The sequence below is a fragment of the Vulpes lagopus genome, chromosome 3 (assembly GCF_018345385.1).
Source record: "Vulpes lagopus strain Blue_001 chromosome 3, ASM1834538v1, whole genome shotgun sequence".
NCBI classification, from domain to species: Eukaryota; Metazoa; Chordata; class Mammalia; order Carnivora; family Canidae; genus Vulpes; species Vulpes lagopus.
The window spans coordinates 105043927-105326752 of NC_054826.1; the positions used below are offsets into that span (position 1 = coordinate 105043927).

At 54.0% G+C, this 282826-nt stretch overlaps 3 protein-coding genes and 2 long non-coding RNA genes across 16 annotated transcripts; 4 read left to right on the forward strand and 1 right to left on the reverse strand.

The window, feature by feature from the left end:
- Positions 1–3490: 3490 nt before the first annotated feature.
- LOC121487462 lies at positions 3491–21476 on the forward strand. 2 transcript variants are annotated; one of them, XR_005986844.1, is made up of 3 exons: positions 3491–3560; positions 17501–17618; positions 17764–17934. It is a non-coding gene; the product is annotated as an uncharacterized LOC121487462 (long non-coding RNA). The 2 variants fall into 2 exon arrangements; XR_005986843.1 differs by lacking the exons at positions 3491–3560; positions 17764–17934 and adding exons at positions 13761–14817; positions 21353–21476.
- On the reverse strand, positions 9032–56583 carry DNAAF5 (dynein axonemal assembly factor 5). Its single transcript, XM_041749209.1, has 13 exons — positions 55938–56583; positions 53399–53583; positions 44682–44806; positions 44223–44341; positions 32862–33094; positions 31625–31837; positions 27784–27927; positions 26103–26271; positions 24047–24194; positions 21338–21488; positions 20455–20611; positions 17940–18131; positions 9032–9980 (listed from the first exon to the last, which is right to left on the reverse strand). Exons 1-13 carry the CDS (start codon positions 56554–56556, stop codon positions 9844–9846), a joined length of 2592 nt encoding a protein of 863 aa, XP_041605143.1. The 5' UTR covers positions 56557–56583; the 3' UTR covers positions 9032–9843.
- A 125-nt stretch (positions 56584–56708) lies between these two features.
- PRKAR1B (protein kinase cAMP-dependent type I regulatory subunit beta) lies at positions 56709–182802 on the forward strand. 6 transcript variants are annotated; one of them, XM_041750876.1, is made up of 13 exons: positions 56709–56876; positions 57652–57858; positions 69538–69634; positions 71742–71935; positions 93941–94099; positions 96332–96423; positions 144768–144829; positions 145294–145340; positions 153947–154105; positions 160756–160816; positions 165704–165825; positions 180987–181068; positions 181392–182802. In XM_041750876.1, exons 4-13 carry the CDS (start codon positions 71759–71761, stop codon positions 181562–181564), a joined length of 1134 nt encoding a protein of 377 aa, XP_041606810.1. In that variant the 5' UTR covers positions 56709–56876; positions 57652–57858; positions 69538–69634; positions 71742–71758; the 3' UTR covers positions 181565–182802. The 6 variants fall into 6 exon arrangements, with proteins under 6 accessions (XP_041606810.1, XP_041606811.1, XP_041606815.1 ...); XM_041750877.1 differs by having other exon boundaries at positions 69538–69620; XM_041750881.1 differs by lacking the exons at positions 56709–56876; positions 57652–57858; positions 69538–69634 and adding an exon at positions 70327–70350.
- Positions 182803–195786: 12984 nt separating this feature from the next.
- LOC121487784 lies at positions 195787–199699 on the forward strand. The gene is made up of 3 exons (XR_005986912.1): positions 195787–195986; positions 196629–196714; positions 199023–199699. It is a non-coding gene; the product is annotated as an uncharacterized LOC121487784 (long non-coding RNA).
- Positions 199700–204543: 4844 nt separating this feature from the next.
- On the forward strand, positions 204544–225481 carry PDGFA (platelet derived growth factor subunit A). 6 transcript variants are annotated; one of them, XM_041749408.1, is made up of 8 exons: positions 204557–205270; positions 206706–206835; positions 208283–208379; positions 212767–212871; positions 215113–215300; positions 222328–222454; positions 222921–222989; positions 224681–225481. In XM_041749408.1, exons 2-7 carry the CDS (start codon positions 206773–206775, stop codon positions 222974–222976), a joined length of 636 nt encoding a protein of 211 aa, XP_041605342.1. In that variant the 5' UTR covers positions 204557–205270; positions 206706–206772; the 3' UTR covers positions 222977–222989; positions 224681–225481. The 6 variants fall into 6 exon arrangements, with proteins under 6 accessions (XP_041605339.1, XP_041605342.1, XP_041605344.1 ...); XM_041749407.1 differs by lacking the exon at positions 204557–205270 and adding an exon at positions 205344–205578; XM_041749409.1 differs by lacking the exon at positions 204557–205270 and adding an exon at positions 205591–205756.
- The last annotated feature ends 57345 nt before the right edge of the window (positions 225482–282826 follow it).

Below are 282826 nucleotides of genomic sequence, written 5' to 3' on the forward strand. Positions count from 1 at the left end.
TGGGCATCTGGGTGAAGATTTAGAATGAGAGGCTGTGTCAATGTGAGGATATGGTGAAGGTACACAGTCTTTGATCAATGGGGAAAAATAAAGGCACTTAGAAACTCAATAAACAAAATGAAAAACTATAAACACAAGTTGTGGTCCAAATACGAAGCAAACGAAACTGTGGCATTATCTTGGGCAATTCATGTAGTATCATCATTTTAAGGCCACTGAGCATAGCAAGAAGGAAATGCCAGATAAAATGCATCCAGCCATAAGCAGAAAAACTGCTGATGGATTTCTAGCTTTGGGACTCAATATAGGAATGAAGCATGAAAAAAAGTATTTTCAATCTGTTGTCAAGCAACTTTGATCATGTACAAGTAAAGTCTACGTGATCTGACTTGGGTAGTAGGTGGAAGCAGGGGAGGTAGAGGAAAGATAGGATCCCTATCTTCTGTGTCAGGACAGATGCTGTCCCACGCCGCTGGACAATCTACAGAGGTTTAAGGGCAAAAAGCTATATAACACTATACAGGTAACTGAGAAAAACCCAGTAAGATAATAAAATTGTACTAAATGGAGATGGGAGGAGATGTGAACGAGTGAGAATATCTTCTCTAACCTCACCCGTTGTGGCCCAACATCTGATGCTTGCTATCTATACAGGCTTGCCTCCTGTCCATCTGGCCTCCCTGCCATTCCCCAATTTGCCAAGTTTGTTCCTACTTGGGACATCTGTACCTGCCAAGCCAGTAGAGACACACTGGGCAGCGGTGTGCTCATAAAAGCACATCTGCCTGTGTTTCTCATCAGTTTGTCCCTTTCTGGAACACAAGGGCAGCCCAATGTTGAATATCCTTTGCTCACTTGGTCCAGAAGAAGGATGAATTTACCCTAGTCCACTTGTATTTCACTGCCCCTCCGCCCAAAAGCACAGAGTTCCCAAATGTTCTTTGCCCAGTTTCTCCTAAGATTAATGTCTTATATATCTATGGTACCAATATCAAATCCAGGTAATTCATTCTGGTACAGGGCTGACTTAGTCTGCTCAGGCTGCTACAACAAAACAACACAGGCTGCGTGCTTAAAAAACAATTTATGTTTCACAGTTCTGGAGGCTGAAATCCAAAACCAAGGCATTCGCAGGTCTGGTGCCTGGCAAAAGCCCCTTGTTGGTTCATAGACAGCTGTCTTCTCTCAGCTCTTTTACAAGGGGACTGAGCCCATTCATGAGGGCTCCATTTTCATGACCTAAGCACTTCCTGAAGGTCTCATCTCCAAATACCATCGCACCGGGGATTAGAAGTTTTGGGAAAATACAAATATTGTTAACTAAACTACAGACTTTATTCAGATTACTTGTTTTTCCACTACCGCACTTTTCCTAGTCCAAGCCAATCTGGAACCCCACGTTGCATTTGTCATTCTTATCGACACCTCCGATCTGGGACAGCTGCTCAGGATTCATCTTTCAGGAGCTTGGCCCTCTTGAAGAGTACTCCCGTACGTTGCACCATGTCCTCACTGGGATTTCTCTGAAGTTTCTCCATTATTCGATTGAGGTTATGCATTTTTGGCAAGAAAACCACAGGAGTGCTGTTGTCTTTCTCAATGCATTATCACATCAGGGATATACACTGTCGTTTTGTCTTATACTTTGATTCCCTGGTTGAGGTGTGTTGGTCAAGTTTCTCCCCTACGAAGTTACTATTTGTCCCTGTTAATAAATATCTTGGGGGAGAGATTTGAAGCAATACAATAATCTGTCTCAAAACTTTTGCCCTCTAATCTCTGCATCAAATAGATCTTGCTCCCAACAATTATGCTGGTGTTTGCCTAAAGCGGTTTTTACATTTCTCTCATTCCTACTACAGTTATTAACTGTGGTATTTCTGTAGGAGGGAGCTGTCTTCTGCCTCTCACTTGTTTACTCTTTATCACTATGGACTCTTGGGTATTTATGTTACTGAGTTACAATTCCATATTATTTACTTCGCTGCTCATATTCTTCCAGCTTTAGTCCCCAGGAGCTCCTTCAGGTTGACGGAGTCCCTGTACAACCCAACTTCATTTTGTGAGCACCTCCTTCCTTTCTAGCGACACAGGAGGAGCCAGGCTCATTGCGTTTTCCCTGTCCTGGCCCTGGAATCGGCCACTTGTTTAAGAGGCCCATTTAGTAAGTGCTGGTTGATTTGGAGCAGCAGGAGGGTGTGGTGAAAGAGGAAGGAAGGGCACTCCCAACCTCCTCCTCCCACCCCTAGTCCCAGAGAAGTGTGCTTCCCACCCGGAAGGATGTGGCTAACAGCAGGTGGGTGGCTCTTTGTGGACCATACCCCTCAGGTCTGCAGGGAACCGGGTGCTCCCCAGGGATAGCGTCTGGAGCTCGTGGCTGCAAACAGAGGTGCAGGGCGGGACCTAAGAGCACGCCCCCCCGCCCCGCCCAGGAGCACGGTGAGGCCTAGGAGCACCCCACCCCCCGCCGGGGCAGGGCAGGGCTTCGGGGCATCCCCGGGAGGAGCAGGGTGGGACCTAGGAGCCCCGCCCCGCCCTGGAGCAGGGGGAGGCCTAGGAGCACCGCCCCCCTCCGGAGCAGGGCGGGGCTTCGGAGCATCCCCGGGAGGTGCAAGGCGGGTCCTAGGAGCACCCCCCCCGCCCCCGGAGGGGCAGGGCGGGGCTTCGGAGCATCCTCGGGGAAGCAGGGCGGAGACTCAGAGCATCCCCGAGAGGTGCAGGGCGGGACCTAGGAGCCCCTCCCCGCCCCCGGAGAGGCAGGGCGGGGCTTGGGAGCATCCCAGGGAGGAGCAGGGCGCGGCCTAGGAGCACCCCCCCCCGCCCCCGGAGAGGCAGGGCGGGGCTTCGGAGCACCCCCGGGAGGAGCAGGGCGCGGCCTAAGAGCAACCACCCCCCGCCCCCCAAGGGGCAGGACGGGGCTTCGGAGCTCCCCGGGAGGAGCAGGGCGGGGACTCGGAGCATCCCCGCTCCCCGGAGGAGCGCAGGCTCACCGCCCGCTGCAGGGGCTGCAGTCCGTCGGCCGAGGCCCCTCTCCGTCCCGGGGCTCCTCCCGGGGCGGGAGGGCAGGGGAGTGAGTGCGGGGAGGAGGGCTCGGACCCTAGTGGCCACGGACACGCTGACCTCGCCCCGGTCGTTCCGTCCGCGAGGAGGACGGCGGGGCAGGAGGCGGCGGCAGCAGCGCAGGCTGCACTTCTGGAGGAAGAGGGCCCGCGGACTGCCCTCCCGCGCTGCCCTCCACGCCGCGGCTGCGCCCCCGCCGCGCTGCGACAGCGAGACCACCGAGGCCGGGTCGCCGCCAGCCCGACGGGGCGGCGGGGCGGGGCGCGACGAGCGCGTGGCCACGTGACCCGGACGCGGCCAATCCGAGGCGCCGGCGCGGCCTCGGGCCAGGCACGCGCAGAAGCGCCCGCGCCTTTGCCTTCCGCGGGCAGCAGCGTCCGCCATTGGCTGCGTCCGGGTCACGTGTCCACGCTCTCGCCGCGAGGGCTCCTGGGAGGCGGCTGGCGTGGGCCTCGGACGCCGCGGGTCGGCCTCGGCGGGAGCTGGGATGCTCAGTGGAGGTTGTGGGCGGCGTCGGGCAGCGACGGGTGCAGGCGGGGGCTCCCCGGGACAGCCGGCTTGGGTCACGTGTTTTCCGCCACAGCAGGGGCACGTGTCGGGCGGTTAGGAGGCTGCTGGGCGCTGAGGGCGCGGGTGCTGGGGTGCGGGTGCTGGGGGCGTTGGGGAGTGGATGCTGGGGGTGCGGGTGCTGGGGGTGCGGGTGCTGGGGCGTTGGGGGGTGGGTCCTGGGGGCGCGGCCGGCGCTGGGGCACTTGGGGGTGCAGGCGCCGCGGGTCCGGCGCGGTGGGTGCTCAGGACTGGGGTGGGCACTGGGGGTGCACGCGGTGCCCCCGGCCGCACACAGCCCCAGGTGTTTGGGCGTGGCCTGGCTGCTAGGGGCCGGCTGGGGCACGGGCGCCTGGGCTCTGAACTGAGGCATCCCGCGCTGCATGTTTGTGGGAAGAGAGGTTTTATCCTAGAGGTGGCGTATACCCCCAAGTTAGCAATGCCTCCTCGTGTTTTTGCCACTAAATGTCATTAAGGGTCTCAAGTTGTACATGAAATGTTCATAGTAGTTTCTGAAACGTTGATTTCACTTCATGAGTGAGGGGAAGAAGTACAGGCTCAAGCACTTTGATGGGAGGGAGGAGTTGCTAAAGCTGTCATCTCACAAGGCCCCTTCCCAGGGATAAAGTTCTTCCGGGGAGGATCATTTCTAGCAGGTGGTTCCCCTGTGAGTAGGATTGATGTGTGTGCTTACATTGAAACCAGAATACCTCCTGCAGGGTCGTAGACCTCAGAACAACTGATCACGAGGATTAAAATCTTAATTGAAATGCCTGTGGTTAGGAGACTGACAAGGACCCAGTGTCCCCCAGAGAAATGTAAAGAAACTCCGAGTCCTGGAGGATAAAAGTGCAGCAGTCAGGCCAGGAGCAGAGCACCTGGTACTTCTACAAGAAGCCTTCTGTCCACGGTGAGATTTGTGCACCAACAGTGGCATTGCCACGTCTCTTCAAATTTCACTTTCCAAGACCAGAAAACCCTGCACAGATGCCCAAGGTCAGAGTAGTGTGTGCCGTTGTCCTTGGCACAGTGCCCAGGCCTCAGTGTCCCAGCCAGCTCCTGAAACCATCATCTGTTCATAGGAAGAGTCATGGGAGACAGGCTCAGGCCCCTGGGGACAAGGCCAAGGATATGGCCTGAGTCATGTAGGGGCTTAGTGGAGGCCTGTGCAACAGCATCGCCTATGGTCTCTGAAAATGATTTAAAATCCTCAGTGATTCAAAGTGGGGAAAACAAGCTATCCATACTGCCCCAGGTAACATACAGTGATTCTTTCATGTCTTACATTACATGAGCACTGATGGGACATCTGGATGACACTGGCTATTTAGAAAGTCCTGGAAAATGGGGAAAAGTCAGGAAGAATGATTTATCTTTAGAGAAAACTTAATTTTTCCAGTTGGTTGTAAAGCAACTGGCAGGGGGAAGGTGAGTCTGTGAGGAGATACCCTGCCTCCCGCTCTGGCTTGGAAGAGAGGCCGTGCCTGAGAGCCTCTGCCTTCCAAGCTCATCCTATGATTGTTAAAGTTTCAACGCTTTCAGTCACAAAAAAGTTCACATAAAATTCACAAGTAGAGCGGGGTAGAACAGCCCTGGAAATACCCATGGTTGATTCAGTGATTGGGAAACTACTGTGGCGCTGCTTTGCCTGTTCTGGCACCAAGAAATCCTGTGCTGTGCACTTTCACTGAACACTTGGCATAACGCAGCCGACGGCTGGAAGAGCCACCCCGTGGCAGTGCCCATTGGGGTCTGCTCCTTTCTCCACAGCGCGGTGTTCTCCATTCATAGTTGTTGATGGACATTTGGGTTATTTCCAGTTTGGGGCTAGAATGCAGCTGCTATGAACACTTGCATAGAAGTATCCACATTCTCATTTCTCAACTAAACAACTTAATAAATATCCTGAATATTCTTTCCTGGAATGGGGTCCTGTGCTCTATAGAGCAAACAGGAGTGCTGAGCTAGGAGCTATTAACATCACCAGTGTCCATGGGTTTGCAATTAGGAGTCTCAGCTGAGCTGTGTTCTTAACTAGGTACCAGACGGTGAAGACTGAACTCCAGTCTTGACTCCAGTCCCCGTCATGCAAGTCCCTTCCCCAGAGGCCACCAGCTTGCAGTTTATTCTGCACCCTTCCAGAAATAGTTTATATGCATAAGAGCAAACTAGCAGCTCCTACCTCCTTTTATGTGTGGTTCGTTCTATACCTTGTGCTCCTTGTTTACAATGACTGATGTATTTTAAAGACCATCACATACTGGCACCTATGGAGCTGTCCCTGGTTGTTAAAAGGTACCTACCTGTTTTATTTTCAACCAACTCCCCATAGAGAGAGTTCATGTTTTCATTTAGATCACAGATTTTCAAAGGCAGTAAAGCTTGCTTTTGAACTATGGCGTCAGTAGCATAGGGTGCATGAGTGGCTCAGCCAGTTGAGCATCAGACTCTTGATTTCAGCTCAAGTTATGATCTCAGGGTCATGAGATTGAGCCCTGCGTCCAGCTCTGCTCAACAAGGAGTCTGCTTGAGATTCTCTCCTGCCTCTGCCTCTACCCCTTTCCCTGCTTGTGTGTGTGAATGTGGGCTCTGTCTCTAAAAATCTTTTAGAAAATGGGCAAGAGATTTTAAGATATTTCACCAATGAAGATATACAGATGGCAAATATGCATATGAAAAAATACTCAGCATCACTGGACATTAAGGAAATGGAAACTAAAATCATATTAAGATACCACCACATGTGTGTTAGGATAGCTACAATTAAAAAGGCTGATGTGTCAAATGTTGGCAAAAATGAGAGAAACCAGGATTGTCATATGGTGCTGGCAGGAGTATAAAATGGTACCACCCCTTTGCAAATAGTTTGACAGTTTCTTAGAAATTTAAGTACAATCCACTGTGATTGCATTGCACTCCAAATGTTCCCCCAAGAGAAATGAAAGCATGTGCCCATGCAGACTGATACACCAGTATTATAAGAAGCTCTCTAATAGCCAGGAGCTAGGAGCACACAGGCATCAAGGTTGTGATTGGCCATGGAGTGGAATACCACCCAGCAACAAAATGGAATGTGCTGCCACCCATGGGTGCCATGGCGTGGATACATCTGAAAATAATGATGCTGTACAAAAGAAGATGGGATCCCTGGGTGGCTCAGCGGTTTGGCACCTGCTTTCAACCTGGGGTGTGATCCTGGAGTCCCAGGATTGAGTCCCACCCACATCGGGCTCCTTGCATGGAGCCTGCTTCTCCCTCTGCTTGTGTCTCTGCCTCTCTCTCTGATGAATATATTTTAAAAATCTTTAAAAAAAAAAAAAAAAAAAAGGAAGACCAAAAGCCAAACCAAAAACACGTGCTGTAGAAGTACAAAATGTGCAGGGTATACCGTATGTTGATTCCAAGCAGATCCAAGTTGCCTGGAGGGGGGTGGGGGTGGGTTGGGGGAATGTAGGAGAGAACCTTTGGGGTGCTGGAGAGGGTGGTAGGGAGGTTCATTGTCTTGCCTGGTGGTTTCATGGGGGCACGTGTGTGTCAGAACTGGCCAAATTGCCCACTTTATTTTTAAGATTTTATGTATTCATGAGACACACACTCAGGCAGAGACACAGGCAGAGGGAGAAGCAGGCTCCCTGCAGGGAGCCTGGATGCAGGACTTGATCCCAGGACCCCGGAGTCACGCCCTGAGCCAAAGGCAGATGCTCAACCACTGAACTATCCAGGTGTCCCTGCCCACTTTAAATATGTGCAGTAAATTCTAGGGTGAGCATCCTTCAATAAAACAGTTAACAGCAATCCATCCATCAACCAGGACTACAGACTTATCAAATATGCCCGAGTAATTCCACTCTGGGGTACCTACCTAAGCACAGTAGAAACATGCCCACACATGTCATAGAACCCAGAGCCATCTTCAACCTAAATGCCATCAACAGGTGAACAGAAAACAAGAGTTTGGACCTCAAAGCCTAAAATATTTATTACCTGGCCCTTTACAGAGATTGCTGACCCTTGAAATACAGCATGAATGAATAACCTCAAAAACTGTCCTAAGAGAAAAAAGCCAGACACCTAAGACCACAGACATGATTCCACATGTGAACAGGCTGGAGACAGAAGCGGCTCAGCGGTTGCTGGTAGTGGGAAGGTGGGCAGGGGTGGGCTACAAGCGTGGGCAGGGGGATGGGGGTGGGGGTGAGCCATCTGGGTGGCACAAGTGTTCTAAAATAGTTGTGATGGGTGCAGAGCTCAAAAATGGGCTAAAACTCATCTAACTAGGCACTTAGCGTGGGTGGACTATCAGTATGCAAATTACATTTCAGGAATGCTGTAAACTTTCAGGGACTGTTTTACATGTTCCTGTTCACCACGTGTATATGAAGGTTAGGGTTCTGTAAATAATTGCTGATCTGAGTAAAGAGTATAAGAATTAAAAAAAAATTTTTTTTAAGATTTTACTTATTTGAGATAGCATGGGTGGGTGGGCAGAGGAAGAGGGAGAAGCAGGCTCTCCACTGAGCAGGGAGCCCATTCTGGGACTTGATCCCAGGACACTGGGATCATGACCTGAGCCTCCCAGGTACCCCGAGAATGCCAAAAAAATTGAGGACGGGCCTGTTGGTTGTCAGGTGTTCAGAGGACTAACCTTTATCAGCTGAGTTTGTGTCTTTCCTGAACACACCTACCTGCTGAGACCATGCCAGGTGGCACCAATTCACAGTAGTGCTGCTGCTCAGTACGTCCCCTCCACCCCCAAAGACGTCCAGAAACTGGAATCCTGTGCTTGTCTTTCTTTGGTGGCCAGTGTGGCAGCTGGCATGGACACCCACCGATGCCAGCATCCAACCATGCCTGCTTGGTGTGTGACCTTCCGCCAAGGACTCTGCACTTCTCTTTGGTTCCTGTGACCCTTTTGGCTGATCAAAGATGGAAGATGGAGCTCCTGCTGGACATGAAAATGTGTGGTGCTCAGGGCAGGGTCCCCACATTTAAGGGGACCACTGGGCCCCTGCCATGGGCTCTGACTTGGCAGATCTGGGCTGAGGCTCGGTAATTTGCATTTCTAGAAGTTTCTAGGTGATGCTGAGGAAGGGAAGAGCACAGGGTAGAACCGGCAATCAGGGAACTGTTAGATGACATCCCTGAGGGCGTCCTAAATCCTGGTCACTGTAGTCTAGGGAGCAAATTCAGATCCCACCTCTCATCCAGGCCTACCATCCCCCGACTGAACAGCCAGGCTCTCCCTCCAAGCCCTCCTGATGGGGTTTGGAGCGCCTGCCACCTGGCGTCCAGAAAGGACACTACAAGTGGTGCAGGAGCCCAGAATTCTTGAGGCTGGAGTCACCGTGAGATAAAGGAAAAAATGAGCAATTTCTAAAAATGTCAATTAACTACCAAAACACATTAAGACAGGCGTACAAAATAATTATAATAAATATTTTTAATTAAATTTTCAAACACTTAAGCATAAATCTAATATTTGATTGTTAGAAAACACACAGTATTTTCCCCCTTGTGTTAATATAAATATTTGGCTTATGGAAATAATACCCATTTAAAAATTTTTTTTAGGCACTTGGGTGTAGAAAGTGCTAGAGAATAAAAACCAATTTTACTTTACTTCTACTTACGAGAGCAACCAAAACTGTATTTGATTAAATATTCTACCTTCAACATTGTTTGCATCACTGAGCTAAGAAAAAAATATTGTGACTGTATCCATGTAGCATTTTGAGTTCCAGAATATTTTAAACAGGAAAAAATTTAACTGATAAAGACTTCAAGTTCCTTTTAGTCTGTTCACTGTGATACTGTTTCAGTAGACACAACTTAAGGAATGAATAAATTTCTTTTTAATAACTTGCTTAAAAAATCATCTTGGTGGGGTGGGCATTTGCGCAAACAGAAATACTAACTCTGGAACACAGCAGGTGCACAAAGCTTTAAAACAAAAGGGCTGATTTGGCTGCCAGTGTGAGCAGGTGCCTTTTAGTTTTAATTTCAAATAATCTATAGATTTTTGGGAGATCTGTCAATGGACTATATAAATAAGACAAAAGTACAGAAGCCACTCAGTGAACATTATTTCAGAAACTGCTGGGCTTGAGATCTGTCTTAGGAGAATCCCAGCATGTTTCTTACAGAGTACATTCTTGCTTGTGAATGTCTCCAGCTGTCAACAGAGAGGTGCCAGAGCTGTGAGGTGGGTGATGGGCACTGGGTGCCTGCTCCATGCTCTTATTGGGCGAGTGGCAGGGCCTGCAGGTGCTGCAGAAGCTGTTGGCAGTGGGCAGGAGAGCGGTGCTTGTGGACGACAGCCTCTGTCTCTCTCACCAGGAGCTCAGGGAACAGAACGCTTCCTGCTTTGAGGACCTCTGTAAAACAGCAACAGACCCTTAAAATGCCAGAAATAGATATTAAACCAACTACTGCTTATGTGAATAAGCTTCATGTTCCAAGTTAAAACAGCTACGAACAGAACAGATTGCAAAGCAAGTGATCCAGGAATGAGAGGTCACGTGTGACCTAATGAGAAAGGGTCAGTTCTCCAGGAAGACAGAAAGATCCTTAATATGCATAACAGCGCCAAACAATGCACAGCAAACCTGATGGGGTGACAAGGAGAAACAGAGAATCCACCCTGTAGCTGAGACTTCCACATGTGCTCTTGGAATGGAAAGACCTGCAGGCAGGTCAGCAAGGATGTGGCTGATCTCCACAGCAGATCTAGGCGCCTCCGTCTAACAGCAAGCAGGGAGTATGCGCCTTTCAAGCTTCCCTGGTGCACTAACCAGATGGGCTATGTTCTGGGCCATGAAAAACACCATAAGAAATTTAAAAACCAGAAGTCCTGCGATGTCTGCTCTCAGACAACAATGGAGTTAAACCAGAAATCAACAAGAGATAAACTGGAAAATCCCCGAATATCTGGAGATTAAACAGCACATTTCTAAATAATGCAATGATCAAAGAGGAAGTCTCAAAAGAAATTAAGGTCCACTTAGAACTAAAAGAAAAGGAAAACACAACCAAAATATTTGGGATGCAGTGGAAACAGTGCTTTGAAGGGAATTTATAGCATTGAATGCATATGTGAGAAAAGAAAGATCCGGAAATCGACACTTTAAATTTTCTATGTTAGGAAACTAGAAAAAGACAAATCCAAAGTGAGCAGAAGAAAAAAAATTAGAAGTAGAGCAGAAATCAGTGAAATTAAAACAGGAAATCAATGGAGAAAAATCAACAAAACCAAAAGCTGGTCCTCTGAATAAATCCTGGCCCACAGATCTGAGGACCCAGAGGAGGTGGGCTGACCCCACAAGAACAGATGACCTTTATAGACCTACACCAAAGAAACGGAATCAATAATTAATAACCCCACAAAAGAGAAAGCACCAGCCCCAGATGGGTTCAGTGGTGAATTCTACCAAACTTCCAGGAAGAAATTACACCAATTCTCTACATTCTTTCCTAGAAGATGGAAGCTTCCTAACTCTACGAGGCCAACATAAGTTTAAAGAAAACTGTAGGGGATCCCTGGGTGGCGCGGGGATCCCTGGGTGGCGCAGCGGTTTAGCGCCTGCCTTTGGCCCAGGGCGCGATCCTGGAGACCCCGGATCGAGTCCCACGTCGGGCTCCCGGTGCATGGAGCCTGCTTCTCCCTCTGCCTGTGTCTCTGCCTCTCTCTCTCTCTCTCTCTCTGTGACTATCATAAATAAATAAAAAAGTTTAAAAAAATGTAAAAAAAAGAAAACTGTAGACCATTCTCTCTCATGAATACATATGCAAAAATCCTCAAAAAAAAAATAGTAGCAAGTATGATCGACCCAACAATGTATAAAAAGAATTATGTGTGAAAACAAAGTGGGGTTTATCCCAGGTACACAAGGCTGGTCCCATATTTCAAAATTTTTTTTTTATTTTTTTTATTTATGATAGTCACACACACACAGAGAGAGAGAGGCAGAGATACAGGCAGAGGGAGAAGCAGGCTCCATGCACCGGGAGCCCGATGTGGGATTCGATCCCGGGTCTCCAGGATCGCGCCCTGGGCCAAAGGCAGGCGCCAAACCGCTGCGCCACCCAGGGATCCCCTTTTTTTTAAATTTTTTTTTTTTTTATTTGGTCCCATATTTCAAAATCAATTAATGTAATCCATTGCTATAAATAGGCTGAAAAAGAAAATCACATGATCAGGGTGCCTGGGTGGCTCAGTAAAGTGTCTGCCTGTCTCAGGTCATGGAATCAAGTCCTGTGATCAAGTCCCATGTTGGGCTACCTGCTAAGAGAGTGTCTGCTTCTCCCTCTGCCCCTCCCCTCACCATGCTCATGCTCTCTCTCTCTCTCTCTTATTCATTCTTTCCTTCTCTGTCAAATAAAATCTTTAAAAAGGACGAAAGAGGGATCCCTGGGTGGTGCAGCGGTTTAGCGCCTGCCTTTGGCCCAGGGCGCGATCCTGGAGACCCGGGATTGAAACCCACGTCGGGCTCCCGGTGCATGGAGCCTGCTTCTTCTGCCTATGTCTCTGCCTCTTTCTCTCTCTCTGTGTGACTATCATAAATAAATTAAAAAAAAAAAAAATAAATAAAAAAAATAAAAAGGACGAAAGAAAATCACATGATCTTATCAATAGATGCAGAAAAGTATTTTGACAAAATCTAGTGCCCATTTATGGTAAAGACTTTCAGCCAACTAGGAATAGAGAACTTCCTCGACACACAGAGTATCTATAAACTTGTGGCTAAAGTCATACTGAGTGGTGAGGCACTCAAAGCTTTCCACTTAGCTGCCAAATGAGACAAAGATGTCCTTCTCACCACTCCCTCTCAACATTGTACTGGAGGTCCTGGTGAGTGCAGTAAGTAGCATACAAATAAACAGAGGTAATATATAAATAAAAGAAAATAAAATGTATTAAGTGTAGAGAGCCCATGTTTATGGACAGGAAGAGTCAATATCGTCATGATGTCTGTCCTCCCCAACTTGAGCTATAGATTTAAGGCAATTGCAATCTGAGTCCCAGCAAGTTATTTTGCAGATATCCACCACCTCAATCTCAAATCTGTAGGTAGAGGCCAAAGTCCCAGAGGAGCCAATGCAGCATGGAAGGAGAACAAAACAGCTGGAGAACTGACGTTAAGACCTCCCATAAACCATAGTACTCAATAGCGTAGTCTTGTTGAGAGAACAAACAGATCGATGGAGCAGAACGGAGAGCCCAGACATAGAACCATGGTCATCTGACCTTTGGTAACAGAGCAGAGGTGAGGCAGTGGGGCAAACGAAGTCCTGTCAGTAAGTGGTGCTCGAATAGGTAGATGTCTGTACACAGGAAAACAAAAAAGGAAGAAAGAACCTAGACACAGAATTGACATACTTCACAAAAATTAACTCCCAAGGGGATCACAGACCTAAATATAAAACTGCAAGAACTACAGGACTCTTGGAAGAGAACACAGGAGAGAACCCAGGGACCTCAGGTGTGGCAATATCTTTTAGACACAACACCAAAGGTACTATCCACAAAAGGAATAACTGATAAGCTGGATGTCATTAAAATTACACATTTCCATTCTGCAAGAAGCCAACATCAAGAGACTGAGAAGACAAGGCATACACCAGGAGAAAATATTAACGAAAGACACGTCTGATCAAGGACTGTTATCCAAAATACACGAAGAGCTCCAAAAACTCAATATGAAAACAATGTAAGTAAAAAATGTGAAGACCTTAATTAATGACACCTCACCAAGGAAGAGATACGGAGGCCAAACAGGCATCTGAGAATAAGCTCCACGTCATGTGTCCTCAGGGAAATGTGGGTCAAAACAACAAGACGACACCACCACACATCTGTTAGAACAGCCAAAATCCACAATACTATCACCAGATGCAGCAAGGACGTGGAGTAGCAGATTGCTGGTGGCCATGCAGAATGGTGAGGCCGCTTAGGAAGACAGTTTGGCAGTTTCTTACAAAACTAAATATTCTCTTAAGATACAATCCGGCAATTGTGCAACTTGGTATTCTTTTTTTTTTTTTTTTAAGATTTGATTTATTTATTCATGAGAGAGAGAGAGAGAGAGAGAGAGGCAGAGACACAGGCAGAGGGAGAAGCAGGCTCCATGCAGGGAGCCTGATGTGGGACTCCATCCTGGGTCTGCAGGATCAGGCCTTGGGCCGAAGATGGCGTTAAACCGCTGAGCCACCCGGGGCTGCCCAGCTACTTGGTATTCAAAAGAGCAGAAAACTTATGTCTACACAAAACCTGCACACATATACATAAAGCAGCATTTTCCATAGTTGCCAAAAATTATATGCAAACAAGCTGTCCTTCTTTAGTTGGATGGGTAATCTGTGGTCCATCTAGACAACAGATTACTATCCAGTGCTAAGAACACATGAGCTATCATGCTGTGAAAAGACATGGAAGCACCTTTCATGTGTATTAGTAAGTAAAATAACCCAATCTGAACAGCCTTTTTAGCCTTTGTTCTGTAGGATTTGAACCTGGTAACATCCTAAAAAAGGCCAGACTGTGGTGCGGGTAAAAGACCAGGGGCTGTCAGGGTGGGGTGTGCGTGCAAGACCATCAGGCACACAGGGCAGCGAAACTACTCTGTACAGTTCTGTAATGGTGGATCTGTGTCACCCATTCGTCCAAACCCACGGGATGCACATGACCCAGCGTGACTCTCATGTGAACAGTGGACTCTGGGTGGTGCCGATGTGTTTGAGTGGGTCCTCAATAGTGACAGATGCACCACCTGGGGTGGTGGGATGCTGTGTGTGGGGGTAACAGGTATGCGGAAAATTTCTGTACCTTTCCCTTATTTTGACCCGAAAACCACTCTAAAAAAATAGTTTTAACTGAAGAGTTATTACAGCATTTTAAATTCATCTGATGATGCTAGATTAGTACACAACAGTCACAGTGTAGACAAAAATAACTTCAAATAATTTTCTTGGAGTTGTTGGTAGATCAGGAAAGTCTCTCAAAATCTCTGAGGGTGATGTTTGTGTGGCATTTTGGCCTTAGAAACAGGTTTTGCAATAGCAGATAAACTGGCTTACAAAAATGATCAATTCTCTTCTTACATTTACTGATGCTGATTCAGTCAACAAACACCAGCTGTAAGCCTTCTATGTGCCAGATGCTGTGGACATATTAGGCGACAATCAGAACAAAGAAGGAAAGCAGTGTTGTTACAGGTGATAATCATGGTAACTGGGCTGGTGACTGCTGAACTCTGGGTGGGAAGGGAGCTGGACAGAGGCAAGCAGACTCAGGGGGTCATCGGAGTCCCCTTGATGATCCTGCTTAATGCTCAAGGAGGGCGGCATGGTTGTTGGTGGCAATGGGGACACAGCAGGGGGAGCAGGGTTGGCAAATGGGGGCGCTGTCCTGGGCTTGGCCTACATGCTGTGGCTGCCATGCCAGCAGACTCTCGTGCCCTCTGAGCACCTCCGCACGTGTGTGTCTAGAGTTTGGGGCAGATGTTTGGCCTGGACTTAAGTCTGGGAGCCACTAGCACATGGGTGGTGTCTGAAGCCAAGGAGAGGTCACCAATACAATGGGTGCAGAGGGAAGCAGTGGCCAGAGGGAGAGAGGAAACCCAGAAGCCAGGGCATCTTGGAGGCCACAGCAAGGAGGTGGTAACCAGCGATCCTGTGGAGTGCATGCAGGTGAAGAGAGGCCCAAACAGCAGGCTGCTATTGGCAGCAAGGCTCATGGGCACCATGATGGGAGTGGCTCTGGGAGTTAGATGTGGGACTGGCTGCGGGAGAGGATGTGGAAGAGTTTTACCTTGTCAGAGGGACGAAGCAAGGTCATCAGGCAGGAGGCCCAGGAAGCATGAGGGGCTGACAGGAGCCCCCGAGGGGAAAGCCAGATATCTGTGTGAGAGAGGGGCCTATCTACGCAGGACTGCAAACACAGCTGGCTGGCTATGGGGCTGATGTGCCAGGGGCTGGAGCTGCTGTGAGCACCCCCGAGGTCGGTGGGGCAGGCCCAGAGGCTGCAAGTAGAGGAGCAGTGGAGTGAGTCTGCCCTGACGCCTGCGCTGTCACGAGTCATGCCATGTCTGGAAGGTGGAGGAAGCGCGGTGCACACACTGCCCCTCGGGTATTGGACAGTTAGCCTCTGGTGGGAACCAGGCTGCCTGCTAGAGAAGACTGACAAAACTCATTATTTGTCTTGCTGGAGAGAGGGAGGAGACAGGAGGGCAAGGTGTGGGGTCTGTGAGAACTGGGCCGAGTGACCCAGACCCCCCTACATGCACTGGGTACGGGAGTGGAGCCAGGACGCTGGTGTGTCCTCCAGCTGCTGGTGCCTGGAGACACCACCCGGCTATCCAAATGTGCTGCACCGTCACCCACTCCCACCTGTGGTGGCCTGAGGTGGAGGCTCTGTGTGTGTGAGGGTCCCTGGAGGACTCAGGGGTCTGGGAGTCAAGCTCTGTCTGAGACACCCCCAGGCTGGCTGTCTGCTCACTGCATGGCACAAAGCAAGGGCTAGGAGGCCACGGGGTCCATGAGCCTTCTGCAACCACCATCGCCTGGCATGCTCCCTCAAGAATGTCCTCAGTAGGGCAGCCTGGGTGGCTCAGCCCAGGGCATGGTCCTGGAGACTCGGGATAGAATCCCATGTCGGGTTCCCTGCATGGAAAAAGCTTAAAAAAAAAGAAAAGCTTTCTGGCAGAAACTGCAACTATAAGACCCATGTTCCCGCCACTGTACACTGGACAGCTTCCATAAGCCTGCCTGCCTGCCTGCCTTCCTTCCTTCCTTCCTTCCTTCCTTCCTTCCCTTCCTTCCTTCCTTCGTTTCTTTCTTTCCTTTCTTCCCTTTCCCCTTTCCTTTCCTTTCTTTTTTTTTTAAGCTTTTCTTTCTGAGGCTTTCTGAGCTTGACGCTGACAAACGCGCTTCTCCCTCTGCCTGTGTCTCTGCTACCGCCCCCCCTTTCTGTGTCTCTCATGAATAAATAAAATCTTAAAAAAAAAAAAATGTCCTCAGTCAGACAGTAAGAATTCCTTTACTAACTCAGTCCTCAGGCACCCAAATTTTAATTTAATTCATTAATTTAGAGTTAAGTTGTGATTTCTTTATTAACTTGACAACATCTGCCTTTTAACTGGAATGTCTGGCTCATTAATGTTAAACAAGACTGCAGCTGAGGCTGGATTTGGTCTGTTTCCTATTTGTCCTGTTCCTCATTCCTTGACTTCTTTTGGGTTTTGTAATGTTTTTTAGAATTCTACCCTAAAACCTATTTATGGACATTTTACCTATCCTTCTTTGGATTATACTCTCTGTGGCTGCTCCAGGGGTTACACGGAAGCCCCTGGTCCCCGGTGTCTGCTGGGCCCACCGTCCAGGCATCCTGTGTGGTGACGTGAGGGCACAGTGGGGGTGTGCCTGGGTCCCCAGGATGCTGCTTTTACCAGAAACAACCACCCAACAAACAAGGAACAAACTCAGGATAGTCTTACTCAGGTACCCAGCAGAACCTTTGCTCACAAATCAGTGAAGTGACAGCATTTGTGGCCAATGATAGATTTAAGCTTTCTGACAGAAACTGCAACTATAAGACCCATGTTCCTGCCACTGTACACTGGACAGCTTCCATAAGCTTTTCTTTCTTTTTTTTTTTTTTAAGCTTTTCTTTCTGAGGCTGTTCTGAGCTTGACACTGACAAACGTGACTGGACATGCCTGACTCAGGATGATGCCCCCAATTCCATGGCTGACGCAGGTTTCCCGAGCAGGATGGACCATCAGGCACGACTGTTACCAGGGTCCACCCTCTGGGTGGCCTCTGGGGAACGACCGCCTATCCAGTTTGGGGCAGTATCAAAGCACACCCGCAGTTATCTGAAACAGCTCCTCTCTTCCAGCTGTGTACCTGCCCGAGGCTGGATTTCCTTCATTACCTTACCCAACACCACCTATCATGGCTGACAGAATGCAGAAGCTGTGAACACCTAGCAGTCTGCTATCGAGATTCACAAAAAGGTAAACAACGCCACTCTTCTTGCTCCTTATTTTGTTTTGGAAAAGATCTCTCTTAAAACCATGTTATTGATGTTAATATACAACAAACTTGTTACCCTAACCAAGTTAATAAATATCCAAGATTTTTCTCAATTTCAATTTCTAGCAAATAACACAGGCTGTAACCTACAAGGACAAAACCCTTGGGACTGGTAGTCCAAGGGCTCCCGAGGCCGTGGATCTGCTGCCCCATGAGACCAATCATGCTACTCAGCTGCCAAGAGCCGGGTTCATGCACTCAAGGCAGGTTTCAGAACCAACCACATGTCACACCACACCTACCTAACACCGCATCCTGGACAGCGCTCTCCGGGTCATCGAGGTACACGAGGAGCTCTCTGTACAGGAACTGAATGTTGCTTTGGTAGTAGGACTTCCCATCATCATTCTTGATACACGCCAGCCATGTGACCAAGGCAGAGGTGGCAGCTAGCCTCACTTCATGGGAAACGTCGTCCAGACGCTTCAGGAGCTCTAGAGTGAGGGCCAGACAGGACAGTGAGACAGCGACCAGTGCAGGGACTGACCCCAGAGCTGGGGGCACTCACCCTTGGGCCCTGGGAACCCCATGTCCTGTGGGGAGACTAGTGCTCACACTCAAGGGCCTGGGGGCAGCTCCCAGGACCGCTGGACCACAGTGGCCAGGGCAGGCGGAGGAGAACCTGGCCTGCCTTGTGCCGTATGTGCAGGTAGGCCTGAGCTGCTCTGTACCTATCTCCTCACCTGCAAGGCAGCCCTGGGCCTCTGTGGCTCCGAGATGCTCAAGAGTCTGTCACCGCAAGCATCACACCCTGGCTGTCCTGTCCCCTTGATGGGCAGACCCTTCTCTACCCCAACACACTGCGCACTCTGGGGACAGAGCTCAGGGCCTGATGATGAGAGCCAACACCTGTGTCTGGTTTGTTTCTGCTGAGTTCTGGGGCTGGACCACTTGGCTGCTGAACGCAGTAACCACTTCTCCTGTGGATAGAAACTCACTGTTCACAGGTGAGGTGTTTATCAAACATATACCTTTCTCACCCCAAAGTACAGGAAATCTCTGGCCCTGTGGCTGGGTGTCTCTGGAGACTCAGCAGTCACTCGGGCACAGAATGAGCAGGCAGGAGGTGGATGTTGGTGGGGAGCATAGCAGTGGCCCCACAATGGCAGGCGGCCTATCCATCAGACGTAGGTATGCAGGGCCGTGGGCCTGTGCTGTTCTACACATGTATGCATGTGGCTCTTGGTTTCCTGATGGGCATTAACTCACAGAGGTGCCCTTTTCTAAGGATTCTGAGCCTCATGGAAGCACGCATGTTTGCAAAACCTTGCAGAGACCAGCACCACCTCCCCTAGTCCTGGGACAGCCAGTGAGAAGGGCACATCACCCGTGCCTCTCGCAGGGATTCCTGCCATGTCCTTGCTCCTGCCAGCTCAGGCCAACTTTGGGATGGTGCCTCCTAAGCCTCTAGTTTTAAGCAGAAGAGGTGGCTTGGAAATTCACTTTTGTGATTGTCTGAGGTCCGCCATGATGTGCAACTGCTAGTTCAGGAAGAAAGGATAGCTTGTATGGGGCTTGTCAGGAAGGTCTTAGAGGGAGCAGCTTAGAATGTCCTCCCCTCTGCAGCCAAGCAGGCAATGCTTCTGTAAACACATCGCTGCCAGGAGCACAGAACTGGTGCCACAAAATAAAGGAGCCTGCTCGAGGAAATCCTATTGTAATTAAAATATCCCCAAATGCCCCCAAATGAGCAACATTTTCACTGGCTTTTGTTTTAAAAAGTGAGCAAAATCCCAATGAGTCCTGACAGGCAGCAACCACACTGGCCTGGATTTGTTCACAGATAGAAATAGGAGTAAGATGTTTGTTGCCACAGAAGTAAACACAAAAGCAAAAACAAACTTGAAAGAACACATGGGAAAGGTGACTTTGACTCTGCATTTCATCAAGATGCACTGCATTTCCAGAACATTCTGAGCCACTACCTCTTCTGATGTTGGCTATTTGCCACTCATTCTGGAGCTCCGCGTGCACAGCCTGCACCTCTTCCCCTCATGGTGACCCAAATGGACTCAGCTCACAAATCCCATCTCTGCCACATTTGGTCTCATGCATCCAGTGACCCCTGCTTTGAATCTCATTTCCAGGAATTCTTAAGACCACCTTCTAGAATCACTGCCTGCTGCAGCCCAGGGAAAGTACAGGTGCTGAGGCTCCACTGTGTGGCCAGGGCCCAGGCAGGAATCAAGAGCCTACAGGCCACACCCAGTGCCAACCTTGCTCCTTAGTCTCCACAGGGCCCCTCACTACAGTCTACCAGTCTACCAGCAGCATTTCTAGAAGGTCTGCTGGGCTCTTTCTCAGTCGTATCTCGGTTTCTGTTTGCATTTCTGTTTGAACTTGGAGGTGGGTTCTAGAATTCACCACTCCCCTCCAGCAACAGGGGTACTTGCCATCCTCCATGCTAGGTTTTCCTGGTGTTTTAGGGACCCTCCACATCCACTAGTCTGCTCCTTCGTCTGAGATTGTGCAGTGTCTGGGCTCCAGAGGGGTGAAAATGTGGGATTTGAGGCATGGCTGTGTGCCCACCCTCACCTCAAGGGATCCCTGCCAGGTCGTGGGGCCGCACTCCCAAATCTTGGGTACACGCCTCCTTGTTTCTTGTGCTACACTATTCACCCGTTCCTCTGTCATGGCTGTGTTGGGACGCAGCAACAACCTGACCGGAGGTCAAAGGAGCAGTTTCTAGTTTCCCTATAAAAGAAACAGCTGCCAGATAACTAGACACATGAGGTTTAGGAAAGAAAGATGTCCTACCAGGGTAAATCCTGATGAACTTATCAGGATCAATGATGCCACTGGAGGATTTTAGAAATCTGTTAATGATCTGGCACGAAATTAATCGAGTCATCTGAGAATCTTCCTCCAAGGTGGTTAGAATATGCGGCATCAGTGTCTCCTGCACTTGCTGTATCTGCAATGAGAAGACAAGAGGGGCTGGTGACGGACCTCAGCCCAGCAACGACACTGCATGTGGTGTGTACATGCTGCCTGTCATGGAAGGTGCCTGCCTCTCATACAGAGAGGAGTCTGGAATGCTACTGTGAAATTTTTACATAAGAAAACTGGAACCTTGATTTTAAAATCTAGATGACTTGAATGATCTTGTTTAAATTGGTGAGTTGATAAACTCATTATTCACAAAGTCTTAGACATAAATCCTACAGAGTCTGCTATTCACTAGAATGGCTGTCTATTGTGCCCTACAAAATTCAGGGGACATTGTAACTCTGATCATGGCAGTTGAGTGTACCAGGAGGTAGAGCTCACAAAGTAGGCAAGCCCCTGGCCAGGCATGGCAGACGTGGGGCTAAGCAGTGACAGCAAGGCTTTCACACTGCTGCCCCTGCTTCCCTGATCCCCATGTGAACTGCAGGTAGGAATCACAGTATCTCATAAACCCCAACATCTGCCCAACTCAGGTTCCTGTGGTTACACTCTCTGCTCTGCAAAGAGTAACATTTAATATGTAAACCTCTGAAAACCCCCAGATAATCAGAACACCAAATGCTGCGGGTCACACCAGCTTGTGCTCGCCTGCAGCCCCCATGTTCCCTCCCCTCTGTGGGTTGCTGAAAGCAGGGTCTGGCCACTGCATGCACGTGCTCCTCCCCTGGGCAGGTGCCCTTGGGAGCCCCACCTGCTCTTCCGACAGGACCTCGCTGCTGATGAGTGCCCAGAGGCAGGACACAGCTGCCGTGCGGATGGCTGCGGCGGTCTTCCCTGCATGCCACTGCAGATTGGGGACCAGGATGTCCTTCGTCACAGTGTCGAGGTAGTGGTGGAACTGCCTGGGGTGGAAACATGGGAGCACAGGTAAAGATAAGGGAGCCAGGCTGAGGGGAAACCTGAACCAGGGCGCGAAGGTTTCCCTGGGGCAGCTGCCCTGCAGGGGAGGAGGCAGCTAGAGGGAGAGCTGGTGGCCTTCTAGAACTCCTCCCAGCCTCTGCTGGGCCTACTCAGAGGTTCTGAGCCTCTAGGATGCCCCCACCCCTCTGCTGCAGGGCTTTGTCAGTCTTTCCCCTTACCTCTGAAAGAGGAGGTAGGAAGTTACCAGGCACATTGACCAGGCTGGCAAAGTCACTTGTAGGTGTGGCCACCTCTCTCTCTCTCACACACACACACGCCTAACTGTCCCCTGTGGGCACGCTCCCCTCCACCCAAGGGGAGAGCACTGCAGGTCTGCACCCAGGGCCTGAGTGCTGCAGCTCATGGAGACATGGATGTTCCCACCAGTAATAAGGGCACATCATCTGGATGGTGAACTCACATATCTCACTCTGCCTGGCCAGCTCAGGGCTGCAGAGCCACACTCTGGGCACCTTAGTAGGAGCTGCACAGAGGGGCACCTGAGTGTCCTAATGAATCCCACTGTGCCTTCACCATTACATCAAAACCTGTTTGGTTCAACAAATAATTCAAGTTATTTCATTCCAAAGCATATTTCAAAGGTGGCTTGTGTCCCAACACCAGCTGCTCTTGAATACTGAAAAGGTAAAGCCTCTGGGGGGAGCCCGAGCTCCACGGCACCCTTGCTTCTTGCATCCTGCGCCACCCCTCATCCCCCACTGACCCAACTTTCTGATAAGGCTCCACCTGTTTGCTTCCAGCAGGGGGCATCCCAGAACCAGCAATGCAGGTAAAGGAGCAAATCTGGTTCTGGATGGCCTACACACAACAGACACACAGACACACAGATTAGGTTTTCAATGTGCTTTAACTGTTATGCAAGGAGCTGCTGCTTCTTGCAAAGCGATTCACAAGAGTCTCTTCAGAAGGACCTAACCCTGAGTCCTGTCCTCTGAGTGTCCAGGTAAAGTAGCTATAAGAATGGAGGGCTGAGCACTGGCCAGACTGCCACTCGGCTGTGGGGATACAGGCAGGGGCCTCATGTGTGGCCAGGGTCAGTCAGAACTTGCGCCGAAAAAACAGCGACACACCAGGGAGGAAGATCAAGCACCTGACTTTTTGGAGTGGCTTGTCCTGTGCATGAGAAGATGCATGCGGCTTTGTAGGTGGGTCCTTGCTGGAATGAAGACGTACACATAGGTGGTTCGCCCAGACTTCCCTCAGAACTGATGCCACCTCAGGAGACCGTGAGTGCCCTGCTCCTCAGCCCCAGCTACCTTTGTGAGCAGTGCTCTGAAGACGGACCTCCTACCACCCTTGTCACCCCTTCCCTGGTCCCTGGTCAGCCTCGAGGACCAGATGGAGTCAGGTGGTGGCCAGCAAGGCCTGCCACACATCTATAGACACCCTGGAGGGCAGAGGCTGCATGTCTGGGGGTGGGGATGGCCCAGAGCAATTAAGGAACCTGAGTGGGTCGGCTGGGACAGATGGGGCGGTGCCCAGGGCCCAAGCTTGGGGTTGTTCTGTGGGAGAGGCAGCCCTGTCCGGGGGAGGGAGCCCCCCAAAATGGCACCTCCTCAAACCGAGGAGCCCATCTTGTGGCACTTTCATCAGGTATTAGTGAGGCCAAGGACCCAGGGCAGCTCTCTCAATGCCTATGCTCTGCCAACTCTGAGTAGGACCTGCAGGTGGCCAGTGGACAGGTTTTGGCAGAATAGGGTCAGCAATGTACCCCCAGTGCTCCCCATGCCTGGGGGCCATTCAGACCCCTGGAGAGGATGTGGGGAAGCACAGGCCCTGAGGCACCAGCTGACCTGTGTCCACACGCCCTTGGGGCTCATCCATGTGGACCTCTGCTGTCGGGAGGGCTCCCAGGGCTCACTTTGTCTCTTTTTATGGCCACTGTAGGCTTGAAGCCTTGTGCAGACGAGCATGAAACAGAATTCCTGCAATTTGATGGGCCGACAGAGCCCACAGCAAATGTCCTAGCATGTTAGTGACACAGCCCTGATGGACATGCTCCTTCTAAGGGGATGGGGTCCCTTCACGCCTCACTGCCCACTCCACCCCATGGCACCCAGCTCTGCCCTGCGACGGATTTAGGTCACTCCTGTCCTTCCCACCAGCATCTCTGCTCTCCGTCCCTCACTGCAGAGCTGCCACATTAGAGGTCTTTCAGTGTTTGCTGCCTCAAAGTTCTCATGGACAGAATCTTCTAACAGTGATTCAGTCCATTCTTTGTTAGGTTTGAAAGGTACCGAAAGACTATTAAAAGTGAGAACAGCTAATATATAAACCATTAATAGTTAATGTTCCCTGAAACCTCTTCATTCAATGGAATTTTAACGGCCACACGAAAATGACTTGACTTCGTGTCTGTCCGACTGGGCTCTCATTGCAGGGCTGTTTACCCAGGGAGAGCGGCTGGCGCCAGAGCCCGGGGTGACCCCAGCTCCTGTCTGAGAGGACCCCACAGAGGCCAGAGGCCAGGCAGACCTACCCCTGGGAGTCGATGGTCTGCTTTGCATTCAGCAGCACCCGTGACAGGCAAGAGAAGAGCCTCAGGCGCATCTGTGGGTCTCTGGCTGGCTGGAGGCAGCTCCTGAGGATGGGCATGAGGTGGGGCAGCACTTCTCCCAGCGCTGGGCCTGGAAAACACACACCCGGTTCCCACGGTTCCTTCTCGCAGACGGACAGCAGCCCACGGCTGCAGGGTCAGCACCTGTGCCGAAGGCGGGGGCCAGCACGCCCTGTCCCACCACCTTCCTTTCCGGATCATGGGTGTCACTATAAAACATTTAACCCCCAAATCATGCTTATCATTCAACATGGAAACTTCCTATTTCCTTATATTTTCCCAGATACTTAAAAAATTCAAGTCAAGCAATATTTTAAAGATCAACCAAAATAAATTATTCAGAACACGTAAGGTGTTTAATATTTGCCCCTACACTTGGCAGCCATCGCTCTTCCAGGCGCTGCTCGAGAGCACTGGCGCAGGTCCGCCTGTAGTACCAAGGGCCTCAGACATGAGGAATGATTTTCAGTACTGGAAATGCTCTGAGTCGTGATTGGAATAAACAGTCCCTGGGGTGTAGACACGCACTCTGATTGCACGGACACGGGTCATGGAGTGCCACTGTGGCCCCCCACTCCAGCCAGGCAGGCCCTCACAGCACTGTACAACTGATAGCGCCTCTCATAGCCACCCTGCTCACAACGTGCCTGTCCATTTGCAACAAGCCCAAAAACAAGCAAAGCAACTGGAGTCTTCTCAGATCCTCTGTCTCAAACTGGGCGTCAAAGCCACAAGATGGAAAAGCAAAGCCCTTTGTTGACCTGAGGCCAGGTGTAGGGTCTGGGGAAGAAAAAGAAACAAACTAGATGGGACGATATGGCCCAGGAGCAGGATACCTTCAGCACGACTGAGCACCGAATGTTTGCTCACACCCTCTGTGGTTTATTTTCCTTTGACATCGCACAGAAGGCCAATGTTCAGACAATTCTCACTGGAGGAGGAGGTGGGATCTTTCAGGAAAGATACCAATCTCCTGCTTACAAGCAAGAGGAGAAAGGAATCACTGAATGTCTTCCTGCCCCTCCTGTAAAAACACATCTAGCTTGTGCACATCACTGTCTCCCTTTTACCATGTGTGCACCAAAAATGCATTATTTCTAACATGTCAAGTCTGTTAAATGCTCTCTGTAAAAATGAGAAAAAAACTCCTCCAACCTGCAGGGTGTTTGTCAACACTAACGGTACAAAGAAACGGGTAGATGTGAGATCCAGCAGGAAGTACTTGAGGACTGGATAGACCAGTGTGCTCTGGGTGTGCCAGCACCATGCGGGTTGTGGGGCACTGGGAAAGGAACCTCTCCAGACCAAACAGGATACTTTCAAACAAAGAGTGTAAATACACAGTATTCACAATCTGAGAAAATACTTGGTTAACTGAAGGAGAAGTGCAGAGCAGCCATGCCACCCCCCATACTGCCCGCCCCTCCTGCACGTGGCCGACAACCCAGCTTTTCCTGATCAGCCTCAACGGTGTGCAGGCTTGCAGGTTCCAGTGCACTGGGAAGTGGCTTCTGGTGGCTTTCTAAATTAGGGACAGAAACTGCCCTTCCAGGTCTGAAAGTAATTTTTGTTGTTTTCAAGAATCATCTTTTAAAAAGAAGCTTTCCAGTGAAAGCTTCCCCAGGGCTGGTCCAAGAGGGATTTCCACAGGGCAGGGAGAAAGCATGGGTGGGAGGCCCACACAGAACACCCGTTGGCCATGCAGCACTAAGTTCAATGATGCTGAGGTGTATCTCAACACGGGCCACATGAGAGGCCATGACAAGGCCCAAATTTGAGGTTTAACATCAAACCCATACACCTGGCAGGCTTTGAGCAGCCATGTTACATAAAGTCTTCAAAAGTAATCTTCTTGGCATTTTTAAAGTTAACATTTTGGTTCTCAAACTGCTGGTTCCCATGGGCAGGAGAGATGAGTCACCCCACCTCAGCTGGCTTGTGGCCCCCTGGGTCCAGCCTGGGCGTGGTGGGAACTCACCTGCATGGGTGACTACCACGGTGAGCTGCAGCAGCTCCACGGAGTGGACAGTCCAGTCGTTCTGTGTTGCTGCCAGCCACTCCACAAGGGGGCCTATGTGCTCTCGGTAGAGGTCCTGCCTGCTGTTGACCTCTTGCACTGTGGCCAGCCCATCCATGGTCTCTTGAACCTGTAGGTGTGAGTTACAGGCTGGGGAAAGCCCTGCGGGGGGGGGGACCCATCCTCATCATCAGACAGCGAGACCCACTGAGGCATGTGAGCGGCTAGTGACCAGGCCAACCTCAAACACCCAATCGTTGAGGAAGCATGAAAGGAGGAGCCCCTGGAGTGCCTGCTGGGGCTAGGACTGTAGGTGCTCATCTAACCGCCACTATGCACATGGCGTCAGTGCTGTGTGCACAACAGGTAACAAAACAGACAGACGTGCATTTACGAGATTCAGCCACTGTGCCCCCATTCTGCACAAAGCCAGGGGCACGTAGGGAGAGCAAGCTTCCTGGCAGGCCGCTCCCTTCAGGGGTCCTCAGCTCCCACTGCGGAGTGGGAGAGCCGGGCGCCAGCCAACCCGATCTGTGAGGGAGCAGGGAGCAAGGTGGCAGCAGGGCACTGAACTGAGCAGACAAAAACTATGCTGGCCCAAGGTCACCCTGCAACTGGGCTTTCCAACTGAGACAACCACCCTCTGGGGGGGGAGCAGGAGACAGGTATGTAGCCACCTCCCAGCCTGCGTCCTGACAGCTGCCCAGCTTCCTTCCATTGTGTCCCATGCATGCACTGTTTGTGGCCCTGTGGTGATGAGCTGTCTGCTGATACGTGCTCTGTGGAACAGTGGCTTTTAAAGACAAAAATGTGGGGGGTAACTGGGTGGCTCAGATGGTTGACTATCTGCCTTCAGCTCAGGTAATGATACCAGGGTCCTGGGATTGAGTCCTGCATTGGGCTCCCTGCTCAGTGGGGAGTCTGCTTCTCCCTCCCCCTCTGCCCCTCCTCCCCAACTCATGCTCTCTGTCTCAAATGAATAAAAATCTTTATAAAAACAACAACAAACAAAACAAAGTTGAGAGGCCCAGGAAAGGAGAGGGAGGGCAGAGGGCGTCCTTGATATGGGGCCCAGGTTCTATGAAGTGCCCAGGCACCTCTCCATCAGGCACATCATCCCCAGACAGAGATGTGCCCATGGGGGTGGAGAGAGGACCAGGGGGAGAACCACATTGTTCTGGAGATGGTCCCTGAGGCCCAAGGGGAACTGGACATCAGAAGAATTTTCAAAGCTTAGACCCAGAGCTGAGAAAACAGAAATAATGTTATAAAGCTGGCCTGTGATGAGATGGGAGAATATGACACTATCTTCTCTATAGGCTGTCAGTCACAGGCTGGAGCTGAGGACGGGCTCCTGTCCTGCTTGTCCATAGCTGTTGTCCCTCTGAGACATGACAATAAACGGGCAGCTGCAGGTTCTCTAGAATCCTTTACCCCCTGAGGGCCACCGCATGAGCGACTCATCCCAAATGTCCCACATGGTCCTCCACTGTGCTAGTCAGCTGAGTCAGGGGAGCCTGAGTCTTCAGTTTCCACAGCAGGAGGACTTCTGGATGGTGGTTCCATTTGGTCAGATGAGCACCTTCCCAGGCATGAGCTCCATCACCCACACAGCTAAGTGGGGGTTTCCCTGTAGCCTTACCTTGTCACTGAGGCCTGTGGCTCCAGAGAGCGCCATGATGGTCACCAGCACTTCCATGAGCTGCAAGCTGCATCCTCTGCAGTCTTCCTGGCACACGGAAACCAAAGTCTGCACGCAGAGCAGCAGGTGCTCCCCATGAAGCAGCTATGAAGGAAAAAGGGAGTACTGTGAGCCAGCCCTCCCCCCACCCACCTGTCCCTTACCACACCTCCCAGGGTCCCCCTTACTACACTCCTCACTCCCCACCCTCTGCCCTCTGCACTAGCCCCCAGCTCCTGCCCCCCTCCCAGGGCCCCCCTTACTACACCACCCCTTGCACTTGCTCTCCCCACCTCCTGCCTCCCCCACCCCACAGCCCACACTGACAGGACACAGCACACTAGTGCCATGGATCAGAAAGCATGGACCACAGGAATGCCTTCTATCATGGGAAAACTTTCAGTTTTCTTTTCCAGGGAAAACAACATAGCCCAAGAAAGAACTGCTTAGCAGTCTCTCAGTTAATGTTTAAAGCAGGTCTTATGCATGAGCCACACATCCCATAAAATTCACAAGGGAAACAGGGCATCTTGGATCCACATGCAAACACCCATCCCTCCCAACCTGCCCCCAAGGGTAATAGACAAGGTGGAGGACGGTGGACAGGATGGGCGTGCCAGAGCCCGTGGCTGCAGAGGCTGGGTGGGGGCATGCGGGGGCTCATTCTGCTCTTTTCTCTACTGCTGACCATTTCTGAGTCTTTCTGTAATAATAAGTTTTAATAAAAGTTAATAAAAGTTCTGCGGTTCAGAACATGCCTCCTGATGGATGGGGGTGACACGGCGGGTGCCTCAGCCAGGTCTACTCAGCCGCTCGTCTCCCAGACCTCAGCTTCATCAACCGTGGAGCAGAACTCCTTAATGCCCGTGCCCCACCCCGTGCTTCTCATACGTCCCTCCATGTGTGCCTCACGCATGTTTCACAAAGGACAGAGAGGATGGGACAGGAGCACGACGCAGAGGGCAGGAGGTGTGCACTCAGGCGGTTTCACTAATAGGAACAAGTCCAAAGGCAATTCTGGAGGAGTTCTGGGCTCATGCACAAATGATATAAATCATGAGAGTTCAAACAAAGAATTCACGCTGGATCACGGAGGAGTGTGGTCCACGCTTGCCTGGCTGCTCACGTGCAGCAACCCTGGGAAGCCAGACTAGTGTTTAATTCACATTCTCACTTGTTCCATGCCCCGATCTCTTTTAGGCCTAGGTGGGCAGTCACCAAGTGTCTGAGGACATGGTTTCAGCTAATCTCCAGAACGGCCTAGAGTTAACCACTGACAGAGCGTCACTCTCAGCTCCTGAGATGCATGCCAACATCAGCTCAGGGTGGCTGTCTTGGGGTGCACTGGACCTTGCAAGGAGCTGCGTGCTTTTCTACATGTGCCCCTCTGTAGGAAGTGTGGCACCATCTCTGGGAATCTTGGCCTTGGCATTCGCAGATTTGTTTATATCAAAGCAGAGAACATTCCCCTCCCCTCCACCTGCACCTCAAGAGGGAGACCAAGGCACAGCGGAGGCGAGTTTCCAAAATGACATCTTAGCTCCTGCTCCTGAAAGTGTCACCTGAGGTTGTCGAAACTTTATGGCAGAAAGTACTAGAGGCTGACATTTCTACGGTGACCATGCCCCTGCACTCATCGTGGTTTGTGTTTGTTCAACAGGAATAAATGAGTTACCTTTACGGTATCAAACAATTTCCTCAGCTCAGTTACATGTCACAAAACAAACATTTCAAAGGAAAGGATCGGATTCCCTCAGCTTAGCCCCAGGTGCGGCGCTGGCCAGACACACACCTGGGGAGGCACCTGCCACTACCAGGCCCTGCAGCAGCCAGCATGCACCCTCAGGGAACCTCTTGTCTGGTTGATGCTGGAGTTTCTACCCTTCAGTTTTTTCTCAAAAGATGTCAGCAGCTGGTCCTCCCAGCTCCTGGGGAATGATGGCAGGAAGCTCATGCTGTTTCCTTCCTGCTGCAGGGGAAAAAGGGCTGCATCTGGCACCTTTGCCTAAACTTGAGTGTTCATCCCCTTTGCTGAATGTCTGAGTCTGTGAGGAAATGGGCATCTCCGGTTTTCCCTATGGCTGGTTCCTTGGCCTGAGCCTGGAACACATCTGATGAGACACTAAGCATGATCATGCTGTTTAAAACACCACTACAGGAGCACTTGGTGGCTCCGTCAGTTGAGAGACCAACTTGATTTCAGCTCAAGTCATGATCTCAGGGTCGTGAGATCAAGCCCCACAACAGGCTCTACACTGGGTGTGGAGCCTACAGAAAACAAAAAAACACAAAACAACATCAATGCAGAAATTCATCTTCAAAGAACCTCTGGAAGATGAAGAGCCAAATACATTATCTGAACTTCATGGATTAAGGGATTAAATTTTTCTGTAGGGGTGCCTGGGTAGCTCAGTGGGTAAAGTGTCTACCTTTGGCTCAGGTCATGATCCCAGGGTCCTGGGGTGGGGTCAAGTCCTGCCCAGGTTGGGCTCCTTGTTCAGCAGGAAACCTGCTTCTCCATTCTCCATCTCCTCCCCACTCATGTGCTCTGTTGCTATCTCTGTCTCTCTCTCAAATAAATAAAACCTTAAAAAAATAGATTTTTCTATACATGACGCTAAAATATGAAATATTTTCTTTCCCATAAATTTTGTAGATCTCTATTTAAACACGTGCACAAAATTTCAAATTTAGCGTTTCAGGAAACAGAGAGCTGGGTCACAAATCTATGTAGAGGAATCAGAATCATTACCAGACCACCCTGAGTAAAAATGCAGAATTCATGTGGGTTTGACAATTATGTTAAAAACAGGTTTCGGAAAAGGTGAACCATGTCGAAAGCACCGGGGTCAGGGAGAATGGCTCATCAACACTCCCCTCTGAGACCTCAGCCCCACCTCCCACCTGCCGCGTCTCATGCTGCCTTGCGAGAAGATTCACAGCTGTGATGGGACCACCTTGTCACCTGATGCCGGAGAAGGATCAACCGAGCCCAAGTAGGATGCGTCCCAGCACCCGTCCGTCCCAGCACCCGTCCGTGTCTGAAGACATAGCTGGTCCCCCACCCCTGCCTGGGCCAGCCCCAAGTGGTGTCCCCAGGCCTGCGCCACAGGGGACAATCAGGGGGCACAGACCCCCGTTCCCTACAGAGGAGCAGGAGGGCAACGCCTAGTGACTGTCACAGCCAAACAAAAACAAAGTCCTTATCTTTTTCTCAATTGCACCCAATTATAAATTGTTCCAAATGATTAAGCCTAGCTACCCAAACTGCTTCGATGTAGAATAAAGCCAGTATGTAGTAACTGTGTGCAGAATCCCACACCCATTTCCCAGCCATCTGCTTGCTTGTTCCGAGCACGTGATGACAATGCTGAGGTACACAAGTAAATAGCCAGTTCGTGGTGATAGGCTGAGGACCAAGAGCAGGGGTGGGAAGGGACGCTGGGGCCCGATAGCCCATCCCTCGCCCTATCCCACACTGTCCTGCATGGTAGCCACTGGACACATGGAAGGTGGCTGGCATGAAGCAGGACCTGCATTTTCCATGTGTTTAGTTTTAACATGAATGACCGCTGACTGGACAGAGTAGAAGGAGGCAGCAAGCAGGCAGGTCCCCAGACAAGATGGTGTCAGTGGTGGTACCCTGGCCGTGGGCCTTGTGCAGGCCCAACCCCTGTCCTATCTACTAATAATGATCAACAGGTATGTACTGACAGCCTCAGGCAGGGGGCGCCACCCACCTTCCCTGTGTAGAGGGTCAACCTCATGATGCACTGTGCCTGCCTCCCCTCCCACAGCTTACATTTTCAGATCCTTGACAGACATGGGGCTGGGCCAGCTCCGTGGCGATGACCTTCAAGTGTGGCTGGAGGGCCTCCCTAGGGCAGCCTCGGATGATAGAAGCAAGAACCAGGAGGCAGGCGGGGGAGGGTGACTTCTTCAGCGCAGACAAGATCAGCTTCAGAAACACTTCTGGGCTGACGAACACTCCAACCAGCTCTGCAGATCTGATGCACTGTGAAAGAAGGCAAGAGGCTGACGGGATGCCCCGGGCACTTGTGCATCTGCCTGTGGGGCTTCCAGCCCACCACAGCCAGCCTTGTGTGTGTGCAACAGGAAGTCCCCCTGGCCCTTAGCTTCTGCAGGGTTCTGATTCCCAGGAGGGCCAAGTCCTGGCAGGGCTTCATGCCCCTCAAGTGCTGCCAGTGACCTAGGCTTGTTATGAACAAATGGCTACATGCTGGCAGTGCCATACTGTGTGCACCACTCTGCATCATAACAGCGGGCCTCAGGGCATTAGGATGACTGAAAAAAGCCAATTCTAAAGGATACATAGTGCATGACTCCATTTATATAACATCCCCCAGTGACATAATACAGGGATATCCCCCACTGTGCCAGGCTGCTGTCATGGGCCCCATGACATGTCCTCTGGGCAGGAGTGAGCATGCCCATGCGCATCCAGAGTGAGGTCCAATGGCCTGTTGCTCAGTAAAGGTGCCCACCAGCTGAGCTCATGGGGCAGACAGGACAAGGAAGCAAACCCCGCTGAGGCTCACCTGCTTCTACCTATGCACGTGATGATGCTAACAGCTAGCCAAGTGGTGGGTGGCAGTGAGAACCAGCCACCACCAAGCAAGAAGATGCTGGTTGTCACATGCTGGGCCAAGAGTCTGTGGGCATGCGAGGGCCACCAGAGCCAGGGAGGTGCCCTGCCTGCCCAAGTGAGACTCGCAGGGACAAGTGTGTCAAAGGTAAGGCTGACAGGCTTGTGCAATCCACCTGTACAGAGCCATCGCTTGCTATTGTTGAGAGAAAACAGATCTGGGTTGACGGGCCCATGAGTAGGGGTGGCAGAGGGTGGGGAGGATGCCAAGACCCAAGGGGATCTCAGGGAGACGTGAACATTATCTTAGCTGTGGTGGCAGTTCTATGGCGGCTCACATTGATCAAAACCAGCAGACAATGACCTCACATAGGTGAACATTATACCTTATAAGCTACAGCTCAACAAACGTGACCAGTAAAAGGCAACTCACATTGCTGACCACAGCCCTGTCCTCATCAGCACATGCCCGCTGCAGGGTTCTGAGGATAACCTCCAGGTGCTGCGTGATGTGGTCTTCGGCATGGAACATCAGCACTGCCAGCAGCTGTGCGGCCTTCACCCTGGTTCCTACCACCCAGTCGGTGATGTCATGACAGATGGCAGGAAGGATCTTGGAGAGGTTTCTGAAGACAAGCTCCCGACAGCCCAACACAGGGCGATTCTCTGGTGGTAGAAAGAATAAGACAGGAAGTTCACAAATAAAACCTCCGTGAATCCTGGGAAAGCTGATTCATCATGTGTCCCTGGTTTAAGGGACACTTACATGTTTCATTTTGAAATCTTAAAAATGTAAACCACCTCTGAGAGCAGAAATGAAGCCACATTGTTCTAATTTAGCTTCAAATTTTCGTACAGACTGAGGCATAAGTGACACACAATAGAATACACTAAGTGCCTAATCTGATAAGTTTTGACACATGGACACACCTGTAAACCACCACTGTAATCAGGATGCAGATGCACCCAATGCCCAAAGCCTCCTGTGCCCCTGTAGCACTCCCAGGGCTCTCTGCCTGCCCAGGCAACTGCGATCTGCTTCCTGTCACTACAGACGGACCCTCTCTGGGCAGAGTTGTGTGGTTCACACTTCGGTTTGCCCAGCTCCCTTCTCCCCACAATGATCCCAGGGTCAATCGTGTGTCAGCATGCCTTCCTAGGCTGGGCTGTTGCCAAAGAATCTGAGACAAGTACCACATGTAAGTCTATATGGATACCGTGGCTGCTCCCGCAGGTGAGTACCTGTGGCTGTGTCCACTGGGTTCCACGGAAGGTGGCATTTGATTGAAGGAACTGCCAAGCGGTTTTCCCAAGGGGGCTGTACTGTCATGTCCCCACACCTGGGCAGGGACTTCAGCTCCTCCGTGTCCTCACCTGTGCTTGAGTGGCCATTCCTCAGTGAAAGCCACTGACAGGATATGTGGTGCTTGCTGTGGCTTCATGCTCACTTTCTAATGACATGGAGCAGCTTCTCATGTGCTTATTTATATCTTTGTTGGCGATGTGCCCTAAAAAATCTTTCTGCCCACTAAGAAATCATATTGTTTTTGAAGTTTATTTTTAGTGATCAATGTTGAAAGACATCCTTTCTCCAGTGAACTGTCATGGAACCTATCTGAGATCAGCTGTCCACATATGTAGGCATCTATTCTGAATGCTTGACCTCCCTCCCACTCTCTGTCTGTATGCTGACCCCACACAGTCTGGAGTACTATGTTCTTGCTCTGTAGATTCTCTCAAAAAGGAAGTGTTAGCTTTTCAACTTTGCTCTTCATTGTCAAAGTTCTGGATGCCCTAGGTCTCTGCATTTCCATATATTTTAGAATGTTTGTCACTTTCTACAAAAAAGGCTTCAAAGATTTTGATTAAAGGCTTGATTTTAAAAATTCAAACTCTAGGGGTGCCTGGGTGGCTCAGTCAGCTGGGCATCTGCCTTTGCCTTGGGTTGTGATCTCAGGGTCCTGGGATCAAGCCCTGAGTTGGGCTCCCTGCTCAGCAGGGAGCCTGCTTCTCCCTCTCCCTGCTGCTCCCCAATTGTGCTTGTCAAATAACTAAAATTCAAAACTCTGTTCTCATACTATTCCAAAAATAGAAATGGAAAGAAAACTTCCAAATTCATTCTATGAGGCCAGTATTAACCTGATACCAAAACCAGAGAAAGACTCCACACAAAAAAGAGAACTACAGGCTAATATCCCTGATGAACATGGATACAAAAATCTTCAACAAAATACTAGCAAACTGAATCCAATAATATTTAAAAAACTCATGGGACCCCTGGGTGGCTTGGTTGGTTAAGCATATGGTTCTTCATTTTGACTCAGGTCATGATCTCAGGGTCATAAGATTAAGTCCCATGTTGGTCTCTACACTAGACATAGAACCTGCTTAAGATTTTCCTTCTTTCTCCCTCAGTCCCTCCCCTTGCTCCCCTCATGCTGCTTGCTGTTCTCTAAAAAAAACAAAACAAATAACAACAAACCTCATTCACCATGATGAAGTAGGACTTCTTCCTGGGCTGCAAGGGTGGTTCAATATTTGCAAATCAATCAACATGATACATCACATTAATAAAAGAAAGGATAAGGACCATATGATCCTCTCAACAGACGCAGAAAAAACATCTGACAAAGTACAACATCCATTCACGGTAAAAACCCTCAACAAAGTAGGGTTAGAGGGAACATAACAGCAACATAATAAAGGCCATCTATGAAAACCCCGCCACTAACACAGTCAATGGGGGAAAACTGAGAGCTTTTCCTCTAAGATCAGGAGCAAGACAAGGATTCCATCAGGAGCAAGACAAGGATTCCAACTCTCACCACTTTTATTCAACATGGTACTGGAAGTCCTGGCCACAGCAATCAGACAAGAAAAAGAAATAAAAGGCATTCAAATTGTAAGGAAGAAGTAAAGCTTTCACTATTTGCAGGTGACATGATACTCTATGTAGAAAACCTGAAAGACGACCAAAAAACTACTATAACTGATACATGAATTCAGTAAAGTCACAGAATACAAAACCGATGTACAGAAACCTGTTGCATACACTAATAATGAAACAGCAGAAACTAAAATGTAACCTTCGGAATGGGAGAAGATATTCACAAATCACATCTCTGACTATGAGTTACTATCCAAAATATATAAAGAACTGATAAAACTCAAGATCCTGAACCCAAATAATCCAATTAAAAAATGGGCAGAAGACATAGAGGTAGTCAATAGACACTTGAAAAGATGCTCATCATCACTCATTATCAAGGAAATGCCAACTGAAACCACGATGAGATTATCACTTCACATCTGTTAGAATGGCTAGCATCAAGAAGAGAAACAACAGGCATCAGCAAGGATGCAGAGAAAGGGGAACCCTCTTACACTGTTGGTGGGGATGCAAACTGGTGCAGCCACTCTGGAAACAGTATGGAAGTTCCTCAAAAATTAAAATAGAGCTATCCAGCATTTACCAAAAGACCCTACAAAAATAATAATTCAATGGGAGACACACACACCCATATTTATAGCAGCATTATTTACAATAGCCAAATTATGGAAGCACCCAAGGTGTCCACCAACTGGTTAATGGATACAGAAGATGTAATGTATGCATATACATACACACTAGAATATTACTCAGCGATAAAGAATGAAATATTGCCATTTACAATGACACGAATAGAACTAGAGGTTATCATGTGAAGTGAAATAAGTCAGAGAAAGACAAATACCACGTGATTTCACTCAGATGTGGAATTTAAGAAACAAAACAAATAAGCAAAGGGAGAAAAAAAGAAACAAACAAGAAACCGACTCTTAACTCTAGAGAACAAAGTGATGGTGACCAGAAGGGAGGTGGGAGGGGGATGGGTGACATATTAGATGGGGATGAAGGACTGCACCTGTTGTGATGAGCACTGGGTGATGTATAAAGTGTTGAGTCACCCTATTGTACACCTGAATCTAATATAACACTGTATGTTAATTCACTGCAATTAAAATAGAAACTTAAGAATTCTTAATAAAAAAATCTAGGGATAGAAATGAAATCATGAGAGGTCAGAGTTTAAAGGTATGTTTTAGCAAAAGCAACAGTTTATACCACAAGATCTAATTTTCAGTTTTTTTCCTGTTACTTTTCTACTTTTATGCTATATTAGAAAATTAGTTCCAATGATTCTATGTTGGCTGTTTAAGTGAGCTTGTTATAATTTTGCCAAAAGCAAACAAATAATACTTTTCTTCCTGATAATGTATCTACTGTGGAAAGTCTGTCAGATGAGAGGACATGACACAGGGCAGCTGGTGACAGTAGGGCCTATGAGCTATTTTCAAAGAAACACACGGCCTTACTATATCTGTGTTCTGAGGCCTAGAGGCCTATTTTCCTGTACTATCTAATGGAGCAGAAATGACAATATTCTTTTAAACCTGGAGTCGGCAAACTATGGCCCAGAAGCCACATCGGGCTGCTGCCTGTTTCTGCGAATCAAGTGACAATGCCTGCTCATTTACTGTTGTCCAGGGCTGTGGAACAGCTCTGACACACACTGTGGTCTCCTAAACTTGATACACTGACTACCCCCACCCCATGATAGGCTCCAGAGTTGCACTTTCCAGCATGGTAGCTGCTAGCTACACGACTAAAGTTCATTGAGCTTAAATCAATCACAATCCAGTTTCTTGGTCCCAATAAGCACATTTCAAGTGCTCAGTAGCCACACATGGCCCAGTGGCACTGTCCTGAAGGCAGAGAGCATTCCCATCACTGGTGCCTTTCAATGCTGCACCAGAAGAATTCTTGGGAATCCAGGGTATGATTTTAAGTAGCTAACAGAACAGAGCATTATAATTTATGAACTCGAGTGTTTCCAATTTCTCAGTATTATAATTAACACTATGATGATCATCTTTGTGTCTAAGTCTGTTTGTATATTTCTGATAACTTAACTTGGACAAATCCTAAAAATGGTCAGAGGCAGAGGCCGTGCTTGGGTGTCCTGAAATGCAGGAAGCCGGCACCATCTACCTCTATCTACTTGCACACCTCTACCTCCACATGCTTATTTGCACACAAGAGGATATGAACTCAGCACTACTTAAAATATTTTTTACTTTCCAAAATATGTAATGTAAAAACAAAGTTAAAAAACAACCAACCAAGTAGTTCCAAAAGAATAAAGAGCTAGGCTGCCCAGGGACCCCACCCTGCCTGTGGTTCCATGACTGCTCCCCACCAACAAGGTGCCGGGGAGATAGCCTGGGGATGTAGACAGGTACACCGCTTCTGCCACTCACACCCAGAAATGACACACACCTTGGTGCCCCGCTGCTCCTGTCACTCTCCCCGTGGCACATGTGGGGCAGCTCTGGTGGCGGCAGATCTTCCCGGTACACAGGGTGTCCACAGCAGCAGGGACACAGGCGGCTTCCACAGTGAGCATCTACAGCTATGACCCTTGCACTCATGAGCCGCAGCAGCCATTCCTAATCCCAGGAGAGCTTCTGGCAAGGGGATAACAGGTGTTTCCGTTTTTACATTTTGGTCAAGGCTATGCTTGACACAGATGGGGACAGTGAATACCAGGCTGATTCAACTGCTCAGTTCCTAAGGCAAATTCAAACAACTGGTACCTAGGAGTTTTCAAAGCAGTAATCTTCAAAATCATCAGTTTGAGAGAAGTAAATCTTCTTGCTCCCTCTGAGTATGTGTGTATCCCAACACAGCTTCCTTGTGAATACATGAACAAAGTAAACAGAACATGAGGTATAAACGGATAAGGATCTTACTGGTATCCAGAAACAAATTTAGATACATGAGGAAAGATGGCTTACAATGACGGGGTACATCAGGTGGCCAAGCATGGAGATTCATGCCCCAAGATAGGCCCCAGGTAAGAGGCAGCCTACGGCCAGGGCAGCCCCTGATCCGGCCCTTTCCTCAGCAGCTCGCATATTCCAGATGCTCAACTCAGATGTGACCCTCTGGAAAGCCTGCTGTTAGGATGCCAGTCTTCCCAGGCCTCATGGGCACCCATACCCTCAAGGTGCAGCAGCTTCAAGACTCATCAAATGAGGGTTGTCCCTGGAGACTGAGCCCTGTGCAGGGAAGGGTCCATCAAGTCTTCCACATTGTGGGGCGGGAAGCCCCCAGGAAATGCTCGCTGAATGCACCAACAGACCACTAGCACAGAGCCTCTGTAAGTTTCATTGTTTTTTTTTTTTTTTAAAGATTTATTCATTCATGAGAGACATAGAGACACAGAAGAGAGAGGCAGAGACACAGGCAGAGGGAGAGACACAGGCTCCATGCAGAGAGCCTGATGCAGGACTCGATCCCAGGACCCCAGAATCACACCCTGAGCTGAAGGCAGGTGCTAAACCACTGAGCCACCCAAGTGTTTCTGCAAGTTTCTTAGAAACAGTTTTACTGAGATGTGATCTATGTGTTGTAGATGCCACTTTTAACCCTGTGAACTGAGTTGACTCACAGTCTCAGGGTTCTCCCACTGTATGGGAGCCACAAGCTGCTTGCAGTCAACCCCTTACCTGTGCCCAAGGAACCATGAGCCTGCTTTCCCTCCCTACGGTTCCATCTTTCCTAGAGATCTCATATGAATGAGCTTTCTCACTAAACATGTTTCTGAGATTCATTCATGTTATAGCATGTGTCAGAATCTCATTCCTGTTTGTGGCTGAGTACTGCTACATGGCATGGACAGACATAACTTGTTGATCCAGGCACCATCTGGTGGGCCTTGGGCTGTTCCCACTTTGAGGATACACGAATGATGCTGCTGTGAACATGCACGCACATGCCGGAGGAGGGGCAGTTTTCATCTCTGTCAAATGTTTACCTGGGGTGGGACAGCGGGATCACATAATCACATGGAAGGTGCACATTTAACCCTTCAAGAAAGCTCCTGAACTCTTTTCCAAAGTGTCTGCATTGTTTTATCTTCCCCCCAGCAACATGTGAGGGCTCTCTTTCCCCATGTTCATTCCTTTCAAGATGTGATTACTGCTGATTTTGGGAAACAACACAAGGTCAATGTTTCTGTTTGTCCTGTAATCCGAGGAAGTGCCGGAGGCCTGAGCGATGATTAACTTCTTATGTCCAGAGTCCAGACTACAACTCAGACTCTATCTACTCATCTTTTCTTTGAAAACATAATTGCAGTACTTCCGCAAGCAACAAGCATGCAAAGACAGCTCAAGCGGACGAGCTGGCAGAGGGGCAGGGACGGCTCAGTGTGCTGGCTCAGCCCCACAGAACCAGCTGCGGTTACAAGGCTTGCTCAACCTTACAACAAGCAGACCAGATACAAATACTCGTAAAGCCAATTTGTTTTCATTACTGAAACAAAATTAAATATGATAGCAACAGAGAATTGCTTAACTTTGGTAGAAACAGACGGTGAATGTCAAGAGCAATGCAACAATCCTATGTCACCTAAGGAGGAGATACTGTTTGTAAAGGTGGGCTGGGAAGGAAGATCATAGCCAGTTGGGTGTCAAGACTCAGCCTGTGTCCATAGGGGACAGAGAAGCTCTGGGAGCTGTGACCACTCAGGTCTAAGAGTCAAAGTTCACGCCCTTGCTCAAAGCTCAGGTGAGCTGTTTTTCTCTTAAGGTGCCCTCATTCCAAGGTCATTTTTCCAATCAGCTCAGCTGGGGCTTTATCACTGATCTGAGTGGATGTCTACAAGGCAGCCCTAAGTACCCCCCCATATGCCCTGTGCAGCCCCCGCTGTCATGAGGAGTGTGTGCCCCCCCCCCCCCCCCGGGGTTGCCAAGTCTATAGGTGATGCCCCAGGTGCAGGCAGCAGCAGCCTGAGATGAATCCTGATTCCCGGGGAGCGATGGAGTCTGCAGATGGGCAGAGCGCCTCCCACTGTGCCTGTGTTTTAACTCAAGGAGAGGTCACCACAAAGCACTAAGCTGGGCCAGAAGCATGTGGAATGGTAAATCAACTTCGTTGTTGCACACTTAGACAAAGGGAAATTTCACTGCAAGCAGAAAAAGAGATCAACAGTTTTACCCTGTACTGTGTATTTATAAACCACCACAAATAGGAAGGATGATTCTGGGTATTCTGCACAAGGTTCCAGCTGTTTGCAAAGTGGAGGTGTCTCAGAAACAATCAGAGACTGAACTCCTCGAAGAAATGGAGGCCCCTCGGCGCAGGGGGCAGGGGGCAATGGGAAGGGTGGAAGGGAGGGTCACCATCTAGAATCTGAATCTGGCTCAGGTGGGTGCTGATCTTGACTCACTGCCTGTGGACAAGCCACTCCATCCTTTGGGCACGATAAGGAGAAAACCAGGTAGGCCTGCAGCCTCTGAGTGGGGGAACCCCATCCTTTTCCTATAGCACTAAATGGGGAGCTACCTTTCTCCCCAGCACCCAGAGCTAGCTTGGAGTGAGTAACGTTCCACACCATGGATCCTCATTTAGTTCCCCCCAGTGCAAATCCACGCCCCATCCCCCATCTCTCTGCACAAGGAAACTTTTCTGACAACTCCCACCTCTCCAAATACTTGGATGAAACAGACAAGCAGAGCAGGTCTGAGCTCTCAAGAGAGCATGAAAGCCCTGAAGGGCATAAAAAAGCGATCTACATCACAATGGCAGTTATTCAAACGGAACTCCGCTTATTTCTAAAATGGGTAAAAAAACCCAACTCTATTCTCTTGTGTCAAAAGATCTGGCAAGCCATTCACCATTAAGAAGAGGTGCTTCCCAGTTCACTCAAGCGTCACCAAGGAAAACAGTTTTAACGGGAGGATAATTTCCAGCAGAAACGACTCCGGAACCCACTGTCATTACCCGATCCTGCTGCGGGCGGTTAGAGGGCGCGACTGATGGGCAGATCTCTTCAAGCATGAACTTGACTTCTGCCTGAGAAGAGCACTTAGTTCAGTGAGTGACTGACCTGGGGACAGTCCATGACGCCCTTCTGATCTTCCTAACATACAGCTAGGTTTTAAAGGCGGAGATTTATTTCCATGTGGGAACAGGAAACTTGCATTTGTCAAGCAAATGGCAAATCGTGTGGAGACAGATGATGTTCTATGCTACATGCACCTTGTTTTCTGAGCAAAGCAGGGATGGGCTCTGATTTAGACTTCTGTCCCAGTGTGCTGACCGGACCCTGACTGGACAGGACACAGGCCCATCAGCAGTAAGCTGTGCACCTCCCCAAATCCATCCATCCATACATTCAGAGAGGCATGGTGTCAGGAATAGGAAGTGAGAGACACGTGAAGCAGGAGGGGAGTGATCTCCCACGTCAGTCAGAGCGACGGGGGAGTGGGCCCCACCAGGGCCACCAGCTGTAGGTAAGCTGGGGACTTCAGAGGGAACCTGGTCAAATAGCAGTGTTACAGAACACAGATCCGACAGAGGGTGTACCCAGAATGTAGAAAGAATTCTCCAAACTCCATAATAAGATCATAAACAAATCAGTTCAACATGGACAAAAGTCTGAACAGACACTGAGTGAAGAAGGTATGTGGACAAGCACATGGCATGATGCAGGACAGATGCTGAGTTCAGACAAGTCACTACAGGCCTGACACCGCGTGTGCTGATGGGAATCTGCCCCAGGCAGGTGAGGCTGCAGAGAGGGGGGGATGGCAGCAACCAGCTCACAGCAGTGACCACACAACCCGCAATCCCACTCCCTGGGGCTTAACTGAGACAGTGGACATAGTTCAAAGGTTCACCCTTTCACCTTTGAACCTTTGGTTCAAAATCACCAAAGCCTGGAAATGATCCAAACATCCTTCCCCCTCGGCCAGAGGGGCACCTATAGAATGCCCCAGATCTTAACGAGTGGGGGTCATGCAATGATGTGCTTGTCAAACTACCTTCAAAGGGTGAGGGGTACTGTCAGAAATCATCTCTTGGGGCTGCAGTGTGGATAGGGATGGGGGACATTGCAGGACCCAAGGAGAGGCAGGTGGCAGAGCGGGGGGTGGCAGGAGGGCCATGTGCATGGTGAAGCTGGTGGCCGGTGGCAAGGTTCTGAGGAGGTTGCTGATGAAGTCTGATGTGTGAAATGGCGTAAAAAGAATCTGAAAGCTGAGATTTAAAATTCAGTTTAAAGAAATGATTTTAGAAGATGCCAACAATTTAACGAAATCTAGTGCTTATCCTGTTTTCTTAAAGGGAAGATTATTTATTTTAGAGAGAGAGAGTATGCACATGTGCAGGGGGAGGAGCAGAGGGAAAGGGACTAGCAGACTTCACTGAGCAGAAACCCCAATGTGGGGCTTGATTCCAAGACCAAAATCATGACCTGAGCCCAAACCAAGAGTCAGACACCCATCCGACTAGGCTGCCCAGGTGCCCCTACCCTGCTAACATGATTACAACTAATTCTACATTCATTCTGCTCAGATTTAAAATAGCCTTGGAAGCAGGATCAGCCTTTACTGCCAGCCTGCTGTGCCCCTATGCCCCCCTCTATCATGTAACCTGGGAGAAGACCCAATGCCATACCAGCACCAGACAAAAATGTCCCCTCAGCATGAAGACAGCCCTGTAGGTGCAGACCACGTGACCCATGGAGAGCTCACAGCAGAGAACAGAAGGTTGTGTCTAGGACCAGGGAGGGAGGCAACCTGGACCTCACATCTGAGGACAGCCACCATATCCTAACCTTGGTGAGAACCCAGCCAGGACTGCCCATAAGTAAGCAGAGTGCACGGTCTGTCGCCAGGGCTGAGCAGCGAGACATCGCCTCCAGGCAGCAGACGGGCGCACAAGGAGGGGCAGGAATCCCCCTCAGAACTCTCTTCCCTCACAGGCAACAAGGGTGTGTTAGAAAATAAAACCACAGCAATATTTATGACTAAGATGTTATACTGTCAGACTTTACTAAATCAGAAAAATCCCTACTAGCAACTCATTTTTGTACCTTTTCTAAAATACGTGTGATCTCCCCTTATATCAACCGTGCAGTGTGGGAGGCGAAGCTGGATCAGAAGATACGCTGACCAGAAAGAATTACAGCCATTGGATTCACAAGCTTAAGAGGGAGTAGGAGCTCCTTTGCTGGCCTCAGAGTCAGCATCACACCAAATAGAGACTCCAAGTGCTTGTCTCCCTGCTATCTTCACAGTCTGCGGGGTCCCGGCTGGGGCCTCACACAGCCACAGTCATTGGACAGGGTGCATCTTTATTGCTTTAGGCCCCTGCTGGCATGTACATCATCAGCATTTTGTTTTAAGAAGAGGTATGGCAAGATAGATGACTGCAACTGGGAGACCCACAAGAAAGTGGTTTCAGAACAGAGAAAACAAAAGTGTGCAGGTCTGTGGGGCAAGGAGGAGGGGCCGGCTTCAGTGGGCTCTTCGCAAACACCATTCAGATGTGACTCAGGTGAGCACTTGTAGACACCACACGCCTGCTCACGGCAAGGCAGGGAAAGACGGGAGGTGCATCTCATCCAGAATCGTGAGGGCTGCACCCTACCTGCGACCTGGGTGTATATTCTCTGTGACTGCATTTTGGATAACTCTTACAGTAGGTTTTCTTGTAAAGTGACAAAGCACCACCTGTTTCTAAAACTCCTGCCACCGCCAGTACTTCACAGTTGAGCATGGCCCTGGGACCCCTGTGGCAGCCCACACGGTCCCTCAGAACAAAGCTGGCCCAGGGAGAGGGAGCCACAGAGGCATCCTCCTGGCCTTAAGCAACACTGGAGGCTGGGCACATCATCCTGCCCACAGTGCCTCTCTCCACGGACAAACACCCCCTCGCGGACCTGGGGAAGGCCGCACTCACCTGGTGAGGGGTGATGGGCTGGAGGGGGAGTGGCAAAGTCGAGCTTGTCTTTGAGGTCCTCCTCGTTTTCCCTCTGCCACTGCAGGCCGACCTTCTCCCAGAGGCTGGTGGCCATGAGCCTGCAGCACAACACACACATCAGGGCAGGCAGCTCCTGCAGAGGCAGGTGGGGCTGGCAGACATGGCGCCAAGTCTCTTTAAGTACTATAAACCACAGAAATCTTCCGTGTGGCCCACGATCTCACAGCAAATACAGCAGAGGAGACAAGGTAAGCTTCTGGGAGAGACTCAGAGGCAGAGCAACAACCACTGCTCTCAGTGACCATTTAGGAGGAGTCTCTGATGTTCCAGAAAACAAAGGAACCTGCAGTTGCAACAGCAAAGGCTTCTGAGCCTCTTAAAACAGAAGGCCCGATGGCTCCCTAGAACCATGGCCACCAGCATCATTTCACCACTTACGTGATTTCAGGTATGTCGTCCTCAAGGCTGCTCAGCAACAGTGGGATGAGCTTGTGAAAGAAGGAATAACGGTCCCGCAGGTCCAGCAGCCAGCCCCCCACCACGCTGGTCACCGCCTGCCGCACCTATACGCAAAGGAAATAGGAAGGTAACCTCGGGGCAGCACCTGTCTCCCATGCAAACCCTGTGATGAACCTGAGCTCTGCCCTCCTGGCCAAACACCAGCCTGAGGTTCTGGAGCAGCTTTGCTGTTCATACTTGGGCTTGGAGAGAAGAGGTCAGGGCCACCTCGTCTTGTTGGTGCAAGCCCGCATCTCTAGGGCCTGGCCTGACCCTCTGCCAGCTACAGTTGGACCATGGTGCTGCCCAGGGCAACGCGGTGCACATGCAAAGTCTTCTGTGTGGGAGCCTCCCCAAGAAGCTGGCCGGCCGCTCTCTCACCGTGGGTGTTTATAGGCTGTTGGCAAGCCACCAGGAAACGTCAGCTTGCAGAGGCCACACCGCCAAGGACTTCTGTCCTGGAGCTCCATCCAGGGCCTCCTGGGGAAGCCAGCATGACACGCCCAGTCCTGCTGCTGGCTGAGGTGACGTGCATGCCTTCACCTACTTTGCCCACTGCAGGGAAGAAACGAGCTTTAAAACAAATGAGATGCCCAAGGTCTAGCTCCCTGAGAGCTGAACCTGAAGCAGGAATCTAGATACCCTAAATCCTCATGGGAGGGAAGTAGGATGGGGCAGAGGCCAAATAGAGATGTGGCTCAGCTGATGCCCAACCTCCGCCTGATCCTGGGGGAGCGTGGGAAGGCAATGGCACCACACCAAGTGTTGTCCCACTGCGGGCAGGGGCCTGACCACTTGCAGTGTGTGTCTGTTGTTGGCTGGGGCTGCCAATGGAAGGGGAAGCTCTTGCAGGGACTTCAAATGAAGTGTCCCCTGGGTGACATACCCATAGCAACCATGTCCCCAGCAGCTCCCAGGTCAGGGGACTGGGCACCAGCAGCATGTACAGCATGTTTAGGCAGTTGGGACTTGGGGTGGGCTGTTCAATCCTGGCTCTAGCAAGGCAGCTAGACAAGCAGAGTGCACCCAGAACCTGGCCCTGCTGACTTCTCTGAAGCTCATTCTCTCATTTTCCAGAAGGGAGAATAACAAGACATGTGCCACTTGCTTCTGGCTAGGAGGGAAAGCACCTGGCACCATGCTTGACATCCAGGAGGCACCAGGCACCTGGCTCATTCACCTGCGTGCCAGCATAAACAAAACAGTCCTGAGAGGCAAAGAAGCCTGGGAGCAGGGCCCTCTGGCTCTGTGCTACTATTGCAACTTCTTGAATTAAACTGTTTTATTTATTTGTTTGTTTGAAAATAAAAAGTTGCAATGTGAAATAAAGGGATGGTTATTATTAATGACATAAGCATGCTATTAACAACCAAAACTGTAACTAAAGATCCCAGAGTCTTTCAACAATTTGAAAACATGCATGATTAGCAGTCCAAGTACCCAGAAACAACTGGACACCCACAACAGCTCAACGCTGACTCCACTACCAAGGATACATTTAGCATAGAGTGGTCTTTCCATGTTGTCCTCCTGTGTGATCCTAGAGGCCCTCAGGGGTTGCTGAGGACGCCAGGTGCCTCAGAGCTAATGTTGCAAGAGGCGCGAGGGTCATTCTTACTGCAGAAGTACCTGCAATAGGTAGCATACTCAGAGCTCAGCCGACACCACATGCTACTGTCACTCAAGAGCCTGTTGGACAAAGGCATCCAACTGCAACCCAGCCTGGCTCCAGAATACGTGTAGAGTGAGCGGGGCCTCTGTGGGGATGGCGGGACTGGGGAGGACCAGACTCCACGGGGCCCTCCAAGAAGGTGCATCCTGGCAGCTGGGGAGACCCATGGGAACGCATCCAGCTGTGCTCTCCCGACACCCTACCCACATGTTGGGACAATAGGAGGGCCCCACACCCAGGACAGTCACTCTGACATCTCCCAAGATCCGGGCTCTTTTGCAGGTTGGAGATTTCATGCGTCTCCCCCTTGGGAGCTGGGAGAGCCAGAGTGCTGGCCTCCAAGCGGCCCCTGAGCCACACAGACAGGCCTCCCTAGCCTCAAGCTGGTGTCGCTAGAAACCTGCCTATCCCCATTATCACGAGACAAATTACCCCTTCTCTCAGCTCAGAAAAACACCACTGAGCAGAGCTGCCATGTAACAGTTTGACTAAGCAGGAAATCTGTCAATTAAAAAAAAAACAAAAAGAAAAACAAGCTTTTTGGCTTACGGATTGCGGGGTATTGGGCTGGAGAATCCACATACATATAACCTGCTAGATCAGCATGCAAAACCAGAGGGAAACACATGCATCATGCATTTAAAACAGCACACAAAAACAAAAGATAATTTTCCATCTTCCTTTAACTTGGAACATCTCACCTTTGCTTTTTCAGTCAAGGATGAGTGAAATGTCCAGTTCTCATGAGGAGGCCATCTATTTATGTGCCCTGCCCTCAGCAGATGCTAATGATGCACTCATCAGCTGACCAATGCTCTCATTCCGTCCACAAAGACATGAAAGCAGCTCTCTGGGCACAGCCCGTTGGAGGAACACCTTTCTAAAATTCACTCCCTTGAGCTTGAGCATTTCGGACTTTAGCGTTTGGGGGCCAGGGGAGGCAGCAGGATCTTTCTGCCCAGCACCTGAGTGTAAACAACGGTCTCATGCAAAGTTGCTCCACGGACTACCACTCTTGTCCCATGCTGACCAAAGGCCTTGGATTTTAAGCACCTTACATCACTTTAAGTAAACCTCATCTTTAAAATAAAAAAATTTTTAGTAGTATCGACACAATATTTTAATAACCAAATTTTATTTCAAATACAGTATTTAAATTCTGTTAAAGAAAAATTAGCAAAAGGGGCTTCAGCTGAATCTGTACATTTTTATTTTTCAATCTGAAAATGATACAGTGTAATATTTACTACAGCCACTGTATTTTTTTTTTTTACTCTTACTTCAGTCTGATATCAGGGGGCAGAAGATGGGAAGAAGGAGAGAGGAAGGGTAGGTCACAACAAGCAAAGCTCACCCAGCACCTCCCTTCCCCTGTGCTCACATACGTTATGCTTTTACTGACGTGGTAGAAATTTCATACCTGCTCTAACAAAAACAGTCATAGAGTGTATCCCTTCTGATAGAGCCACAGGCTTCCATTTTTATGATGTTCTGACTAGACCCAAGAATTCTGATACCTGGGCAGCCCAGGTGGCTCAGCGGTTTAGCACCGCCTTCAGCCCAGGGCATGATCCTGGAGACCTGGGATCGAATCCCTGCATGGAGCTGCTTCTCCCTCTGCCTGTCTCTCTGCCTGTCTCTGTCTCTCATAAATAAATAAAATATTAAAAAAAAAAAAAAAAAGAAAAGAATTCTGATACCTGTTTAAGTTCACTCAGGCAGGACTCCACCCTCAGGGTCTGTACTTTACAGCATCCAATCCCACAGACTCTAAAAAGTCAGAACTGATGGGGGAACTGTCTCCTCTCCTCACGCACCCCTTTATCCCCATACTCATCATTTCTCAGCACAAATGAAGTCCTTACAGCTCATTAGACTGAGTCCCCTGCAAGGGCTGGGGCAGGACCTGCTCATTTGTATGCATCACTAGGATGCTGGCAGAGGCAAGGTGTTCAGAAATGCCTAAGGCCTGACCTGGATGCCTGCTGGACCACCAGCAGCGGGACAGGTGGGGCCAGCCAACCTCCTGTTTGCTGAGCCTGGCTTTACCAGGCAGGCTCCCACACAGACACCCATGCAGGCCACACATCCCAGGAGCTTTAACAACAGGGTCAGAGTGTTTTAAGCAAACTACAAAGAGCACACACAATTCTAGTTTCTTTTTTTTTAACTTTTTTTTTTTTTAAAGATCAGAGAGAGAGGCAGAGACATAGGCAGAGAGAGAAGCAGGCTCCATGCAGGGAGCCCAATGTGGGACTCTATCCTGGGACTCCAGGATTATGCCCTGGGCCGAAGGCAGGCCCTCAACCACTGAGTCACCCAGGTGTCCCCACAATTCTAGCTTCTAATGGAAACATTATCATCTGCAATAATGCAGAGAGGTTCCCAAAGGTTAAGGGTGACCCTGGGGCAACTGAGGGCTGCAATAGACATATGACTACGGGTAATAGTACTCTTCCACTTGGATGCTGCACACAAAAGGATGAGGTGGCCTTTCTGGGCCTAGGGGAAGCTCCCTTAGCCCTGCCACACTGGGAGACCCCCCCCCCCCCCCCCGCCACACACACACACACCTTTTCCATGTGCTCAGACATGTCCTGGAGGCCCGAAGTGGCAAAGCTCCAGAAGGAGAATTGCAGAAGCTACCTGGCACATGCTCTGAGCCCCGTGTGGCCCTAGGTGAGCTCTGTGTCTCTCTGTGCCCTGCTTCCCCATCTGTGGGATAAGGGCATCACAGTCTCCTCTGCATGGACAACACAGACAAAATGGGTCAATTCAGGCCAAGCACTTAGAATAGGTTACTTCCTTCCAGGTGTCCACCTTAGCATGTAGTTCAGTGACCTAGAATAGGTCAGGCCGGCTGGCAGGGCAGCGGTTGCTGAATGTTTTCAACAAGTTACAAAGCAGTGATGACCTCACCTTCTGCACAGAGCATGTCCACAGTACCAAATGGCCCATCACCTGAAGTCCCAGCAAACATCCACAGAGCCCAGGACCATGAGGGCCTGAGAGCTGATGCAGACATAGGAAGGACAGCACAGGACTTCCCTACCTGCTCATTGGAAGGAACTTTGTGATTACCCCGCAGACATGACCCCGTGGCAGCGTGAAAGATGTGGGCAGCTGCTGTGCTGGATTTGAAATCCCACATCAACCTTCCCTGGAAATCATAACAGAGCAAACCAAATACCCCCAGGAAGAAATGGAAACAAAAATAGTTTTAACAATGGAGTAAACCTGTTTTGGAATATTAAGTAATAAATAGTTGCAGCCCCGAGTTTTGGGAAAGCCAATGACCAAAGAAACATAATGTCATCCTTGGTAGCACCAGAGACCACAATTAGCTAAGAATTTCCTCCCTCTTCTGGGACTCCACCTGGAGTCAGGGCACCCATATTTTAAGCTCAAAAAACATAAAAGCTTTTCCATAGTTAAGTTATATAGAGAGAGCTATTTACAGGGAGCTATCAATACACAGTTAAACTCTTTACGGGGACCTGTCAATACACAGTTATACTCTTTACAGGGACCTGCCCATACAGTTATACTCTTTAAGGAGCCTATCCATACAGTTACACTCTTTACAGGGACCTATCAATAGAGAGTTACACTCTATACAGGAACCTGTTGATACACAATGATACTCTTTACAGGGACCTGTCCATACTGTTATACTCTTTACAGGGACCTGTCCATACATAGTTAGATTCTTTACAGGGACCTATTGATGCACAGTTATACTCTTTACAAGGACCTGTCAAGACAGTTACACTCTTTACAGGGACCTGTTGATACAGTTATACTCTTTGCAGGGAGCCGTTGGTACACAGATAGACTCTTTTTTGGGGTGTGTTGATACACATTATACTCTTTACAGAGACCTGTCGATACACAGTTATACTCTTTACAGGGAACTTGTCCATATACAGTTATATTCTTTACAAGGGCGTGTTGATACACAGTTAATATTCTTTACAGGGGCCTATGGATAGACTTACACTTTTTAAGGGACCTATAGATACAATTGTACTATTTATAGGGAGCCATCAATACAGTTATAGTCTTTAAAGAGACCTATGGACACAGTTACACTATTTGAAAGCTATAACATAACTATGCTATTTACAGGTAGCTCCTAATCGATACACAGTAATACTGTTTAAAGATAGCTGTTATTACATAGTTAACAGTATTTTGAGGAAAACCATTTCACATGTGACACAAGGAAACCACTGTCTTTGCTGTTCTTGCTTCACCTGAAGCAAGCTGATAAACTGTCCCAGGCAGGGAAGTTTCACTGGACTCTGTTCTGGCCCTCACTTCCTGTAGCCAGGTCTCTAGAGAGTGCTGACCCATCATCTTATCTCCTCCTCCCTTGGCAGAGCTCATTTCTACTCTGGTTCTCCCACTTCCCAAGCTGCTATGTGCTGATCCAAACTGAGCTTCAGGAGGGGCCAGTGTACACTCAGCTGGCCCTGAGACTGAACACACAGACTGGTTCTTGGGTGGAGGAAGGTCCCTTTGTCTCTGCCTGCACCCTCATTATAACTCACAGAGATACCTGAGGACAAAGCCCTGGTAGCCAAGTAGACATCCTGGGTAGGCAGTGTGCCACGCCTGGACCCTGGTGTAAGACATCACAAACATGCAGCTGAGTTGGGGCTTCTGCCCTGGGCCCTAAAGCCTTGAGAGGTACTCTCATCCTGCGGAAAGGCATGCCCAGTCCTCTCCCTCTCGCCCCTCTGCCTTCTCAGGACTCCCACAGCAAATGATAAGAATCTCGAAACCTTCTATGTCATTGGAACAGGCATCTCAACCCTTCCAGTCTATATGTCCACATACACCCACAAGCAAAACTGCATCAGGAGTCCCATAAGGTGAATGTTATAGCATGTAAAGTAGACAATTTGTCAATAAGCACCTGAAAATATGCTCAATGCTACTAATCATTAGGGAAACAGAAGTCAAAACCACAATGAGACACCACTTCACACCCATTAGGACAGCTATAAATAAACAAAAACCAGAAAATAAGTGTTGGGAGGACATAGAGGAATTGAAACCCTTATGCATTGTTGCTGGGATTTAAGATGGTATAGACATATGGAATGGTTTGGTGGCTCTTCAATAAGCTTACAGCAGAGCTGCCACAGGCCCAGTAATTCTAGTCCTTGGTCTAAACCCATGCTCAAGAGGTGAAGCTGGACTCAAACAGATGTGCGGCTTCATGTTCAAGCAGCACTATTCACAACAGCCAAGAGGTGGAAACAACCCAGGTGACCATTGATGGATGACTGGACACACAAAATATGGCCCATCCATGTGACAGATGCTACTCCACTTTAAAAGGATGGAACACGGACACATGCCCCAGCATGGATGAGCCTCCAACACATCACACTTAGAGAAAGAGGTCAGTCATAAAGATCACCTACTGATTCTGCTTATATAAAGTATCCTGAGTAGACAAAGTCATACAGACAGAAAGAGCTTATCAGAGGGGGTGGGAGCAGGGAGGAATGGGGAGTCACTGCTCAATTCTGCTTGGGACAGTAGAAAAGGTTTGGTTGGTGGCAATGGCTGCACTATGTGGTCAATGTACTTAATGCAACTGAACTCTATCTCAAAAATGGTTGAAATAGCAAACTTTATGTTATATATATTTTACTAAATATTTTAAAACTAATATATCAAAAACAATCAACACTTAAATGAGTGGATTACATAGTATTTAAGTTGTGGTTCAATAAAGCTGTTTAAAAAATAAAACAAGGGCAACTGGGTAACTCAGTCCATTGAGCGTCTTTACTATCAGTTTCAGCTCAGGTCATGATCATGAGCCCAGTGCTGGGCTCTGTGCTCAGCACAATCTGCTTGAGAGTCTCTCTCTCTCTCTCTCTCTCTCTCTCTCTCTGCCCCTCCTACTCTCTCTGTCTAAAATAAATAAATAAATCTTTAAAAGAAATTAAAAACAAAAAAACAAAGAAACTTGAAAGAATATTCAAGTGTACCTGTGGTTAGGAGGCTGGGCAATGCCACAGAACAGTCTCTGGTGTCAGTAGGCCTGGACCCAGAGGCTAGCTCCAACTGGGTGACCTTGAGCATGTAATATAATCTCCAAACTGGAGGAGACGTAAGAGCAGCTAATGTGAAGGACTAAATGACACGGCATGTGGACAACAGCACGGCCTGGCACACAAGTGCTTGATGCATGTAGCTAATGCTAATTAGGACAGTTGAGGCCATGCTACCACACCACCAGATTTTCAATCACTGGTCACCTTGGGCCACCTGGCCATAAGGCAAGGATACTTTCTAGTCACTCTGGACGACTTGCACCAGCTACCACTAATTCGCCCACGCCATGTGACCAGAAGCATATGCTCCCTCTTCACTTGTGTCCTCCCTCTGGCAGGGGCTCCTATGTCCACTGTGGCCTTCACCCTGCTCCCTATTGTTGGCAGAGTTTGTAAAGTTCTATAAGCAAACTGCGACCTCAGATCCATGACACAGCCTCTAAGCTGACTTCTGCCAACACAAAAGCCAGTACTCTGATCTCTGCTTGTCTGTCTCTCTGTGGGTCCCAAGGCCCAACAGAGGGATCAGCCTGACATACCAACTCAGATCCACCCTTCTCCTCCCAGGCCTGGCACGCCAACTGCTCTGGCTCATCAGGTAACTCTGCCTTGACGGACTGGCATATGAAAGACACCTCTGGAACTGTGGAGCATACATGGTTAGGCTGTTTTCCAAAGAGGAAATGGTCCTCTTCCATGTTCCTCACAAGGAAGAATGACAAATGCACTGAAACAATTCAACTCTTCCCTACTTCCCAAAGACATGAACTAAGGACACCTTGTCACTGAAAATGATAAGAGACGTTTGGTATAACAAGGTAACAGTTTTTAAAAAAACAAAGGAGTGAGTTACAAATAGCATGATTTGGTGAAGAGGAGGGATCACCCAGGGGAGAAACTCCTGTTACCTGTGGGACGTCGTCAAAGAGCCTCTGAGCAAAGTGAGGAAGCACATCGTCTACTGACTTGCCGTTGCCGAACTGGATCACAGTACCCGTGGCCTCAATGACAGCCACCCGCACCTTCCAGTGCTGGTGTGAGATGCTCTGCATCAGGGGACTGATCAAGGACTCTGACTGCATGTGGAAGTGGTCTGTGAGAAGAGGAGGACATCAGTTACCAGGGCTGCTCCCCATCGGCCTTGGCCCCGTCCACCTCCACAGGCTCCCTGGAGGACAGGCCACCTGTGCCTTGGAACTTCCTGTCCCCACCCAGGTCCCTGCTGCAGGTGTGGCCTTGGGCTCAAGCCTGGCAAGCAAAGCTTTGTACCCCTAGCACTGGGAGAGGCACAGTACAGCCATGTGACCCAAACAGCACCAAAGGGAAAAGGCGGGGGGCCTGACTCCATCTCAGCAGGAGGCAGGAGCTGTGAGGAACAGTATGAAGCTGATGACAGTGGCACTGGGTGCCTGAAGGGGACGCTGACCAAAGCAGAGGAATCCAGCCTGGAGGATACCATGCGAGCCCCCACATGGGGTGTGCCTGAAGTCAGACACCCAGCACTACTGTAAAGAGCAGTGCTTTGGGCTAAGCCACCATTTCCTGTTTGTAAGATCTTCACAGAAGTCAGAACGAGAACGTCTCTGATAGTTCTATAATGAAGATCTAACCTCACTTCTGCTGCTGCTTGAAACCCATCCATGAGACGGCTATTTCAGAGATACTTTGGTTGACCTCTAACCCTTAAGTCCTCAGATTGAGGCAGGACATTAATTTATACTGCCCAGTGTGATGGGGATCCAGGAGAGGCCCCTTACCAGGAGTAGGCAGAGGAGGGGGATGGTTTTGGGAAGGGAAATGCTTGAAGCAGAGGGAAGAGTCCTTCACTTAACAATCAGTGGGCACCTGGGAGGCGCCTTGCTACGTGCGAGGCACTAGGCCACCCTTCCTGAACTTACAATCTAGTGAGGGAACATGCAAAGCCTGGAAGGCATGAGGAGCAGTCAATCTGGCTGATGCACAGAGCAGGGAGTTAGGTGGTTGGGGGTCAATGAGCAATGAGTTAAAAGCTTGTAATTCCCAATGTCTGTCTCCAGCCCAAGCCTCACTCTTAGTTCTTCTAGAATTCTGCAGTATTTGAACCCAAACTTACGACTCAGAATGGAAATCTTGACAATCCATAATGGGAAGGGCTAAAAGGGAGCCCCATTCTTCCTTTGTCTCCTGTTCACCCAAACCTCCTTCTCCCTCATCCCTCACCCAATTCAACCGGAAACCCTGCCAGCTCCTTATTTAACATCAATCCACTTTTCTCTGTCTCTATTAGCAGACTGCTCACCCACAACTCAAGCCCAAGCTAGCCATCATCTAAATATGGATTAACTATGACTCCAACTAACCTAATTTCTTTTTTGCCATCTTGGTAATCAATTCTCCATGAGCACCAGAGTGATCTTTTAAAAATCGGAATCTAGGCCTCTCTCGCCCCTACTCCACACCGTCCACTGCCTCTAATAATTTCAAACCCCCAGCAGCAGCCCCAGCCTGCCCTCCTTCCCTCCAGCCACCCTGATCTCTTTTTGCTCCTCTGACCTGCCAAGCTTACTGCTCAAACCTGGTTTCCTTCTGACCTTCATCTTAACGTCTGTCCTACAGCAAGCCTTCCCAACAAGACAAGGCGTTGGGATGTACCATGCACACCCCAGCCTGAGGAAGCACGGAGATATACATGGGGCAAGATCCTGCAGAAAGGGGCTACTGAGAAAAAAGGACTGTCCTCATCACATTATAGTTGTTTAAATACTGGAGAATGGATGAAAGGAACACAAGAGAGAAGCGGCCTCTCTCTACTTAGGACAATGGTCCATCCAAAAAGGGAAGATAAGTAGCCTCGTTAGAAAAAGGGGGAGAGGGGGGCAGCCCGGGCGGCTCAGCGGTTTAGCGCCGCCTTCGGCCCGGGCGTGATCCTGGGCACCCGGGATCGAGTCCCACCCACGTCGGGCTCCCTGCATGGAGCCTGCTTCTCCCTCTGCCTGTGTCTCTGCCTTTCTCTCTCTCTATCATGAATAAGTCAATAAAATCTTTTTTATTTATTTATTCATGAGAGACACAGGCAGAGGGAGAAGCAGGTTCCATGCAGGGAGCCCGATGCCGGACTTGATCCCGGTCTCCAGGATCACGCCCCGGGCCAAAGGCAGGCGCTAAACCACTGAGCCACCCAGGGATTCCCGAATAAACAAAATCTTAAAAAAATAAAAAGGGGGAGAATTCAAAGACTGCAGCAGTGCTTCTCAAAGTGTGCTGGCGACCGCATCCCAGATCCTCCTAGCTATTTCAGCGGAGGTTTCTACGAATCTGCATTCTGAGAACCACCTGATGGAGGAGAGCAGCAGCTGCGGGGGGTGGGGGTGGGGGCGGGGCAGGGGTCCAGGAGCGGCCCACGGCCGGCTGCCGCCGCCTCCCCCCCCCCCCCCCCCGTCCCCCCCCCCCCCCGGACGAGGCCCGCACCTGGCGTGGCGCGCGCCAGGCCCGCGGCGCACTCGCAGCTCTCGCGGCGAACGGCGGCGAAAGGGTCGAGCAGCGTGCAGCGCAGCACGCGCACCGCGTCGTCCAGGTGGGGCGCCAGCCCTGCGCCGCCCAGGCGCACCGCCAGGCCGAGCAGCTGCACGAGCGCCAGGCGCAGCTCCTCGCAGGCCTCGGGCGGCCGGCCGCGCGCGAGCTCGGGCCCGGCCAGGCGCGCGGCGAGCGCGGGCAGCAGGCGCGGCAGGGCGTCGCCGGGCCGCGCGGCGCGCCGCAGGCCTTGACTCAGCAGGTGCGCGGCGAGCGCGCGGCAGCCTTCGGCCGGGTCGGCCAGGCAGCGCAGCAGGCGCGGCAGCAGCAGGCGCGCCCACGGGCCCTGGAAGGCGGCGGCCGCGGCGGCGGGGTTGGCGGCGGACTCGTCGGGCCACGCTGCCTCGAGCGCGCGCTGTAGCGCCTCGAGCGCGCGCCGCCGGCCCAGTTTGCTGTCGGCCTCCAGCCCCGGCAGCAGGCGGCTCAGGGCGCGGCTTAGCTCCGCCGCCTCGGCCGTCTCGGCCGTCTCGGCCCGGCCCGGGGACGCCGCAGACTCGGCCGCTACGAGGGCCGCCATCTTCCGCGCGTTGCCCGTCGCCAGGGGAGACCGGCGCTTTCACGACGGCCTCGGCGCGGATTACGGCTCCTCTTCCGGTTGGCGCGGAACAGAACTTTATTGGCAGCTTGGGGCGCGGACAGACACGTCCGGGGCGGGCTGCGGGCGGGCTGCGGGCGGGCTGCGGGCGGGGAGCCGGGACCTACCCACGCGGTTCCCGCCTGCGTGGGGCTCAGGCCCGCGACGGGACGCACAGGCGTAAAGTGCATGGTCCTGAGGGAGTGAAGGGCGGAGGAACGTGGCGTGGACACTTAAGGCTTGCCTGTCAAGTGCCAGCACAGGTAGTGATGGTTGAGTCCGCACAAGCGTTGGGGGGAGGCACGGCAGGGACAAAGGCACTGGGGTAGGGTGATGGGTTGAAGTGCCCCGCACAGTTCGTATATTGGAATCCCAATCTCCAGGGCCTCAGAACGCTACCGTACTTAGAGGTAGGGCCCTTGCAAAGTAGGTCATCGGGGGGGCCCTAGTGCACCGTGACTGAGCCCTACTAGAAGGCGGCTTTGGAGGTGGCTGCAGGGGTTGCCATGGGGACGCTGTGTCAACGTGGGCGGTAGTCCGCACCCTGTGTGCCCCGGGAGCTGACCCCGGGAGCGCCCTGATGCTGTCCCAGGAGGTGGAGAGAAGCTCTCGTGGTGGGAGCCCAAGGACCTCACAGGCCACCAGGGCCTTTATCCTGATCCTGACGGGTCCTGGAGGAAGCCTTCTGAGCTGGGAAGGTGGCCCCATCAGGCTTGCATCTTTACCAGGCTACCTTGGCTGGTGTGGCTGATATGGAAGGAAGCCCTTGAGGCTGTTTGAAGGCCGAGGCTCTGCCCTAAGTGGGGAAAATATTCAGCAAGGGAGGCTTCTTGCTCCAGGGAAAGGGGGGTGCAGACTCAGTTCCTCCTCCTTCCTCCAGGTACCACTGAGTACCTGCCAGTAATTCAGCCAATGCTGCAGAAGGTGCTGTGCAGAAGGGAGACAGGCTGGCTGGGGTCCTCAGGAGTTGGGGGTGGGGGGGGTGGCAGCACAGTGGGTTCTCTGAGTTTGAAGCTGTTCTCTCTTACACGTTCCCAGAATTGGTGCCGGAGAGATATGCAGCCCGTTGGGAGTTTTATGAAACTAGTCCATAATGTTGCTGCCTCCATGTCCACGGAGCATAGCCAGGCAGCCTGCAAGGGCTTTGGACCAGCACCAGCCCCTGCCATGAGCACATGCCCTAGATAAAGCCTGCAGAGTCACAGCAAGTGAAGTTCCTGACGTCACTGCCCTGCAGCCCTGGTGGTAAGCAAGTCCCCCAGCTGTCCAGGGCCCAACCTTTGTGCACCTCTTAGATAAAGCCACCACAAAGCTTACCAAAACCCCATTCTTTTTGGTTTGAATAGAAACCGCAAAGCAGGGCAGCCCTGGTGGCACAGTGGTTTAGTACCGCCTGCAGCCTGGGGTGTGATCCTGGAGACCCAGGATCCAGTCCCACGTCGGGCTCCCTGCATGGAGCCTGCTTCTCCCTCTGCCTGTCTCTGCCTCTCTCTCTCAAATAAATAAATAAAATATTAAAAAAAAAAAAAAAAAGAAACCGCAAAGCACTCCATCCACAGACCCTATCTTTGCCTGCACTCTGCCTCGACTTCCCCATGTACTGTGCCATGTGCCTTCAGGACCTGTGAGTCATAAGCTTCTCTATTCCACTTTCCTACACAGTCTTTGTCCACACCCAGACTCTATCTAACAGATGTTAATTTTAAAAAGTCACAGGGACACACCTGGGTAGCTCAGCAGTTGAGCATCTGCCTTCAGCTCAGGGCGTGATCCTCAGACTGGAGATCAAGTTCCGCATCAGGCTTCCTGATGCGGAACAAGGGGAGGGAGCCTGCTTCTCCTTCTGCCTGTCTCTGCCTCTCTGTGTCTCTCATGAATAAATAAGTAAAATTCGAAAAAAAACAAAACAAAGTTACAGTACAGGCAAGAAAACTGTAAGAAAAACCACCTCTTTCTGGCCATAAGACTGGGAAATGGGAGACCCAGCAGAGACCTAGTGGGGAGCCACACCCCCACCCCACAGTATGCTGTGGCAGCAGCATCAAAGCCTCTGCAGGCCCACTGCCTCTTCAGTGCTGATGGGCAGTCTCCTGTGCAGGGGCAGAGTCAGTGCAGCTCAGCATCTTCTAGCTTTCCACCTGGCAACACAAGGAGACCCAGGACCAGCAGGGGATGCCCCGCCCCCTCCAATAGCCATAGCAGTGCCAGAAGAAGAAAACAGACTAAGAGGGCCTTGCCAGGGCCCTCATTGCTGTGGTGCCATGAAACTCATTGGCACCATGGGCTACAGTAGTAGGCCAGAATCTACATTTTAATCTAAATAGGGCAACTTCCTGCTAAAATAGATTTCAGCAGTGTCAGAAGTCTTCTAACACAATACACAAAGTGTTCAAGATACGCTCAAAAATCACTTGTCCTATCAGGAATCAGGAGAACCACTATTTGGATGAAAAGACAAGTGTTGTAAATGCCAAGATAGATCAGGTATTAGAATTACCTGACAAGGATTTAAAACAGTCATAAAAATGCTTTTAATAAACATTTATGAAATCTCGGGGTACCTGGTTGGCTCAGTTGAACATCAACTCTTGGTTTTGGCTCAAGTCATGAACTCAGGGTGGTGAGGCTCCCTGCTCAGCATAGAGTCTGCTTGAGGATTCTCTCCCTCTGCCCCTCCCCTCCTCTCTCTCGTGCATGTGTGTTCTTTCTCACTTCCTCTAAAGTAAATAAATATGTTTTAAAGATATATGAAGTCTTTTGAAATAAACGGAAAAAGAGAAGAGAAAATCTCAACAAAGAAGTAAAAATTATTAAACAAGCTGGATGGAAATCATAGAACTTTAAATTACAACAGCCAAACTAGCACTGTGTCCATCAGTGGACAAAGTGATCACTGCACTGTTGGGTGGGCACAATGGCAGAGGGGAGACCAGTGGATGGAAGAGGGAACTTGAAGGTGGAACAAGAGTGTTTACTCAATCTAAACGACAGATCAAGTGGACCAGACGGAAAAAAATAGAGCTGAGAGGACAGTGATTTGTGTCACCAGGGTTCAAGAACAAGAGGAAGAAGATGTGGGCTGAAGAGATATTTAAAGAAGTAATGGCTAAAAATTCCCCAGATTTGGCAAGAGACATAAACCCACAGTTTAAAGAAGCCAAGCCAGCCCTAAATGAGACCACTCTCACCCAGACACATCATAGTTTAAACCTCTGAAAACCAAAGACAGAAAAAGAAAAAAAAAAAAAAAAACAACAACTGCTAAACATAGCTAGAGAGAAACAATGCCTTGCCTGTAGAGGGACAGCAATGTGAATGACTGCAGGTGTCTCATCCTAACGCAGAGGCTGGAAGGAAGTGGCATGTTGTTCAAATGTCGAAAGAGAAGTAAATCCCACCAGCAGAACCATCCTCAAGAATGAGCATGGAATCAACATATTTTCAGACAGAGGCAGACGAACAGAATTTGTTGCTAGCAGACTTGCCCTTGGCTAAAGGAAGCTCTCCGAAAGGGAAGAAAATTGTAACAAGAAGGCAAGGAACTTAGAATATTAACAACAATAGAATGGGTAAACAGAAGAAAGCATGATTGACCATCTCTCACTTCATATGTGTCCTTAATCATAGCTGATGGTTGAAGCAAAAATAATACTGGTGTGGTCCGCAACGTGTGTGGAGGAAATATTTCTGATAATTCTATTTGAATAATGGGAAGGACAAAGGGATGTAAGTTGACAGTAAGGTTTGTACACTGCACTTGATGTAGCACAACATCTATACCAGGGACTCCTAAGTGCCATATGGGCATAGTGATGTCTAGAGCAGCCACTAAGAAAACTAAACATACCAATACAAGCACAAACATCAAGTGGAATTCTGAAAACTAAGGATCTCACAAGACATGGCAGAGGGACAAACAAATAATGCAGATGGAAGCCCTGATGAGGTCATTAATTACCTTAAATGTAAATGGCATAAACATACCAGTTAGAACTGAGATTGGCAGAGGGAATAAACACTATGACCCAACTCTCCATTGTCTACTATATGCTGAAACTCGTCAGCCACAATGACATGGATAGGTTGAAAGTAAAAGGTTGGGAAAGGATATATCATGTAAACATTAATACTTAAAAAGCAGACTATATTAACATCAGCCAAAGTAGACTTAAGAGCAAAGAAAAATTATTGACAAAAAGAGGGACATTACCTAATGATAAAGTGATCAACCAGGAAGATCTAGCAATCCTAAGTATGTATGCACCAAATGACAGACCTTCAAAATATACAGGAGACTTCCTTACCCATTCTCAGCAATTGCCAGAATTACTAGACAGACAATCAGCAAGGATATAGAAGAACCCCACCATCAACTGACAAGATTAATGGACATTTGTGGAACACTCCACCCAACAGTAGCAGAATACACATTCTTTCCTACTGCCCACAGAACATATTCCAGGATAGACCATATTCTGGGCCATAAAACAACCTCAATGTAAAGGATTGAAATCATACAGAGTGTGTTCTCTGACAAAAATGGAATCAAACTGAAAATCAGAAAACAAGAAAAGCTTCAAATGTAGAAATTCAACATGGGTCTACCCAGAAATACAAAGGAATGAACTGTTGATACAATGACTTGGTGACTCTAGGGAATTAGGCTAAGTCAAACAGACAATCACTGAAGGGTGACTAGCATGACTCCATTTACATGGCATTCATGAGAGACAGTTTTGTGGTCTCAAGTTAGGAGTGGTGCTGGGTATGGCACATGTTAAAGGTGCCTATGGGGCAGCGGTGTATGGTGACAGTACTTAAGCATATTGGTGATGGTTACACGGATGTTTGGGTGTTTTTAAAAAAGATTTATTTATTAGCATGAGCAGAGGGAGAATCCTCAAGCAGATTCTGCACTGAGTGTGGAGCCCAACGTGGGGCTTGGTCTCATGACCCTGAGATCATGATCTTAGCCGAAAGAGAGACTCAGATGCTTAACCGACTGAGCCACCCAGGTGCCCCCTAAGTGTTGATTTTTAAAATCCAACAGCCAAATATACAGACAAGTCTGAGCCCAGCAAGAGAAAGAATAATGAAGGTTAGAGTAGAAACTAGTGAAATGGGAAAAAAAATAGAGAATATAAATAAAATTGAGAGTTTGCTCTTTTAAAAGGCTAATAAAATTGATAAATCTCTGTCAAGACTAGCACGGGAAAAAAATGAGACAGCTCAAAATAACATATGGAGTGTAAAGGGATTATCACTACAGGTTCTAAGCAATCAAAAGACACCAAAAAGATCATATAAACCACTTTATCCCTCCCAAAGTAAATGAAATGGAGAGTTTCTAGGAAAATGTGATTTAATAAAACTTACCCAAGAAGAAATAGGAAAGCAGGAAAGTCTAGGACCTAGTAAAATAACTGACTTTGGGGCAGCCCGGGTGGCTCAGCACTTTAGCACCGCCTTCATCCTGGAGACCTGGGATCGAATCCCATGTCGGGCTCCCTGCATGGAGCCTGCTTGTCCCTCTGCCTGTGTCTCTGCCTCTCTCTGTGTGTCTCTCATGAATGAATGAATGAATAAATAAATAAATAAATAAATAAATTCCTTTTAAAAAGTTAACTCAATCTGGAAATAAGAAATTTAAAAAGATAATACATCGTGACTGGATTGAATTTATGCTGGTAATGCAAGTTAATTGAACATAAGAAATTAATGTGATTTACTGCGTTAAAAAACTGATGGAGAAAAATCACAAGATCATCTCAGTAGGTGCAGAAAAAGCATTTGGTGTAACGTGATACCTATTCATGATAACTTCTCAAGTGAGGAATAAAAGGCACATTCACAAATATCCCATAGCAAATGTCATATTAGATGCAGTGGATGGGTTCCAAAGACAGCCGCGGACATCTCTCCCGTAGATGCACATGGACCCAGCCCTGTGCCGATCTGAGCTGGCCTGCAAACTCACCTTAGCCACTGGGACATGGCAGGAAGGGTGCTGAGCCGTGTCTATGCCCAGCATTGAGGAAAGCTGGCAGCACCTCACACCCACCGGGAGGGCTAGCAAAACAGCACAGCACAACCGACAAACAACCAGAAAGTAACAAGTGTTGGCAAGGACAGGAGAAATTGGAAACTCATTTGCTGAGGGTAGGAAAGTAAAAGGTGCAGCTGCTGTGGAAAACAGTCTGGCAGCTCCTCAAAAAATGAGACCTAGGATTCCCGTGTGACCAGCAATCCCACGTCCTGTTACGTTGCCTGAGGGAGTGAAAGCAGGGATCAAGCAGATGCCTGCACACCCGTGCTCACAGCCGCCAAGAGCTGGAAGCAGCCCAAGCATCCATCATGGGTGATCCATGTGGTTGGCCACACGATGGGCTTTCATTTAGCCTTAGGATGGAACAAAGTGCTGACTTGGGCTACGATGTGGATGGACCTTGTAAACATGATGCTCAGTCAGAGGAACCAGACACACAAGACCCGTATTGTGGATCCATTCTGTGAAGTCTCTGATGGTGACACGGGGGCTGGTGACTTGGGCTACGATGTGGATGGACCTTGTAAACATGATGCTCAGTCAGAGGAACCAGACACACAAGACCCGTATTGTGGATCCATTCTGTGAAGTCTCTGATGGTGACACGGGGGCTGGTGACACGACCATGACTCTTCTGGGAATTCTAGATGCCAGAGGCTGTCTGATGTGTTTGTGTGTGTGTGGGGGGCAGACCCCCACCAGAGAGTTTGGGGAGGGTGGTGGGAGAGCCAGAGAGGAGCTAGCAGACCTGTCTCCCAGCAGAGGCACTTCACTGGAGGTGGGCATGTTCCAACTCTCTAAATCGAGTTTGGAGTTTGCATTATTTCTAGTCCTGGATGCTTGTAATGACTTGAGTTGACGGGTTTATATCTTAACATAACCCTAGAACTTTGAAATTCTGTTTGAGCCAAAAAAAAACATGATGCAGCTGTCCAAATGTGTATCTAGGGGCAGAGACAGAACTCCTCCACTGAATAAATATGAAGAGTCTTGCTTGTTCAGTGTCCTGGTGATATATATTTTAAAGCGTGTCATATAAGTCAGTGTAATAAACTGATTTTAGCAGATAACATGTAGTTGGTTAATTGATTCATTATCTCATCCAACAAATATTTATGCGGTGTTTGACATTTCCAGGCATCCTGCTAGGCATTGGGGTACAGCGGTGAGTCACAGCAGATGCAGTTACTTCCCCTGATTGCCAGGAGGGGAGGTCGTTAAACAGAGTGTGACACAGATGGTGCCCTCATGCAGAGGGGTGGAGCGGAGGTGCAGGTGCCTCCAGGAGGGGCTCTGGAGGTGGGATCTGAGAGGCAGGAGCTCAGCTGACACAGAGGAAGGGAATGCTGGCCTGAGGACAGGGTTACGGGCCTGGGAAGAAATGTGGGACCTCGGTTGGTTTGAAGATGTCACTGTCTTTGCCTCTGGATGGGTCTGAGTGGGGGTGAGTCAGGAGGCTGTGGGAGGGATGGGAGGTGGTGGGGCCTGTGGGCAGGGCCAGACTTACTTTGCAAAATGGGGCAGTGATTCAGGGATGAGGGGTGGGCAATGTCCGGGGCTCTGGGTTTCTGGCCCTGCCTTTCGCAGACCTATAGACACTGGAGAGTCAGCCTCACAGGTGGGAGCAAGTGTGTGCTTTGCGGCACAGCGATCTGGAGGTAGGCACCAGTTATCTAACAGTGTTGCTGGTGTCACATGATGGCATTTGCGAAGTCCGCAGATCCCTTGGGTAACCGAGTGCTCTGGGGACAATGGTTTTGGCTTCATGATGGGTGGGCCTGGTTGAGGGCTGGGTCCTTACTGGGAGGCAGCTCTCCATGTGGCAACACGGGCTCCCTCATGGCATAGCAGGTGGACTCTCAAGGCACCCAGTGTTGCTTTGAAATCTAGCCTTGGGATCACATTGCATCAGGCCTGCTGGGGAAGCTGAGGAGGTGATTAGAAGCTGGGAGTGTGTGGGAAGGCCACTGCCCTTAGGCCCTGCTGGCTCAGCCTTGGCTTCATGGTAATTGCTCATCTCTGTGTCTTTGGTCAAGCTCTCCAGGGAAGGCTCTTGGGCCCCTGGTGTTCTGCTACAGGGTTGGGGTCAGCACCTGATGTATCTGCATTCATGTATCTGCCTGCTTTTGGTGTGCCCCCTGTCCCCGCCCTGGTCCAGAGACTGTCTGTCTTACTCCTCCTGGGGCATGAGGCCAGCTCCCGCCCACTACTGGCTCTCACTTTGGTATCTGGTGAGACCATTCCTGAGGCTTTGGGGGATTCTCCTGTATGAACTGGGCACTTCCTTCTGCCAGTCACAGTTCCGTATTCCTGGTTCCAATGAGTCAATGATGACTGTCCGGCCCTCTTTTGGGCTCCCAGGATTTTGTTAAGGTCTTCTCCAGGTCCTTCCAGTCCTCTGGGGCTTGTGCCTTTAGATACAAAAATCCCTTTGGGGCACCTGAGTGGCTCAGTGGATGAAGCATCTACTTTAGGCTCAGGTCATGATCTCGGGGTCCTGGAATCATGCCCCACATTGGGCTCCCTGCTCAGTGGGGAGTCTGCTTCTCCCTCTGACTCTCCTCCCTGCTTATGGTATCTTTCTGTCAAATAAATACAATCTTTAAAAAAAACCCAAATCCCTTTATTGTGATTTTAGTGTGGTTTATGGAGTGAAAATAATAAGTGTTTTGAATTCCTTGTCTTTTCTGGGAAGACTAAAAAAATTTAATAGAAAGAAAATTACTTTTGAATAGGTAATACTTGCATTTGACGTACAGTTGGAATGGCACTCAAGGACATGGTGACTTTAGGACCCCTGTCCTCCCTCTCCCTCAGGTGCTTCTAGAAGTATCCTGTGCTTCGATCCACAAGAATCCACATGTACGGATTGTAAAGTCACCTTAAAAAATTAATTTAGAGATAGCGCATGAGCTGGGAAAGGAGCACAGGGAGGAGGGCACACATGCTGCGCTGAGCACAGAGCCCAACATGGGGCTCTGTCTCTCAACCCTGAGGTCATGACCTGAGCTGAAACCAAGAGCTGACACACAACCAACTGTGCCACTCAGGTGCCCTGTAAAGTAGCCTCTTAAATGGTAGCATATGTGCTGAGTTTCATACCATGGTTGTTTTGTTGTTGTTGTTGTTGTTGTTGTTTTCACTGAGGAACATACAGTGGAGATAGGTTAGCATTGGTTCAAACAGAACTGCCACATCCTTCTGAACAGTTGGATGACAGTCTGCTGTCCAGATATGCCACTGGGTGTCTCATCAGACCCCTGTTGATTAATACTTAGTTTTTCCTACCACTTTTGTTATTTCTTGTGTTTCTGTGCACCTGGGAAGGCAGACAGATACATTTTTTTAAAGATTTTATTTATTTATTCATGAGACACACAGAGACAGAGGCAGAGACACAGGCAGAGGGAGAAGCAGGCTCCACGTAGGGAGCCCGATGTGGGACTCAATCCCAGGTCCCCAGGATCACACCCAGGGCTGAAGGTGGCACTAAACCACTGGGCCACTGGGGCTGCCCGACAGATACATTTTTTTATTTTTATTTTTTTATTTTTTTAAAGATTTATTTATTTTTATTTATTTATGAGAGAGAGAGAGAGAGAGAGTCAGAGACACAGGAGGAGGGAGAAACAGGCTCTATGCAGGGAGCCCGATGCGGGTCTTGATCGCGGGACTCCAAGATCGTGCCCTGGGCCAAAGGCAGGTGCTAAACCACTGAGCCACCCAGGGATCCTCCAGATACATTTTTTAAAAAAAGATTTGGGAGAGAGAGCTGGTGAGCATGCAAAAGCAGGAGCAGGGGGTGAGGAGCAGACTCCCCACTGAGCAGGGAACTGGACAGGGACTGGATCCCAGGATCCCGGGATAATGATCTGAGCAGAAAGCAGACACATTTCACTGGCTGAGCCACCCGGGTACCCTAGAGAGATACGTTTACCCATGAGCAGAAAAATGCATATGTAAGGATAGTCACTGCAATATTGATTTATCATCAAATTACTGATAAACCTAGTGGAGCAGAATTGCTGAGGTAGGTGTGTTTAAATGTGTGATAGAAGTTTTCCGCATAGGAGTCTGCAGAGGCTCCGTTGGTGCCATGTCTCCCATGCCCTCACCTCACAGACCTGCCAGGTGACACACGCACCTCCATGTACTTCTAATTTGCTCTGTTCTTAGTTTGAGTGGAGCTGGGCATCTTCATGCCAAGGAAATCAGCTCTTTGTGATAGATACTGTAAATATACTTCTTGTTTTGTTTTTGTTTTTACTTTGAACCTGTGAGCGTTTTTTATGCACAAAGTTTTCATTTTTACAGAGTATGTCAATTTTTTTATATTTATGGCTTCTGGATCTCATAGTATGACTAGGAAGTCCTGCTGTGTCCAGAGAGATTCTAAGACATTTCCTGATGCTCCTTCCATTGCTTTTAATTTAAATCCCTGATCCCTCTGAAGTTTGTATAAAGAGGTGCAGTTGACTTTTTAAAATTCTCCCCAAACTGGGCAGCCCGGGTGGCTCAGCGGTTTGGTTCCGCCTTCGGTCCAGGGTGTGATCCTGGAGACCCGGGATCGAGTCCCACATCGGGCTCCCTGCTTCTCCCTCTGCCTGTCTCTCTACCTCTCTCTCTGTGTGTGTGTGTGTGTGTCTCTCATGAATAAATAAACATAATCTTTAAAAAATAAATAAAAAATAAATTCTCCCCAAACTAATTGAATTGTCCCCACAACTATGCAGTGCCACCTTTATCACAAGCAAAATCCCTGTAGATATTGATTTGGCTTTATTTCTGGACTCTTTGATACCTTAATGTTTGTTCATTTCTGTGCCAGTTTCGTAATATTTTAATTCTTTTATCATTACAATGTATTTTCATATATGGCTTTGCTGAGTACTCACGCCTCCTCCTGTCTGAATTTCTTCAGGCTGCTGTGACAGAAATACCACAGACTGCGTGGCTTATAAAGACATTTATTTCTCGCGGCTCTAGAGGCTGGTCTCTGAGACAAAGAAGCTGACCAGTTCGACCATAGCGAGGCCATCTTCTCATGGTGTCCGTGCACAACAGCAGCAAAGGCCAGGGCACCGATCCATCCTGAGGGCTCCATCCATGACCTACTCACCCCAAAGCCCCCTCCTATAACACCCTACCCCACACAGGGGGTTAGGATTCAAGCAGGAGTTTTGGGGTGACACAAGCATTCAGCTTATAGCATTTGTGGAATAGTTTCCTTCTGTCCATCCCCCCAACCCAGACATGGGGCCTCTTTCCCTGATCCCCCCCATGACAGCTGTCAGCAGCTGCATGACCATCACCACAAACTGAGGGGCTGCAGACAGCACATCTTGATTATCTTGCAGTGTCTGCAGATTGGAAGTCTGGGTCCTCTGGCAGCTACACTTGAGATGGCCCTGGATTCTCACCCAGGCTCCATCGGGTATCTGCTTCTGCATGTGTGGGATCGAGGCACCTGCTGCCGGGTGCCACACCCGAGAGCAGGCATGATCAGAATTCACTGACATTCAGTGGCAACATTGGTATGAAATTTTGCATCCCAGACTTACCTGGTGAGCAATGTGAAAGCTGAAAATAAAAGAACACTGTCCTTATAATGTCTCCTGCTGCCTCCTCCCTGGGGACTTTCTCGCTGATGGCAGTTTCTTCAGAGGCATGGGGCTCGAGGTTTGTTTCCCACCTCACCTTCAAAGCTCAGCTCTCTTGCCTGTGGCTTCATCTTCTGCATCCCAACAGGGCCCTGTCAGTGCATACCAGGGACAGGGCTTCCGTCTCTCCCCGATGAACGGCTGGGGCCCTGCCCATAATAACTACTGTTGTTCACGGTCACTGGACCCTCAGCCTTACGGAAAAGCTGCACTTGAGTAGCATCCACCTGTTTGAGATGCAAGGGCCTCTTCCAGGAAGGCTCTGGCATCCAGTTTTCATCCCAGAGCAAGCCCTCAGTAAGCAGCTGCCAGCCACGTCCACTACCCTCTGCCCCTTCAGGGCTTCTGCAGGCTGCCCAAGGCACTGTGCCCACTGAGAGGCCCACTGCCAGGCCTGTCTCAGGCCATGGTGCTCTATCACCTCTTCAGAGACCCTTTCTGCATCCCAGACAGTGTTTGTGTTTGTCTCCATGCTGCGCAGACCAAATAAAGAAAACAAACAGCATCCATGCCTATTTGGTGCTCTCAACCTTAAGCCGACAGACTCACCTAGTTCTTCTGTACCACTTGCCATGAGAGCTACAAAGTACGGAGAGCCCGAGTGGCAACTCACAGGTGCCCCACCTCATCTGGAGGTGCAGCGCCCCCGGGAAGTCTTCCTGCAGAACAAACACTTGTTGGCAGAGGCAGGAGTGTGGGGGCAGGCAGTGATTGGGAAAGAACATGGCTTTGAAGTTGGGTCTTTATGAGGCTTGGTCACCCAAGTTCTAAGGGTGAAACAAAGTACCCCGGAGCTGGGGAATGTGAGTACCTTCTGCTGGGGAATGTCAGAGGGCTGAGGACATAGGGTGGTCCTTCCCTGCGGGCAGAGGGGACATTTTCAGGTAAGCACAATGTACTGGGTAACTGGATTTCAGTTGTATGTTTTTAGTGGAAGGATATGGCTGCTTGGACACTGTACAAAAGCCAAGATTTGTCACTATCCAGGGGGGAGGCAACCTGGCTGTGAATGCCAGCACTATGGCACACATGGTGTCACAACCAGCTCTGTGAGGGACATTCTTACCATCCTCACATAAAGGTACAGGCTACAGATTGTCCAGATGGCTTCCCTGCTGACACTTGACCTCCCCCACATTGAGGGCAAGGGCTGGGGAGGTGGAAAGGACCTCCCAGTTTGTCTACCAGAGTGTGACCTGTTCCTTTACCTTCACACAGGCAAGAAGTGAGGCCAGTGTTGGCCCTGCTGCAGGGGCATGCTGGGTGAGGCTGGTCACACTGTGCTGTGCTTTTGTGGACAGGTGAGCAGGGACAGGTGAGTGTGAACGAGAGGGTGTGAGACGTGAGCAGATGTCTTCTCCTTCCCCTTCAAGACTTGGGCTCCCTGTCCCCTCTCCTGGTGCTTGGACCACTCTGTGGAAAGGGCAGGGGCCCCAAATGATTGAGATGAAGTTTCTGCCACCACCTGCTAGATGGGGGCAATGTGTGATGTTGGGCAACAGGAACATTAGCACAGTCCCCCTTCCTGTGGGTCTGGGCTAATAGATTAGGAAGTCACCCAGGGTCTGCACACCTCAGCGACCTCATGGACTTTGGAAGATAGTGGGGAAGAATTCAGGATGACCTGTTGATTTCCCACTGAGGCATGGGGGTGAAGCTGGTGGCCGTAACCAAGAAAAGGCAATCAGCTCACCTCTCCCTAGAGTGGTCTGGGGTCTCTGGCCACCTCTTCTGGCTCTGAGGTGGATATAGACCCTGCAGAATGGAGGCGTTACACCTGCAGAGTGAGCATGGGGGGTCCTGGCCATCTCCCTGAGCCTCTCTGAGCTGGAGCCAGTCAGGATGGGCCATCACATGGTCAGTGGAGGGGGTGAGGAGGTGTGAGGAGTGGGTGGTGGAGGGGAGTGGTTGTGGTCCTGGCCTGTGCAGGAAAATCTGTGACTCTGTCCAACTTGAGGCCTGCCGGGGCTCGCTCCAATTGCGTGGGGTCATTGGGGAAGCTGGAGAGAGGGAGAAGGAGGGGACATAGGGGTAAGCTAGGGGTGGGGGATGTCTTGGGCCTGGAGAGGTCTGTCGGTACACGGGGTGGAGGGACGCTGAGGTGCAGGAGGTAGAGGAGAGTGGCGGGTGGGGAGGCCCGATGGGGGGGCAGAAGGGGAGGGGGACAGGCCTGGTGCAGGGGGTGGAGGGGTGGGTCGTTGCGGCGCGGGGGCGGGCGGAGGGCGGCGCCGCTGCAGTGCGGGGACCCGCTCTCGCCCGCCGTCCCCGCGTCTCCGCGTCCCCGCGCTGCCGCCTCGGGCTTTGGGCGCCGCGCATCCAGGTACGCCGGGCTGGGCTCGGGTCTGCGTTGGGATCCTCGGCCTGCGCGGGTGAGGGGCTGAGCTCCGCTGGCCAGGAGGCCTGGGAAATGTGGGCCTTTGGGGGGCCCCCGCCCCCTTGGCTGTCGTGAAGGGGCGCGCGGGCCAGGGGCTCAGCGTCCAGAGGCGCCAGGGCCTGGGGAAGGGATGCAGGCGCCGGAGCCCTGGAGCCTGGGGAGGGGGCGCAGAGGCGGGGGTGGGTGGTGGGTGGGCACCGAGACCAGGGGAACGGGGCGCAGGGACTGGGGGCACAGAGGCTTGGGGGAGAGGGCGCAGAGACTGGGGGGCGCAGAGGCCGGGGGGAGGGGGCGCAGGGGCTGGGGGGAGGGGGTGCAGGGACTTGGCGCGCGGGTCCTGGGGGGCGGGGGCGCAGGGACCCAGGGCTGTCCTGGCGGCGGAGAACCGGAGAACCGGGCCGGGGTCCGCGGCAGGGCGGCTGCGCGGCCCCCAGTTCCGGGGCCGTCATTGTGACTTAGCCTGAGCAGCGCTGAGAATGCGGGGCTGGGAACGCGGGCCGAGAACCGGGTCCTACCATTGTTTTCCACGTTCCATGCTCCCAGAAGGGCCCTCAGCTAGGCTGCAACTGTTTTCCTGGTTTTCTTTCTGTTCCTGCAAAGCAGGCTACCTCTGCTCTGTGAAAGCACCTCTCCATCTCCCTGGTTCACACAATTGTCTCTGAAAAGGGAGGAGGGATGGTGGCAAGTGAGACCACATAAGTGGTGGGCTGGCCACTGGGGGGGGGGGGGAGGGGACGACACTCTCCACCTTCAGATCTCTCAGAGAGGAGGGCTGTGCTCAGCAGTGCACAGATCTGTCTAATCCTCCTCCATGCCCACAAAGATCTGTGAGGTAAGGCTCTGTGGCTGTTAGGTTCCCAGCTCATCCAGTCTCCCTCTGAATGAGAGGTTTGTGGCCATAGACCATGTCACCAGGTCACATCAGTCATGGACGTGACAACAGCAACACACCCCAGGAGCCTGTAGGATGCATGTGTGTGATGCAGGCACAGGGGTGCCACCTCAGGCTTCCCTCTTGTCTTCCCCTGATTTGCATTTTCCCTTCCAGGCAGCCGTGGGGTCACCATGGCGTCCCCATCCTCTTACCAGGTAGAGGAGGATGAGAGTCTGAAGGAGTGTGAGCTCTATGTTCAGAAGCATGGCGTCCAGCAGGTCCTCAAAGACTGCATCGTGCACCTGTGCATCTCCAAGCCCGACAGGCCCATGACATTCCTGCGGGAGCATTTTGAAAAGCTAGAAAAGGTCAGTGATGACTGCCACCTGCTTTACCTTTGGCAGGTGTGCTGGTGCAGGCAGCCACTCATACCCATTCACCGTGTGGCCCTGGCTGTCCCAGGGAGTGTGGGGGGAGCAGCCCTCCAAGGGGGGCTGACCTTGCCTGACCCGTTCTAGGGCTCCATTGTGCCCCCACAGACCCCTCTTTCCTCTGCAGTGCTTTAGGATCTCCCAGGTGCAGAGCCTTGGGAAGAGCTGACTGAAGAGAGCTTATGGGGCCCACTGACTGTTTACAAGTCTGGGGACAGAGATGGGGAGTGGGTGCAGTTATAGAGCTTGGGGATGAAAGAACATGGCTGCGTGATGTGGGGCATTTGAGGCCAGACTACATGGTTATCTGCGTCTCTGGGAGGAGCAGGCACAGACAGAGGAGATTACCCCTTGGATTCGTGCAGTCTTTTGAGGGGACCCCCCCACTCATTCCTCCATGAATAATGCCCCTCACCCCTTCCTGGTTCATAGGGGGGAGGATAGGCTCAGAGTGGGAGGGGTCCCTTGTGGTGGGTTCCCCCCTCCCTCCCTCTGGCTCCCCACCCTGAACACTCTGTGGGCAGTACGCCTTGCTCACAACTCCACTGTTCCCATCCTGGCCTCGTGGGGGTGAATGGTACCCCAGTCAGGCTCAGATCTGAGTTCCTCTGAGTCCAGCAGTTTCACGTTTGACAGGGGCCTGCTGTGGACACATAGTTCCAACCCGGAGGGATGAATTTCTTTCTTTTAAAACTATCCATTAAAACATTTTCAAGTAATGCATACCTTTTAAAGAAAGTTTGGGAAGTTCAGAAATAGAAAGAAGGGGTCACCATCATACATGGTCCCCTCCAGCCAGGACCGTGCATTTTTCATTTGCTCTGTGTTCTTCACAGACTCACTCAAGTGGGTACATGGTGCTGCATTGAGAAGACATGTTGATGTTTTCTCAATGTTTCCCTCACGATTGGATAATTAATTGAGTTAATTGTTTAATATTAAAAATAATGCCACACTAACACATTTATGTGTAGACTTTTTTCTACTGTGTGTGGCATTGTTTGTTTTTAGAAACAAGATAACTGGCACTCCCAATGGTATTATTGGGTGGAAGCGATCTCATTGGCATCCTTGTACATTCCTACCCATAGAGTCTGGTTGTTGGTCTGCCTACCCTAGCCAGCTTTCACTGTTTGAATTTGAAAAGCTGTTTTTTCAGGGGATAGATGAAAATGGTCATGTGGCCTTCATCCATTTTCCTCTGGTGACATTTGAGAGCACGGTTGAGGAGAGACCCCCAGGCTGACGCACAGGGTGTGTGTCCTCACGCCCTGCCTGTTGGGAGAGTCAAGCCAGAGACCATGCATCTTCCCTGTCTCAAACCCTAACTCTGTCAGGGCTAGAGTCACTTCCTATGGTTTGCTCACAAGGGGCATCCGCCAGGTGACACATCTCAGGGCAAGGGTGGGAGTGGGGGTGTCCCTGATGGGCAGGACTGCAGCTGAAGGACCTACTGGGGCGGCTGATGTAGCAGAGTGAGACCAGAGTAGAGGTTCTCAACTGTGGACATATCCCGCCTGTGGGACCTGTGGCTAGAGTTGGTTGGTTGAGTATCTGGGGGTAATGGAGAGGGAGCAACATGGCCAGTGCGGGCCAATAATTTTGGTGGGGTATTCAGGGCTTGCTGGTGGAGTGGCTGTCGGGGTGAGGAAAAAGGCAGGAAGTGTGACCCCTGGGGCTTGGTCTGGACCACTGAGTGAATGGGGCCGTTGGAACAGACAGGCAGGGAGGGAGAGCAATGACGGGTGTGTCATGTGTGTTGTCTGTGAGTTTGGAGCTGAGGGGGAGGCTGGGGCCAGGGCTGGGGTCTGGGAGGGCTCACTTGTCGTACTAGCCTGAAGGCTGGGGTCCGGAAGAGGTAGGGTGACCAGTCACAGCAGGGGGATGAGATGGAGTACTTTCCGACCATTGAAAAGGAGGGACCTACATGGTGTCCTAGTGTTCTAAATCATGGTCACCATGGCTACCACATCTGCGTGCAGGAACTGCTGAGATGAGGCAGCTCGGACCAGGCTGCACCTTGGCAGTTCTGGAGGCTGCAAGCCCGTGCTCAGCCTGTTTCAGGCCCTTCCCCCAGTGGCTGGTGGTTTGCTGTCATCCTTTGGTGTTCCTTGGCTCGGAGGATCTTGGTGCTGACCTCTGCCTTCACCCTCCCGTGGCCTCCTCCCTTCCCATGAGGCTGGGTCACATTGTGTGAAGACCTCATTGTAACTTAGTTACATCTGCAAAGACCCTGTGGCCAGGAAATTTGTAGTCTGAGGAGGTCCTGGGGTTAGGAACCCAAATCAGGGGCAGGTAGGGCAGCTTCACGTAGCCCTACTTGTGACGGCAATCCATTGGTAAGTGGGATAGCAGGTTACGAGACTTGGCGTGGGGAACAGCTCCATTCTGGAGAGAGGCAGCTGCACACGAGCACTCTGAAGCGGGTGGCAGGTGCTGATAGATGCAGCTGATGTGTACAGGCTTTGGGGGATGATTTTGCAATTCTCTGACATCGTGTGCATGCTTCTGTACGTGGGTGCGTTTTACTAGGGAGATTATTCCTAGTAAGAAACAGATCTGAGCCCCCCAGAATCTAACATCCCTAAGAGTGCCCTGAAAGTCCATGGGTGTCTTCTCTCCTATGACGCTGACTTGCCCAATGAGCTGCTGTGGAGTGCTTGTAATACAGGAGCAGGAAGGCTCTTTGGCTCAGGGTTGTGATGGAGCCCGGGGTCTTGGGCCCAGGTGCCTGCAGCCCAGGGAAGGGGCAGAGTCCCAGGCAGCATCCCCCCTACCCCTGGCCCCAAGGCCAGCCTGAGTAGACAGGAAGCCTGGGGAGGGAGACTTTTCTCAATGTGTGGGACAAGCAGGAAGCGTGTTGGTGGGGCCCTGATGAAGCCAGGGAGTATGTCTGTTATGGGCCGGCACAGACCAAGGTATTCCCTTGGCTGGCCAAGCGCAGCAGCCAACCCTCAGGCCTCGGAGAATGACTTCATTGCAGGCTTTTTGAGAGGATCATGGTTCCCAGGTGTAGACTTGAGGGGGAAAAATAGTCCTGATCCACCAGTAGAGCAAGGTCACCGGTCCCTGTAGGGATACACTTTAGATGCTGTAAGGAAAGTGCCTTTTGTAGAACACACCCATCACCCTTTCCCGATATACCTGATGTTTTCATTCATTTGGGGAATATAAATAATAGTGAAAGGGAATATAAGGGAAGGGAGAAGAAATGTGTGGGAAATATCAGAAAGGGAGACAGAACATAAAGACTCCTAACTCTGGGAAACAAACTAGGGGTGGTGGAAGGGGAGGAGGGTGGGAGGTGGAGGTGAATGGGTGACGGGCACTGAGGGGGGCACTTGACGGGATGAGCATTGGGTGTTATTCTGTATGTTGATAAATTGAACACCAATACAAGATAAATTTATTATAAAAAAAAAACCTGATGTAGGAAGGACATTAGGGTTGGAAGCCAAAAGCCAGGAAAGGATTCTTGAGACGTCTTTGGTGCAAGAAGGTGGTTTTATTCAAGCACGGGGATGAGACCTGAGAGCAGGAAGAGCTGCAGCAGGGGCGTGACCCTTTATAGTCTTTCACATTGAGAGGGGGTGAGGGAGAATGTGAGACTAAGGAATTTGGAAGCAAAGGTTTCCAGGACGGTGAGGGAGCTGGCTACTGTTGGGAAAGGTCATTTATTACTGTCTCATAAAACCCTAGTCGTGAGACCCTTCAGATGTACATCAGTCAGTCATGTGCTTGGGGGATGATCACCAACACGTATCTTGGGGTGAATTGGAGATAAAGGAAATTTATTTTTTTAAAATATTTTATTTATTTATTCATGAGAGACAGAGAGAGAGGCAGAGACACAGGCAGAGGGAGAAGCAGGCTCCATGCAGGGAGCCGACATGGGACTTGATCCCGGGTCTCCAGGATCACACCCTGGGCTGAAGGCGGCTCTAAACTGCGAGCCACCCAGGCTGCCCAAGATAAAGGAAATTTCTAAAGGAATTTTTATATGTGAAAGTAGGCTTACAAGGTCCTGGGGGTTGGGCTAGGACTGCCTGTTGCCCTCAGCAGAGCGTAAGCATCTGGGCAGCTGGGCCCCTAGAGGAGGGTCACTCTGCTGTTTCAAGGGTATGTCCATGTGCTACAGGTAGTAAGGACATTTCATGATTTCTCTTCTGCCTTTGCTTCCAGCATCATACCCACCCTGTGTTTCAATGAGGACCTCATTGCTTCACGGCACATACACATGTGTGGATGTGGGTGGCTGTGGCATAAGTACATTTTAATTTGTTTTTATTATTATTTTTTAAAGATTTTACTTATTTATTCATGAGAAATAGCGAGGGAGAAGCGGAGACATAGACAGAGGGAGAAGCAGGCTCCATGCAGGGAGCCCCAATGGGGGGCTCGATCCCAGGACCCTAGGATCATGACCTGAGCCAAAGGCAGACACTCAACCACTGAGCCACCCAGGTGCCCCCAAGTGTGCGTTTTTAGTTTGACTTTTCTTCTTAGCATCGTTTTTATTGTGTAAAATCTATACAGCATAAAATTTACCATTTTGGCCATTTTAAAGTGTCTATTTCAGTGGCATCCTGTTCACCCCCATCTTTTGTCTTCTATAATAGCATTTTTACAGTGTCTGTGGCCATAAAACCATGTGGATTCATAGTTTTTACTTTATTTGCATTGTTTTGTGTTTTGACGATTTTCAATTTTTTTTGTTTTGTTTTGTTTTCTTCACAAGACACCTTTATGCCAAAGAAATGATTTGAAGGAGGAAGAGTATGCAGGCAATCAGGGTCTGTGCTCTGGTGTCAGAGCGTGGCTTGTTTTTGTGGCTCCAGAGCTTTTTTGCCAGTTTACTCCCAAAGGATCAAATGAGTATATGGTTTCCCTAACGTGCATGAGTGGTGCTGTTTTCCTAAATCTTCACCAACATCGTTTTCTTTCATGGTTGTCCTTGTGTTGACTTGTGGTTATCGATACCCCTCCCTGAGCTGGGTGTTTCTTCCTTCCTGGTGGCCTGGTACTTTCCTTGGACACTGGCTCCATGGAGGTCACATAAGTCTCTGGGCTACCTCTTGGTCTTCAGTAAAAACTAAAGTTACATTGTGTTTCACTTCTGGAACGAGTAGACACATCCAAGAAGGGAGAACTGGGGCCAGCTCTCTTGTGAGGCTTTGGTGGGAAGATGCTGCATCCCACTCGGATAACCATTCCTGAGGGCTATGGGTGGATGCTGGGCCGTGGGATGAGTCTGGTCACTCTGTTTTGAAGTTCAGCATGTGTTTCCTGGTGGCCAGTGCTGTGGACAGCGTTCTGGCAGCAGACGAGGCCCATATTGGATGGACTGCTTTATTGAAACCCTGGGGGTCTTGGAGGGGTGAAGCTGGATGAAATTACACCACCTGCTCCCCAGCACTTAGAGGAACTGGGCCTTTGGGGCTCCCAGGGGACTGCTAAGCTGCCCAGGCCTACTGTTCAGAGTTCAGTCCCTGGATGGAGGGTCACTGGTGTCTGTGCCCAGGGATGAAAGCAACCATGAGAGTACACGTAACATAAGTTGTGGCCCTGCCTTGAGGTGGTGGACAGGACAGCTTCACAGAGGAGGAGGGCTCCACTGGGTTTGCATGCCGGCTGGCAGGTAGGGGTATGAGCCCATCGTGCGGGCCCGGGGCCGTCAGATGGCTGGGGCCACAGAGATCAGTTGGAGCATGTGGGGTCATGGAAGGGGAGACGGGGAAGCAGAGCCCCTCCTGGAGGTGGCAGGGCAAATGGCACCTGGTGTTCCTGGCTGGAGTCCTGGTGGCTGTGGGAGCCACAGAGGATTCGATGCATCAATGATGCAGGCCCAGTCCCTCTAGCTGAGGTTGGAGGACTGGCCAATTATTCTGCACAGTGGGTGACACAGGGGGGAGGTTGTATGTGTGAGGGGCAGCAGGAATTCTGGGAAATCTCTATACCTTCCTATTTATGTTTGCTCGGAAGCTAAAACTGCTTTTAAAAAATAAAGTCTTGGAACACCTGAGGGGCTTCTTCAGTGAAGCGTCTGCCTTTGGCTCAGGTCATGATCCTGGGGTCCTGGAATTGAGTCCCGTGTTGGGCTCCCTGCTCTGCAGGGAGTCTGCTTCTCCCTCTGTCCCTGCCCGTGCTTGTGCTGTGTATGTTCTCTCTCCCTCCCTCTCTCTCTCTCTCTCAAATAAATAAATAAAATCTTAAAAAAAAAAAGTCCCTGGGGTACCTGGCTGGCCCTGTTGGAATAGCATGCAACTCTTGATCTCAGGGTTGTGAGTTCAAGCCCCACTTGGGTGGAGAGATGACTTTAAAAAAAAAGAGAAAAGTTAAAAAATCTTTAAAAAAATAAAGTCCCTAAATTAAAAATAAAGGAAAGAAAGTGGGTGCCCCCAGTCTTGGCTCTAATGATTTTTCCCTAGTCTGTGGAGATGTCTGCTCATGGAAGTAGCAGCAGGGAGCAGGCTGGGCGGGACCAGAGACATTCAGAAAGTGAACTAAGTGGATTTGGGGCCAGTCAGAGGGAATCCCTGTGGGAATCCCCATGTGGGTAAGAGGTGGGGGGAGGCCGAGGCTGGTGGGACAGTGGTTGCAAGCATAGTGGGTAGCTCAGACCTGGGGGTGGGCAGTGGTCCCCCAGGCTCAAAGGGGCTTCTGGAGAGCAGCAAGGTTTACAGAGACCAGTGGAAGAGTGTACAGTGACGAACCCCAGGAAGGCCAGGTCTGGCCTCGAGGAGTGGGCTCCAGAGAAGCAGATGTGGGTAGGTTGCTAGAAGGATGGAGAGTGGTCCACCATTCAAAATCCAAATCCAGCAGGCTGGGAGTCCTGGTAAGAATGTGACACGTACGTATGGTAAACAGTCCAAGTGTGTGAAGCACCCCACCACACCTCCCTCCCAGAGCCCTCATCCTTGTCCAGTGGTTCTCAGGAGCATTTTATGCATTTTGGCAGGGTGGGCGTGGCTTCTGGGCTGGGCTGCACCTGGGTATGCAGCTGCGACTGGCCTTTGACGTGGGACCATTCAAGAGGATGCTAAAGGCGGCCTGGAGAGACCCTTGCCCCTTACCTGTTAAAGTTCTTCTCTGACTGTAAATACCTGAGAACTTGTGCTATGTGGTGTGCCACTGCGTGAGTTCTGCATCCAGTTGTGTACCTGCCACCCTCCCCCAGGCTCACATCTGTCCTGTCCTTGCTGGTCAGACCACAGCCCTGGCAACGATGGAAGGGTCTGAGCTCTGCCTTTTCCAGAATGTGCCATCAGTGGGGTCCTACAGTGTGTAGGCATTTGAGTCTGACTTCTGTCACTTCACTGAGTGCATCTGAGACTTGTCATAGTTTTGTGAGCCTCACAAGTTTTGTTTTGCAGAACCGCGCTCCAGGGAGTGCACAGATGGCAGTCTTTTGCCCAATTGAGAGACATCTGGATCACTTCCAGTTTTCAGCAGTGACCATGCTGAGCAGTAGGCATTTGTTTTAAAGATTTCTTTATGAATGTGGATTTTTATTTAACTTGAGAAAATGTTTGAGTCATATGGTAAGTGCATGTTTGGCTTTATAAGAAACTGCCAAACTGCACTGTGTTGCACTCCCAGCAGCTATGGTTCTTGGCCCTTGTCAGCACTTGATACTGTCAGTTTTCAAACATTTTAGCCATTCTAAAGGGTCTGTGGTGGCCCTTTAGCTGGCTTTCTTTCCCATTTCTTAATGACTGATGACGCTCAACATCTTTTCATGCACTTACTTGCCGTCAGCCTGTCCCTTCAGTGAAGCACCTAGTCATATCTCCTATCTGTGTTTCTTATTTACTCTTGGGCTCAGAAATTCTCTATATGTTCACCTCTTCCCCTTATATATGGTGTCAGGTCCCTGCTTTGCACATACCTTCTCCTGGTCCATCTGAGGACTATCTTGTTGTTTGCTCACCAGTGTCTTTCACAGAGCCAGAGTTTCTGCTTTTGAAGTCAAGTTTATCAGTGTCTATATTTCATAAGGAATTGTGCTTTTGTGTTTAAATTTGCATATAAGAGCTCTGCACTGGACATGAGGCCTGTACGTGTCTGGGGGTGCCTCACCATCTTCATGGGAAATATTGACATCAGGTCCTGCGAGTCTTCCTGTGTTCTTTCTCAAAATTGTCTTGTCTACTCCAGTTCCTTTCTGGGTGTATTTTAGAGTGATCTCACTGACATAGACCAAAAAAATCCTCTTGAGATGTTGAATGGCCTTACACTGATACATCAATCAGTTTGAGGAGAATAGAGAACCTCGAATCTTCCGGTTTGTGAACTGCAGAGCAACTCTTCATTAACCCAGTGTCTGATTTCTCCTGCTGTGAAGGAAAGATGCTTATTTTCAGGGGCTCCTGGGTGGCTCAGTTGGTGAAGCATCTGTCTTTGGCTCAGGTTGTGGTTTCAAGGGTCTCAGAGTCCTGGGATAGAGCCCTGCATTGGGCTCTACTGTCAGCGGGGAGTCTGCTTCTCTCTTCCTCTGCCTCTCTTCATGCATGCTCACTTGCTGTCTCTCAAATAAATAAAATCTTTAAAAAACCCAGAAAGACTTATTTCCAGTATAAAGGTTCTTTATGTGTTTTGGTAGATTTGCTATTTCATTTTTTATTGTATTTTAAGTGGGGCTCCTTATAAGTGGTACTCCTTGTGGCTTTACTTTTGGTTTTAAAGATTTTTGTATTTGAGAGACAGAGCATGTGTGGGAGTGGGGGGCGGGCAGAGGGAGAATCTCACTCAAGCAGACTGCATGCTGAACATGGGGCTCCACACAGGACTCCATCCCGCGCCCTAGAGATCCCGACCCTGGGATCACTATCTGAGCCCAAATCAAGAGTCAGTCACTTAACCACCTGCATCGCCCAGGCACCCCAAGAGGCTTTACTTTTTCAGAGTGGTTTTAGGTTCACAGGAAAATTGAGCAGGAAGTACGGAGTTCCCACCATCCCCTCCCTGGACATGGTTGTCCTGTTAGTAACCCTGCAGCAGCTGATGCTGGCCACACCTAGTGAGAGACACCATTGTCAGAGTCGTTCCTCGTGCCCTGCAATTCTGTGGGTTTTTTTAAAAAAAGATTTTATTTATTTATTCATGAGAGACACATACACACACAGAGAGAGGCAGAGACACAGGCAGAGGGAGAAGCAGGCTCCATGCAGGGAGCCCGACGTGGGACTCGATTCCGGGTCCTCCAGGTTCAGGCCCTGGGCTGAAGGTGGCGCTAAACCGATGAGCCACCTGGGCTGCCCAATTCTCTGGGTTTTGACAAAAACATACCCTCACATGTCTGTCGTTCAGGCATCATGTCAATCTGTGCTGCTGCTCTAAAAATCCCTTGTGTTCCATGTACCCCTCTGGCTCTCCCTTTCAACCCCTGAGCTTTCCTCGTCCCCAGTGGTGCCCTTTTCAGAATGTTCCATGGCTGGAATCCCACAGTATGGAGACTTCGCAGATAGGCTTCTGTCACTTAGGAACATGTGTGTCCTCCTGCCAGGATCCGCACCACCCACTCACCACACTGGCTTCTCCTTCTGGCTGCCTCAAACGCTCTTGCTCTCCTGCCCGCAGTCCTCTACTCTTGTCTCTTGGCGTGGGGCTGGCCCAGACCGTGCTGAGAGGCTCCTGCTCTCTGGGCCCTGGTCCTCCACTCTTGTCTGCCAGCGTGAGGCTGGCTTGGCTCGCACTGTGTCTAGGGACACTCTGGGAATGCTCGCTTCCCTTAGGACATCTCTGGCTCCTCTTCAGGCAGAGATGACCACACACTTCCAGAATAGGGGTTTCTTAATTTTCTTACATTTGTTTTTATTTCCAGAATTATTTTATAACTAACACCAATAAGAGAAAATAACATTTACAAAGAAATTCACTGCCAGGAGAACTCTAGATGAACTGATCTTCACCTTTCTTCATACATGTTTGTGTATATCACACTTCTCATGTGCTTGTGAGTTAAATGTGAACTCAGTTTTGCCTGCCGAGCATCACATGAAGCATCACATGGCCACGTGGAAGATGAATCTGCAGACTGGGGATGGGAGGTCAGCTATTCCTCCTGTGTCCAGGCTTTCTTGGGGACAGCGCAGCCATGTGGACCCATGCAGACCCAGTCTTTGTGAGAAGAACCGCAAGCCCAAGGCCGTGGAAGGGCCGCTGCTAATGCATCTGGTGGAACCTAACACAGTGCAGCTGGGCAAAGCAAATGAAAAAAGGTTTAAAGCTTTCAGAAATTGCCCAACAATAAAAAGAGTGGTTGATTCTCCAGAACTTGGGGAAATTAAGAAAGAGAAACAGATGTATTGTTGTCAGGTCTGTTGAGGGCGTCTTGCAGCTCCTAACATTTCCTCGGAGGTGTGTCTTCCTGAGCTGCTTTAGCTCTTCCTCCCATGCACATCATAGAGCCTATAACCTAGGTTATAGGCTCTATGACGATAGCTGCCTCTTTCAGAGAAGTTTGAGGTTTCCAGACGGATGGAGCAGGACCTACAGAGCTCTGCCTGTCCGTCGCCCCCCACCTGCCCCTGGACCTCCGTCCTGCCTTCTAATGCACCTGCAGCAGATGAACAGCGCCACACTCTGGCTGTTTCAACGGAAGTCCGCTGCTGGCCGTCTGCAGGTTCTCTGGGTTTGGACACTTGTGTAACGACACGTGTCTGGTTATGATATTATACAAAAGAGTTTCACTGCCTGAAAAATCCACCATGTGCCACCCCATCACCCCTCCCCCAATCCCTAGCACCCACCCACCCATATGTCCCCATCCCCATGGTTCTGTCTTTTCTGGAATGTCCTATGGCTGGAACCTCACTGTGTGGAGCCAGCACAGACAACTTTCTGTCACATAGGAACACGTGTATCAAGTTCCTCCTTGTCTTCCGTGGCTTCAGAGCTCACCTGTTTTTAGCACTTGAGTAATAGTCCACTGTCTGGACTGACCACAGTGTGGACACCCAGCACCTACTCATGTGCATCCTGGTCGCTTCCCAGTTTGGGCAGCTGTGGATAAAGCTGCCATAAACATCCGTGTGCATGTTTTATGTGGACCCGAGTTTTCATCTCCTGGGGGTCCATTTGGGGAGCGCATCTGCTGGATCTCACGGCAGGAGCATGGCTGGTTCTGTAAGAAGCCACAAGCCTCTTCCGAGGTGGCCGTGCCATTCTGCGTTCCTAGCAACCACGGGAGAGGGTCCCCGCTGCTCTGTCTCCCACCAGCATCTGGCGGTGCCCGTGTTCTGGCCTGTGGCCCTTCTAATGCAGGTGCAGGCCTTCTAATGGCCTCCTCGCTGTCTTCCTCCACGTTTCCCTGAGGCCACATGATGTGGAGCATCTTCCCATGTGCATGTTTGCTGTGTGCACATGCTTTCTGTTGGGATCTGTTCAGGTCTTTTGCCTGTTTTTCTGGTTGGGTTGTCTGTTTCCCTGTTGAGTTTAAGAGATTTTTTTTTTGTACATTTTGGACACAAGTCCTTTATTGGATTTGTGTTTTGTGAATATTTTCTCCTAGTCTGTGGCTTGTGTTTCATGCTCTAACTATATGAGATTCGACTTTGGCTTTTGGTTTTTTTTAAACCAAACTTTATATGATCATTTATGTGACCACTAAATGTTATTGAAAAAATGATTCCATGGTGCAGGGTATTCTGTTATACAGATGTTTCTAAATAGACTTAAGCAATTTCTTGTTGCTAGTTGGATTAAAAATATTTTTAAACAGCACAAAGAACATTCTAGTACCGATATCTCTTTGACACCTCTCTTTGCTTCCCTAGGATATATTTTAAGAAATAGAATTAGGCATCTCAGACATAACACTGATCTGTGATGCTGGCTATTTTCCAGAAAGGGTTTATTTATTCACGCATTTATCCCGTAGATACTTATTGAATGCTTGCCACGTGTGGTTCCAGGGACTGGGTCGTGATGACAAGCACATTGGGAAGCAGGGTGTTCCCGGTGTGTGCCCTGCTGGGTGTGTCCATGTCCCTATGCCCAGCTGCACGAGGCGGCGGGACCATGGCTCTCCAGGCCCTGGTCTGCTCCGTGTTCATTCTGGGTCTTGTCAGGGTGTGATCAGGCCATGTAGCAGGGAGATCCAGGAAAGGTGTAAATCAGGACTTCACAATCAAGTAAGTACATGTGGGACAGGTTATTTAAAAGGATCCCCAGATGATTTTAAATCTTTTTCTGACTCAAAAACTGTATTCTTTGACTATAATCTGATAAAGTTACTTTATTATCATTAATAAAGAGATAACCAGAAAAAAAGGAGGAAGCCAGCCTCCTCATATGTTTGGAAACCAATAATGAGCTTCTGCATAACTTATTGAAGAGGACTGTTATAGTAAAACATTATGAAATCTCTAGAACTGAGTGACAAAGCATCTCGTATCAAAACTTATGATTGCAGCAGAATCGGTCCTTAGAGGGAAAATTATCACTTTGCTAGAAAGACCAGAAATTCCTGAGTGTCTGTCTCCCGACGGTGCTAGAGCTCATCATCACAGCTCAGGAAGCCACAGGAATCGACTGCCCCACAGCTCGGAGCCCAGGAGCTGAGGTAAGGGCTTCAGTGAGACATGTCTTTTTGCGGGCTCTGCTGTGGCCTCCGTCCTGGCTTTCAGGTCACTGCCAGCTCTACACTCATGCACACATCACCTAGCCTCTGCCTCTGTCTTCAGGGTGAGAGCTGCCCTGAGGCTGTGCGTCCAGGAAGACCTCATTTAACCTGTGTCTGCAAAGGCCCCATTTCCAAATAGATCTGCCCCCTGAACTTTGGAGGGAGCCCATTGAACCGCTGTGTGTAGCCTGAGAAGTCAGAAACCAGTGACAGAGCCAAACAAAGTAAATGCATGCAGAGAATAATAAAGATTGGGCAGAAGTTAATGAAACAAGAGGAAGAGATGGTAGCAGATGATAAGAGCAGAGGTGACTCTGAAGATGAATAACGTAGGCATCTGGGAAGGCGGCCATGTGAAGAAGAGTTGGTGCAAACTGGAATCTTTTCTGAGCAAGACACCTGGGGAGGTGGAGGCTAAGCTCTCCTCCAAGAAGCCCTCTTTGACTACCCCCCTGCCACACCCCACACTGTGCTTGCACAGCCCTGTACCTTGTCCTTTGCGGTTCATGCTGTTATCATGCTCTGTCTTCACCTGTCTTTCCTGTTAGATCGAAATCTTCATGACAAAAGTTTGCCTTTTCTACGTAACACTCTCTGTATGAAGCCTGGTATATAGAGGTGCTCAATAAATGATCGAAACTGCACGTTTCTCTCCTCACCCAGCCACTGAAGGTTGAGCATCCCTGGACATGTCTCTTGTCCTCTCGTGGCCTCCGTTTCCATGCCTCATTGGCAGGGATGACTGGCCCTGGGCCTGACTTCTGCTCTGAGAGGCTGCAGCCCCAAGAGGGGGTTGCCCTGGGGACTGGCACCATCAACCCCTGCCCTGAACATCATGGATCTCCAAATACCACAGCACCCACTTGGTTGGAGGACACAGGTTATTGAGGGCCAGCCTCCCCTTGGGGGAGGCCCAGAAACACTGACTGTGTGCAGCCACAGGAAGTCCAGGCAATAGCCTCTCCTCCTCTGTGGTGTTCAGGGCCGGTGAGGGGTCAGGCTGGCATGGCTAACTGCCCAAGAGCCCTCCTACAGGGCGAGATGGGGAGTGGGACGTGGAAGGGGGTTTCCACCTATTCTGGGTGTCAGGCATGTGGGTGTATCTCAGGAACAGAAACTCAGGTCCAGAAACTCTCCCTCCACTGCACCCCTCCCTGGCTGAGAATCTTCCCTCTCAGGCCGCAAGCCTGCATTTCACCCCTCATGCCGGAGAAACATGGTCAGAAGAAGACTATGACCGTCATTCACAGTCCAGGGAGTACTTGGACCCAGGGGCAGGACGAGGACAGTCCCTGGAGCTGTGTTTGGCATTCCTGGGGCAGATTCTGGCTGCGGAGATTTCTGGAAGTGCCGTTCCCACACTGTTGTTGTGAAGACTCTTCTGACCCTGTGCCCTTGACCATCCTGCTGCCCCAGACAGCTCATCAGCGTGAGAACAGGAGACAGGAAGGGGGCTCCGGAAAATTAGAGGTTTTCCTGGAATCTAAAGGGAATCGTTTCCCCGTTTCCGCCCGATGCCTCCCCCAAGTGGCCTTGTGTTTTGAAGCCCTGGGATCCGGCCCTGTTAGGTCCTTTGCTGCCAAGTGTGGAACATGGCCCCTGGCGGGATAGTGATGCCCATGGTCCCAGGAAAGCATGGCCCCCAGTGCGCTTCCCTCAGGAGGGTGGCTTCTGGCCAGTCTCGTGTGCACCAGTTTTTGTGCGGGGCTGCCGCCAGATGGCTCTCCAAGCAACCCAGCTGTGACACAGCCCCAGCTGTGGCCCCAGCTGTGGCCCCAGCTGTGACATGGCTACCTTGCAGACCTTGGTTCTTCCGGTTCTTCTGCTCTGTCCCCTCACTGGAGCATCCTAGAACCCCATCCTTCCCACTGGAAACCCTCTCGCCACACCCGAGCCTCCCAAGGGGCCACGGAGATGGCACCCCCAACACCTGGGCTCCAAAGGGTGTGCCGCTGGCCTGCTGGCCACTGAGCCCTGTGGTCATGACAGCCTCTGTAACTTGGGGGCATGGGGTTCAAACCCGCTCCCGACTCAGGTCATTCATCTTTCTCGCCAGCGTCTGTGGCACTGTGTCTTATGAGTGTGTTAGTGGGCTCTGACGGCACATTGCATGGCTGCAGCGTGGTATGAACTCTAGGACTTGTGAATAGAGGAGGAGGGAGGTGATGGGAAGGCTTCTTGCTGGAGGTGGCCTTGAAGCGCGGGTGGGAGTTCACCGAGGATGGCCCTAGGGGTGGGCGGTAAGGTGGGGAAAGCCATGTCCCTCTTTCTGCTCTCCCCGTGGTGTGCTGTCTGGCACCAGATTGCCATCATGGCCTCTGGGTGGTGTCTATGTGGGACCCCTTGGGGGGGCTGAGCATCCACAGTGGGAGTTGTGTGTCTGCCTAGCCCAAAGCCTGGGTTCTGTGAGAGCCATACCCCTATCCGTGCGTCCCATTGTTTTCTCAAAGCCAGTGTGTCCAAATCCCAGCGCACATCAATCACGTGAAAAACAGTCCAAACATGGGGAAATGGCAAGGATGTGGGGTGGCTGGAATGCTCGGCAGGCGCTGCTGGTGGGACACGGTTTGGCAGTTCCAGAGCAGTTAGCTATGGGCTCCAGTGTGACCCAGCAATGCCACTAATGGTTGTAGTCCTGAGAACAGGAGATGGGTGCTGGAGCTCTCACCTGCATGCCTGACACACACAGCAGCCCTGGTGTGTGTGTGTGGGGGGCATCCAGTGTCTGTTAGCTGGTGGGCAGCCCAGCCACATGGAGGAATGGGGTGCTGATACCCACCACCATGCAGCTGACCTGAACAGTGCTATGCGCAGGCCAGAAGGCAGACACCAGTGGCCACGTGGCCTATGATTCTGCTCATGTAAAGGTGTCCCAAATGGGCGAACCACAGAGACAGAGTAGGTGGTGGGTGCAGGGCTGAGAGGGACAGGGTCTTCCTCTGGGGGTGAAAATGTCTTAGAATAGATATGAGTGGTGGTTGTGTGACTTTGCAGATGTACCATGGAATTGTTAACTGTATGTTGCTGGCTTTACTTTTGCTAAAATGACTGCCCTTGTTGCTTGGACCAGTTTCTCGTGGCTTCATTTTTGCAGAGAGGGCAGGCATGGCACTCCTGGCAGGTAGAGGTCCTGCCCACACCTCTGATCTCCATGGCACCTGCCATCTGGGCGGCCCTGGCATCTGCTGGTCCCCCTCCTAGGTAGCCAGGGAGGCTCCACATTGCTGGACACAGACTGCACTGCCATGTGGGCTGCACCCGCAAGTTACGGGTTTGAGATAAGCTGACATGTACACCTGGTATTGTTCTTATTTTTAATAATTTCTAAAAGTGAAGGCCCAGAGTCTGTCCCTCAGGATACAGCTGGCGTTTATAGTTAGGATTCGAGGCTTACATGGGAACAATCATTGACACGTGGGATGATTTACTTACACGTGGGTCTCTCAGCAGCAGGTTCCTACCATCCTGTAAAATCCAAAATGTGTTTCCCATGGGCCAACGTAGGAATCTCTCTCCCACTGACTCCCGATGGGAAGGAACATGACAGGTGATTCTTGGTGTCAGGAGGTGCTGCTGCCATTCTCAGAGATTATCAGAGGGCCATTGTCATGGCAACAGGGAGGTGTTTCCGTGGCCTGGGCTTCGGGAGCCCCGGGGTGGTTCTCTGGAGACTTGCCTCCCACCATCCAGGGTGCTTGGCAAGACTGCATATGGGTGGGAGAGCTGGTGGTGAAGCTGGCCCAGCTGGTAACGCCCTGCGTGCGCCTCATCTGACTTTCCTGGATAGGGTGGTGGTGGCAGGAGATGGGGCCTCTGGGCAGCATTGGCGGAGTGATGGCTTCCCTGCCTATCCTGCTGGCAAAGCAGAGACTCACATTGCCTGCTCTGCGGCCAGGAATGTCTGCTGTGATGGTGCCTGCCTCTGCCTCGCTCAGTTTTGCCCCAGGTTTCTTGTCATTTCACTGCTGAACCCTATTGGATGCCCTAAGTGAGGTCGGTCAGGGATGGGGAGGTGGGTCCTGTGGGTGCTGTGCTGTTCTCCACCGTGGGCATCACATCTCTGTGCACAGGGCCATCATGTCTGGGATTTGTCATTTATTTAGGCCTTTTGAGTGGTATTTGTAATGGTGACACAGATTGTTCCTCCAGATTGACTTGCGTGGCACTAGCACAGAGGTACCAGGTGGGGAGAGTTGTGGAGATTTTCTCTGCTGGCTCTTCCACCTGTAGTCTTGCCTCACCCTCTTGCTGGTTACAGAGCCCAGATGGTATACAAATAGGAAAACAAAGGAAATGTTTGCACATCTGCATTCTGGGTTACTCTGGTTTTCAAAGTTACAATTATTTCTTTAACTTGAAAAGAAGGTATTCATTCATTTAATAAGTATCTGTGGTGCATGGACCATGGGTAGGTCGCTGCTGGAGATGTAGCAGTGAGAGAAGTTATATTTTGGGAGGGAAGCAGTCCTTAACTGGACAGATCAGCACACTGTGTAGGTTCTGGGCGAGCCAGGACCACAGGCAGCTGAGGAGGCACGAGGGGAGGAGCTTTTGGGGGTGGGGGTGGGGGGCGCACCCTGAGATGTGGGGAAGCACTTTCTGGGTTGGGAGGAGCAGGTGCACTCAGGAGCCTGTGCGGTGTGAGAAGCCAGTGCTGGGAGGGCACGATGCAGGCAGGCTGTGCCCTTGGCACCCACAAGGGAACGCTTGCCATGTCCAAGGCTGGAAGCCGTTGGGTGCTCTGCACGTGTCTGACGATTTACATGGCCGACACCGTGCCTGCGCTATTTTTAGTTCCTGAGTTGTTTCCCTTCTGAAATTCTAAATTTCAAAGGACACATTAACTTCTTGATTTATAATTTCACTCACCATAAGCTGTGTCGTCTGCTTCCCCACTTTCTAAGAGGAAGACGTGCCCACCTGCTAGCTTCCCCTCCCAAATTTTGCTACCCATTTCTCATCTGAACTTTTCTTTCCTTTTTAAAAAAAAAGTGTATAATTATTTGAGAGAGTGCATGTGCGAGTTGGGGGAGGGACAAGAGTGGGGGAGGCAAGCAGACTTCCCACTGAGCGAGGGGCCCAATGGGGGCTAGACCATGTACGCTGAGACCATGACCTGAGCTGAAATCAAGAGCCAGACACTGGTGGAGCCACTCATCTGAACTATTCATTTTGTGTTCTTTGTATCAATGCCATCTAGATTTTTAAAAAATTTTTGTCTATGGGTCTATTCTAAAAACCGAAAACTAATATATTTGAAAAATGCCTTTGTTAGCCCCACAAGTGTGAATGGCAGGCGCTCTGGGCATGCAGCTGTTGAAACTCCGTCTGTCCAGGATCGCAGGCCCAGCTCCGCAGATGTCAATATCAGGGCCCTGCAGAGCCCACCCTGCCGCGCTGGTGGCTGCTCCTTGGTGTCAACAGGCTTTGGGATGCCTTTGTCCCTGGACACTTGGAAATATCTTTCTTCCCCCTTTTGAGATATTTCCATGATTTGTGTCCCTATTGTCATGTGTTCCCTTTGTCACGTATGTCGTGTTACCTTTATTTTTTTAAAGATTTTATTATTTATTCATGAGAGACACAGAGAGAGAGAGAGAGAGAGAGAGGCAGAGACACAGGCAGAGGGAGAAGCAGGCTCCATGCAGGGAGCCCGACGTGGGACTCGATCCCAGGTCCCCAGGATCACGCCCTGGACCGAAGGTGGTGCTAAACCGCTGAGCCACCTGAGCTGCCCTGTAGTGTTACCTTTAAAAAGTAATTCATCCTTCTTATGTAGAAGTTGTATTTTCATCAAGTATAAACCACATGAATTTAACTTGAGCGGCCTCCTTTCTAAGGGAGACTTCCATGTCCTGGACTCCTTGCTCATGTTTTGTGAATGGAGTATGCGTCCAAGTCTCTCCAGGGCTGTGTTCTCTCCCAGGGGTTCTCTGTTTTACCTGTTCTCTACGTTCCTCCAGTTTGTGTAGAAGGGTTAGTCCCTAAGAAATAGGGAGAATCAGAGGAGTTTCAGCATTGACTGCTGTTTGATCATATGAAGGATGATAATGGATATTGTGGTTGTTTTTAAAGATCATATTTTAGGAGATACATACTATTTATTCATTTTTAAAAGATTTTATTTATTTATTCATGAGAGACACATAGAGAGAGGCAGAGACACAGGCAGAGGGAGAAGCAGGCTCCCTGTGGGGAGTCTGATGTGGGACTTGATCCCAGGACCCCAGGATCACTACCTAAGCAGAAGGCAGACGCTCAACCACTGAGCCACCCAGGTGTTCCTATACTGGAGTATTTATTTTTTATTTTTTATTCTTTTAAAGATTTATTTATTTATTTATTTATTTATTTATTTATTTATTTATGAGAGAGACAGAGAGAGAGAGAGAGAGAGAGAGAGAGGCAGAGCCACAGGAGGAGGGAGAAGCAGGCTCCATGCTGGGAGCCTGACATGGGACTCGATCCCGGGACTCCACGATTGCGTCCTGGACCAAAGGCAGGCACCGAACTGCTGAGTCACCCAGGGATCCCCTATACTGGAGTATTTGAATGAAATTATGTACTATCCGAGATTTGCTTCAACCTCCTCTGTGTGTGTGTGTATTGTATTCATATATGTATTATGTATGTGTAGTGTATGTAGGTGTGTGTGCATATACATTGTGTGTATGTGTCTCTGTATTGTGTGTATGTGTTGTGTATGTGCTATTATATGTGTGCATATTGTATATATTATATATGGGGATGTATGTATTTTATCTGTGTTATATGTGTATTGTGTATGTACATGCATTATATGTGTGTACTATATAGATGTACATATTATATGTGTGTATGCACATGTGTGGGTGTGTATGGTATATGCATATGTGTTATATACATGTGTGCAGGTGTTTGTTGGGTATATGTTACATATGCACGCATACATGTGTGTATTGTGGATGCATTACATAAGTATTTTATATATATGCATGTTGTGTATGTGTATATATATGGGCATGTACAGTATACATGCTTGTGTTATATACATGTGTTAGGTATGTATGCATACATGCATATATTATATATGTGTTATATAAGTGTGTTTTATATATGTATGTGTGTTATAGATGTGTGTATATATTATATGTATGTGTGTGTGTAAAGTGGGTGGAGGGGGGATGAAATCGTTGTGCCCTATTTTGATAGTTGTGGAATATGCGTGATGGGCCTTCTGGCAATTTGCTATATCTTTCTTCTACTTCTGTATAGAAGTTTGCAGGTTTCCACATTAGAGGGTTAGAAGGGGCTGTGGTAGGAAGCCCACCTGTGTGCACCCTCCTGGGTAGGTGCCAGGCCCGAGTGTCTGGCTCCAGGATGACTCAGTGGTCCCCCTTGGATCCGGAGGCCACCGCACACTCTTGGTGTGGCTTGCTCTGCCTGAGTGACTTGCTGTCCATTTTCCAGAGACTCAATGGACCCTCTTGAGGCTTTGGCCCCATTGTCTTCATTGTGTGGATTTACATCCACTTGGGTTTTTATTTTACCATTATTTAGTGGAGGGAGGAGACAAATGCATGCCATCCATCTGCCATCTTTTCTTTTGGAAGTTCCTTAAAGATGTTTTTAAACAGCTCCATGAAATTGCATTAAACAATGGAGGCACAGAGAGGTGAAGTTATTTACTCAGGGTTACACAGTGCACTCATCAAGGGGCATTCCCAGTGTGGTGTCCTCCCCACTGGGCATATGTGTCTCCCAGATGCTCCAAACTGCTGGTGCTCTGCCGGTTTATCTTTTTTTCTCTCTCTTTCCCCTCTTCCCCGTCTTACCTGCTCTCCCCAGAGGGGCAGGATTGCACTTGCCGGGGAGCCTGTGCTTCTGCATCTCCTTCTCTGAGTTGAGGCTGCAGGTGATGCACCTGTGAACCTCCAGGCGCAGGGGGAATCCCTCGTGTGGAGCCTGGCTTGGAGGCCGTGGGAGACCCACAGGGCTGCTAACGGCCTTAAATTCACCAAAAGAAGCCTTGTGTGTAACTGTAGAGGAGGTAGTGGTGCAGCCGAGTGGCCATGGACATGGTTTTAGACCAAGGCAGCAGCCAGTCTGGAGCATGTTCTGCAGGCCACACTGCTGGCCTGTTCCTGCTTGGGGTGCAAGGGCCGCTTTACATGCCACAGAACTGACACAGGTCACGTGGAAGTTTTGGTTAGCTTCGTCTTCTTTGATTGTTTTTAATGGAAGAAATGTATTTTTAAGAGGAAAAAGAAGAATGTCAACACCAGTGCCTGGGATGTGACTGGCTGCCTGCCCTTGAATGAGTGAACTACATTCATTGGTTTTTGGCGGGGGGATCCAATGATTTCTTGATTTTCGTTTTCCTGTAGGTTCTGTGTGGGGATGTCCCACCTCCCATTTGAACCTCAAAGTCCCCTCTGGGGTCTTTTAAAGTATCTTCTTCAGAAAGTACTTGGGGGAAGAATTGCCTCCAGAAGTAATTTACACAATAGTATGAATTAGGATATAGCTTCACACTTCTCTTGGGGTTCACAGGCACTTGGGAAGCTTGAACTAAGTGTTGCTGGTGGAGCAGGAAGGGGTGCTTTGGAAGGTGGGGCAGAGAGAATCCTGGGAGGAGCTGTGGGTGGGCCTCTGTTTCCTCACTTCACATTTTTTTCCAGGTGACTGCCAGGTGTGGGTGTTTGGGGAAGGTGGTCCTCTCAGATGAGGGGGACAGAGGCCTTGCCCTAGGCATGCGGGAAGACAGATAAAGGTCTGTTTGCCAAGGACCCCCCCCACCCCGCCACCCTGTGCTGCTTCCTGTGGTGGCCTAGCTGGTCATGAGGTTGCTGTTGCAATGTGGGGATGTGGCAGCTGGGGGTCGGTTGTGGGGGGCCCTGCTTGTCAGGGCACAGTGCGTGTTCCTTCTAGCTTTTAGAATTTTGTGCCCTCTGCACGCACACAGTTATTAAAGCAATTAAATAACGAAGAGAAGGAAGACAGCAACAGAGGTTTGCTTTCTGTTTATGTATCCACCTACCATTTCCTGCACGTCTACTCTGAGGGACATGGGGGGATGCGGGTGAGTGGAGCAGATGCCCTCGTGGGGTGAGTACCTGGGGGGACCTCAGACCTGCGTGCACCTATAGAACACGCAGTGTCACTCGTGGTGAGGGTGGGCAGAGACCTTCTACACCTGCTCTCTGTGTCCCATGGGGCTAGGTGAGTGAGGGGAGGTGGAGTTGGAGGTGCCTTTGAGTGGGAGTCTCCACCAGGCCTGCAGGAGGGGGGTCGGGCAGGGTGCTGTTCTCAGCCCTCCCTCTGTCTTCGCCCCACAGGAAGAAAACAGACAGATTCAGTCGCAGCAGAAGTCAGACTCACACGATGAGGAGGTCTCCCCCACCCCGCCAAACCCCGTGGTGAAAGCTCGCCGCCGCCGAGGGGGCGTGAGTGCCGAGGTGTACACGGAGGAGGATGCTGTATCCTATGTGAGGAAGGTGGGCTCATCTCCAGGGTCCCTGCTCCTGGCTGCTCTCCCTTCTGGTTCAAAAGGGGCTGGGTGGTGGCAACACCATTGTCATGGTCACTGCCCATGGGCTCTTGTGTGTGGTTTCCTGACCCACAGGATCAGGGAAGAGACAGGACACCCAGCTCATGGGGTGTGGGTGGAGGAACCAGCGTCCAGACCCTGTGGTCCCTATCCTCCTGGCCTTCCGGCCCTGGGAACTAGAGCCTGGCCTCAGAGCCGTCCAGTGGGAAGTCCCTCCTCCATGTCCCTTCCCCGGGGTTGGCACCCAGCCTGCTGCCGCTGCTACATCCAAGCAGGCGCACCTGCATCAGGACGCACTCTGGAGCGTGAGAGCCCACGTGATGTCCCTGCGCCCATCGGTGTGCAAGCCTGGCCTCCCACCGGCCCTTGGACGTGGGGCCTGTCACTTCCATCTTGTGCCTTGATATCCTCTATACCTGGTATTTTTAGTTTTTGACCTCTTAAAAAAGTAATTAGGCAAAATATGCATAACACACAATTTACCATCTCCGTGAGTCTGGGTGGCTGTAACACATTCATTCTCTTGAGTTCTGGAGGCTGGTTCCCAGTGAGGGTGGTGCTACCTTTTGGGTCCTCTGGTGGGAAGGAGAGCCAGAGCGCGGCTCTATGTATCTCTTCCTATGGGGCGCTGTCTTCCTATGGGGCATTAGTGCTGCCTCCAGACACCACACACTGTGGGGCAGGGCTTCAACACATGGGTCTAGGGACAGCCTGTCCGTGCACCACTTCGACTACGTTTCTGTGCAGAGTTCAGGGGCGTTGAGCATACTTGCGCTGCTGTGCGCCATTCCCTGTCCATCTTCAGGATGTTCCAGGCCCCACATGAAACTCTGACCCCATTACACACTGACACCTGCTCCCCGCCCCTAGCATTCAATACTTTCATAATCAGAGGATATAAACCACCGTTTAAAACCCACCAGGGCACTTCACTTCTGTTATCTTCCTCACCCAGAATCCCATATAACCTCAAGAAGATCCCAGAAAACCCAAATTTATGGGCATTCTGCAGAGTAACTGACCAGCACCCCTCAGACCTGCCCAGGCCATCAAACTGTTGGGGTCCTGGGAGACTGTCCAGAGTGTGGGGCTCAAGGCACCATCACTGAATGTGACCCGTGTGGGATCCAGGGCCAGTGTGAGCTGCCGGGACAGAACCAAGACATGCTGCCCACAGAGCGCCGTGGCTGCTTCCATGGCTGTGATGTCATGTGTTAGCCATGGGGGATGTTGGGGGCAGGCTATGGGCACCTCATTTGGCAACTTTTCTGTGAATCTAAACTATTCTAAAATAAAAGGCAAATTTTTAACAAAAGCCTCTTAGAAGTGGAGTGGCGCTTTATGGCCTCAGCCTTGTTCCCCAAAGATCCCTGGGTACAAGCCATGGTACTAAATTAACACACACACAGGCTGGGGCCTGATGCCACCCCCAGCCTGGCAGACATTTCTGGCAGCTGAGCACTGGGATGAGGGGGCCACCTTATGGCCCAAATAGCCCTCCTACCACTTTTATTTTAAGGAGAAATCCTGGTGTTTGAGATACTCGTAACTTGAGATGCAGGTGCTTTTGGCTGTTTGGTGGCTGATTCTCTGGGCACGTGCTTCTGAAAGCTCCCCCTGGCAGGTCTGCTGGGGCCAACACCATGTCGACACCCAGTCAGTGGCAGGGTCTGGAGCCATGCTCACCAGGCTCCCGTCACCACCTCGAAGGGTGAACATCAGCCTTGAATGTGGCTCCAAACATGGCTCAGGTTTTCTCTCTTTTGTGTGTGTTTCACAGTTTTCAGATATTTACTGGAGTATTTTATTCCCTTAAAAACAAAACCAGTAAAATACAGAAATTAACAAAAGAAATGATACTGCTGGGGACCAGAGGTGGTGTAGCTGCGTCTAGGGGTCCCTGAGGTTAAGTAGCACCCCAATCCTACATGGTACTTAAGCCACCTGTCAGGTCACTCTGGTTCCTTGCCTTTCCTTTCTTTCATTTTGTTGAAATGATTGTGATGTGAGATTTCATGTTGTCTGTCCTTGTGGTCACCTGGAAACATGTTGAATGTAGGGCACGTTTCTGGCCATGTCACAGTTTCCTGGGGTCCAGCAGGTGCTAGGAGGGGCCAAACCCTAAGTTTGGACCTTTGGGGACTCTTGCAAGTCTGACTTTGGCTGGCTTCCCCTGCAGGTCATCCCCAAGGACTACAAGACCATGACGGCGCTTGCCAAAGCCATTTCCAAGAATGTGCTGTTTGCTCACCTGGATGACAACGAGAGAAGGTAAGAACCCAGGAGGGGATAGGGCTGGGATCCACACCCCTGCCCAGGCCTCACAGGATGCTGGCCATGGGGGACATGTATGTGCCGCAGCTTTTGGAGGCTTGTGCTTGCAGAGCATGACCAGCTTCCAGAAATGACGTGCTGTGTGCACCTGGCTGTCCTCCCTGATACCAGGTCAGGATCTGAGGCATCCTTGTGACCTTGTCATTGACAGACACCGTGGGCCTCCTTTGCCCTGACTACTGGGGGCCTGGTTTTCTAGCACCTTCTACATGCAAGGATCTGCCTTGTGGGGATGGAATGCAGGACTCCAGTGAGCCAGGCAGTGACGGAGCAAGGCAGTGACGTCAGGTCACATAGCCCAGAAGGGCCTCAGGAGTGGCTGTGGGGTAGGGTCTTTCCAGGGAGGGGCATTTGACAGCTGTGAGGGCCTCAGGTGTCATGCTTTGGGAATTGAAATCCTACAAATAATTGGGAAAATCAGACACCTGGAGAAAATCACTGGGACCATTTTGAGGCAGTGTTTATCGGTTTATGTGCTAATTCTGTGTCACACTATGGGATCGCATTCTACACACTTTATCACAGTGACTGGGTCATGGATGTCCTTCTGTCAGGAAGGATTTTGGTGGTTTGTAGCATCAGTTTCTGTAGAGTTGTCATAAAACCCTTATTTCCCTCTTGGACTGCTTGCATTTTTTCATGGTAAACAGCATTTCGACAACCATGGCTGTCTGGTGTGCTCATTTTTGGTCCTTGTCTGTCTCTTTCTTGTTTGCTGGTGCTGATTCTGGGCTCCTGGGCTCCAGAACTGGGAGACCATATGCTTCCACTGTTCTCAGTCCTCATAACAGGGGTGTCTACCTGGTGGTTATGGCCACTGTCACCAGGTGGGACCACATGATTCAGGAGTTGTATCTTTACTAACTTGAATGTAAACATCAAAAACTCGGTCGAAATTTAGACCTGGCTTCTGACTAGATGGTGCATTCACATGGATTGAAATTTAAAAGGTGCCAGGAGTCCAGAGTGAAAGGTGAGATGTCTGGAGACAGCCCCAGGACCCTGGCTTGTCCCTAGGTCCTTCTGCAGTTACCTTTCTGAGGACTGACTCCTCACCTTCAGGCAGGAGGTCGGATGTTCCCCACAGCAGCCACACAGACCTCTTTCCATTCTTCATCTAGTTTTGGTCCTCAGGAAAGAGACGGCTATGGACCATGCCTGAGTCCATTGGAATCCTGCTAACTTGCACTTTGGTGCCAGATTGGGGGAGGGGGTGCCCCCCTGGGTAGATAAGACACGATGGACACATGGCTTCCCAGGATGCAGGGTGGACTTTGATCTTGGAGCCGGCCCAGCATGTGTACCTATACGCAGCAGGTCCTGGGGACCAGAAGGTGGGCCACTCATCTGGGTCAAGCCCCACCCTGAGTACAGGGAGGAAGGGAGTCCTGGGGTGCAGTGTTTTGACCAGTCCCCTAAAAGCTGCTACTCACTTGGAAGATGAGTTTTGTACCCTGGGCCTCAGTCTCCTGGTCTGGTCTGCATTAAGCTCTTCCAAGAACAGCCGCAGGACCAGAACTTGGTGTGTTTGCATAGGCTCGTCATCATTTTTATTTATGGCAATGACAATGATGATGATCCATGTGAACTACTTCTTGCTCACGCATTCCCAGAGTAAGAGCAACACCATGCTGTGCTGGCGTTATAGGGCACAGAACAGTGCTTGTATGTGGCCAAAGCTGGAATCTCTGGACTGTCCCGGGACTCACATGGGGGTCTTCACCTCCTGTTGCCAGAGCCACATGAGAGGCTAACCAACCATCATAACCCCAAAGCATCAGGCTCAGCAGCCACACCCTTCTTCAGAGCCTGAATTCTGATGGGTGCGGCCAAGATCAGCAGAGCGAGTGACCGGTGGGGGCTTGTGTTCACCAAAGCCTGGGCTCCTCAGGTCATGGTCCAGAGCCATCCTGTGCTGCTGCCACAGATGTGTGAGGGTCAGAACTGCTCCCCTAACCTGGCTGCAGGTACACTGTGCTTGGGGAAAGGAGACTGGGAACGGGATGGCACCCCTGTCTTCCACTAAGTGCACGTGTACAGACAAACCTCCAGAATGGAGTCATGTAGTGTCCATCCTCCTATGTGTGGCATATGTCTCTGCACGTGGTATCCTCAGGGTGCACCCATGTTATGGCAGTGATTCCCTCCTTTTGGAGGGGCGGGGTCTCTGTTGTGGGGGTATGCCCACACAACGTGTTTATCTACTTACTGGTTGAGGGACACCGGGAATGCTCCCACCTTTTGGTTATTGTCAAAACATTCCCATGAACACGGGTGTCTGAGCCTTTGGGGTGCACACCTAGGAATGGCTTTTGCGGCAGATCACCCTTCCTTTCTGAGGAGGCACCAGATTCAGCTTCCCTTCTGGCCCCTCTGAGCTTCCAGCTTCCCCTTGTGTGGGGCAGCTGCATTTGAGCTGGGGCAGCTGTGTTTGAGCCATGTCCTTCACACCCTCTTGTGGCCCCTCCCCAGCTCCTGAGTACCGGCTGGTTCAGTAAAGCTCCTGGTCCTGGGCCAATGTGGCCCGAGGGTGAGCTGACGTACGTGCTGGCTCTGGTTATCCCAGATGCGCGTGTCCAGGAAGTGTTTGTGTTGGGGTCCTGTGCCCTTGGCCCCAAGTTTCCAGAATCACATGGTTCCCACCGCCTCGGACTTTTCTGGATCCAGGAGCCAGGTGGACAAGAAGTTCAGGAAGCAGATGGTTGGATTGAAAATTGCTCTTGGCGAGGCTGGCTGGGGAAGGGCGCGATCATGTAGGGGGTATGTGTCTGCTCTTCAGGTCCTTGTTCTGCCCGCAGGAAAACTCACTTTCCATATTGAAACCCTCCGGGGCTCCTTTTTCTGGCTCCAGCCTCTAAAGAAACAGGCCGATGGTTCGGGAAGTGGGCTGCAGAGACAGCGGGCCGGAGACGTTGTCTCTTGACCTTTGACTTGATGTCCCCTGCATGGCATCCAAATTCTTTGCTTTTTCCGGTTTAGTAGAAGCTGGACTCAGCAGCTTGGGCTGTGGTTTGGGGCACATTCTTTCCTGGCACGCCTCGACCCAGAGCTGCCTCCTGTGTGGGTGGAGGAAACAACACTCCTCTGCAAGCAAATGCATTTGTGGGGTGAGCACGCCTCTGTGTTTAAAGCCCCTCCTGCCAAGCTCAGGTGTGAGACAGGTGACCCTGGGGTAGCAGGTGGGTGGTCTTGCCCTTATCAGGTTAGGATGGCATCTCTCCTTCAGTTTCTGTGGAAGTGCTTTGTCGAGTTAAGAGGTGAGGGCTTTGTTAGGCTCCTTTGTTCAGAAGAAGGTAATGAATGCAACACAGCAACATGCATGCTGTGGGGAAGGCTGCTCACCCTGGAAACTGCTGAGCTCTTTCTCCTGGAACAGTGGCACTTCCAGGTGGCAGTTACCAGAGGCTTTCTCTGGCCCATTTCCCTCCCTGTCTTCTGCCCGAGGCCACAGCACTTGTCACAGCAAAGCCAGGGTTCCGGCATGAGTCCCTGTGAGGAGCCTGTGCTCTGCCTCCCCCACTCCCATAGTAGGTCAGATGCACCTGCAAGTGGAGGGAATATGGGAGAGTGGGTGATCCAGGCATGGTGGTCGGGAGGCCCCCAGGTGTCCTGGGGTGAACTGGGGCTGCAGGGACGGGGCTCTGGTCTCACAAGTCTGGGATGCGACAGGGAAGAGCAGGAGACCCCTGAACACACTGCACCAGGCCAGAGATGCGTTAAACACATGCACACCCAAATTCACACACATACCAATGCACATATGCACACACATGCATATATGTATATGCATCCATGTACAGACACAGGCACACTCACACACATACACAGTGCATATATGTACATGGTCACACACATTCATGCCTATACACACAGTGCACACTCACACACTTACACATGCACATACATACACATGTGTTACAGAATTGTATGTGTGTTAAAATATCTTTTGGAAGGAGACAGTTGAATCATATCATTAAGTTATGTAATTACATCCTTTGGGACTCAGTTTCTTCAAGTGTCAAATCAGAGGAATAAAATCTACTTTGAGGGTTGCAGTAAAGATAGAATGTGGTAATGTTTATAGGTATATCATTATCCCCATTCCCACCATCCCCATTATCATCTCCATCATCACCTTCATCATTATCAACATCATCACTACCATCTTCCATCACAACCATCATCCATCAACATCATCACCATCATCACCATTATTGCTATCACAACCATCATGATCACCATCAAGATCACCATCATCATCATCACCATCATGATCTCCATCATCCCCATCACCATCATCACCACCATCATTACCATCACCATCATCATCCCCATCATCACCACCATCATCATCACCATCACCACCATCACCACTATCACCATCATCACCATCCTCACTATTACCATCATCATTATCATCATCGTCACTATCACCACCATCATGGTCACTATCACCATCATTACCATCACCATCATCATCACCACCAGCGTCATCATGACCACCATCATCACAACCATCATCACCATCATCAACCTTCATCATCATCACTGTCATCACCGCCATCATCCTCCCCCTCCTCAACCATCATAGTCATCATCATCATCATCCTCTTTCTGGCAGCCCTTTGGCAGTGTGGAGGGCAGGCTATGCCAGTGGGCATCTCCATGGACACTGCTTTGTCCTCTGATGCTGGCCCAGCATCCACATGAACCCCACGTCCTGGCCTCCTTCCCTCTTAGTCCTTAGTCTGAGGCCACTCCACAGGATCATTCTCTGCTCTGTCTTGGGCCTCAGTAGGTAAGCTCACTGCTCTGGGCTTCAGGACACAGCAGAAAGGACTGTGGGAGGTGACTCATCCCTCAACATCAGTGTACAGAAGAAGGTTTCAAGGCCCAGTGAAGGAAGGGCTCTTCCCCTTTGTCCCTTGCTCCAGGTCACAGTGGGCATCCTAGCTGGGGCTGGGGCAGGTGTCTTCATGCTTCTCCACAGCCCCACTGCTGTGCCGAGTAACTCCAGGTGAGGGTCTGGGTCCTTGGCATCAGCTACTGTAAGCAAATGCAGGTCTTCTGTCCTTCCTGAGGCTGGTGGGGGAAGTGACTCTCTGCTCAGGCACCCAAGGAGCCTCAGAAGGCAGCCTGCAGGGTACTCCAGAGCCCTGACATGTGCTGAGAATCATGCCTTGCCCCTGAGGGTGCATCCCAGACACGAGGGAGGGAGGGGGGAGCTCTTGGGTTCAGTTGGGTCCCTTCCCAGGTTGCTCCGATTAGGGTGCCTGGAGACGAGCATCGCTGTGCCCCTGGGAGTCAAGAAGGTTGATAATGAGGAGGCACTGTGTACATGTGGTGCAGGCAGTCCAAGCAGCACTGTGCTTTGGGCCCTCGGCTAGGGCCTCATTACTGGAGCTGCCAGACGGGTGGGTGAGGGCATCTCACCCTGGGGCCATCTTCCTGGCAGCAGCCCTGCTCTCTGCAGCTTTAATTAAAATGGGCCTCTGGCTGGAGCGCCGCACCGCTGGCCTGAGCAGCTGTCTCTCTGCCTCCCGCCCACACATCTCTAGCAGCCTGTTTTTCCACAGATTGGCTGGGGTCCCCAGGTGATGGGAAAAACACGCCGTCTGCTGGATTCACATGCAGCCTGGCCCCTGCTACCCCGGGCTGCTTGAGCCCCTTCTCTCCAGCCTGGCTCTGGCTTCAGGGCTTGCTGCTTCTCTTTCAGGCAACACTAAAACACAAAATTAGCATTTTGGAGAATGCAGGGTCTCATTTTAGGAGGAGCTTAATGGCTCAAACAGGCAAGGAATTTAGTTTTCATCTTACATAAAGCCACCTGCCCAGGGCAGAGGAGACCTTGGGGCTAACACATTTTGGGCCACAGGGATCTATTTCATGGGAGGTAGATCTGGGGCTCTGGGGCTTGCATCATGGGATGTATTCTGAACTGGTCCCTGGATCTTGGGCCTCCTGGGCACTGTCTTGTTGGACCAAGGTTGACTGGCTTTGTTGCCAGTATCACTGGCCTGATAAGGCATGGAGGCACAGAGAGGGTGAGCAGGCTGCTCAAAACCCCCAGCTAGGACTAGGAAAAGCTGGGTTTGCACCCCTGCCTGGACAGGGCTGCACTGAGCTGACCTGCCTCCTGCATGATGGCACCACCCAGCTTGGTAATCTCCTAGGGAAAGGTGACAATCTTTAAAGAGTGCCTGGGAACAATCCAGCTGATGAAGAGTCATGTGGTTCTAGAAGTAGAATAAGGCACAGTTTTGGTTCTATGTGGAGTCTTTGCTGGGAAGGGCAGCCAGGGCTTATGTTACTGAGTTTGGGAGGAGAACCTTGGGCTCTGTTGCCCAGGTGTGGACAGTTAGCAGCCTGCAGTGCATCTTGGTGGTTTGGTGCCATCATGATTTAAAACTTCTAGGATTTGGAGGTGTGCAGTCCCCAGGATGCTGTAGACCCAACCATTCTGCATTATCCTACAGCTAACCCTGCAAACTCTATTCGAGCTACCCAAAGTCTTCCAGCTTCCTGTACCCATTCCATGAGCAGAGATGGAGGGCATCCATCCAGAACCAAGTCCTGGCAGGACATGCTGCAAGATGCCCCCTGGTGGTGAGCTGGCCCACAGCACCTCCACCCCCCAAGCCCACAATGCCTTGGCCCCACTGGCTTTCAGACCTAGTGGATGTCTCAGGTACCAGCTCCACTCCATTCTTGGGCCACTGACACTAAAATTAAGTGATTTGCTTAATCAGTTGGCTGGGGGTTGAGGGGGTGTTGTAGGAAGAGGCCAAGGTGAAGGGCAGGTGGCCTGAGAGGAGGATTGTGATCACCCACACTTGTCCCTATCTCCATGGGGACTCCACAGGCCTGGCCAGCATCCCTGCTTTCATGTGTCAGGCAGGAAAATTGAGGTCCAGAAGAGACAGGTGACTGGCCCAAAGTCACATGGGTTCCTTGGGTCGGCACCAGTCTCCCGAGACAGAGACCACCTATCCCGGCTCCCACAGAGTAAGAAAGCCAAGGGCATTTGCAGTGTAATTCTTGTGATGCTGTGCTCTGCATCAGAACCCAGTGCTCGGCCTCCCGACCCACACAGCTACCCCCTATGAGTGTAAGTGATGGGGTGACAGCGTTTGAATGGCAGGAACAGTGTGGGCGAAGGAAGGATGGGCCAGGGCAGACACTGAATTCGGGCAGGGGCCATAGGCTCAAGGGGAAGCCATTGTTTTCTTAACTGCAGAGAGGACAGACAAGAAACCAGGGTGCCTGAGTGACCATCCCCCATGCAGACACTTCTGGGGCATTCTTCCTGCGTGTGGTGTCATGTTGGCCCCCACAGCCCTGCAGTATTCCTTGCAGGCGTTAGTGCCCTTGGTCAAAGGGAGCCGCCTTCTCCTCTTGGCAGGTGCATGGGGACAGGCTGCCCTGCCTTCCAGTGGCCCCAGGCTGTATGCAGAACGCTTGCTGCCCTTCCCGCCCTCCCAGCTCACGAGGGGCTGTCTGCTGGAAAGGGGGTCAGGGCAGCTTCTGGGTGTGGACCCTGTGCTTAGGAGGCCCCCACTCGCCCTTCCACACTCTGCTGTCCTGAAATCGATAGTGTTTGCCCCAGGTCCTCCTTAAGGGCAAAGGATTTGCACTTCTGTCTACTGGTTACTTGGTTTTGGTGTTGAATTTTTTGCAAATTGCCTGATTTATCCTTTGCTCGTTGTTTTTTTGGTTGGCTTGTATGAGTTATTGGTAAACTGACAAAATCAGACCTCTGATGATTGGTGTATAGTGTGTATGTTTCCCAGTTGTGACTGGTCTTTTCTGTTTGTCTATGAAATTCTTTTGTCATGTGGAAGTTTTAAAATTTGGGGGTTTTTTTTTTGTCCTGTAATTGTTTTATTGTGGTAAAACAGATACAACACAGATTTTACCATCTTAATCATTTCTCAGTATCCAGTTGAGGGGTACCAACTGAATTCCTGCTGCTGGGCTGCCGTGCCTCCCTCCTGCTTCAGAACGTTCAGTCCCCATGACACACTGACCCCACCTGCATCCTACCCCTGGCCCTGGCCCTGCCATCTACTCTCTGTGTCTGTGAGTCTGACGCCGCTGGGACGTTGTGTGCATGGGGTCCCTGCGTATGTCCTTCTGCATCTGGCTTGTGTCACTTGGCCTCACGTCCTCAGGGTGCATCCCTGCAGTGGCAGGTGTCCAGTTCCCTCTGTCTTTGAGGCTGAAGTATGAATATTCCATGGAATGGACAACACCACTGTCCTGTTACTCATACACAGGCCAGCTGTACTTTCACGTTGGCAGATTTATCCTCCTTCCTTTATAGGTCCTGGTATTCTTTAGACACCTTCCAGACGTCAGACCATAAACAAACTGATCTTTTCTAGAACCTTCCCAGTTTATTTGTTGCTTGTTTTTCTTTCAGTGATTGAAGGCTTGACTCACCAGGGATTTTATTTTGGTTTAAGGACATGAGCACAGCTGAGTCTTCCTAGACAGCCGTGTGTGTGGACACTGCCCACCATGCGGAGCCAGCCCTTTGTCTGCTAGTCTGAACTGTGTCCTCAAAGATACCAAACCAAGTCCTGCACATGTAGGGGTCTGTGTCCAGACATTGAAAGCTCTCTGAATGGCCTAGGCCATGTTTTCTGAAGGCCTCTCTGATGGGGCATGCAGGCCTGGAGACCCCAGGAGGCAGTGGCCTCTCTCTGGGTTGAAGCCACTGCTGGCCTAGCATCTAGGTGAAGGTGCTGAGAGCTCTCTAGAGGGTCAGCCCAGAATCAGCACCCTCTGGTGGCCTGTGGGGTGCGCTGAGGACATAGGGGCCTCCAGGAAGGTGCACTCAGGTGTCTACTGGCTGTGGAGGGAATGCATGTGTGTGGGGTTCAGGTTGGCCCTGCTGACATGGGGCACACACGAATGTCCCAGAGGTGAGCATGGTGTGTGACGTGTGTGTTCATGTGCGGTGTGTGCACATGTGGTGTGTGTTGTGTGTGTGGTGTCATGTGGTACATGTCATGTCGTGTGTTCCCTTGTGTGGGCATGTGAGGCGTGTGTGTCCTTTAACTACTAGAGAACGTCTTACTCTGCTGGTGTTGTGCAAACCGTTTTTGGTGATTCTCTGTTAGTAGAAATGACTGCAACATACTATTTTAAAAAGTCCTTTAAGTGGGGGGGGGGGGGTGGACTCAGCGGCGTGCACAGCAGGGAGGGACCAGTGTGATGAAGCTCGTTGCCTCCACGGTCCCTGCTCCTGCTCAGGGACCAGTGTGGCCTGGTCCCCCTTCCCGCTGCTGACCCTGGATTCCTAAAGCGCAGGCCATCAGAGGGTCTGGCCTGTGAATACCTCAGTGTGAGATGCTGCTGATGTTTAAACTGTGCCTGTCCTGGAGATCACTCCCCATTTGATCCTCGCATTTAGGGCAGCGTGGTTCTGGTTGCAGGTTCTGTTCGCAGCTGTTACAGGCCGTCTCACGTTTCTGGAATGGGTGCACTGCTTCCCACATGGGATCCGGCCTCGAGAGCATACCACCCCTGCTCCCCACCGCCCCTGACCCTGATGGGGCTGGTGCTGCTCCAGGGTACCAGAGGATCTCGCCCTGAGAGTGTGAGCTTGCCAGGAACAGAAGGGATCCAGGACCTTCAAGAGCCCAGACAGTGGGGTCCTGCCTGCTATGCGTCACTCCTGGGGGTCCAGCCTTCCCGCATGGCGTCCTGTGGGGTGACAGCTGGCCCGCCTCGGCCTTCAGGAAGAGCCACAGTTGCTGGATCCGCAAACAAAGATGTGCTTTGAGTCCAGGAGCAGCTGTGGGGAACAACTTGCCACCTACTGCCAGCTGCTAAATCTCCATTTCCAGACCTGCCAGCAGCATGGCCTTTAACCCTTCAGTGCCCCTGCCCGTGCCCCTACTGTGCTCCAGGCCAAGAAGAGGCCCCCACACTGTTGGCACAGAGTCTTCTTGTGGTGGAGGGATGAGCCACTGCTCCTTCACTCGTTCCTGCTTCATGCATTCCTCCTTCACTCATTCCTCCTCCACGTGTTCCTCCGTCACACATCTCTCCTTCATTCATTCCTCCTTCACTTGTTCCTCCTTCAATCTTTCTTCCTTCATTCATTTCTCCTTTACACGTTCCAAAGGCAGGTGCTCGACCATGTGAGCCAACCAGAGTCCCCTCCTCAACTTTTTAGAAAAGGCAGTTCTTTAAAGACTTATTCTAGGACTTGGGAAGGCATCATTGTCTAAGATGTTGACTTTGCCCAGTGGCTTCCATTAGTCAGTGTTGACCAGGGCTTTATCCATGTGGAGTACCTGGTGGGCACTTGACGTGTGTGATTTCATGAATCTCTTGCAGTGACCCTGTATAGTTTTTGGTGAGGAGATGGAGTTCATAGGTGAGGTCAGGCCAGCATTCAGCACTCTCTTTCTACTTAGGGCACAAGGCCCCCTGCAGACTTCAGGGCTGCCAGAGCTTGGTCCTATGCTCTGTCCCAGGTGGGGTGCTATGGAGAGTCAGGAACAGGGCAGTGGAGCTTTGGCTCCTGCCCTTGAGAAACCCTCAAATTTCATACCTGGGACAGTTTCAGCACCAAAAAGGGAGGAGCCCAGAGAAGCTTCCAGAAGGTGGAGGGCTTAGAATACCCTCTGAGAGGTGGCAGTGCTAGAGACTGTTTTGTTAGTAAGAGGAGGCGGAGTCAAGCAGGGGAGCCAGAGGTGTCAGAGTGAGCCTGTTGGGATGACCTTGGGCTTGGACCTGGCCTTGCAATTTGCTGGCAGTGTGACCTTGGCAAATGATGTAACCTCTGTGAGCTTCAGAAATGAATCCTCTGTCTTTGAAAGCAGGAGCTTGCTCCCTGTTCACTTGCTTCCCAGCATGTGATTCTGCATTGTTCTAGGATAGGGGGGATGTTCTGTGGGAAATGTACCAGAAGTGGGCGCCTGAGGGTCTTTGCTGGACACAGCAGCTAGGGAGGGCCTCTTGGGGGGCCAGGGAATATTTCAACCTAAGACCTGGAAAGTATGAGGATCCGGAGGTTCATATCTGGTCTGAAGGCCTGGGATAGCCTGGGTGGTCAGAGGTGACTAGGCACAAGGGAGGGGTCCTGTCCAGGCAGGAGAGGGTGATCCAGATCCTGCATTTCTGCGGGCTGTAGTCTCCCAGAGGACATGCAGACTCTGGTGTGCAAGCCCTCCAGGGACCATTCAGGGTCAGAGTCCTTGGTTTCAGCTTACGGATTTACATTTGAGATGGAGCAGCCAGAGATGTGTTTGTAGTCACGGTCACCTTTCTCTGACCTTTCCCAGGATTTACTCTTAAAATTGACCTTCTGTGTGAGAGGGGGTCTTACCTGTGTGGGTTGTCCTGAGATGCAGAAGCCTTAGGCCACCAAACATCAGGACAATGAGACTCTATTTTTAAATAAAGCACTATAAATCAGTATAAGTATAAAAACTCTATGTGAAGGGTACCTGAGTGGCTCAATCTGTTAAGCATCTGACTTGATTTGGCTCAGGTCATGGTCGTGAGGCGGAGCCCTACATCAGGCTTCACACTCAGTGGGGAGCCTGCCTTGCCCTTGCTCTGCTCTTCTTCCCAGTCGTGCATGTGCTCTCTCTAAAATAAATAAATCATTAAAAAACACTCTAAATGATATAATTCGAAAATAATAATAATATTTCAATTTAATAATTTATCAAAAATGTTAATGTAAAAAAATGTTAATGTATTGGGGATTCCTGGGTAGCTCAGTGGTTTGGCACCTGCCGTCGGCCGGGGGCGTGATCCTGGAGGCCTGGGATCGAGTCCCACATTGGGCTTCCTGCATGGAGCCTGCTTCTCCCTCTGCCTATGTCTCTGCCTCTCTCTCTGTGTCTCTCATGAGTAAATAAATAATAAAATATTTTTTAAAAATGGTAATGTATTTATGTTTAATTAGCCAATATTAAAAAAAAAACACTATCTTAAAGAAAATATAGGGAAAAAAACTCCAAAATTTCAGTGTATCTTTTACAGAGAAGCATGGTAGGGTGATGGATAAGACAAAGCATAAATGTTCTCACATCAGGGTAAATTCTGTGGGAGAAGTTCAAGGGGAGAAGGAGCCACTTAAACATTCCAACTCAGAGGGGTTTTTTTTTGCTCAGAAATGTCTTGTTTTCAGTGTCTGGGGAATATCTGTCCGCTGTGGCATATTGCTTCTCTAGAGAGATGGGGCCAGTAGCATGCAGAGAGGCATGAGGCACTTATTACAGGAGGCTGAGACCCGGAAGGGCTGGCTGTGTGGTCCAGCTGAGTGTGAGGGCTGGGAGCCCCCTGTCCGGGGGGCAGGAGGAGGTGGCGTCCCAGCTCACACAGACAGCCAGCTTCCCTGCTTCCCCTTTTGCCCCCTCTAGGCCTAATGGATGGGATGTTGCTCATCTGCCTCAGGGAGGGCCCTCTCTCCTCAGCCCTCTGGTTCAGATGCTCATCTCCTCTAGAAACACCTCCACAGATGTGCCTGGAAATAACATTTCACCAGCCATCTGGGCATCATGTGGGCATGCCATGTCCTGGTCTGTGTCACACGATGGGTTTATAGTCATGGCTGTATTTAAGGAGGGACACAGCTGGTGATGTTTGCAGCCGGCCAGAAATCATGCACTGTGCAACTTTGTGAACATACAATGAAGCATTTTGGATGTTAACTTAGGAACATCTGAAGGTTATGTGGTTAAGAACACTCCTTTATGTAGACTATTTGGCATCAGAGGACTTGAGTGGTTGGTCATGGGTCTGAAGTGAGGGATTGGGGATCTAGTGTGTGTGCTGGGGGCCTCAGATCCAGAGGCCAGGCTGCAGGGGGCAGTGGACAGACTGGGTGACTATGTCAGTTTGGGCCAGCATGTAGATGGATGTGATGGATGGATGGAGGGAGGGAGAGGGTGGTGGGTTTGAGCAGCTGCTGGACCCTGGAGGGAGGTGTCAGGTGCTGTGGGGTGTGACCTCTCATCTCTGCCTCTCTTTGGTCTTTCCCTGTTAGGGAAGCTGGGCCACCTGGCTGGGGCATGCAGGCTCCGGTCTGCCAGACCATCCCGCTCCCACCAGGCATGCCATCCCACTCCTGTGCGATGGTGAGCTTAGCTAATGGACCTTTTGGATTTGAACCCGCTTCACTTACAATCAGGCCAGTAGCCAATTTAAGCATTTAAGTCTTGGTTTTAATTTAGTTTGTTTAACATGGCTTGTTCTTAATTACCTGGGCTGTGACGGCCCGTCGTTCAGAGCTAAGCGTCTCTTGGAGCAATTAACAGGTAATCAATTTTATGTGGCTCGTTGTGAGTTCAGGGGTCCAGGCCGAGAACAGGGCCACTTCCAAGGGATGCTTTTGCAGAGAACAAGGTTTAATTGTGTGGAAATAATGATGATTCTGCAAGCAGCTCTATTTGGGGAGTGCTTTGCTGTTCTTTTTAGTAATTTTATGGCTGTTGTTAGCTAGAGCCTAGCCTAGGAAGGAAGCAATGGTGTTCTCCTGTCCTCTCGGCCCGCCGTGGCGCCAGTCAAGCTCTTAGGTTTGCAAACCGGAAAAGTTCACAAATATTAGACTTCCCCAGTTTGGGAATTTAGGCACCAACCATCCAGAAACACCAAACTCTTCTCTTAAAAATGTAGCATGAGGTTGAGGGTTTGGAGGTGTTGTGGCTCCTTAGAGCAGGGTCTCGGGCCTTGCTTGGTCCAACATGAACTTGGACGTGGCTGCCCTGTATCTGGACTTTTCCCAGATGTGTGTGTGTGGACAGACGACCCTGTCTGCCATTGGGGGGCCATGTGGCAGTGTCACAGGCCTGCGACGGGGTGTGATGGAGGTGGTGGCTGTGAAAGCACACAGCACCCTGATGTCCACATGCATGTTTGCTGCCCTCCGAGTATAGAGGCCATGACCGCAATTTCCAGCCTCCAGGTCGTTATGGTGCATGCCTTTGTGTTGCCTGTGAATTCACTACTGTGTTCAGTTACGACATGCCAGATGCAAACTGGAAGGCACAGCCCTGCCTTGTTCCTCTGGCCCCAGAGAGGCCTGACTAGAAGAGACAGCATTGCATTTCCAGGATGAACTAGAGATCTCTGTAACCCCTGTGCCCTCAGAGGGAGGCCTGTGGGCCTGGGGATGCTGAGCGACCATGGGTAGGTGCTGCCCTTCTTTGCCCTCCAAGATCAGTGGGGTGATATGGCCATGGAGGGGCTCCTGAGAGATGTCTCCCTTGCTCTTGTCTGCATCTCTGAATTAAGGACCTCCAGCCTTCGCTGGTACACACTGTACCTCATTTGTAGAGGCTGAGGGGCAGGCTCAGTGTGTCTTCACTCACCCTCATGGGGCCCCCCACCCTGTCCACATGGGGCCTTGCTGTGCCCCTGCGAGGATGCTCAAGGCTGGGCAAGGCTGATGGGTGCACACGGGGACAGCATGCGCCACCTCCCCATGACACTGGGTGCCCAGGAATGGACGATTTGAACAGTGTTCTGTTAGCTCGCTTTCAATGAGGTTGGGTGTCTGCACAGCAGCCCACATTACTGAAGACGAGCAGGGGCCTACCTGCCTCCCCACTCATCCGCGTGATGCAGGCCAAGGCTTCACCCAAGTGCTGTTTGGCAGCCCCTCCCGACTTCGCAGCATGAGCAACAGCCACTTGTCATGCCTGTGCGCTGGCGGACAGGGAGCTCAGACAGGGCATGGTGGGGACAGGGACCTCAGCTGGGAAGACGCAATGATGAGGGGTTAATGAATGGCGAGGGCTGGCATCATGCACCTGTCTACACCCTGTGTCTGGTGCCAGGCGTGGTGGACTGAGGCCTGGAGCATGGTGGCCTCGGCATTCATGCTCCCCCATGACTGCTCATGGCTTCTATAAAACAAGGTGGAAGGAAGCCATGTGGCCGTTAAGATGGAGCTGTGCCACAGCATTGTTTGTGTGGGGATGTCCCTGAAGGAGCTGGCCACCAGCTTGTCTTCCTCCCGGGGTCCCCGGCCTGACACCACACACATAGTGCACACAGGGAGGCCAGCAGGCACCAACAGGCAACTAGATGGGGCGTTTGGGCCCAAGATTGTGCATTCTTGTGCCATGCAACTTGAAGAAGTGTAAACTTGAATGTCGGGGGACATCTGGGTGGCTCAGCGGTTGAGCGTCTGCCTTTGACTCAGGTCGTGATTCTGGGGTTCCTGGGATCAAGTCCCGCATCAGGCTCTCTGCATGGAGCCTGCTTCTCCCTCTGCCTGTGTCTCTGCCTCTCTCTGTGTCTCTCATGAATAAATAAATAAAATCTTAAAAAAAAAAAAGGAAAAGAAATATTAAAACAACCACAACAATACCTGAATGTCAGGAGGTTTGAGGTAAAGGCTTCATTTTATGCTTCTTCTTTTGCTCCAGAGATGTTCAACTATGTTCAGGCTGCTTTGAAGAGCACTCCTGCCAAGAGCTGGAGTACTTGGTACTTTGTGCCTGTGCTGGGCTCCCATGTCCCTGCTCACCGTCCAGGGTAGGGCTGTTGCCCACTTTCCCTGAGATGGAGGCAGGCTGGGAGTGGCCACACAGTGGCCCAGGACAGACAGGAGGACAGGGCCCTTGCCATCTCCTCAGCAGGTCCTGTCCTGCAAACCAAGTCTTTGCCCCCGACAGCTGGCTGCTTTTAGAAGCCAGGGGACCCCCCGTGTCTTATAGGACACAGGTATGCTTCTGTCTCCCTCTCTATCCTTCTGCGCAGCTGTACCAGGGTACTGCCCATCCCCTGCAGGTATATGACACTGGGATGTTCCATCATGACCTCCCTCATGCCTGGTCGCCTCCAGTCCTTGCCTGTGCCATCACCACCCTGCTTGCCTTTACTGGGCCCACACAAGGTGTGGCCTTTGTGTCTGGCTTCTTTCACTTGGCATGAAAGCTTTGAAGTTCATCATGTTCCAACATGTAGTTGTACTTCGTGTCTTTTTATTGACAAATAACGTCCCTCATGTGGCCGTACATATTTGTTTATCCATGTGCTCCCTGAGGAGCATTTGGGTGGTTTTCAGCTGGGGCTCCTGTGAGGAGCAGTGCTACCGATGCTCTCATATGTATCTCTGAGAGGACATGTTTTCATTGTTCTTGGGTAGAAATCTAATGGGGGATCTTCTGGGTTGTATGCTGACTCTATGTCTAACTTTTTAAGGAACCACCTGTTTTCCAAAGTGGCTGCACATTCGTGCTCCCACCTGCAGTGCTCCAGGGTTCCCATTTCTCTGCACACCTGCTGGTGTTTGGCACTGCCTGTCCTTTCATCATGGTCAGCCCAGCAGGTGTGTTGTGGAATCCTACATTGTGTTGATTTGCATTTCCCTAATAACTAATGAGACTGGACATCTTTCCTGTGCTTCTTAGCCATTTGCACAATATCTTTGGCAAAATATCTAGTCAATTTTTTTGCTCATTTTTCAATGGTCTTCTTATTGACTTTGGAGTGCTCTTTATATATTCTGGATACAAGTCCTTTATCAGATGTATATTTGCATATCTTTTTTTCCCTATTTGGTTTAGCATTTCCACTTTCTTTTTTTCTTTTTTAAAGATTTTATTTATTTATTCATGAGAGACACAGAGAGAGAGGCAGAGACACAGGCAGAGACAAGGCAGAGGGAGAAGCAGGCTCCATGCAGGGAGCCCAATGCAGGACTCCATCCTGGGACTCCAGGATCATGCCCTGAGCCAAAGGCAGGCGCCAAACTGCCGAGCCACACAGGGATCCCTCTTTTTTTCTTTTTTAAGATTTTATATATTTGACAGAGAAAGTGAGAGAGAGCACAAGCTGGGGAGAGGCAGAGGGAGAGGGAAGATCAGATGCCCTGCTGAGCAGGGAGCCCGATGTGAGACTCAATCCCAGGACCCTGGGATCATGACCTAAGCCAAAGGCAGGGGCTTAACCGAGTGAGCTACCCAGGTGCCCCCCATTTTCATTTTCTTAACGGTATCTTTTAAAGTGTGAAAGTTCTCAATTCACATGAAAGTCAGTTTATCAATTATTCCTTCTGTGGATCATGCTATTTATACCCACAGACTCTGCACCTAACCCACATCAATAGAGGGTTTCTTCTACATTTTCATGTAAAAACTCTTCCATTTAGGTCTGTGGCCTGCTTTGAGTCATGTCTTGTGTATGGCTTGAGGCTAGGGTCTAAGTGTATTTCTCTCTGTGGAAATCCAGTTGTCCCAGTGCCTTCTATGAAGACTCTTCTCTCCCCATTGAATGGGAATCCATCGGCCGTAAATGTGAAGCTTATCTCTAGGCTCTGAGTTCTGTCCTGCTGCTCTGTGCACCTGCTGTGACACCAAAAGCATACCATGTTGGGCTCAGGGCTTTGTAGTCACGAGCCTCTCATTTTGTTCCTCTTTCTCAAAGTTATCCTGGCTGTTTGAGGCCCTTTGCATTTCCATATAAATTTTAGGTGTTTTCTATTTAAAAAGCCTGCATTGAATTTGGAGGTCAGTTTGTTACAGACCTGGCGTCTCATCAGGATTAAGGCTTCTGAGTCACGAACATGAAATGTGTCTCTACTTAGATCCTTAATTTCTCTTAGCAGTATTTCGTAGTATTCGGTAGACAAGTTTTTCATTTCTCTTGGTAGATATTTTATTCTTTTCAATGCTGCTATGAAGCTGACAGCATTCCCAGCAGGGTGAGCTGGCCTTGGTGTGGAGGCCACTGTGGGGTCTCCAGTGGGCAGGGGTGTGGCAGGCCAGCCTGCCACAGCAGGGAGGGAGCCGGTGCCTGGCTGCCAGGAGACTCCCATCGGTGAAGCAGCCGTGTCTGCACAGAGGAACTATGGCTTTATTGGGAGAGTTTCACTGCACCCGGCCTGGGACAGCTGGTCAGTCACTACCAGGCATATTGTCTCCAACCGGGGGGCTGGGTGAGATCTCCAGACAGGGTTATAATTATGTCAGGTGTGTTCAGTGGCCTCTGCAAGGTGCATCTGGGACCATTTAGGGGGAAAGCTATTCCCCAGCTACACATTTACTGCGCTGCTTGTCTGGGTGTGGGACTAAAATTGAAGTTAAAATGTGCCAAGTGCATGGACTCATAGGCATTTCTAAGCATCTTCCAGGCCTTTGTCCAGTTTCATTCCAGGACATTTACTATGTGACTACCACGTGTCCATGCTAGCTGGGCCTGTGGCACTTATATACCAGGGCTTGCAAGGTCCCCCAGCACATGGTCTCCAGAGACAGTAGGATGAGCCCCATGGAACCCAGCATGGCACAAACGGAGCAGACTCTTTCCTGCCCTGAGCTGAAGAGACTGTAGGAACCAGTTATGGGCATCCAAGGGGTTCCTTGTGTTAGTTCGGCCTCCTCTGGGGGCAGAGGGGGGGATCCAGGGGACCCCCAGTGTTAGGCTTCACCTCCTCCAGGGGCTGGGGGGAGCATCCAAGGAGCGCCCCCCAGTGTTGGGCCCTGCCTCCTCTGGGGGCTGGGGAGAGCATCCAGGGGACCTCCAGCATTGGTCTCTTCCCCCTCAGCATGAGATGAGTGTGTCTGGTTCTAGCTTTCTCTATTCCCATTGTTTTTTTTAATTTAATTTTATTTATTTATTCATGAGAAACAGAAAGAGGCAGAGACACAGGCAGAGAGAGAAGCAGGCTCCATGCAGGGAGCCTGACATGGGACTCAATCCCCAGTCTCCAGGATCATGCCCTGGGCTGAAGGTGGCACTAAGCCACTGAGCCACCCAGGCTGCCCTGTTTTGTTCTTTATTCCTTTTTTCCTTTAAGGTGACTTTCATATTTATGCACATTAGGAAGAATAAATACTTTTAGTTTTAAAGAGTGTATAATGCATTTTGATGAAATAATTCTAATGGAGCAAATGGTGAAGCCATTGTCTAGGTTAAGAACCAAAAGACTGGGGCACCTGGGTGGCTCAGCTGGTAAAACATCTGCCTTCAGCTCAGGTCATGATCTCAGGATCCTAGGATTGAGTCCTGTGTCAGGCTTCCTGCTCAGCAGAGAGTCTGCTTCTCCCTCTACCCCTCTATCCCTCTCCCCAATCCCCTGTTTGTGCTCTCTCTCTCTCTCTCTCTCAAATAAATAAATAAATAAAATCTTTAAAAAAAGAACTGAAAGAATTTTGGGGACTCATTTCCTGGGTTGCTTTATAATTTTACCACTTATGTGTGCACCTCTAAATAATGTATTCTTCAGTTCTATTCTAAAATTTACGTAAATGGAATCATTCTCTTGTATTCTTTTGTGTCTTCCTTTTTGTTCAATACTGTGCTTTTTTTTTTTAAAGGGAGAGAGAGCGTGCGCATGTGTACACACACACACACACACACACACACACACACACACACACAAGGGGTGAGGGAGGGGCGGGCGGAAAGAAAGAATCTCCAGCCAACTCTGCTGAGCATGGCACTCAATGATCCCAGGACTCTGAGATCATGACCTAAGCTGAAATCATGAGTCGGTCGCTGAACCACATGCACCACCCAGGCACCCCCAGTATTATGTTTTGAGATTCATTTATATCAAAGAATGAAACTGTAGCACATTCTTTTTTTTTTAATTGAGGTGAAATTCACGTAATGTAAAACTCACCATTTTTAGAATGAACAGTTCAGTGGATTTAGTACATTCAGAGTGGTATGTGTCCACCCCCACTGTCTAGTTCTGAAACCTCCTCATCACCCCAGAAGGGTGCCACCCCCTGTGCCTGTGGGCCATCTCTCCCTCCCTCTCCCCACCCGGCCCCCGCCAGTTTGCGTACCACCACAGTATCCACTCTGGCTGCTTCATGGAAACAGAATCATTCAATATGTGGTCTTGATTCCACCTTCTGTCGTTTAATGTGATGCTTTCAAGGTTCACTGATGTTGTAACGTGTGCGAGATGGTTGTTTGTATGGTTGAGTGATGTGGTCCATGTATGGCTAGACCACATGTCTGCCTGTTCCTCTGTTAGCAGATGTCAGGTTGTTCTTAGTTTGGTTCTTGTGAGCAGTGCTGCCGTGAACACCTGCATGATTTTATTTGTAAGAGCATGTTTTTAGCCCTGCCAAGCACTGTGGCAGCTCTGTGCATAACCTTTGAGGAACTGTCCCATTTTTGTTGGGTATAGTGTTCAGTTGTCCAGATATGCCATGATGTACCCACTCCACGGTTGGTGGGTGTTTGGGTATTTCCTGCTTTTTGGCAGCTGTGAAAGTCTGTGTGTCCTTCGCACATGGACAGGTGTTGTCCCAGGTATATATCCAGGTGTAGACCTGCTGGGTTGTTAGCTGTGCTCATCTTTCATCCACTGGGAAAAGCCAAGTGTTCAGGCCCCCACGTTCCCACATCTTCACCGACACTTGGTCATGCCCCATGTTGGCAGGTTTCTTTGCTATTTTGGCGGCGTGTGGTATTGCCTCATTGTGGTTGCAATTTGCATTTCCTTGATGAGTGATGCAGTTGAGCATCTTTTCATATGTTTATTGCCTATGAAAGTCTCTCACCTATCTTAGTATTGGGTTGTGTGTTTTTTTCTAATTCTTTTTATGAGTTGTAAAATATTCTAGATATTAAACCACTGTCTGTCTGTATTTTGCATATTCATCCCCCAGTTTGTGGCTTGAGGTCTTTGAACAGACTACTTTTAATTCTCTTAAGTCAGTGTTTTTATGTCTTTGTTTTTTTTTTTTTTTACAGATTTATTTATTTATTCATGAGAGACACACAGAGAGAGGCAGAGACATAGGCAGAGGGAGAAGCAGGCTCCCTGTGGGGAGCCTGATGTGGGACTCGATCCCAAGACCCCAGGATCACGACCTGAGCCAAAGGCAGATGCTCAACCACTGAGCCACCCAGGTGTCCTAGTGTTTTTATGTCTTAAGGATAAAGAAATCCTGTCATCTCTTGAGGCCATGAAGATGGTCTCCTATGATACATTAGGAACATTACAGTTTTTTCTTTTGTATTTATGTCTTAGATATACCTGGGATTAGTGTTTTCTGTGGTATGAAGGAAGGGGTACAGTTTTACTTTTCCATAGGGACAACCAGTTGTCCCAGAAGCATCTGTTGAAAAGCCCCTTCCCCACACTGATCTGCAATACCACCTGTGTCATTTATGCAGTGCATTTCTTCCCTGGACACTTGGACTGCCTGCCTCTCCCTGACCCAGCACCACCCCATGTTAATCTCCAGAGTTGAACAGGAGTCCTGATGCTTGATGAGACAGATCCTCACTCTTTTGCATTTCTTTTATATTTAAAATAATTCTCCTGTTTAAAATGCTTCTCTTTTTTCTACATCTCTGCCTACATCATCTACACAGAAAAGCACACACAACATTTACATGTGTGTGTACCAACACACATAGTTAGGAAGTGTAAAACAAGCACCTGTGTAGCCTCACCCCATTGATAAGAGAGCATAGCAACACCACACAGCCCTCTGAGGTGCCTCTCCTGCCTGCACTGCCTGATGTCTGTAATCGTTACTCTCCTGAGTTTTTTACGGTTCTCCAGTGTACACGCAGCCCTAATGATGTGGTCTGGCTTTCTCTGCTGCTGCCTGGTTTGAAACTTCACATAGACAGGGTGAAGTGTGTATCTTTTTGCGTCTTGGGTCCTGTCTGATTTGGTGAGCTTTCCCGGAGCTGGAAGTCACAGTTCCCTTCATTTTCATCACTGAACAGGCCCTTGGTGTTTTCCTCACAGTGCATAGTCTGCGCGTCCAGTTCCCCAGAGTAACCACTTGGGGTAGTGACACATATTGCATTGAATTCTGCATTTGTTTGGTGAAAGTTGTCATCCTTCCAGTATAATATGAACATGGTACATATGTTATTTAGGAATTTAGGAAAGTTTTCTTTCTTTCTTTTTTCTTTAAGGATTTTCTTTATTCATGAGAGACAGAGAGAGGGAGAGAGAGGCAGGGACATAGGCAGAGGGAGAAGCAGGCTCGCTGTGGGACTTGATCCCACGACCCCAGGATCACACTGAGCTGAAGGCAGCTCAACCACTGAGCCACCCAGGCAAATGCTCAACCACTGAGCCACCCAGGTGTCCCAAAAGATAACAATTTCTGATAGCTCGTTACTGCATACAGAAATGTGGTAGGTTTTGATAAAGTGATTTGTAATCAGCAGCAAGTCTAATTAGTGCTGATATTTTATTTGTAGGTCTTCTGTGTGATTTTCCCATGTAATCTGTTACTGGGGTGGGTTTACATTCACTGCTTTCCCGGTGTTAAATCAACTTTGAGCTGAGCCCAAGGAATCTACAGAAATTCCCGGCACTAACATGAGCTTTCAGTCTGATCACAGAATGCGAGGTCAGCTTGCAAAAACCACCCGTTTCCATATATGAGCAATGAACTTGTGTAAACAGAAATTAAAAACGCACTATCATTACAGTCACTCTAAATAAAGGGAAAAGCTGAGGTACAGACTCAGCACGCACGGGATATGTGTGCTGAGGAAAGAAGTCAAAGAACCCTAAATAAATGGAGAAATGTGCCATGTCCACGGGTTAGAAGACTCTGCATAGTAAAGATGTCACTTGTCCCCATATAGATTTGTGGGTTTAATGCAATTGCTAGCAATATCTCAGCAGTTTTTTGGATTGATGTAGACAGGCATATGCTAAAGTTTATGTGGGAAGGTATGGAACCCCATGAGAGCAAAAACAATGTTGCAAAGCAGTAATGAGATGGTAAGGGGGGCTCACTGTGTAGCTGCAGCAGTCAGGACACAGACCACAGGCCAAGGGGACCAAAGAGGAGCCGTACCTCTGTGCGCAGCCAACTTATGACAGAAGCACGAGAGCAATGAGCTGGAGGGAGGGCCAGCTTTCACTGGATGGGCCGGAAACCCAGCCTCCACCTGCAACTCCCATCTTATTTGGAATTTAATTCAAAATGAATCACCGACTAGAGTATGGCTGTGAAGGTCGCAGGGGAAGATTTGTGGGCCCTAGGATTGGGAGAAGCAGAGCTTTTTGATACCAAGATTGTGATACATGAAAGGAAAATTGAGAAGCTGACTTCCTCTCAGTTAAAGCATTTACTCTTGGAAGGTCCCCGTGAAGAGGACAGAAGACAAGCCGCAGGTGGGAGAACACGTCTGTGAGCCACAGGTCCTGAATAAGGATGAGTATCTGGGTATGTGAAGACCCCCTGAAGTCAGAAACACAACACGGGGAGACCTCTCCCCTAAGAGGACACACAGAGATGGGAAAAACACAGGAACAGATGTTGAGACCATTAGCCTCCAGGGAGAGGTGGATTCCAGCTCAGGGCGCCATGTGCCACACCTATCAGGTCCCTGCGATAGGCGGCAGGCACAACCCCTTGAGCTGGCGAGGATGTGCAGAAGTGGGATTGTTCAGCATGGCTTGAGGGAACGTCAGATGTTACAGCCTGAAAGACATTTTGTCAGCTTTTAAAAACACTAAACATGTAACTGCCTGCCATGTGACCCAGCAACTTCACTCTTGGGCATTTGTCCCAGAGCAATGGCAGCTGATGTTCACACAGACACCTGTGCAGTAATTTTTTTCATAGCAGCTTTATTTGTAATAGCCCCAAACTGGAGGCAACCCAGACATCCTTTAGTGGGCACGTGGTTGAGTAGACCCAGGTACATGCACGTGGTAGGCAAGGCCTTGGCCCAAACAGGAGCTGACTACTGTCCCAGCAACATCTGGAGCCTGTCTCTGGGGGATTGTGCTGGAGGAGAAAAGCCTGTCCTTGAAGGTGACATCCTGTATGCTTCCATTGAAATGCGTTCTTGAAATGATAAAATTGTAGAAATGGAAGGTTAGTGGCCACTGGGAGCCAGGGTGGGGGAGGTAGGGATGGGAAAAGGGGGTGGGTGTGGCTTTTTAAGGGGAGCATGAGCCATCCTGCTGGCCCCCGATGACCTGTGGGCACCCTGGACACTGTGCATAGTCTTGCAGGATTACCTTTGGAGAGATGGGGTTATGGGCACATGAGCTCTCTCTTTATTTTCTTGTACCATTTTTTGCAGATTTAAACCTGCGCAATGAGGCTGTGCTGGTATTTCCATTTGTATTTCTTTATACATGTTCCTACCAGGTGATTTTTTCTATGGGGAGCTGTTTGTTGTTTTTTGCGTACTTAAATCAGTTCTTATTGTAGCTGGCCATAGACTTATCTTCCAGCTGGAGCAAAATTTGCCTGCTGTTCCATTTTCCATTGGATTGGGTTTTTACATATTGACACATTATGTTCTTATGCTTCACTTCACGGTCTCCCTAAGCGGGGTGGTGTGCACATGCATGCACGTGTGCGGTTAATAAACATTTAAGGCCTTTATTATCTGCCAGGCACTTGGCTAGGACCATTTAATCTCACAGAAACCACAGAAGGCTGGTGCTGGTCATCCCCATGCTACAAGTGAGGAACCCAAGTCCCAGGGCACATGGCTATAATGACACAGAGCTGACCTAATCCTGTTCTAAGGACTCCAATGGCCACAACTGCTGACGGGGCCATCTCAGAAGATCACACTGCCCGGCCAAGCCTCTGCTGGAGTGGGATGGGGCTCTGGATGGCTGGGATGTGCCTTCTGACTAGCAGGAAGTGGGGGGCTTTGGGGCATTGGGGAGCAGTGTGAGAGCGAGTGTGGGGCCCAGAGTGCAGACGCCATGGCTCTGTTCATGCGTTGTGGACTCACCGAGTGGGTTTGGGCACATCCCTTCTTTTCTCTCAAGCACTAGACCATGTGGGCTATTGTCAGTGAGGGTGGGATCTGAATCTCCCAGGGCCTCATGTATACATAATTGGCTAACACCACTTAGGCCTCCTCCAAACATGATGGCCGTGTGCTCTGGCTGTGGTTGGGAACCTATGGGGGGCCCTAAACCTAGCGAGTTGGAGGCAGCACATGGATGTGCATCTTGTTGAGGGCAGTGTGGCCCTGCTGGATTCTCAGAGGGGTCTGTTGGCTCAGAAAAGTAAGACTCCTTGTTTATAGAGCTTCCAAGAAATGGACACTGTGATGCTGGTAACTTACCATCCCAAACTCAGTGTCTGGCTCTAAGCCTCAGGTTGAATCCAGCTCCCAAAACAGAGCTGAGCTGGCAGGCCGTGGGCCCCGGTTGGCCTTAGGCGGGACATCTTATTGGGCTTGAGTCACAGGACAACAGTGATGGTGATGGTCAGTCAGCATTTATTCATCATCATTGTGAAGCACTGTCTGTGTACTCTTTGCCCCATGACTCACTGGGTGCTGGGTGCTAAATATAGCTCCAAGGGCTGGTGTTAGGTGCTGGGTGCGACTCCAAGGGCTGGGTGCTGGCTGTTGGGTGTTGGGTGTGGCTCCAAGGGACTGAGCATGACTCTAGGGGCTGGGTGCTGGGTGTGGCTCCAGGTGCTGGGTACTAGGTGCCACTCTAGGGGCTGAGTGCTAGAAGCAGGTCCAAAGGCTGGGTGTTGGGTACTGGATGTGATTCCAGGGACCGGGTGCTGGGTGAGACTCCAGGGGCTAGGTGCTGGGGTAAGACTCCAAGGGCTGGGTGTTGGGTCCTGGGTGTGGCTCCAAGAGCTGGGTGCTGGGTATGGCTCCAGGTACTGGGTGCTTGGTGTGGCTCCAAGGGCTGGGTGTTCAGTGCTGGATGTGACTCCAGGGATTGGGGGCTGAGTGTGACTCTAGGGGCTGGGTGCTGGGTGTGGCTCCAGGTGCTGGGTGCTGCTCCAGGGCCTAGGTGCTGGGTGCTGAGTGTGGCTCCAGGTGCTGGGTACTGGGTGCTGCTCCAGGGGCTGAGTGCTAGATGCAGGTCCAAGGGTTGGGTGTTGGGTGCTGGATGTGACTCCAGGGACTGGGTGCTGGGTGAGGCTCCAGGGGCTGGGTGTTGGGTCCTGAGTGTGTCTCCAAGGCTGGATGCTGGGTGCTAGGTGTGACTCTAGGACTGGGTGCTGGGTGTAGCTCCAAGGGCTGGGTGCTGGGTTCTAGGTGCTGTCCCAAGGGCTAGGTGTTGAGTACTGGATGTGGCTCCAGGGGCTGGGTGCTGAATGTTGAGTGCTGGGTGTGGTTCCAAGGGCTGGGTGTTGGGTGCTGGGTGAAGCTCCATGGGCTGGGTGCTGGGTGCTAGGTGCCACTCTAGGTGCTGAGTTTCAGCAGCAAAGGAAGCACAGTCCTGGTCCTCCAGCACATGTTTGTTGTCCTCTGCCCCCACAGCAATGTCAGGAGGCAGTGTCACTGTGGCCTCTGCCAGGCGGCCCAGAGCAGGCGGGCTGGCAGCTTGGCCAGGACTGCACAGCCCATCACAATTCTGGGGTCCCCATGTCGTTCACCCTGTTCTGACTCCTGCAGGCTGACCTGCTGGCCCCCGCCCACCTGGCCCACCCTGCAGGCTGGCTTTCCCCCACCTCCTTTGTGGGAGGAGGACCTGTCATTTCTTTCCTTTTATGTGGAGCCTATGATGGCCTCAGGGCCCTGGGGAGGGCGATGCGAAGCCCTACACCTGCCTGTCCCCCGCACTATGCCCCTTTGGTGGTCACTGCAGTTGGTGGGAGCTGCTTTAGAGAGGAGGGGTGAAGTGGTATGGGGGAGAGAGACAGACACACAAGCCTGCTCCCTCAACCCTGAGTTTGCTTTGCAAACTTGGTGACAATGGGCATTCTATGTCTGCTGTTGGTCTACACAGCTGACAGCAAGGAGGTGCTGGCCACCTGGGGTCACTGCGCTCCATCTGTTGGAGAAGGAGGGAATTGGCTGGAACAGGAGAGGAGCCGGACCAGTCCCTGTCAGCCAGGGCTGACTCCCACCCCCACTGGAGGAGCCTAGATGCTAGGTGAGGAACATGGCCTCGATGGCAGGGAACATAGCAATGCCACCTGCCAGGCACCCTGCTAGTCCCTCAGCCCCTGCGAGCTCACTTCTCTCTATGGTGACATTTTACAGATGGAGAAACTGAGGCTCAGCTTGGCCTGTGTTTACCTGCTGGCAAGTGACAGATTTAGACCCTGTTCCTGGCTCCAGAGCCCAGCAGCCTCACGTCTCTCTGCACTGAGCTCCAGAGAACTGAGGAGTGCCTGGCTCCATGCCTTCCCTCCGCCTGCCACATAGTGGAGGGAGAAGGGTGTTTCCCTGGAGGTAGCAGTCATGGGCCTCGTGTTCTAGCACCCTGGGGAGTGGCTCGCCAGACTTGGCCTCTTGGAGCTTGGGTGCACTGGCATACCAACACCTACACAGTTGGGGCCCCACTGAGCCTGGGACCCAGCTCCCCTCAGTCCCTGCTCAGAGAGGATAGTGATGCAGGGAGCGTAGACATGCAGCTGGTCCAGAGTCTGGGAAGCTCCTGCAGGCAAGGCCCCAGCTCTCACACCTCTACCCTGGGGGTGCACCCTGGTGGCCAGATCTCAGATTTGTGTGAAGAAACTCAAAGTCCAAATTTTTGTGAAATCTCCTTTTTTTCCTTTTGATTTAAAAAAATATTATTTTGGAAATATCTCAACCAGAACAGTTTTCAAGGAGAGTGTACCCTCGCTAGCATTCACCAGCTGACATTCGTGACATGTCTACCTCTTTGTGTCACTTGAGAGTGAGTGACCTCTCATGTCCCCCATGAGCACTGGCAAGGGCATTCAGAGGATGGTTCTCACATTGAGGGATTTGTCTCAGATGTGGCATTTTACACTAACCTGGTCCAGATGCAGAATCTGCCCCAGTTTCTGAAGTGCCCAGAGCAATCTTAGGGTTTCAGGTCCATCTAAGGTTTGCTCATGATGAGATTCGGGTTATCCACATTTGGTGGGAAGACCCCCACATCACATCCCTGATGTAGTTAAAGAGGGGTAGGCTAAGGGTACTGGGAGACCCTGGTGGGATGGGTCCATGGACGCAGCTCAGGCCTGGGCGCCCCTCAGAAGGGTAGGAGGGGAGGGCACATGCCGGGGCCACGACCCAGTTTTCTCTCTGAGCTGATAAAGCTGCGGGGGCTCTGGAATCTTCCAGATTGGGGTTGGAACCTGGCTCCCCCGCAGTCTTGCCAGATGCTCAGTTTCTCTGGGCAGCTGTTTCTAGAGTTAAACCAAATGTCATTGTTCCTAGAGTAGTGGTGGCCCAGAGTGCCTAGAGACATACCCACTTGGGCTGCCCAATGCCAGTATCCAGAGAGGCCACCTCTTTCTCCCTTCCTCCCTGCCTCCCTCCAGCACAGACCAAGCAGTCCTCCGTGCCAAGCCTGTTCTGGGGATACGAGTCAGAGACCACTTCCGCTGGAGTTGTTCAGGGATATAGGAGTTGTTCTGCTGGAGTTGTTCAGGTTATATAGGGGTGGGTAGAGGGCTTCCTGGGGGAGGAAGCATCCACACTGGATCTGGAAGGGTGAACAGAGCTGGGAGGTTTGAGACAGAGAAGGGGGCCAAGGGTACCAGCCAGCCCCCTGTGTGCTCCCCTGTGTCTCAGACAATAGGATGAGCCCATATGGAAAATCTTTCTCCAACAGATTTTAGAGTTTGGTGTCCCTAGGGAGTTTGAGTGGCCCTTGGATTTGGTGTGGCCTGGCAGTGGTGCTGTGTCTGTGTGACCTGTGACCCATAGTGGCCTGAGCCTTGGTTTCCCCCTCTGTGTGATGGAGTGAGCTCTCAGGCCAGTCCCACAGCCGTGTCAGGGTACTCAGCTCCAGCCCAGGATGCTGTGCAGGGATCCGGTGCCAGCAAACCAGAACCCTAGCACTCAGCACCTGCTCGGGTCGAGGGACATGGCCAGTTGAGGCAGTCTCAACTGCACTGCATCAAATGCCTGGCAGCACGCAAGCCCGCCTCTGGGTCCATCTGCCCATCTGGGGCAGCTCAGGACCAGGGAACAGAGCACTGGGGCCCACACTTGCCCTCGTGGCTGCACGGTGGGGATGGCCTGCCTTTCACTGCTGCCCTCGTGGGAGTGGGGGTGGCAGGCTGTTCTGGGAGAACCATGTACATACCTGTCATCCGTGGGGTACTAGGGAGCTCACTTTGCCCAGGTAGGGGAGGCTGGGGTAGGGAGCATGTCACTCTGCCTGGGTCAGGCCCCTGAGAGCCCTGGAAGGGCAGCCAGGCTTGGTTTCTGGTGTGACTTGGGTATCTGTCCATGTCCTGGTGGCACCTGCCTGGAGCTCCCCACTGGTCCCCTGGACAGGGCAGCCTCAGTTAGGGATGTAGGCCTCATGCACTCATGCAGCTCCAGAGTGCTGCGGAATAGGGGCAGACCTTGTAGTGCTGACAGGGAGGCCTCTGCACGACAGACAGGTGAGGGGTGTGCTGGGCCACAGTGGGGGATGACACCCCCCACCCCCATGCATGGGAGCAGTGTGGGGCTTCCTGCATCCTGAGTCTCTCCGATTCCCACCCCTCTGCCCTTGACCCTTCATCTACTGGCCCCAGACGTTGGCGTGCTTTCCGTCCACTGAGGGAGCTGGAATCATCCCATCTTCAGCCCACAGGACCTCCAGGATGGCTCATGAGTCTCTGGCAAGATCCCTGTGGTTTCTATCAGTGTCCTTGTTTTTTTCTGGTAAACTAGGATGTTGTAGGTTCCATTTTCTGCCCTAGACCTTGAATTTGTTTTTTTTTCTCCAAAGAATCCTGGCTCCTTTTACTGGGAATTTGTATTTAGAAACCATGTTCTGGGTGCTGGAGGTGTCCACCACTCAGATTTGTCATTGTTTCCAGGCTTTTTTTGTAGACAGAACTAGGATTTTTTTTTAAGATAAAATACTTCAAGTGTTCATATGAGTTCTTCAGTTCAAGTTCAGGGCTACTGGGTTGGGTTTCTTTCTTTCTTTTTTTTTTTTTTCTTTCTTTCTTTCTTTTCTTTTCTTTCTTTCTTTTAACATTGCCTAATTGATTTTATGTGTATGTGTATTTTATGTGTATTTCTCCTTTTTTCTATTAAGCACACAGTGTGCACACGCCACATATACACACATGCACACACACGCCCTGGGAGAACAACACTGTTAACCACCACCTTCCACCAGCGATCTGATCAGTGAAACTCATTTTGTCCAGAGGTACCTTTTGGAGAGGTTGTGCTATCATTTGTGGCTGTTTACTTTTGGTTTGTGTTACTTTTCAGATCTTAATTTTGTTTTTATAATTATGGAGAAGAGTGGGGCACCTAGATGGCTCCATCGGTTCAACATTCAACTCTTGATTTCGGTCCATGTCATGATCTCAGGGTCATGGAATGGAGTCCCATATCAGGCTCCAAGCTCAGTGGGGAGTCTGCTGGAGATTCTCTCTCTCCTGCCCCTCCCCCCAAATAAACAAAATCTTGTAATTATGTAAAAAAGTGATGTGGTCCCAAGGCTGTTCTGTGGACAAGGTGTCCCCCACACACACATTTTTCCCCTTACAATTAGCCCCACATCTGCCCCCATCATCCTGGCAAATGCTGCCCCCTCTATGTGGCATCCTCCACCTTGCTTTTCTTATGGAGATCATGCCTTCACCTTAGTGCTTTATGGAGGTGCCAGACTGGGGGGGTGGCTATGAAAGCATGATGGGGTTTGAAGGTAGGAGCCTTTTGTCTTGCCTCTGGGGGAGAGGGGAAGCAGAAATGAGGGGGGGGATCATGGGATTCTTGCAGTACAGGAAAGCACAGCTTGGCCCCAGAGCCCAGAACCAGACCCACACAGAGGCTCTGTGGACGTGGGAACCTCCACACTCCCAGCTCTTTAGATGCAGATGAGAGTCCTCTGTGGATGCAGGAACCCAGGCCCTGCAGATGCAGATGAGAGTCCTCACACGGAGTCCAGGGCTGGCAGCTGGTGGAGGTGGGGGCAGCAGGCCCAGGAGGCCAAGCTGGGCCTGAGCACTGGGCAGTGAGAAGAGTTTCCCCAGGGTGTAGCTGGTGGTAGGGGCAGCTGATAGATGGGTGGATGGCAGCGAGAGACTTTGTCTCAGAGCCGGTCCCTGTGGGAGGCTGGCGGTGCTCACCACGCTCGGGCGGTGGTCTCCAGACAGCCCATCCACGTGGAGAAGATAAATGGCTTTCTGCAGGTGTGTGTTACACGGTTGTCTGGCAGGACTCAAAATTGTTTAAAACGGGATGATTTTTAATTAGGTAATAGGTAAACATGGCACATACTCACAGGGTCGAGAAGGATAAATAGACCCTGTCCCAGCACCTGCCTGCTCCCTAGAGGTGCTCTCCATTACCCTGTGCATGTACACACGGTCCCAGGGCTGCTGCCGTGTCCACGTGCATGTGTTTTCCAGTAGCACACCACTCGTTCTGCTCAGAGAGTTTTTCATGGTATAGTCACCCTTGGTGATTGTCCCAGATCAGCGCAGAGAGCTTCCCCATCCTTGAGTGACTGCCTAGGACTCCCTGATGTGCATGGAGGATAGCGAGCTGCCCTGGTGACAGGCATGCAGGTGGTTTTGTGGCTTTTGCCAGCGGCTGTGATGGGCATCTGTTGATGCCTTGGCTGGCCTTGCCTTCTCCCTTCTCAGTGCTATGTGTGGGCATGAGGTCCGTAGACCCCCCAGGGCCACGGGGTCGGCTTCAGGCACAGCTCCTGCTGGCCCTGGAACTGGCCTGGCCAGTGACAGCCTTCCCACATTCTAGTTCTCTCCACTTGCCTTGGTGCTGGGGAGCTCTGGGCCAGCAGCAGGCTTCTCAGGGACTCAGGCTAGGGGTACAGCAGAGGGTGGGCTGCCATCTGCATCTAGCCACACCGTGTTCTGTTTGGCTCTTAACATCAGAGTCCGCCATCACCACCATGTGGGAACCTGTGGATCTCTGCCTTCTCTTAGACCTAAGAGTGTCACTCCATCCTGGGCCCTCCTTCCATGCAGGTCGTGGTATTCTCTACAGACATGGGTGTATGCTTCTGGCCCCTGAGCTTGCCTGGGGCCATTGGGGGTAGACTTTGCAAGCCCCGTCGTCTCCACGGTCCCAACAGCATCTCTGGCTCTGAGAGCAAAGGCCCTTTTGCTGGCGTGTTCACGTCCAGTGGCCTGTGGCATTTCCCTGGGTCTCTTTAACATAAAGCCATGGCTGTGAAGGGAGGAGGATCTGACTCCATTAGAGCCAGCCTTTTATTTATTTTAAATATTTTTTAGTTATTTATTAGAGATACAGAGTGAGAGGGAGAAGCAGGCTCCATGCTGGGAGCCTGATGTGGGACTCGATCCCGGGTCTCCAGGATCACACCCTGGGCTGAAGGCGGCGCTAAACCGCTAAGCCACTGGGGCTGCCCTAGAGCCAGCCTTTTAAAAGCTATGTGTTTTCACTCATGTTCAGAGTCAGTTAAGAGTAATAATAGCAAAATCAAATGGTTGTGAGTTGGCCATGTTTCCTCTCTGTACTAGAGCCAGGAGACCTCAGTGGCGTCAGTACAGACCATCCACCCGCTGTCCATGGCCTCAGGTTCATGCTACCTGGACACACACTCCCTGCCAGGACCTCTCAGACAGGTTGTTGGAGCAACCCCACAGCCCGGGGCATTTTGTTTCTTGATTGGGCAACCCTGGCTTTTCCCAGGAGGACCACCTGCTAGGGGCTCCCCTCAGAGTGCTGGCACTTCCCAGCTGCTCACGTATTGGGAGCCTGGACCACCCTCACCTGGCCAGGCCATGCTCATGCCCTGCCCCTCCACCGCAGCCTCTGAAGTGGTCCCAGGCCCTGGATGTGTGCATCTGTGCTCCCACGGCCGAGGCCTGAGCCTGGCCCTTGGATGCAGCTGTGATTGGTTTAGCAGCCATGGAAAGAAAACACACGTGTCCCCAGCCCACAGAGCCCTGGGTGGGGGGCTGTTTGCAGTGATTCTGCAGACATGCCACTGCATTCTCCCCTCCCACGTGCTTGGAGTGGGGTCTGTGGTTACCAGAGCACCAGCACCAGCTGCCTGAATTTGTGATTGGTCCATGGGCCCTTTGGTTTAAGATACTCAGGATGCCTTTGACCTTGAAGAACATCCCCATCCTGAGAAGTGATGAGGGGGGAGGAAGATTGCAGGGGCTCTTGTTTCTCACTCCTGGCTGTGGATGTGGCCTGCAGACAAGCAACTGGGAAGGGGAGCCCTCTTCACTGTCATTTTTAATACCGGGACCACCCTGCACATGGGGATAGCTCAGGACAGCTTGGGCCTGCTGAGACCTGTGTCCCTCCAGGATTAACACTGGCCGTGGGCTATAGGACTGTGAATCTTAACCCCTGTTCCTAAGGGGTCAAACTAATTCCTCTACAAACGAGAATGGAGACCAAGAAGCCCTGACTGCTATGAGGGGGGGAATCCCAGGGGACTTCTTAGAAGAGGTGGAGACAGGGTTGTTGGAGTGGGAGATGAATAAGGCCATGGAGCTTTGTAAACCTCAGGTGTTAGGCCTGAGGAATTAGGGCCAGAGGGTGAATGTGCTTGCCCACCGTTTCCTACTGGCCTGCTAGGAGGCCACACTGACCCGGTCTGAACCTCCGATGGACCTGCTGCTGGCTGGCTTTCTCTGCACCCCCGCTGCAGCCCCCATGCTACAGCTCCCTCCCCGCCCCACCCCCAGCTGGACCCAGAGCTGGACAGCCAGCCCTGGCTGCTGGAATGAAACCCTTGAAGATAGATCCAGAATCTGAGACTCAAAAGACAGGTCCTCAGAGGTGACTCCCATTTCCCTTGGCTTCCAGGCACTGTTTCTGGGCCTGGCATGCAGTAGTGGTGATGAGGTTTCCAGCTCCAAGCTTATTTACAGCGTGGGATGTGGGATGTGGACCTGACCCGGAGCCTTTGGGCCAGTTGATCTGCCATAAAAACCATTAGCTGCTTCTGGGGCATCCTGACTGCTGGGCCCTCAGGTTGAGGAGGAGGCTACAGCACTGCTGATGGCTATCCACACAGGGACATTGCTGCCTCTCATACAGTCTTTTCCAGGTGGCAAGGAGGGGTTGTCTTTCTTACCTGTGCTCTTGCCATGGGCTGAGGCAGGAAGGGGGCTGACCCAGCATCGGTCCTCCTTGTGTTTGTTGAATGAATGCATGACAGCTGGAAGGCCCCACCTGTTTGGTGTTCACCCCTGTTTCGCATGTACCTCTCAAGGCAGGCACTACATGTACTTTCTTCTCCATGGTCTCCCAGTAGCTGAGTTAGAGTGGAGTGTGGCCCCAAGTGATGGTGGGTGCTTGACCCTCCACGTGGCAGCTCATCCTTGCCCAGTGGTGCCCAGTGAGTGGGTGGGAGCCAGGAATGATGGAGCTCTTGGTCCAGTGGCCCCTGGAGCCTCCACTACACCCTGAGGATTGCTGGTGCCCTCCTAGGAGAGGCAACTGAAAGTATCCTCTGTGGTGGAGCCAGGTGGAGCCAAGCTTCCATCTGGGAGTGGTTGGTGATGTATCTAAACAGTCGTTGCCAAACTCAAGGTCCCCTAGATTGTCTTCTCTGTTATCTTCTAAAAGTGTTATTATTGAATTTATGACCAACTCAAGAATTTTGAGTTGATTCTTGTGAAGGAGGTAAAATCTGTGTCTGGATTCAGTTTTTGCTTGTGGATGTCCAGTTGTTCCAACACCAGTGTTGGGGAGACCCTCTTTGCTCCGTCATGTTGCCTTTGCTCCTTTGTCAAAGGTCAGCTGACTATTCATGGAGGTCTACTTCTGGGCTCCTGGTACCATTCCATGAATCTATTTGCCTGTTCTTTTGCCAAAACCACACTGTCTTAATTATTGCAGCTCTGTGGTAAGGTCCTGACATCATAGTCAGCCCTTAGGCTTCAGTATTGTGTTAGCAATTCTGGGTGTTTTGCTTCTCGTATAAACTGTAGGATCCATTTGTTGATAATCACAAAATGACTTGCTGGAATTTGGTTGGAGTTAAATCTGTCGCTCAAGTTGGGATCAGGTTGACAAAATTGAGTGTTCCTATCCATGAACATGGAATGTCTCTGCAATTATTTGTATTTTTTTTAAGTTGTTCATCAGAGTTTTGTAGTCTTCCTCATATAGATCTTGAACATATTTTGTTGGGTTTAAACCTAAATATTTCATTTTTGGGGGTGCTACTGTAAATGGCATTGTGTTTTTAATTTCATATTCCAGGGATCCCTGGGTGGTGCAGCAGTTTGGCGCCTGCCTTTGGCCCAAGGCGCAATCCTGGAGACCTGGGATCGAATCCCACGTCGGGCTCCCAGTGCATGGAGCCTGCTTCTCCCTCTGCCTGTGTCTCTGCCTCTCTCTCTCTCTGTGTGTGACTATCATAAATAAATAAAAATTTTAAAAAAATTTCATATTCCAGTTTTTCATGCTAGTATGTAGGAAAGTGACTGGCTTTTGTATATTAAGCTTATATCCTGCAACCCTGCTATAATCACTTATAAGTTCCAGTGGGTTTTGTTATTGTTGTTGATTCTTTGGAATGACACAGTCAGTGTCATCTGCAAACAAAACCAGTTTTATTTCTTCCTTCACATTCTCTTTTTCCTTTCCTTATCTTATTGTATTACCTGGGGCTTCCAGTACAGTGTTGGAAAAGAGTGGTAAAAGGAATGTATTTGACTGCATCTCAGTCTCAGGGGGAAGCATTCTCGCCCTTAGCTGTGATGTTAACTGCAGGTTTTTTGGAGCTGTTCTTTATCAAGTTGAGAAAATTCTTCTATATTCTTAGTTTTCTGAGAATTTTTATCATGTATGAGTCTTGAATTTTGTCAAATGCCTTTTCTGCATCTATTGTTATGGTCATGTGATCTCCCTTCTTTAGTCTTTGGCACAGTGGATTAGATTGATTTTTGAATGTTGAATCGGCCTTTACCTGGAGTGAACCTCACTTAGTTGTGGTGTTTAATTCTTTTAACACAGTGCTGGAGTCGATGTCCTAATATTTTGAGGATTTTTGCATTTATGTTCATGAGATATTGGTCTTTAATTTTCCTTCTTTGTAATGCTTTTGTCTGGTTTTGGTCTTGGGGTGATACTGTCCTCATAGAATGCATGAGAAAGTGTTTTCTCTACTTCAGTTTTCTGGAAGAGATTGTTGAGAATTGGTATAGTTTCTTCTTTAAATATTTGTTGGATTTTACCAGTGAACCCATCTGGGCCTGCTGCTTTCTGTTTTGGAAAGTTAATAATTATCGATTTAGTTTCTTCCTTAGATTATATTATCTATTTTTCTTGAATGTGTTTTGGTACATAATGTCTTTCAAAAACTTGGTCCCTTTCATCCAGGTTTTCAAATTTGTGGACATAGAATTGTTCATAGTTTTCTTTTATTGATCTTTTAATATTCATGGGCTCTGGAGTGATGCTGTCCTTCTCTCACTTGTGACTTGAGTGATTTTTGTGTGCTCCCCACTCCCTATCCCGTTAGCCTCCTTGGAGGTTTATAGATTTTTATAGATATTTTCAAAGAACCCCCTTTGACTATGTTGATTTTCTCTATTCATTTCTGATTTTAAGTTCCACTGATTTTTGCTTTAATTTTTATTATTTATTTTCTTGGCTTTCTTTAGGTTTAATTTGCTCTTCTTTTCTAGTTTCCTAAGATGGGAGCTTAAATTATTGATTTTAGGTATTTCCCTTTTTAAAATATATGCATTCAGTACTACAATTTCCCTTGAAGCACTACTTTTGCTACATCCCATTAATTTTAATTAGCTGCTTTTTTATTTTCATTTAGTTGTAAAAGTTTTCAATTTCTCTTGAGCTACCTTTTTTGACACATGTGTTGTTATTCAGAGTGTGTTGCTTAACCTCCAAATATTGGGACTTTTGAGCTACCTTTTTGTTACTGATTTCTAGTTTAACCCACTGTGGTCTGAGAGCAGATACTATATGACTTATATATTTTTAAATGTATTCAGATGTATTTTCTGGCCCAGGATGTTGTATGTCTTGGTAAATGTTTCATCCAAACTGGAGAAGAATGTGTGTTCTACTGTTGTTTGGTGCAGTTGACATTCTATAAATGTCAACCACATCTAGTTAAGTGATGGTGCTCTTCAGTTCAGCTATGCCCTTACTTTCTACCTGTGGATCTACCAATAATTCATAGACGGGTGTTGAAATCCTCAACTATAATTTAGATTTGTCTATTTGTCCTTGCAATTCTATCAGGTTTTGTTTTCCAACCTGCTTTTTACTTAGTAGACCTATAGTAAACACCATTATTCTCCATGGATGAGCCTCTGCACCTCCATCTTGGATTCCATTGTGCGACTTAATTAACGAGTCCCCAATTGTTAGGTATTACAGATTTTCATGACTACAAATAGCGCTGTCCCAAGCAGTCCAGTAGCCTCATCTTATATGTGTGTAAACATATCTCTATGGTTAACATGAGAAGGGAATGGAAACCTAAGCAGCCTTACTGGGTGCATTCTTAATAGAAGAGCTCATCCTCCCCAGCCTATACCTTTAGGCACTGGTCCCCATCCAAGGTGATGGGGGCAGCCTTGGCAGCTCGAGTTGTCCTGGGCATCTGGGGACACGGTAAACATCAAAACCAGAGGTGTACACTGGTGATTCTGGGTTGGAGATCCTGGGCCTCTATGCCTTCTCCTGGAGGTACAGGGTAGAGTGGAGTCTCAACTGGTGCCTCTCTCCTAGGGTCCACGCTCCCCACTCAGAGTCCTGAGCTGGTGCATTCTCGGCTGAGAAAGCACTGCAGACACGGTGGCACCAGGTCTCCTGAAGGTCTGCAAACATCGTGGTCCTGGTGCCCCAGCAGGAGTGGTAGTACCTCGTCGCTCACCATGGCAATGCCTGAGTGATCACTGTTTACAGAGAATTATTTGGAAAGTTGCAGTCCAGAGAGAAACATAGTGAGCTTTCACCCAAACAGTGGAGAAGCCTAAACACAACCTTGGGGCCACTGTGTCTGGAGTGCCCAGCTCGGTCACTCGGGCTATGATTGGCCCGTCAAACAGGATGTTGCCATGGTGCCCAATGCACCAGAGCTTTGCCCACGGGTCCAGGGCACTTCCTTCTCTGGGTGACATTGACCTGTGAGTCCAAACAGCCAGAGAGAGAAATTCTCCCAAGGCTGTAGCAGCACGTTTGGGTCTTCCAGAACCATTTCTAAAGGGGCCAGACCAGCCATCAGTTGCATTTTCCCATCTATGGCATTATTTTGGAGTCAGGAAAACACACTAGTATGCACTTGAACGTGTTTTCTGCGGTCTGGATGGTCTTTATTTTCATGTTCTTTTTTTTTTTTTTTTTTTTTTTTAATTTTTATTTATTTATGATAGTCACAGAGAGAGAGAGAGAGTCAGAGACACAGGCAGAGGGAGAAGCAGGCTCCATGCACTGGGAGCCCGATGTGGGATTCGATCCCGGGTCTCCAGGATCGCGCCCTGGGCCAAAGGCAGGCGCCAAACCACTGCGCCACCCAGGGATCCCATTATTTTCATGTTCTATTCTCATCCCTCATGGCTCCTGTCCGGTCCTTGTCAATACACGTATGTGCGCTTTTGTGCAGACCTGCGGTTGGTGCATGTGTGTTGTGCTGCATTCTGCTCTTTTGACATCACCAGCTGGGAATATAATATGTATCCTGCTCTGACATCCGTGTCCCTCCATGCTTCTGAAAGTTTGACATTTTTCAAAATAAGACTTTTCAAGAAATAATGACACAGAAATGAAAGCACTGATGCAGTTTGCTTTTCTTATTACTGGAGCCGGTCCTGTGGTCAGTGTCTGGGTGCTTTTGCTTGAAGTCACAGGAATGCCCTCCACCCTGGAGGAGTGTTTCTAAGATGCAGGAATGCAAGGTTACTGGAACTGGTGACAGGGGAGAGTCCACTGGGACCCTGTCACTTCCGCCCCGCTGCATCCCAGTGCTGGTAGGAGGTCGGGTGCTTGGGGCCAGATGCAGATCTGACTGGTTGCTGGGCACCCTCCTCCCTGGCCTGTCCCACTCAGGGTGGCCTCACTCTCAGAACTGGCCCTGCCTGTTTGCTTCTGCAGGTTGCTTGGCAAGGTTGAGGTCAGGCCACCTCTGCCTGCAGCTCCAAGCATATCAGAAATGTAAGCCATTAAAAAGGAGTATAGAAGTCATACTGGATCATGAAACAGGCCAAGACCAGGGGTACAATGTGTCCCTCTGGCTTCATTCCCAGGATATCCTGTGAGGTGGGTGAGCCTCTTAGCAGGGCTGGGAAAAGGGGCTCCCCACTGCTGTGTGCATGTGATCTGGAGCTGGCAGAAACAGTTATGAAGCTCCTGACTGTGAGTGCTCATTTTGCTAAATGCTTCACAAAATCCATATCTCGGTTAGGCTCTCAGAGCTCTATGAGGGTGGGCGTGCTACCCTATGCCCATGTTACAGATGGGTTAAGTCCTTGGAGATTCAGTCCCTTGGGTCTGTCCAGGTAAGTTTAGCACTGGCAGCAGGTCCCTCAGAGAAGCAGTTGTCACAGGATGCCTGGCACTCTCGTGATGAAGTCCCATTTGTGCAGCTGCCACCCCCAGACAGTGAGCTCACAGGCAGGCTTACACACCTGCACTGAGGGTCAGGAATCCATGCACTTCTGGGGCTTGTGGCAGACTGGAGAGCATGTGCTCTGACCAGGGTGGGAGTGGGCTAATTTCTTGCTTTGTGAGAATGCAGGCCCCATGTTGCTAGAGCTTCATTTTATCTTTTAAAGAAAAGCTAAAAATTTGGATTTTTTATAACTCTGTCAATTTTTAAAGATTTTTAACTTTGAAAATGGTGTCCATGTTGGCATGTGAAGAAATAGAAAATGCGGAGCAATCAGTAAACTCAAAGTTAAACAGCAGCTGAAGGCCTTCCTCCGAGAAGCCAGGTCATGACGGCTTGGGGGCAGGTCCTGTCCAGCGTCAGCACACTGTGTGTTCTCCCATCACAAGTGGCTCCAGAAGACAGAGAGCAGGGAGGAGCTGCCCAGCTTCCGAGCATGATACGGGTGACACAAGGAAACAAACAAGAAGCCATGTAAAAGCTGTGAGGCATAGTATGTATTCTGTGAATGTAGATGCAAAAATCGTAAATAGCCAACCAAATTCAACTTGACTTTTGAAAACTACCCATTGAGACTAAGTAGGGTTTCTTTTAAAGATTTATTTATTTATTCATGAGAGACACACAGAGAGAAGCAGAGACATAGGCAGAGAGAGAAGCAGGCACCATGCAGGAACCTGATGCAGGACTCGATCCTGGGACTCTGGGATCACACCCTGAGCCAAAGGAAGATGCTCAACTTGAGCCACCCAGGTGCCCCAAGACTACATAGGGTTTCAAGGACAGCTCCAGCTCAGAATGCTGTCCACGTTAATAGACCACAGGAAAAACATCGGTATGGTATGTCATGTACATGTTGAAAAAGAACCTGATAACACTCAGCAACTAATATAAAAATTCTTACCAAACTAAGCCTAGAAGGGAAATGTAATTTAGTAAAGGTCGCATGCACCTGTCACTGAGCAAACATCCTGGTGTTAGGGAATGTTTCTTCCATGCCGGATCACCTGGTTTGGAATCCTGGCTGTGTGACCCTGAGTGAATTCTTTAAACTGTATGTGCCTCAGACCTCTCACCTGGAAATGAGGACAATGGGGATGATGGTGATAAATGCCGTGAGGTAGTACTGAGGAAGTACATGAGCTGGGATTTCACCCCAGGATGGTCTCTGACCGTCAGACAACTCATCTCTTATACTATACGTAGAAAACCCAAAAGCCTCCACCCCAAGATTGCTAGAACTCATACAGCAATTCGGCAATGTGGCAGGATACAAAATCAATGCCCAGAAATCAGTGGCATTTCTATACACTAACAATGAGACTGAAGAAAGAGAAATTAAGGAGTCCATCCCATTTACAATCGCACCCAAAAGCATAAGATACCTAGGAATAAACCTAACCAAAGAGGTAAAGGATCTATACCCTAAAAACTACAGAACACTTCTGAAAGAAATTGATGAAGACACAAAGAGATGGAAAAACATTCCATGCTCATGGATTGGAAGAATTAATATTGTGGAAATGTCAATGTTACCCAGGGCAATTTACACATTTAATGCAATCCCTATCAAAATACCATGGACTTTCTTCAGAGGGTTGGAACAAATCATCTTAAGATTTGTGTGGAATCAGAAAAGACCCGAATAGCCAGGGGAATATTAAAAAAGAAAACCACAGCTGGGGGCATCACAATGCCAGATTTCAGGATGTACTACAAAGCTGTGGTCATCAAGACAGTGTGGTACTGGCATAAAAACAGACACATAGATCAATGGAACAGAATAGAGAACCCAGAAGTGGACCTTCAACTCTATGGTCAACTAATATTCGACAAAGGAGGAAAGACTATCCACTGGAAGAAAGGCAGTCTCTTCAATAAATGGTGCTGGGAAAATTGGACATCCACATGCAGAAGAATGAAACTAGACCATTCTCTTACACCAGACACAAAGATAAACTCAAAATGGATGAAGGATCTAAATGTGAGACAAGATTCCATCAAAATCCTAGAGGAGGGCAGCCCCGGTGGCGCAGCGGTTTAGCACCGTCTGCAGCCCGGGGTGTGATCCTGGAGACCCGGGATCGATTCCCACATCGGGCTTCCTGCGTGGAGCCTGCTTCTCCCTCTGCCTGTGTCTCTGCCTCTCTCTCGCTCTCTCTGAATGAATGAATAAATAAATCTTTAAAAAAAAATCCTAGAGGAGAACACAGGCAACACCCTTTATGAACTTGGCCACAGCAACTTCTTGCAAGATACATCCATGAAGGCAAGAGAAACAAAAGCAAAAATGAATTATTGGGACTTCATCAAGATAAGAAGCTTCTGCACAGCAAAAGAAACAGTCAACAAAACTAAAAGACAACCTACAGAATGGGAGAAGATATTTGCAAATGACCTATCAGATAAAGGGCTAGTTTCCAAGATCTGTAAAGAACTTATTAAACTCAACACCAAAGAAACAAACAATCCAATCATGAAATGGACAAAAGACATGAAGAGAAATCTCACAGAGGAAGACATGGACATGGCCAACATGCACATGGGAAAATGCTCTGCATCACTTGCCATCAGGGAAATACAAATCAAAACCACAATGAGACACCACCTCACACCAGTGAGAATGGGGAAAATTAACAAGGCAGGAAACCACAAATGTTGGAGAGGATGCGGAGAAAAGGGAACCCTCTTGCACTGTTGGTGGGAATGTGACCTGGTGCAGCCACTCTGGAAAACTGTGTGGAGGTTCCTCAAAGAGTTAAAAATAGATCTGCCCTACGACCCAGCAATTGCACTGCTGGGGATTTACCCCAAAGATACAGATGCAGTGAAATGTCAGGACACCCGTTGCACCCCAATATTTATAGCAGCAATGGCCACAATAGCCAAACTGTGGAAGGAGCCCCGGTGTCCATCAAAAGATGAATGGATAAAGAAGATGTGGTTTATGTATACATGGAGTATTACTCAGCCATTAGAAATGACAAATACCTACCATTTGCTTCGACGTGGAGGGACCTGGAGGATATTATGCTGAGTGAAATAAGTCATCGGAGAAGGACAAACATTATATGGTCTCATTCATTTGGGGAATATAAAAATTAGTGAAAGGGAATAAAAGAGAAAGGAGAGAAAATGAGTGAAAATATCAGTGAGGGTGACAAAACATGAGAGACTCCTAACTCTGGGAAATGAACAAGGGGTAGTGGAAAGGAAGGTGGGCGGGGTTTGGGGTGACTGGGTGATGGGCACTAAGGGGGGCACTTGGCGGGATGAGCACTGGGTATTATGCTAAATGTTGGCAAATTGAACTCCAATAAAAAAAAAAAAAAAGACAACTCACCTCTTCTGGGAGAGACAGAGGGTGTTCAGAGACATCCTGTTGACCCCTCCTGCCCCCGAGGGCTCAAGGGCCCCAAATTTGGCTTCTGCTGGGATAGAGGAGGAAATGGGGCTGGTCTGAGGTGATGGTAGATAAAAAGGGGACCCTCACACCCGGGAAGTGTCTGCTGGAGCTGCATGGGAAGGGGAGAGAGGCCTGCCCTGCCCCACCCCACCCTGGCGGTACCTTCCCTTCTTGTCTTAGACTTTACTTTCCAGCTCGGTGGCAGTTTGACCTGTGCTTACCTACCTAACTGTCCAGTGAAGCGTCTGGTGGGCTTCAGCCCGCTGGCTTAGTATTAGCATGCAAAGTCTTATTTTTAAGGTTGAGATGATTAACTTACCAGGAGGTCATATTCTTGCATTTGGACTGTATGTGGGGTTTAGATTTCAAACAAACAAACAAACAAACAAACAAACCCCAAACTTTCCTGTGTGATGAGGATTCACTATAACACATTATTTCGTGGGGAGAGCCTCCCCAAGATGAAACAAACATTGCATTGTTTTTCCTGGAAATACAGTAAGCTGGGACTCGTTGGTGGGGTTCTGACCTCAAGGGTGACACCTCATTTTCAATGTGTCTTTGAAAACATGAATCTAAGTGAATAGTCAGGAAGCCTCCCCTCATGGGAGTCAGGCAGGAAGGGAAGGGCTCTAGGCTGTGAAGGTGACACATGTCTCCAGGAGCCCAGTTGGTGCCTGTGGCCTCATTGCTGGAACCAGGGAGTGTAACTCTTAGGATGAGACCCCTGGTCGGCAGCACCCAACTTTCTCTGGGAAGACCACCAGGTCACAGAGGACCCAGGGAACTAGTCAGCTGGCAGGGCTCAGGTGGCAGCCAGGTGTGCTTGAGGGCAGGGGATGTGACGCTCTGCCGTTGACACAAAGTCATCTGGTAAGTGTAGGTACCCTCCAGCCTTCCTGCCCTAGAGTATCTCTAGGAGTCTGGTCCTGCTAGCAAGAGCCAGGGGCTGCCTCCTTTGCAGAGGCCATGCCTCAGTGTGGACCCACCCATAAGTCAGGGCTTGGATGCATGGCCAGAGAGAGCAGAGACCCCACACCCTGGTGTGTTCTGTTGTGCACCTTCTGTGGCATAAATGAATGGGACCTTGAGGGAGTGGTCAGCCTTACTGTACCCCAAGCCAGATGTGTGACCATGGGCAAGTCACTTAACCTTTCTGAACCTTGATATACCTGTCTGTAAAGTGGGAAGAATGATGGGGGCCAACGTCTTTCTATGGTTTTGAGGTTTAAATGAGAGAATGTTAATGAGGCTTCCTCTTGGATGGAGTGCACTGGGTTCAGCCTGAGGATTCAAGATTGACTGCCACCATTTTCATAGTGAATGGCTTCAGGAAGCAGGGACTTCTCTCAGAAGACCCATACCTTGTTCAAGCTGATCTACTATCTTGGAGCTGCCTTAACAGACAGTTCATCCTCCATCCACTGTTCCCTCCACCCACCCACCACCCACCCTTCTACCCATCCATCTGCTCCCCCATTCACCATCCTTCTACCCTTCCTTCCACACATCCACTCTTCCATCCATCCATCCACCTGTCCACCCATCCACCCATCATCTGACCTCTAGCCTTCCATCCATATTGTACCAAGGACCTACTGTGAATCAGATGTGTGTCAGGCTGCAGTGATGATGCAGTCTTTGTTCTCAGAACTCACAGTCACCTGGGGAGGAGGAAGTCAGGACACTGTCAGGTACAGGGGTCAGAGGGCAAGAGCTGAGGAACCCAGGGAAGGAGAGGTGCCAGTATGAGGAGTGACTCAGGTGGGAGCTTCCAAAGGGCTGTGGTCTCTGAGCCATGGGCCACCTGGAGGGAACCAGCACTTTGCAGGCCCTGAGCATCATGGTGGCTCTGCTTGGGTCCAGGCCAGGGTGTGGCTGGGGTCTAAGACTACCCATTCCCTGGCCACCATCCTGACCTTGCTCCCTGACCCAGATCTCTGGGTACTGGTCCCCAGTGCAGAGGCCTACCCCATACAGAGGAAGGGGGGAGGGCTGAAAGTCTATGAATGTGGATGGCATTTCCCTCTGTGTGAGCAGGCTGCTGAGGCCTGAGCAGAGCCTATGATCTTGTCACCTAAAGGCGATGAGGCCACTTCTGCATCACATCATAATATGGCTCATGCTCGTGGCTCTCTCACCACTGGGGTGGTTGCTAGACCTGTCCTGAACTCGCTGTGTGATGCAGGAGTACAGAAACCAGGCTCCTGTGCTGCAAACTGGTTATTTTAGCATTTTGCCCACTGAATTTCCAGATTGTTGATTTTGTTGGTTTTTCTATTTATTCCACTTTATGCATGTAAATCTGCATTATTCTGGAAAGAATGCCTAGGCAAAACCAGAAGTCACAGGTGTTCACAGTACAGCAGGGCTAGGACCAACCCCTGACTTAGAGCAGCAAAAATCAACAGTACCAATAAATAATTAGAATTAAAGCAAAATCCTAGGTGATACCTCTGCCCCCATCATTCCTGGTTTGAGTCTGAGGGTCCCTTTGCTGCTTGGGCTGCCTCAGATGTGTGTGGGGGGATCTGGTGAAAAGTGCCCATGGGGCCACAAGGTAAGTGGGCACCCCTTTGTCAGCTGCTCCCCACCATTGAGGGGATGGCCCTGCTTAGGCCTCGGGAAGCCTGAGGACCTCAGAGTCAGGCTGAGAGTCGAGGACAGGGTGCAGCCTCTGATCGGGATGTCTCCCAGCGATGACCAGCACCTGTCGCAGGCTAGTGGCTTCCCTAGAGTGGGCATCATGGCCCCCACCACCTGCTTTCTGAGGGTGCTTCCTGAGACTGGGAAGGCTCTATGCCCCCCAAACACACCTTCTTGTCCTCTAAGCTAGGTCTTGCTTAGCTCCGGGTGTCCCACAGAGCCCTGCACGGGAAGACGAGTGCGGCCTGGCCTCACCTCTTCCCAGCTGCTGGCCTTGGCAGAGTTACTTAGTGTCTCTGGTTTCCTAGTCTGGACAAGACAGCCACAGTTCTGACCTCAGAGCAAGTGGGCAGATGAAGGGCGCTTGGCCAGCATGGGTTCTGTCCTTGGGGCCTCATGGACTGAGGACTGTCATGTCTTCATGTTTCTGTGTCTTAGCAGCCCTGAGCACTGTGTCCCTGTACCTGGCACAGTGCCCAATGCAGGAGTGCTGAGCCCAGTGTCCTGGACCCTGGTGGGGGTGGCAGTGGGACCCACGTGTCAGACTCCCTGGGATGCAGGCAGCAGCTTCAGCAAAGCCTTCCAGAGGTCACTTCCAGATGAGAATAGAAAACTGTTTTCCTTTTCATGGCAGAGGCAGACAAGGCCTTTTAATGCCATTAAGTGCTAAGAGGCAGGAAGAATTGGGTTTTGTTTGAGAAGACGCAGAAGATAGGAAAAGAGGGGGCCTCTCAGTGGGGGATGGGCCAAGGTGGTGGGAGCATGGGCATCTATCCTGCACACAGCCGTGTCCAAGCCTTGATAATGGGGGCGGGGGTGCACTGGGAGTGTTAGCTTCTTCCAAAAGACTAGGGCAGCCCGGTGGCCCAGCGGTTTAGCACTGCCTTCAGCCCAGGGCATGATCCTGGAGACCCCGGGATCAAGTCCCACGTCGGGTTCCCTGCATCTCCCTCTGCCTGTGTCTCTGCCTCTCTCTCTCTCCCTCTATCTCTCTGTCTCTGTCTCTGTCTGTCTGTCTCTCTCTCTCTCTCTCTGTGTGTCTCTCATGAATAAATAAAATCTTTAAAAAACAAATAAACAAAAACACCCAAAAGACACGGGCTAGCTGCACTTTTCGGTAAGTGGGGCTGGGCTCTCTGAGATTTGTTGTTCCTTCTGTACCCAGGGAGGGAGTGGGATGCCTGTGTGGTCAGTAGGGTGCTGTGCCAGGCCCAGGTAGGGCAGCCACTAGGGCAGTCATCAGGTCTGTACATCTCCACGTAGATGTGCATCAAGGGGCATAGGACGAAACATAAGAGTTACAACCAGTATATTCATATGAATGATAACCATAGGCCTCTTCACAGGCTCGTACTCGTGCAGCAGACATACGGGCTATTTGTGGGGTGGCCAGTGGCCTGCGGCCTGACTGCTGTCTGGAGCACCTGCCCAGGCTGCATGGTGGTGGGTCCTGAGATTGGCTTCACTGCTAATGGCATTTGGGGAAATATTGTACCATTACCAGTAAACGTTTTTAAAAATGAAGTAGGAATTGTAAAATCATTTCTTTTTTTTTTTTTAAGATTTTATTTATTTATGAGAGGGACAGAGAGAGAGGCAGAGACATAGGTAGAGGGGAGGTAGGCTCCCTGTGGGGAGCCTGATGCAGGACTCCATCCCAGGACCCCGGATCACAATCTGAGCTGAAAGCAGATGCTAACCACTGAACAGTCCAGGCATCCCTGTAAAATTATTTTTTAAAGATCTGTTCATTTTGGGATTCTTGATGTTGTGGTTTTGAGGAAATGCAGTTTGGAAAACAGACCAGACACATCTGCAGATGCTCTCCCAGGCGAGGTGTGGCTGGGAAATGTGCCTGGGCCAGGGGACAGATACCAGGTCTGTACAGGGAAGGAGGGGTTGCGGGGACCCTGCAAATGCTCTGATGCCCCTGCCACCCACTGGTTCCCCCCATGGTGCTTCCCTCTTTCTTAGAGAGGAAACAGCTACTACTTTAAGAATGACTTGGTAATGTTCTGGACCCTGGAAACAGCAGAGCACAGGGTGGTTTGCATCTCTGACTTCACACTTGCTTCTGGGGGCTTGGCACCCAACCTGCATCCAGACCTGTGAGCACCTCTGATGTTGGCTCAGCCTGAGCCATTGGGCCCAGCTTTCTCCTATTGCTGCAGCCAGGTGAGAGGAAGAAGGCCACCCTGAGCTCTGCGGTGTGCATTTCCCCATGAGGGGCACCAGCTGCCTGCTCCTGAAGGTGGCCAGTGCATTTTGGGAGCAAGAGGCTGACCTCTGACATTGTGTTCTGGTTGCGGTTGGCAGAGTCAAAGGGTCCCCACCATGCACACTCTACCTCCCTGCCTTGTGCATCCTACCTGTTCCATCCAGGCCACAGCCACACTTAGGAAATTAAATGCCCTGACTGCCTTTTGGCACAGCCTGAGCATCAGGCATCTCAGACACACTCCTGCCTCTGAGGCCTCAGGACGCCCCCTCAGGAAGCATGCAGAAAGCAGCGTTCTGGTAGGACTGTGTTTCCCAATGTGATAAACATTCTGGCGATATATTTACTTTGTTTTATGTCCAAAGCAGTGTGTACAATGTGATTCCATTTTTGTCAAAACCCAGAAAGTGAACTGTGTCACAGAAGGATGTGCAAATGACAAGCTGGTGCCTGGACAGCAGGGTTATGACGGGGTGGTAGTGGTGGGGGGGGTGATTTCCTTTTTTCCATTTCCTGGGGGAGCAGAGCTGGTTGCTCTGTGTGAGGTGAAGCAGTGGAGTCCGCGCCCCACGTTGCTCCAGCTCCTCCATGGGATGCGTTTTCTCTTTCAGTGACATATTCGACGCCATGTTTCCTGTCACGCACATCGCTGGGGAGACCGTCATACAGCAAGGTATATTCCCTGCTTCTCTGAGCAGGAGCGTGGGGCCGTGGGCTGTGGGCTCACCCTGGGTGTGGACACAAAACCTGTTGTCTGCCTTGAGGAGTCTCTCATGAAACCAGAGCACATCGCTCTGCTTGTCAACTGCATGTCAACTGGCTGTTGCAGTTGCCTTCCATTAACAGAGGGGAACCCTGTGACAGGCCAGGCATGGACCTCAGGTGCCCCACCCCACGCGGGACACAGGTGACTGCACTGGGGGGGGCATGTGCTGGCCATTTCACTGTGTCCATGTATGTCAAACCATCGTGTCATCTGTACAAGTTTTATTTTTAAAAAATTAAGAGAAAATGGTAGAAGCCTGGGTTGCTCGGCCTCTGTGAAGCCAGCCTGCAGGTACTGCCTACAGAGAGGCCAAAAGTGCCACACCTGGTACCCTTGGCGTTGTCCACAATGTGTGCTTTCTTTTGTTCTAGGGGACGAAGGAGATAACTTCTATGTGATTGACCAAGGAGAAGTAGACGTGAGTATCTCCTATCTGCTCCGGAAAATAGTGCCTCTGTCCGCGGCCTGGTCAGTGAGGTAGTACATTTCACAGTGTGGATTTGGGCCTCGTGGGTCAGCCAGACTCCGCCACTGCCTTGGGTGTCAGCACTTTATAAAGTAGGCGACGCCAAGTGTTTGCAGACCTAAAGGCCTCAACCGTGGCTGTCACGCCCTGGTGACCTGGGAGCCACCAGCATCTTGCACAATAGCCTTTCCTCTTCTTCCTGCCCACTCTGCTCTGTCCACCTTGCCAGTCTCAGGCTGAGGGGCTCACGCTGTTGTGGATGTGCTGAGCATGGCAGAGTCATGCTCCTCTGCCCCCAGCTCCGCACCTGGGCCCCCACCCGAAGGGTAAGGGCATCCCTCTCTGGGTCCTGCAGGCTGCCGTCCACACGGGGCCTTGCAGACGGCACCCCATGTGCACCGTCTCAAGGAAAGCCCTCAAATGGGCTTCTCTCTGAATCAGACCCAGGACCTTTGTGCGACCACAGGACAGGGCCGAGCCCATGGTGTCCTCTCACTTCCTGGGATCCGTTGGCACCTTGCTGCCTCTGTTGGGACCCCTGTTGCCCCCTCCTGCCCCCGTGTCTCCGTTGGCCTCCGGCAGATGTCCCTCCTTCGCATGGGCATCTGGCCCTATGGTTTCCGCTGTGGCCTCAGCAGTCTCCTTCCTGTGACTCAACTCAGTTTGTGGTTTTACACAGGCCACCTCTGGGCCTTGGGGTGCTGGGCGCCCTCACGCCTCCCCTGCACTATACCCCCTGCCTGTGAGGTGGGCACCACACCCTCTGGCTCCCAAACGATTTGTCTCCCTGGCAGCCCATCTGTGTTGGCCCGTGTCACTGTCTCCTGGGAGCTGGCAGCACGGGAAGTGACTCACAGCCCAGGTCTTACGGTGAGGGGCACATGGAGTCACCTTGGGGACCCCGAGCTGCTCTGTCCTGAGCTCAGGGCCTGGCCCAAGCCTCAAGGGTGGGAGGGTTGGCGGTGGGGGGGAGCTTTGTCTGCCACCAAAGAAGGAAACTGAGGCAGGAGCCCAGGGCCCTGGGCTGCCCATAGTCACAGTCAGCACCTGTTACCTTTGCTGTGGGTTAAAGCAAATAGTGGGAGATAGAGAGACAGGCAAGCATGCAGCCAGCGCCCCGGACCTCAGGGAGACCCCGAGGACAGGCAAGTGTGCAGCCAGTGCCCTGGACCTCGGGGAGACCCAAGGATGGGCAGGCGTGCAGCCAGCACCCCAGACCTCTGGGAGACCCCGAGGACGGAGGCAGCTGGTTCCTGGTTCAGACCCACGTCTGTCCCCCTGGTCCTCATCCTGCCTGGCTCTTCCACGTCATTCTCATTGTCCATCACTCCCCCTAGAGGCCCCTCTTCCCTCTCTGCCTTGCTTGAGTTCTTGCTCTCATGTTTAATGCATGTTTACTGCACTCTCCCTGTGTGCAGAACATACACTTGGGGCACATGGCCTCTGTCCTCCGGCCTGTAAGTTTGCAGGACATGGCCAATGAGTGTCTGGCCTGTAGGTCTCGATTCCTCTTGTCCCTCCATGCTTATTTCTGCCCTTCCTTTTTTTTTTTTTTTTTTTAAGATTTTATTTATTTATTTATGAGAGACACAGAGAGAGAGAGGCAGAGACACAGGCAGAGGGAGAAGCAGGCTCCATGCAGGAAGCCTGATGTGGGACTCGATCCCAGAACTCCAGGATCATGCCCTGGGCCAAAGGCAGGCGCTAAACCACTGCACCACCCAGGGATCCCTATTTCTGCCCTTCCTTGCAAACTCCTATGCATCCTTCAAGACCCCGCTGGAGCCTGGCTCCTCCCAGTCCAGGCAGAGCCACATCTCGCTCCTCTCTTGGGCTGCTGTGCTGATAACCTTCACCACCGTGTGACTCCTACGCTTCCAACCCCGGAATGTTCTCCCCCCTTGTGTGTTCATGGAAGTTCATGAGTCTTCTAATTCAATTCCAGAGGTATCTTCAAGGGAATGAGTCAGTTGTATCATTAGGGTTTGGGCAGAAATGAGAGCTGAGAGGACCCCGGGGAATTCTGGGCACACCTGTGGTTCTGCTGGGTGAGCAGGTATGGGACGTGGTAAACCTTCCCCCAGAGTTCTTTGCCATTTCTCTCTGGATCCTGGAGGGCCTCCATCGGGGTCTCGTGAGATATCCCTCCCTGACCCGTGTGGGAAGATGGCAGACAGTCCAGGGCCCCTCAGCGTTGGGGTGTCAGAGCTCAAGCCTTGTCACCGACCACCATGTTCATTTACTTGAAGGACACGGAGCCACAGATCCAAGCGGGCAGTTCTGACATGGCCTTGAAGAGCCCACTGTGGGGTTGGGTGGAGGCTCTCTGGATGCGGTCCCCTTCTCCCCCATTAATCCACTCTCTCCTGGCTGCCGTGACTATGGCCCTAGGCAGACGCCACCCTGCCTCCTCCTCCCCACACACATACCACAGAGACCCCCCACTCTGATGCAGGGAGGGGGCCTGCCACTGAACACCTGGCAGGAGCCACTTGAGGGTGGGGCCTGAAGGAGGGTCCCCTAAGTAACTCTGGGCTGACCTCTGCTGCTCAGCATCTTAGCGTAGGCTGTTCCCCCTCCTCACACCCACCCTTCCATCTACCAGGAATGGAGTGTTGCACTCAGGTCCAACGGGAGGCTGTCTCCTTGCCCCGCTGCCCCCAGCACCCTTCAGAGGTAGGATGTGACAGGGAAGAAGTGGCTGGCTGAACCTGCTCGTCCTGAGGGGGCCTCTGCCCACCCCCCAAGAGAGGTCCCAGAGCTGGGCCCCAGGCCCCCTCAGAATGGGGTAGGGGCTGATGGGCAGTTCCCAGCCTCTCTGTGCTGGCGACCTCATGATGTGCCAGGTGTCACAGCTGGCTTTTTTGGAGGCCAGGGGCCCATAGAGGCAGTTTGGGGATGGAGAAAGGTGAGTTTTCATAACCAGAGTTCTCCAAATACGTTGTCTTGGCAGGTCCAGCCCCCAGTCTTGGCCTCAGAGATTCAGGTACAAAGGCGGCTTTAAGTGCTTGCTGGACCTTGGCTCACCCGAGCCAGGATGTCCGGGCACCGTGGGTGGACGCTTGCGTCCGGCTGTAGTCTCAAATTTGGGCCCGCCAGCCCTTGAAGGGACAGGCAGTGACTTGTGGGCTGCCCCGCGATGCCTGATGCTCGGGTTCCCAGCCGGGCAGGGCGGCGGGGAGCCCTTCTGTGATGTGGGACGCATCGGGCAGCGCAGCAGTGTGGGGGATGGCCACATTTGAGGGAATCAAAAGAGCTCAGTCAGGGATCTGGGATGAAAAAGTGGCACATTGGCCAGCCGGGGTGAGTTATGGGGTATGTGTTATAATAATTACTGTTATTACTGCTCGCGGCGTGAAATTGCCCCAGATGCTCTGAGGCCCAGGCATGCTGTTTGTGTGCTCATTTCTGTAAACTGCCTTCCAGGGCGCAGGAAGCAACCTGGCTGACCTGGCTGACCTGGCCCTGTGGCCTTCCAGGGCCGTGTTGGGGTTGCTGAGCCTGGCTCGTAGATGCCAGCGATGCCAGTCTCATTTGGGTGGGGGCCCTGCTGAATGTCAGAGCCCTGTGGGGGGCAGGGTCCCCTGGGACCCCACCCTGCTCTTCTGCCTGGCTGGGCTCAGGGGTGGACATCCTGAGCCCCGCCCCTCTTCTGCAGGGAGGACACTGCCCTCTGACCCCCTGCGCCCTAGGGGGACAGCCAGGTGACCAATGCCAAAAGCACCAGGTTCAGTTTAAATTATGGTTTTCCAGAGAGACACCGCAGCATGTGTGTTGCCAAGAGCTATAATCCATTTTTCTAAGTTTAAAAATATCTTCCAATTTGTTTTATTCGTGGAACATAGCATTTCTACTTAAAAGGATACTCGGCTGCCGATTTTAGGGCTCAGGAACGTAGTTCTGTCTGAGGCCTAGCCCTCCCTAATCCTGCGAGGCCTTCACTATTTTCGGACCCTCCTTTGTGCTGGGATGCCCCCCCCCACCCCGGCCCCTGCCCCCCCGGTTCCCAGTGTCTAGCCTCTGAGCTCTGAGCTGTGTCCCTGAGACGGGGTGCCTCAGGGCATGGCCGTTGGGCTCTGTGGGTCACCATCAGCTGTTACTCAGCAGGTACCTGAAGCTCTGGCTCTTTGGTTTTGTTTTGTTTCTTTAATTGGTAAAGTATGAATTCCTAAAATTTGCTGTCTAACCATTTCCAGGTGTCCAGTTAAGGGCACCGAGCACATTCCCATGGCTGGGCCACTGTCCCCCTATCCATCTCCAGAACATTCTGTCCCCATGACCCCTTGACCCCACCTGCTCTCCCAGCCTAGCCCCACCTTCTACTCTCTGTGTCTGTGAGTCTGATGACGCCAGAACCTCGTGTGTGTGGGGTCCCCATGTGTGTCTTTCTGCATCTGGCTTGTGTTACTCGGCCTCACATTGTCAGGGCACGTCCCTGTTGTGGCAGGTGTCCTTTCTTCCTTCCTGAGGTTGAACAGTGACCCACTGTGTGGATGGACCCCACTGTGTCTATCTGTCACATCGGTGGACACCTGCATTGCTCCAGGCTCCTGGCCATCACATGTCTTGCAGCCACATACGAGTACCTGCTCAGGCCGTCAGGACGTGTCTGGGAATCAGTCACTGATAGTTCACCTGGAGTTGGCTCGGAAGCTTCTCTGCAGTCCAACACCTATCTCACACAGGGTGCGTCTGGGAACGCCCAGCACACACTGTTAATTCTATGCTGAGGCCCCAGCAGCCCTGCTGTGATCAGGGACTGCTTTGCCTCCAGCTGTAAGGACTGTCCTCAGGAACTGGGGACGGGGACCTCAGAGCCCCACCCATGTGGTAGGGGCCTTCCTATATACCCCATACCTATTCCCTTTCCAGGAGGGGTGCTCCAGGGTTCCCACAAAATCCTGCCCCGTGAGCCTCTAAGTGTGGTCGATGTTAGGGAGGGCAGGGAAAGGACTGTGTGCCAGGACAGATTTGGAGTTCCTCTGGAGGAAACCTGAATGGAAACTGCACAGCCCAGGTTCCACAGACGGGAGCATCAGGAGGGACACCTGTGCTGGGCGTCATGTTGTGGGCAGCAGCCAACCAGATCACCCCCTGGGCATTTGGCATTTGGAGCTAGAGATGAGTGAGGCCTGGCGAGAAGAGCCACACTACAGAGATGGGGCTTCTGCTCCCTCCAGGGCGCCTGTAGGCCGCCCAACCAAGTGACTGCAACACACTCGCTGTGGGGACACTCCTGCTGTTTGTGGCGGGAGCCTGGGGAGGCAGGAGGAGACGGGCCATTAGCTTTTCCTCGCCATCTGTGACAGCAAAACAACAGCCAGGGCTAGAGTTATCCTTGCCACCGTGCCAGGTCAGCTCCAGGCAGTATGAGAAATGCAGGCAGGCTGAGGCCACTCGCCACTCCTGCTGCGATTCCACAGATAACTCCAGGCACAGTGTTCTGTCTCCGCTGCCCAGACGGCTTCTGCTAGCCCATTTCTGTTTCCTGTGGAGGAGCGCATTGCACTGAGATGCCCAGGTCGGGAAGGGCAGGTGGCCGAGTGAGGCGGCGGGCACGACATGTGGGTGATGCTCACTCAGCCCTGGTCTGTGTCTGAGGCTCCAGCTCCTAACATCGGGGCCCCACCTTGGGATTTTATTGAGCAGGATCCTGGGCCTTCAATCGGATCACTGCCTCCACCTCCTTCTGCGTGGACCACGCACGCCACAGCTACCTGCTGGAGCGCCAGTCACTGGGCCTCAGCCCCCGGGCTCTGGGATTGCTGGGCCTGCCACCCACAGCTGCCTTTTGAGTTACATCTCCACTCCTTCCCCTCTCCCCTCTGGTGGCCACATGCTGTTCTCGGTAGGCCACCTGAGGGAGCAGTCAGTGTTAACCAGATGAACTGCCAGAACCTTCTGTGGCTTCCTTCCTTCCCCCACCCTCTGCTCCTGCCCCTGGGCATCTCTCCCTGCTTGATCTTGCTGCATCCAGGCCCCTCCATGTCACCAGGGCCGAGGGCCTTTGCAGATTCTGTTCTCTGCCTCAGTTGCCCTTCTCCCACATCTTTGCATGCTGGCCCTGGCTCTGGATGCTTGGGGCCTGGCTCACGTTTCCCTTCGGGGAGAGCCCTCTACAAACGGTCTCTGCCCTGGTCCTCTGAACGCTGTTCTCTTCATGCCTGGAGTACGCTTCATGATGAATGTGTGTTTGTAGCATTATTTGCCTGCAGTCTTTCTCCTGACTGGTGGGTGAGTCCCCATGGACAGGAGCCTGCCTGCCTTCCCCTGCTGACCGCCAGCAGTTAGAATGTACAGGGCACAGAGTGGCGCTCAGTCCACACTGGGGGTGGTGGACAGACAGATGGATGAATGCACTAACGCACAGCAGCCGGGTGGGAGCTCTGGGTTCAGCCGGAGAAGTCTCTGTCAATGGTGGGAACACAAGTGTAGCCCAGTGGGGCCTCCCACCATTTTTCTTCTAAAAGAAGAAGAAGAAACAAAAATGAGACAAAGCAAGAAGTAGCCCCCTTGCGTGCCAGCTGGGGTGGGGCCCCGTGCTGCGCTGGCTGCGGTGACAGAAGCCAGTGTCCCGAGAAGGATAGCCCCTTTGTGCTGTGTGGGGCGGCCTGCAGTGTGGCCCTGGGCCTGTCGGGGGCTCCACACAATGGTTTTCTCTGAGGCCTGGGCTTCTGGGCGGGAAGCAGGTCCCTGCGGCCCCTGGGTGCCTGCGCTCTTTGGGTTCTTGGGAGTCCTGCCCCCACTGGCCACTGTGCAAGGCAGGTCAGGCAGTCTCCCGATCACAGACGGTATTCCTGAGCTCACGTCGCTGCCCATTAGCACAACCTGCATACACACGGTGCCCCCACATTCACCCTGGTGCAGTCATGAGAGATGTGCGTCCCCCACAGGGACAGAGACCCATTCTGTGGCTATGACGACCGGCCCACCTACACTAAACCCAATAGCTCACATGTCAGTGATATAAGGACTCCCCCGGGGATTCCTTTCCAAGGAACCATGGTTGCTGGAGGGGACCTGTCACCTGAGAGGGGTCCTGGGGCTCCCAGGGATCCTGGGGGACCAGTGCAGGTGTCATGGAGCTGCACTGCCAGCATTGGGCACGTGGCTGTTTTGAGCAGGATTTCACCACAACAGAGCATGGCATGGGTAGGGCTGGCTGGGGCCTGGGTTACCAGGACCATTGATAAGTCATCACCCCCCATACACACACACACACACACAGGCCCGGGTCCCCTTTGGGAAAACCAGGGGCACCAGTTCTGGAGGGTGTTGTCTGAGGTCCTTGCACCCCTTACATTCCTGGGTCTTGGGTTGTCTTTCCTGTGTCCCTGCCTTGTGGGGAGGATGGGACATAGTCCTGGTTCCTCGAGGGCCTCATCGTGTGGAAGCTGGCATCTCCTCTCCCAGGTCCCCAGCTGCTCCGACCTCCCTGTGGGTGCACGAGGACACAGGCCCAGGAGCAGGTACTCTGTGTTCAGCCAGGCTGGTGGAAGCTCATAGGGTCACAGGCAGCTTCACCTCTGCACAGCCGTGGTGTCCTTCCCACCCAGCTTCCTGGGACTCTTGCTCACATGTATCACGGAGTTATCACCTGCATGTTTTCTTGCGGATACGCGATTCTGTGCCTCAGTTATTGCACAGATAATGAGTCATTGATTTCAGTAAGAATCGCGTCCATGATTCACCGCAATCCGATCTTTCCCGACGTGCACCCATTTTGGCAATGGGCACTGTTCTGCAGGCTCATTGACACGCTGGGGGAATAAAGCATGCGTTGTGTCAATTTATAGTAACCGAATCTGTATAGGCACCGCATAATAAACAATCTGTACTATTCTTGCGCGATACGGAACGTGCAGGGTCAATGCATAGTGGGAGCACTGTGCCGGGTCACCCATGCAGGCTGAAAGGGCCCCTCTCAGCTGGGCCTCATTGGCTCCCCGGCAGCGTCTCCACCGGCCACAGGCCATGGGAGCTGGGTGCTGTGGCCCCAGGCAGGAGGCCCCGTCAGCATGGCTCCTTGCTGGCTAGTCCAGGCATGTGTGCTGCTGGAACTGGGGGCAGCGGGCAGAGCCTGGGAGGGTGTCAGCAGGGATGCCTATGGAAGCCCTAAGTCTGACCCACTGTGTGCAGCTGGGGAGGCTCTGGGTCCTGAGACCCATCCAAGGCTGATGACTTGAAGGCTGGCCAGGAAGGCAGGCAGGGCTTCTGTACAGGCCAGGAGCCCTAGACAGTGCTTCCGCCTCTGGCCTGGGCCTGTCTCACTGTGATGGAGGGTGGGGACTCGAGGGCACCATGGTGCCTGTCCAGCTGCGGCTCTGCACAGAGCTGGAGGAGAGGCGGGCAGCATAGCCAGCAGAGATCCAGGACAGGCTTGGGCTGTGGAGTGGGAAGTTGCTCCCCCAGTTGAGGGGGCCTGGGAGCTGCGGCTGCATGTTCCCTTCTCACCGGGCCCCCTTTGGTGGGTGTGGAGGAGGGCCGCTAGTGCAGGATGCGCCACTGTGAGATTTCTGACATTTCTCACTATCCCCATATCTCACTATACCCTGAAGGTGTATGTGAATGGAGAGTGGGTGACCAGCATCAGCGAAGGGGGCAGCTTTGGGGAGCTGGCGCTCATCTATGGCACCCCCAGGGCAGCGACCGTGAAAGCCAAGACGGACCTCAAGCTCTGGGGCATCGACCGGGACAGCTACCGGCGTATCCTCATGGTGAGTGACACCCTGGCACAGGAGCTTCAGCTTCGTCCAAGCAAGGGTGACAGATAAAGGGCTGATGGGGTGGGTGAAAAGTATGGGAGGGATTCTGAAAACTTCTTAGAAGGTAAGCAGGCAGTTGGGGAGGCCTCTTTGCTTTCTTTCCCTATTTACTTTCAGCTGTCTGGAATGGGGTTGTGATGGCTGGAGCTCCAGCTGCCATTCTGGACCATGAGGTGACTCTGAGGATGGAACCCATTCACCAAGGTGGTGGAACAAAGAGATGCCAGAAGCGTGGCTCTCTGGTGGCCCCAGCATAGAGGGACTGGACTGCTTGCCCCAGACATCCTCATACAGGGGTCAACCCCAGGTGTTTTTGCCTCTGTCATTTTAGGTTTTCTCTTCCATGCAACCACATGCACTCTTAGCTGGTGCAGGGCAGGTGTGGGTCCCTGTGCGATGGTTGGGGCTGTGGCAGGTGCACAGAGGCTCCTAGAGGTGAGCTGTGAACCGAGAGGCTCTTCCTGGGGAGAGAAGGCAGGCTCTTCCAGTGCCCACTCAGTGCTCATCCTACACACACCACCCACCAGGCACTGTTCTCAGGGCTGAGATGCATCAGGGGGCACCACAGACGCAGCATCTGCCCTCGGGAAGCCTGCGTGTTAGTTAGTAGAGCAGTATCTCAGGTGGTGACAATTCCTTAGAGATAATTACAACAGAGAAGAGGGTGGAGGGGACTGTGAGTTGGGAGGGCCACTGTTTTATAGAAAGGCCCTGAAGACCCCCTCCTGGGATAAGGTGGCATAACAGCAGAGGCAAGGAACCAGCAAGTCCTGGAGAAGAGTGTCCAGGCAAAGGCCCTATGGCACAAGCTTGGATGCTTGTGGAGCAGTAGGGAGACCACCATGAATGGGAATGTAAAGGTCACGTGGGGTACGGTTCACACAGAGCCCTCAGCTCCTACCTGGGGGTGTGTGGGGAGCCCTGCAGTAGTTTCAACAGAGGAGCTTCTGCAGCCAACTGGAGGCTGTCCTGCAGATGGTGGAAAGCATCCTGACCCCGGCAGCAGTGAGGGAGCCAGAAGGCTCTGGGCCAGCCACACTGGTCCAAGGACCTCCCAGCACCGTCTTGGTCCCTCTCCATCACTGGGAAGAGGCCACCAGAGCTGAGCACCTGGCCTTTGGGAAACTTCGCTTCTTAGTCACTTAGGCTCGCTAGGTGGTCATGGCTGCACCAGGTGCTTTACTTTGTGGGTCAGGGATGGTGTCTGCTGAGATCCCAGGGCCTAGACCCCAGGAGGGGTCCTAACAGCCCACAGGGAGGTGACTAAGGCCAGCTGCTTGCTGGGAGACCCTTGGCTTCCCCCACATGCTCTCTGGGACTGGGCTGTCTCCCCAAGGCCAGCCTGGACGCTGCAGCTTCCAGGGAGGGACTGTGATGTGGGGATGCTCTGGGGGAACACTTGTTTGAAACATCCTCATGGCTCAGTCAGGTGGGAGCCTGAAGATGGGGTCCTGCTCCTGCTGCCTCCCCTCTCGGGATCACCAACACCCCCACCCTGCCCATCCTCATCCCATTGCAACACCCAGGGTTTCACAACACAGGAAGGTTTCAGCGCAGTCTTGGGCAACTGTTTGATCAGGCTCTGTGCGTGAGGAACCCGTCATCTGTGTACTCAGTAAGCGTTGATTGGGCACCCGCTGTGTGTCAGGGGCTCTTGTAGAGCTGTGGATAGGAGAGATCAGGAGAGAGCAGCTGAATGTGTGCTGGTGTAGGTGGGGCACCCTGAGGCACCATCCCCCCCCCTCCCAGGAAGGGGCAGGTTTGGGAGAGGACCCAGCACCCTCTGTCCCCCGCAGTTCCCTTCACACACCTGGCCCCCTATTGCATAAGCCATTGTTCCTCACCATCCCCAGCGCTGAGCCCTTCTTGGCTGTGGGATTTTTGTGGCTGGAACCTTGTATTCAGGGAAGTTCCCAAACCACTGAGGCAGCTGGCACTTCCTCTGTCTTAATTCTGGATCCCTGTGCACTAAGAATAGTCATGGCTGTGCTGGGAGTCTGCAGAGCTTCTGCATCTTGGGAAAGAAAATGACAGTGCTGGCTGACCCGGAAGGGAGTGTCCTGCAGGAGGGTGCCTGTGTTTGCATCAGTCCTGGGTTTGGGCAGATTTGGAGGCAGCTGTCATGCAGAGTGTAAACCACGCATTCACTCCCACAGGGGAGACAGGGAGTGGGGGTACCGCCAGGGGTGTCTCTCCAGGGAGACGGCCCCTCCCTGTGCATTCAGGTGACAGGGATCCCAGGACATCTGATCCAGAAGCCTCCCTCTGCTGCTCCATGTAGTGGAGAGGGATGGACAGAGCTCCATGAGGCACTGAGCAGAGCCAGGCTCCATGTCCACGTGTGCAGCATGGCAGGGGTCAGGAAGCACTGCCTATGCCCTCCCTGCCTGTCCCTCCTGGGTCAGTTGTGGGGTGCGCACTCCCTGCGTGAGGAATGGGCAGCTGCACAAGGTGGAAAACCTCATCAGACTGCCCCATACCCCTGAAGCAAGAGTCATGCACCAGCCTCTCTGGCAGAGAGTGCCCAAGGGTTGCCTCCCTCCTGGTGCATGAAGGACACTCAGGCTCCCACCTCGCCTCACCTGTAGTCTTTGTCACAGAGGGACACCAACCCCAGGGGAAGGCACCTCAGCCAGCCCCTGCAGCTGGTCTTCTCACTTGAGGGTTGCAGTGCCTGCCACTGTCATTCTGCAGCAGGAGACAGACAGGCCAGCTGTGCTGCCCTTTGATGTCTGAGGTCCCTGAGCCAATGTGTCTGTGTTCCACTGGGGGGTGTCCCTGCTGTTTTGGAAGAAATGCTTTTTCCATGGCTGGCAGGGACCTCAGGTGGCCTGGGCTGAGCCTACTGCCACTGTGGGCATCCACACCTGCCCTGATGGCAGCCACAGTGTTGGAAATACCCTCTTTCTACCGCAGGTGGTCTGGGGCTGTGTCCTCACCTTGGCTATAGGCTACAGCCACACAGAAGCACCTTTGATGCTGATGGTGTCTCATCCAGCCATAAGGCATCTTGGACCACTGGCTGAGTCCCTAGCCCTGTTGGGGCCTTGCTGGATGGAGGGGCCTGTGGGTCTCTGTGTGGCTGTCAGGACCCTCCTAGGATTCCAGGCTTTTTAGTGCTGGAGAGGCCTGGGCCCCATCAACACGTCCCTTGGCCCAGGTTGGCTCCTATAACCTTCACGGGATCCTCTAGGGCAGGAGTCGTGCAGTTGAGGATGCAGTTTGTAGAGACAGGGTGCTTGCCCAGCTGCCAAGTGAGGGGCAGCAGCCTGACCCACAGCTGTCTGGACTCCCCAGATCAGCTTCTGGGCCCCTGGGCACTCTGAGCTTTGGAAAAGATGCACAGCACAGCCTCAGTCTCTTCCCTGCCTCGGGGCTTGTCCTGCTCCTACCTGCCCCACCCTCACTTTGCTCTGCCCCTCCTGTCCTGGCTCACCAGGGTCCCCCACCTGCTCCTGCACATTTCATGTCGGCTTGGCTGTGCAAGACAAGGGTTGTCCCTCGCAGTGGACTCCATGTGCTGGCCTCTTGCCACAGCCTCCTAACGCTGTCCTCCCCTGCCTTCGACCCTTGTACCCCTGGGTCAGGCAGTGAGGCTGCATGGAGCAGCCGTCCCAACCAGGCAGTGGCACAACTGTACCTTACTCGCGGCTCCTGGATCTGCTCTGGGTGCTGTTTGGGGCCCTTATGTGTATACACTGGGGACAGGCGCTCTTCTGGTATCTGCCCGGACCACCTTGTCTTCAGCTATCAGGCCCTGCGGGACAGAGGACAGGCAGGCCCCCAGATTCCACTGCTCTCTGGAATGGGTGTTGAGCCCCCCCACTCCCAATCTGCAGGCCTATCTGAAAACAACCCTGTGCTCTTGAATGCTCTCAGAGCTGCTGTGGGTTGACCCTCAGGAGGCCAAGGGCTAGGCAGTCCTAGCTCTGCTCAGCCAGCCAGGTGGCCAGGCATAGTGGGGGGATCTCTCAGCCTCCCTTTCTCTGACCAGAAATGAAAGTGACAGATGGTGATGTGTGGCTGAAGGGCGTGCACAGTGGGTGCTGGGTGGGCCTTTTCCCATCCCTATGTAGGGAAGATACCTAGCATGTCTACAGCTCCGTGGCATGAACACCAATTCTGCATCAACATCCTGCTTTGACCCAGACCCCACACTTAGTGGCACATGGACACAAGCAGGTTATCATCCCTCTCTGAGCCTCCACACCTGCTATAGAGTGGAGACTGTAACAGTGGCTAGCTGAGGTGGTTGGTCAGAGCCGATCCTCAGAGGTGCCAGTCCTAGAAGCACTTGGGAGGTCTCAGCTGGGCTGCTTCTGCTCACCTCTTCCTGGGATGGGCTTCTTGGTAGTGCTGAGGGTCTGTTTGCAGAAGTCTCCAGCCCCATCTCTCATGATGGAGGAGTCATTCTGAGGCTGGTAGCCCTCCCTCTGTGTCTCAGTGGGAAGCAGACAAGGAGCCTGCTGGGCTGAGATAGTATTGGCATGGGAGAGCAGCAGTGGGAAGTCTGGAGGAAGGTGGGGAGGAGCCCAGGTCGAAGACACAGATAACTTGGTGCCAACTAACCATTCTTCTGAAGGGGAAACTGAGTCCCAGAGGGGGAAAGACTGAGCTAAGAGTAGGGTGGGGGTGTTATGAGTGATCTGGAGTTGGAATGGGAATGTGCTGATCCTCCCTGTCAGTCCTCCTCCGCTGTGCTCAGTAAGGATCATCACTACTACCACCACCACCATCATCATCACCATCTTTACCACTACCATCACATCATCATTATGATCACTATCACCTCTGCCACCATCATCACCATCGTCACCATCAGCACCATCCCCATCATCACCATCCCCGTCATCCACATCATCACTATTGCCATCATCACCATCACCACCACTATCATCATCATCACCATCAACACCATCCTCATCACCATCATCATCCCCATCACCACCCTCACTGTCATCACCATCATCATCACCTCCATCACCACCATCACCATTGTCACCATCATCACCACCATCAGCATTATCACTTTCAACACCATCCCCATCATTATCCCCATCGCCATCATTATCACCATCACCATCCCTATCATCACCATCACCATCACCATCCCCATCACTGTCACCTCCATCATCACCATCACCACCATCATCACCATTATCACCATCATCATTCCCATCACCTCCATCACCATCACTGTCATCACCATCATCACCATCATCACCATCACCTCTATCACCATCACCACCATCATCAATATCACCATTATCACCATCACCAGGATCTCTGTCATCATCATCGCCCAGCTTTGGGACTTGTAGAGCCCAGTCTGGGTTTATTCCTGCTCCTATGATCCCAGTCTAGGTGGTCACTTGCCCCTCTGAGCCTGCCTCCTCCTCTGGGGATGAATGTAATTATGTCCTCATTTGACAGGACTCTCACAAAGTTAGGCAGATCCAAGTGTCTGACAGACCCGCTGCTGCCCTGGCCTGAGCACTTGTTCATTGTCACCATTCTCCCTCCCACCTTTGTCTAGTCTGTGGTCACTGGCCTCTCCATCCTTTTCACATCCCAGGTGAACTTCTAGCCCCCATCGATGGATAAGGCTGCTGGTGGATTGCATATCTGTGTTTTCTGAAAGGGCCATACTTACCAGTACTCGTTGGCAGGGCTACCATATATAGTTATGGAGTGTGTACATTGTGCAAAGGGATGAGGGGCTGAAGTCCAGACTGCTCTCTATCTGCTGGGCTGGAGCTGGCTGGCCATAGGGAGGCTGGGCTTCCTCTTCATTTGCTTATCAGGCCACCAGCTCACCAGGATGCATGCTTGAAGAATGAGGTGTCTTTTTCTAATTCACATTCAGATTCTAATTTTTGGGGTGGATTCTCATTTCTAATTTACATAAAGGCTGATGGGGTTCACAGGTTTTGTCTTATTCAGCCACCGTTTGGTTGGGAAAGAAGCAGCTCCTTGACTCTTCTCACCAGGCATGAGTTTTAGGCACATCCAGTCCAGGGAATTCACTGGTGTTGGCTGCTCCCATTTATGTGTGTCTGACTGAGGTGAGGGTATGCGGTGAGCTGGCTCAGTCAGGGCCCCTCACCCTTGTACCTTGGGGATACCTGCCCTCAGCACAGGGAAAGCCCAGTGTGGGACTCTGGTGGATTGAGTGCTCACTGTATGGACCCGTCACTGGCCCAGCCTGGATGAGGTCACTGTTGCTGGCAAGGGGAGGTACAGCTGCCTGGATGTGGGGGAGACGTGGGGTGGAATCTCAGGGGCTTCTGAGACATGGAATTCTCAAAGGGTTTCCTTTTTTTAAAGTTTTTTTTCTGAAGATTTCATTTATTTATTTGAGAGAGAGCAAGTGAACAGGGGGAGAGGCAGGGGGAGAGGGAGAAGGAGACTCCCTGCTGAGCAGGGGCTTGATCCCTGAGATCCCTGAGCTGAAGGCAGGCGCTTCACCCAGAGTCCCCCAGGCTCCCCTCAAAGGGTTTCCTTTTAAGAGTTGAGAGTCATTTGGAGAAATTTGGGGATATTGAAACAATTCAGGCATGAAGACCCACCTTCTTCTCTGTCTTCTCCTTTTTTCCAAACAGGGCAGCACACTGAGAAAGCGCAAGATGTATGAGGAGTTTCTCAGCAAGGTCTCCATCCTGGGTCAGTGGCCCCAACCCCGTATGAGACTCTCTGTGCTGTGTGGCCTCCTCCAGTCTCGTCTGAGTGTTGCCTGTTGACCCCAGTCATTTCCACATTCCCTGCATGCCTGGCAGGCTCAGTGCTCTTGTTGATGTGCAAGTTTGGGACATGTACATGTATGTACCCTCACAGGCATGCTCTTACACATGTATGCACATGCATGCATTCCGACAGGCATGCTCACACACGTATATACCCACACAGACATGCTCACACACATGTATGTATCCCCACAGGCATGCTCACACATGCATGTACCCACACAAGCACACTCATACACATGTATGCACCCACACAGACACACTCACACACGTATGCACACACCCCAAGAACTCTGTGTCTGCTCCCCCAGGCCACCATGACCCTCTGCTCAAGTGTTTGAGCTTTCATCCCAGAAGCTTTGGGTGTCTGTCCCTCTACCACCAGCGTCCCCTCCAGCCCTTCCTCCATGTCCATCAGTTCTGAGCTGAAAGCCCATCTCGTGTTCCAGTAAATGTAGCACACTGTGCTGAGCTGCCTTCCCTGACCCTTTTTGGTTTTTTTGCTAAGTGTGGTTTTTCCTGCTGCATTTCTGTCCTTTCTTGTCCTGGGGTCTGATAAATACAATGGCTACGTCTCAGTTGCTTTCAGGAGCATCAACAAAATTTTTCCCAGCAAGATTTTTGTAAGTGTTCTGAAGTTGCTGTAACGTATGTGATGGTCAGGTGCTGATGCAGACCAGCCTTGTCTGGCAGAACTTTCAGCAGTGAAGCTAATGGTCCCTACCTGTGTCGAGCACTTGACAGGTGGCTGGCAACTTCCCCTGTGGATGGGGCAGCTCTAGCCCGTAGAGGGGTGCTCTTAGGAGGGTGAGGGACAGCTGAGTGCCCAGCCCCTGAGAACTGTTGGAAACCAGCAGCGTCCAGCAGCAACCCCAGGCCAGGCTGCTGGGTAAAGAGGTGAATGCAGAGTATCCTCCTTTTCCAAGAATGTAATGGAGTGAGAAAGGAAAAGAAGCAAAAGGCTCACACTCACGGATGAGGACACAGCAATCCAGGTCACCTGCCTGCGTGGTGTGAGCTGTTGGGGAAACGGGGCTGACCCTTAGCACTGCTGGGAGCTGGGCTCTCCCTCTGCCCGGTCCCTGCCATCTGGAGACGAAGAGAGGACTCACTGCTTGCCCTTCCTGTGGAAGTTTGGAGGGGAGGGCAGGAAGAAGCCCCCCCCCCCCACGCCACCACCCTGAGCTCATACCAAGCTTAGATAAGTGGAGGGAGAAGCCACGGCAGCCAAACAGACCAGCCCCAGGTGCCAGAACAACAGAGGAACGCTCAGAGCAAGTGACACACAGAAAAGAACCCAGGTGCAGGGAGAGCATGTCCGAGGAAACAGAAAACAAATCCAGTGTAGGATTCATCAAGGACACAAATCCAGTGAGCTAGCAGTGGCCTGAAGATGGGGAGTGGAAACAATGTGAAGTCTGCCCCGTCCTGTGGGGGGAATGCAGTCAAACCAATGGATCAGAGCTCAGGGTTAGTGCAGGTCTCAGAAGCAGAAAGCAGCAGGGGCCTCAGCCCTCTGTAGCATCCATGAGGCTGTCTTACAGGAAAGGTGTGAGACCGCCTGCCAGGTCTTTAGAGGCCATGGCTTCCAGGGCAGAAGAGAAGTCAGGCCGAGCTTGATGTCAAGGGGCCTTTGATTTTACCAGTGGAATTTCACATCACTCTAAAAAACAGACCTGAAGGTCAACTATGCTTGAATTAAAAATAACTAACTAACTAACTAACTAACTAACTAACTAATAAAACCCTTAACAAGTAGATCCAAAGCAATTATGACAGAGTATTCATATGATTTTATTCAGGACAGATGCTGGTTATGTTGTTCACACTACTTTTTTGATTAACTTTTTCTCCAAATGAAGAAAAGTGGATGAGATTGAGCATGGAGGCTGTGACACGCTGGAATGGCATAGGGCAGGGCAGGGCCACAGTGGAGCAGGGAGGAGGGCACCCTTCAGCCAGGCCCGAGGTGTCCACAGATGGCCAGCACCCCCAAGGTGGGCTCCAGAAGACCCCGATCAGGGTGGGTGGCATGCAGTGTGTTCACTCCTTCACAGGCCACACCAGGGAGCAAAACCCAAAACCCATAGTGAGGCCAGGAGGAGCCAGCTTGTCCTAACAGAGCCATTGCTGCCTGAAATTCAGTGTCTGTCGAGTCAAGCCACATGAAATGGCCCATTTTCTACATTTTTTGACCTAAAAGGCAGACATTCCATATGCTTCAATCTGACGACTCAGTTGGTGTTTTTTCCATGATCCTTTAAAAGCGAATCTTTTAGAAAAGAATGTATCTTACATTGAAAAAGACACTCAGTTACTCTTGGCTCGTAAAGTAGAATTTAAGACTTCACATTAAAGGTGACACAGCTGGTGGGTCATATGTGTAAGAGTATTTCTGCTTGTCTTTCTGTCCGGGTCTCTGACTGGAGACACAGCCAGGTTGTGTGACGTCGCAGCAGCTATTTCTGGGTAGCACTTGGCAGTTTTTCACATTTTTTACACTTTGATGTATTTCTTGAGTTCTTTGTAGTGAATATGAGTAATTTAACCCAAAACAGTAAAGTAGGCCTGGCAGGGAGGGCACCATGGGGCCTCTGACCCTGGCCTCAGCACTTAGCCAGGGTGCATGCAGCAGCTTAACCCCATGTCCTCGCAGAGACCCTGTGAGATGGTGAGAGAAGGTTCTGGTTCTTCTCTTCCTCTGTGGGTGAAAGCACATCACGCAACATTCTCCGCACCAGCCATTTCTCCTGTCAGGACGTCTGTACTCAGTATAGTGCCCCTATCACCCCACCCTGGTTCCAGAACCTTCTTGTCACCCCAGTGGAGGCCTTGTTCCTGTGAGTCTGTTCCTGCAGGTGCCTGGGCTGGACACATCTTATGAAGGGACGCCGCACTCTGTGGCCAGCATCATTCTTGGAGAAACGAAAATTGGCAGCCTCACAAGCTGGTCCCTGGGTTCCACGGAGCTATGTGAGGGGTACTTTACCCCCACGAGAAATCCCCAAGCCTAGGACTCTGGGGCCCATGGTCACCTTCCACATCCATCCTCCTTTTATTGTCCATTAAGCACCCTTTCATGCTCTGGTCACACCTGTCCATAAGCTTTGTTCCCCCCGATGAATGGATTGCCAGTGAGTGCTCCTCTGCGGCCATCGGGCAGAGCAGCCACGAGACTCATCCCTTCGCTGTCAGTCACCCCGACTGCACAGAATCCTCCAGAGGGAGGTCTGCGGGGAGGCGCGGAAGTCTTGCTCTGCCAGCCTGCCCTCAGCTCACATCCCTCCGCCAGCAGGAAGGGGCATGGCGGGGGGCAGTTGTGCATTTGGGGCCTGGAGGTCTGGTTTCTGCGCGTGGACACTGGGGTCGGCCTGTGACGGGCACTGACCCGGGCAGGCTTGAGGGAGACGTGAGCCCAGAAGCCACCCTGGCGCTCTGTGTCTGGCACCTCACAAGGTCTCGGGCTGCGGCTGCTGGCTGCCTCCTGCAATCGTGTCTGGTCCGATGTTGAGATCCCTCTCAGGAAAGGGGCCTGTTGCTTCCCTGTAGGGTAGACAGCCAGCTCCCAGAAACCTAAGGCTTGAGACCTCGAATGCTGCAAAAGGACTCCCAGGGCTTGTGTGTTCTGCGTTGCCGCAGAGACTGGATCCGGTTCAAAAACTGAGGCCAGAGACTGCCATTCCCCTTGTGTCTTCTGCTGGTTCTCCTGAGATTTCTGCCACTGGAGGACACAGCTCTGCGTGTCTTGACCTTCAGATTGCAGAGTATTACACGTTTCCGATGTAATGGAGAAATCAGCTGATGGGACGGTGAGAATGGACCTTCCCTGACCTGGGCCATGTGGCCCTTGGGCTGGCATCACCATGAGCATGGACTCGTTCTGTGTGGGAATGCTACTGGCTCCGGTTCCTGAGCAACGCTGGCCATGCAAACCTTTCCTGGCGGGCCAGCGGGGCGCGTATGCTGACGGCTCTGCGAAAGCCCGTCCTTTGTACGCACAGCATTGGCAGGCGTCTTAAAGCAGAGAAATCCCGCTCCTAACCTAGTTCTAAAATAAATGCTTTGCTCTGTATTTTTAGCCGCTGACCTACTTAAGTAGCATCTGATAAGTATAGGCCAGGGAAGGTTTTTCTGCCAAAAAAGAAATAGTTAATCAGACAATCGTTTTCTTCCAAAGGAGCGTATTGGTTTTTTTTTTTTTTTCCTTTTCCTTCCTGAGGGTTAGGGATGGACAGTGAAGGAGGGGAAGGTATGGGGAGAGGCAGAAAGGTATGTATAATTTGCAAGCTGTAAAGATGAGCATGGCATTGGAATTAAGTATTTTGACCTAAAATAATGGAAGGCTTGCAATGCACATTGCTGTGACATAAATGCATTTGCAGTTGAGCCGTGATGAATGGTGATTCTAGTGAACAGCTAATTGCTCCAACCACTCTGAAATAATTTTAAACGGCGTAGTATTCCCAGTGCTTAGCTATGATGGTGTTTTTGCAAGAACACAGGCAACTTTCAACTAAAGATGACAGGAGTGTTTTCATGCTGGGTTCACAGGCCCCACTTCCAACACCCAGCACCTCAGCTAAACCACAATGTGTGTGAGCACAGAGCCCGATCTAAGACCCTGTCCCCATACATCCCGCCTGACTCACTGGTGAACCGCCCAGGCCCTCCCAGCACAGAAATGTGCTGCCTGTCTCACTCACTGCTGTCCTAGCGAAGGCTGACCCACGGCGCTTCCTGAGAAAGCATTGGGGTGCAGAGCAGGGGGTGCACAGTGTGGTGACGGTCTCCTTGTCGCCCGCTCTAGAGTCCCTGGAGAAATGGGAGCGCCTGACTGTGGCAGACGCCCTGGAGCCTGTGCAATTTGAGGACGGAGAGAAGATCGTGGTCCAAGGAGAGCCCGGGGATGATTTCTTCATCATCACGGAGGTGAGTGCTGCCCAATCAGGGGTGTAGGGGACAAGGAGCCCCGCCCTTGCTGCTCCGTGTGCATGACCCCAACCCACCACCCTCCCACTCTCCATCCCGCTAACAGCTGCAGGCCAGTGCTGATGTGTCCTCATGCCCTTGAGAATCAGAAAGGTCTCCTCTTAGAAAATGGTTCGGGTCCCCAGGCCCACGCATGCAGTGCCATGTGAGGACGGTGCTACACTGAACCCACACTGGAACCCTGGGTGTCACATGGCACCTCTAGTTTTATGGCATGTTGTTGTTGGGGGAAATGCGTAAATTTAGGGCACATGGGATCTTTCCACGCTGTTTCTTACAACTACGTGCAAATCTACAATGATCTCAAATTAAAAGTTTAGTTTTAAAAAATGGTTCCAGGTTCTCAGCCTGGACACGCATGAGTCACTTTTACGAGGCCTAGCGACAGCTGGGGCTGGGGCTGTAATCCGTGGCTGCCACACTCGAGCCTGTCACTGACAGGGCCGAGCAGCTGCTGTGGCTGCCTGTCCCCGGGGCTGGGCTGGGCTGAGACCCCCAGAGTGAGCCTCCACCCAGGCGCTGCCCGGAATGAATGGGGGGCCCGCCTCGCCGTGTGGGCAGCCCCAATGACGCAGGCCCAGAAGTATGCTGCCGTCTGTTGGGCTCACTTCCTCCTCCTCTGATGCTCAGGGGCGGAAGGATTTCACGTTCATGCTCATTAAAGCACATTCTTCAGCTGTGCATTTTGCCACTGGATAAAGGGAGCCCTCCGCGTGGTAGCGTGGTGGCCCAGAGCAGCAGCAGCATCACCTTGCTGTCTGGAGCGGGCCATCACTGCTGGGTCTCTGCAGGGCTGATGAATACACAGAGCTTGGTGCTTGGGAGCCACTTTCTTAGTTTAAAATAAGGAGAATTTGCCAGGTTGCCGACGCAGGTCATGAGGTTTGGAGCCTGCTCTGCCGGTGCTCATCCACCTCGGTGACATGCGGCCCATAAAACATGAGTGACACAGATAAGATCCCGTGAACACGAAACACAAATTTGGTTTGCGACTTTAGTCTGGACTCCTGCAAAGCCTCCCCAGGAGGGTGTGTCAGGGTCCCTCCTCTCTGCCACCTGCTTGAGGCGGGTCTGTGGGGATACCTGAGGCACCAGGGAGGTTCCAGGTTGTGTGCGAACACGCTTATGGGGACCTGATCACCTCCCCACCAATCCCAGCACTGTGCCCTGGATAGACCGTGCTTGCAGGTGGCGGGCAGTGTGTGCGTGTGCATGAGCAAAAGAGGCTGCCTCCAACCTGGGCTCTCTGAAAGCTGCATAAATATTTCTGAAGGAGTTCCCAGCACAGGGAGGCGTTGTTGGCGGCATAGCTTCAGGTCCTGAGGGCAGGAGCCCACTCAATGCTAACAGTTCCTTGAAAAGAGAAAAAAAAGGAAGGACAGACAAATAAACCCCAGGCTGGACAAGTGCTGTGATGTGGAGCTGGTTGTCAGGGGAAGGCTGGCCAGGCTCCCCTCTCTGCTCCTGGAGGCGACTTTCCTGAGGCTTCTGCCTCAGTTTATGTGGTCCTCCTGAGCATCCTGGAAGAGAGCTGGGGCCTATGGCCAGGGGCCTGAGGGCCTCTGCAGAAAGCCATGGCTACTGTCAACCAAAGGGCTGGTGGGGTGACATCCCCTCTACAGTGGCTCATGGCTGACCCAGAGGACCCCTGTGCCCCCATGCCCCGGATACTCTGACCTCTCACCTGTGGTCTTGGGGGTGACACCCTGCCTGGGTCTGTGTGGGCCTGGCATTTCAGTTAAGAACATGAGGCTCGGGGCAGCCCCGGTGGCGCAGCGGTTTAGTGCCGCCTGCAGCCCAGGGCATGATCCTGGAGACCTGGGATCGAGTCCCACGTCAGGCTCCCTGCATGGAGCCTGCTTCTCCCTCTGCCTGTGTCTCTGCCTCTCTCTTTCTGTGTCTCTATGAATAAATAAAATAAAAAATCTTAAAAAAAAAAAAAGAACATGAGGCTCACTGAGGGGAAAGGGGGTCCCTTCAGCCACCGCTTTGTTAGAACCACCCCCTTCCCCGGTCCCTGAATCTGCATTGGGTGTGGCGGACCGCAGAGTCCTTGTTGCACTCCTGGGCAGGTGGGAGGGCCTTGGCGAATTGGCAGACCAGCGGGGCACAGCAGCCTTGGCCTGGGGCATCCAGGCTGGTTGTGGGGGGCTCTAGATGCTCATCCTTGGGGCCCTCCTTCCTGGCACCAGTGGCTGTGCTCTGAGATGCCCACATGGCTCACCTGATCAGTGGGGCCATGAGATCTGAGTTCAGAAGCCACTTGATGCCCCGCCTTGGATGTCTAGCCCACTGTCCACATTGCAGCCCCAGCTGCCACCCACCTACATCAGCAGAGACCCCAAGTGAGAGCACCCAGCCAGACCCATGAGAGGGGACAGGCAGTGGCTCTAATACCTGAGCCCTGGGACTGCCTACCCATCCTCCTCAGTTGTCACCATGAGTGATGCCTGCATGGAGCCCCTCCTCCGGCAGCTCTGATGACTGTGGACCAAGGGAAGGATGTGATGCCAACTTAAAAGCACAGATCTTTTCCTGCTCTAGGTTTAAATTCCTTAATAAGAAGCTGGTGCTCATAGGGCCAGTTTGGCCCAGAGATGTGTTTCTATTAGCCTGTATGGTATTTTTTTTAACATTTGAATTAGTTGTCAATATTTGAAAATCAAGATATTTCCCATAGCAATCTGGATTTCTTCCTTCCCTTTAAAACTCTGGTGTCTGACCACCTTGGACCTGCATCCTACCTAGCCAGAACCAGCAGACCTGAGAGGTGGGCCCCCTAAGCCCCAGGCCCTACCCGGCCGTAGAGCCCACTTAGTGGACCCTGCAGCCTTCAAGGTTCGCAGCCTCAGAGCTTGTGGTCTCCAAGCTGAGGGCGTAACTCCAGCTAGCCCAGACAACTGTCCATTATTTGCTGTGGACTGAGGCTGCCTCCCAGCCGGTCTAAGGCCATGAGTAGAAAAAGCCAAGAATGTGTACAAGAGGCACAGATAGGTGAGGAGTCCTCACAGGACACCAGGGAAAGGAGTGGTTACCTACTGTGCTAATCCTGATAATGCAGGCTGGCGCTTCCCGAGCCCAGAATGTGCCAGGTGTTGTGTGAGTGGCCAGGCACCCCCAAGGGGGGTCGGGTCAGTGGTCAGCGTCCCTTCCTGGTGGGGGGTGGGTCCTGCACCCCAAGCCACACAGCCAGCCAGCACCCCGCTGGCTGGGGCCCTGCTCCTTGCTCCCAAGTGTGCGTGCATGTGTGTATGTGCGTGTGCATGTGGGCATGTGAGAGGGTCCAAGCATCCCTTGCTCTTGTCTAGGGCACAAGAAATAGAATGAGCGTTGCTCCCTGAGCCTCACACCTGTATTTCTTCTCCCTCAGCTGCCCTCGGGTGATGCTGGGGAGGGGTCTTGCCTCGTGTTGTGATGGCTCTGGGGGCATTGCTTCTGCTCATCCCTTGGTAGCTGTTGGTGTCCGTTCTTGGACAGCTCCGAGGACACGGGGGGCAGGCCAGGAGAGGGTGTCAGGGGAGAGTGGTGGGGTGACAGTGACTGCTATGGCTCTGTCCGGGGACTAGGGCCTTTGCAGGATGGTCTTCCTGCTGACGGGTGTGAGACTCTGGAATGTAACCCGATGCTCCCAGAAACTTATTTGAAGTGGTCTCCTTGGCAACTGGAGTTTTTCCCCTTTTTCTCTGTGATCAACCAAGTCGGGTAGGTCACGCGGGACCCCAGGGTTTACAGGCATCAGAGGCTCTCTGTTGTTTGCTGCACGGCCAGAAGGCACACCTGCCACACGGGTCAGGCCCGCCAGCACTGTGCCCCCGTGGTGTCCAGCAAGCTGCCTGGTGGTGCCACAGGTGGGGCTGGAGGCCGCCTTCCCTTGGGGGTGTTGCTCCTGGCTCAGGAGGCTGCCTGGGTGGTCCATGGTCTGGATGGCACATCAGGGGGGGGAGCTGGGCCTGTGGACTAACCCTGGAGTCGATCAGGAATGCCAAAGAACAAAGCAGGAGGAGATAGTGCTAGTTGTAGGTTTTGTAAAGCGAGCAGTTTCCCCTTGGACGCTGTCCCCTTGGTTAGATCCTTCTGGAGACCCCGCTGACTGGTAGGTGGCTGATGTTTCCATAGGAGCAGAAATGCCCATGCCACATTTAGGGGGAGTGAAGTGAGGATGGCTCTTGCAGGAAGCGTCCAGGCACGTGGCCTCTCTGGTTTGCATTGTCCTCGCTTCCGTCGGCTGATGCCACACGTGCACATTGTAACACATTAATCCCCGGTTCTTGGGATTCCTGTGGATACCACCATGCAGTATCCCATGGAGACAACGGGAAGGGGACCCAGGCCCTTCAGGTCCCTGTGGTGAGGGTTATTTTTACGGGTTGACTTGGCCAAGCCATGGTCCCCAGATGTCAGATGTGTGCTGAACACCAGTCTAGATGTTTCCATGAAGGTATTTTTCAGATGGGATTAACATTGCCATCAGCTGATGCTGAGTGAAGGAGAGGGTCTTCCATGGTGTGGATGGGCCTCGTCTGATCAGTGGAAGGCTTTCCTTAAGAGAAAAAAGAGAGGGGTCCCCTGAGAAGAGACACCCTCTGCCAGCCCGCTGGCCCTGCAGATTTTGGACATGGTCCATCCACACTGTAGCATGAGCACATTCTGTGACATGAACCTCTCTGTCCACACATATCCCATTGGTTGTTTCTCCAGGGAACCTGACTGATGCACCTGCTCTGAGGTGCGGGGGGGCTGCAGGACACTGGCTGGGGGGCTCTGCATGGCTGGTGGGCTTGGTGCCGCCCTTCCTGCTTTGCTCAGAGCAACAAGTGGGGCCAGGTCCCTAGTCTCCTCATACCGTTGCCTGGCTGAATCTCTGCTCCACTCTGGCGATTGTCATCGAGTTTGCTTACTTGTGTGTATCCTCCCTGCTGGCTCCCCGGGTGTGGCTTCTGCACAGGTGTGGGGAGTGGCTCCCGCAGACCTTTAGTGAGTCATGAACACCTGCTGGCTGGCGGGAGCCCAGCCTAGAAGGCTGAGCAGGGCTGCAGAATCCCTGGGCTCAGCTGAGCCCTTCCTGGGGGAGGCGGTGCCCCTGTCTCCCAGCTCTGCAAACACCGGCTGTGTCTGAACCCCCTTGACACTGAATCCCCAGAGCTCTTGGAAAACATTCTCAGTGGATGAGAGATCCTTACCATGTAAGCCTGGGCGACAGATACGGAGAAAGTACTCGGGTCTTCCCAGGGCCTGGACCTGCCCCAGCCTATGGGGTGGGACCCACTGTGGGCAGGCCTCCCCAGGGAGAGGGTGTTGGGGTGGAGAGAGGATAGAGTAGCTGCCCAGCTGTTCTGGAGCCTGGTCAGGATCTACCTCCTGGTTCCTGCTCTCCAGGAAAACAGACAAGGACGTGGGCGGGTCTCGGCACTCCGCCATGTGGTCCCACTCTGCCTGCCTGCAGGGACCCTATCAAGACTGGGACGGGGTGGGGGGCAGCTGGTTCCCATAAAATTCTACCAGGGAGCTTCCTGCTCCCTCCTGCACTGGCTGGCAGCTGTGAGGCGTTGCCATGGAAACTCCAGATTTGGTTTATCTGCTCTCTTAGCAGATTAATTCTGTGAATGTCCACAGTGTTGAAGCAACGGCACAGCCACTGCTCTCCAGGCCGCCTCTGGCCGGGGACTTGCCCTGCTCGCCCCCTAGACACGTGGACCAGGTGGGTAGATGGGCACGTGTCACCAGGATCCCAGGGAGCAGGAAGGAGATGGCTTCAGTCCTCGCTGGCTGTGTTGTTTGTGACTTGGCTGCACCGCTCCCTCACGATGTGCCAGGCTGGGGCATGGACAGGTTGAGGTTGGGTCCTCAGGGAGATGATGGAGATGATGGACACAGGCGTATGTCCAAGCAGAGGCCACAGGTGGCTAATGAAGGAAGCTGATGGGCTCAGACTTCTCTAGCAGAAAGATGACCATTTTCCTTCTGAGCTGCACTGGAAGAAGCCGCTTCCAGAGCACCTGGGCCCTGCCTGGGTTGGTGCCCTCTCAGCATCCTGGTGGGGGCAGCCCAAGGTCACAGGTGTTTGCTGGCTGTTGGTCCAGGTCCCCAGAATGAGAGACAGCAGAATTTTCAGATGGGCTCTTGCTCTCTGACTTTTAAGACTTCATTTTTGGGGGGCAGTTTTAGGTTCACAGCAGAATTGAGGGAGAGAGCTGAGATTTCCCATAAACCCGTGCTCCTCCCAACGGGCTGCCCATGACCACTGTCTCATTTGTCACAGTTGATGACCCCAGGCAGACACATCGTCATCACTCAGAGTCCATGGTTCGTGCGAGGGTCTCTCTGGGTGGGCACACGTTCTGTGGGCCTGGACAAATGTGTGATGACCAGCATCCACCGCAACAGTGTCACACAGAGTGTTCCCTGCCCTGAAAGTCTCCTGTGTCCCCACCAGTTCATCCCTCTGCCCTGAGCCCCTGGCAGCTGCTCCTCTTCTCCTGTGTCCACAGCTCTGCCTTTCCCAGGGTGCCCGGTCCTTGGGGTCACACGGTGTAGCGTTGAGGGGATCTCTCTGTTCCCAGTGTATGGAATCATGGCCCACTGTCTGCACAGAATGCAGGGTAACCATTCCTGCTCAGGGGCACATTGCTTGTTGTGTGTGGATAACGTGCTGTAAACTCCCTTCTTGGGTTTTTGCGTGGACATGAGTTTTCATCCTGGCCCTTTGGACAAATACCAGATCCATGATGACAGGATCCACGCCAGTGCCTGCTCAGTGCCTGGATGTTCCTCTGGGGTGCTCAACTGTGCTGCTCTGACCCCAGCAGGTGCTCCCATGCCCAGAGCTCCCGGACTCCACCCAGGGCGGCTCTGATGTGTTTCTGCTTCATTGCCTGACGGCCTGCTCACTGGACACACCTGCACACCCAGCAGCCCCTTGGGCAGGACCCAGGCAGGCCAGGCGCTCTGGGCTCTGCAGTAACCTTGGCACACATGCTTAAGGGCGGATTAAGTGCACTTCAGTGTGACTTGGGGCTTTGGTGCTGGCTGCCCCCAGACTGTTCTGTGGATGAAAAATCACAGGCCGTGCACGTCGGCTTGCTAGCAGCCAAGGCTGGAGCTCAGAGGAAAGCCTTTCCTAAAAAAATAAAAATAAAAATAAATTTTTAAATTAAAAAATTCTGCAACAAAGTGTCACTTGCTGGAATAAGGCCAGTGACACAGAAGGGTCTTTAGGAAAGCATTGTACCCCCACCTCCATTCCCACAGCAGCTCATGTGTCTTCTCCTTAATGGCTTCTTCCTGACTTTTGTTGTCAGCCTAAGAAAAGTGAAGAGTCTGGGGGGTGTTTGCCCTAGATGGAGACAGCACCCCCCACAGAGAGCCCATAGGAGCCCTTGGGGCCTGCGTTCCCAGACCTTGTTGCTCGTGCCTCCACCCGCAGGCCTGAAGTGTGTTTGCTGGCCACGACCCCGTGGGAGGAGTGCTGAGCAGCACACAGACCACAGCAGCAAAGATGGGTATTTCAGGGAAACCCTAACGGATGTACCGTTCTGGACAAGTCAGTTTTGGGGGCTGTTGAGTCCCCACTTTGGAGCCAGGACCCCCCCCCCACCCAGGGACTCAAGGCTTGCAGGCTGTACCCCACTGGAAGTCCAGGCACCAGCAGTGGGCTGCAAGAGGGGTGTTCCCAGTGTGTCCCTTGGGTGGGGTCACTTCCCAGGGAGCGTCATGCTTGTGACGAGCACAAGGCCCCTGTGAGCCACTTGAGACAGAGGGTGGAGGAGTGTGGGGAGGACAGAGGGCCACATGAGGAGCCCAGAGCGTGACCCCAACTGTGCAGGGACAGGAGAGCTGAAGTCCAGGCAGAGGATCAGTCAGGATTCAGGGACTGGGCCCTCTTTGAAACAATCTCTATTTTTCTAAATTGTGGAAAAATACATATAATATACAACTTGCTATGTTGACCATTTCTCAGCATCCAGTTGAGGGGCACTGAGCACATTCCTGCTGCTGGGCCAGCGTCCCCCCCATCTGGCTCCAGAACATTCTGTCCCCATGACACACTGACCCCACCTGCACCCCTGGCCCCAGCCCTGCCATTTACTCTCTGTGTCTGTGAGTCTGACAACACCAGGACCTTGTATCCTTCTGCGTCTGACTTAAGTCACTTGACCTCATGTCCTCAGCGTGTCCCTGCAGTGGCAGGTGTCCTTCCTTCCTTTCTGAGATGGAGGGACGCTCCATCGGGTAGACCACATGTCTGTCCAACCAGTCCCCTTTATAATCTGCTAACGGTGGTGCTGATGGAGTCTGGCAACACTTCCTGCGCTCACTCTGTGTCCCAGTAAGTCCCTGAGATAGTGACCATCCTCCTCTCAGTCCAGAGGACACCAGTAACCTCCCAATGATGCTCACACCCATGTTTCCTTGGAGCCTGGCCAGAGCCTGGGGGGAAACGGGCCAGGAGAAGCAGTGTCTGAGCCGCCAGCTATGCCGCCGGCCAGGTTAGAAGTCCCAGCCTCATGGTACCTACAGTGGCCCAGGCCAGCTCCATGACTCCAGGCCCCCAGAAACCCACCCCCCTGCTTCCCCATTGTCCTGATGGCCCCACTAGAGTTCCTCACAGTGACCAGTGATTAGGAGAGATAAAAACTGGTTAAAAAAAAAAAAACTGGTTAATTCTGCTTCTTGCTCAGGGACTTGGGCTGGGGCCATGCTTCTGACCTTCCTGACCCATCTTGTGTGTCTTAGCAGCCTCTCTGGGCTTGAGGCTTGCTCCAGGTGAAGGATGATGAGCGTTGCCTTGGGCCCAACTCTGCAGGCCCTGGCAACTGTCACCCACCTTCCTTTGGGTCTAAGGGTTGAGTCCCTGGAAGCAGTCGAGCTTCCAGATGAGCTGCTGGTGGTGGAGCTGCCCGCCCCCCACAGCCCAGCCTCACCCATGCTGTCCAGAGTCCCTGTAGGAATACCCCTGGGTCAGCAAGCTCCTGCCTCTCTCCCACCTCTGGCAAAACCGTAATGGAGTAAAAGAAGGCCTGGGATTAGACTCACCCCTCCTCAGTGATGAGGGCAAGCACTGCCTTCTCGGGCAGAAGCCCAGGAAAGCATCTGGGCAGGTACACACGGCAGCCAAGGCTCCAGTGGACATCCTCCTCAGAGCAGCCAGGATGGGCCTGGGCTCCACTTCCATATGCTCATTCTAGAAGCACGTGCCAGGTGCCACGCCCTGTCCTGTCCCATGTCCCCCAACCTGTACAGTTTGGAGAGGCCTCCACTCACACCTCGGGGAGTTAATGCAGTTCTGCAGGGAGAGGCTCTGCGAACAGCCTCCAGGCAGATGGGAACAGTGTGTGCAAAGGCTCAGAGGCCTGTCACCTTGGCTGGGGCATGGTGGGGCGAAAGTGCTGACGGTCAGGACGTGGCCTTTCTCAGAGGTGTGGGAGAGCATCAAGCTATAGAGAGATGGTCCCAAGTTGTTTGGGATACAGTGTTCCCTGGAGGGTGCAGAAAGCAGAGGAGCCCCGGAGGGCATGAAGGGGCATGAGATAGATGCAGACGGGCCTGTGTGCACGCCATCATGGGCCCCTCTCTTTGGGGGGACAGTGTGGGGAGGGGCCACACCTGTGTTGGGGTACATGTCTGAGGCATCTACGGAGCTGGGGGTGATTTGAGGGTGGGGAGACCAGTGTGTACAGTGGGGAGCAGGGGCCTTGCAGGCAGCACCCAGGTCAGAACCCTGCATAGAGTGGGGATGCAGGAGAGGGGCCATTGGAATGGTGGAAGCTGCTGGGATCCATGGACGGGGGTCTGGGCCTCTGGTCTGGCCTTCTGGTGCTAACATTTCAAACATAACTGGCAGGTGCCCATGCTCATGCACAATACAGGGGCCGGAGCAGCTGGCAGGAGACCCTTGGTGGGGCTGTTTGAAGCCTTCTGAGTGGGATCTGGCAGGGGCTGTTCATGCTTGGAGAGTCCTCGGGCTCATCCTGCTTACCTGGAAGGGAGCGCTAGGTGTCCCCTACAGACAGGGACCCGGGGGTCGTGCAGCCCGACCTCACAGGGGCGCCGCTGCCTTAAGGGGCAAAGCCGGCATGAGATGGGACAGATGCTCCTGTCCATCTGGATCAGGGTCCTCCAGGGACCATAGAGCACTGGGGGTCTGGGACAGGAGGGTTGTTGCCGAGACGGATGGGCTCTGGCATCTCCCCCAGGGATTGGCGTGTGGGGAAGAAGCTCCACACCTACTGCTGAATGAGGGAGACGCAGCCGGGAGGTGATGTTGTACAAGGTGGTGTGCTGAGAGGGCCTGGCATCACCTGGGAAGGCCTGTGCACGTGCAGGCTGGGGGCCGGGCCCCATCTTCAAAGAGCCTGGAGTGCCATGGGGTGCAGCTGGGGCAGGTGACGGAGAGCCCTATAGAGGGACCATGCATGCATGGGGGCAGAGATGGAGCAGGTGAGGGGAGCCCACAGACCCAGGCTCTGGCTGTGATGTGGGAGGGACAGAAACCTCAGTACGGAGGATGAACGACAGGGGGGTGGTCTAGGCATGCTGACCCACCACCTCTGGAGGTTTTGAGGTGGACCCCATCCAATGGCACAGGGAGCCTGCAGACTGTGGTGCCTGGGGACAGGGTGGGTGGCTGCTGGGCTTGGACTCTGCCGAGTTGGAAGCACCCGGGGTCCTTACTGGGGTGCTTGGGACGACACCCCCACCTGGAAGGAGCCCTTGGTGCTGGCACTTCTCTTCTGCCCTGGCTTGCAGCAGGGCCTGTGTGGCCACGATGCCCTGGTTCTTCTGAGCCTGCGGAAGCCTCGGGTGCATGGGTGTCAGGGAAGAACTGGGTGTTGGAACCAGAGCCTGAAGGAACAGAGCCATAGCCTGTGACCTGCACACCCCTCTGCTTCCACTCAGGGTCATGTCTCCCAGATGCCACCTCTGCCTGCCTCTGCCCGCCGCTGCCTGCCTCTGCTCTCCCTAATACACAGGAAAGTGGCTGTGCTCCTGTTGGATATGCCTGGCTTCAGGGGGAATGAGATACTCACTGGGTTTGGGGAAAGAACCCTCCCCAAACAGGGCCTGTGGGATGTCACACTCTGGTGCCACCTGGCTCTGGGGCCCGGCCTCTCAGAGGATCTCTTGAACGCCAGCACACACATGGGCTAGGACATGTGTGCAGCCACCAAGCACGTGGTGCCCTCGCTCCAAGTCTTCCGGCCGTGCTGCAGGGAGGTGGACCTGCACTGGGGCAGAAGGGACAGAGGAGGAGCTGGACAGGCCCGACGCAGGACATGCTGTTGGTCTGTGATGATGATTGCTTCTTCAGAAACCCTGAGACCATCCATGCAGCCCTTATCTATGCAGGAGGAGCCACAGAGCTGCCGGGATGTCCACACCCATGGGCTGGTGTACTCCTGTGTGTGTGCACGTGCACACACGGCTAGCGCTCTGCTTCTGCTCAAGTCCAGAAGCACACAGGGAACAGTGTGCACAGAGGTTTGTGGGTTTCCAGGAGTTCCACGAACTCTGTGGCCACGGGGATGAGTGTTTGTTCCATTTACTCAAGTGTCTGCTGCCATCATGACTGCCTATCCCACTTGCCGCGCATGCAGCTCTTTCTGAAGTGAAGATGCTGGTACGTGGCATTCCCATTTTGTGGAAGAGGAGGCTGAGTCTCAGGAAGCGAAGGGCCCTCCTGTGGCTGACACAGCGTGAAGCTGGGGTCCAGCAACTCTGACCTCATAGGGCTTTCCAACATCTGCCTGAGGGCTCTCAGTTGTCCAGGGGCACATAGAGGGTCTGATGGACTCCTGTCCCTGCCAAGCGTCCGCGCATCCCTCCCCCCTTCCCTGGTGCCATCGAGGCCCAGCAGGCACTGGGGGGACCACCACCAGCCCGCAGCACCAACTAAACTGGATGACACCTGTCATTCCGCCAGGGTGGGGTTCGAAGAGGGTGGCCCGGCCCAGGGAGTCGCTCTGCAGGCACTGGGTGTGGGAAGGCACGCCCAATAGTGTGAATCAGGGGATGTGGTGAGGGTCCCTGCTGCCACAGCCAGCCACGGGCCCGGAGGAGGGGCTTCGGGCTAGGCATGCTCCTTCCAGTGCCCAGCCCACCCAGCTGACTGTTGGGGACCTTTGAGCCCAAGGTTTTAGGCTGGCCCTCGGGGACATTTTGAGGTGTGCTCTCTGCTGCCACCTCGACTGGTTCTTTCTTTTGGAGGTCGTACCTGTCTGCTGTGGTTTTGATTTCAAAGAAGATTTTTAAAAATCAAAAAAACACACAGCGGGTCCTCACCCACTGACTCCGTTGCTAACGTTTTTCTCCTGCATCCTCCCAGTCCGTGTACTGGGTGGCCTGATTTGTTTTCAGACCAGGGTTAGAATCACTAAGAAATCTGGGGAATATGATCTAGAGTTTTGGCAAGTGTGTTTTTCCAGCCCAGAACATTCCTGCTTGCAGCTTTTCAAGAGTGTCTGTACTGCCCTCGCGGCAGTCTGGGAAGCAGGCCTCAGACGGGAGGGTTAATGCCAGGACCAGGTTGTGTGTCGTGTTGTGGGAACCGCACTGTGCTGGGTAGAAGTCTGAACCCTCCAGTGTCAGGCCTGCGCTGGACCGGAGGCCTGGGGCCTCGGCCCCAACAGACGGGCTATCCCCTACTGTGTGTTTGCCGAGGGCTCTCCCTATGCAGAGGTTATGTGCCCCAAGCCTTGCTGCCATCTGGCTGGGACAGGGATGCACCTGCATGCAGGAGCACACACATCCTCCAAGGGCATGTGGGCAGGCCGCGTGTGCTTCCCTGTGTCGGTGGTCACGGCCTGTCTCATCTCAGGCGACTGTTGCTCTGTGCGCCACCAGAAAGGAAATGGTACCAGGCACATGGTGGATGATGGTCTCATCCCATGCTGGCCCAACTGGAGCCCATTCCCATTGGTACCCACCCCCTCAGCAGTGGCTCAGTGAGTGTCTGACCTGCTTGGGTCAATGCAGTGTGAAAGAAGGTTGCCAGGAGCTTCCAGAAGGTTTTCCTGCTGATGGGAAAGCTGCAGGAGGAAGAAGTGATTCTCTTCCTGCAGACAGCATAGAGAGACATTTGGTGACTCCTGGAACCATGGCAGCTACTATGCCACCAGGACGGACTGAGACTGCCAGAGCAGGAAGCAGGAAGGAGCCCCAGTCCCTGACCCATGTCCAGGCAGCTGAATCAGCCAGCCCTCAGGCTTTACTGCCAGTCTTCTGGTTCCACAGCATGACAGATGACCCCAGTAACCCTCAGACCCCTCCACTCGGGTTTGTCAGTGTTGGGGGTTCAAAACATTTGAAGGGACACCGTAGGCCTGGAGTGTCACTGAGTAATTCTGTAAACCAGAGGCCTCCAGTTCCATCCCTGGGATTTTGGAAGAGGAAAATGATCCCAATTTAAAACAAAATTCTCTAAAACGGGAATGAAAGTCATGTTGATTATGTGCATCACAAGTTAAAAGACATAAATGTGAAAGAGAATTAGGTCGGCACAACAGGGTGTTGAGAAAAATAATGCCTGTCACTGCAGCCTTGGGCACAGGGGGCACAGGCTCTCATGGTGGCAGCAACTGCCTGTGGCATCTGGGTGATCTGCACAAAGTCTTGCTTCAGGAAGATTGAGGCTGATGACATTAGAGCCCGCATGTCACCCTCAGCTGTCACCCCCAGCATGGGCCCTGGGATCCAGGACTCTGTGCCTCCTAGAGGCTCAGAGAGGGAGCACGTGTTGTCCAGGCCCGCCGCCAGCCACGACTCCTGGGTGGTGGCGGCGTCGCTTGACTGTTTAGATGTCTGCTGCCATCCATCAGCTGGCTTCATAAACACCCCAGACGCCCACGAGCTGAGTGGCCCCATTGCTGGATCGGGGGTGAGCACAGGCAGTCCATGTGGAGGCACTGCTGATTGGTGCCCAGAGATCCCAGGCTTGGCAGCACCGGTGGGGTCTTCTCACAGTGTCTCCCCCAGACCGTGGTGAGGCGGGAGTTACTCATTAACCTGCACACAGCCCAGCCAGCAATTGTGAGCCGGTGAACTGAGCCCACCTTGGAACAAGATCACGTTTGTTCGTGCTGCAAGGCATCGGGGTGCTGGGCTGCAGGGCTGTGGACACACCTCGTGGCTGAGGGCAGCAGGGGGAGCGAGGGCCCATGTCCTCCCTGGGCTTAAGCCCCCTTGGCAGCGGTGAAGAAGCTGGGGGCCCCTCGCAGCGGCTCCGTTATTTAGCACGCCATTGAGCCTGGCCATACAGGGCTCAATTGTGGGAGGGACACCATTTATTGATACCCGCTGTGCAGGGCCAGTGTGGAGCACAGACTGAGTGCTCCATGCAGTTTATAAAGCCTCCCTTTTAGTCTCCACAGTGGCACCAGCCCGCCAACAGGTGTAGAATAGGAAGGTGTGGACAAGGCTGGTGCCCAGTTCCCCCAAACAAGGGACTAGCTTGGCAGGTGAGGGGAGCCTTGGGGTCAGAGCCCACCCAATGCCAGAGATGCAGCCGTTCCTGCCTAGTATGAGGCTGCAGGCCCCACCAGACCCAGAGACTTCAGCATGTAATGCATTTCATGTGCCCCGTGCTGGCCTCCAAGGCTTGTGTTAATCATTGAGCCTGCGGCGTCTGTAGGCACCCCTGTTTGGGGGTCGGGAGGGAGCCACACTGCTCACTGGGTATGTGACCTGAGGCCACACCCATCCCATTGGAGCACCACGACCTTGAGAGCTAGCCCAAGGTCAGCTCAGTTCTCTCCAGGATTCTCCCCACTGTGTGACCTGTGGTCACCTCAACCCTCAGCCAGACCCCAGTGTAATTCTGACCCCACACCCTTCTGTCTCAGAGGAAGAGAACCCTGAATTCGTCTTAGAAGGCAAGCACATGGATGGAGGCTGGTGGGAGGGGGATTGGGGCATGCCGCCCTGCTGGGTGATCTCTCACTTGTGGCCCTTCCTTGTGACCTCCTCACCTGTGTCTCCTCACCTCTGACTTCTTACCTGTCACCCCCTGCTGAGTGTGACACCCTCACCTGTGACCCCCTGCTGGGTAACCTCAGGCTGTGCCCCCCCAACCACTGACCCTCAATGTGTCCCCTTGGCATCTGCAGGGCACAGCCTCCGTCCTCCAGCGCCGGTCACCCAACGAGGAGTACATGGAGGTGGGGCGCCTGGGGCCCTCCGACTACTTCGGTGAGTCTGGAGTCCCCACCCTCACATGGTGTGTGTCTCACTGGGAGGTCCCTGGAACGGCCCTGAGGTGGGGTGGGGGGCAGGTCCGGGTACCCTCCATGGATGTGTCCTGTGGGAGGCCCGGGCTGCATACCATGAGTCGCAACACTGCACAGCAATGCCCCAATGAGTTTGAAATGCAGACCGATGGGAGCCCCATGTTGGCTTAAGAGTACCTCATACTCCATGGGATATACTCAAAGTAAACAGGTATTTGTTGGATTCCAATGAGTGATCTGGGCCGTCCTGGGGCCCGGGCCCCTGACCACCCTCTCACCCACCAGGGGAGATCGCGCTGCTGCTGAACCGGCCCCGGGCGGCCACCGTGGTGGCCCGGGGGCCGCTCAAATGCGTCAAGCTGGACCGGCCCCGCTTCGAGCGTGTGCTGGGCCCCTGCTCTGAGATCCTCAAAAGGAACATCCAGCGCTACAACAGCTTCATCTCCCTCACCGTGTGAGCCCTGCTGCCCCGCGGCCCTGCGTCCATGTGGTGGCGTGCTTGTCTGTGTCCGCAGGCCGCGGGGAGGCGGGCACCCCGGCAGTGCAGGGCCAACCCCCGGACTCGTGTTTGGAATAAAACAATCACCCTGTGCATTTCAAAAGCAAAGGTTCCCCCAAGACCCCCAGGCTGAGGAGATGCTGGTGCCCCTTCCCATGTGCCCCCTTCTCGTTTGTGGGCTCATCTTCTGAGACCCGAGTCTCTGGGGGCACAGGAGCCAGCTTGCCCCCAGTGGCCAAGGGGCCAGCTGTGAGTTCAGGCTGGCCAGAGTGGGCTGGGTCAGCCAGGTCAGTCCATGCAGTTGTCCGCATGCCCTGGGGCCCTGAGCATCATGTCACCAGGTCTACAGTCCCGAGTATGGAGTGGTGACCTCTGCGGGGGGTGTCCCGCAGGGATCCCCGGCTTCCAGGGTAAGAGATTGTAAAGGTCCCTGCTCCTGAGGGTCTCCCCAGGGATGCCAGGTGTGAAAGCCTGTGGTGATAGAAGGCAGCTCCTCCCTCAGAGAGGAGGAGGCCTCATCTGACTGCACGAGAGCCCTGCCCCGCCCCGCCCAGGCCCAGGCCCACAGGAACCCTTAGAGGAAGGACGTGGTCAAGTGGCATGCCCTGGCCTTTGCTGCGGAAGGCACGGCGGGACCTGGGGACTCCATGACCTGGGCAGCACCGTTCTCCTGGAGTCCGGGTGGGGGCCAGGATCGTGTCTGCTCTTCCACTGCTTTGCAAAGCGCTCCTTGGAGATCTTCTGATGAAGGGGAGGGGTTTTCTAGACACGTTCTGGGTCAAGTTGTGAGAGCCAGAGCCCCTTTCTGAGTTGTCAAGCGGATGCTCCGCTGGACACGTGCTCTTGCCCTAGGAGATGCGCTGAGGCCGCACCCTCCTGATGCAGGACAAATATCAACCAAACAGCCCCAGGCCCCACACCCCCCAAGTCCATGACCCCTTAGATGTATTTTCTGGCCAAGTCCTCGAAAGCAAGAGAGGCCTGGGGGCAGTGTAGAGTCTTGGGGTGGTTTCTGGAGTCTGAAGTACAAATGAGATGGCGCAGTTATCCTGATTTTGCCCTCCCTGTGCCCTCCCGGGGGCTGCCAGCCCTGCCTCTGCCCGCGGACTTTCTGTGATGTGTGAGCCTGCCCTGTTTATTGCGATGTTCTCAATGCTGCATGTACTATTAAATGTGCAATGAAGTACCTCCTCCTGACTTGGGGTTTTGGTCTGAAATCCTTAACAGATGAGGGTTTTTCTTTTGTTTTTATTGTGGTAAAATACACATAACATAAAATTGACCATTTTAACCAATTTCAGTGCATAATTCAGGGGCGTTGAGCATATTCCTGCTGCTATGCCCGCCATCCTCCCCACTGTCCCTGTGACACAGTGGCCCCACCTGCTCCCCCAGCTCCGGCATTGCCGTCTACTCTCTGTGTCTGTGAGTCTGATGACACTGGGTCCTCGTATGTGTGGGGTCCCCTCGAGAGTCCTTCTGCATCTGGCTTGTGTCACTTGGCCTCCAGTCCCCAGGGAGCATCCCCGAGGTGGCAGGTGGCAGGGCTCCATCCTGTTTCAAGGCCGAGTGATGTCCACTGCATGGACCACATCATGTTTATCCACCCACCCGTCAGCAGACAGTGGGCTTGTCCCTTCTGTAAGCTTGGGTGTCTCTGCTCTCCATCACAATATTGAGAGCTTGCTGTGGGGTACGGCATCGCTGGGTACTACAGGGAAGGAAACAGGCCCCTTGCCAACCTCAGGTGCTTTGGATGAGCCTGAGTTTCCAAGCCGGGGGAAGGGGGTGACGACAGGGAGTCACAACTCAGGTCTCACGTCCAGACCTTGGAAGCCATGGTTCTGGGTGGAGCCTCCCCAACCCCACCCTCACCCCAGCGGCCCCTCCCAGGCCAACAGGCACACTTCAACCCTGATCCAAATAGCAGTGTACCTGCAGCCTTGTCTCTCTGGGACCCAGCAGTGGGTCCAGGTGCCAGCCTTGTTGTGGGGTTGGGAAGGGCCCAATGGAGCAGGAGGGGCACCAGCCAAGCTCCTTTTCTCATGGCTGGACAGGGGCCAGGCTCCTTGGGAAAGCTACCACCAAGCCAAGAACAAGGACGCCAGCCCCATGCAGGTCAGCCTGCCCTGCTCTGGCTGTGAGGGGATTCCAGAACAAGGAATGACACCAGCAAGGTCACTGCTGTTGGGCTGGGCAGTGATTGGTGAGTCTAGGATGGGCCGAATCCTGAAGGGTCCCCTAGGCTGGTAAGAGTCGATGGCTGGAGAAGGGTCTCTGCATGCAGAGGACGTGGGGTAAGAGGTGTGGCTCTTAGCCCTGAGCCGCGATCCCTCAGGGATTGTCATGAGACCCCTGTCTGCCCAAGGTCTGGCTGGAGGAGCAGACTCAGGAAGGCACACTACACACTAGAGCGCGTGGTCTTCCCTGGACCCTCATGCTGGGCTGGCTGGCCTGTTCTTGAGTCCCACCACCTCAGCAGCTTCCCGAAGGACCACAAGAGCAGGCCACCTGAGGTTTCTGGGCTCCTTTTAGGGACCACGTGGCCGCCTGGCTACCAGCTATCCAGGCCATGTGGTCCAGGATGCTCAGATCACAATGCAGGAAGCTGCGAGTCACAGGGAGGGGTGGCGGCCAGGGACTGGTGGGGGTCTTCAAACTGTCTCTCTGCTGTGTCTTAGGAATTCAACACATTCTTTGCTCAAATTTCTTATGGAAATATCTATTTGAATAATAAAAGACTTCGCACTTCAAAGCACTGCATGATAGAAATGTAATGTGAGCCCAGTATGCCATTTTAAGTGTTCTCCTATCTCTGCAAAAACAGGATAAGAGAAGCAGGTGAGATTGAGGTTCCTGCGCTGAAATAGACATAACGTAGAATCTAGCATTTTAACCATTTTTAAATATACGGGTCCAGTGTCATTGAGCACATTCGTGACCACCACCACTGTCCATTCCAGAACATTCCATCCTCCTCACGTAGACTCTGTCCCTGTCACACACAGACCCCTCCCCGCTCCCCCAGCCCCACCATCTGCTTCCTGTCTCTATAAAGAAGTTCATTATAATGTGTTTTATTTAGGGGCGCCTGGTGGCTCAGTTAGTTATGCATCTGACTCATGATCTTAGCTCAGGTCTTGATCTCAGAGTCGTGGGTTCAAGCCCCACACTGGGCTCTATCTATTCCGGGCATGGAGCCTACTTAAAAATAATAATAACAATATGATACTTTATTTAACTCCATATATTCAAAATATTGTCATTTGAGCATGTTTTCAGTATAGAATATGGCTGATAAGAGACGCTGTGTTTTCTGGGAACGGCATCCTTGGCATTGGTGTGCGTGTCCTCATGCAGCGCCTCTCCCTGTGCTGGTTTCCTGTGCCCAGTGATGGCTGCACGTTGCTGGCGGCTGCCTGTCTGGCCAGCATAGCCTCGAGTGAAGTGCTGCCTCGCTCACGCCCAGGGTCTGCAGACCTGGGGGTGGCTCCTCCTGGGCCCTGCAGAGCCTGCCAACGGCCCCCTCTGATCCTATCTGCGTGAATGCAGACTTTCCTGAGCTGACAACAAAGCACATGTAAGAATCAGCCGGACATGTGTGGCCTTCACCTGCAGTCCCCAACACGTTCCGTCTTCGTCAGAGAGGCCTCAGCACTCTCCTTGATGGCTTCTGCTAAAGTCACATGTATACATAACAGTGACCCTTCTAAGTCCACTAGAAATCTGCCAACGTGCTTCACTTCAGGTCCTGTGGCTTAGCACGGAAGATCCTGGTTTGCAGTCAGCGTCCCGGAGGGAGGGGGCCCAGGCGCCTGACCCTGTGGGAATCTGCTGGCATGTTGGGCTGGGGTTGGGAGAAAGACTAGGGGAAGACCATGGGCAGGGAGGTGGGTGTCAGAGTCTGAACCGGGAAGGGGGGGCTGGAGCCTCTGTTATCTTCTGCCACATAACAAATCCGAAATTCTGTAGTCCCAAACATCGCACACCTACAGTGTGGCTGTCTCCGTGTGCAGGGCAGGCCGTGTGCAGGGCTCTGTTCTGACACAGGAGCACTCCCAGGGCCGCCTGGGCTTCTCCACAACGTGGCGTTTGGCTTCCCCCACCGAGTGACCTAAGGGAGTGAGGCGGCAGCAGCGGGGCCTTTTAGGACCTTGTCCCAGAAAGTCACTTTGAAGCATAGCTGTTCATTAGACAAGGTCGCACTTGCAGGGAGGCAGGACGTCACAGAACCTGTGGGCAGTCCTAAGGGCAGGGCTCTTGCCGCTGGGTCATGCTGGCCACTGCCAGGCCTGTTGGTGGCCAGACGCCCAATGAGAAGTGGAGCGCTGAGCTGTGCCAGGGTCCCTGGGCACCTCTGACAGGGGTGTCAGTTCACTCTGAGGTCTCAGTTTACGGATGAGAAGCTTGAGGCCAGAGACAGGTGGCGCTGCCCCCTGGCCCTCCCACAGCCCTGTCTGCAACGCTGGGCCTGGCTGGCCATGCCGACCAGCATCCTCCCACCTTCCTCAGAGACTGGTTCCTGCATGGGTGGCGGCCAGCCCGAGCCACAGAAGGAAGGCAGCTGCTCAAGCCCCTGGGTCTGACGTTTTGTTACAGCAGCTGGAGGAGGCTCATACGGAGGCCTGGCTGGGATTGGAGCCGAGGCTTGTGTCCATCTTGAAGACTAGAGTCAAGCACTCCCTGTGCTGCTTAGAACTCCGGCCCCTCCAGGAAGCCCTGGGCCGGAGCAGGGGTGGGGCACCCCTCCTTGGAGGGTGGGCTCTGGTCCGTGCTGCCCGCTGCGGGGGTGCGTGGGCCAGAGCAGCATCTTCCCCAGCTGGGCCCTGGGCCTGTTCCCTCTGGCGCCAGGCGGGCACAGACCCGGTCTTGTAGGGCTTGTGAAAGCGAACTTTTGTGTGCCTGAGACAACAAGCCGGGCAATTGTTCCTGCCCCCAGGGCGGTGCCAGGGGCGCGGTACGCAATCACTGCCAGGAAGGGGTCTGCACTGGTGTGGCCTGCGGACTGTGGCCATGGAGACTGGGCCATGCAGCCCTCGACCCCCAGCCTCAGGGGCCGTGCCTGCCTCCGTCCCTGGTGGCTCCCAGCCGCCCTGGGGGCTGATATGGATGCCACAGTCTTGAGGCAGCTTCCAGAAGTGGTCAGAGTGTGGCTGGGGCAGGCCTGCGGGGTGAGCCCCAGAAGTGCAGGTGCCCGGGGCCTCACAGGGAGGGGCAGTCACTGGTCCCTATGAACATTGGAATAAATACATAAAAGCAGACTTCTGGTTCAAGGAGGGAAATGTTGAGAAATTCAGTTTCTGGCTTCCAGAGGTCAACAAAAAAGGAAATTTTGACCAGGGTCTCACACTTTCTACAAAAATTTGCTGAAAACAGCTCACAGCCTTGCACGTAAACATACAAGTGTAAGACTTCCAGAAGCACAACAGGAGAAGATCCTCAGATCTCCAGCTGGCTAGGAAATCGCGCTGAGACTAGACGCCCAACGCACAGTCCGTAAAAGGGAAATTGGATTACTTGGAATTCCTGAAAATTAAAACCATTTGTCCTGCAACAGCCTCTGAAAAGTCAAGCCGCAGACAAGAGGATGTTTTCGAACCACATGTCCCATGAAGGGAAGAGCTCTGGACACGCAGCTGGGGCGTGAGCAGGATTGGCCCCGAGGGGCACACACAGGTGGCAAATACAGCACAGAGAGCGGTTCAGATGGTTCGGGGCCACGGGGAAACATAGTGAACACCAGGGCGGCGGGGATACGGGGTCGCGGGATCACCCACTCATGCACGCTCGAGTGCTCTTTCTCTCTTAAATAAATTTAAAAATCTTTTTAAAATACTGATTAAAAAAATTAAACCAGACCCAACATGCAGCTACCCTATGGCCCAGCCACCTTGTTCTTGGGCACTTGCCCCAGAGAAATGCCGTGCCTCATGCTCACAGCAGCCTTATTCACACGGCCCCACGCTGGAAGCAGCCCAGACGTCCATCAACAGGGCCGTCCACGAGCTGCCACTGGAGGCTGCTCTGCCGCGGAAAGGAGCCAGCGGGCAATAAGGCAGCAGCTCGGGTGCATCTGCAGAGAATCACGCTGAGCAGAAGAGCCGGCCCACCCGTCACAGGCTGTGTGATCCCACGTGTGCACCCTCCTGGAAATGACAACGCGTGGATTTGGAGCCCAGTGGAGGCGAGGTGCGGGGAGGGAGCGGCTCACAAACAGCGCCCCTCGTGCCTATGGTGTGACCAGTGACCAACACTGGCTGCATCTACATCAACATCCTGCTGCTGGGACCACACTTGAATTCTGTAAGACGTGGGCATTGGAGGAAGCTGGGTGAAGGCACCCGGGCCCTGGTGTTCTCACTCAACGGGAAAGAGAGACTGGGTGAGGGAGGTGGGGTGGTGGCACCTGCGGTTGGGAGCAGATATCCCTGGACACCCCTTGGAGGTGTCTGGGCTACATTGGACCCCTGCAGAACTGGGAGCCCAGAAGCCAAGAGTCTGGTGTATGTTCTAGAAGGTCCTTGGGCCCTAACCAGGGAGGGGAGCAGGGAGGACAGCGGGGGTGGGGGGGCCTGGGACAGGGCAGGAGCAGAGGAGGTGCTGCAGGTGGGGTCTTCACATCTCACACCACACACACACTCCCAGAGGAAAGCCCACCTGGCTGTTTGGCCTTGAGCAAGTCCCTTGATATCTCTGGGCCTTACCTTCCCCTCTCTAAAATAGCTTGGGCACATAACCCCTGAGTATACCTGGAAGGGAACACAAGGGTCCAGGATCCCCTTCTTGACTTGAGGAGGGCTGGGGGGGGGGCATGAGGAGCACTGGGGGGCCGAGGCTGGCCCCGCCCCAGAGTTAGAGGCCTCCCCTGCCGTGTGCATCCAGGCTCATTCATTATTTCATCTGAACCATCAGCCCTATTCCAGTTCCCCTGCCCCTTTCACCCTGCTCCTGGCAGTGGAGGTGGCTTGGCTGCCCCGGAGAGACCCTTTCTGCTCTTGTGGACTGGGTGTTCAGAGGACGGACCTGCACGGGCCCAGCGGCCCCTCTTGTTGCACATGAGTCCAGGTGTGGAGGCTTTTCCGGGGGCTGCCCTGACCTGGGTCTTGTGAGTGTGCACCTCGAGCCTCGGCTTCCCTGCCCATTAAATTTGGTAGTGACCCCCGTGGCCCTGTGTGAAATGAGATCCTAACTGGCAAGAAGAGCCTTGCACACCCTGGCCACCCTACACACCCTGATGGGGCGACACCCGTGGCTGCTGACCGCCCTAGCCTCACCTCGCCTGGCTCGGGGGCTGAATCAGCCGGGCAGTGACTCACTTTGAGGTCTGGCGTCTCCCTCCCAGGCCCACAGCTGCCAGGCTGCACCCGGGGGAGGGTGACTCCTTGTCTGGGAGGTCCTTGCCCTCAGCGGTGGCCTGTCCGTCTGGGCTGACTTGGGGATCCTGGTTCGAAGGTTCCCATGGTGGCTGCAGGCCGTAGGGGCTCTGGTCCCTGAGACTCAGATCCAGATGGGGACCCTGGGGTCTGCCCTGGCCTCGCGTGAATGCGCTCAACCCCACCCCCTTCCAGGAAACTCTGGACCATGCTGACCTGGCTCTCCCCTCTCGGACAGCTCTTGCCTCCTGGGATGTGACCAAATTAGGCAGTTGGTGACTCACTTCTCTGCCCTAGCCTCACCTCCAGTTGGGCAGAGCATCCCCTCTCTTGTGGGACTCAGCTGGTCTGGTTCTAACCCAAGCTCCGTGGGCGGGGAACCCTCCAATTACTCCTCAGTCTGGGCCTAGAAACCCAAGACCATGGCATGCTGGGGGGACTGCAGGCCTTTGGAACCTTTCCACAGAAATTGCTTTGCAAAGGAAGATCCTGTGCAGGTTTTAAAATCAACATGTAGAGCTTGACCCAGCCACGCAGAAGGGCCCTGGGGTTTCTGTGGCTGCCTGCAGGCCGTCTGCTCTAGCATGGACAGAGCCGTGTGTCATTTCCACTGGAGACCCCTCCAGCCTTACCGGTCCATCGTTCCATTTACTTTTGCAGCTGGAGGACTCAGGCCGGTGTGTTTCAGGAATGTGCTGGGCAGTGAACCCAGCAGTCCCTCGCCTGCCACATCATGATGGTCCGGGGTGGGCATGTGCTGTGCTGGCTAACGCACAGCGTCCTTGGGGGGCAGTCCAACCGGCCCTAAGTCTTGGTGCTCTTTGTAATGAGCCATGTGGCACCGGCAAGGTTCTTCTGGGGGCCACCACACTCTTGTCTGTGAAGCTCTTGTGATTCGGCGTGCCTGTGAAGCAGGATTGTGTGCCTCACCCACTTCACTCGGGGGCCCGTGCGAGGGAACACGCAGATTTGGAGCTATGGTCACGTAAGATGTCTAACCAGAGCACACGCATCCGTGATAAAACCAGGCCCTCCTGTGTTCACTGGACACAGGAATCAGAGCCGGTGTGTTCAGACCCTCGGGCTCGGCCGGGTGTGGCCCCTGGGCCTGGGAGGCTGGGCAGCTGTGGTCCTCCCTCCTGTGCCAGCTGCCAGTGTGTCCCCCTCCCCCTCCCTCTGCTCCCTGAGCCACCAGCTCCCTGGGGCCGGGCCCCTGAGGACTCCTAGCTGCTGTGAGCTGCGTGGGAACTCAGCTTTGTGGAGGTGCAAATGCGACCTCCCTGGGTGTGCTTTGTGGTCTCTGGTCCCCTCGTAGTGTCCCTCTGAAGCCTCGAGACATGAACAACCAGCCTGGATTCTGTAGAGACATGTGATGGGGCCCAGTGAGTGGGGCTCAGTCTCTGCTCCCCGATGTGCGGGCCCCAGGGGAAGAGCAGCTATGGTGTTCCAACTACCTCGTCCTGGATGCTCTGTTGGGACCCAAGGCCCTTCCGGTGTCGCGAGCCTCTGTACAGCCAGGTGGCCTCAGCAGCCGGCCTCCCTGGCTCCACCAGCCACCCAGGTAAGCCGCCCGGCTGGAGGTCCCCTTAGGACCTGGTCTCACCTCCACATGTTTGTTGTAAGACCAGCCCACCTGGACTCAGGGAGGAGACCCAGACCCTACCTTCTGGTCGGGGCGGTGGAGGGGGAACCACAGAACTAGTAGTCCTGTTACTAAACTGCCACACTCCCAGCTTCCAGTAACACAGTCCTGACCCAACTGGGCCCCAGAGGGAGGTCAGCAGAGATTGTGCCCTGCCTGGGTTTCTCCACATCCTTGGCAGGGGAGAGGGGGCCCTCCTGTAGTCTTGGGTAGCACAGGCGTCGGCAGCTCATCAGCCGACACCAGGCTGAGTCTCCCTGCACAGGGGCCCTCTGGGTCTGGTCCACAGCTGTCCGCCCACCCTCCCCAGCCCCACACAAACGTTTGTTGAATGAATGCATGACTAACTAAACCCACACAAAAGGCCTTGCAGGGACTGCTTGGATCAGAATGAGCTGAACCACCAAGTCAAGGACCCTCAGGAACCTTAGATGGGGTGGGGAGGCTGAGCCAGAGACAGCCGGGACTTTGCCAGTAGGTGCGGAGCTAGGCTGGAACCCCCCAGCCCCGCCCCGGGCTCCAGGCCCCACACAGCTCCTCCGAGCCACAGAGTCAGAAGAAAATGTGTGTTACTTTGCCTTTGGCTGTATCCTCATGGTTTCCAAATGCACTGCAACAAATAGTAGGAGTTTGCCCTGGTCATACCTGATACCTGAGACTCCTAGGAGCCGCCATGCTTCGTTTTTCTACAGACTAAATAGGTTGCCACGAAAAACTCGACCAATTTAGACAATTCAGTGTGCAGTCTCCAAATTAGCCAGTGCTTCTGGTGTGGTGTTCTGCAGGTGGCCCCTCTGGAGGGTGTGAGGGTGGCGAAGGATGACCTCAGCATCCCTGGCCTGGGGGAGGGGGAAGGAGTGGACTCCCAGTGCCCCGGGCCTGACACTGGGGCCACACCCTGGGGACTGGATTTTGGATGCTCTGGGACCATGAAGCCTTGGTGCCAGCAGACGGGAGGCTGGCCCAAGGGCCAGTTGAGAGGTGGGTAGTGGAGCCTCTTCCAGTCTAGGCTGCTCAGGCCTCTGTCCCCGGCACCCTACACGTTCCAGTCCAGGACTGGCTGCCTCTGGGCTCCCTCTCCACCTCCATGGCCACCCCAGGTCCAGGCCCCTGGTCATCTGTCACTGGCCTCCTGCCAGATCCTAGCACCCCCCACCCCACCTCCTTAGAGTCCAGCCCTAGACGGGCCCCAGGGAGCCTGCAGGCAGAGACCAGCCTTCCCCCTGCACCCCATCCTCTCCTGGTGTTCCGACCCCCAGCTCCAGGCAGCCCTGATACTCCTTCTTCCTGCATCTGTACCCTGAACTCCCCTGCACCCCATCTCTGATCCCAAAGATCCTGTCGGTGTTACTGCCCACTCTGTGCAGGCCTGGCACACACTGGCCAGTCCCTAGACATCTGAGCCATGAAAAGAGCCAATGGGGTGGAGGGTGTCTCGGGCTTCAGAGTGGGGCCCAAGTCCAGACCACCAGCCTCCTTGGGTGGGGGGTCTTGAGCTTCTGTGGGCCAGGAGGCACCCCCTGAGCTGATGGCAGGGCCATGTGGGGACCCAGGGAATTTCTAGGCCTCGACTCCCAGTGGGGCTATGGGAGTCCGGGAACCTTCTGGAACGGAACACATGCAGCCTGCCTGTGAGTGTGGAAGCCTTCCTGTTCAGGACCTCGAGCCCTGTCTTCCTCCCTCAGGTGGCTGCTGCCCCAGAGCAAGGGCAGGTGAACTACTGGACCCCCAGAGGGGGTCCTCACCTTGAGGTGAGGGGGTCTTGGTTGGGCCAGCCAAGAGCCAAACTACTGTTCTCACACTGTTCCTGTGCTTGGGGATCCATGGCTTCAGGGGCTGGACCAGCTGCACTGGGCCAGGGGGCAAGGCCCCTCAGGGATACTCCTAGGAGTCCTCAGAGCCTCTGCTCCCACCCCAAGGGTTACCAGGAGGTCAGGCTGGTGTCTTCGTGCCTGGCTCACTCACCCACTTGCTCAGCAGGCCAGGACTGAGGGGGCTCCAGGGTGGGCCCCTGACCATTCCCAAGATCCTGCTCCAGGCCTCTCAGGCACTGGGACCCAGTGACAACTCAGAGGTGCTTTTGTATTCAAGGAGGGGCTGGCCCCATGGTGGATGGGGCCTTGACACTGAGCCACCAGCCTGGCAGCCACTGCTGTGTGTTAAGGCTGGAGCGTGTGCTCTGCGTGTGCTGGATGCCGCAGGCCCCACCACACAGACTCATTGTACATATGAGGAAACAGAGCTCAGAGAGGGCTCTCAGGCTCTGAAGGACCCACCTCCCTCCCTGTTCCTACCCAGCTGTGGTCTCTGTCTGGCCCCGGGCACAGCCACGCTTGCCTGCTCTGGTCACAAGCCCTCTGTTTCTGGGCCCGACCACCTTGCAGGGCAGACAGCAGGGGTGGTGTGGGGAGGCTGTGGGGGTACAGTGGGCAGTGCCCCTTCAGTGCATGGCAGCCCCGGCATGGCCCTCTGCACACCCGAGGCCTGTCTTTGAGGCCAGCCACCTGGCCAGCTCAGCTTCTAGGCTGAGATGGGGAGAAGGGGGCTGAGCAGGGGACCTGGGCTATCCCACAAACACTGTCAGGAGTGGGGTCTCATGGCAAGTGGACCCTGTTCTCTCTGGACCCAGATGTGGTGGGGCCCTGAGACACTACACAGGCAGGCAGTGGGTTTCAGACTGTTCCATGAAGAAAATACAGCCGGATCCCAGCCTTGATGGGGCTGGGGGTGGGGATGGGGGAGGATAGAGGGGAGATGGGGGGAGGGGGGAGGGGAGATTGGGGAGGTATGGAGGGGAGATGGGGGAATGGATGGAGGGGAGATAGGGGAGAGATGGGGAAGATGGGGGAAGATGGGGGAGACTGGGTGGGGATGAGGGGTATGAGAGTTGGGGAGGGGGTGGAGGGGAGATGGGAGTGGGGATGGGGCCAGGGCTTTCCAGAGGCTGGCAGGACACAGAAACTGCATGGAGGACATGGGAGGGGACTGCTGGTGGCCAGTGGTGCCCTGAGGGCAGATTTCCTGCTGGGAACACAGCTCCCCACCCAGCTCCTTCCCCAGGTCAGCCCTCTTCTTGAACAGCCCACAGAACTGGGCAGGAGCCCCACCTCCAAGCAGGCCAGTGAAGGAGCAGAGCCAGCGTGGGCACCTCACTCACTTCCCCAGGTGCATCTGGGGGCCTCCACCCAGGCCTGCTGCAGCTCCAGCCCTGGGGGCCTAGGTCACCAGCACCTACCAGCCCCTGGGGGTCTCAGCACCTGTGGGGGTGGCCAGGCCCTGGGCTCTGACCACACCTGGCTGCCCTTCCCCACCTTCGTGGCAGCTCCTGGGTCAGCAGGTGGGCTGGGGAAGGTGAGGACTGCACCACCTGGTCTGGACTCTGTCCTGCTCTGTATGACTGTGGGGTCACTGCTGGGGAAAGGAGCCCCTGGGAGCAGGGCCCAGGCTCCAGGCTCCAGGGGTCCCTGAGCCCGAAGGCATGACGAGGTGCTCTCCTGCCATAGTCCCCACCCCTGGCAGCCCCAGAGACACACACTCAGCGTGTCCTCCTCCAGGGAGGCCATCAGGGAAGCATGAGACCCTGTTCAGCAGCTTCCAGAAGCCAGAGCCCTGTGAGGAGGGAGTACTTGAGGTGCCCAGGAGGTGGGCTGGAGGGTCTGGGTCCGGCCTGACCTTTGCTGGGTCCTGGCTGAGGGGGATGCTGAGAGCCTGCACTTCCCGCCGGGCCAGACGGTGTGGGGGCAGGTCCCTGAAGAAACCGCTCCTCCAGGCTGGGAAGGCGCCTCCTCCTTCCTGCCCTGGCCTCCGGGGTGACGGGGAGTCCTGGGGAGTCCCTGACCCATCCTCCATCCTCAGGGCCCGTGGCGTGGCCGGAACACTGTGCCCGGGTCAGGAAGTGATGGGTTGGCCCTGGGGGGGACAGGATGGGGAGGAGGGGGCTGGGGACAGCAGAGGAGGGGGAGGGGTGGCGGAGGAATTGAAAGTGCATTCCAGACTGATGACTCAGCGCTGCCGCGGCGGGGAGGGGAGCCGGCCGAGCTGCCCTCCCGGGAAGGTCCCTGGGATCGCTCCCCTGAGAGGCAGATAAGATGGGTGGGGCACGGCTGGAAGGGAAATTCTTGGCCTGAGGAGCCCAGCTGCTGGCTGCCATCCTTCTAGGCTTGGCTCAAGTGCCACCTCCTCCTTGAAGCCATCGCAGATTCCTCGTCTGCCTTCTGGACCAAGGAAGCACCCCTGGGGGGCCTGGCTTCATGCAGCCTCCCATCAGGCATGGCTGAGTCCAGGCGGCCCAGGGAAGCTGGGGGGCTGGGTATTTTGGGAGAGCCTTCAGGAAAGTGATGAGCCATGCCACCAGGCATGTCCACTGCCAGAAGCGGTGCATGACTTTTGCTAAGCAGGGCCCTGCACTGGCCTGGCTGGCTGGGCGGGCCTGGGTCTCCGCTTCCCACTGAGTCTGGCGGGCTCAGGGCCTGTTCCTGGAGGTGCCCCTGAGCCTGCAGGTGGGGGGCTCTTTCCTGTGTGAGCTCACTTAATCCTTGAAACCACCTTTGAGTCAGGGGCAGCCCGATTTTGGGCTTCACGCCCTTGGGTCCTCCCTCCCCACATGGAAGTGGCAGGTCTGAGTTACCAGGAGGAGGCTTTGGAAGTAGAGGAGGACAGGGCCTTGAGGACGCCTTGGACTGGATGTCACCTGCTCTGGGGAAGCGGGGTGCCAGGCCGTGAGGACACACAAGCTGCGTGAGCAAGGAAACAACAGGGCCTAGAACTGCCAGCTGGCCTTCAGACGCAGTGAGGTACACACTCTGTGCTGGTTCTAACCTCCCATTTGGAAGTGGTTTGTTATTACTGCTCAGGAGCAGGAGCCCAGTGTGGCTCCATGACTTATCCATGGAACATGCTAGAAGGAGACAGCATGGATTTGGACCTGGATGTCCAGGTGCTGAGCTGCCCTCACCTGGACCCTGCAGCCGCTCAGGTCCTTGATAGACACTCAGGGGGCCTCTGGTCCAGTCACACCAGCTGCTTAGGAAGGTGAGAGCTGGAAGTGGTCCCAAGTCCCAGATCTCATGGGAAAGTGCCAGGTAGGCCCGGCCCCTGCCCCCCCCCCCCCCCCCCCCCCGCCCCGGCCCCGGCATGGGCGAGACCCTGAGTGGCTGCTTCCTGCCCACACCAGCTTTGCCAGTGGGAGTCTGGACTGGGAGGAAGGGATTATTTATAATCTGTTATCTGCTTGGACAATGCTCTGTAACTCAGGGGAGAACCCAAGACTTGGTGATGGGGGTGCCGGCAGGAGCCACGGGGACAAGGGGCCATAGTATGCATTCACACCAGACCCTGACTGCACGTTTAATTTCTCTCGAGATGTGGTAGGTTTCCGTGTCCCTGATTGGTGGGTGGGGGGGTGAGGGGTGGTGGCCAGAACATTGGGACAGTCTTCCCGAAAGAAGGTGGGGGCTAGGGCCAGGAGGCGACATTGGGTGGGCACCAGTCAGGTTTCCCAGGCATTTTGAGGCTGAGTCACCAATAATTCCATGACACATGGGATGTATGCTCAGAGGGCTTCAGGGTTGGCTCCCAGGCCATGGTCTGAACAGCTGGAAGGATGGTATCCCCAGGGTCAGAGCTTGCAGTTTCGTGTTAAGGTTGGCTTGTGTGTTGGACACCCAGGCAGATGTGCTGAGTGGAGCCTGGGGCTCAGGAGGGAGCTCTGGGGTTTGAGATCTTGGCGATGGGGGGAGTGGAGGATGGGACATAGGGATGGCAGGCCACCATTTCTGGCCAAGGAGAGCATCCTGTGAGAAGGAGCTTCTTCAGTCTTGAGAGAAACCAGGGGCACAGCGTTCCTGCTCAGTGTGAACGAGGAAGCCCAAGCTGCTTCTGGCAGCCCTCTTGTCACCATGAGGGAGGGGATCTGCTGAAGGAAGATGTCAAGGGGGAGAAGACCACTAACATACAGAGCTGGATCCTTGATCAGACCTCTCCTGAATCATGACATCTGTACTTCCCAGTAAGATCCCTCATCGTTTAAGCCAGGTTGGGCTGAGTTTCCTTCCCTGAAGCTGAAAACATCCAGCCGAGGACTATCAGGAGGCAGGTAAACCCCTTGCTCCTGTGTTTGTCTCCCCTCCACCTTCTGGGAGGTCAGCCCATGAGGGTAGGGATGCTGTTACGCACGGCACGGTCTCCATGGTCAGTGTCTGTTGTTGATTGAATGTGTCTCACGGGTGTCAAAGCAGGATCCAGAAATAATCCCCATGTATACCACAGTTTGGGTTTCAGGGGCTGGTGGCTTTATTTTGGATTCTCTGGGTGCTGGGCTCACTGTGATCATAGCTGGACATGGAGGTTTGAAGGGCTGAGCTCAGCACTGTCCTAGGTAAATGGGAGCTGGTAGCGTGGGGCACAGAGGGACCCCGGGGGGTGGCCCTATGATGAGCAGTGGCTACGCTGCCAAGGCTGCCCCACCCAGGCTCCTGTGGCCCAGGGGTGGAGGAGCTCTGAGCTGCAGGTGGAATCACTACTGAGCGCCTGCTGCACGCCAGGCAGTGTCTACACCACACACAGCACGCTCCATACCCCGCTAATGAATCAGGGCAGAATTTCGGCTGCCCTCTGGCTCTGTGCTGAGCACGTCCCAAGCGTTACCTGCTGTTGTTATTCCCACCATCTTTGAGGCCACAGGGGCTCAGAGAGGTGAAGCCACTTGCCACAGGTGGCCAGCCTAGCCAGCTGGTGGTGGAAGGCAGCCTCAGACCTAGGCTGGCTCCCCTCAGGGCCTCGGGCCTGAGCTCTTTCCTGCCCCTTCGACACCCCCATGGGCAGGTGCATAGTAGGGGCTCAGGGAGCTGGGGGACCCATATGCTGCTCACCAGAGGGATGCTTGGGCTGCAGAGGCTGCCAGCACCCCCCCCCCCCCATCTCCTGAGGGTCACAGCAGGACAAGGATAAGATTATCTGACGTACTTTGCTCTCTCCTGTCGAGAAAAACAGCCACAGATGAAAATAGCTTCTCCAGCAGTCACAGACAGGGAGGGGTTGTCAAGCTCCCCCTCTGCTGGGCCCACAGCCCTCGTCCCCGGGGAGGAAGGACACTGTCGGGGTCACTCAGAGCAGAGGTGTGAGCCCTGAGCTCCAGGGCCCCCTCCCGGGTGCCCCAGCCAACAGGGGTTAGGGGTTGCCCGGCCAGGATGGAGCAGCCTTCCAGGGCAGGCCAGGGTCAGGGTCGGGGGACATTTGGAGGCCCACAGGCTGCCCAAGAAGGCCTGCACTTGGGGCCCAGCAAGGCCCTTTGGAGCATTGCACCCCTTCCCCTGGCCCATCAGCATCCCAGAGCAGCCCATGAGATGCAGCCTGGAAACTCTGAAAAGGCCCCCACCTACCTTAGCGTGGACGAGGGGACCCAAGGGAGCAGCACTGCCTGCCTCCCTGGAGACGCAGGAGGAGGGTCACCTGGGCCACTGCTGATTCAGAGGGAACCCGAGGCCCCTGTTTGCTTCAGATGCCTGGGTGTCTCTTCTAAAATAGAAGTGTCTGAATTCCTCAGACATCACAGACCACCTGAATGTGGGGTGGAAGGAAGCTGACCAGCGGCTCCACGCCCTGCCCCCGCCGTGGGTAGAGCCCCATCTCTGGCCCTTTCCACAGCACGGGAAACTGTCTTTGCCACCGCCCCAGGAGGGGACACAGTTTCCAACCAGAGGGCCAGGAAAACAAGGCCTGCTCACACCTGGGATTTTAGGTTGTTTCCAGTGTTTGTGGTGTGAGTCCCGCCCCCAGGGCCCCTCGCGCACTAGGCCACTCTGCGGCTGGGCCATTTTCTTAGGCCAGGTGCCCAGACGTGGGGCTGCAGGGTCAGGTCACAGCCACGTCCACCGCAGAGGGTGCCAAGTGGCTGTCAGCATCGCGGCAGCCCCCTCCCTGGCCCCCCTGCCCCCCCTGAGTCCTCCGGAGGCGCAGCCAAGTGCAGTCCCCGCTGGTCCGCGTCCTCATTCCCCCTGTCTGCGTCAGTCTGTGGTTTTCTGAAGAGAGAACCGGAGCAGAGACCCAGCAGATAAATGTCTTTTAACCTTTGGCTAATGCACTTGTTCTAGGTGGATGGAAAGTACGCGGGGAGCCAGGGACAGGGGAGCCCTGACTCTTCAGGGCCCGCAGTAAAGGATTCCATCTGTTCCGGTTTTTAAATTTTTACCCTATGTTTTGAATTTTTATACTGTCAAATTGGATGTTTGTTTGTTTTTTAAAAGTAAACACTGTGGCTCTCCTGCTGCTCTTTGATTTGTGATTTGTTTTGTCCTCTGGAGCTCTTAGATTCTCTGCCTTCTAGAAGTTTGATAAATGATGGGAAAATTAGAGAATAGGAATTGGCATTTCTTTTCATAACTTTATATTTTCAAAAATTTCAGCCTTACGGGAAAGTCATAAAAATGGTGCCATGAATGGATGTGACCCCTTCCTCTCTCATGTTCCCGGCGGCATGCTCCAGGGTCCGCCGAGTCCGTCTGTCCTCTAGCCATCATCGGTCTATCGATCGGCCAATCTCTGTCATTCATCTATCATCTCCATTCCCCAACCCCAACCACTAAGAATAAGCTGCAGAAGTCATGCCAGTTCACCCCACGTTCCACGGCACCTCTGGACATACAGGGGGTTTTCCTGCGCCCCCAGGGCAGCATCACCAGGATCGGTCCTGGGTGTCGTGGTTTGGGTAGAGCCTTCCAGACGCTTCTGCCTGCCCTCCCCGGAACAGCCCCTCGGATGCTTCTCCACGACAGTGATGTTCTGAGATCAGAGGAGGTGTTCTTGGATTGCCTCTCCTTCCGGAGGCGTCCCTGTGCTTCCTCGAGGCTGAGCCAGACAAGACACACTGGCAGGAGTGCAGCAGGTGATGCTGAGAGCCTCTGGCAGCAAGATGCACACATTCCCATTTGTTCTGAACGTTAACCATTTTTTGATCCGTCTGACATGGATTTCGTGTTGGCGGTAAAGTGGATTTCAATCAGGTCAATTTTCTAAACTGTCTTATTGAATAAACAGGCTTGTGGTTCCCGATGCGTTTGTCACGCGAGAGCCGAGCTATCTGACTATTGTAGCTCGATGACCTGTTTGCTTCTTCCTCATACAAGCCCAGGCTCTGGTTCCTTCCAGAAGCCTCTGTGCTTCCCACACACATCTTCAGCCCCTCGGCTCTGGCCTCACCGGCTCCTTCGGATCTCCCCTCCCCATGGTGAGTGAGGTCCCTACTGTGGACCCCACGATTCTGGTCTGATTTGTGCTCCCATCAGGGAGCTGTGAGCCCCTCCGACCTCGGGAGGCTCTTCCTTTGTCCGGGGCCGTGTCCCTGGAGGGCAAGCCCTCACTGCCTTCCCTTTGGGAAGCGTGGCAGGCCTGCCTGTCCCCATGTCCTGGTCCCAGCCTGACACTCTGACCTCTGCCAGGGCCAGGGCTGTGTCCTGTCTGTCTGATAGTCAAGGGGCACTGTAGGCCCTTCCCATGCCATCCCCGGTCACAGACCCAAGGGGGACTGGGGTAGGTGGGGGTGGCTCTGGGTTCAAACTGGGCGACCAGCCCCATCCTGGAAATTCACACCCACAACTCAGGAATGTGGCCATGAGTCCTGTAGACCTCAGGGGGCAGGGGAGGGGAACAGGGGATTTTCTGTTCTGACCTTCGAGGCTGGCAGCTAAACTTTCTATCTGCGCTGCCACATTCTGTGTTCCTTGCCCCAGCCTTTCAGTGACTTCTACACCCCCAGAATGAAATCTAGATGCCTTACTGTCTCAAGGTGTGTGTGATCTGCCCCACTGCCTACCTCTTTCTGCTCACCCACCTTCTCCCACCATCCCTGCCCCTTGTTCCTCGAACAATCCAAGGCAGTTCCTGCCTCAGGGCCTTTGCACATGCTGTGGCTGTCTCTGCCTAGAATGCTGGATCTAGACTTTCTAGATGGCTAATTGTCTCCCTCTCAAATAGGCCTGACTGACCACCCCAGAAATATGTTACTTGAAACAGTATATGCTTATATATTGTTTGCTTCTTGAGGTACCCTGGGCTCTGGGGTGGGGGTATGTTTTGGCTTTCTGTTCCTACACTCCACAGAGTGCCTGGCACATGAGTATTTGCTGAATGTGTGAGTGACTGTTCCTTAAATCAACCCTCTGAGCTGGCCGTTACCTGGAAGAAGCCAGTTTGCTTCAAGGTCACATAGCGATTGAGGCTGGAAGGGGTGTAACTGAGCCCTGGTTCTGCTGGTCTCGGGGCCTCGGAGGCTGCAGAGCTCTGCTGGTTTCCAGGCTGGATGTGGCCTACCCCCCACTCACTAGATTACTTGACAGTGCTGGCGTGAACTCCACGTGTCTAGACTAGCTTTACCCAATAGAAACCTCGTTTTAGCCACGTAGGATATTTCAAATGCTCTAGTAGCCATGTAAAAGGAAAAACAGGTGAAATTAATTGTAGTAATATAGTTTATTTAACTCAATACATTGAAAATGCTGTCATTTCAACATATAATTAATATAAAAATTAATAATGAGAAATTTTGCAGTCTTTTCCTTTATATGAAGCCCTCTTGGCCACGTGTGCTTTGCATGTTCAGCTCGTCACCCTGGGGAGCAGCCATGTTTCACACGCCCAGTGGCCACAGGTGGCTGGTGGCTCCTGCACTAGACATCCAGGGCTGGCCTTCAAGCTACCAACCGTCCCTTAGCGTAGATCTTCATGCACAAAATAGTCACAAGATGATTGTGGGCTCAGAGCTATTTTAAACCCTGTTTCTGTTTGTGTATTTAAAAAGGAAAATAGGGGCAGCCCGGGTGGCTCAGCGGTTTAGCGCCGCCTTCAGCCCTGGGCCTGGTCCTGGAGACCCGGGATCGAGTCCCACGTCGGGCTCCCTGCATGGAGCCTGCTTCTCCCTCTGCCTGTGTCTCTGCCTCTCTCTCTCTCTCTCTCTCATGAATAAATAAATAAAATCTTTAAAAACAATAAAATAAAATAAAAAGGAAAATAAAAACATTTAATAGTTGAGTAAAAAACAACATTGAGAATGCCTTCCGGGCGGGTTGGCAGGTTTATCACTCTCCTGGGGAGCCTGGACTGGGACGGCCCCATCCCTAGCCCCTGGGGCCTGGGGCGGCCTGAAGTAACCACCTGTGACCGCCCTCACTGGGACCCCGGTCTTTAAGACGCTGAGATTGCTCTGGGATCAGTGACCCAGAGACAAAGGGAAATGTGGTGTTCCGTCATTACAAAAGGTTCTAAAAATCCGTCCTGGTTCTGGGCAGAGGCCTGGGTCTGGATGGCCGGTGGGCCCCCTTTCACTGGGACCCAGCCTGGGCGCCGCAGTCCTGCAGCTGTGTGTGTGTCTGCTTTTCCTGCGAGCAGGGAGGCTCACTGGCCCTGGTAAGGGTGGTTGACTCCCGTTCACCAGAGAGAACTGAGACGGGGCAGTCTAAGCACAGACACATGAACAAGGCCAAGGCCAAGGGGCAGAGGCCAGCCAGGACCTGGGGTGTGCTCCTCATTGCCCTGTGTATGTTGAGACTAGGGACCAAGTGCGCATGGCCTCCAGCCCTGGGGGCTCTGGTGCCCGTGGCTGCAGCATCCTTCCTGCTCCTGGCTGTGAGCTGCAGGACCAATGCTACCTGAGTAATTCTGCTCTGATGTATTAACAGAGCTTGTGCAGAGGAGCCCGTGCCGTCAGAGCTGCCTGCCTGGGGTGTGCCACTCCTTGGCTCCGGCCCTGTGGACAAACGGCCTGGCTTCTTGGTCTCTGGAATGCCCCATCTGTAAAATGGGGAGAGGTGGGAGAGATTGCCACTCCTCCGTGTCTCTGTGAGTTAAATGAAATCACGCAGGGACTGAGGAGCTCAGTGAGTGTGAGTCAGGACTCCCACAGGGAAGTAACATCACGGCAAGAAGGGAACATCCACTGGTGCCAGGGCCCAGGCGAGCAGCAGCAGGTAGGAGGTGAGGTGGGTTTAGTGGGACATGCAGGCTGCACACCATACGAGGTGCTTAATAAAGGCAGATGTCCCCACAGTTGGCCCCCTACTGTGCCCTTCCCATTCCTCCCTGGCTCTGGGGTCACAGGCAGAGCCCGGAGGCGAGCAGCAAGGGGCAGACAGACGCCCAACCAGTCACCCCAGCTGCATGGCAGCCCCTCTCTCCGCCTATTCCGAGCACCTGACTCACTTTAATTATGGGCCTGCAGGCACGTCGGGGCGCGCCGGAGACGCCCGAGATAGCCTGGAAGCACCAGCTCTGGGGGGCGACCGGACATCCCGGCTGCCAGGTGCACCTTCACCTCCTGCCAGCACCTCCCCACCCTGGATATCCCCCCCGCCGCCCCCTCCTTCCTCCAGGGGCCCTCTGGCCGGCCTCCGTGGATAGTGCTGGGGCCTTGGGTCGGAATGGCCCAGGGGCAGCATGCGGGGCGGGCCTCCCTCCCGCACAAAGCTGGGCGCCGGCCTGGGGGTCCGTGCCTGGCTGGGGCCTGGGCGGGGATGCCCGCAGAGCCGGGAACACCGCGCCCACGCGACCGATTCCAATGTATATTTAGCCTCATTATCAAATGTTTGCAATGAACCGTGTGAACCGCCTAATAGCGGCTGGAAGTGAAACTCAATCCTGGCTAGAAAGAAGCACGTGACCACGCCGGATCAGCTAGGATCGCAGACCGGCGGGCTGGGCAGGTGCAGTAGCCCTCACGCGCCTGGCCTCTGGACTTAGGGTCTCCTCCCCGGGGTGAGCATCCCAAGCCCACCTCCTCACCCAGCCTCCCCTTTCCAGGGACTAAAAGGAGGCTGCTTGGAACCTGAACGGGCTGGGCTGGGTGTCAAGAGGAACCAGGGCTGGGGGAGGGAGCCGAGACGTGTGGGTTCTCTTCCAAGTTGATGACCTCTTGGTCAAGTCACTTCTTCTGTCTTCGTGTCCAATTCTCGGAAACTGGGCTCCTGAGCCTATTTCTGCCAGTTTTTTTTTGGGGGGGGGGTCAGGGAAGGGTGGGGCATGTGGGGCTGGGGGTCCTTGCCCCACTGCAGCCAAAGCCTGCACTTTGTCCCAAGTCCCCCCCAGAGGCGCCGGTGGTGTGGTTTTTGCCACCCTCCTGCCGGCCGCCGCTGTTGTCTGGTCGCTATGACGACTCACCGAGGTTTTATTTTTAATAGCCGCCAGCGATTAGAGGGACACCGGCGCCGCCCCCCCCCCCCCCCCCCCCCCCCGCAGCTCTCCAGTCCGGGGGCGGGAAGCACCCAGGCCTCGCCCTTGCTTTCCACCCTCCAGCTGGCCTGAGACTCCCGGCAAAGGCGCCCCCTTAACTCCCCTGCTGGCCGCAAACTCCAGCTGGGCATCCCTGAAGTGCCCCAGAGGGAAGCCACCCACCTAGGCCTGCTCAGATGTGGAGGGATTGCAGCTGTAAGAACCCCAGGCCGAAACACAAGGCAAACTTTCCTCCTTCATTCCTGTACCCACGATCAAACCCATCCTTTATCCCCAAAGGAGTGTCCTCAGGTCCCTCCTGCCTGAGAGGACTCAGAGGCTGGATCCACCTGCCGTGATGCAGTCCAGTGGGGAGACGGTGGCTCAGACCGCATGGTCCAGCCTGGGTCTTGGTGGTGCATGTTTAGCTGCCTTCCCCAAACCTGCCAGCGGTGTCTCCCTCTGGGGCCACTGAAGGTTCCATATGGATGGACAAGGACGGGCCCTCACATGCCTCTAAATGTCCCCAAGTTTTCCCTGCTTCACCCTCATCACCCTGAACAGCCGGAGGTGACTTTGTGACGGTGGTTGTGTGGGGCTGCAGCCTGGGCAAGGCCAGGGCACTGGGAGGCTGCAGGTGTGTGAAAGCAGGTGGAAGGGTGCTAGTGGACCCCCCCCCCCTCTGGGAACAGCGAGAGGTTCCCCCTCCCCCTCCCCAGGTATTAGGGGGAAGGGGAGCGCCCCCCCCAAGCGCCCTCCCCACTCGGCCTTTGAAATGCCGGAGCCGGCGGAGCCGGGATGAAAGACCGCCCGCGGGGCTACGCCTTTACTGCCTTTGTCTGGCGGGAGGGCGGCCGCCGCGGGGCGCGGGCCTAATCCCCAGGATGGGGCCTCGGGGGCGGGAGGCATTCCCGGGCGGCCGCCCACCCTCCCCCCGACCCGGGAGTCTTCCAGCCTTCGGGGGCCTCGCCGTCTAGCTTTGGGGTCGCGGGGCCCGCGTCCCCTCCCAGCCCCGTGTGCCCTTGAGGGGCCCGCGGGGGTCCGATCCCACCTGCTGCGGGTGGGCGCACCTGCGCTCCGGCGGCCGGGAGCGGTCCGGCCGGCTCAGGCCGCGGCCTCCAGCGCGCGGCTCCCCCGCATCGCGCTCGGTGCCGCGCCTCGGCCGGAGGTGGCGCTCTGTGCGCCCGGCGGATCCCGGCGTGGGAGGCTCCGGCTCCGGCTCCGGCTCCGGCTCCGGGGGTTTCTCGCCAGCCGCGCCTAGCTCTCCTTTCCCTTCCGCCCCCTCGAGTTCCTGGCTCAGGCCGCAGCCCGGCCTTCCACGAGGGAGTGGGGATCAGATACGCCGCAGCCCCCTCCTCCGACCTGGGCGCTCTCCCATCTCGGGATGCTGGTGGAAGTGCCTCATCCAGACGCCCCAGGCATCGGATTCTGGGCGGGGGCGCGTGGCCGCCGCCAGGTGAGTGCCCCGGGCGCGCCCCTGCAGCCGCCCCACCTCTCACCAGACACTCACTCCCCCTCCTTTTATGGAGACGGGGAGGCAGGGGCCCTGGATCCTCACGGTGGAAAGAGGCCCGAGCGCCGCGCCGGGGCGGGGGGCCGGAGGCGGGGGCCGGTTCGCGTTTGCCCTTTTTGGCGCAGCAGCTCTGGGCGCTGCCCGCTGCCGCCGCTGGGGCCCGAGGGAGGCGAGCGGGCGACGGCAGCGCTTCTGCGGCGGCCTCCTCCCCTCCCCGTCCGATGCCGCAGGATTGCAGCTGGCACTGGAGGGTGGGCAAGCTCGAGGGAGGGGCGCGCGGGGAGCCCCGCCGGGCGCGCGGAGCTCGGAGCCGGGCGCGGGGCTTTGATGGGTTTTACTGGCTGCGTGAGCGCCGCTCGGTGCTCTCTGCGGCGGCGGCGGCGGCGCCCGGGCCCTGCCCGGCCCGTGCGGCCCCCGCGCGCTTCCGAGGTGCGGGTCCGGGGCCCGGAATCCGGGGGAGGCGAGGGGGAGGGGGCGGGGGAGGGGCGCGGCGGCGGCGGCGGCGGCGCTATAACCCCCTCCCCGCCGCCGGCCGGCTCCACACGCGCGCCCTGCGGAGCCCGCACAACTCCGGCGAGCCGGGCCTGCCCGTGCCTCCCTCTCCCCCTCCTCCTCCCCCTCCTCCTCCTCCTCCGCCACCCGGCGGCGGCGGCGGCGGCGGCGGCTCCCTTCGGCCCCACGCTCCGGCCGGCGGGCGAGGCCCCGGGCGGGCGGCGGCTGCCAGGCGGCGCGGCCGCGGGCGCTGCCCGGCTCGGGCCGGCGGAGGGCGGAGCGCGGCGCCAGAGCCGAGGGCACGCCGCGGAGGGGCGCACGCAGGCCGCCGGGCCGCGCCGTGCTGGGCCGCGCCGTACCCGGCCGGGCGGCGGCTGCGAGAGGAGGCCGAAGGCGAGCGCGGGGCCGGCGGCGGGCGCGCAGGGCCGTCCGCAGCCCCGCGGGGAGAGCGCGAGCCCGCGGCCGGGCCCGGCCGGGCATCCAGACAGGTGATGGGTGGTGCGGCGGCGGCGGCGGCTGCAGCCTCGCTCCGGGGTCCCTCTCGGGGCTGATGCCCGCAAATATGCAGAATTACCGGCCGGGTCGCTCCTAAAGCCGGCGCCGGGGAGCGAGCGCGGCGGCGGCCAGCACCGAGAACGCACCAAGGAAGAGGCCCAGCCCCCGCCCTCCGCCCCTTCCGTCCCCACCCCCTACCCGGCGGCCCAGGAGGCTCCCGGCGCGGCGGGCGCGGCGAGCGCGCACTCCCTGCTCCTCCTCCTCGCTGGCGCTGCCTGCCTCTCCGCACTCGCTGCTCGCGCCGGGCGCGCTCCGCCGGCTCCCTGCTCTCCGCGCCACCCTCCTCCGGGCCGCGCTCCCTGAGGGATGGTACTGAATCTCGCCGCCACAGGAGCCCGGCTGGAGCGCCCGCCCCGCGGCCTCGCCTCCCCGCCGAGCCGCCAGCGCCTCGGGACGCGATGAGGACCTGGGCTTGCCTGCTACTCCTCGGCTGCGGATACCTCGCCCATGCCCTGGCCGAGGTGGGTGCCACCCCCGCGCCCCGTCCCCTCTCCGACTCCCCCGGCGCACGCCCCCTGCGGCCGCCGGCGGGCCGGGGCCCCTGGGGCTCCGGGGCTCTGGCGAGCGCATTTTGGTTTCTGCTGGGGCGGTCGGGTTCTTGCTTTTCCCCACTGGCTGTTCTTTCCTGCCATGCCGAAGTGTGTCTGGTGAGTTTCCAGCGTGTTGCGTCGCTGTGCCGTGGAGGCACGGAGTGGCGCGGGGTGGACGAGTGGGGAGAAAGTTCGGGGGGCGCGGGCTCTCCCCGGGGAGGGGCGCCCCGGACGCGGCGGACAATGCAGTATCGGGGTGCGGGGAGCGCGGAAGGGGGTGTGTGTGACCTGGCGGAGCCCGGGAGGGGACGGGCAGCGGCGGGTCCCCAGGGGCGGCCGCGGCGGAAGCCCCCCGGCGGGCGGGGAGGCAGGGTGGGCGGCGCGGGGCCGCAGCCCCCTCGCCCGGGTCGCGGCCCCTGAGCCTGGCCGGGCCGCTGGGCCCCGCAGTCCCGCCCGCCGGGGCCTGCTTACAGGTGGCTGAGCTAGGCGAGCCGGGGCCGGGCCGGGCGCGCGCGTCCTCCCACCGCCGGGGCCCCCTCCCCCCAGGGTAGGATCCCGAACCCCCGGGAGCCCGGCCGTGATGAATGACTTTCTGCAGCCCCCGCCGTGGGAACTTAGTGGAGACCCCTCCCCCGCACACCCCCACGGCGACCCCCGACTCCCGGGCACAGTCTGGAGGGAGTGGGGGTGGTCTGGGCAGGGACTGGGAGCTGCGGGAGGTGGAGATTTAACCCTCCCGCCGCCGGCTGGATGTGGGGCGTCCTGGGCGGCGCTAGGGGCCGCGGCCGGCCCGGGTGGGGCGCGCGTGTGAACGGATGAGTGCGCGCGCGCGTGTTTTTGCGCCGGAGACCCCCGGCCCGGCAGGTTCGGCCCGGGGTTCCGGGGTGTGAAAATGCAAGCCCCTGGCCACAGGAGAGTGTGAAGGCTGCCGTGGCTTGGGGCGCCGATCCGTGACGCATTTCAACTTGATCTCTCTGGATGTCGATTTCACTATTAAATCGGAAACTCCTCGGGACCCTCGGGACCCTCGGCGCCCCTAGACCTCCTGTGACTGACACCCCGGGCGGAGGGGGCGGAGGGGCCGGGGGCCGGGCTTTTGTGTGGGAATGTAAAGGTGGGAGGAGGGCTTGCTTTCTGAAAAGGGGGCCCTGGATGCGGGCCGAGAATTGGGGGGTCGCACCCGGTCCGCACCCTGTCCACCCCCGGCGTCTGACTCCAGGGCCCCCGGCAGGGGTCGGGCGCCCTGAGAGCTCGGAGGGCGCGGGCTGGGGGCGCCGGCGCTGTCGGGGGTGCTGTCGGGGGCACAGGGCGCGGGGGGGCGCGCGCGGGGGGCGCGGGCCGGCCGGCGCGGACGCTGACCCTGTGGCTCTGCTTGCAGGAAGCCGAGATCCCCCGCGAGGTGATTGAGAGGCTGGCACACAGTCAGATCCACAGCATCCGGGACCTCCAGCGACTCCTGGAGATAGACTCCGTAGGTAAATCGCGCCCCTTCCCTCGGCGCGCGGGGCGGGGGGTGCGGGGGGTGCGCCCCGCGCCGCCTCCCGCGCTCGGGCCGGGCCAGGCGCCGCGCAGGAGCGCACCGAAAGGTCAGAATCCAATCCCGGGCCATAAAAGCCCAGGCGGATGAGTCAGGAGTTTCTCTTCTAGTGCCCACTTTCTCTCCCGGTGGCGGCCGCGAGCTGCTCGCTCGCCGGGGGATTGTTTTTGCATTTAAGGAAAATGCTGCGCGAGTCACGGAAAGTTCAGCGGCGCTGAGGGCGCCGGCGCCTGGGCCAGGTGTGCGGGCCCCGGGGCCTGCCCTGCGGGGCGGGAGGAGCCCTGGCCCTGCGCCCCGCGGGCAGGCGCGCAGGAGGAGCCGCCCCCGGGCCGGGGCGCTTTGTCATTGCGGCGCACGGCTGTCCTGTGCCTGCGGCCGCGGGCCTTTGTGGTTGCAGGAGCCCCCGTGCCTTCACAGGCCAATAAAAGGCGCGTCTTCCACACATCTGGTGTCTGGGGATTATTTTGGGGCTCACCCTCAGGCCCTTGGAGTCTAGCCACTTTAGAGTTTATTTGTAAGCGTTGGAGTTTGCAAGCCCCTTGGTGTCGGTTGCACAGTTGGAGGGGACTGGTGCGCAGAGGTGGCCAGGGACCCAGGCTGGTGGCAGCACCTACTGTGGTGTGGCCCGAAGGAAGCCTTTTCCTAGAGGGCAGAGATTTCTGGCCCACAGCTTTGTGGCCTCCTGCCCCGGAGTAGTATTTGGTGTGGGAACACCCGTGGGAGGGGTAGCTAGAGAAATACATGGTAACAGCGTCTGGTTAGGACGGGGCCCTAAGTGGGCTTGTCAGAGGGAGGCCCACGGTGGTAGAGGTCAGTTGGAACTTTTTGCAGTAAAGATTTCGCTCTCCTTGCAGGCTACCCTCAAAGGGGGGGGGGGGGCGGAATTAAGTAAAATCACATGGTCTAGTCATTTGGAAATTTGTACCTAATTATGGTGGTGGAGAGGCCTGAACTATTTTCATTTCATGCCAAGACCATTTGCTAGCAAGGCCGATGGTTTCTGTAGTTTCGTGACCCAGGAAATCCTTTGGCTGATCCTTATCAGGAAGGGGGTAGAGTTTCACTAGGAGATCAGAGTTGGGCCAGGGGGGATTTTGGTCTGGTTCCTTGATGTGTAACCCTGGGGAGAAGGATTTGGCTTTGGTTAGCTGAGGAAAACACTCGCCTACGTTCCGCTGGGCCCTGGAGGATCTGTAAAAGTGGGGAGGCCGCCTCCCTGAGAAGATTCAGAGCTATTTATTTATTTATTTATTTATTTAGTGGCTTGCAGGAGCCTGGCCGGTGCTGCAGGGCTGGGCCTCCCTGTGGGATGGCTTTGGGATGCCACCGGGAAATGGGCCATTCACTTTCTGTTGGGACCATTCTTATTCTGGTCTCTGCAGCCCCGCCCCCCCTACCCCCTACCCCCCACCCATTAACACTTTGTGCTTTGCTGCTTGGTGGGTTATGCTGATGGAATTCCTGACCTGGGGGCTTTTGGGCCTAGAGCCTCTTGGGGCGGGTCCGAAGCGGCCGCTAGTTCCCTGGCTGGTTTCAAATTGCCCCCTTATAAAAAGTCCTGGGTGCTTAGACTCATCCTGCCCCTCACCCTGCACCTTCTGTCACGTGGTTTGGGGTCTGGGGCAGGACTCCTCATGCCTGTGAATCTGGGTGAGAACCGAGCGGGGCTTCTAGGGTCTTTTTTGCTAGGAGGCCCCTTGTGACACACATCCCAAAGTGGGTCTCCATCCTGGTCTGGCCCCCTCTCACAGCCGTGGAAGCCAGGGCAGTGACCCAGGGCAGTGCATGGTCTCTGGCCTGAGCACCAGAGTTGCCACAGATGCTTCTAGAACTTGTACTGCAGTCTTTCCCCCAACACCTGTTCTCACCCAAAGCAAAGAGTTGAAACAGATCTTGACACCGTGGAAGGTTGTAAACAGCTGAGGGGTCAGTTATCTGAGGACTAAGCTGCTCTCCGGGCCCTGGACCCCTGTGAGGTCCTGTTGGAGGCCTGTCTGGGATCTGCGAGGAGGGAGCTGGGATGTCATTCTAAATCCCTCTGTGGGCCACTCCAAGGGTGAACCAGTCCCTTCAGGTTGGTCTTTTGGTTGGAGAGCTAATCAGGCCCAGGAAGCCAAAGAGATCTTTTTCTTACAGGCCCTCTCCTCCTCCCCCATGGGGCCTTGTGATAGGACCCTGGAGGCCTCCCAGTGGCAGTTGCATCCCCATTTCCCAGATGACACCTGGAGGCAGTAGGGTTTCTCCCTCCAGTGGCAGTGAGAGCTGCACTGAGCCTGAGGATTCTCCACGTGGGGCTTTGGGGTGGAGGGACCAGCGTGTGGTCTTTGAATTTTTGGGACTTGTGCATCCAGTGTGATTAGAAGCTGGCCATTCGGTGGCAAAGAGGCAGGGGAGCTTAGTTGTCCTAGCAGCCTGGCGACTGTGCTGTGGGGTCACTGAGCACCTGATACACATATGTCCCCGTCTTGGGCCATTCATGCTCCAGCAGGACCGAGAGCCGGAGGACCTGACCCCATCCTGAGCTGTCACTTTAAGTGTCCTGAGGGTAGTTCCAGGATCTCGAGTGGCGGGGTCTGCCTCAGTCACTGCTGGATCATTTCTCAAACCGCATCCGTCAGAGGCCACTTGCCCACGGCGTGGACGGCGACCACCCATCTTGATCGGGGGGCAGAAGAGGGCTTGTTTGCCTAGGAGCTCTTTCTCCTCCGTGTCGGATTTCAGCGCTGTCCACCCGCCGGGGGCTGTGGCCTTCTCTGCGGCCTGCTGGGGAGGAGGGCTGGTGTCCCCGCTCATCCTCCGCCTCCTGGGCCTAGTTCCTGGTGTCGGTCCGGTGGTGGCAGCTCCCGCGGACGCGTAAGGACCGAGCCGGTGGTGAAGCGAGCCGCGTGGCTTTAGCAAGGCGTGGAAGATGGTGGCCGGTGGGGACTTCTCCCTGGACGCCGCGGGTGGACCAGCTGCTCTTGGGTTTGAGGGTGGCAAGATGGCTACCACCGGGACGTGACTCATAAATGTCACTTTTTCGTGAAAAAATGCTTCTTGTAACAGTTGGTTGATGGGAAATTCTTATTGCATGAATAGTTGTGTTCTGATCTTATTTTGGGTCTCAAAAAAATTAGTGGCAGTGGAACATTGAGTCATTTTAAGTGAGAAGTTGGGTTCTTCCCAGACTTTAGTTTTCTGAAAGAACACATCTTTTGCCATTTGTATCTTTTGCCTGGTTTTCGGTTTTCATTTTAAACGAGTGGAGGTTTGTGGATAGTCGCTGAGGCCCCGGTGGGTTGGGCACCCAGGAGGGGGCGTCTGGTCAGGACTGGTGGCCAGGACACCACTTAAGCTTCTTAGGGACGGGACAGCAGGACATGGTCGGGGGGTGGTCTGCGCAGCTGCTGGAGTCCCCGGCCGTTGGGGTGCGCTTCTCAGGACCCTGCTCATCTCCTGGGGAGCAGAAGGAGACCCCCCAGCTGGGCCTGGGGGCCGAGGCGGGGAGAACCAAGGGTGACCCCTTTTATCCAGGGGCAGGCAGTGTCATTGGGGCGGGTCAGTCCTAGTGGCAGGTGGCAGAACTGAGTGTGTCCCTCCCATCCCACCTCTCCCTTCTAGGAATCTGAGGGACCTGGGACTCCCCTAAGCTGCCCCGGGGGCACCAGGGCAGGCAAGGCTGCTCCTGTGTGTGCCAGGGGCTGTTGTAGGCCTGGAAGACTAGGGTACAGCTTTGATGTTAGCACTGGGACTGTTGGTGTGCGGCTGATGGGCAGCACGCTTGCCTTCCTGCCAGTTGGCCCCTCTGCCAGGTACTGGGATTTCTGTCCCTTTATTTTCCCCACTTGCACTTGTGGCCTGGGTATGGATTAACTTCAAGAACAAGTGGGGTCCAGTTGTTGGCCCAGTCCGGCCTATTCCCCATGCCCCTCAAAGGTCAGGGTGCTCCAAAAAGGTGGAGAGAGCCACATGCAGACACCAGAAAAGTCACAGCAGCAGCCTCTGCTGGTCCTTTGGTGCTGTCGGAGGGGCCCTGTCCCCGGGTAGTTTTGGCTCTTACTTACCTCCTCCAGCCGTCACCTGGGGAGATCCCCTGCCCCTTCCCCACAGGTCTGTAGCTTTGCTGCAAAGTGCAATGGGGTCGGGGGGGCACATTTGGGGGACCTCCGTGTAGGCTTCACAGAGGTTTTCAGCAGTTGGGAGTCTTTCATCCTCTGGATACATGGGAGTGGAGGGTCTCCCAGGGGACTCGTCTGTCTCTGGGAGGCAGGTGGGAGGACTGCTGGACAGGCCCCCGGGCATCACACGGATGGGAGCCAGCCGGTCACTATTTCCTCTTTCTATAGGGGCCGAGGATGCTTTGGAAGCAAGTCTGAGAGCCCACGGGGGCCATGCCACCAAGCATGCACCTGAGAAGCGGCCTGTGCCCATTCGGAGGAAAAGAAGCATTGGTGAGCCCTGGGCCTGCAGGGTGGGGAAGGGGACGGGGGCTAGGCCCTCTGGAGGGCTGAGGGGCTCTCATCCACTGTACCTCACCCCTTCGCTCCTCCATAAAACAAAGACACAACGTGTGCAGGGGCCCAGCGACTTCAGCCCTGGCCTCCCGCCTTCTCTCCGGAGGCCTCCCTCCTCTGCCGGGGGCGTCTCCCTGCCCCGGCCCGTCTGCTGCTTGCTGAGCCTGGCCTGGGCCAAGAGATTCCAGGAGAGGAGAGCCATCATAAATTCCTTAAGTGCCCGGTCTTGTCGGGGCCTGTTCTGGAGGAGGCCTCGCTGGAAAACGTGGTCGTGTTTCTTTTCCAGTTTGTAATGTGGTGCACGGGTGTGCTGGCCAGCAGCTGCAGAGTGTGGGGTCAGCCTGCTGCATGCACGGCCCCCCCGCAGATGCCCCTGCCCACGGCCCCCACTGTACTCAGGCTTGCCTCCTAGGTTCTGCTGGGCATGGGTTTGGGGTTGTTTTCATCCTGCCCTCCAGCAGACCATCCTCATGTCTGTCTAGCTCCTGGAGGCTGCTAGGGGTTTCCTGGACTCTGGCTCTGCTCTGAGACCCATCTTGGCCTGCACTTTCTTGCCCTGGAAGCAGGGTTAGGGCATGTGATCCACTGAGTCCCATGCCAACCAAGAAAGTCCTCCCGCTTTTCCTAACTACCTGGGTGTGACCCCCCCACACACACTGCTTTTCTGTGCCGTGTGACTGTAGGCAGTGACTGCCCCCTCTGAGCTTATCTTCCTCCCAGAAGGTAGATTCTGATGCTGCTTCAGTCGAGTGCAGTGCATGAAGGCCGGGGGCCCACCCAGAGGATGTTGATTGTAGGGCTGTAGGTTTCCTGTTCTTCAGACCAGTGTCAAGTGAGGGCATCACAGTAGGCCTGTCGTGTTCCACATGGGGAGCCCTGGACTATCTCCCTGGCTCCATACTCAGTCCCACCTGGCTAGGCTCCCCAGGCCCCTCCCAGCCAGTGGGCGCTGGGCTGGGAGCCGTGAGCACAGCCCTCTCCTGCCCTGTGGTGGCCAGACCTCAAGCACCCAGCCTTCCTTACAGGGTCCCCCTTTCCAGGTGCTCCCAGGCCACTGGGCGGGAGGGGGGGGGCGGGATACAAGTACCTTGAGTCTCATAGGGCTCTCGGGAGGTCTCCTGGGCCCTGTGACAGGACAGGCAGGAGAGAGAGGCTGGCACCCCTCCCTGGCACTGGGGCAAAGGCCGGGCCCCGTTATCCTTTGATGACATTTCAGGCTTTTCTGTTTGTCTGCAGGGGCCAGGGCCCTGCCTCATGCTGGCCCCGGGGGTCATGCCCAGCCCTTTGTGGCCAGGAGCGGCTCCCTCCAGTTCTGGGTTTTGGGGTCCCACCTTGCCGCTGGAGGCATTGGCTTCTGTGGGTATCCCCAGAGCCTGCCCGGGCTCCCTGAGCACATGTCTGGGTGGAGGGCCTAGTGTTGGTCAGCCCTCAGTGACACATGCCTAGCTGGGCCTGGAGGGTGGTGTGGCTAGTAAGGCGGCATGTGAGGAGCACAGTGTGCCTGCCAGGGTCCCCAGGTGCAGTTCTCATTGGGCAGTCGTGCTTCTGGCATCCACTGAATTTTGGGGCTTTGGGTTGGACAGATCGGCCTGTGCTGAGGAGCACAGAAGAAGGTAGAGGCAGCTCCTCCTGGGAGGGTGGCCTCCTGGCTGCCGGGGTCCCCTCTGAATGATCTTTAGCAGGTTTGCAGCTAGTGGGCTGTGTCCTGCGTTCTCTGGTCCCCTGTCCATCTCACGATCCCCCTCCTTCCTGAGCCTGGCCTTGGAGCTGTGAGGCCTGTTGCCTGCTTGCCTTTGAGGTCCCAGGCTCTGTTTCCCTGTTTCTACCCATTCTTAACCAGCTCTGGGAGCTCCCTAACCATCAGTGGAGGGACCCCTCCACCCCACCACATGTCTGCCTCAGTTACCATCCCTCCCCTCCACCTGCAGGTCACGTTAGGCTTCCCTGTGTCACATGGTCCTGCCACAGTGCTGGTCCCTAGGGCCTCCCTGCCCGGCCCTCACTGCTGCTCATCATGGTCAGCCCACATACAGCCCTGTTGGGGCTGGGGTGTCTCTGCATGCAGAGGAAGCAGCAGCCACGTGAGGGCCCTTCAGGGCTTCGGGTCACAGGGTGGGCCTGGGTGCTGGCGGGACATGGGGCATGGCCTCTGCATTCACCGTGGCTCTTGTTCTGCAGAGGAGGCCATCCCCGCGGTCTGCAAGACCAGGACGGTCATTTATGAGATACCTCGGAGCCAGGTTGACCCCACGTCTGCCAACTTCCTGATCTGGCCCCCATGCGTGGAGGTGAAGCGCTGTGCAGGCTGCTGTAATACCAGCAGTGTCAAGTGCCAGCCTTCCCGCATCCATCACCGCAGCGTCAAGGTGAGCCCACGGCCTTGCCCAGGGGCATCCTGCAGCCAATGTAGTGACAGCCTGCTGCTCCTATTCCCTGGCAGACACATACCCACGCCCTGGGTACAGAGCAGGGTGGTCTTAGACCTGGGATGTGGGGCCAGATGCTGGGGGTGCACATCGAGGTCCCTTCCCCGCTCCACCGCACACAGCCTGCCCCGTGACGCAACAACATGGGACGTCTTCAGAACACGGGCTGTGTGTGTGCTGCAGGGGGACCCCTCAGAGCCTCTCCCCGGAAGCACATGGGAAACAGGAAAGGGTGCAGGGCCTGCTCAGGGGCCTCTGCCCTTTGTCTGCAAGTCAGGGAGGGCCCTTCACTCTGCTAGGGCATGTGTGTCCTTGGAGTCCTCCAGCACGGTCTTCCTGGGGGTTCCTCGGTCCCTGGGGCTGGGGCTGCAAAGCCAGCCCCTCCCCTCATTCTGGGAAGCTGGGCTCCACTTGGAGACCCTTGGGATTAGTGCTGGGTCAGCTGCAGTCCCTGGGAGCCAGCGCATGGCTGGGCACTTGCCCCAAAGCACTCCTGGGGCAGGGTGTTGGCCGAGGTAGGGCTATAGGAAGGTAAGGTTCAGATGACATGTGTGGGGGCTCCTTGTTCTCCCCACCTTAGTCCTGGGGGGCAATCTGCCTCTGGGTCGCTCTGGGCTGCCACACTGGGGTCTGGGTTTTTGTCTCAGTGGCTGGAGGGGTTCCTAGGGTATGGGTCTGCTCCCCTCTGGCCTCACTTGGCCCATCTGTGAAATGGATGTCTAGGCCTGTGCTGGTCCCAAGCTGACCACTGTTTGAAGGGGAACTCTTCCTGCTTCCAAAAGGATAGGGCAGGAGGGAGATGTCCAGAGCATCTTGGCTTCTCTGACACGTAGTTGGGCAGGAGTGTCCTGGGGCTGCCCTCCCTGGAAGCTGGCTCTGGGCAGCTTACAGTTCTACATATCCCTGGGCCATGGATTTAGACAGCAGGGCACTGATCTCGTGGAGATGGCCATGGCCTGCCCACTCAGCTGAGCTTCCACTGGCAGGTGTGTCCATTCTTCCCAGAAGGAAGGTTCTGGGGGTGCACCAGAAGCCCTTCCTCGACTGGAGATTATTTCAGATCCTGAGTGCCCGCTGCTGTCCAGGCTCCTGGTCCCGGAGTGAAGTGCAGGGGAGGTTATCCTAGTTAAGGACCGTGTAGCTGGCTGGGACACAGTCGGTCACGTGAGAAGGCATGTTAGACCCGTAACCCGGCTCCACCTGACCTCCGGGGACTTGGTCCTCGAGCACTTGGGGCATTGAGTAAGCAGATTCCACGGCGTGCTGCCCTGTGATCTCCACGGTGGACACTGCCCTGAAGCCGAGGATCCCAGTGCTCTGCTGCACTTGCCCGGGGCGCTGGCTCTTGCCTTGGCAGGCGTGGGCCTCCTGACTTCATGCTGCTGGGGTCCCTCACCACGCGCTGGGTGCAGCTCCGCACGCTTTGTTAAAGAGGGACATAGAGACCCAAGGGGACAGGGCTGTGCCTTCCGTGCCAAGACTTCTCTGCTGCCTGCTGTGGGACCCTGGCCGGCTCTGCTTCCCTTGGGTCTCCATGTCCTTGCTTACGGTATGTTGTGAGATGGTCTCGTGAGCCCCAAGAATCCAGACCCCTGAGATCTTTCCTTCTTGGGCGTGGGGGTGGTGGCGCTCTGGGTGACAGTCCCACACTTGGGCGCTGTGCATAGGGCTGTCCCGGGAGTGTCCAGTTGGAGATACAGTGGTGCCGGAATGAAGTGGGCCTCTGCCTCCCGTGGGGAAGGACTGGGGAGTGTCCGGTCCTGGGGTTGCCCACGATCCTCTCTTCCTGGCCCACCCTGAGTGGGTGAGCGGGGCTCCAGCACAGGCGGTCGGGTTGGGACCAGGCTCTGTCCTAGGAGGGGCCCATGTCTGTCTTGGGCACAGGCCCAAAGGGCTCAGCAGATGGTGGCGTGAGGCCAGGGCTCCCCCCACAGGCCTTCGTCTGCTCAGACGGGGTCATGGTCCACCCGAGGGGACAGAGGGGCTTTAGTCCTGCAGCTGGAACCCAGTGGCCTGCTTCCATGTCCGGCGCCCTGCTCTTCTCAGACCCTTCCTCCTTTTCCCTGCCCACCCATCAGAGGGTTGGCAGGAAAACATCCGGCCCCAGACACTGGGGGTTTTGGCCGAGAAGGGACAAAAGGTCAGTGGGAACAGGAGGTCCATTGTGGAAGCCAGCCTGGCCCCCACGCCTGCCCAGGAAGCTGTCCCTGCTCCACTGGGGCTGAGGCTGAGCAGGGTGATGAGCCTTGCGGAGTCCTGGACTGGGTGTCTGAGGGGTGCTGGGGGCCTGCTGGGGCCCCTGTGGCTGGGCAGGTGCGTGGTCTCGCCCAGGGTGGACACCTGCCCAGTGTTGTGGTTTATGGCCCTTTGGTCACAGAGAAGGTGAGGTAAGGCTAGGAGTGGCCACTCCACTGAGGCCCAGGTGGTGAATTGTCCAGTGTGCTCAGCTGAAGGCTGCCCAGTAGCTCCTGGGCCCCAAGTGTCAGGACTTGCTGGGATTGATGGCTGGCTTCCCACAGTGCCCACTAGGGAGGGGGCGCCAAAGCTTCTTGTGCCCCCAGCTCTATGATGGTCTCGGTGTGGGGCCTTCACTCTTGGAGGTTGGGCCCTCATTTGTCTTGTGGGACCTGCCTGCTGGCTGGCTGGGGCTCCTATACCCCTGGTGGTCCCTCTGGGGTTGCCAGGGCATGGCTGCCATCAGACCTCGGGGCACGTGGACCTGTGGTCCGGGCTGGGGCAACATCTCTGAATCAGCTTGCCATGCTCAGCATTTGGGGTCTGCTTTTAGGGGTCCAAGCATGCTCGCTGACTGGTGTCCTGGACGAATGAGCCTTACCCTGGTGAGGGCTGACCCTGTCTCCTAGACCCAAGGCTCGAGGGCTAGGAGAACGAGTGGTATAGGCTGCGGGGCCCACAACTGGTTGTGTCGCGCTGGATGGGGTCGCTGTGGGGTAAACCTCAGCCTTACTGCATGGCGCTGAAAGTTGGGGGCTCCCGTTTTCTTGAGGGCGTCACGTGAGTTCACAGCTGATGGGTTAGCCGATTATCTTGGCCTGGCCCCCAGGTCTCGAGAAGCTGCAACCCAGCTCCATGGCCATGATCAGAGTGGCCGGCTATGGCTTCTAGAAGGTGGGTCTGGGTGTGTTTGCGCTCCGATGTGAGTGTGAGATCTAGTCCAGGAGGCTTGGGGAGAAATCTGTGGCCTGGCGGTGGGGGCCTCATGTGAAATGGCTCTGAGCCCCTCCCCACAGTGGGTGGAGATGCCCTGGATGTGGCCCCTGGGGCACTCACTGCCCGTCTGGTACTGTGCTGGTGATTATCTAACTGGGCCAGAGAGAAGGGTTCCCCACGCAGCCGCCTGTCGAGCCATGTGGAGGTCTGGTGCTGTGACTCTGGGGCTCCGCTTCAGTTCCGAGTGGATCTAGTGGACTCGGAGGGACTCCAGGATTTCCGTGCTGGATCAGCATGGACCAGAGCCCTCACGCCCAGCAGGACAGATTTCCCGGACTTAGGAAGTCCCCTGGTTAAGGCATGAACTCTGAGCCTCTGCTGTTTCCAAGCACACGGCTCCTTCCAGCAAAAGAAGCCCTGTCTGAACTGCCTCATTTTCCTGTCTGTAAAACGGGCCGTAATTGTGCCCTCACGGGGTAGCTGTGAGCATCGCAGTGACCAGCACCTGGGGTTCAGTAAATGCAGGTGTTTATCACAGATGCTGCTCTGCCCTTGACTCTGGAGTGGTCAGGCCATGACCTGGGGATGTGGCGCCCCCCAGCAGGGCATCGCTCTCCGTGGCCCAGTGGAGGACACTGGGAGGAGCAAGAGCTCAGGTCCTCTTTGCTTGGGGTCCCTGGAATGGAAGGGGTGACGGCATCGCTGGATTGCATGCCCTGGGAGCGTGCAGGTGGGGTGGTTCCTGCCAGGCAGACTCGAGGTGGGAAGTGGAAGGTCCTCTTTACAAGGTGCAGCTCCCACACACGGGACACGAAGGGAGAGGGGAGGGAGGAGCCTGGGGACCCCGTTTGGGGCCGAGGCCACGGGAAGGGTCCAAAGGACGTAAACATCTTGTTCTAGGGACTTGGCTAGAGCAGAGGCTGCTCTGAGAAGTTAATATTCACAGTGTGTTCTTGGGGGAAAAAATGCAGCTATTTCCTGGCCAGAGGTGGCGGAATGGCCTGGAATCCTCACATACCCCGAAGCAGGTGCAATCATAAATCGCTGTTTGTTTTTCTTTGATAAAAACGGCCCGTCTGAGGAGAAAGTGGGTTCCCAGACTGGAGTGGCTGGTGTTGGGAGTGCTTGGCCAAAGGGACTGTTTTGGTCCCTTTGGAAGGGGGTGGTTCTGGAGCGACTACCTTCTCCACCGAGGCTGGTCTGGTAGGGTGGAGACCAGCCTGCCCCCCTGCACCCAGCTTGGGTCCTAGTACCTGCCCCCCTAGAGGAAGTGGGTGAAGTACTTGCTGAGCAGAGGCTGTGCCCCCAGAAACCCCCCTTCCATGTCCCCAGCAGAGTCCAGGGATGGAGGGCAGCTGTGCATGGGGGTGGGAGTGTGTAGTGCTCAGAGCTGGGGTGGCAGGCATGGGGCTGCCTCTGACCTACCTGCTTGGGCCCTAGGGCTGCGCAGGGACAGGGGCTGAGGCCCACGCGGAGGGCTGGCATGGTGGCCAGGCTCAGGCCCCGGTCCTCTGCCCTCTTGGGAGGCCCACTGAGATGCTGAGATGCATCCCTCCCAGTGTCCTCAAGGGGAGGTTCACTCTGGGCCTGGGGGCTGGCTTTGCAAAGGCAAAAATGTGCTGATACCAGGGCTTGGTTGCTTGGGAACGTGGCTCAGTGGCAAGCCCCAGCTGTTCCCATACACGTGAAGCCCTGGGGGCCACGGTTCTCATTCCCATTTTATAGATAGGAAAGTGGAGGCTCTCTGCCTCTGTGTCCGCCACATCCCAAGAGTCTGTCTGTGTGTTTCTCTCTCATTCCTGTGTGGTCCCAGCCTCCCAGAGTGGCAGGTGCCTTGTGGAGCAGACCCTGCTCTGTGGCTGGGGCACTCATGCCTGAGCTCCCCTCCTCTGCCTCTTCTCTAACTTAGGAAACCCCCCAGACCTGGTCCCAAACCTGGCCTGGCTCCCACCCCACCTCTGAGCTCACACCTGGCCGTCCACATTCACACCCGAGGCCGCATTCCACTTCCCACGGCCGCTGGGCACCCGGCACCCTTTGCACTGCAGGTTAACCATTAATGCAGCCCAGTGGCCACTGACAGGTCTGGACAAGCCTTGGGGCCAGTTCACCTGTGGGGTGGGCCATCCCTCTTGCCCTGGGGGCCTCTGGCCTCTGGACTCCAGGCCTCTGTACAGGAGCACCTCTCCGCCCAACTTTCCCCTCTCCCTACTGTCCCCAGGCTGGGGGCTTTTGCTCTCCATCCGGATCCCCTCACCTCTGCCAATGGCTTGATGCCTCCACATGCTTGGGGCGTAACCCGGGTGGGCCCTGCTCCCCTTCTGACTCAGTCTCCCCAGGTAAACAGGGATGGATATCTCTGAGGGCCGTTCCCAGGACCTAGGACTGCAGACCCAGTGTTGATATAGGTGGAGCATCTGCCATGTGCCCGGGTCTGTGGGATCCAGGGCTCATGGGAAGATGCTGGACCTGTCCCCACCAGGGACTGAGCTCTTGGGAGGGGAGCCCACTGGGGCTGCAGAGACAGGCTGGGAGGTTGCTCCTCTGATGTTATATGTTTCCTTCATGAATTAGGATGAAGTGAGGCCACCTTGACCACGCTCACTGTGTGTGTGGGCTGTCCTCTGGTACCAGCTGTGTCATAATGTGGGTGTGCATGGAGCTGCACGCTTGGGACAGCACATGTGTGTATATGTGGAGGGTGGTGCTGTGTTCCCATGATAGGGCATGTGCATGCACTGCTTGTGTGTGTATGTCATTTCCAGGACAGGGTGTGTGTGTGTCTATCATTTCCAGGATAGGGTGTGTATCCATGTGTATAGTTTCCAGAATAGGGTGTGTGTGTCTGTATGTGTGTGCATGTGTGTGTCATTTCCAGGACGGGCATGTGTGCATCTGTATGTGTGTGCACATGTGAGTGTGTGTGGAGAGGGTGGAGTGGTGTTTCCACGACAGATTGAGCTGGTTTCCCTAGGCTTGACCTTGGGGTCTGTAGGGACTTGATTTCTAGGCTGCCTGGGCTGGTGCCCCACAGGCTGGACCCGGACTTTTGCCCCCAGCAGAGGCAGGGCTGCTACACTGCTGTTGTGTACCTGGATAATTTGGGCTGGCAAGGGTGAGAGTGGATGGAGGGGGCCCAGCTGGAGGAGGCATTAGTTCCATTCTGACCCTCCCCAGTCCTGGCCTCCTGGGACCGGACTGTGAGGCCTGTAGGGTCCTCATCTGCAGTTCCTAGCAGACCAGGATCCATGTTCTGACCCAGCCTTCTTGTGGGCTCTCGGGGCTGTGCTCAACAGGATGGGTGGGTGGGTGGGCGGGCGGGTGGGCAGGAGGGAGGGTACACCAGGGCCACGACCCACAAACCAAGCTCAGCATCCCTTCCCTCGCTGTGGGTATTTTCCCCCTTTAATAATCAAGTATGCGTTTGGAGGTTTTCCGTTGCCCCAGATGTCCCCTGAGACCTGGACACGGACACCTTCCTTCCTTCCCCGGGCCGCTCAGAGCTCTTCGCTCAAGGTGGGTCCCGCAGACCTCCTCCCGCCTGCACGAGTGAGCCTTCGGGTGTTGATTAAAATAGACCAAACCACAAATGCCCGAAGGTGCCTTTTTCACCTGGCAGTCCTCTGCCTTTCCGCTGGGAGGAGGTCAGAGGTTGGAGGTCAGAGGTCAGCCTGCCCACGTCCTGGCTCGGGTGGGGCCAAGCACCCCAGGACGTACCCCGCTCTCTACCCCGCTCTCGGTGACTCGTGCGAGGCGTGGCCGAGGTGTTCACCGCGGGGCCTGTTGTCTCGGGCAGGTGGCCAAGGTGGAGTACATCAGGAAGAAGCCAAAGTTAAAAGAAGTGCAGGTGCGGCTGGAGGAGCATCTGGAATGCACATGCACGACCAGCGGCCTGAACCCAGATCACCGGGAGGAGGAGACGGGTAAGAGCGGCCCTGGGCCTTGTCCTCTCGTCGTTGGAAGGGGTCCTCAGAGCCTGCCCTCCACGCAGAGGCGAGGCTCGGCGGGCAGGAGCGTCTGGTGCCGCTGCGAATCCGGCACAGGGCCCCCGGGGTGGGGGCTAGTGGGGGTCGAGGCACCTGCAGGTGTCAGCTGGAGTGACTAGGGGTGGCCGCTCCGAGTGCCCACCCTGGTTGGGGTGTAGGAGTGACCAGGAGCCCATGGCCCAGGGAGGCCCGACCCCGTCCCAGGCAGACTTTGCCCCAAGGCAGCGTGGTAGAGGTGCTGTGACCCGCTGCATTGGGCCGGCTCAAGGGCACCAGGAAGTGTCTCTGTGCCAAAGCTAATCGAGTTTTCTTCCAGAAAGACAAACACCTCAGCTATTTATTGCCTCAGGTCCGCAGCCCTAACCCTTAGGCCCGCTCACCCTCCCTGCGCTTCTGTTAACAGGAAGGCGTAGGGAGTCAGGTAAAAAACGGAAAAGAAAAAGGTTAAAACCCACCTAACGCGGCCGACCAGGTAGGAGCTGACTGCGAACGTGCCGCGGTCCTGCGGGTGGGAGGTGCACGGACTGATCACGTGGCCAATCCCTCCCGTGGCCGGCTCGCGGCTCGCGCCCTGATTCATCGGCCCTGATCGGCCTGCAAGCTTCCGGTGTCTGGCTGGGCTGTGGGTCTGCTCGCTCGTGTCCCTGGCTCCCCCTTCCGCTCCGGAGTCTCTGCTCTGGCTTGGGTCTCTTGCATCGATGGGGGAGGCCCTGGTATCCCGTGAGTGCAGTGATTCAGCTTCCTGAACAGCAGTGGGGTAGCTCTGATGTGCGTTACCTGGGATCACCTTGGGCAGGTTCCCCGTCCCATTGGACAGATGAAAGACTGAGGCTCACGGGGATGATGGGTAACGGCATGTGAAGACCGAGCAGGTCATGTCTGACAGCGTTTTATAAACGTACAGGGCTGTTGGCTCCTGTGTTGGAAACTGTGTTGGTTGCTGGTGACACACCGGAATCAATGAGGGCTGAAGCGAGGTAGATAGATGTTCAGGAGCAGGTTTGGCATCCTTCAGGTATCATCAGGGACCCTCTCCGACGTGAGGGACTGGTGCTGTCTATCCACAGATCTGCTTCATGGCTCAGTGTGGCTGCTGAAGCTCCACAAATCACGTGTACACTCTAGGTTGGAAGAGGGCCAAAAGAACCCTCTTAGAAAAGTCCCATCTGATGACTTCTCTGATACCCTGGCCATCCTTTGGTGGCAAGAGGACCTGGGCAGTGTAGTCTTGTAGGGAATGGGATTTGGGCAACCTCAGTCCTCAACCTCAGCAGTCCTGTCTGCTCTGGAAAGCCTGGTCCTTGCCTCTGGCTGTGTGTGAGCCCATGGCATCCCAGACAGGCGGTTGTGGGAGAAGTTCTTAGAGATGGTGTCTCAGAGCCCAGGTGCCGGTGGAGCGACTGTAGGAAGCTCCCAGTTCAGGAGCCGGTGAGGAGGGTCCGCGTGGGTGGGCTCCTGAAGCAGCCCCACAATGACTTCTTGCCCAGGGTGTAGTTTTCCCCCAGGGTATAGCTTGGGGGGTGGTTTTTGTGTCGTCTTGTGCATCCACTGTGCCCACCAATGATTGGGCTCTGGCCTCCACAGGCCAGCCGATGACAGAGACCCCAAGTGAGAACTGAGCAGCGTCCCTGCCACCCCAGGCCCTGCTGGCTTGTGGGTGGTACAGGTGCTGGGATAAGCAGTGACCCAGTAACCTGGATGGGGAAGAGCTGCTTTTTAGCTCAGAGCTCAGTATAGGTCTGCCTGCTTACCAAGACCCTCAAGGTTGTCCCATGGCCCAGGATGGTTGCCAGAGCTCCAGAAATTACAAGTCCTCTGCTGGGGCGGGGGTGTTAAAAAAAAAGAATGTGGGGGAAAAAGGCAAAGAAAGAACCATGCTGGGCCTCAGTTTCTCTCATCTGTACAACTGGAGAATGGGGCTTGCTCTAAGGAATGTTCTGTGGGATCCTAAGAACCTAGTCTCCGTTCTGCTCAGGTTGTTACAGAAAGCTCAGGATGTACTGAGGCATATTTGATTTGAAAAACGCTACAACAAATCTGAGACGTGTCACACTGCGTGTGAGTGTGTACCCTGATGGGGTGAAGCGTGTCATCGTGGCTGCCGTCCATGTGGCAGCGCGTGTGTCGGCCCCGCCTCAGTGTGTCTCTCCGCTCTCCCCGCAGATGTGAGGTGAGGACAAGCCAGCAGCCCTTCTCCGGGACACGGATGTACATGGCGTGTTACATTCCTGAACCTACTACGTACGGTGCTCATTGCCAGCGTGCGATCTTTGTTCTCCTCCGTGAAAAACTGTCTCCATGCGCACTCGGGAGAACAAAGAGACAGTATACATTTGTTTAATGTGACATCAAAGCAAGTATTGTAGCACTCGGTGAAACAATAAGAAGCTTCCTTGTCAAAAAGAGGGAGAGAGAGAGAGAGAGAGCGAGAGAGCGAGAGAGAGCGTGAGCAAACAGAACCACAAAACATGACAAACAAAACTGACTCACAAAAATATCTACACAGTTGTCAGGATGGAGGACACCCCTGTGGGATGGAAGCGACGTGCCTCGGCGGACCGGATTTCTGTCCAGGTTCACAGGTGCTTCAGCCAGGGACACAGAACCTGCTTTCTGGAGGACTCCGGGCGGGTGCCGAGGGCCCTGCGGGGCACGTGGGAGCCAGGGATGTCTCAGAACCGCCACGGGACTTAGAAACACATCTCCTTGCCGTAGTGTTTGAGTCTATACAGAAACCTTCCCGAGAGCCTTAAGTGGATTTTTTTTTTTACACCATAAAGTGATTATTAAGCTTTTCTTTTTACTCTTTGGCTAGCTTTTTTTTTTTTTTTTTTTTTTTAATTATCTCTTGGATGACATTTACACCGATAACACCAGGCTGCTGTAAGTCAGGACAGTGGGACCGTATTTCCCCTCGCAGGATGCAAACAAATGAGATGTATTAAAATAAACATGGTATATCCACCTATGCATCACTTCCTAAATGTTTCTGGCTTTACGTGTTTCTCCCCTGCCCCATTTTATCTTACTTTTTAATTTAAGCCATTTCGAGAGAACTATGCGTGAACCAATCGAGTCCGTCCCAGGCCTGCCGCTCCCATTCCTCGCCGCAGCGAGGTGCCCCTGGGCCACTGGACAGAATCTAAATTCTTTATTTTTGGTAAGATGTTACGCTTTACATGTATTCAACAGAAATGTGTGTGTGTGTTGTGTTTTTGTTTTTGTTTTGTAAAGGTGAAGTTTGTATTTTTATCTAATATTACCAGTTTTGTATACCTGAGAGCCTGCTATGTTTTCTTCTTTGAACCAAAAGGAAAAAGAAAAACCCACCAAACAAAACCCATACACGTGAAAAGTGCTTTGTGGTCACATTTTTCTAGTTGCGTAACCGAGTCTAGACCCTGTGTCCGGCCACAGGGCCCGTCGCTTGGAGGTGGCCCGCTGCACCCCGCCACGAGAGCCTGCGCGCCGAGGCCTGCCCTTGGGATCCTGGAACCTGAAGGGAGTGGGCCATCGAAGCCCTCCTGCCAGGGCATCTGGCCTCTTGGAGACGAGGCCACGTGCCCATCCAGAGCAGCCAAGCAGACGATGGCCTTCATCCCAAAGGGAGTCGACTTCAGTGTCTGTGGGGCCGAGCCAGTGAAGGCAGGCAGCTCTGTCGCCCATCGCCCACTCTCCCTGCTCCAGATGGAGGGGCCATGTGACCGTCAAGATCCTTTGGCTGCCTGTGGGGTCCACGGAGCGAGGGCGGGGGTCTCTGGTGTTCGCGTGTTCGTGGGAGAGTTTTTATAAAGGCATTCCTTCAGCAGCACATCTTCACGGTGTGGTTTTTGGTCCGCGGGACGCGCAAAGGGAGGCGGGGGGCAGGGGCTCCAGGGGATGGGTGCAAGGTGGGTGCAGGTGGGTGCCGGTGGCCGCGTCCCCTGGCTCGCGCCCAGCCGTGTGCGGGGGCCTGTGGAGGCTCCGTCCCCGTCTCCATCTGGGCGTCTCGCGGCCGCGCTGCTCACAACGCTGGGCCGCGGAGACGTCTGGTGGTGGATGGCCAGCGTGTGATTTATGTATTTATGTTTCCCTGGGATGCTGAGAGTACCGCCCAGGTCTTTGCCCAAAGCCGGAGCTGTCTGTCCGTTAGAGCACTGGAGCAGGAGGCTGAGCGCTTCTGGGGAGACGGCGTTGCCAGAAGAGGCCCGCCCCCCCCAGCCCGGCTGGGGCTGGTGGTGGCTGCGGGGGCGGGGGGGGGTGTGTGTGGGGGGGGTGGGGGGTGTGGGACGCTCATGCCTGCTGCCCTGGCGGGGCCTGAGCTGGGCGGAGCCGGGGCGGGCAGGGTGGCGTCCACGCCCAGTCAGGAAGGGGCTGCCGCCCGGCGGAGGCTGCTGCGGTCTGTGGCTGGATTGTTTCTGGATTGCAGGCCTACACGGCCCCGCAGGCTTTGTTGCGGCTTTGCCCTGCATTCCTGGCATTTCTGCTCCTGCCTGGGCCCCTCCCGGCCTGTCACCCTGGGCGGCACCTGGATGCGCCAAAAAGTCAGTGCCTGCTGGGGGCTGGTCCCTTGCACTCTTGCAAGCCCTCTGCCCTTGAGCCATGGGGCTCTGTGTGCATCTGCACAGTGGGGACAGTGGCTTGGCATACGGCTAGGGTTCTGCGTGATGCACACGGAGACCCCAGCATGGACCTCCAGGTCCTCAGCCTCCCTGCGCTGAAGCACGTCACAGCTTCCTTTTTATATTTCTGGGCCCAGTGTTGCAGAAGAATAAAGCCCTTAAACTCTTCCACGAGGTGCACCTGACTGGAGACTTGCAGTCACCAGGTTGTATGTGTCCTTAACCCGTGTCAGGGGGTCGTGCCGTGTGCCAGGCCCACAAGGTGCCTCTCCACCTAGCTTGGAGCAGCTCCCACTCCGCACCCAGACTTGGTGTCCTGGTCTGGGCCAGGCTCAGACCACCTCTGGTGGGAGGCCTCTTGTGGGTGCCTGACCCTCTGGCGCTAGGCCTCCCCCAGGTGCCTCCCATGCTCTGGGGGTGGGAAGGAAGGACAGGACGCTGTGCCCCTGGCATGCCTTTGACCCTCCTGGGCAGACCCCGAGCAGAAAAGCAGAGGATCAGGGAGCGCATGGAGTTCTCCAGGGGATGGGCAGCAGGAAGAGTTCAGTCAGGGGCCTGAGGGGCTGCCCTGCCTCCCTGGGCTCCGTCTCCCCAGGAGATGTGGGCTGGGCAGGAGATGCTCTGAAGTGCGGGCCTTGGCTGGCCCTGTGAATGTCAGGTGGCTGGGCCCTCAGGTGTCCTGTGTGGTCTGTCTCTGGAGCTGCCGCTATAGGTGGCACCCGGTCCGGAATGTCTGCTACCCGGACCCTGGGCCAGAGCAAGGTCTGAGGAGGAAGACATGGGACTTGCCCGAAGCCTCCCCATTTCCGTGGTGGGGCACCCAAGCCCTGACCTCTGACCTGTCACCATGGCAGGTGTGCCTTGGGCAGGTACTGTGTGCCAGGCTGTCTGCAGAGCTGAGTTATGTTTTATTATGGAAGCATGGTTGACATATGGCGTTATGCTGCCTTCAGGTGCACAAGAAGAGACTGGAGACTGTCCATTACTCAAGTGTGGTGTCCCCACACGCCATTATTACAGCATCGCTGACTATGTTCACCACGCTGTTCTCATCCCCAGGACTTTGTCATTCAATAACTGGAGGCTTGTACCTCTGAACCTCACTCCCCTATTTTGCCTGCCCCTCACCCCCAGCAGTGCTCATTCCTGTCACTGTGTCTTACACAATACAGACTGTCCCAGCCAAGCTGAAGCTCCAGGATAGAAGGCTCTCTGCCACCTGCCTTCCCCTGGAGTGGAGCAGAGATGCCTGGTCCCTGGCTCAGACCCCTGGAGGCTGTGAGGGTCCTGCGGATGGTCTGTGGGGGGCATAGGACCTCCTCGTGTAGATGGAGACAGAGGTTCCCATGCTCAGGTGTCTCCCAGGGCACAGCTGGAGGTGGGATGTGAGCCCAGCCCCTCCCTGCTGACGTCCATTTGGACTCCTAGCTGCGGCTCTCCTGGGAAGCCTCCTGTTGTCCCTGTCCAGTCCCTGCCGGCTGTGTCCCAGGACTCCAGGTGCCGGGCTTGGCAAGGCTGCGGTGGGTGCCCCAGGCCTATGGGGAAGGAGTCAGTGAGGAGATGCATGTGGCTCAGTCCATCCTGCCTGCCGTGTGGCCCCTTTTACAGAGGCGTAGACCGAGACTCAATGGGTCTGCATGAACTGAGCATTGCGTTAGAAATTCAGTTAGCCTCGACGCTGTGGTAGCTCAGTTTTGACAGCGATGTAAAATAGCTTTTTTTTTTTTTTTTTTTAATTTCAATTAACAATTCAGGGATGCCTGGGTGGCTCAGCAGTTGAGCATCTGCCTTTGGCTCAGGTCGTGATCCTGCGGTTCTGGGATCAAGTCCCACATCAGGCTCCCCATAGGGAGTCTGCTTCTCCCTTTGTCCATGTCTCTGCCTTTCTCTGTATTTCTCATAAATAAATAAGTAAATATATATATATATATATATATATATATATATATATATATATATATGTTTTAAGTAATTCAGGTGGAACCAGGGTCAGGCACTGCCTGGCAGCTGGGTGACTGGCAGGCTTGATGGGACCCCTGGGCCGGTCACACTCCCAGGTGAGGGTGGGTGGCTGGCCATGTGGCCTCAGAGCCATGGGGCTACCAGGCTACCAGTTGTGGACTGGGTCATGCCTCTGCCTGGTTCCCCAGAGCAGAGCCTGGGCCAGGCCGGTGGCCAGATAGTTCCTTGGAGTGGAGGTTCAGGGATGAGGCAGGGAGCAAGGAGCCCTGGGCTCCCTCCTGGGGTTCCCCCGGGGCCTCTTGGAGCTGTCGCCCAGGCAAAAGTGGATGCATGTATGTGCCTCGTGGGTGTCTGCACGTGGGAGGCCCAGTTCCACGGGGGTCCCCCCTGGCAGCAGAGGAGGCAGGCAGGGAGCCTGATGGTGCTGTCAGGCTGCCTCTGCTGGGGGCGGGGAGCGCAGGGGGTACACCTGTATGGGACTGAGAAGGTAGTGCTGTCAGGTAGGCTGAGTAGTGGGCACACAGCTGTCCCAGATGGCCACTGGACACACAAGGGTAGGGCCATGTCCCAGCCGCTCTGGGCTGAATCCGAATCTGGGGATGGGCCTTGGGCCCTGCCCAGCTGCCAACGGTTGTCCCAGCTGCTCTTCTGGGGCTCCTCACTGACCTTGCCAGCTCTGTCCATTCTGGGGTGCAGGCCCAGAACAGGTGGGGTGGCCCAGACAATGGAGCCAGTGTTTTGGGTGCTGGGGCTCAATGTGTAGGCATCCCCTGGGGCCCGTGAACTGAAGCAGAGCAGATGCCCTGAGCCCGTTCTGGCCGAGGAGGGCTCTTTATAAAGAAATCCATCTCGGACTCTGTGTCCAGGTGTTGGGGCAGCCGAGGGTGGGGTGTGAGAATGTGGCTCTATTGGGCTCTTCTGTGCCCTGGACCACCCAGTACCATGACCTTGGGTATCTCATATGACCTTGGACATGTCATGTGATTCTGGGTGTCCTCACCGTGTGACCTTAGCAGGTCACTTCCCGTTCTCGGAAACCATTGCTAGACAGCTGTGCTGGTCACCCTGGTGTATGCAAAAGGACTTGGCCCTGAGCAGGCCCTTGGGATGGAGTCACAAGGGGGCCGTAAGGGAGGACCTGCCCTCCAGACCAGGGGAGCATGAGGTGGAGGCTGCACAGACCCCAAAACTCACCCGTCCATGCACCTGAGTGGCTTCTCCAACAAGGACAGCAGAGTGTTGCAAACTCACACTCCTGTCCTCTTCCTCACCGAGCTGTCAGCACAGAGCGTGCGGAGTGGGTGAAGGGCCAGGTGGTGTCCAGGTATGAGGGGCCTGGAAGCTTCTCTGCCCGCCATCCCAGCCTGGACCACCCCTCACCCTGTTCACACCTTCTTCCGCTGAAGTGACTTCCTGGGTTCCACTGTGCCTCCTAACCAGCTGGGGACTCACAGAGGCAGGGCTGGGTCCTCTTGCCCCTGGGGACTCCCAGCGCCCTCCACCTCAGGTTGTCCTGGCTGCACCAAAGGAGGGGACCCAGGATTCACCCCTGGGGCGGAGGCGACACCCAGCCTGGCCTCGGAGGTGACTGCGGGGTGCAGAAGCTGGCCTGTCACCCCGTGCTGCCCAGCCCCCCGACGGCTGCAGCCGGACTCCACCCCCACTCCCTGCAGGGCACTGGGACGCAAAGCGTGTGGTTTCTGCAGAATAAAACGGTGACTGTTTCCAACCAGGCCCTTGAGCCGCCAAAAAATGTGGAGTATTCGCTATCTGGCCCCCAGCCTGCTGATCAGTGGGCAGCGTTCCTGGGAGGACTGCCCCGCCGTGCACCAGCCACAAGTCCCTGCTGGGCCTGCGCCCTGCGTCCTGAGGCCCCCGCCGGGCGCACCGGGGGTGAAGTGCCCCCTAGCCCTTCTGGCGCTGGCAGCCCTGTGGCCCTGGCCCGCACCTGGCTCTGCCTAGCCACCCCCTCGGGGCTCCTCCAGGTGCTGTGCTGCCCAGAAGGTCCTTTCTGGGGCAGAATAATTCTTTCCCCTCTGGGTGTCTCCTACATGGTACCGAGGTGGAGGGGAAACTGCCACCAGCCAACTCCCCTGGAGGCCACATGCCTCCTCAAGGGGGTCGGCCCCTGAACATGAGCTGTGAGTCCCCATCACCTTCCCTGGGGGACTCCAGGCCCGTAGCAGTGCCTCCCAGGCTGCATGTCGTCCTAACCATCAAGGGCACATTACCATGCTCACGGCCACCTGGGACAGGTTCCTCCAACCTCTGCCAGTGGCTCAGTCCTGTGCTCATCAGCACCTCTGGGCACTGGGCTGTGCCCCTGCAGGGGGTGCCTGCCGGAGGGTCCGGCGGGGTGGGGGGGTGCCCCGTTCTGGCTTTTCCTGCTGCTCCTGACATGCCTGCAGATCTCTGGGGCTCCGCATAGGCCTGGGTGGGCATCGTCCTGTGGCAGCTCAGGGGGTGCCTGAGGGCACTGGGTACCTTCCCCCAGTGCCTCAAGGGGGTCCTCTTTTGGGGTGACTGGGGCCCTTTCTGTCCAGCTGTTCCTGGGTCCTTCTGGTCCCTGCTCAGCCCCGTTGGCCTCAGGTTAGAGCAGGCAGGTGTCCCCATCACATCCCCCGGTGCCTGCCTGCAGGGGCCCCAGGTCTCCACAGGGCCCCAGAGAGAAACTGTGAGCCTTTCCTACAGCTGCATTTTCAGCAAGAAAGAGGCCTCTGCAGACTTGCCGGGACCTGTGCTCCCAGAGAGGCGGCTGCCCCTGGAGCAGGAGGCTCTGTTTCGCGGGGCGCCAAGGCCCCAGGTCTCCTGGCTCAGCACCACAGGGCCTGCCGTGAACTCTGCTCGACCCCAGGGCCCCCCTCCCCTCCTGTGCTGGTCCGGGGCCCTCCACCCAGTCGTCCAGCGCGGCTGGCAGCACCAACGCCCCCTGCCCCTTCCCCCAGAGCAGCGCCCACCCAGACGGCCTCCCCAAATTCTAGACAGCCGGAGGTTGCCAGGTTTCTAGAAGCTCATCATTCTTCATTCATTCGTCCTTGTCTCAGAGAGTGCACACCAAGGTTGTTCCTAGGGGGTCAGGGCCTCATACAGAGCTGGGCCTCTGTCGCCTCACCTGTCGCCTGAGACCATAGTACACCAGAGTTGCCCAAAATTTGTGCGCACTGGATGATTTTAAGGGATTCAGTGGTGAAGATTTATGACATGTTTTCTCCTAAGATTTTACAGTTTAGCTCCTATATTTGGGTCTTTGACCCTTCCTGAGTTAATTTTTGTAGATGGTGTCTATTTCTTTGCACCTGGATGTCCAGTTGTCTGTTTGTTGAAACACTATTTTCTCCCATTGAATTGACATGATGCCCTTCTGGAAAATCAGTGGAGTGTGAATGTGAGGGCTTATTTCCAGATTCTCGATACGTGCCACTGACTCGTCCTTGCCTGTGACAGCCCCACACCATCATCCTTGCTGTGGTTTGTAGCAAGGCTGGCATCCTCCACCTCTGGTCGTCCTGGTCAACACTGTTTGGGCTATTTTGGGTCCATTGTCTTTCCATTTGAATTCCAGGATCAGCTTGTCTATTTCTGCAGAAAAGGCGGCTGAGGTTTTGATGGGGCTTGAACCAGTGGATCAGTTTTGGGGAGTTTGCTACCATAATATTGGGGCTTCAATTTCTTTCAGTGACATTTCTGTAATTTTTAACATGCGTGTCTCACGATTCTTTGGTTACATTTATTCCTAAGTATTTTATTCTTTTCAATGCTATTGTAAATAGAATTGTTTTCTTTCTCTTAAAGATTTTATTTATTTATTCATGAGAGACAGAGAGAGAGAGAGAGAGAGAGAGAGAGAGAGAAAGGCAGAGACACAGGCAGAGGGAGAAGCAGGCTCCATGCAGGGAGCCCGACGTGGTACTCGACCCGGGCACTCTAGGATCACACCCTGGACTGAAGGCAGGGGCTAAACCGCTGAGCCACCCAGGGATCCCCTGAATTGTTTTCTTAACTCAGTTTTCAGATTGTTTATTGCTAGGGCATACTGATCAATATGCAATTGGTTTTGCATATTGATCTTATGTTCTGCAACCTTCCTGACTCGTGTATCAGCTCTGCTGTGGCGTGTGTGTGTTTAACCACCTGCCTGTAGATGTAAGGAGAGCCCACGGTGTGTCTTCCTCCTGGTCTTGGGGGTCAGTTTTTGAGTCTTCTCACTATTAAATATGGTGCTTGATGTGTCAACACCCTTTATCAGGTGAGCAAGTTCCCTTCTCATTCCACTTTACTGGGTGTTTTTTGTTTCTTGTTGTTTTTGTTTTTTTTCCATCACAAAACAGTCTTAGATTGTGGTCAAATGCTTTTTCTGCAATTAAGGTGATCTTTTTTTTTTCTTTTTTCTTTTTTTTTTTTTAAGATTTTATTTTATTTATTCATGAGAGATACAGAGAGAGGCAGAGACACACAGGCAGAGGGAGAAGCAGGCTCCCTGCAGGGAGCCCGATGTGGGACTCAATCCCAGGACTCCAGGATCACACCTTGGGCCAAAGGCAGACGCTCAACCACTGAGCCACCCAGGCATCCCTTTTTCTCTTTATTCCTTTAGTACAGTCTATATGTATTATATGGTTCTTGGATGTTAAACCAACCTTGCCTTCCTTGGATAAATCCTAGTTGGTCATGGGATTTAATCACTTTTTTTTTAATGTATTGTTGGATTTGATCTGCTAATATTTCCTTGAAGATTTTTGTGTCTGTACATGAAGGATAGTTGTCTGTGGTCTTCTTTTCTTAGTATGACTTGATTTTGGTATGAACACATAAAAATAATAATTCCATGAGAATGAATTCCTTCTTCTTCTTCTGTTTTTTTTTTTTTTTTTTTTGGAAGAGTTTGTGAAGTCTTGGTGTCAGTTCTTTTCTTAAATATTTGGTAAAATTCACCCATGAAGTCTTGTCTCTGTGGAAGGTGTTTTTGTTTTCTTTTTAATGAGTTCATTCTCTCTCCCTGCTTGTATGGATCTTCATTTTTCCTGGAGTCATTTCTTTCTGAGTCTGTTTCCATAGGTTGTAGGTTTCTGGGAACCCATCCATTTCATCCAGGTGATCTAATTTCTTGGCGTACAGTCGTTGAGGAGTATTCCCTCATAGTTCTTTTTATTTCTGTTAAGGTTAGTAGAATGTTCTCTTTTTCATTCCTGGGTTTAGTGATTTAAGTTGTCTCTCTGTGTGAGTAAAGCTAAAGTTTCGACAATTTTGTTGCTCTTTCCAGAGATTCGAGTTTTGGCTTTGTTAACATTCTCCTCTGTTTCTCACCTGTTATTGGTTTCCCCTGATCTTTGTTATGTCATTCCTCCGGATTGAGTTGGCTCTTCTTGTCCCAGTTTCTGAAAATAGAAGATTCAGTTGCTGATTTGAGATCTTTCTTTCTTTCTTTTTTTTTTTTTTTTTTTTTTGAAGTAGGAGTTTGCAGTTATGGGTTTCCCTCCAAGCACGGCTTTAGCTGCATTCCACGAGTTCTGGTGTGTGCATTTGCATGTTCATTCACCTCAAACATTTTCAAGTTCATTTCCCTTGAGTACTCCTTGTATGTCCATGGTTTTTCCACTGATGTAGAGTGCCTTCCAGTTTTTAAATATTCTTCAAAACCATGATTTCTGTTGGCTTTCTAGGAGTGGGCCTGGCTTCAGCCCCTACCTGATGATTGTCCCTCTGTGGTAGGTGTAGGTGATCCCCTGGTCTCCTGTTCCCAGGGGTCTGGCTGAGTTCCTAGCATGCAGTCTTTCTGGAAGTGGAAGCACAGTTGAGTCCTTTGTCACGTCCTGCCACCCCCACCCCAGTAGTGGGCATCCGTGCCCTGGCCTGGCTGTGTGTAGTACCCCAACATCCTTTCTGGGGTGTGGTGTGGTGCGGTCTGCACTGGGGAAATGCCATTGAGTATGGTGCTGAGGGGGCATTGCCATTAGGCTGGTCCCCGCTTGGTCTTGAGAGGCAGGATGTAGTCCCGACCAACCTCAAACGTGATCGGTACACAGCCTCAAAAACCTCCTGTGTTTGAATAAATAATTTTCATCAGGAGGCAGAGCCCCAGGCAGAAAGCAGGTCTGGGGAAGTGGGACAGGTGCACAGGCCTGGCTCTGTGGTCCTGGGAAAGGACCTGGGGCCAGAGAGGACTGTCCTGGTGATTATCAGTGGCCGTGCTTTGCAGAATATTTGCAGGTTAAGGAGAGTGTCTTTCAGGACTTCACATGACACCTTAGCTGGGCATCTCACTGTGATGCAGACCCTCTCAGGTGGGGGAGTGGGGACATGGACCACACTGACTGATGTCGTCCAGCAGAGCAGGCCTTCTTGCCCCCTTCCTGTCCTCCTCACCCTCCCTCACCTCCCATTCCCTCCCCTCCCCCTCCTCCTGTCTCCTCCCTGTTCCACACTCCTCCTCCCTTTCCCCTCCTCTCTCTCCCTCCCTCTTCTTCCTTCTCCCTCTTCTCCTTACCCCTCCTCCCTCATTTGTTTGGAACCCACCTTCCTTGGGATTGGAGCTATCTTGGGAAGACCCTGGGCACTGGAGCTGCCCCCTCCCTGATGGAGCCTCAGGCAGCAGCCCCAGCCCCAGGATTATGAGGTGGGGGGGCTCTGCACAAGGGATGGTGCTGGGGCCATGGGCAGAGGACTCTGTTTACCTAATGCCGGGTGTGGGGGGTTGGCAAACAGCCCTTGGCTGCGGGCCTGTGCTGTCTGTCTGCCTGGGTGGCGGCTAGAGGCCCCTCAGCCCTGCATACCTTCCTCCCCCACCTCCTCAAACACTGACCTTCAGTGACCCTGAACACAGGAAATCCCTAAAGCTAACTTCCAGGGGGCTGGTGGGAAGTGAGCTTGGGGGGGAGTGCCCTCGGAAGGCACACCCTCTGGCACCTTCTCTGGCCCTGAGCTCTCAGGGAAACACCTGAGAAGACGGAGGCCTCTGAGAGCCTGAGGAATGTACCAGGAATCTAGGGTGAGCCAGCCGCAGCTTCAGGGCCAGAGAGGAGGCTGTGTGTGAGGACGTGCAGCACTGTGGGCTCATCTTGGGGCCTGGGGGACCCCTGGGAGCCCCCAGCCTGAGCCCATGACACCGTGGGCTCTTCCTGGGGCCTGGGGGGCCCTGGGAGCCCCCAGCCTGAGCACAGGAATGGGATTTCTCGCCAGGTCATGCAGGCCCCAGCCCATGGCCAGGAGAAAGAGGCAGAGCCCGACTGGGGGCAGCGGAGGGATAGACCCCACTTTTGGAGGTGGGCTGGGCACCCGTGCCAGATTCAAAACAGCCCGAAAAACACCCTCTGGAAAAAAGCAGCCCGAATCATCATCTCATGTGCTTAAAAAATTCTGGCATTTCCCCCTCAAAATCTGTCCTAGTTATGCTTGAGATCTCCTGACCCCAGAATACTTTTATTTATGACAGAAAATTCATCTCCATGGCAACGCCTTCGGAAGCCGCAGCCTGGAGATGATAGCTCTCTGAGCAATGAAGACAATAAATGGATTTTTCACAAAAAATGGCAAGAGTGACTCCAGCGTGAAGGGCATCGTAGGGAGGGGTTGGGGGAGGCCGCAGAGCCCCCAGGTCTTGGGCAGAGGGCGGACCCCCCCCCAGCGGTGATCGCTGTTCTGACTTTTAAAGAGCAGCCAGCACTTAGCCTGTGTCCCACAAACACACCCCAACCCTGGGGGGGGGGGCAGCGGGGGCTGGGCACATTCCCCTCCCCAGACACCTTGAGGTTGCCCACACACGGGCCTATCCCAGCACCTGCTCAGTGATGCCTGGGAGATGGACAGGGGGCCTGGAAGGGCTCCTGTTGTCCTGGCCCTTGGAAATCCAAGGCTGAAAACCCTTCTCTGTGCTGTGCTCCAGGGCAGCCCAGATTCCACAGCGGGAAGCAAGCATCTGTTAGTTCTGGTGGACAGTTTTCCTTGTCAGGAACCGCTGGGTGCCTCCTGTGGGCATCACAGTTGGACATCAGAGTGTAACTGCCTCATGTGTGTCTCTTCCGTTGATTCATCTGTCCACCTACCATCTCACGCAGCTCTCCACTCAAGCACCCATCCTTCCACCTATCCATCCTTTCATCTATCCATCCACCCACCCATCCATCCATTCTTCCATCCCTTTGTCCATCCATCTATCCATCCGTCCATCCATTCATCCATCCACCCATCCTTCCATCTATCCATCCACCCACCCCTCCCCCTACATCCTTCCATCCACCCACCCATCCATCCATTCTTCCACCATCCATTTATCCATCCATCTATCCATCCATCTATTCATCCAACCATCCACCCACCAACTAATCCATCCATCCAACTATCCATCCATCCATCCATCCATCCATCCATCCATCCATCTTTCATGTATTTAATAAACATTTCTTGAGTGCCTACCAGGGGCCTGTCACTGTGCTTGGCACCATTGAATCTTTACTTCCAAGGAACTAACCCTTAAGGGGAAAAGTCAGACATCAATCACACAATGAACAAAAATTGCAGAGGGAAGGAAGGCTTGAAGGAATGTGGCAGCAGTGGCTAGAGCAGCTTGGATCACGATGCTGTGTTGGGTGTTTGATTCTTACAACCACCTCATGGGATAGGAGCCACGAGCAACCTCAGAAAGTGAGGTGCAGGTTCAGAGAGGCGCCTGCCCCAAATCTCCTTAGTGGAGGACTCAGAATTCGAACTTGAGCCAGTCTGGGTTTCAACTCCCTCAGGTCTTTGGTTCTTTGAGCTTGGAGGGGCCAGCTGAGGGCACTCACCCAGTCTTCTGGGATCAAGAAAGACTTCCAGTGGGATTGGAGACCCCAGGACTAGCAGGGGCCCTGCGTGAAGTGTCAGGGAAGTGGGTCCCCACCAGACCAGCTGAGAGCAGGCCTCTGGCAACTCTGGGAAGCCTCTGCCTCTAACAGTCAGGCTGGTGAGGGGGATGGGGGAGGTGTGAGGCGAGGGAGAGGAGGGGCTGCCCATCCTCCCTCTGCCCCTCCCCTGCGCCCCACCCCAGACCACCTGTTACTGAGCTCTGCTGAGGGGCTGCCCGTGAGGACAAGATGGGGAGATTAGGCAAGGTTAGCCTTAGGTTTCCAAACATTAAAAAAAAGTTAGACAAAGCCGCTCTTCAGAGGAGACGCCACTGTCTGGAGGCCAGACACTCCTGGGCTTGGGCTGCTCCTCAGGGCAGTTTGAAGCCATTAATTAGCGGGATCAGGTGCTGGCTTCCTGCCGCCAGCCAACCTCCCCTTGGCCTTCCTGCTTGCACGGAGGCCAGCCTGTCAGCGGCGCTCCTCCTGGTCCAGGGCGTGAGCAGCTTGGCCCACCTCCTGCAGTGTGTATGCAGGACCTGCCCCAGCGTGCTCTCTGGCCCTGCCCGTTCCACTGGAGTTCACGGGAAACTGAGGCCTGCAGGAAGCCGTGGCTGCCTCCCATCCTGGGATCCCGTGCAGGGCTCACTCCTTCCTGTCCTCCCGCGGGCTCTGAGCCTCCTTGCAGCTGAAGCAGTGAGCCCAGGTGGGGCTGGGCCTCTGGTGCCTTCTCTGCCCTCCTGACCTTGCTCAGCAGGGTCTGAGGCTCCACCCGGGGTCCAGGTGGGGAACAGCTTGGTTTGGGGTGAGGAGGGGTAGGTTCATGGCTTTGAGGGGCCACGCAGCCAGGCCACTCAGTCTGGGGCTTCTCTGGGAGGCCCTGTGCCTTGTCACGGTGGATAGATGTGGGACCACTCAGAGGGTCAGGAGTGCCCTGCCCAGGGCCCCATGGAGGTCAGCTCCTTCCAGGGTCATGGGGCAGGCCCTTGACCCCCACCACCACCCATGGGGTCCAGGTCCCCCTAACCCCACCCTGGGCAGCCTTTTATGCAGTCTGATGCCTCTCCCAACTTTTCTGATTGTGCTTCATAGCACCTTCAAAATGTCCCTTCCCTTCTCTGGCACCGGGGCTGGATCATCATCTACCCCTCGTGCCCACCCATGTCCAGGGCTCGGGTGAGTTGGAAGCACAAACAGACCCATCCCTAGCCCCACCTTTACCTGAGCAGGAGCTACAAGCAGGCCTCCCACTGGCCCCCAGCCCTGGGCAGCCCTTCCATCTGTGAATCTAAAGGTGTTGCATGCAGTGACAATTAAAGGCCCCAGAAGAACCAGGGGGCAGAGTCTTCTGGGGGGCCCTTCCTCATGGCCTCCCCAGGCCGAGCCCCACACTTGGTTCCTGACATACCCCTTCAAGGCAACGCTGAGACAGAGCATGGATTTCTAGGAGGGGAGGTCAAATAGCCTTCCTGGCCCCGCTGGCCAGGGAAGGTAGATGAGGGGCCAGCCAGGCCATGCCCCCCAGTGCCGATCGGGGCCCCAAATGACCTGCGTGCTCCCCTGGAGCTGGTTGGTCCTAGTGCTGGCTTTCTGGAAGACAAAGCAAACTAGATGTCTGTGGAACATGATGCCTGGTGCCAATGCTCTGCACTGGGTCTGCTTGTGCAGCGCATCCTCTCTGGCCCACCTCTGGGGTTGGCATCTGTCCACTCATTCTCCACTTCCAGGGAGCCGCCCCTGACTCTCCGCCCAGCAGTGGTGGGGATGGTGCTGGTAGCATGAATTAGCAGCTGCCTAAGCTCTGGTTGGGCTCCTGGTGCCCTGAGCTGAGCTGCGGGTGCGGGGCAGATCCCCTTACTGTACTGGGTTCACAGGTGAGGACCTCAGAGGTCTCTCCAGGTCCTGGGACCCGCAGGGGTGGAAGTGCAAGCCAGGACTCCTCAGGGGGATCAGGAGGGAAGCCCCCCAGCCCAGGCTGGGCCAAAGTCCTGTGCTCTCTTTCCAAATGGTGTCACATGTAGGCCTTGTCCCCACCAGATGGTGACCTTCAGGAAAGGATGGTGTCTCAGGGCTTTGTGGTGGATTCTCAGAGCCAGGGACAGACAGACACACAGTCACTATGCAAATATTTAATGCCCTCTTGATGCCTTACGTGGCTGGCAACAGGCAAAGATGAGAAAGATGTTCAACACCATTAGCCATTAAGGAAATGAAAGCGAAAACCATGGAGTGATGTAAATAAACCCACTGACGGGACCACGTCCCGCCCCCACCACCCCCCTTACAAAAGCTTTGGGGGAACCTGGTCCTGCTCCAGACCTGGGAGAAAGATCCAGGCCCTGGTGCTGGTAAATTTAAGGAAGATCACCAGGAATGTTCTGGTTTAGAGCAGAGAATGTTGATGCCAAGCCCTCAGGAGCCCTTGCACCGTTGTCTGGGTCAGCACACTTCCTGTGTGGATGAGAAAAGTGGGTGCAGGGTGGGCAGGTGAGGGGGCAAGGGGACGCAGAGCAAGCCAACACCCTGGGGTGCTGGATCCAAGCTCGTCTTCCTGAACCACATCTGGGGCGCCTGCCCACCTGCCTCTGACCAGGATGTAGCACCAGGGACAGTTTCCCATGGGCTTCCATTGGTGGGCCTGCTACGGGTCCTGACCCCACAGTCACCTACTGGTCCCGGCCCATATGGGGTGTTGTGACCTGCAGTGGGGACCCATGGTGGGGTCTGCCAAGAAAGCCCCTCAGGTGAAACAGCCCCACTTTAGGAGGACAACCCAATTTACTTTCACACGTGTTTGGAGAATGGGGTCCAAAGATATGAATAATTCATTGCTGTATGAGCTCTGCTTCTAGACGTTTCGAGGTCAGAAGTGGCTGAAATAATTTTGTGTTTTTTTTTTAATTTTTAAAAAATCTTGTGTTTTATTTTTATTTTTTTAAAAGATTTATTTATTTATTCATTCAGAGAGAGCAAGAGAGAGGCAGAGACACAGGCAGAGGGAAAAGCAGGCTCCATGCAGGAATCCTGACGTGGGACTCGATCTCAGGGCCCCAGGATCACACCCCAGGCTGCAGGCAGCGCTAAACCACTGCACCACCGGGGCTGCCCTGTGTTTTAATGTCACAAGAACAACAACCGTGCTTCGCTCTGCTTGCCTCAGGCCTGCACGCTGCTCAAGGACGCGGGAGGGTCCGTGCAGCCACGGGGAGGGGCCGTGCTCAGGCCAGGCTGGACTGGGGGGCACCATGGCCCCTGCCCCACCAGCTCCTCGACACAAGTGGTGTGGCAGCACTTCTGCCGGGGCAGAGCCGGGTCCATCCTTCTCATGAGGCCACGTGGTGCTGACGTCGTGCACCACATGAGGCTTGAAATGCTTCCTGCTGCCCTCAGAGGCCTTGGAGCCCAAGCCCCAGAAACCTTTCTCTCTGCATCACGGGGCCGGGGTGTCCATCAGGAAACAGCATCGCTCTATTTGGAGGTCTGTTACCGGGTGACGTGGGGTGACCTGTGTTACTGGGACCTGAGTCCCCGCGAAGGTCGCCCGGCAGCTGGGGAAGGAGGATGCCCATCGTGCTCCCCTCCCTCTCGCCCGAGGAGGGCAGAGCTGTGGTCGCTGGAGTCTGAGACCCCGAATGATGGCTTGGGCTGCTGCCCGCCGGCTGGGAGCATCCAGGCGGGCTCCATGGGAGCGAGACAGAAACTCTTCTTAGGCCAGGCTGCTGAGGTCTGGGGTTTGCTAGAACTGCCAGGCCGAGCAGAACCTGTGAGTTGGCAAAGGAAGCATCCGGCGAGGTGCCCATTCTGGTGTCTTAGAAGGATCACACAGCTAGTTGGTGGAAAAAGCCTTCCCCGCCTCAAGCCCCCTGTGTGGGGTGCCAGCCAGGCAGGGGGCTCCTAGGAGAGATAGCTTCCCATATTTGGGATCTGGGAGGGTTGCTGGGTTCCTGTATGCGGTCCTGGCTTCCCAGGACCCACCACGCCCTAGACCTTCCCAGGAAAGCCGGGATTGGAAGGACTGAGCCCACGGTTCTGGAGTCCACACCCTGCACTCCACGGACAGGAGGGTGTCTTTAGAAAAATATATTAAATTTTCTTTCTTCATATTATAAAAGGGATACATGTTCACTTTAGCACAAAGATGAAGAGACAAACTTCCTGCAATCATTTTGGCAATGGGACTTTAGAGAGGACTGCAGAGGATTTCTGAGAATATCTTCCTGGCTCTTAAAAAGACGCACAAGGTGAGGGCACCTTTAGAGGTTAGTGGATAAGAAGGTGATGCCTAGAGCTATGGCAGTCATCTTGCAACCATGAGGACCAATTCTGAGGATGGAGGCCAAGTGAGGATGGCAAGACAGAGAAGAGGCATCCCACATCCTGTGATGTCACATAATCGCTGAGTGCCCCAACCCCAACTTCCTGGCACATGGCATGATACAGTTGAAAGCTATTTCAAGTTGGCTCTTCTGTACTCAAGCCAAAGGCCTTGTAACTTGTTTATGTCCTTGTGTAGGCACACGCAAGGACTTGTGTGTTAACACGTCCCTTCTTAACATGAAAATGGGGCCAATGGATTGCTTCTTGTGCAGAGTAGAAGGCTGGGAAAAGGCAGTTTTGGGAGAGGAAGTGACAGAAAGAGGGGCCAGAGGAGCTGTGACCAGTGCTGAACTGGTCCCGGGGGGCAGATGCCACAGCAGTGCGCTCTTTGAGTGGCATCCTCTCCTTGTCACCAAGGGGCAGTGCGGGGGTGCCGCACGGCCACTCGCCAGCCGCAGGGCGCCCGCTGCCGGAGTTCCCCCCATGCTTTCTCCGTGACTGGGCCTGCTCCGAGTTAGCGTGAGGCCTGTGGGGTCAGCTGTCCAGCTGACAGACTCGTTCCCACAGAACTCCGAGGAGGGGCTGAGTGAGTAGAGCTATTTTTAATGTCCTCTGAGTTGCTATCTTAATTTGTAAGACGTAGTTTATGCTCCTTAGAAACTTGAGCCTGCCCGGGAGCCCCTGGGGAGCTGCCAGCACAGTTTGCCACCGGCCCTCTGGCCCTCCTCCTCTCTGAGAGACCAGTACACGCCCCGGCCTGGGCAGGCCACTCCAGCGTGGCTGCTTTCCAGAAGCTTCCTCCTCCTCTGTCTCCCTCCCGTCCCAGTCCCCAGGGACTCTGGTGGGCAGGCAGGGCGGCAAGGTCCCCAGACATCAGCACTGTGCTGTGCCTGCCAGCCACCATGTTGGACACGTGGCTCCGTGGAATGGGCTCCCCAGGACTATTCCACAGGGTAGCCCCACAGGTCTGGTGCGACACTCACAAGCTTTTGGGTGAAGACAGCCCCTTCTTGGAGACCCATCCTCATCCAGGGCCATCTTGGAGGCTGGGGTGATTCCCCCTCAGAACTTGGCCATCCCCTTACCCAGCCCTGGGTCAGCCTGAGACACAAGCATCCCCTGGCTCGTTGTACAGAGGAGGGGACAGGGGCTCAGCTGGTGACGGCTGACCTCCTCGCCCAGCAGATTCAGGCTTTGGAACCAGGCTGATCTTTCCCCATCATCTCCCTGGATCCAGAATGTCCTATATAGGGTGCTCAACGTGACCTAGCCTTCTAGAGATCTGGAATCAGACCCACTGTGGCACCTTGTTGCTCATTCATTCATTCAGCACGAGCTTGTTGAGTGCACACCGTGGGCCAGGCTCTGGGTGAGCAGCGGTGATATGGCCAGACGCCTAACGCAGGAGTGTATGCCCTGGAGGTGGAGCTAGACTGTTGACAAACGAATACTGTGTAAAGCAGCACAGAGGGTGATGAAGACACAATGGAGCTGCAGGGTGGTGGTGGGGGGCATGTCCCCCCAAAAGTCATGGCCACCCAGGACCTGTGCAGGTGGCCTCACTTGGAATCAGGGACTCTGAGGATATGATGGTTAAGTTGAGGTCGTGCTAGAACAGGGTGCTGTCCTCACAGAGAAGGGGAGCGTGGACACGTGGCAGTAGCGGTGGGGATCGGCACCTCCGTCGGCAAGCCAAGGAGCACCAAGGATTGGCGGCAGCCACTAGTGGCTGGAGATAGACATTGAGCAGGTTGTCCTCATGGTGCCAGAAGGGACCAGCAGGCCGACACCTTCATTTCAGGCCCCAGCCTTCAGAACTCTGAAGGGATAGACATGTGCTGTTGAGAACCACCTGGTTTGTGGTACTTTGTCCTGGCAGCCCTAGGACTCTGGTACAGTGTCCAGACCCTCGGCTCTGGACCCCGAGCCAGTCCTACTTGGGCTTCTCACCTCCGGACCAGCGCTTTCCAACAGAGCCTCCTGTGATGACGAGCACGTTCAATCACACGGGAAGAGCTGCTGCCAATATGGCAGCCACTGGCCACCTGTGTCCATGAGGCACCTGAAGTGTGGCCTTGTGACCAAGGTGCTGAATGTTTAAAATTTCACTTACTTTTGGGGCACCTGGGTGACTCAGTCAGTTGAGCATCTGACTCTTGATTTTGGCTCAGGTCATGATCTCAGGGTTATGAGACCAAGCCCGATGTTGGGCTTCGGGCTGTGTCTGGAGCCTAAGATTCTCCCCCTCCCTCTGCTCTTCCCCAAGCCCCCGCTCTCTAAAAAAATTTCACTTTTATTTTTCTAGATTTTCAAAAATTTATTCTTGCAGGAGTGAGAGCATGAGCATGAGCAGGGGGAGGGAGAGGGAAAATCAGACTCCCCACGGAGCAGGGAACCTGACCCAGGGCTTGATCCTAGACCCCAGGATCATGACCTGAACCAAAGGCAGACACTTCATCAACTGAGTCACCCAGGTGCCCCTCGCTTTTTTTTTCCCCCTCACTTTTAATTTAAATGTAAGTAACCACGTGTGACTAGTGCTACCATGTTGGACAGGAGCTCTGCATGGCTGCCAAGTCCTAGGAGTGAGTCCTGCTCTGAGATGTGCCTGTGGAGGGCACGGCTGTTTTGTTGGTGGTGGCCATTCTTCCGTGGGGCAGTTCTTCATGTCAGACTTCCAACAAGGAAAGCTTGAGTTCAGGGTTCTGAGATTGGGGGTGCCACTATGTTGGCTTCGAGGAGAGCCCAGGTGCTTTGAACAAGTCATGGAATTACTGTAAAGTTAACACTTTTGGGTTTGTTAGGAAAAGTGAAAGGCGTCCAGATATGTGTGGATTACATAGAGCTTTGAAAACAGAATCTCAGAATGAGTTTTAGCTGGGCTTTAAGTGGACGCATCTTAGCATCTGGGAATGGGGTCTTGTGGGGACCTGGTGGGGACCTGGGACCAAGAGCAGAGAAGCAAGAGTCCTGTAGTTGGAGTCTGAAGACCCATGTTGCATTTTAGGGTTTGCCACTTGCCTGGGGACTCTAGATACTAGATACACACCCAGATCTTAGTAATTGAGGAAATAGGAGGCTCAGAGAGGGGTGATAATGGTGATGAAGGTATGGCAGTAGTGTATGACAGTTACAGGAATGATAGAGATGATGGTGGAGATGGTGATAGTGATGATGGAAGTGATGGTGGAGGTGGTGGTGATGAAGTTGGAGATGCTAGTGGAGGTGCTAGTGGGGATGATGGAGGTGATGGTAGAGGTGGTGGCGATGAAGTGGAGGTGATGGTAGAGGTGATGATGAGGGTGATGGTAGAGGTGATGATGATGAAGGTGGAGATGCTAGTGGAGGTGGTGTTGGAGGTGATGTTGGAGGTGATGGGGGGTGATGATGGGGGTGATGGTGGAGAGAGTGGGGATGGTGTTGGCAGCTGTGGTACTGATACTGTGGAAGTGTGTTTATGGGATAAGGTGCCTGGTGATGCTCTGGACTTTTCCACTGGCCCCAGTGTCTATCCTGAGGGAACCTGCCTGGCTTGGCGGGCCTGATACCCTTTTACTCAGACATCACAAGGCCGGAATGACTGGGCTCAGATCTCAGTGTGTTTCCATTTGTAACGTTCCCACAATACCCTCATCCTAGGGCCAAAGTAACCACCCGTGTCCACCTGGGCTGAGGAGACCACCATCCAGCAAGCTCTCTGCAGCCATAGATGGTGACAGGGGCGACACCTTCTCTGTAGGCCCTACCTCTGCCTCCTGCCTTTAGGGTATAAAGCACAGCTGCAGGAGGGCCCAGCTGTGGGAGGATGTGACACTCCTCGAGCACTTATCTGTCTTTTTACGGGACTTTGTTGAGATGCATAAATCTGCACGCCCAGCTCCGTGACTTCTTACACATGTACACACCTGGGTCAAAGTACGGGGCATTTCCTGGTGTCCAGGATGCTTCCTTGCAGCCCTGTAACCAGTCTCCCCATCGAGGGAGCTGCTATTCTGGCTCCTGTGAGCACAGCCTGGTGCCCCTACACCAGAGTCCACAGCGATGGACACAGATGTGGTGTTTGTTTCTGGTTTGCAGCCTACATTCAGTGTAATGCTCCCGAGAGTCACCTGTGTTGTTGAATTTATCAGCGTGTCACTCTGTCCTTCTCATGAGGGTCCTGCTGTGCAGCCCACATTGTTTATCCTTTCACCTCCTGGTGGACATTTGCATGTGTCCCATTTTGGGACAATCATGAATAGAATCCATATGAATATCCCGGCGTCAGTCTTTGTGGACAGAGACTTTCACCTCTGGCCTCATTGGCACCTGTGGTTGGAACGGCCTCTGTGGGGTGTGCAATTGTGTCAGGGTCCATGACTCACTTTTACCCACCCATCGCAGTCCCTGGCATGCAGTGGGCACTCGGTGTGGCCTGCTGATCTGGTCTCCGCATGTGCGCCACCAGGTGATGCGTGCAAGGCCTCTGTGACTCTGCTCTCGACAGCACAGAGGCTCTGCTGTCAGAAAGAGGCAAGCATCCGGAACTCCGCAGGACGGAGCGGGGAGTGAGAGATGGGCGTTGAAACACGTGTTCGCGGCCAAGAGCACACAGCTGTTTCCTCTTGTGGCTTCCCCAGCCTAAGATGATTTGTTTTATTAGAGGCGAGTTGTGTTTGCTACCAACTGACAGCCCGGGCGGCCCTGGAGAGGCAGATGCCCCAAAGCCGTCTGTGGCCTCGTCCTGCTTGTCTCGCTGTACGCTTGACGCTGGTGGCACCGGCGTAGGCCCGGGGTGGCTGGTCAGCAGGCTCAGGGCTCTGGGAAGCGCCGGCCCACCTGGCCTTGCCTCCTGGGGCACACATGTGGGCAGTGCCCACGTTTGCCTGTCACTTCTGCACAGCTGGGCCACAGGATGGGTCTGCCAAAATCTGCACCCTCCCTGGCCAGGGCTCTGAGGGAGCGGCATGAAGCAGACAGGGCCCCAGTGGCTCCCGGGGTGGGCGGTGGGCTCTGGGAAGCTGGGTTCTGTGCACTGTCTCTCCCTTTCTGGTGGGGTTGAGGGTGGAGTGGGGTGTGCTGGCAAGTCCCTCAACTCTCCTGGCTCCCGGGCCTTCATCTGTCATAGGGAATCGTGACTCCTGCTCTTGGGATGCGCATGAAGCCTGGGGGCCCTGTGTGTGATCCGGCATGCAATGCACTTTCCTGCCCCAAAGCAAACCCACTGCACATCCCAGCTGCCAGCCCGGGGGAGAAGGTGCCCAGCAGATGGGGTGGGGCCTGGGCAGTCACTGACCAGAGGCCCCGAGCCCTGGGAGCCCTGACCCCAGTGTTCAGCTCGGCTCCGAGGCTGGAGTTATTTGGGAAGAGGATGTTTCCTTATGACCCCCTGCCTCTGGTTCCCTGGAGACCCCAAGTATGAGGAGGCCTTTGGTTGGCTTCCCCTGGGGCAGATTGGGGTGAAGGCTGTTTGGGTTGAGCGGGTGCATCACATTAGCAGGCTTTGCTCTGATGTGGGGGTTCAAATCAATCAGACCTTATTTGAGTATTTAGCCCAGAAGTGAGTTTTTAAGAGTGTGACCACAGCATCTGCCTTAATGTCTAAGTCTCTGTATGTGTGTGGCCACTGTTCGGCAAGTTGCAATAAGACCTTCTCTAGTTGGGATGTGGCCTCTGCCCCGAGGGGCTGGCGCCCTTCCCCAGAGCGGGGGTCTTGGCCTCAGGGAGGTTTTCCCAGAGAGCCACCTGCCTGCCGGAGGGTGGCCACACCTCCAAAAGCCTCGCTTCCATTCTCCCCCTGCGGCTGCCAGCAGCAATGTTCCTTAGGAGCTGGGCTCCTCGCATGCCACGGCTGCTTTGCACCTGGCTTTATGGGAACCTGTGAAATGAGATTTTCTCAGGATTCTATGTTTGGGGGTGGGGTGGGTGGGGTTGGGGAGGCGCCTCCTATGACATATTAAAACCCCCAAATGGATGGATTTATTGCATAAATAGTGCACGCATGCTCCGCCATTAAATCACTAAGCTAGAATGTGTTGGAGGGCTGTCCTGTCTCTCCGAGCTGCTCTGGCTGAGCCTTGGGACTTTTTATTAACAGCAGGCTGGCGGGGACCCTGGGCCCCAGCATGGAAAATCTGCCTGGGTTCACAGCTTGTGCTGGAGGGCGCCCAGCCCCACGCGGCCTGGATGAACACACCCTTTATGTGCGCTTGGCCCCACACTGTACGCTGTGTTGTCCTGGCTCCCCGTCGGTGGGGCCGCCCCCAGGGGCTGTGTCCACCGGGCACTCTCTGCCTTCCTGAAGCCCCCATGCCACACAGATCACTGGTCACTGGTGTGGTGGTCAGTGGGGTCAGATCACACAGACACACGGAGAGCCATGGTATCCCTGTTTTAGACACATGGCTGGCTTTTCTGGGCTTGCCATGCAAACTCTGGCATGAGGCTGACCCCAAGGCATCTTCGGGACCCTGCCATGTGGCCCAGACCGGGTGGTGTCCCCAGATGGGAGGCGTGTGCTGACAGCCTTTCCTCAAGCACCGGGGGGAATATGCTCTGGGGCCTGGTCTGGGGCCCGAACAGGGGAAAAGAACCCTGTCAGGGTTTCTCAAGGGTGCTGTCCTCCTTGGTGCCCAGGGGAGCTACCAGGGCCCTCCATTTTCACCCCCATCTCGCCCCCAGGGGCTCAGCTGGTGCCTGCTTCTGGGGAATAGAGAGAGATGGACCCCATCTGGGCATCAGGGAGATGTCCTTCCTGGCAGGTCAGGCTGGGGCTGGGAGCTGGGAGCTGAGCAGGAGTGATCTCCAGCTGGGGGGCACCACAGGCAGCTGCCACCATCCGCTGAGTGTCCCCTGGCCCCCAGCCCTGTGGGACCTCTTCTCCAGGGGCCTAATTTCCTGTCCAGCATCAGCCTGGATTGAATTATTAGCTACAGGTGGCAGGCCACACTCCAATTAGTTTATGGTCAAGGACACTTGATAAAGATCACTTGAGGGTAGCCCCCAGACTCTGAGCAAACCCTAGGACTTGAACAAACCCTAAATAACCTTGGGGTCCTGCATGCCACAGACCCTCAGGAGGGGGCTTTGGGATCACCACCTTCCCCAGAACCAGCCTTCCTTCACCAGCCTCTCCGGGAGCCTCACACGGCGCCCTAATGGGCACGGCCCGGTCACAGGACTGTGTTCCAGCTGCATGGGAGGCTGGATGCCCTCACCTCACCTTGGGGATCCTGCCCTCACGGGTGGGACATTCTCAGAGCTTGGGGAGGGTGACTGCAGCCTGCAGAGAAACAGTTGTCTGCTCTGCCAAGTTTCTGGAAGGACTGCTGCCAGACCTCCTGGGATCTGTTCAGGTCAGCCTGCTAGGGGTCGGGGTGCTGGGCATCTGAGTCCTGGACCTGGTACTGCTGATGCCTCAGGCCTGGGCTTGGTCCTGGGGCCCCACCTCTAGCCCACCCTTCCCAAATGGAGGGACTGTGCTTTCCAGGTTGACAGATAGGAGCCCACCCTTGGCACGTAGCAGATGCCCATGTCCCATCGCTGGCTGGTGCCTCTATCTTAGAGGGTCTCCAGCACTGGCCCCATGTGGCCACACAGCAGGTGCCGTAGGTGTGTCACTGTGGCCAGGCACATGGATGGGGATGCACAACGGGGGTTAGACTCTAATCTCCCTGACACTCTGGCCCAGCCCCCCATCTCGCATCCAGGGACCTCTTAGCAGGATGCTGATTGAAGGCACGGCCTTCAAACAGGCCGGTTCCAAACTTTGAGCTGGCAGGACAAGGACCGTCCTGTCCCCTGCCAGGGTCAGTGCAGGGCCAGGCAGCGGGCAGAGGCCGGAGGTGGCCCGTGAGGGAAATGGTTGAAATTTGCAGCCAGGGCAGGAAATGGACAAATTGTGCAGTAGGAGTTGGAATGCCAGCTGGAATGCCACCCCTCGGTGGCCCTCCCAGCCTCCCCTCGGGATCCGAGCCCAGAGTCAGGAAGTGCCTGCTGTCTTGGCTTCAGGAGCTCTGGCCCCCGCTGAGTGGGTGCCTGCCCTGCACCAGGGCAGCTCCGGTTCCCAGCCAGAGGCTTCTAGGGGGATGTTTGGAAATAGACAGGAGGGGACCCAGGGTGGCGGAGGAGCTGGGATCCGGAACCAGGACAGCGGGTCCTGTCCCTATGGCCACACGCGTGGGGCTCCCGCTCAGCTTCCCCTCCGGGAGCACAAGGCCCTCCACGTGTTTGGCACTCAGCGTGCTCTCACAGATGGCACACTTCTGCACACACTGTCTCTCCCCTCGGAGAGCTTCTCCCCAAATGAAAACTCCTATTCAGCATTCAAAACCCAGTTTTGGCAGCAGCCTCTGGACAGACCTGCTCTCCTGCGGGTCTGCTGCCTTGGTCCCCCGCAAGGGGTCACCCACCCACTCCTCCATGTCCTCTACTGGGCCATGAGCTCCAGCACCCCTTGTTTGCCAGGCTCGTGGTTTTAGCTGCCTGAGAGACGGCTGGGGGACCCGGGACACTGTCTTCACCCACTGTTGCCGCCGGTCTGGCAGCAGCCTCCTCCTTGGATGTATGATCCAACGCTCAGCCTCAGAGGTCAGCAAGCCTGCGTCTGAGCCCTGCCACTACCGCGGGCCCTTTTTGGGTTTCTCCTCTGACAGCGGAGCCTCACCGCATGCCCACCTCAGGGGTGCTAAAGAGCTCCCGGCACAGGGCCTGGTGCCTGGGAAGCGCTCGGTAACGTGCCCTGCTCTTACTACCCACCTCTGACGGGTTCCTGGCTGCAGAGAAGATGGGCTGAGCAGGGCTCAGTGGTGGTGGATTTTGGGGCCTTGCCCCAGCAGGAGGTCATGACCACTTCTTTGAGTCACCCCCCCCAAATGAAGGGGTACTCAGCCCCGCACCTTCCTGGGATGACCATGGCCTCCTTCCTGCCTCCCTGGGCAGCCCCGCCATGGCCTCTCCTCACCTTCTCCCCTGGGGTTGGGGCCGCCTTCAGGTGGCTGGGGGGTTCAGTGTAGCCTCATAACAGTGAGGCCTAGAAATGGGGTCTCCAGGGCAGGGATGCTGGGGGCCAGGGTAGGATGCAGGGGGTCCCCATCACCCTTGCCTACCCCTGACCACCTGGCACCCCTGGGACCCATGTCAGGGCTTGGCTCCTGGGCGGAGCTAGAGCAGCCCCTCTGGGGGCGTTGGGCTTGGATCCCCCTCACGCTCTGGACAAGTGCCTGTGTCTCAGCATCTCTAGCCTCTGTGCCAGCCTCCTGAGGCAGGGGCTGCTGACCCCGACCCCTCACCTGAGCAGTGTCCAGGGGCTTCAGCTGGCTTCAAAGACTTTCCAGGAGAATTTGGGTTGATGGAGAGGCAGTGAGGAGCTTCCTCTGAAGGCTTTGCTGATAGGGTCTGGGGGCTTCAATGGCTTCACTGGGAGCCTGGTCAGTCCTGTCTTTGAGGTCCCCTCTTGGACTATGCTCACCTCAGGTGCCCCAGCCTCTTCCCTGTCCCTTCTCTCTCTTGTCCACCTTCCAGGGACCTGCTGGGCTGGGAACAGAGTCCTGACTGTGGCCTTGCAGGCTAGGGGGCTGCATTCCCCACATGAACTCTGAGAGCCCCTTGACATTCAAAGCAAGGGGTCAGGGGCATCTTGGGAAGAGCCATGATGTTCAATGTAACTGCCTCTTCTGGGTGCCTGGGTTCGTCCCTCCCATTGCCTGCCTTGGGACGGCTCCAGAGCCTTCTGGAGGTGGGCAGACCTGGATGCGAAGCCCCATGTGGAGTATGTGGAAGCTGAGGCTCCATGGGGACGAGGAGGGCAGGTGTGGGGCCTCCAGGGCACACAGAGCCACAAGGTCATGGCAGGGTTGGGGTACCACTAGCGCTTGCCACGTCGCTGCTGGCTCTGAGTGCTCAGGCCTCCCTTGGAGTCTGGACCTGGACTCACTGCTTCCCAAAATTCACTGCTGGAGATCAGACTGGAGTTAAGGAAACATTTATTTTAAATGTAAACCGATCACAGTGGAATTCCTGGATGGGCTCTGCCGGCCACAGCCCGTGGACAGTGGAGTGAGGATATAAATAGGGCACAGCTGCTGCTGCCCTTCACCCGGAGGGGCCCTGCTGGTGGCCATGGCTGGGGGAGGCCCGCTGCGGGTCCCACCTGCCCAGCCCCCCCAACCCCCCCAGCTCCCCAGGTCCCTGAGGCCTGAGCTGTCCTGCTCTTCCTGCACCCAGGCCTCGGCCCCCAGCCTCTGCTCCACATGGGGGTCTGTGTGGCCCCTTCCTCATGGCCAGCCCCCTTTCCCTGCCGTTGGTGAGGGACCCAACATCCTGTTGAGGATCCTGAATCACCCCGAGGCCTCTTCCCGCCATGACTCCCCTCTTCCGGCGGACCCCACGTCATCGGGAACAAAAGCCAAGAATGCCATGGGGCCCCTGGGATGTGTGACAGCATCTGGCCAGGCTCCAGGAGTCACCCGCAGGCATGCTAGGGGCTGGCAGGCAGCCAGCAAGTGTCCCGCCAGCCGCCATGTGGGTGTAGGGGCAGGGAGCCCACAGAGCAGGCCCGTCGCCGGGAGCCACAGGGAAGTGTAGGGCGAGACCCCAGCCCACCCCTGTGCCGGGGAAGCCAGCCCTGTTGTGGCTCTGTCCATCCACCGTGCCAGCCGGGGTGGGAGCCTGAGGCCAGGAAGGCCACGAGTCTTGGCATCTGCTAGTGGGAACCCAACCGGAGGGAACCCAATGGAGGGACGAGGGAACAGGCTCAGCGAGGGACTGACGTCATGTGTGACCCACTGCCCTGAGCCCAGTGAGGTCCTCTGGGTGTGCTTCTGTGGTTGGGGATTCAGCCCCAGGCCTGCAGGAGAGCCCGCCTCCCCTGCCCGCTCCCCTCCCGAGGTGCAGGACATCCGCAGCCCCAGTGTGTGCAAGGGCCTCCGGAGAGCTCGCTCCACCATGGGAGTCAGGGAGACGTGGGAGCCCGCCTTCCCTCCCGCGAGGGCTTCTGGGGCCCGGGGGTGTGGGACTAGCATCCAGCATCCCTGTAGGTCCCGGGAACAGCACCAGCACTTGGTCCAGAAGCGCCCCCATGGGGAGATGTGACCCCACGTGGACCTCACCTTCCATGACCAACGATGGCAGCAACGCCGACCACAACAGCAATGTGTCATCTATACACTTAGTGGTGTTGCTGAGGCCAAGGACCAGGGTCTCTCCCTACCATGGTGTGACCTTGGGACGTTGCCCATACCCCTGCACTCAGTTTCTTCACCTGGGACATGGGGGCTCACAGGTCGCATTTCAGGGGTCTGCAGTCAATAAACAGACGTGTCTGTGGACAGGACACGCAATGTACAGGTTTGGGGCACCTGATGTGGGTTCTTTCTAGGCCTGCATGTCTGCATACTGGTCTGAGCACCTCTGTGGCCTTCCTCCATGGCTCTGGTGAGACGCCAGATGTAGGGGACACAGGAGGGTGCTGGCTGTGGCCTCCAAACAGCCTGGAGGACTGGGACGTCCTCCAGGAGGACACAGCCTGGGCACAGTGGGGAAATCTCTGGGGCCCCATGGGCCAGGCCCTGGTGGAGCTGTGGCCCCGCTCCTCTTTGGAACATCAAAGGCCTGGGAGCTGAGCGACCTCTGTCCTCAGCGGGGCGTGGTTTCCGGGCATCCCTGGGGTGGCGGGTAGCTTTAGGGGCTATTTTGGGATTGTCACAAATATCACCCTCTTCCCGCCAACGGGGAATTTTCATCAAACATGGCTGAGATGGGGTGATGTCACCCCAAATTACAGGGGTTCTGCTGGGGGACTGGGTGAGGGCAATGGGCGTGACCCTGGGCACCTGCTGGGGGGCTCGTCCACTGCCTCCTGCCAGCCAACCCCAGACCATCACCTGTGGGCAGGCCCAGAGCTCCTGGGAGATCCCTGGCCATGCAGGGTCTGGGATGCATCTGCAAACACTGGGCTCAGGCTGGTTTGTTTGTTTAGGACAGGGCAGCTGGATGTGACGATTCCAGGGAAGTGACTAACTGGCCTTTGTCATTTCCAGGGCAGCCGGCCGAGCTCAGAAGGGAGGGCTGGAGCGGGGAGCCCACATGGACGGGCTCTATCCCAGCCCAGGGCCCGCGTAAGCCAAGCTCCTACCTGGCCCTGGACAAGGAAACTTAAGAAGCCCCATCCTGACCCCGAGCCCTCCCTGGTGCAGAACAGAGCGCCAGCTCCCGCTCAGCTCCTGCCAGGACAGCCCGGGCCCAGGGACGCTGAGAGAGTGGGATGTGTCCCTAAGTTTTCTTCCCAAAACAGTGGTGAGGGGAGAGAGGAGATGGGGGCAGAAGTGGACAGAGACAGAGAGACAGAGATAGACATAGAGAGACAGAGAGACAGAGACAGAAAAAGACAGAGACAGAGATAGAGAGACAGAGAGAGAGATCGACACAGAGATGGACATAGAGAGACAGAGACACAGAGACAGAGATACAGAGAGACAGAGACAGAGACAGAGGTTGGGGGAAGGAAGCTTGACTGAGACAGGCCTGGGACTTGTGACTTTGGGAGACAGGCTGCTCTGTCCTGGGCCTCAATTTACCCAGCTGTACCACAAAGGCCTCTGCCTGGCTTGAACCCCATTGTTTAGTGCCATCGTGATCTCTGCTTCACTACTGTATACCGTGTTGCCGTTTACCCAATATTTTTCTTTAAATCACCTCACTTGGGCAGCCTCGGTGGTCAAGCGGTTTAGTGCCACCTTCATCCCAGGGTGAGATCCTGGAGACCCTGGATTGAGTCCCACGTCCAGCTCCCTGCATGGAGCCTGCTTCTCCCTCTGCCTGTGCCTGTGCCTCTCTCTCTCTCTCTCTGTGTGTCTCTCATGAATAAATAAATAAAATCTTTAAAAACAAAACAAACAAAAATAAATCACCTCACTTTTTCTCTCCTTTAAGGCTACATTTTAATTGTATTTCCCCCTCTGGGTAGGCAACTTCCTCTAGCCTGTCCTTGTATCTCCTAAATCACCTCTCCACCCCTGTCAGAGTCCTCCCCAACTTTGAGAGCTGCCGGGCATCAGGGGGTGCTTTGGCTGCAGAAACTGAACCCATCCAGCCTGACACAAAGTAAGCAACACTGTAGTTCAGGAAAGAGGAGCCAGAGAAGGGCCAGCCCCGGTGGTCAGCAGCTCAGTGCCTTGCCCAAGACCCACGGCCCCCCCCTCTGTGCTGCCACCCCTGATGTGGGGCCAATTCTCGGGCTGTCCTCCATGGAAACACGTGTGCCGCAGGACCATTGGTGGCACATGACTCCCGGTCCACGTTCAGCATAAACGATGGGGCTCCCGTCCCCAGGCTTGGAGGGTGATTGGGCCTTGGACCAACAAAATAGCATTTCAACATGTAATCAATAAAAACATTGTTAATGAGCTACTTTTATTGTTTTTATGTTTTAAAGCCTTCAAAATCCGGTGCATGTTTTCCATTTACAGTGCACTGCAGCCTGTACACTACATTTTCTCTGGCAATCCTTTATCTGTACTTAGATTTTCTAAAATTGACAGTTGAAAAATGGATTCATTGACTGGGTTGCCCGAACCACAGTTTTCTGATTGATTGGAATATCCCCCACACTTCATTGTTTGTTGGTATTTTCATTGTCACCGCCAAAACCGCTTCACTTTCGTGTTCTCCTGCGGGCTGGGTTCTGCACATTTTCACGTGCCTGGCAGAGCTGGAGCACCTGCACGTTTCTTTAGTCCGCCTTCCTGCTGTTCGCCTATTCTTTGTACAATCTCCTTACACACCAAACTATTCACCTTTTGTCTATGATGGTTTGAAGATGTTTTCTCTGATTGCCACTTACCTGTTTGGTTTCTAATTTTTTTAAAAAAGCAAAAATGTTTTTTAAACATAGAAATTATAGAAAAACCCACCCATGTTTTTTGCCAGGGCCTCTGGGGCTGTTGGTTTATTTATTTCAAATGCTTTCTGTTTTGAAGTAATGGTGGATCTGGAAGGAGTGGCAGAGATGGTAGCTTTCTCTGGGTTTCCCCTAATGGGTGAATTTTCTACAACAATCGCACAATATAAAAATGAGGAAATTGGCACTGAGACAACGTGTGTGTGGTTCTGTGGTATTTTTATCATGTAGATTTGTGGAACCACCAACACAGGCATGGAGATGGCCACCACAAAGATCTCTCATCGTGGCTTTATTTTGTTTTATTTTATGTTTATATCTGATCCATTGCTGTTTACCTCTGGTGTAAAGGGTGGGGAATGAATCCAATTTAATCTTTTTTTTTTCATATGACTATCTTATTATCCCCAAACCACATTTTTCCTTTTTAAATAGCTTTATTGAGGTACAATGAACATTCAACAAACTGCACATATTTAAAGTGTGTAATTTGGTAAATTCTGACATAAGTATGTACTGTGAAACCATCACTAAAATCAAGATAATTAGCATGCCCATGATCCCAAGGTTTCCCATGCTCTGAGTAATTCCTCTACCAACCTGCCTCCTCCCCCAGTTACCCTGTGCAGATTGGTTGGCACTTCTGATTGCTTTATGTAAATGAAGTCCTGTGGTATGTAATCTATTTTGTTTGGCTTCTTTAACTTAGCACATCAGCAGGTCACCCCTTTTTATTGCTGTATAGTATTTCATGGAATAGATGGACACTGGGATGGATGGCTCCTTGGATGGATGGATCCCTGGGATGGATGGGTACTGGGATAGATGGATCCCTAGGATAGGTGGATACTGGGATAGATGGATCGCTGGGATGGATGGATGGGTCTGGGAAATGGATAAATCCTGGAGTGGATGGATCCCTGGGTTGGATGGATCCTTGGGTTAGATGGATCCTTGGGTTGAATGGATCTGGGTAATGGATGGCTCCTGGGATGGATGGATATTGGGATAGATGTATCCCTGGGGTGGATGGATCTGGGGAATAGCTATACAATACTTATTCATCCATCCAGCTGCTGGCAGACATTTGTGCTGGTGTCAGGTTGTAGGTATGACAAATGAAACTTTGGTGAACCTCGTATCCAGGTCTTCATATGTCCACACTGGGCTTGTTCACATGTTCATGGCTGCTTATTTTTTACATTTAGATTTAAAATGAACTAAATTGCAATAATATAAGAAATTCAGCTCCTTACTTATTGCATTTCATGTGCCTAGTAGCAGCATATGGCTAGTGGCTGCTGAACTGGATAGCACCAGCCTGGTGGCTTCTTGATCACTTCCAAAGCCTGTAAACTATCAGGCCAAACAGGCTAGAGGTGGGAGATCTGCTCCCATGGGTGGACTGCGCTCCTGCCATGGGGTCTTTTGGGTGCTATGCTGTAGCAGTGACCAAGTTGGGTGTGTTAGGAAGATGAACAGACTTGGGGGTGGGGAGTGATCACTGGAGACATTTACACAGAGGCATTAGAGGGCCTCCCAGGGGCATCTGACCTGAGACCTGCAGGGTGAGGAACATCAGGGCCTGGACAGGGTTGTAGAAGAGTAGGGAGCAGCAGAAGGTCGAGTGGTGGTTTCCAGGATGTCAGCTGGGCCAAGATTGGGAGTATCTTGGTATGTGAGTCCTACTCTGAGTAGACAGGGACCCATTTGTGAATTTGAAAGCTCACCTGTGTGCAGATGCAAGAACACTGAGGGGCATTTGTTAGGGGACCCCAGGTGACCTGAGTGCTAGTGCACAGTGGCCTTGCTCTTTCTCACAACAGGGTCTTGCCTTTCTGTAGCACATAATAGGTGTGCATCCCTGCCCCACTGCAGTTCCAATATCCTTGTTCATGGGACACCGCTCCAGCTGGAGAGAGGAGGCCATTCAGCCCCTCCTCTGTTTGCCTTGGGCAAGTAGCCACTGCCCCAGGAGACACGTGGGCCTTGTTTCCCTGCTCCCAGTTTCTGTGCACAGTGGAAGGGTGCCAGGACTCTGCTAACCCTAGCCAGGGGCTGCACTCCTCAGGATCCAGGGGAGCCTCGGGAAGAGGCCCTGAGCTACGTCCCATTTCCGGGGGCCAAGACACAGAGCCTGAGCTTACTGGGGGAATACACCCTGTAATTCAGAAAGGGCTGCTTGATGTGGAAGCCAGCAGACCACATTTAGAAAAAAGAAAAAGAAGAAACTTGGAAAGTCCTTAGCATCTTCTTAATGCTTGGGCATGTTTCTCAAAAGTTGGCAGGGAGGCTAGAAACACAACACTGCATTTGTGGCTCATGCTGGCTGCACCATGACTCTGTACTGTGGCTCTGCACCGCGGTTGCATGGTGGCTCTGCACTGTGGTTCTGCACTGCACACATGGGGCTGAGGCCACGGAGTTCAGAGGAGGCCCTCTTTGGTCACAATGTGGGAAGGGACTGCCTGGTGCTGGCCTTGGACCAGGGCTGGGGGCACAGTGGAGGTCTGGACCTCAGCTCAATGGGAAGCTTCAAGCTGACCTAGGGCTCTTGCTCCAGTCTGGACCTTGTTCCTGAGCTGACAGTAGCGGCCTTGAGGGGTTTTCTCTCTCCCTGTCTTGCATGACAAGAAACACTGACTGTCCCTATAGTCCCAGGTCTCTGGCAGGTGGAACATCTCCATAAGACAGATGGGTGAGGAAAGGGGGCAGATGTGTCTCTTGGAGACCACGAGTGGGAAGGAAGATCCTGTTTCAAAGTCAAGGGAGTTGAGGGGCTGCCTTTGGAATGCCCCAGCCCTAACCCAGTGGCAAAGGAGGTAGAGGGTAGCCGGGGTGGGGGTGGGGCGGCAGTGGAGGGCTCATTCCTGTTTTGCCATGTTTGGGTTGAGAGGGAATGACATGGGACCTCCACCCTGTAAACTGGAGATAACACTCACCAGCAGAGTGGCTAAGGAGTCTGGTGCACTAATTCCTGTAGTGTAGCCAGCACCCAGTGGGTGCCCAGACAGTGGGCATGGTTCCTTCCTGCTCCCAAATTAGGGAGGATAGATAGAGCCACTGGAAAAGCAGAACATACAGGGATGGGAGATGTCCAGACCACCCGGGCCTGTTCCTTCAGTTAGCATAATTAGCCACTGGAGGAGAGATATCTTGGGGAATGACTTTCCTGACTACAAGAGAGGGCCTGAGATTTACCAGGGAAACTGAGGCAAGGAGTTCCTGACTGAGAAACCCTTTCTAACTGTGCAGGGGAAGGGCTGACTGCCTGAGTGCCCAGAGCCTACCTACACTGTTCCAATCTGTTCACATCCATTCCTCCATCCCTGTATCCATCTACTCATCCATGTACCTATCTATCCATCCATCCATCTATCCATCTGTTCTTCCATCCATCCACCCTCTTACCCATCATCCATCCACCCACCCACCATCCATCCATCTACCCATCCATCCACCTACTATCTATCCATCCATCCAGTCACCATCCATCCATCCATCCACCCACCCACCATCCATCTACCCATCCATCCACTCATGATCCATCCATCCATCCATCCATCCATCCACTATCCATCCAACCATCCATTCATCTATTCACCCACCCATCTACCCACCACCCACCTACTCTCTCATCCAATAGTTACCATTACCTTCTCAGGGTCAGGCCTTAGATGAGGGGACAAAGCAGTGACAAGAAGCCTTATCCTCATAAAGCTAACACCCCAGTGCTTTAAAGCATGGAGGGAAGTAGAGGGCAGAAGTGCCAGGGGCTCTGTTACCCCTGGGGTTCCCCTCCATGATGTGGCTGTGCAGGGTTAGTCCCTAGGGAGTATGGAGATAGATTAAGCAGTCTGTGTCTGGTTCCTTTCTCTTGGTCTTATGCTCACTCTTTCTGGACATAAGGGAGTAGAGCCCCTGCACCCACATGCCTCAGCTTTGGGATTCTACCTAGCTGGGGACTGGGGGCTAGAGGTCCTCTGCTATGTGGGACCCAGTGGTCCTGGGCACCAGGCACTATTCCACAGAACTGACTGGGGATCCCATAAGCCTTTGATAGGCATCAGGCTGGGGCGACACTTACTGAGCACCTGCGGGGTACTCCTCACTCAGTGATGAACTGACCCACACTTGAGATGGAGATGGAGAGGAGAATCCATCCTGCAGAGACAAATAGAAACTGGAGGGTCTGAGCCCAGGTGCTGTGTCTCTAGCATGTGTTTTCTCAATGGGGACCTGCCCCTCCAGGCTACTGGTGGCCGAGGGCCCAGCAAGGACACCCGAGAGTCTCTCCAAATCCGATTTCCTTTGGGAGCTGGCTCAGGATGTCAGGAAGCCACCCTAGCATGACCTCTTATCCCAGGGCTTCCTGGTCCTGGCCTGAGGTGAGCCTTAGCTTTTCTATGGCCTCTGCCAAGATTTCTTGATGGTTGAAAAACAACTCTATCCAGGGCTGAGGCATCAGCCCAGGAACAGCCCAGGTGGGCGGCCAAGGGCCTTTCATGGCCCAGCTGGACCTGGAAACTCACTCTCCCCTGTGGCTGGCCACTGCCCAGGTTGGGGCGGGGTGGGTGTGGCTGCGTAGAAGGAGCACTGGACTGGAGTCAGAAAGCAGACCCCCACCCGGAGGGAGGCAATGACTCAGGCAACCCAGTGGTCTTTCTGTGCCTCAGTGCTCACGTGGACATCAGGCTGCTGAGGCCTCCCTGGGGATCGTTCTGGGGAGTGAGCACCAAGGGCTTGGCGCACGCCTGCGGTGCTCACACCTTCTCTCCTTGTCATGCCCTCCTCCTTGCCATGCAGAGGCACTCCAGGCTCCTTGTTTGCTGAGGACAAAATCGGTCCCATCTTCATTATGGGTGTGCAGCTAATGCAGGCAGCGTTCTGGTTCCTGGGTGCTTGAGAGTTTACGAAACTTCCAGGAAGCAGGCAGGTGGCTCCTGGGGACAGGCCGAGTCTCTACTCCTACTCTCCCATCCCTGAGCTGTGGGCTGGACACCCTGGAGCTTTTCCACAGAGAGGAGCCATTCCTGCATCTGACACTCTGCTCTGGACTGAATTGTGTCCACCCTAGGCCCCAGTGAGGCTGTATTTGGAGATAGACTTTTAGGGGGCCATTGAGTTTAAACGAGGCCACCCATCCAATTGGATTGGTATCCCTCTTAGAGGGAGAAGACACACAGAATTCCCCTGCTGTGTGGTACACAAAGGACAGGTCACACAAGCACACAGCAGTGAGAAGGACCTGTAAGACGGGGAGTGGGGGTGTCTCACCAGAACCCAGCCCCACACGGTCCACCCTCCAGGATTGTGGGAAAGCAAATGTTGTTTAAGCTGTTCCATTTGGGTTATTTTGTCACAAGAACCCCAACAGAGCATTGCACCTGTCCAGTCCCATGGCAAGGATTGGGGGGAGCCCCGGAGATGGCAGGGGTCCTGGATTGGGCATCCCAGGCCCACCTGAACCCCTGGCTGGTTCCGGTGTGTGAACTCTGGGGGCCTCAGTTTCCCAACATAAGATGGGAATGTTGTGCTGAGTCACGTCCGAGGCTTCTCCCCACCTGACTGACGCTCATCGGCTGCTCCTCTGAGGCCATGTGCTGGCCGGGAAGGGCCCCGTCTTGGGGAGGGCAGCAGTACACTCTCAGGACATGGGGCAGGGGAGGTGCAGCTTGGGTCCCTGATCCCTGGAGCTCCTCTCCATTCCTAGGCCTTGGTGGGGGGACCCTGGGGCCCCCATGTAGAGGCTGTCCTTGTGTAATTGCTGTCCACGGTGCAGGTAAGCCCCAGAAGCACCATCATCCAGCCAGCCTGGCTGGAGGCCTTGGCACACTCACTGGTGCCTGGGTGATTTGGGCTTCTCTCCTCTGCATCTTGGGGACACTGAATCCAGCCACAGGGAGTGTGATGAATGCTCACAGCCCTCAGCTTCTGGTTTGAGTCAGGAGCCAGGGGCATGCCTAGATGCCCAGCTCTCTTTGGCCTCAGTTTCCACATCTATGGAGGGAGCAGTGCGGTCAGACCACGGTCGGGGTCCTTGTAGATCTAGATCAGTAGGGTCTGAGTTTATGTGCATCACCCATGGGTTTTCCTGAACTTCACTTCTGCAGATGGCTGAGGGATGATGGAAGACTGTCTCTGACCCCACAGGTCCAGAACGATGCTGGCCCTCAGCAGGAGGGCTGTGGGAGCTGGCGGGGTGCAGCTGCCTGGGCTTTCAGGGCCACAGCTTGGCCCTGGGGCAAACACTTCGGGAGGTGGAATGCACTTGCTCCCCGCCCCCCCACAAGGGACCCCTTCATCAGCATAGAGGCCCTCTAGGACACAGAGTTGAGTGAGTCATCGGGCCATCCCTGCGCCCCCCAGGTGTGTGCTGGGCCCCAGGGCAGAGGGACAGCTTGGCTCCCCCCAGAACTCCCTAGGGCGGGGGCCTCGAGGGTGCTCAGGAGATGGGCTGCCAGCTGGAAACTGTCCTGAAAGCCCAGAGGAAGGCCTGACTCCCAACACCCGTCACTTCAGGGCTTCTGTCCAGCTGGGCCTGCGCAGAGAGGAGCCCCTTTCTCAGCCCGGTCTGGCTGTGTGACCCCGAGGAGGCCGGGCTTCCGGCCGGAGCGGGCCAGTGTGCGCTTGGCAAGGCACCCTCGGACTGACCCGCCGGGCCCTTGCCAGCGCTGGCCCCGGGCAACCCCCTCTCTTCACTCCTTGTGTGTGGCGGAAGCGGCCGCAGCCAGGCGGGTCTCGGAGCCTGACAGTGATGGATGGGCCCGGGCTCCAGGTTATGGCCCAGGGGTGGGGAGCTGGTGTCCGGGCGCCCGCGTGGGAAGTGGACATGGTCCCGGGGCGGGAGAAGGGAGCTCCAGGGCAGCAGCCGGCAGGTGGGTTCCCTGCACAATCTGGCATATCCTACAAGTGACCCCATGCCTCTGACCTCCCCGGGCGTCCTGCCCGAGCGTGGCACTTCCCTGTGGCTGTGGCTCTCCTGTCTGCACAGGCCCAGTGGTTTATAGTTAAAAATCCTCAATAAGGAGGAGGCTACCCCCTTGTAGGGTACTTGTGACCCACCCCACAGGTCACCTGCTCTCTGAACCTGGTTCTTCCCCCAGGGACTCATTCATTCATTCATTCATTCATTCATTAATTCATTCATTCCCTCCCTACAGAACCTGCGCCAAGTCCCTACACTGGCACATGACAGATTTTCCAGTTCAGAGTGTCCAATAGTGACGGGAGGGAAGACTCACGTGTAATTCTAAAGTCACCTGTGTCTGCATTAGAAGGCGTAAAAAGAATCCGTGAAATTTAATTTCAATCCTATACTTTAACCCAATAATCCAGGCTGCCATCCTTCCAAGGTGGGTCACCAGGGCATTTCACCTTCTTAGTACCAGATGGCTGATGCCGGGCCCAAATCTGACCCTCACCCTCACCTCCTCCAGGGAGTCCCTGGCTGGGAGCAGAGACTGCCTGCAGAGCTGAGCTGGGATGCAGGCCTGGGGCCCTTGGCCACTGCCAGTTTGAGGGGCTGCTCCCTGCTTCCCCCAGGGGGACCTCTCCTCCTGCGGTGTCCACAGGGCACGTGTCAGGTATGGGGCCCGAGGCCCTGGAGCTGCAGTGAGGGGGCTTCCCTTATTTGCTATCAGGCATGCTTCTGGAAAAGGGTCAGCCCTGGGAGCTCATGGAGAGGGTGTCCTCTCCATGGACCAGTGCAGAGAAAGCGTCCACCCCCTCTGTGGTTTGTGAATGAGGTGGGTTATGTCGCGGGACACAAGGAGGCCACAGGGATGGGGTCCACTACCTCCTGTTCTTTCCTTACAACCAACCTGCCGGGCGCAGGGGCAGCAGCCACTTCACAGCTATGCGCAAGGCTCTCCCGGCCACACTCGGGGCAGGACCCGCGGCCCCACCGGGAGGCCTCCACAGCCTGTGGCCCTCTGCCCCCAGGTCTGGGCCGGTGCTGAGATCTGTGTGTGGGACGTACAGGCAGGGCTGTGTGTGCATGTGCACCCACGATAATCGCCTCCGACAGGCAGCCCCCGCCCTCCCGGAGCCCCTTTCATCTGATCCGCAAAGCGTTTTACAAACACTGACTCATTAGCCTCCCACAGCTTCGGGAGGTAGCTCAGTCCATCTTGTAGGAGGGGAAACTGAGCCATGTCATTGTTCAAGATTTACAGCTGGGCCACCCAGCGAGCCACCCTCCAGATCTCCCCCTGAGATCCCAGACTCAGGAATGCGCTCAGAGGAGCCAGGCAGAGGGCCCCCTTAGTGTGTTGAATGGGTCTAGGGGGCAGTGACGGCCTCTGAGCTGAGCCTGCTCCTCTGTGGGGCTGCCTCTGAGCTGCGAGGTGCACTGCATATGCTGTTGCGCACAGTGCCTGATGCTCACTCGTGGTTGTCACTGAGCTTTCTTACTGGACTCCCAGGGGACCCTCCAGGTAGGTGCAGTCCCTCCTCTCACAGGTGAGGAAGCAGAGCACCAGGAAAGCTCAGCTCTGTCTGAAGCCAGCACGGGGACTGAGCCACAGAGCTGCCGAGATCAGGCCCGCCTGGCCTCCCGACAGAGCTGTCTACTGATGCATGCTGTCACCACGGAGGGGCACACTGGCTAGGAACTGCAGGGGGTGGGTTAGGGTCAAGGTGTCAGGACCCCTGGGGAGAGGGATGCACTGCTCAGAGAGGAAGGGGTTCCAACTGCTGAAGACTGTGGTCGCTTCCTCTCATTTTCTGTCTTGGCCGAATTGTAATCAAACTTTGGTTGGGATTTGGAAAGTGTTTACAGAGAAACGCCCTGGGCCAATGAGCAATATGCCTGTTGGTTCGTGCTTTTGGACCCTGAGAGGAAGATAAGTGAGGAGTGAGCGGGGCCTTTCCTGGGGACATGCCCGTTCTCGCTGGCCCGCCTGGCTCTGCTCGGAGAGCCCGGACATTATCCCGACTCTTATTGTCCTCGCGTGTCAATCAGGTCCCTTTGTGGAATTACTTTCATTTAGACAACCTCTCCCGCTATTTTGGTTGCTCATCAGCTGCGACTTTAAGGTGAAAACTTGTCTTCTGCTTGACAGGAAGGGAGGCGAAAATTAGTATGTGAATAGAAACCCGTAGGTTACATAAATAACATGTCAGCGGGGATCAGGAGCGGAGCCGCAATCAATCCGTCAGGCCGGAGAGCCTTGGTGAGCCTCCTGGCCCGGCTCCTTCCTGCTCTGCTGGATTTCTGTCTGCAGCTTGTTTTCCTTCCTTGGCTGGTGACACTCTCTCCCTTCAGCTTGTCCTGCTCCAGGCTTTCTTCCGGAAGGTGGGAGCCCGCCTCTGCAGGGTCTGTGGCCCAGCCCAGAGCAGCCTGGGCTCTGATTATTGCAGGCACCAAGCGCTGCTCCCTCTCCGAAGGGGTGCTTCCAACCAGTGCTGGACGGGCCGGGCAGCGGGTGTGGGGTCGGACAGTGGTCACCATCACAAGACACAGAGACAGCTGACCATTACTGAATCAGGCCCCTGGGCCAAGCATTTGACAATACTCATTGAATTTAATCCTTACCCTCCCAAGAAGTGGGTGCCGCTGTCCCTCCAGGAGAGCAGCTTGCTGGGATAACACCTCTGGCCGGTGGCCCAGGCCCCAGAGCCTGACCCTTCCTTCACCTCCACACTGACCTTCATTCAGGAAACTGGTCCCTCATTCACCTAGTGAGAGCCAGAAAGCGTGTTTGGAGGAGGGGTGGGGCAGAGGTGTGGAGATCTGTTTAAATGTGAAGACAAGGGAAAGGCAGATACAGGGAAGTGGAACTTCTGAGGAATGATGCCTCGAGTGGTGGTCTCTGGGGTAGCAGCCCATCCCTCCAGCTCTGGCATTCAGCATAGCCTCCACATGGGACTGAGGGAAGGGGGGGGGTTCTGGCTGCAAGCCTGGGGTGGACCCTGGGCATCCTGAGGGCATTGGCTAAGTGAGCTTCACAGGCCCTGTCTCACAGACAGAGCCAGGCAGAGTGGGTCTTGCACTGGGGTCTGGGTGACCCCATCATCTGTCTGTCTGCCTGCAGACCTGGCCTGGTCCCTATGCTTTGCGAAGGTCTGTGGCGGGAGCTTGTCGCATCTTGTGTACTCTCTGTCCCTCATGCCTGGGCCGGGAGGAAAGGGCGGACCTGGGCAGTCCCAGGACGTCTGGGGACCTCCCCCAGCCCAGCGTAGAGCCTGGCTGCTCTGTCTGACCTGTGCCAGCCTGTGCGGGCAGCAGCTGTCATCTGGAAACTATGTGGCCCAACAGCCTGAGACTCGCTGGGGTGTCAAAGCTCCAGGTCGGATGGGACTGGACTCCCAGAGGAGGGGCCTCGTGCCTCTGGCCGTAGTGAGGGCCCAGCTCCCCCAGGTGGTTCCTCCGTCCCAGGCCACTCAGGTGCCACATGTCCCCAGGGAGGCCTACAGGCCAAGCCAGGCTGGCTCCTGGGCTGCTGGAGAAGGTGCATTTGGGCTGGGCCCACTGTGTGCCCTAGATGCCTATACACTGGGCTCCAAGTGAGTCTCTCTGAGCCTTAGTTGGCCCAGCTGGGAAATGGGATGCCAGTTTTCCCAGAATTCCTAAGATTCTAGGACTTGGGGTGGCATATCCTGGACACCCTGGCTCACAGAAAGGCTACTCCCCCACCCCCGGCTTGTCTGCCCTACCCAGGACAGTGGGCCTGAGGCCCACCCAGGAGGCACCAAATCTGCCACCTCCAAACCCACGCCTGCTGGCCTGTGGCTGGCCCCGGGTGGTGGTGGTGCACCTGCTGTGTGGGTGGGTAGACCGGTGACCCAAGGGAGGAAGGAGAGCCTAGTGTTTCACTGAGTCAAGACTGCCAGGTTCCTCCCAGCAAGCTGGGTCCAGGCAGGGTGCCACATCCTGCCGCCTCTGCAGTGCTCTAGGATGCCCGGCCCAGCCCTTCCCTTCCTCCCTCACCTTCACTGCTGGGCTGGTTGGGGGTGGGGGTCAGGGGCCCCTGGTCTGGGGAGCCCTGTGTGATCTTCTGCAGTAGGTTACATAGAGTTACTTAGAAGATCAGAGGCTGTCAAGTCATTGCTCCCATGAAAGCATGAACACCAGACTATGCCTGAGCCAGGCTGAGCGGAGCCACTGGCCCCCCCAGGGAGCAGGGCAAGGAAGGGGACCCGGCTGGGCCAGGCCCATGCAAGCAGGTTGCACACTTTCCCTGTACCCTCAGCTACCTTATGAGGAAGAGTTACTGAACCAGGGAGGCTCAGCATGATGCGGCGACTTGCCCAAGAAGGCACAGTCAGAACCCTCAGGTCCCTTGTAGCGTCCGTGGCCCATGACGGCCTAGGCTGGTGACCTCTTCCATTCTGAGGCTGAGCCACCTGACCCTGCACACACAGCTTGTGGGTGGCTGCTCTGGCCCCGGCCCCAGGTCCCCGTGTCCTGACTCCCCGTCTCCAGCTGCCCAGCTGCTGGCTCCAGCTCCCCGCCCTGCCTCCCCGGCTACCGCCCTCGGTGGCCCGTGTCCTTTCAGTCCTACAGCTCTCCCTGTCCACTGCCCCGGCCTTTCTTTTGGAGGACCACGGGACCTGCGAGGCTGCCAGTCTGAGGGCGCGGGCGCCGGCCACCCTTGGAGGCCACACAGAACTCAAATGCGGGCCAGAGACTGGAAGCCGTGGGGAGGGGGCTGAGGCTGCCACACCCGCTGGTCCTTTTGTCGGCGGCCCCCACACGCCCGGCTGTGCAGGGCTGGCATCTGGGCAACACGCCGGCCGCTAGAGGTGGAGGACGGTCCCCATGGCTGCACAGCCCCCCGCCCCCGCCAGTGCCAGCCAGGCCTGTCTCCTTCCTGGGGACATGGTGTTTGCTAACTGAGGCCTTCCCGCTGCAAGTGAGCAGACCCAGGGGCAGGGGTCGGGCGGGGAGCCTGCAGGCAGTGGGCACCAGCTGAGGGACGACTGGGGCCTCTCCTGGATTGGAGCTTTCAAAAGTGCAGCACTCTGGGTGCTTGACTCCCCCGGGCTGAGTGGCTCTCAGGGCCTGGCTTCCCCGAGTCTTCAGCCTGAAGAACAGAGAGAAAGTCACTCAGCCAGGACAGCAGGCTGGAGGCTCTGACGCCCGGTGCTCCGAGGGCGGACCGCTGAGCAAGGTGCTGCGCTCGAGCCCCAGCCCGAGTGATCACAGCCCATCCTGCGGTTTCCTCGCTCTGCTCCTGCTGCGGGGGCCCACCTCAGTTTACCTTTGATGAACAGCATCTCTATTTGGAAAGGCAGCCTCCGAACGGGTGTGGCCGGATGCAGTGTGTCTGCAGACTCTGCCTGAGGCTGAGTGGGTGGTTCAGGGGGGTGCTGGTAACCTGACTCCTGGCTCTTGGGGGGAAAACCCCTGATGGAGAGCCTGCCAATTTCTGTGGGGTCATTCCTCCCACGGGGCTGATTCTGAGCTCCAGCATGAGGTCACTATGCTCAGTGGTGGGAGGAGATGGGCCGGGGCACAGCCTTGTATCACATCCACCCTACAGATGGGAGGCTTGTGGATGACCCTCAGCGCAGCTGAGCAAAATAATTGGAAAGTGAGAGGTTTTTAAGATTTGCTACTTTTGTGTTTAGTGTAACATATTTATCTGTCAGTTTGTGTAGTGTTTAGTCACGACTGGACTTAGAGCCGGCTCACACAATTCTGGGATCTTTAGTGAACCGCCCAGCCCTGGGGCAGCTTCCCAGGGTCCTGAGTGTGTGCATCCAGCTGGGGTGGCACCGCGTGGGACCTCAGAAGGGCCTCGGGTGTGCCCAGGAGCCCATAGGCCACAGGGGAGGAGCTGGCCTCAGTTTGCCACAGAGCCCCAAGGAGTTTGACAATTCTAGACTTGGATCTGCTGTTCAGGTCATGATGGAGGGTCACTGGGGTCGGAGGGCAGAACCAATTTCATTTGCTGACATGCAACTCTTTAACGTCCGACGCAGAGCACAGATCCCGTCTAGTCTTGCCCTGGGCACTGCAGACGGGGTGCAGACCAGTGAAAGGGCCTCCAGTGGAAATCGTGCCGGGTCCAGCGGAGGCGGGTCTGGGCATCTGCCTGGGGTCTGGGTCTGAGCAGTCAGCCAGCCCAGCCCCGGCAGGGTTTTGTGGGTTTGGATTCATAGGTTTGGATTTGCCCCCGAGGCTGATGCGAGCCTCCTTCTGACTCAGAGAAGTCAGACAACTTGGCTGAGGCCACACAGCACAGGCATGAGGGAGCAGAACAGGGCCCATGTGTGCCTGAGGACAGAAGCCGGTCCTTCCTCTCCCTGCCTGGCCGCAGCCTCATGTCTGCAGAATGCCGTTCTCGAGCCTGGCCTTCCAACGCTCAGCGGTCTCCTCATAGTCTGTGCCTTATGATTTATTAATATTGGGTTGAAATACTTCAAAGGCCCCATGGCTGCTGTGTCAGGATTGCCCCATATCGGAAGACAAACGCTCAAAGAACCGTTTGCCTTGCATGAAAAATGCATAATGATGTGGGCACACGGCCCACACAACGCCCAGCACCATTCCATGCAGAGCTGGCTGGGGTTTCGCGCCCTAGCTGGGTGCCCACGCTGCCAGTGGGTAAGTGACCCTGGCTTGTGGGGTGTGTCTGAGCAATGTCCACGCTGCTCACAGGGGCACAGGGATTCCGGGGCCTGGTTCTGCCCTGGGGTCTGGGACCCCACAAACCCTGCCCAGCAGGCAGTAAGGTATGTGGTTTCCCTCAAGACCTTTCAGGAAGGTGTTGGGCAGAACAGGTGAGGGAAACTGAGTTTTAAGAACCAGATGTAGTCTGAAAGAAGTTTCTGGGCAGAGTTTCTGCAGTGACAGAGGACCCTGGGTTTGAGCCACTGACCCCTGAGCTCTTGAGATGTGGCTGGTGTGAACGAGCAGCTGTTCAATTTTACTTCATTTTAATTAACTTAAGTTTTGAGGTAGCTACACGTGGAATGGTGCAGGGTGGTGACAGTAGTCCTGAGGGTGCTGTGCATTCTTCATGACTCCCCTTTTGGGGGCTTTAAGATTTGTGAACTGCACGGTAGTTGCAGAGCTTACCAAGCACAGATGCGGACTCCAGTTAGCGGTGTGCGGTGCGCAGAATGGGTGGGGAGAATGGACGTGGCTGCAGAAGATGCTCCTGAGGTTCACTGTGGAGTCAAGCTAGTGGGTAAAGGGTTTCACAGGAAATGCAGAAGCCCGAATGTGGGGAGAGGCCAGGGTGCCAGCCCCCCTGCCCCCACCACGCCAGGGGAACAGCGCCCAGCCAGCCTCTGGAGGCATGGGGGCGGGGCAGGGGGAGGAGGACACCCCAAGGGTGCTGCAGGCGAGGGGAATGGCCGGAGGTCCTTGCGGTACCTGGGTTGGGGGCACACTCCACGCATGGCCTTGTTCCCAGGCCCAGAACAGGGGCTATGCTTCCCTTCCGGCAGTGCCCATGCTCTGCCCTCCACTGAAGGCTGTGCTCTTTCCTGGGCCCGACCTGTGCTCCTGGGGCAAGTCCGCATTGTGCCCAATCCCTGAACCCCACTGGCTGACGGAAGGCTGCTGGAGGGCCTGATGCTCCCCAAAGGGCTCCGGGCTCTGGTGTCTTCAAGAGGCCTCTGCTCTGCTAACACTCACCTTGCTTTGTAGCAGCAGCATTTGCAAGGCAGTTCACTGCCCTCTATGGTTTGCCTCCTCCCCGGACCAGTACCTGAGGTGCGTGTCCAGACACTGAGGGCACTCTGGGCCAGACGTGTCTCCCCTGGCCCATCCTCTCAGGGTGGTCTCCACGGGTGCTTGCTGGATCCTAGGGGTCTTGGCACCATAGCACCATCCTTCCTGACTCCCTGGGGTGGCTGCAGGTGTGTCCTCCACTTTCCTCTTACCTGAGCTAGAAGAGGGGGAGCTCTGTAGCCCAGGGCCAGCTTGAGAGCCATGGGTCTTCTGCTCCCAGAGGAGGCTGGGCCTGTTTGGGGGTCACAGACACCTAGTTAGAATAGAACCTGCTCCTCCTGACTCCTGTAGCCCCATCCCACCCGATGCCCTGTTGTTGTCCAGTGGACGCCTGCCCTGGTCTCCCTGTGGCACCCTGAGCTCAGCCCCCTCCCAGGGTGGTTGGGAAGTATCGTGAAATGCTCCCTAAGGATGGATGCTCCCTGGGGAGGGGCACTCCCTCAGGGAGGAGCATGGGGTCCCTCTTGGGTGTTGTGGGAAGACAGTTCTCATCTTCCCCTCAACTGATCCCCAGGGTAGTGCTGTGGCCTCTCCCCTGGTCTGCATGTTAATCCCAGGTCAGGACCCTGTCACTGGGAGGATGGCCTGCTGCCCGGTGGCCTACTGTGAACCTGCACAGAGGGAACCCAGAGTGTGTGCAGGACGGGGTGTCCACTGGGGGTGGACATGCAGGAACACCAGCCTGGCCAAGGGTGGGAATCATCTGGACACTAAAGCCAGTGGCCTGGCCACCCAAAGCGCCATGCCCAGGACCAGGACCTGCATGCCATCCCTGTGTGTAAGGACCAAATAGGAGAGGGCTGCCACCCCCACTTCACAGATGAGGAAACTGAGGCCCATATAGAATGCTGGCTTTGTTCACACTCTCTGCAGCAGAAATGATTCTCACTAAAAGCCTCAGGGGACTTTTCCCTAAAAATCAGTGTGAACTCATCCCTGTGAAAACCCAGGTGATGAAGCGGGGAGTCAGTCCTATCCCTTCCAGCCACTTTCCAGGGTGACCTGTGCCAGTGACATGGTTGGTACTCATGGAGGTCTGTGTGCACATGAGCACAGATGCTCACACGTGTGCATGCACTCAGCCATGCTCACACGGATGCACGCGCACACGCAAAGCCACACACAGTGCAAACTCACACTTATATGCAAACACAACAAATGTGTACGCACACACATAGCCACATGCACACCTGCATGCACACGCGTGTGCACACAACACACACCCTCTCACACTTCCATGCATTCACACACACTAATTTTTGATAAAATGGATTTCCGGTGCCATATTGCTCTGCAGCCTGCTCTGTCCACTCGAACTACCCTTGGTGATCATTCACCTGGACACGGAGCCCTCAGCACTGCCTGTTCTGCCGATGGCCCACACCACGTGCCTCCAGCGGTCCCTCTGTCTGCTGGAAAGGGAAGGAAATGGGCACCACATTCAGGGAGCTTCTGCACGGTCCCCTCTGGGGTGGCCTCGCATACCTCCCTGCGGGGATGGAGGGCGCTGGGCATGAGGGAGGCCACCCCGCTCTGCCATCTGGTGGGTTTTGATTTGGACATCCTTGGCTGTGGACAAGGTGGGCCATGTCTTTCCGTGTGTTGGGGAGCCGTGTCTCCATTCCTGGGAATGGCCTCTCCTTGCCCTTGGAGGGAAGCATGACTTGTATTCTTAAAGAATGTTCTCCTAGCTCCTCCGGCCCTGCCCTCCCCGTGGCTGAGTGAGTCCTTGTGGGCTGAGGGCTGGGCGCATGTTGAAAGGGGCTTTGGACCAACCAGGGCTGGGAAGAAAGCAGGCAGCAACTTCCCCAGGGAGGGGTTGTGCCTGGGGACACTGAGTCATGGGCAGTGGAGGGAGGACCTAAGGGCTGGAGCCAGCCCAGAGGAGCCTGGCTTACTTGCTTTCCACCCCAGGGTGGGCTGCTCAGCTGGGCCTCAGTTTCCCTGTCCTTCTGGGCAGGTTCTCTCTGTCACACAGGGATCCTGGTGGGCCCCCCTGTGCACCCTCTGATGTCACGGCTCCTGTGAGGTCCCCCTGGTCTGTGCGGCCCCACACTTGCCCCCCAACCCGTTAGCCACCACTGAGACAGCAGCAGGCAGTGATCCCTCGCCCCACCCTCAGCTCAGTCACCGTGAGGAAGGACCTCGCTTTCCACCATGTCAAGTAGTAGCATTCGGTGTGTGGTCTCTAGATGCGAGTGAATGAGTTCTGCTCGCCTGGATGTTGAGTGCATTCTAGAAAAGCGTGCTCTCATGAAGGATGTCAGCCCTCCCCCCTCCCTCCACCCCTTCTGGCTCCAGCCCAGAGCCCACCAGGAGGTGTGGACAGGCCACCTGGGGCTCTGTGCTTCTGGCCCACGGGTATAGACAGGACCTGGTGCTCATGGGTCTCCCAAACTTGGATCCCAAGGATGTGCTGGAAGGAGGCCAGGAGCGGGAGGCTGCTCAGGCCTGGACCCCACAGGACCTCCGCAGGTGGAGCTGTGCTCCCAAGGCACAGCGTCCAGGACCCCTTCTCCCAGGAGCATGCAGAGGACCGCCGCGGCCTCATCTGTGGAGGTAAGGTGGGGCCGGGTGCATCTCCAGGTGCCCGTGGGGCTTGGCTGGGCAGAGAGTTTACAACAGACCTGTTGGCAGTCGGCAATTTTATTCTGAAATAATTGGAAGTTGGTCCTCCCTCTGCCCCCACACACCTCTATGTTGTGGACACTCAGAGTCTTGGTTTCCCCATGGAGGTTTCCTCTCTGGATGTCCTGGACTTTGATCTTGGATACTCGCTCCTTTGCAGGAGGGCATGTTTGGGGCTCCAGGAGCCATGTGCCCAGGCAGCCAGGCTGGGGTGGGGGGCTCCTGGCATCCTGAGCCCGCCGGGCCCTGTGGCCCTCCATCAGACACCTGGGACCGAAGCCTGGCCTGCCCTGTGACAGGGCAGGTGACACCAAATACAGGAACCTTTGCCACCAACAGCACCTCGGGCCTGGCTCCATGCCTGCATCTCACTGCCTGACCTCGTGGGGCAGCTGCCACAGCACTTTCCAGGGGGGCTGCGAGCCACCAGGAGCCATTCAAGCTGAAATTAATTCAAGTCAAGTGACATGAAACTCGCAGTCTCCAGCGCGGCTAGTGGCCCCAAACTGGGTAGTGCAGACACAGAACGTATCCATCACTGTGAGAGAGTCACCAGGAGATGGCACGCGCAGGCTCAGAGAGGTCACAGCCTGGAGCCCAGCCAGGCCTGGGCTCTTCCCGTGTGGGCTCCAGCTTCCTGGCCACACATGACTCTGCTCCTCCAACCTTTCTGCGGCCCTGTCCTCTCTGGTGGAGGGTATCTCCTGGCCCTGCCTCCTCCTGTGCTCTCAGCACCTGCCCTTCCTGGGGACAGACACTTCTGCAGGGGAGAGGTGGCCCCGGATCCTATGGGCATCGCTGCTATGGCCTCAGTGAGGGACCAGAGAGGTGCCCTCCTTTCCCTGGGGACCCCCTGGCTGCACTGACCCTTCCTGGATGGTAGAGCTTGGCCAGAACCCATAGGGGCTTGGCCAGAACCCCGGGGAGCTCTCTCTGCAGCATTACCCCACACAGTGGGCACAGGGCTGGGAGTCGGGGCTCCTGGCTCGAAAAGAAAGAGCCAAGCCAAATGGATTCTCTCCTTTAGGAGTTTGGAGAAGAAAATATGTAAGGAATGTGCCATTAGCAGAAGGAATGAGAGCAGAACAATTTTGAAATATGAAGCTCCAGGGAGAGGTTGAGGCCAGTCCCTAGCAGGGCAGAGCCAAGGTGGCAGGGAGGCACGGACCGTGAGACAGGAGCGGAAGACGTGCTTCTCAAAGCATGACCCGGGGACCCCTGAGGGTTCCCTGAGGCTCTCGCTGGCGTCTGGGAGGTAAGGCAGCAATGATGGGGGTGCCTGTCCCCTCCCGCCCTGTCATGGGCATGGGGCTCTCCAGGGACCACACGCCGAGCCACAGCAGGACAGACAGGCTTCGCAGACACTCGCACGTGGCCCTTCCTGCTCGCATGGCATGGGGTTTTCATTGTTATTTATAAATAACCGAACATGAAAATGGCTCTCCGCTTTAAGTTCGGTCATGGAGTGTCAGAATAAAACCTTCTCCATGGCGGCTGTTGGGGATTCTCACTGAGTCATCAAGTGTCACAGGGTCCCAAGACCGGATATCTGAGAATCGCTGTGGACACCACACCAAAGGAGGGTGGCCCCAGCGGCCACATAGATTCTCAGGGTGGAGGAGGTGGTTTTTGACGTGTGAGGGCCCAGCCTGTGCTCACAAAGAGCTGCGGAGATGGTGGTCCCTAACCGCTGGCCGCTGGCCACTGGTGGGACACGGGCACCCCCACGGCGAGGAGGACATGAATCACAGGCCTGGGTTGTCTATTTGTGCTGACGAGGCTGGGTCCTCAGGGCCTGGGGGTGCTCGAGTTTTGACCCTGGTTGGCACTGCGGGCCTCACCAAGAAGGACACCCTGGGCCTCAGGAGGGAGACCCAGGCAATGGTTTCCCAGTGGAGGCGGGAGTCCCTCTAACTCTGGTCTCTGGCCTTTGACAGGCCAGATGTGAGTGGCCAGGAGCTACCCTGCATGACCTTCGGGAAGGAGCTGGGGGCGGCCTTGGAGGGTGCACCCGCCCTGGGCAGGGATGCGCCTTTGGTCCCGGGGCTGGGACACCCCAGGCTCATGTAGAGGTTGATGTCAGGAGCTCTCCTGGGAGCACCTGCTGAAGGGGAATGCATTGATGGAGAGCCCTGGGCTTGAAGCTTCCGGAGCTGCTGCTGCTGCGGGCAGCTCCTGGCCCTTCCCGGGCCACGTGCCTGGCGGACAGCTCTCCCTCTCACTGCTGGCTGCCCCTCCAGCCCTGGACCCGAGCTACAGAGAGGGGCAGGATTCCAGGCGGATGGAGCCAAGGGTTCCCTGCACAAACTGGAGTTGACTCTGGCCAACTGGGATAGGATTCCAGTAAAACATCCTGCCCTCCCGGCCACCTTGGCCGGACTGCCCCCCAGCCTCCTGAGTGGGGCTGGGGCAGGAGGTGCCAGCGAGACCTTCCCTGCCAAGAGCAAGAGTGGGCGTGCAGTCAAGGATCAAGACTGGACTGATAGCCAAGTCACAGCAAGGTCATACCAAGGTCGCACCAACGTTAGGGTGAGCAGTCCCTATTTGCTTATCTCAGAGATGGGGATAAAAATCTGACTCAGTAGAATTATCACGAAAATCAATAGACCCATGACATGTTAACTTAAGTAACATTTTTTAGAAAAAATAACTATCTGCTCAAAAAATAGTAGGAAGAAGAGCATTGTTTTAAATTTTTGCAAATGTCCTTAATGTTTGGGCTTAAAATAAAGTACCAGGGAGGAAGGAAGTAGGCTGAGCCCTGGAGACACAAGCTCTTCTCAAGCAGTAGGGAGGCAGCATCCTGACCAAGGGCCCAGGGGCCCCTGTGAGGCCCACCTGTGCATCCCCAGCACCCTCAAACACTCCTCCTGTCTGAGGGCCCACTCTGACTTCCACAGGAGCTCCAGGTGTCCACCCAGCACAGATCCCCGCATCCTCATCTTGCAGCTTTGAGGCCAGAAGTCAGCAGCAGGGGTCCCAGGGCCGAGCTCCTGCTGGTGCAGGGGGAGGATGCACCAGTCTTGGCTTGTGGCCACAGCGCTTCACTCCATGTCCAAATTTCCCCTTTTCAAAAGGACACCAGTCACCCTGGATTAGGTCCCAGTGACCTCATGGTAACCTGATGACCTCTGTAAGGACACTGCCCACAGATAAGGTCCCACTCTGCAGACGCCAGCAGATCTCTTTCTGGGGAACAGCTCAACTACCAGCAGCCGCCTGCTGATTTCCTGGGACCCTGAAATCCCTTCCCAGCTCTTCACACCTTTCCCACTGCAGGGGACACCATCACGGAGTCCCCATCCTTGCATGGTGGTCCTACTTCCCCGATTCCACCGTGGCTGTGTGATCCAGGGCAAGTGGCAACCTGTCTGTGTCTTGGTTTTCTGATCTGAGAAGTGGGTCCAGACCCTGCTTCTAGGTAGCGCAACACACAGCGAGTGCTCTGGGCACAGAGCAGCCACCCAGGAAATGTGAGCCCTTACCAGCATGGGGTCCCCAGGCTCTAGAATTTCTGTTCATTCTCCTCAAGTGTCAGGACCCAGAGGTTCACAGCCCCCATGTGGTCCAGACTGCACAAGGTACCGCACGTTACCAAGTATTGAAATGGTTTTGAATCCCTGTTGTCATGGAAACTGTTGGGTCAGCTTCTTTCTCACCAGGGGGTACATTTCTCACAGGGCCACTTCCAGGGTGGTGGGTGGCAGGGCGTGTGTCCCAGCGCTACCGTGGCAGGGGGTTTCCTGAGTCACTGGAGCCTGGCCACGGAGCGTGACTCATACCGAAAACATGCTGACAGGGGTGGTGACCAGCGCCCGTGGGACTTGACCACAGCATCACAGTGGCTTCCCGTCTGTCCGTGCTCTCCTGGAGCCTGTGATGCAGCCATGACTGGAGCTTCCACTTCATGGATAGGGAACCTGGGTGCAGGGAGGTCTGAGCATCTGACCTCATGTCAGGACCTGTGCCCAGGGAGCTGTGTCCCAAGGAGACCCTCTGGGTTCTAGACCTGCAGAGAATCGGGCAGCAGCCTCTCATGATCCTGGCACGTGAAGAGGTGACGAATGTGGCCCTGCACCCGCTTAAAACCCCCAACCCTACTACCAGACGCAAGCACATCTTTGCAGGTGCCACAGCAACTGGCACAGCTCCTGGCATACAGACAGTGCTAAACCAGTGCTGGTTGGCGTCAACTAGAGGAAGCAAAGAGTCTTTGTGGAACATCCTTACACACTCAAGAGAAGGAAAAGAGAGTAAGGCCAGTCAGCCTGGGCCTCTGAGGGCCCCGACGCCAGCAAGGCTGAACCAGAGCTGCAGCTGACCCGGCTGCCACCCTGTCCACCAAAGCCTGGGTGGCTGCAGATTCCAAGGCTGGTTCAGTGGGTCTGAGTGGGCTTCCCAAGGCTCCCTGATGTAGGTGGCCTAGGAGGAGCCCCTGGAGCCTGGCCTGAGGTCGCCCCAGGGCAGCTGGGGACCTTGGGTTCCCTGGGGCCCTCTCCAGGCCAGCTCTTTGTCTTCCCTGATTGGTCTTCAGGCTCCCACCTTGCTCCCTCACCCTTGATTGTCACTGGCTTTCTCCCTTCTTCTTGGCACCTGCTTCCTTGAGGGCCAGACCTCACGCTCCCTTCCAGAGAATGTCTGTCCTGCATTCTGGCAGGGGTTCCCCTAGAAAGCAAGTGGTAGAGGTGTAGAGGTGTCTCAGGAGTCAGGAACCTCTTGGGTCTCCCTCATCCTGACACCCAGCCCCTGCAGGGCCCAGGGTGCTGGGGAGATGGGGAGAGGGCACGGCGTCAGGTGGACAGGTGTCATCTGGGATCCCTGCTCTGAGAAGACGGGTCCACAGGCAGCCCCTGAAGCAGGCGTCCAGCAGGGCAGGCCTCAGCACTGTCCTCTCTCCCTGGCGGGGCTCAGGCAGGGCTGACACAGGCGGTGGGGACTCTTTCTGGCACCGCCGGGATTTGGGCAGAGCCCATCAGTGAGAATGCTCCAACCCACAGTCAACACATGTGAGCAAAAATAACCCTAAGCGCCCTTAGCCCAAAGGACAGGTGGGCTGGCACCCATTCAATTATCCTGAACGTACGCCCAGGTGTTCCGGGCCCACAGAGCTCCTGCAGGAGCGAAGGGGAGGGACCTGATGCTGGGGGCGGGCAGGACAGGATGCTGAGTCCTGGCGGCTGTAACGGGACACCACGGACTGAGGGCTTTCTCCCGGCTCTGGAGGCCAGGCTGCTGGCAGATCCGGTGTCCCGGGAGGCCCCATGTCCAGTTCATGGTGGCGTCTCCCTGCTGTGTACTCACAGGGCTGAGAGCAGGGAGAGTGCAGGCTCTGGGGTCTTCTCTTAGGGCAGTGATCCCATCAGGAGGCTGCCCCCTCCGGACCTGACCACCCACCAGTGGGCGTTGGCGGCGGGGACACGGAGCCAGGGCAGCTTCTAGTCCTTGGAACGGAGCCCTGGGCACACTGTGGGGCCCGCTGTGCTGAAGGGCCCGGGGCGCAGGCCTTGCCCGCACTTTCCCGTCTTAGGAGCCTGGGCACACTGTTCCCTCAGGGTGTCTATGTCCCTATCCCTGGTGCGGGTGGACCCCAGGCCCCCCCAGCTCTCCACAGCTGCGAGTGTGTGCAGCTGCCTGAGTGAGGGTGGCTGTGCCTTTGAGACTCACCATCTGCGGACAGACATACCGTCCTTTTCCTGTGACCTGCTGCCCAGCAATCTGCTACACCTTGGGCTCTGTGTGCCTGCCCCTCTGCACTGACCTGTCCCGGGTGGGCTCTGGGACCCCCAGTGCCCAGACACCGCCTCTGCTCTGTGTGCATCTGTCCTCCTCTCCATCCCTCTCCAGCCACCCTGGTCCAGCTCCTTGTTGCCCGGTGTCGTCCGCCCTGCCCCGCAGCCCCTGGGCCTCCGGGCCCCCCGGGGCCACGGCTACAGGCAGGAATCCCTTCTCTGTGGAAAATAAGATATTAGGAACAACACCAAAAGCAGAGTCTGTAAAAGAAAGAAAAAAATCAATAAACTGACTTCATCAAAATTAAAAACTCTGACTTTGTGAAAGATGTTCTCAAGGGAATGAATGACACACTGCAGGTTGGAAGGAAATGTTTGTGAACAGGTGTCTGACAAAGAACTTGTACCTAGCATATATAAAGAGCACTCAGCTCAACAATCAGAAAACAGCCACCAGTTGGAAACAGGCGCAGGACTTGAACAGGCACCTCGCAGGGCGGGAAGCTGGCAAAGGAGCGCATGTGGGATGCTCAGTATCATTAGCTGTAAGGAAATGCAAATTAAAACTACGATGAGCTTCTGAGAACAACCATCAGAATGCCTAAGATTTAAAAATACCGACGACATCATGTGCCAATGACTGGGTCTCTCACGCGGCTGGCGGGAATGCACCAGGGGACAGCTGCTCCGGAAGACAAAGCGGCTGGCAGCTTCTCAGAGTCAAACACGCCTGCCCTAAGACTCCGCAGCCCCATTCCTGCACATTCGCTCCTGGGAAACTTGCTCACACAAACCCCGTGTGCACATTCCCACAGCAGCTTTCTGCACAACAGCCCCAAACTGGGAGCGCCCCAGCCAGGCTCTCATGGGCCAGTGGCAACCCAGCTGTGGCCTGTCCGTACTGCGGAATCCCACCCAGAATAGAAGGGGACAGGCCAGTGTCTGCTCCAGACCTCCTCTGCTCCCTCCTGGTCTGCCTTCAGCCTGGCTTGTCTCACTGCTGGTAGGGACATCCCCAGTGCCCGTGTGTCCCTCAGGTGCCCAAAGGACACTGCATTCTCCCAGTCGGATGCCAAACGGGGAGAGAGGCATGACTTGGAAAATGTGACTATTTTTATTGATCAGTAACAGATACACGCCCTCCTTCCCTCTTCCACCCATCGTCCACGCAGGCCCTCCCTGCTTACAGGCCTGGCGTGGCTGCGGCCACCACCCCCGTGCTCCTCCTTCATGCCCCACGGTGTTCCCTCTTCCCACCCAGCTACCCACTCTGGGCCCACTCGACCTGGCCAAGCCCAAACCGTGCACCCCGGTCATCCGGGCTTGGACGGGCCGACTGTCCAGGGGTGGAGCGGCTGTCACAAGGGGGCTCTGAGGTGGGCAGCCTGCGGCCTTGGTCCCGGTAGGCTGGGGGTGGGAGGCAGTGCAACCCCTGCTTCCTGGCTGAGACTCGGGCATTCAGGTCTGTTTCCGTTCCCACCTGCGGCGGCACGCCTCTAGGTGTGCGCCCCTGCAGGGCCACAGGCAGGGAGGGGGCGGCGCGGCCCCCGGGCGCTGGGGCGGAGGCTGCCCTGCCATCAGCTCCCACAGCCTTCTAGGGTGACACAAGCCCCCACCCTGGCCACTAGTCACACACACAACACACATGTATACACAATACACAGCACACACATATACACACATGCACACACAACACATACATATGTACACATGCACACATATACAAATCACAACACACATATGCACACACAATACACAACACACACACACATATACACACAGGAACACACACACACAGAAACGCATATACAGGGCCACCTGGGTGCCTCAGTCGGTTCAGCGTCCGACTCTTGGTTTCAGCTCAGGTCATGATCTCAGGGTCATGGGACCGAGCCCCATGTTGGGCTCTGCACTCAGTCCAGAGTCTGCTTGAGATTCTCTCTCCCCTGTCTCTCCCCCACCCCACTCTCTCTCTCTCTCACATGTGTGTGTGTGTACCCTCTCTCTGTCTCAAACTAAATACACATATACATACCATGCGCATATACCCCAGGCCTGGGTGATAACATGATCTGCACCCCTTGACTGGTCCCGATGTCCTCCGTGGCCTGACAGCTCCCTGGGGTCTCATTGGCAGGAGAGGTGGAGGAGGTCTGCTGGTTGCACAGGTGGGTCCTCAGGCTCAGTCCATCTGTCCCGGACCCTGCTCTATACCCCTGTCCAGTCCACCCCCCGAGGCTCCTGCCTGCCCAACCTGGAGAGGTCAGTGGCCTGGCTCCAGCACTGTGTGCAGGAACACACATTTCCAACAGCCAAGGCAGCTTTTACAGGGAAAGTGGAACTGGTTCAGCATGAATTCTAGGTGTTTCCACTTACTCACACCAAACCATCATGCCTCAAAATTTCTGAATCTGGAAGACCGAACAGCTCCAGGAAATGCAAGGGAGGTGGGCAGAGCTGGGCTCTGCCTCGCTGCTGGGGAGCAGAGGTGGGGGCTCGGAGGCTGAGGCCTCCCCCATGCCAGGCCCCGACCCTCCCAGGACTACACTGTTCGCCCTCCAGATAAGCACCTTGAAAATCCCAAACCAAGGTCAGTGGAGTATTAAGCCAGGCCCCACGAGATGAAAAGATGCTCCCTTTCATGTTTTATCTGATACCAAAGAGGAGATCGCCAGGCTTTTCAAAAACAGCATTGTGTGGCACACACTGGCTCCCGGGAAGGGACAGGCTTCTTGTTCCAGGATGAGGCTGGCGGGGGGCGGTGGCGGGGCGTGGTGGGAGCTGGGGGTCGGGTCCCCCACCAACAGGGCCTAGAGCAGGTGGGGCCAGGCACATCCTTTCTGCCCAGGTGGGTTAAGAGGGTCAGTGCCCTCGTGAGGAGCCAGCTGTGCTAATCCTAGATAATTGGCCACTGGGGACTCTTGGTGACAGGAGGCTTCTCCCTTCCTTCACACTCAGCTTGTCAAGACAATCCCGAAAGCCCCCTGGTGGGGTACTGGCCCTGGGAAACCTGATCAGCCTGGCGGGGGACTGGCTGGGGGGCCAGGGGCCCCTCCTGCAGGTGAGCTCTCTGGCGTCTGCTGGGCCAGGACCACCCCCACGTGCTGGGCTCCCTTTGAGCCTGGATTAGTGCCACCAGATGGATTTGTCTCTGGGGGCCTCAGACACTAGAGCAAGTGCCCCGGTGGACAGACTGCCCGTGGGGCCAGGAGGGGGCCTGGGTAAGGGACAGGCCGTCTCAGGGGAGGGGGGCCACTCCCCTCCCTCATCCCCATGTGTGGCCTTTCCAGGGCCTAGGGTGCTTCCTGTGGTCCCCGTTCATTCGTGTTCTGCCCCTCAGCCCCACCGGGCTCTGGACCTCAGATCGCCAGGTCCAGCCCTTCCTCCCTCCCTGTCTGTTCCCACCTTGCTCGGACCCAGCCCATCCCCCTTCCTCAGACTGTCCCCTCTTTCCCGCTGGCTGGGGCAGCAGGTGGCCAGCTTACGACTCCTCCCTCAGCGCCCCTGGCTGGAGCCCCTTCTTGGGGGTAAGGTTGGGACCCCCCTCTCTGAAGGGCTGACTCACCATCACCTCACCTTCTTTCACTCTGAAAACAACTGCCACCAGTTCCTCTGATCTTAGTAGCCTGTTTGCTAGAGTTTGTACAGTTTAGCTTACCTGCCTGCCTGGCTGCCTGTCTGTCTGTCTATC

What these genes read in the sequence shown, in the direction of transcription:
- DNAAF5 (XM_041749209.1), bottom strand. Translation starts at nt 56,556, where the DNA reads ATGGCGGCCCTCGTAGCGGCCGAGTCTGCGGCGTCCCCGGGCCGGGCC. An exon ending in GACGACATACCTGAAATCAC is followed by an intron (nt 44,342 to 44,681) that starts GTAAGTGGTGAA and finishes GTTGTGCTGCAG; the next exon opens with GCTCATGGCCACCAGCCTCT. An exon ending in CAGACCATCGACTCCCAGGG is followed by an intron (nt 21,489 to 24,046) that starts GTAGGTCTGCCT and finishes TTTCCACCCCAG; the next exon opens with GCAGTTCCACCACTACCTCG.
- PRKAR1B (XM_041750876.1), top strand. Translation starts at nt 71,759, where the DNA reads ATGGCGTCCCCATCCTCTTACCAGGTAGAGGAGGATGAGAGTCTGAAG. An exon ending in CTGGATGACAACGAGAGAAG is followed by an intron (nt 96,424 to 144,767) that starts GTAAGAACCCAG and finishes TTTCTCTTTCAG; the next exon opens with TGACATATTCGACGCCATGT. An exon ending in GCTACCGGCGTATCCTCATG is followed by an intron (nt 154,106 to 160,755) that starts GTGAGTGACACC and finishes TTTTCCAAACAG; the next exon opens with GGCAGCACACTGAGAAAGCG.
- PDGFA (XM_041749405.1), top strand. Translation starts at nt 205,199, where the DNA reads ATGCTGGTGGAAGTGCCTCATCCAGACGCCCCAGGCATCGGATTCTGG. An exon ending in TCGGAGGAAAAGAAGCATTG is followed by an intron (nt 212,872 to 215,112) that starts GTGAGCCCTGGG and finishes CTTGTTCTGCAG; the next exon opens with AGGAGGCCATCCCCGCGGTC. An exon ending in TCACCGGGAGGAGGAGACGG is followed by an intron (nt 222,455 to 222,920) that starts GTAAGAGCGGCC and finishes TTCTGTTAACAG; the next exon opens with GAAGGCGTAGGGAGTCAGGT.